We start from the raw sequence: 283016 nt of genomic DNA, 5'->3' as shown, positions 1-283016 counted from the left end.
ATGTATAAATATATGTAGATATGTAGATATGTATATCTATATATATATATATATATATATATATATATATATATATATATATATATATATATATATATATATATATATATATATATATATATATATATATATATATATATATATATATATATATATATATATATATATACATATATACATATATATACATATATATATATATATATATATATATATATATATATATATATATATATATATATATTTATATATATATATATATGTATATATATGTATATATATGTATATATGTATATATATATATATATGTATATATATGTAGATATGTATAAATATATGTAGATATGTAGATATGTATATATATATATATATATATATATATATATATATATATATATATATATATATATATATATATATATATATATATATATATATGTATATGTGTGTGTGTGTTTGTGTGTGTGTGTTTCTGTATATTTCTGTGTGCTTTAAAAGATTATCCACTACCAGTACAAGAAGATAAAACTGTGTGTCCCTGTACAATTAATTTAACTTCAGCCTATTCCTCCTTCCAGTTCGCGCTCGTATTTACGGTTCTCCCCACCTAGCGTGACACGTGACGTGTAGATTTACGCTTGAGCTGGTCACGGTGTCACGCGCCGGTCGTTGTTACCTGTCTCTGTCTCCGTGTATTAGTTCAGGTCGCCCCTGGAGGGTCAGGGGAGACACCAAGATGGCTGACTTGGTCGTTTACACGTCCTGACATAAGGTTAGAGGTTGGTGGTTAGGGGCACATAGAGATGGCCGATGTAGAGCCCAAAGATCCATCTGCTGGGTTGGGCTTGGGGGGTGGGGGGGGTGGGTGTGGGGGGTGGGGGTGGGTGTGGGGGGGTGGGTGTGGGGGGTGAGTGTGGGGGGGAGGTTGGAGACATCAAGATGGTGGACAGAGTCTACAGGTTCAACTGTAAGTTCATCAGGGGTATGTTGGAGACAAGATGGACCGACTTAGAGCCTAGAGCCCGAAAGGTCCATATGCTGGGTCGATGATGGAGTAATTGGGGGACACCAACATGGCGGACCTAGATCCCAAATATCCAAGTGCTTGGTCGGACGGACAGGGGGTTGTTGGAGAGACACTAAGATTTCGGACCTAGAGCCCAAAGTCAACTACCCCATCGGCAATGTGGGGGGGGGGATACATCAAGATGGCGGACCTATATATCCAACTGCTGGGTCGGGCATAGGGTAGTTGGGGGACACCAAGATGGCGGACTTTGAGCCTACATGTCCAGCCGTGGAATATCCATCTCTCACAATATTTCCCCCCCCCCCCCCCTTTGTATTATTTACCGCCACGGTGACATTCGTGACGCGTCGCTTTCGGTTGAGTTGTGGTTTACGGGAGCTGGTCAAGTCGGTTAGTCACCTGTCTGGCTAGGCGGGGATGTTTTATGTCAGCAGTGTCACCTGCCCGGGGAGGGAGAAAAAAAAATATCGTGAGGTGGTCTGGGTCGGGTTGTTTTTTTGTTGTTTTTTTTTTTAATTGCAAAAAGGTTAACTGTAATTGGGGTATAGCGTTATATAATGGGGTATGGTTTGTTTGTAAATAATAGGTCTAATTATACAGTATTTTCAGAAATCCTTTTTTTTAATCAGAAAAAAAAATTGGTGAGGAGGTGGAGGCTGGTTTTTTTTTCCCACGTTTTCTTTAACTTGCTTTCTCTGTGTCTTTGTTTGTTTGTTTGTCTTTCCAATCAAATCTTGCGATCGAAATTTCTGGCACTTCCCAGTTAGCTAGCGCGCTGAAATTTTCAGGGAAGCTTTCTTTTGGATGACCATTGAATATTCAATTGTTATTATTACTAAATTGATCAATGGAAACATTTTATTGAGCATTTTAGACCGCTATATAATCTATATATATAATTCTCCTCTGCTAGCCATTAGAAAAAAAACCAGCGACGCGTACCTCGCGCGCAGTGAAGCGAACGATCACATGTCGCCACAGGCTTAGGGGCAGAGAATTTAGCTTGAACCGAGTTTAAACTTACAGGAGGTAGGCCAGTTTGGGGGAGACGATATGGTCGAGTGGTTGGGCACACGATTGCTATCCCACTCGACACGGGTTCAAATCTATGTGTTCTAGTCAGTAACGTATTCAAACAACGTGTTTTTTACGAGTTGTCTTTTTACGAGTTGTCTTTTTACGAGTTGTCTTTTTACGAGTTGTCTTTTTACGAGTTGTCTTTTTACGAGTTGTCTTTTTACGAGTTGTCTTCGTTTACCCAAAAAAAGTGAAAAGATAAAATCGATAGCAAGATTTTAATGCAAACAAACAGACAAAGACTAAAAAGTAGAAAATAATAATCATTAAAAAAGTTTTAAAAAACCCACGTTTTCTGATTGAACTAAAAAGTAGAAAATAAATGCTATAGGCCCTACATCACAATAATGCAAGCGATCACTCTACTATAAGCGAGCAAAAACGTGGGGCGCCGTGATTTTCTTACAGTTTCTAATACTGTTGACTCTCTACAAGCTCCCTAATAAAAGTCAATAGTATTATCTAATCAATAGTAATATAACTTTTACTTCGGCGCCCCACGTTTTTCATCGCTTATAGTAGAGTGATCGCTTGCATTATTGTGATGTAGGGCCTATAGCATTTATTTTCTACTTTTTAGTTCAATCAGAAAACGTGGGTTTTTTAAAACTTTTTTAATGATTATTATTTTAAATTGTAAAAACGGTAACTGCAATTGGGGAATAGCGTTATATAATACGAACTAAGCTCAAACCAGGGCGTATGGTTTATTTTATAAATTATCGGTCTAGTAGAAGTTATATTTTTTTAAATACGATTTTAAATATTTTAAGTATATAACAAGTATACAAATATATAACATTTCTAATATTGTATACTTGTATTCAATATAATACTTTATTTAATTGAAGAACTTGAAATAGATATTTTATTGTCAGCTGACTTTGCAAAAGCGCACAAATTTACGCATAAATAAATAGTTGAAGTAAGGTACGAATACATCGATGCAATTTGAGAAACAACTAGACGTATAAATAATAATCATTAAAAAAGTTTTAAAAAACCCACGTTTTCTGATTGAACTAAAAAGTAGAAAATAAATGCTATAGGCCCTACATCACAATAATGCAAGCGATCACTCTACTATAAGCGATGAAAAACGTGGGGCGCCGAAGTAAAAGTTATATTACTATTGATTAGATAATACTATTGACTTTTATTAGGGAGCTTGTAGAGAGTCAACAGTATTAGAAACTGTAAGAAAATCACGGCGCCCCACGTTTTTGCTCGCTTATAGTAGAGTGATCGCTTGCATTATTGTGATGTAGGGCCTATAGCATTTATTTTCTACTTTTTAGTTCAATCAGAAAACGTGGGTTTTTTAAAACTTTTTTAATGATTATTATTTTCTACTTTTTAGTCTTTGTCTGTTTGTTTGCATTAAAATCTTGCTATCGATTTTATCTTTTCACTTTTTTTGGGTAAACGAAGACAACTCGTAAAAAGACAACTCGTAAAAAGACAACTCGTAAAAAGACAACTCGTAAAAAACACGTTGTTTGAATAGAACACATAGATTTGAACCCGTGTCGAGTGGGATAGCAATCGTGTGCCCAACCACTCGACCATATCGTCTCCCCCAAACTGGCCTACCTCCTGTAAGTTTAAACTCGGTTCAAGCTAAATTCTCTGCCCCTAAGCCTGTGGCGACATGTGATCGTTCGCTTCACTGCGCGCGAGGTACGCGTCGCTGGTTTTTTTTCTAATGGCTAGCAGAGGAGAATTATATATATAGATTATATAGCGGTCTAAAATGCTCAATAAAATGTTTCCATTGATCAATTTAGTAATAATAACAATTGAATATTCAATGGTCATCCAAAAGAAAGCTTCCCTGAAAATTTCAGCGCGCTAGCTAACTGGGAAGTGCCAGAAATTTCGATCGCAAGATTTGATTGGAAAGACAAACAAATAAATAAACACACAGAGAAAGCAAGTTAAAGAAAACGTGGGAAAAATGCGTTTAACCAAGACAAATTCAACAGACACTAATATTAAATGGGGGTTAGGATAGGGGGTGGGGTGTTGAGCTTCGAATGACTCGGACTACGAACAAGTTCCCAGGACGGATGAACTATCGTGGCCTCGGCTACCAGACAGGTGGACAAAACTTGTCCCTGGAACTGCTCAGCTTTTGTCAAGTTTTCAAGCAAATTTATGCACATTTTCAAGGCATTGTGGGGTGGATGGAATCATGTTACCTCACGCCTTCCTGTTCACGGTACACACATACACACAGACACACAGACACATAGGCCGGGCATTGTCTTTCACGTGTCCTTGAGATTCAAGTCTCCCAGGTGACAGGCAGTGGAATTTAGTTCGTTTTTTTAAAGAGAACACGGGGATGGGTGGGTGTGGATCGTGATGTATAGGGGAAGTGGTGGTGTATGAGGGGAGGGGATGATTTTTTTTTGGCTGAGAGTGTAGGGTGGGGCTGGAGGTGGTTGAGTGTATGACTGGGGCTGAGGGTGGGGTGGTTGAGTGAATGGGTGGGGCTGGGGGTTGCGGATGGTTGAGTGTACGGATGGGGCGGGGGGTGGTTGAAAATAAAATGCATGTGTGAGCGGAGTGACGTTTGTTTGTCTATGTTTCTGTGTATGTGTGTGTGTGTTTGTATGTGTATGTGTGTTTGTGTGTGTATATGTGTGTTTGTGTATGTGTGTGTTTGTGTGTATATGTGTGTATTTGTGTATGTGTGTACATGTGTATGTTTTTGTATGTGTGTGTGTATGTGGATGTGTGTGTTTGTGTATGTGTGTGTATGAGTTGGTGTGTAATGATATAGCCATTGGCAACTATGGTACACAATGAAAACACGATGGTGTGGTTGTCGGGGTGTGGAGGTGGGAATGAAGAGGAGGAGGGAAGAGGACTGGAATCAAAGGTTTCAGAGGGTCGTAAACTCGACGACCTGAGGTTTTGGGTGAGGTAATTTTAAACCCTAGTAGTTGGGGGGGGGGGGGGGGGGAAACAATCCAGTAGTGATGAGGGTGGGTGTATATGTTTAGTAGTGTGTTTTAAATATACACAACTATTTCTATAATGTATACTGCGAGTTAGCTGTTGTCTATTAAATCATGGCTCTACAAACAACTAGATAAACTTACTACCACTAAAATAATTCATTGTAGACACATTAACAATGCACCACCATCAACACGCCTTTTCACCCATATACCACAACCACAACTTGCAAACACCTTATACACAACTTTACACTACCAACTTCATACCTTGTCCTCACATATACACCACCCCCATCACACCTTGTCCACACATACACACCACCACCAACATACCCTTTAGACATACACCACTACCATCACACCTTGTAAACACCTAAACACCACCACCATCACACCTTGTCCCCCACACATACACCACATTCCCCCCCCCCCCCCCTCCCCCCGCTAAGTCAACCTGTCCACGACACAACACATTCGTCAATGTCCAAGAACTCTAGAGCACATCCCAACAAAACCACACACCCCCCACCCCCTAACTCACCCCCACCCTCACCCCATCCATTGTTCTAAAACCTACACTCCCCCCCCCCCCCCCCCCCAGGAAACATGAACCTATTATTGTGAAACCCGAAACAGGAGCCGGTTAACCTGGAATGGGAACCGCTGTCGCATTTTATAGTCGGATTGATCAAGCTAGTGAATGGTTGTCTTCCCTCCCCCTAGTGCCCCGCCCCCTCGATTACCGCCCCTGTCGAACATAAATCCTGCACAAGACACGTGAAATCAGTATCTGTTGCAGTGTTCCCAAGGCCGGGCTCTTGGGGGTGGGGGCGCAGGTGGTGGGGTGAAATTGTGTCATTACCCAGGAAGTGACTCGGGTTTTGGGTTAATTGAATGGTGTTTGTTTACATTCTAGGGACTCGAACATTCACAGTCACATAGGCTATTCGAGTGTATAAAGGACAAATGCAGTATGTCAAAAAAAATATCTCGAGAAAAATGAGTTTATAAATCTCATTCCAATATTAAAAGAGTGCAAAATATTATGTTTCAAACATTTATAAAATATTTGCATTCTACTTATCTGACTTTATACTTGAGTGTTCTTGTAGCTTGTATTATTGACCATAATAGTAGAAATGTACACCGATTTCACAAAAAAAGTGGACATCATGCATTTGTCCTCTTCACTCAACATATATATATATATATATATATATATATATATATATATATATATATATATATATATATATATATATATATATATATATATATATATATATATATATATATATATATAATGTATGTATGTGTGTGTAGGGAGAGATAGAGAGGATTGTTTGAGAGTTAGCTCCCTTTTAAACTTAAAATTGCACACGCTTCTTTTATCTTAGGTACAATCCATCCTCCCTCCCTCCCTCCCCCACCCCTAACCATCCTCCTCCATACTCCCACCAGGGGGGCTCCGTGAGCACCGACACCCATCCATCTTTACAAATTATGACGCCAAAACTTTGCCCGACGGTGAGCCCTATCCCCCCACCCCGTACACACACAGACACACACACTCACACCCACAAACACACCTCCACACCCCCTCTTTTGCCCATCGACCCCCCCCCCCCACTCGCGTCACTCCCACCCTAGTACGGATGGCATGTGTCATGAGTTTCCTCCCTTATCGCCCCCACATCCAACTCGCAAGGATAACATTTGAGAAATGAGTCCGTTTTGCTTTGATATTAACCCCTTATCCATACCCCACCCCCCTCTCCATAACCCCCCCCCCCCCCCCCAAACCCCTCCCTGTTTAACTCCCGAGACCTTTTAAAATTTTGCACCAAGTATAAAATATTATAAAGAACTGCACAAGCAGATTATCGGTGTAAACATTATTTTCCCCTTGACAACCAGTGTTTTTCTGCTGAAGATTATCGTGTTTGTACAAAGCATTAGTTCATGGGTTAAAAGTTATCTCAGGGGAAACTACTCTTAAGTCGCGTGCACTGATAACCTGTGAAACATAGGGGAAGACTTTTCGTGATAAATTAAACATACATACAACGAATTATTTTTAAAATTCTATTTTTTTTAAATTAATGGCTTAATATATTTAGTGTTTGAAAATTTAACAGTGTGTATATTGTTCTTGATATATATTATTATTCTAATTGTTCTTTATAAAAACGAATCATGATTTTTTTGTAAAATCAAATAAACAATACAATTTTTTGTGGCAAATAAACATTTTAGAATAAATTCATTTTAAGACACACCAAATTTTTGTTTACAAACCAACACAATTTATAAAGAGAACATGTATCATTTATGTTTAGCAATACCTATTGAGAAACACATTTCGCTAAAATTTGTAACATAGCTAAACATGAAAGAAAAAAAAATGTAAAACTTGGCAAATAATTTTAAAATCTGAACTTTGAAAAAATGAACAGAATCTCTATATAGCTGGCGAAAGCGGAAGTTAAATTCCGATTAAGCTATAAATTTATGTACTATATGTTTACTACTACATTTTTTATTACATTGCTATTTTTTGTAACGGCCAATGTGAAAAAAAAAAGGCCTCCGTGCCTACTGTTGTTACCGTTATTGATTACATTTAGAAAAAAAAGGACAGTGGAAACATGGGCTTAATGCACACTTTCATCAGGACATCAGAAGATCGGGACGGTTGACGATTAGCCAACACATTTAGTTATTCAATCAAATTAGTAGTTGTGTGTATTCAACCCAGTTCCTACATGTTGTCGGTCCAATGAACTATTACATCATATTTTCAATTTGTTTTTTTTTTAATGAATCAGTTAATCAATTTCAATGTTAATATTATTTACTACCATCTTTACTAAGATACTTCTATCTAGATTACACCACATCCCCCCCCCCCCCCCACACACTTTTTTCTGGAGAAATGAGCTGCATGCGTCATATTATTTTTCTCTTTCGAAAAATGAATTGCATCTCCACGTATATAATAAAGATCTTTTGTCTGGACGTTAAGCTTCACGGATGTCTTCTATCAGACATTCCATAAAGTCTGCTATTTTGACCCGCACGGATGTCTTGTATCAGACATTCCATAAAGTCTGCTATTTTGACCCGCACGGATGTCTTGTATCAGACATTCCATAAAGTCTGCTATTTTGACCCGCCCCGACGATAATGTACAGGTAGGAACGGTTATGTAGATAAGCCTTTGGGAAAGATGAAAATGTTTAAAATGGACGATCACTGAAAACATGGGAAGAGGGGGGGGGGGGGGGGGGTAATTTTTAACAGGCTGGTTGGGTTTGTAAGGGGGGGGGGGGTTATGACCAGATTCTGCCTCAATCAAGTTAAAACAATTTATGAGACGAGTTGAAGTTGTAAGGACCTTAAAGTAGTTTTTTTTAGCGAAGGTGTGTGTGTGTGGGGGAGGGGGGGGGGGGGGAGAAGGGGGTTGAGACAAGATTCTGCCTCAATCAAGTTAAGACAGTTTATGAGACCGGGGGGTAGTAGCACGGATCTTATGGAAGTTGGTGTAAGGGGGAGTGGAGTGGGGTGTGATAACTCCTGACACTCTTCAAGATAAACCCCACTTCAAACTTCTGCCGTTGAATGTTGTACTCTATGACTAAATCATCCTTACTCCCGCCCTCCTCTTCTTCATTAAACTAACACCAACACACACACACACGCACATACACACACATACACACACACATACACATACATACACACACACACATATATATTGTACGAACAACGACCGTCCATCCGCCGTTAAAAAATCTGATGCTATCAGTATAAATATAAAGAACACTTGTGTTTTGTAAAGTCATAATTATCTCCCTTTATCATGCGTTATGTCCCCTTTTATCTGTGAAATGTATTATTTTCATCGTAAACAACTGGACTTCACTGTGTTAATACAATCCCCTATTCAGTAGTCTTTTGTTGAAAAATTACAACCAATACTATATTTAATAAAAACATAATTTGAATTGTTATTTTTTTAATTGTCTGATTTATTTTTGTTAAGCAATTAGGGATTGTGTTTTGTTTTGAACATGTAAAATGTAGTTTAAAATATTTTCCACATAAACTTTATTTTAAATTTAGAGAGCATATAAAAGGGGACTCCCAAACTTAACTATCTTGTCTTTAGACGGCTCAGATACCTAAGTTTAGCTTTTGGACGGCCAGATACCTGTTTAGCCTTTAGACGGCAATTTCACAATTGGATATATATATATATATATATATATATATATATATATATATATATATATATATATATATATATATATATATATATATATATATACTAGTCGTCCCGGCCAGGCCCTGCTCTGGCTTCTGTGAAAAACCTTTCTGTTAAAGACCATTACCTGTGTGTTTAGTAATCATCATAAACCCGGCATTGCCCACCCAATCCACAACCAACCAAAACCAAAACAACAAAACGCAAAACATAACGCTAACACAATTACAAATACAAACGAAAACAAAAACCTAACAACAAACCCAACCGCAACCACAAACACCAATACCAACACAAAAAAACAACGAAAAAGCAAACGAAAACAAACCAAATCCAAACGCAAAACCAACCAAAAAAACAAATACAAACCCAAAGGGAAACCAACCAAAAAAACAAATACAAACCCAAAGGGAAGTAAGTGCTATAGGACTAAATAAAGACATAATTAGAATTTTCGTAAAAGATGATATTTTTTTTAAAAATTGTGTTTAATGAACATGCCGACAATTATTACTATCAGTTTGAAAAATGAAAATTATTTCCCAACACTTTCAATAGTAATTTTTTAACTCATAAATTTAGACAAATGCGCACGATAATAGTCTAACACTTTAATCCATTGAAGTATGTCAACGACAAACATATGTATTTTTACATACAGAATTGAGCTTTATATATTAGACTAGCCGTCCCGGCCAGGCCCTGCTCTGGCTTCCGTGAAAAACCTTTCTGTTAAAGACCATTACCTGTGTGTTTAGTAATCATCATAAACCCGGCATTGCCCACCCAAACCACAACCAACCAAAACAACAAAACGCAAACATAACGCTAACACAATTACAAATACAAACGAAAACAAAAACCTAACAACAAACCCAACCACAACCACAAACACCAATACAAACACAAAGAAAAAACAAACAAAAAAGCAAACGAAAACAAAAACCTAACAACAAACCCAACCACAAACACCAATACCAACAAAAAAAACAACAACGAAAAAGCAAACGAAAACAAACCAAATCCAAACGCAAAACCAACCAAAAACAAATACAAACCCAAACAAAAAAACACAAACAAAAACGAAAAAAGAAAGAACAAAAACGAACCAAATCAAAACGCAACCACTGACGCAAACCCACCTAAACACAAAGAAAACACTAACGCGAACATAAACGCCCGGGGCGGAATCACCTGTTTTAGCTTAATGAACGACTATAGTACCCCAACTTATTCATAGTCTTTTGCACTCACTTAAACGAACGCGCCTGTTTCAATTTGATGAACAATTATAATACTCCAAGCTTATCCGTAAAATACCTACAACATTTGCACTTGATCAATCCCCGCTAATTATGTAATTATTATTTTTTTCCCAACACCAAAACAAAGTAATTAAAAAGTAAATTCTTTTCCACAAAATGCAATGGTTTTATAAAGGGAAGTAATTGTGTTTTCCTAATTTATCAAAGGGAAGTAAGTGCTATAGGACTAAATAAAGACATAATTAGAATTTTTGTAAAAGATGATATTTTTTTAAAACTTGTGTTTAATGAACATGCCGACAATTATTACTATAATTTGAAAAATGAAAATTATTTCCCAACACTTTCAATAGTAATTTTTTAACTCATAAATTTAGACATATGCGCACGATGATTGTCTAACACTTAAATCCACCCAAGACCAACCACAAACATATGCGTTACATACAGAACTGAGCTTTATATATTATATATATATATATATATATATATATATATATATATATATATATATATATAAAAGATCATACTTCAGAATTAAAACAATAGACGGCACAACTACACATTCAAGAGTATTAACAGTTACTTGCATAGTTGTTTCGAACGTTAAAGATATTAGCACTAGAATATATATTTTTAGCATCCAAAGCACTTCAACTGGCTTTTTCTATCAGCTAATATTGCTACGACTGTTACAGCACATTTGTATTGACAAGGGGTTTGGCTAAGGATCGCTTTAAGCTGATTTTCTCAACATAACTGCCTTTAGGTAGTATAGAATACTATAAAACAGTATTTTTATGTTTTTATTTTGTTCCCTACATTTTAGTATTGAATCGATCCGTTTTTGTTCAGGATTTAAAACTACAAGTGTTTGAACGTATAAAAACAGTTTTTTTTTTAATTATACGCTTTGAACTGTAGATTGTGTGGAATAAATCAATGCTCAATTTTCTTCACGTTTTTTGGTTCAATGCTTGATGCTGTAGAACTGAGGTGACATTTTTTTTAAAATTGTGGACACACACACATGTACACAGTCGTACATACACGTACACGTACATACACGCACACACACACACACCGACTCACATACGCGTACATACACGCATAGTGCATACACATACACTTTCTCACATTCAAACACACAAATACAGACTCACGTGTACCTGCATAAAAAACCTCGCACATACACACACGAGCATACACACATGCATACAGATACACACTCTCACATTCAAACACATAAAGACACACACGCACGCGCATCAACACATACACACGCACATACACACAAACATGCTAAACACCTTCTTGTTTCAAAGGTCGATGAAAATTGTTTCGTTGTTTAACCCACAAATAGAGGATCGGGTGTGGGGGGGAGGGGGGGGGGGTGTTATTCTTTTGTTTACATCCATGATGTTTGAGGTGAGTGATGTGCACTAATATTCAACGCATAAGCATAACAACATGACACGTAATACTTAATTATGTTGGAGGAAATCCCTTACAACATTTCGATTTAAGAATGAAGAAGAAGATTTTGTTTAAATCAAAGACCCAAAAAACCCATACCTTTGTTGTGCAAGCCCATTAGTAGGCCACTACCCTCACCCCCACCACATACACACCCCTCACCCCCACCCACGGGCCCATCTTAAAAATGGGCAATCTCCCTCGTTATCTTGACATCTGTGGTCTCCAATACCCCGGCCATAACCCGCTCCTCAGGAGATACGGCCGTCGTTTTACTGCTAGAGCGGGCTGCTTGCATCTTTTAAAAAGTCCTCATTCAAGGGACTGCACTCCCGTGCTTGCGTTTAGTGTCGTTCAAAATATCTGCGACCATTAACTATTTTCATGCAGACTGACAGACTGATATTTTTTTTTTTACTACGCTGAAACAGGGGAGAGAAAAAAGATGGAAGGAAATATATTTTAAATAATTACATAACTGGGCATTTAGATTTATGGTAAGTTGTGGCTATTTATTCAAGGATTAAATATAATCGCTACCAAATTATAACTTTTTCACCTACAGCCATCGTTAGATTGTACATAAAAAAAAATATTTTCTTTGGGTTTTGTATTCAAATTTATTCTAAAAATATGACGTTTTAGGTTTGACCTCGAGTTATCGTAAGTTTGTACACAAACAAAGGGGAAAAAAAAGAAGAAAAAAACAGTAGATACTTCTTTTGGGTTTTGCACCCAAACTTATTTCAATCTGTACGCTATGATATCCAAACTATTCCTGGTTTACTTGAACAAAATTAGGACTGGCATTTTATGCAGTAGGAAGATCTTTAAAAATATATGAGCAGTTTAACAAAATACGATTAACAACTAAAGGTCTATCAATGAAGTATATAGACGTCTGTCTTAAAGACGGCTTATAACGACTAATGCGTTGTGCAGAAGTTAACCGTCGCACAACCGTCGGTCACGTGGTGCTGTGTCATGTCACCGTCAAACTAAATGAACACATGGCGTTAAACTAGTTCAGTGTTCAAACTAGACCAGCCTGTGAGACGTCACAGCTATAACGTTCAACCTAAATTAGCTGTACTGTTTGAATGGCAAGATTACACACTACCTGATGTTATATATATGCATATATTATGTATATGTATATATCTTCAGATTCAGCTATGACTTCTTCAAATCCTTCAAATGTGATCACCCTTACGTTAACATTCTTCCACCCCCCTCCACCCTCCACCATATTCCCATCAAGACGTCTGCCATGCCCCTGAATCTCCTCCTCTGGACGGATGTCCCGAAGAGCGCATGCGCAATCTTGACAGCCCTGAGAGCCGCGATAATCGAGCCATGAAAAAAGGGGGACGTTTATGACAAACGTTGGGAACGTTTAAAGCATAGTACGTCCACCCTCACCCCCAGTCCACCCTCCCCCCCCCCCCTCCCGACCCCCTCTTGGGCTTCAGTACCCTAGTTATCATGGCTGGTAGCAGGCGATAAAACCGCTTCCAGAGAGGCCATGAAAACGGCACAAACATCTTGAGGCTTTAAGTTTTATTTCCTTGAGCCCGCAATTTGCAATACATTAGGTTGACTTTTAAAGTAAGCTTAAAATATAAACAATTTGCAATACATTAGGTTGACTTTTAAAGTAAGCTTAAAATATAAACAATCTGAAATACATTTCGCTGACTTTTAAAATAAGCTTAAAATATAAACAATTTGCAATACATTAGCTTGACTTTTAAAGTAAGCTTAAAATATAAACAATTTGCAATACATTAGGCTGACTTTAAAAATAAGCTTAAAATATAAACAATTTGCAATACATTAGCTTGACTTTTAAAGTAAGCTTAAAATACAATTAATTTGCAAAAGATTTGTCTGACTTTTAAAGTAAGCTTAAAATATAAACAATTTGCGATAAACTGGAAGACTTCTAAAATAGGGTATATACACTCATATATAAATACATAAATAATTATATATATATATATATATATATATATATATATATATATATATATATATATATATATATATATATATATATATATATATATAATTAAAAAGAGAGTACGTTAATGAAAGGTCTTGCTTTTTAGCTGAGAAGATGGTTGGTCTACTAATGGTTTTACAGTAAAATTGTAAGTGCGACTTTAAATAGCACAAGAGGCAGGACATAAAGTAGGACATTATATAAGCATTCGACGTAGGACTTTATAGCAGGGCATGAAACAGGACATTCACGCATGGCATTAAACCAGGAGTTATCTCCACTTTGAAGTATAGACCCAGATTAAGTTACAACATCTTTAAAATCAGGTCCAATGTTTCCTTTAAGCTGCGCTTTTTTTACGCGGCCGCGCAGTCATTTTTTAATTTATATATATATATATATATATATATATATATATATATATATATATATATATATATATATATATATATATATATATATATATATATATATATATATATATATATATATATATATATCCTTCTATAAGACTTAAAGAACACTGCGCACCATAAATACACTATTTCACCTTAGATGGAACGTTGATCAGGTCAATATCGAACACTTCGCACCCTAGTCCTAGCCGCACCAGTCAAAAATGCACCTATTACTTTAATGTATTGACTCTCTGACAACCCTTCCTCAGTATTTTTGCTAATTACTCTTCTTCTGACAGACACTAGCGACGCCTATATCACCTAACATTAAAAAGGCATGTTCGCACTGTGTACTAATAATCATGGTATAAAAATATATTGACGCGAAAATGTCAATATTTTTTTTTTAAGTCAACGTTTACGAAAAAAAAAAAGAAAAAAAAATCGGTTCGTTTTAAAGCGGGGTAACTCTAGTTACCAGTGCTACGCGAGGTCAAACATGGGAAATAACTCAGTACTCATCACTTTCATCGAAACTAATTCAGCGTGGAGTTTGTGTCTTCCTTACGTCAGTGTGTGTCATAACTCGCATTCCCCGCCCCTCAGGCTTTACGTGCCTGAATCCCCACCCCTCACCTACCCTCCTGCACCGGCATTCCATCTCCAGAAAATCATTTTTAAGAAGTGGATTTTTTTTTTCTTGGAAAACTAGCTTCATAATTAGGTCTAGATCTTCATAAATTAAAGCATGTTTTCGCGAAATATTTTTTAACATCGGTACTTAAGCTGGCGTGGGATAATTTTTATTTTAAAAAATATATTTAGATGCATTTCCTTTTTTTTTTTTAATTGATGGATCATAGAGTTTGACGTGAGCTTTCGTGAAGGTATGGGAAGGGGGAAAGGGGGTGGGGATTAGATACGTGTACGTCGACACGACGGTGTCGGGAGCTCGTCGGGTGTGATGCACTTGTTTGTGTACACGAGTGTCATATTCCTGCCGTCGCGGACATGATCTGATTCCGAGCCCCACGGAAGTTTTTTTTTTTCGTTTTTTTCCCCTCTCTGAAATATTTCGTACAGATCCCTCAAATCGTTTCATCTGTTATGTAATCTAATGTAATCTTCGGCCTGTAATCCCCCCCCCCTTCCTCCTTTCCTCCTCTCACTGCCTTCGTGTAATGAAAGCATATGCAGACCTGCGCTTCGAGATTTTCGGGGTGCGATAATTTGCTGGGGGTGAACTTTGAACCCGCCGGATGCAGTTCATGAAGTCCTTTACATTTTCTTGGCATGGGGCTTAAGTTGAGAGTACAAGACTTCCATTTTTTTTAGACACAGTGACTAGTGTGACGGTACATGCATGCCAGGGTGGTTTTAGTACGCCACTACCCAGATTCCTTTCAGATTTGCCTGGCATGTAATGATAAGTGGCTGGTCAGGTACATCTTTGGATCGGCTCGACCTAGCACTAGACGTGTGCCTGGTCAGTCGGTATCGCTGTTGAACTCGGATCTGATAAGTATAGGTTTGAAACACTTTTTTGTTTTAAATCTGTTTGGCTAGCGCATCGGAGATACAAATTTGGGGTCGAACGCTACTGAAAATATATTGTCTTTTAAGAATTCGATACTACGTGTCTAATGGATTGGTTGTTAAATGCCATTAAAAAATAGAATTATATTTGAAAAAAAAAGTTCTTTTTTTTTTTAAATTCAATTTTCATTCTTTGATTCGTCATCGTTTTTCTCTTCTAATTTCCACAGCCTTTCTCTTACATACCTTATGCATCACTTAAACATTTCTATCATTTACCCTGCTACCTGACTCCCTCCTCACCCCTCTCCCCATATCATTCTTCCTGCACGTCGTGTCCCTGTGACTCTATCAAGACCCCGGGCATGTTCCATGCTGTGCGGCTCTAATGGAGTCATCAGTCGTAGTCTGGCAGGCAGAGGTTCAAGACGAACACCCGCATCATGCTGTATGTTAGGATGTGCATGGAACTCTCTCGTACACACAGACAACCAAACTCACTGTTATTTAAGGGAACACCCGCGTTATGAGCGTCAAGATCTGCACGGAATTCTCTCGTACACACAGACAAACTGACTGTAATTCACGGGAACACCGGCATCATGCTGTATGTTAGGATGTGCATGGAACTCGCTCGTACACACAGACAAAATGACTGTAATTTAAGGGAACACCCGCTTCATGCTGTATGTCAAGATGTGCATGGAACTCTCTCGTACACACAGACAAACTGACTGTAATTCACGGGAACACCCGTATCATGCTGTATGTCAAGATGTGCATGGAACTCTCACAACCAAACTCAGGTATTCACGGGAACACCCATATGCTGTATGTCAAGATGTGCAAAGAACTCGCTCGTACTGACATAAACTCACTGTAATTTACGGGAACACCCATATATTGTATTGTCAAGATGTACATGGAACTATATCGTACAGATAGACAACCAAACTCACTGTAATTCACGGGAACACCCATATGCTGTATGTGAATATGTACATAGACAACTAAGCTCACTCTGATAGACGCATGAAGTCATACATTAATGCTCACACTTGTACGTGTAGACTTCTTCTGAAGCACCTGTACACTAATGAAGTAATATTGCTTAAATCAGAGCACATTCCAAATCGCAACATTTCACGAAAATACTTTGCGACTTCGAATATTTCATGTGCTCATTGTGCGTATTTCTATGAGCTCATAATAAGATCACTTTGGTATATGTGACATATAATCTCATATTTAATTAGCGCAGTTGTGCGAATTTTAAGAAAACTTAAACACATTTCAAAAGCAATCCCTATCGCTTAAAACAAATACCTTTTTTAAAAAAAAAAAAAAAATGTCATAATCATTTATTATATCATCATCCAAAACTAACATTCAGAGATTTTTTTAAGGTATAATCTAGTCATACATTTATCGCACACAATTTAAATATTTTTTTTTTTACATATCGAGTTTCTCATAATTTAATTCCAACATTATTCAATTTTATCAAAACTTATATAAAAAAAAAAGAATTAACCCAAAAAAAATTACAACACGTATATTTACATCATTATAATCGCCGAATAAGTTATGCGTTTGTCCGTTCACCTAATTCTTTACCCCATAAAAATGTTGCTAGTACTTATCTATAGATGTGCCTCGACTTATCTCCTTTGATTACATTTCCTAGACTGAAGGTAGTCTCCCCTTACTTTTTGCATACTGCTTGTCTCCCCCAAAACCATCGTTTTGTTGCTCGGAGCAATGGATTCTGTCCCTTGGGTTATCTTGTAGAGGGGCTGTACAATTTAACGATTGACTTTTAAGAATGTAAACAGCGTTTTTTTTTCCCCTTCGTCTTAACTTTTAAATATATGCGTTGCAGACTTAAAACTACCTTTTTTTGTTTTGTGTAATTTTGCAAACATACATACTTTTTGATTTAACCAACAAAATAGTTGAATGATGTTAAAATGCCTATTTGTTTCGATCAGTGTAAATATTAGTGCTCCGAAAAGCAGACTAAGTTGCCCCTTTTTTGTGAATTTATATATATATATATATATATATATATATATATATATATATATATATATATATATATATATATATATATATATATATATATATATATATATATATATAACTACCCCTCGTTAAAAAAGTAAAAAAAAATGCTAACACAAATATAAGTTTAAAATAGGCCTACATTCATTACTTAATCAAACGTGCCACTTTTCATGCCCCTTTAAAACGCAATCACCCCGCTCTCTTTCGGGCAGGGAATCCACTCTTTTCACATCACAGTTCCATTCCAGCCAGTGAAATTCTTCCTCGATTGTCGCTTCCACTAAACTTCTGGCTGCTCTGAGCTCTGTCTAAAACTCTACGGGAAGTTGTTTCCTTTCTGCAGGAGAGAAGTTGATTCGATTGTTGAGGTAATTGACGTCGCCAGCAGTAAAAGACGCCGTTTTGTTGTGTGAAAGGTTGGAATCCTGGTCGCCAAGTTGGAAGTCTGATCTTAGTAAAAAGGAAGGTACCTTTTTGAACCTGATGGTCCTTGCGGCTAGTGAACTAGGGTTCACTTCTTTCTTTGACCTCGGCATATAAAAGGATAGTGTGGTCAGCACTATGCCCAGCCGCCTTTACTTTTCCAGACGTGAGTTAGGTACCCATCAGAGCTGGGTGGACTCTATACACTTTCTATACACTTTAACCCGGATTCAAACTCGATTCTTTCGCATTAACAGTCATATGCTTTTCTTTGTACGGGTCAAACTGGTACTTCCATTATGTCTTTGAGATTGTTTGTTCCTTTTTTCTAAATTGTTATATCAATTAATTATAATCGAATACATTTTCAACCAAATTTTAGAACACCAGGGCTGGTGACAACATACGATCATCGCATACAATCTAAAACTTGTCCTCTTTAATATTTCTATAGCAACTAGAACATCTGATCTAGGGCGTAAAAAAATATTCGTTATTTCAAGCAAAGTTCTTGTAGTGACAAAATTTGTGTCCAAAAATGTGAATATTATAATGCTTTTCAAACCAGTGATGCAGCTTTCATGTGTTTTTAATTATTTCTTTTTTTTTAAATTGAACGTCAAAGTAAAGATTGCGCTCAAAAGAATTAGTTTAACCAATCAATATTTTTATAAAATTGAGATATCAATACTGTTTTGTTGCCTTGATTTGAGACAATACCATCTTATAGTCTGATTTTTTAAACGTTCATTTCTACAATTTTTAATGATAGTTTTAAACCATAATATTAAGTCCATTCTATTTACAAACTTACAATTCAACCCTAACATTTATATTCTGCAAAATAAAATGTTGAGCTATAGTCCATCTCTTTAAATGACCTTCAAGGCTGATATAAAACGATACCATAACAAAGTATTCACGAACTATAAAATATCGATTCTATTCTCTACTCCTACGATTCTTTACTACGGCGTGTTGGCTTTAGCGTAACAATCCTAATCCGATTTCCCAGCATTCCAGTTTGACAAGTCCAACAATCGATTACCGGAAGTGCTTTCACAACCAAGTGTCAACATTCTTAGACAGTGTCTTAGACAGCATACACCGCAGACATACAACTAAACATATGGCCGCGTTAGAACCGCCATGCGCAATGCACCATGGGGGAATACTCCCATAATTCAACGGCGTATTGATCACCGGTCACAATCATAATCTGGGCGGGGTTTTATTCGCTGCAATTTTCGTTCCGTCTAGCTCTCGCGGTTAATGCAGCCGCCGACCGTAGTGTTTTAGTTTTCCATAAATTTTATCCACACAAAAAAATAATCTTAGAACTGGATACTTTAAATGTTGTGTCATGGATGCCGAAGGTCAAAGTTCACGCTCGTGATGCGCGCGCTGATGTCGGAGAAAAACAAACTCGACGAGCAATAAATATTGGTTAAGACGTGACGTAATCGGTGCGGCCGCCCCCCCCCCTACCCCATCATACCCCACACCCCTTGCTGTTAAGAACCTTGCCAGATATATTTATTGAGGGTACGTCTGTGAAGTTACAGGCCTGAATATTGGCTAAGACTTTTGTGTCTGTTTCAATAACATTTTCTGCGTGTATGTCTGGGTTTTTTTTTTTTAGTTTCTTTTCTCTATTAACTTGAACAACGGAATCCTAAGGATAAAGAAATGCCAAAGTTTCAACCCAAATTTGCACATTTTTCCTGCGTCGATGCATATTTACAATATTAGAAATGGTCATACAAATTTGATATTTCCGCGACTGTTTGTCATATCAGTTAAGCTAAATAATTAAGTAACAACAATAGTTTTAAAAAAAACCCGGTTCCTGTATTTTTTTTATTTTTTTTTTGCATAAATTCGAGCCTAGGGATTTCGTTTTCTCAATTTGATTCCCTGTTTTTAAACATCCCAGCTGCATTGTGGGATGGTTAATTCGACACTTTAGACAAGTTGTGGCGTATCGCCGAAGACCCTAATGATGGCTTTATCTTGGATGAATATGGATTCCCCCGCATCTGTCTCGGGTCTGGAACTACGGCACACCAGTTACAGACGATTAAATCCCGCCATTAAGATCGTCTGTTCCCGTCTTATCGAGAGTTAGCTCCCCCAAATGTACGATTGTCTTCATATATTAACAGTTACTTCTTGTATTTATAATTCAACTTTAAAAAAAAAAAAGTTACTTCTTCGCTAGTTATTTCCCCTTGTTTTAGTCGGACCAAGTTTCGTCCCTTTATGACCTCGGTAATAAAATTCCCCCCCATAATTCTTGACATTTATAATGCTGATTTTTATACGTGGTATCTATAAATACTCCACCACCCCCGCACTCCACTTCATCTCCCGTTCTTACCATCAACTCAAAGTTCTCCTAGAAATCCAGATCTACATTTGTATTCAACAACGCTTTTATTCTTGTCTTTAGAAGAATACTAAAACATAATGATCGATAATATTAACTGGACCATAAAAGACAAAAAAAAAAAACAACCAACATAGCCCAAACAAAAGTATAGATCTACCGAGAATACCAACTAGTATGGTAATATATGTTACAAATAGGCATCGACGCGTTTATTAGAAAACTTATGATTATTATCCTTAAATTATCTTTTAGATGTTGATTAACAAATTAGGTGTAAAAACATAATTATATATGGGAGGGGGATGTTTAACTCGAAAGTAAATATGTGTTTAAAATGGGTTCTTAATCTTCTTGGAAGTAACCTAACAACACCAGTTTTATATGCGCATTCATGCAAAGCCTACCTAATAGTTCTATCATGAGCACTGACAACATCCGATCATAAATCATTTAAGTCGGGTGTATGTCTCGGCCTCCGCCGAACCACTAAGACTAAATCACCGAACCCCTGGGGTTCGATTGAACCCAGGTTAATAACCACTTATATGTAGTATATATCTAAGAGACATACACATACACACATACACAAACACACACACACATATATATATATAATATATATATATATTATATATATATATATATATATATATATATATATATATATATAACGATCGTGCAAAGGAGAAAGGAATGTGCAGAACCTGCTGTTAATTGTTGCCAGTTTAGCACAGCCATGCTGGCCAAATTCTTGTGCCAGGCGAATGACAGTGTGGCTAACGCGATGTAACAATGAGAAATGTCTGTGTGTTCGCTGGCCAACTCCCTCATACAGGTGCACCTACATACAGCAGGTAGACAGATTTACATACGTCATACTTTAGTGTGTGTGTTTATATATATATATATATATAAATATATATATATATATTTATATATATATATATATATATATATATATATATATATATATATATATATATATATATATATATATATAGTTATGTATTATCTTTGGTCTGTTTGATAACGCGTCTCATACAAATAGATGTAAGTTTAGTCATATGGATTAGAAATCACGAACAACATTGTTCATACAATGGCAACAAATTGTTTACATTGAACGTCACTGTCCTGGTCATAACGTGATCCTAACCTTGTCGTGATCCTCACCCTGACGTGATACTAACCCTGACGTGATCCTAACCCTGACGCGATCCTAATCCTGATGTGATCTTAACCCTGACGTGATCCTAATCCCGACGTGATCCTGACGCTGACGTGATCCTAACCCTGTATTTTGTACCTACCGTTAACAATGGTCAAGGGGTTGTTCCTATGAACCATCGATTCCATTGCCGGTGAACCCTATTTTAGTCACGTTGTCACAAGCCCTTGTCGTGACATCAAGCGGTCTGGTCACGTCGTCACGTGGTGCCACCTAGCGCTGGACGCCGAGTCTAACGGTTAGTGACGTCAACTGCGGAATGGTTTACAGCTAATTTGCTGACAGCTATGCTCATGGCACGGGGTGGGGCATGGTTGTAAGTGGGGGGTGGGGGGGAGGACGCTCGGAACAATTATATGACTGGTCCTGTAGCTAATGGTACAATCATACTAAAGCCTACCATAAAATGAAGAGCCTAATCCTATTAAACGAAATGAAAGCTGAAGCTTTGTTCATGTTAAATTCAATTGCTTTTTTTATCTTACTGATTCATTTTATGATAGTCTAATTGTTGCAAAATGGGACAGCGTGGCCTAGCGGTAGAGCGCTAGACTGTAACCAGAGTTCGAAATAGGTTGCAAGTCAGTAGAACATCCCTGAGTCTTTACTTTTTACTTTTTTTTGTAACTTCTTGCAAGCCTATGCGTGGCAGAATGGAAAGGTAAATTACTAATTGTTTATTTCGTAGGTACAGGTCATGCGAATATGTTTTGTTGATCCTGGAAGTAACACTCTGATTACGGTTTGTTGAGTCGGTATATAGGATCGAAACCAGAGACATATATCTACAGACCTACGCTTGATACATTAGAACAATTGACATCCACTCATATGCTTACCTTCTCAATATGCATACAAACCCATATTAGCGTAAATAAGCATATCCTACATATATATGTACTTGCATATCATCGAACCCATGTAGTAAATGTTACCGCGGACAAGGTTTCTAGATCCACCCCAGGATAACTCTAAGCTGCTGTAAAATTGAAAAATCGTGTACATCCTGACGTGATATGACACTGTCATTGTAAAATCGATAATTTTTTTTTTTTAATAGATGTGTTTAGAAAAAATGAAACTTATTTTAAAATGGTCGAAGACATAGCTCTTTTTATTTTTTTAATTTTTTTTAACTTTTATTTTTTTGTTTTGAATTTTTGATGTAGAATGACTAACAAATTATTTTGTTACAAATAGTGTGAACTTTGTATCACTATTTTGTTCCATTACTACGATGTGCTGTTTTCAGAGTTTCTTTCAGACATCTCTTCGAAGCACGTCCACCGCCCTCCCCACCCCCACCCTCGGAAATCTAATTCCGAAAGGTTGAATCCCCCCTCCCCCCCTCTCCCAAGAAAAATGTTTAAAGAAAAAAAGACAATGGGTTGTCTTATATTGAAGTAACGTCCCTTGACCTATTACTAAAGTACTCTTTCATCTTGCATACCATGTACAGTTCTTTTTATAAAAAAAAAAAACACGTTATGTCTATAAGAGGAATGAAGCTCTTACTCAGTTCAATACCTACATATTGTTAGTTTTAGATTACCGATATTACTTAGCTTTTGGGTGTAGCTTTTGTTGTCATTAACAAACCCACGTCACTTGTTGGACTGTTACTTCCGGTTACGTCAGTTGCAAGTTTAAGTCACATGTAATGTCATAAAATAGGCTACTACCAAAAACAAAATCGGGTTTCTAAGAAAAAAAAAAAATTTAATAAATCTCTGTATTACTACCGCGTGTTTCCTAAATGGATTATTAATGGAAAAATAGACGAGGGAGGGGAATGGTTTTACTAATCTTACTAGAATAACAAAACGGTTGATTTATATATTTGTAAAAAAAAATATATCAAGGCTATTCCTTATTAATTGGTTCTTATGACATAGAGGATTGTAAACATGAGTCATTGAGATTTTAGCATCAGCAAAGATTCTGTAACTAAGTCGTGATTAGCATTAGAGTCACCTCCCTTGCCAAAAAAAAAAAAATAACACGCATACAAATTCCTGCAGTCGACTTTGTAGGGTGGGTTTGAGAGTATTTGATCTTCTGCATTACATCATAAATATTACTCTCTACCCTATGCTATTTTTATTTATTTTTTTGCTGTGTATAAAATCCTTTTGTCGATTTATTCTCCTATAATTTACATTTATATTGCCTTGTTAATATTTCGATTCAAATGTATTCACATTTTTTTTCTACGAATAGCAGGGGGTGCGTCTTATTTTGGCTCGCCCCCTTTAGTCATTTTGGTTATCTTCTTGCGGTGAGGGCAGGGGAAAGATTAATAGTTTTCTATCTAGTCAGTCGGGTTGTGTATAACAGGTTGTCGAAAGAATCTGAGTAAGAAATAAAAAATGGGAATGTTTTAGATATATATTTTTTTTTTTTGCAATGCATCATTGTATGACCTTACTGTCTTCTATTTTTTTTTCTTCTTACCTCTCTGGTTTATGTAATGGTATGTATAATCGTATAATCGGCCCACCCCTTTACTTTTGCCGTCCCCTTCAGTACCCCCCCGCCCCCCCCCCCCCCATCATATGACCCACACAAACTCAACCACACCCCGTGCCTATGTTTTTTTTCCTCAACACCTTTAACACAAACTTACCTACCCCCCTTATTGCTCTTTGTCACACCCTAACCCCTTACACCCCCTACCCCACTACGCACCCTCCAGCGTTTCCCCCACCCTCCTCTCCTACCTCACAAACGAGTACAAATTTTAAAATACTCCCTTAAAATAAAATCACTCACGCAGGCTACTCCATCGCATTATTTTTTCCCTCTCTCTCTCTCCCTCCCTCCCTTTCTACTAACTTTAGCCTTATGTGAACGTTTATTTTGTGATTCCACTTGGTTTGTCTAACCCCGGGCGGACCCCTGCAGCTGCTTGATTAGTCTGTGGGGGTTTCCTCGTGTCCCCACCCCCAGAACTCTTCAACCAGGCCAGGGCGCAACTTTGTATCTTTTCTGTTCCCTACACCTCCATCACTTTAAAATTTTAAAATACCTATACATATATATATATATATATATATGTATATATATATATATATATATATATATATATATATATATATATATATATATATATATATATATATATATGTGACCTAGGCTACTCGCAGCGCCAAATGTGACCCTGCTCGCAGCGCCAATTGTGACGAGCGAACATTTATCCTGCCGACAACGCCAATTGTAACGAGCCAACAGTTACCATGCTCGCAACGCCACATGTAATGAGACCTAATTGCCTGTAGTGCCACGTGTTAACGAGTTTAACCACTCATTCTAGACAACATTGACCACAGTATAGATACTCAAGATGCAGGTTCGCTATTGATCCTTTATTACATGAATCAAGAAATGCTTCATAATAACACAATAAATCAACAGGAATGCTTCTCAATAATAGTCTGAATCAACTGACCCCTAACAGTCCTCACTAGGCTTCATATAACTGAATCCACATGTCCATCCTTCCTATCCTCACATAACACACACGTCTACCCCGTTCCACAGCCAACTCGATACTCTCCGCTCTACAGTTCACCGTCTCATTATATCTCACGTACATGTAATAGTTTCCATTAGTTGCATCAGCCTGTCAACTGCGCCGCGGCTTTGCGTTCGTTATCAGTCTACCATCTGCACTATGACGTCAGACTGTAACACGTTATGTCTCTTGGTAACTTCCCCTAGTTACATCCACCCCTGCTTTTTTTTTGTGTGTTTTCAACCACAAACAACGCCTGGCAGGTGCACTCCTCCAAAGTCAATCGCACAGTCGTAAAAAAAATTTATTGTTCCACTCACTGTCCACGACGTTCCATTCGTATACAATTGACAGTTATACCTATTTCACATATTAACTGTGTCTACATCATCTTCCTGAGACACAAAACAGTTCTAGAATTCACATCCACCTTTTTTCGTTTGGTGCCTTCACCAGTTCACTTTTATGACTTTTTGAACAGTCTGTTTTCATACCAGCGCGACCATGAAAGAATTGATGGTTGCTGACAAAAAATTTCGTATTCCTTCTGTTCCTTAAACTTCTCCGCGGACCACTTATCTGATGGTCTACTGTCTCTCTGCTTCTGGAGGGACCGGGATCCTCATTGTTGCCGGTATCCTCCCCTTGCGTATCGCGGTTGTTCTGTTGATGGTGATATGGTTCCGGAATGGGTATGTGAATTTCCGTTATAACTTCCGGTTCCCTAATTGTCTTGGGTTTCTCTGTGTGTAACTGCTCTTCTTGCCTATTCCAATATTTCTTTAATTGAGCAATATTCGCCCACCGATCCGGTTTGGCGTGATCGATGGGTCTTATCTTAAAGGGGCCACCTGCTACTTTAGGCATCTCCACGACTTGCCATATCTCCTGTCCCCAGAGATCGTGGATTTTGTTTCTGCCTAACGGGTGGCTACGCAGTAATACCCTGTCATTCAGTTTGAGTGGCGGGTCCTTCGTCTGTATCGGCGGTTCCCTTCGCCGAGATTCATGTTCTAGTCTTTCCTGTACTACCCTGTACATTTCTCTAATTCTTCGCATATGTTCATTCACATATTCCAGTGCGGTGTATGAGCCAGTCATACTCTCCCTTTTTCCTAGGAACAAATCAAGAGGGAGTCGAGCCTCTCGTCCGAACAGCAACATGTATGGCGAAAAGCCGGTTGTGGCATGTGGTGTGCAGTTGTATAGATATACCAACTCTGGGAGAAAATCAGGCCCACGTTTTTTCTGTTCAGGTTCTAGCGTACGCAGCAAATCATGCATGCTGCGGTTGAACCGTTCACACTGTCCGTTTCCTTTCGGATTAAATGTGGTTGTTCTAGATTTGTTGATCCCGTAGTGGCTGCACAGTTGGTTAATTACTTCTGACTCAAAGGCCCTTCCTTGGTCAGAGTGTAATTGTCTTGGTATGCCATATTTGATGAACCAATGTTCTAATAAGACCTTTGCCACTGTTTTGGCAGTCTGATCTCGTGTGGGCACCGCCACAGTCCATTTGGTGAATACATCAGTCATTACCAACACATGTTCCGTCCCATCCGATGATTGCTCCAACGACGTAAAGTCCATAGCCACAATCTCTAGTGGTTTTGTCGCCAGTAGGTGTCCTGATGGCTGTCTCATTTTGACAACTGGCATTTTCGCATGCTGACACCTCACACAAGCCTCACCATGGCGTTTGACCTCCATTTCCATATTGGGCCAGTAACACCTCCGTCGTAATATTTTGTGGGTTCTGTCCTGACCCTGGTGTCCTGCCCTGTCATGTGCCAACCTTAGCACTTCTTCTCGTAATTGTCCCGGCACCACCACCTGGTGTATTGTGCCATCAATTTGGTCATGAATTCTCCGCATGAGAACACCATCCTTTATACTGAGACGGTTCCACTGACTCAGTATTTTCTTTGTTTCTCGACCAAATTGTTCTCTTTCCCTCCTTCCTGGGAATTTTTGTTCCTGGACGTGTTTCAATAGCGGTTGTAAGCCACTATCCGTTCTCTGGGCATCTCTTATCTTTTGGTGATTAAGGCAATTAAAATCACTACTGTCCATATGTTCGGGTTCCGTGGATATGTGCTCCACCCCGGTCTGCCCGTTCTGCATCACTTGTACCCCATGAGGGATATCTGTTGACGCTCTGACCTCACATATTCCTGTCAGCGTTTCTTCCTCATCACCCGGTTTCTCGTAAGGATTCCTTGATAAGGCGTCCGCATTGCCATTGGACCGCCCCGGGCGATACTTTATCTCTAGGTCAAAGAGTGCCAATTCTGCTGCCCATCGCTGTTCGATGGATCCCAACTTTGCTGTCTTTAGGTGACTCAAGGGGTTATTGTCAGTGCATACCACACATTTAGCACCTAATAGATAGTCCCTGAATTTCTCAGTCACAGCCCATTTTAATGTCAAAAGTTCTAGTTTCATGGCGCTGTAATTTGTCATGTTTCTCTCTGATCCCTTCAGAGCTCGACTGGCATACGCAATAACCCTGAAACCTTGCTTTTGTTGTTGTGATAGCACAGCTCCCAGACCTTTAGAGCTGGCGTCGATTTCTAACCGAAATGGTTTGTCAAAGTCCGCGTATCCCAATATCGGTGCCTCTGTCAAAGCCTTTTTCAAGAGCTTAAACGAGTTCAGGCATTCATCAGTCCATAATTCACCTATCAGTTGTGTTTTACCTTTCTTTTTCTCCTTACTGTGTTTCTTTGTCATTTTGTTTACCAAGTCATGCAATGGTGCGGCAATTTTTGCAAAACCCGGCACAAATTTTCTATAATAGGAAGCAAAGCCCAAGAATGACCTGACCTCTACCGTAGTTGTTGGTTGTTTCCATTCTTTAACAGCTGCAATTTTATCTGGGTCAGTGGCGATGCCATCCGACGAAATCACGTAACCCAAAAAATGTACCGATTTCAAACCAAAGCAGCATTTGTCTGGGTTCAGCTTTACTCCTATCTCCCTAAGACGGAGAAACACTTGTTCTAATCTTTTTAGATGGTCCTCCCAAGTTTTTGAGTAAACTAGAATATCATCCAAATACACCAACATTATTTGAAATAGAAAGTCACTCATAGCACTCTGCATTACTCGCTGGAATGTAGCAGGTGCATTAGTTAGACCAAACGGCATACGGGTCCACTCGTACAGTCCCAGTGGAGAAATAAATGCAGTTTTATGTTGATCGTTGGGGTGCATGGCCACTTGGTGGTAGCCACTGGCCAAATCCAAGGTAGAAAAAAATCTTGCTCCCCCCAACGCATCAAGACATTCATCAATACGAGGCAAGGGGAATGCATCCCTTCTTGTGATATTGTTCAATTTCCGGTAATCACAACACAGTCTTATCTCCCCTGACTTCTTTTTTACCACTACAATCGGTGCCGCATACGGGCTTGTACTAGTTGTAATAATTCCCTTTTCTAGTAGATCATTCAGGTGTGCCTTCACCGCCGAGTAGTGACTCGGTGGTAATCTTCGATAAGGTTGCGCCACCGGCTTGTCTTGTAGTAAGGGTATCTGGTGTTTGATTACTTCCGTGTACCCCAAATCACCCTCATACGAGGCAAATACATCCCTGTATTTATTCAGTAATTCATTTAATTTTGGGTCTTCAGTTTCCGGGAATATATATGATCGGCCATCCTTTTTCTTCACCTCGGCCGTCACATTGACCGACCTAATTGTTACTTCATTACTGCTGGTATTGATCAGTTCGATGCACTGTGCCGACCTTTGTACCTCGACGTTCTGTGGTACTCCTACCAGAGTATTAGGCGGTATAAAAATTTCTTCATCCAAAACATTTGCTACCAACCCTTGAACTAGTCCGTTTTCCGCTGATGTGTATGTCCGTAGTAACACGACGCCTGCCCTCAGTGCGGCGCCACACGGTTCTATCATCACATCACCATTCACACTTCTATCACCAATTTTTAATGTGATTGCCTTGACCGTGTTTGCCGGGACTGCTGTCCTTCCTCTGGTCTTGGCAAACCTGGCCAACTTGGATCCCCGACCTGGTGTGGTCGATCCGACAATATTTGTAGGAAATTCTGGCAACTGACCAAGAATATTCATGCCCAATAGGCAAGGTATGTTTGACACATTTGTCTCTAGGTTGTGTTTCGTAACGAACACCCCAACCTGCTTCAACTTATGTCCCGCCACCACGACATCCGTCAGAAAATAACCGCAGTATGGAATGGTAAGTCCATTAGCTGCCGTTAGGCGCATGCCTGTGTCAGACCTCAACCTATGGTCTTTTCCTTTCATCCATTTGGTGTAAAAATTTTCCGTGATTGTCGTCACCTGGGAGCCTGTATCCACAATTGCCTTCACCGCGATGTCCCCAATCGTAATCACCATTTCGGGACAGACTCCCATCATTTTGCTTCTTGGGCCATAACCTCGCCCCTCTGTAGCTTGGCCCTGCCTTACAGAGGACGACCGTTTCCCTGGCAGTACCGTGCCATATGTCCGGGTTGTGAACAAGACAAACAAATTGGTCGACCGTCTGCCGTCCATTGGAGTGATGGCTTGGCAGGACGCGGCCGTCCAACCCGTCCCTGTTTTGTACCGTTCTTTTCCTGATTCTCAGCTGTTGACCTGCTTTCCAACCACTTCAAGCGTTGGTCAACCTTCTCTAGGTGGGCCAACAGTTGAGCCATCATGGTCTCCATCGTGTCGGCCCCTGTGGGTGGGGATTGTCTCTGTTCAGGCACAGAGACTTTGTCCACCGAACAGTTCGATTGGTCCTCGTCCTCGGACCTGCGGATCGCTGAGTTCCTGACCTGAAGGAAGGTCAACTGCTGGTCTCTGTGGACCTCCTCTTTCAACTCTCTCCTTAAGATCGGGGTTGCTAGCCCCTCGATGAAATGGTCCCTCAGTAGGCGTACATCAATGTCCGGTGATTTGCCCTTTACCAAATCAAAGGCCCTGTTCATCCTGTGTGAGTACTCCATCACACTCTCCGCCATTCTCTGCTTTAAGCCCACGAATCCCGATAGCAGTTGCACTCCCGACCGTCTCTCCCCAAAGGTCTCCATAATCAGATCCAGCACCTTATCTGGATCTGATTGGACGGTCCTATCGTGGCACTTAACCTCTGCCCTAACCGTTTCACCTATACTGCCCATCAGCAGTCTTAATCTTTCCTCTGGTGACATATGTCTCGAGGCCCAGGCCGCTTTGACCTCTTCACTGAACCTGTTGGTTAAAGTTGGGTCTCCGTCCCCGTAAAATTTGTTAATATGGGACTCTCTGGGTAGGACCACTATATGGGTCTGCTTCTCGTCCAGAGTAGACATTTTCTTCCTTAAGTACTAAAAAAAAAAGAGTTCTTTCTTACCGTGTGTGTATGAAAAATTTTTCCTCGTTCCTCAATTTTCACAGTTCCTGAATGTCCGAATTCACACACACACTAAACACAGTTATGCACAAGGTTGACTATAGGTGCCTTAAACGGCAAGTCTAGTTGAATTCATCCTGTCCGACGACGCCAAATGTGACCTAGGCTACTCGCAGCGCCAAATGTGACCCTGCTCGCAGCGCCAATTGTGACGAGCGAACATTTATCCTGCCGACAACGCCAATTGTAACGAGCCAACAGTTACCATGCTCGCAACGCCACATGTAATGAGACCTAATTGCCTGTAGTGCCACGTGTTAACGAGTTTAACCACTCATTCTAGACAACATTGACCACAGTATAGATACTCAAGATGCAGGTTCGCTATTGATCCTTTATTACATGAATCAAGAAATGCTTCATAATAACACAATAAATCAACAGGAATGCTTCTCAATAATAGTCTGAATCAACTGACCCCTAACAGTCCTCACTAGGCTTCATATAACTGAATCCACATGTCCATCCTTCCTATCCTCACATAACACACACGTCTACCCCGTTCCACAGCCAACTCGATACTCTCCGCTCTACAGTTCACCGTCTCATTATATCTCACGTACATGTAATAGTTTCCATTAGTTGCATCAGCCTGTCAACTGCGCCGCGGCTTTGCGTTCGTTATCAGTCTACCATCTGCACTATGACGTCAGACTGTAACACGTTATGTCTCTTGGTAACTTCCCCTAGTTACATATATATATATATATATATATATATATATATATATATATATATATATATATATATATATATATATATATACAAAGAGAGAGAGTCAGCTAGAGTCATTTTAAGTATCATCTGTTCCAACTCTTTCTCATTAAAATCTTGGATTAAAATTCTGATTATTAAAATGTATCAATTATAAGTAATAATACTATGTTGTATGTGTAATTATCATTAGCTAACAATCTTAGTCACAGCCTCTAAAATTCACCATCCTACTAATGGCACGGTGACTATTTCACATGCGAAATAGTTTCTTGCGATACTTATTTCGATTTCGTCTCAGGGACTATTTCGATACCAATAATGTCAGGTTGAGTTAGCAGACAATACAGTCACTTTTGGGTTAGCAAGTACGCCACTTTTTTAAAGGCAGGATTGATACCGCAAGTACGATACCGTCACAATATGGTTGAGGTATCGACGATGCCACTATCATAAAGTTAATACAACACCTCTTCATTTTGGTGATATGTACGATCCGCCATTTTCAAGTTATATGAAGGATATCGTCACTTTTATATGACAATATCGATACCGTTAAATTTTGATCTTCGCGTATCCGTCTCTGTCCATTCAGAACAGAGTTCACTCCCTTAATATGTTCATAGTTTGTGCTTTGCATTGTGATGAAAGGTACATATGACTTATGATATAGCGATCGATTGGGGAGATGAGTAGAGTTCAAATGTTTCTTGAACTCGGCATGTGAAGGGATTGTATGGTCAGCTCTATGTCCAGCCGCCTGTACTTTCCCAAAACTCAGTTTTCCATCAGAGCTGCTAGACACACAGGGATGTCCTATAGTCTAAATTCCGAAACCGAGATTCGAACTCCAAACCTTAGGGCTTTCAGCAAAACGCTCTAGCATTCGACCACGCCGTCATTTAGATTGGGAATTTTTATAATTAGATTGTAAAAAGATCGGTATGTGAAAACATACACACACACACACACACACACACACATATATATATATATATATATATATATATATATATATATATATATATATATATATATATATATATATATATATATATATATATATAAACGTACGCATATGTCGCGACTGGAGAATTTTGCGCTTGACTTCCCTCCCTCTGACATATATCAGAAAACTCAGGGCTTAACATCGCGGGTTAATCAAAGCTGCAAGTATTTACGGAAATGAACGATCTGCGCATGTCAGCACTCAATGTGTCAATACCCAGATTGAAGGGTGGGGGGTGGTATGATTCCTATTCGAAAGAGTGCTCACACGATCCTGCCATTCTGGAAGTCCAAAGACGCTCACGTTACGTCATGCGCGCGTGCTCTAATCAGCGCGCGCGTTTCACGTGCTTGACGGGGAAATGGTGCTAATTTCCACAAATATGGTGTGAGGGGGGGGGGGGGGGGGGGGGGGGGGAGTTGGTAAGGAAGCTCCGAAAAGCTTGGGTAAACTTTTTCTTCCCCCTACCTAACGATAGGCTTCAAAAAAACAACATATCGCTTCGGGTTTGGCACTTGCATCTTACCATGCCTATAATTTATATTTTAAACATGGTTTTTTTATCAACCCGCTTCCACCTTTTTACCGAGGGCACTGGTCCTATTTCTTTCTTTTTTTTTTTTTTACTCACATAGGAAACTAAAATATGTATGCACTATCTTTACCTTCAACGAACATGATTCGAAATTTTGACGTCGATTCCGGATACTTGATACCTATATCTCTCTAAAAATCCATATGTATATCCATATATATATATATATATATAAATAAAAATAAATAAATAAATATATATATATATATATATATATATATATATATATATATATATATATATATATATATATATATATATTCAGGGAATGGTTAATAGTTAATCCGCCCCAGTACACACTACCGTTATGTCAGCTTAGATAAGCTTAAATATGCGGATAAGTCATTGTTCTACGATTCCGTTTAATCTAGAGCTCTTGTAGCAGTCATGACAATCTCGGCATCGCTATTCCACTTGGACCCTCCTTAAAGCATGTTTATGTAGTCGGAGTCGGGCTCTTGAATTCGACACACATGATGCAAACGGTACTCCGTAGAAAAAGAAAAGAAAAAAGTACGGTGCGCCGTGCGGGTGTGTTGTTGATCTTGTCGTTTGATCTCAAGTGCTTCGCGGAGTGTACAATGAGCTGAGCTGTCAGTCACCACAAGAGCTTCTCCGTTATACCGTACCGGCCGGCCATGAGTTTTGGCATCTCCATTAACGCTACAATGTAGTTTTGTTTTAATCCCTATTCTAATCCTAACTCTTACCTAAGTATGGGTTATAAAGACAAAACCATGATTTTAAAATATGTCATCAGGAAGTAAAGACGCCTGGACATAGTTTTATTTTAACCCCTGTTCTAATACTAACTCTTACCCAGAATAGGTAATAAAGACATAGTGATGACCACACTATCCCTTTATATGCCGATGTCTCAGAAACAGTTGAACTCTACTTCACTTACCCCATGGACCGTCAGGTTCCAAAGGGAATTTTACTTTTTCAAGACAATTTGTTTTCGATCCCATCTTGAAGGTCATTCCCATTGCAGTTTAGAACTCGACCATTTCATTGCATCTTTACTAAGACCTATATGCGCATCCCCAGAGTTACTTCCAGGCATCTCATGGGGGTGGGGGCACCGTGGGGGGGTGATACCGCCCCCTAACCCTAACCCTAACCCCCTCCCCCCAACCCCCCCCCCCCCTCCTCACGAAATGGAATTTATATAGAAAACATACTTTTACCAGTGTCCGCACCCTCGGAAAATGTTGTTGTCCCCCCCCCCCCCCCCCCCCCCCCTCCTGGAGAAAGAAAGTTTTGAAGAAATACTGCACATCCGTTTCATCACTTTAGCCTCAAAATCATTATATAAGTCTATCTTTTACGTCAATGTGCTCAAAATATGCGAGAAGACCAACACTTTCTGTTTTATTATTTCGTGCATCACTACACTGCATTAGCAGTGGCCTATGACTAAACGTCATAAACTTTAAACAAGTAAACTGCATGTATGCTAGAAAACGAAACTAGATTCTATATCCGTTTTGTGTATCTAAAAACGAAAATAGGCAGACGCAAATCGTTTAAAAAACTTCACTTAAAAAGAAAAGTTCTTAAAGAAAATCAGGTTCTCTAGTAAATTAGCCTTACCCATGCCCAAACGTTCCTAAAACTGGTACTATCATTAACGTCACAATGGATAATCCTCACTCTAAATCTAACCCTAACCCGTTTCAGTATCGTTTTTAGGCATTTCAGCTATAAATAGCCGTTGAGGAATTTAACGCGTTAACTAAGCGTGATAAATTCTGATATTTTATTCTCAACTTCTCACTTTAAAGTCCACACGCATTCGGCGGCTATTTGTATCCCATCCGCCCCCCTTTTCGTCCCGACTAAAACCTTTTACTCGAACTTAGAAGAAATCGGGACCCCGAGTGTTCATCAGCGCTGAGCGAGTAGCGCGGCTAGCGGGCTGTCGAGGCGACGACGATCCACGCCGCTAGACTAGTTTGTGTGGGGGGCGAGCCGCATTGGAAACGATGGGTTAGAGAGTAAGAAGTGCGGGGGTAAAAGAAAAAAAAAAACCTGTACGCCACAGCCAACCACGAGGGTCGGACTGCGCTCGGCTATCATACCTGTAACCCCCCCTATCAGGAAACGAGGAAGGGGAGAGAACGATTCAAGCGCATGATCACTAGTGGATTATTTGCCCTTGGAATAATAGAAATATTATCACATTACGCACAAACCTCAGCTGGCTTGGCCACTATGAGTTGGCGTGGGAGAAAATGTTCCACACAATCGGATTGGCTAGTTGAGTCGACTTCGAAATTGGTGATTAGGGATGCGGTATATAAGTATTAACGAATCCTAAGGAGATGTTGTGGAATTCATTGGTCTCGGAGACTTTACTTTTTCATTGAGTGTTCCGGGGGATCGTATTTCAACTATTCGGAAATCGGAGTGGAACAATATTTCATTTTAATCTTTAGGTGCCGTGTTGATTGTGAAATGTGTTATGTTCTGGATTTTTAGAGCAGTAATTCGGACTTTGAAATATAATCGTCTGATTTTCTTTTATTAAAAAAAAAAAAAAATCAATGTAAAAATAGCAACTCTTTTATAATATTTTTGAGGGATATTAATTTAATTATGTAAGTTTAATTAATTAATGCAATTACTAATTTCGTAAATGATTTGTATAAATATTATTCTAAGAGACTAGACATATAGGCCGTTACATAATAATTTCAGAAATAATATTTAAGTTGTACCACTAAATCCTATAATAAGTGCAATCGTAGTATTTATCGATTGCTCTTCCCGATAGATACATCATCAATACAACACCTCTCTGCTGTTATGTGATGTAGTTTTTTTTAACACAGACTGTTTATTTAAGGATAGATCTAACCCCAATTTTCGACAACAAAATGATTGTGTCAGTTTGATAATCCTTTACTTTGGTTAAAATAGATTAAACTATTCTCTACTAAAAAAAAATTTAAGAAATCATTAATTTTTCAAAGAGACTAAATATTTTATAATAAAAGTTAATATTCCAAATAAGTTTAATAAGGCTATAGATCCTCTCCAAAAAGAATGTGTTTTATTTGTAAATTGTGTTCTTTATTATATTTATAAAATTAACCAGTACTTGTTTTCTTTTCTTAAATAAATATTGAAATTCTTTGTTAGTTACGAATATAAAAGTGTTACTTTAAAGGTTCCTAAAAAGTAAATATGTTTCATTATATATTTTTGTTAGGACTTCTGTTAATGTTCATCCAAACAGCTGTTAGCAAAAGGCTATTTAATTTTATTCAGTTCACAGTAGTAGTTATCTCCCCGTATGACCCTTGTCGTTATTACGGTTTTCATACATTTTATTACACTTTAAACCAGACACATTTTTTGGCGCTCTTCACACGCTAAAGCGTGTTTCTAATTATTGTCATTCTAAAAATAGCCGTCCAGTTGTCGTCGCGTAAGTTGTAAGACTGAACCCGTGAACCCGTCATTGTGAACCCTAGCCGAAGGAGAGTTCATGAGCCTTCGAGAATATAGTTTCAAATGGATTAGAACTCAGGCAACACGACATTTGCGGTTTTAGTTTGGTACTTTCTTGATTTACGTTATATTGTGATGTTTTTATTTCTCCTAGGGGTGGGGTAGGAGGGAGGGGGGTGACTGTACTGTTGGGGGTTGATGCACTGCTACACAGTGTTTCTTTCAGACTTTTTTTCTCAGGGGGCACTAAAAAATGTCCGGGGGAGGGGAGGGGGTGGACACTGTTAAAAGTATATATTTTCTATATAATATAAATTCCATTTCGATGCGGGTGGGGGGGGGGGGGGTGACGTGTTTCCCTTTTTATTTTCAAAACATAACTAAGATACAGTATAAAAATATATCCCACGACGCTTACAACACCACATTCAATATCACCAGCGACGGAGGGAACATAATATTTAACACACAACTAGTGTGCATTAGCTCAACTGTGTGTAGGGCTACTATAAATCTTTAACACCCCCTTCTGTGTGTGTTTTTTTTTCTTTCTTTCTCCCTGTAGAAAAGTTGGATTTTTTAAAATTTTATTTTTAAAGCGAAAAACGAACAATAGGGATACAATAAAAATAAAACCCCAATTCTTATCTTCAACTTTTGGTGGTAAAACTTATTATTGACATTATACATTCTCGAGGGCGATAAACGCATTGTCAAGTTCCATAACTCCGCAACGTGGTTATTGCCCCTTTTTTGTCTTTTTTTTTTTTAATAAAAAAATAAAAATAAAATTTTCGGAGTAATATAGCATGCGTACTATAAATAGACAATCGGTTTTTCCCGAAGCAGTACCTAACTTATCACTAGCCCAGTGGAAATGGTTTCCATTTCTTAGACGTCTGAGCAAGCTGATGCCGGTTGAAATATCTGAAAGGTTACGTTTAGATACTGACAGAGCTGGCATGCTTAGGGTCTAATGGGAATGGGTACCGGTTGCTGGGACATCTGTTTTTGTAGAGGGTCTCGCCACTGTCAGGAGTTGCATCGGTGTCGTTGGTCCGTGTTTGGGAATCACTGGGCTGTATCTACATGGTACTTTTGGCTTATTCGTTATATTACAATTTCGTTTCGATCGGTATCTTTATAAGAAGCAATTATAACCCTTACTCAAACATGCGTTTAGGTTCAAACCCTACCTTTAATTAAACATTAGCCGTATCTTAAATCTCGCCCTAATCCAAATTTTAACCTTACATAAAGCATTACTCTAACGTTAGACCAGAGTTTGACAAAAACCGTGTCCATAATTCAAACCCAAACCCTAACAATTTTCTTAAACCATAGTTTTTTGGTTGTTTTTTTTCTAACTAATAAATCTGACTCAAATACGAATAATACACATCATACCCCAGCCCTTACCCTACCTTTAATTCTAGTCATAACCCTAACCCAACACCCAACCCTAAAATTACCTCCATCCGATTGCAGCGATAAACAAACCAACTGCACCATCACCAGATGCTATTTCAAACACCTGCAACTTGCCTAAACAAACAAAAGCAAATAAACATACCAACAAAGACACTTGATATTTTATATCTCCCCCCCCCCCCCCGCCCCCGCACACCTTGATATCAAGATTTCTCTCATTGTTTAACTCCTTCCACATCAAACCAATTACCTACAACCCACACACCAATTCTTAATTAACCTTCAGACGTATTAAAAAAAAAAACTCATTAGGTTTAGATAACCCGAGTTGTTATTTTAATGTTTTAAACTTGAAACTTCCGCTCTTATTTTTATTGTGTTTTCTGTCGTGTCTTAATATTATATCTCCTATACTTGTTGAATACAACGACTCGATAGGGTAAAAAAAAAAGAAAAGAAAAACGGCATTATTTTGTAATTAAATACTAGCTCTAAAGTTTTAATTTAATTATCAGCTTAACTCTAAAAGTATAGTATTTTCAAAACTATCTTCTGTTAACCATATTCCATCGAATCCAAATCGGGTTCATTTTAATTAGTTAACTTCGATTAACTTGATATGTTTATCACAGCATTAATTACGATTGTGTTATTTTCGAAAAAGTAAATTTAAAAAAACAAAAAAAAAACGAGAAACATTATGAAATAGCTTCCAATTTGAAAATTAAATAACTGTTTCTAGTATAGATGAGCTTTTGGCTGGTTTAATATATTCTTTGTTTTTATAAATGTGTGTTTAATAGAAAAAGATTTCATCAACAATATTTCTACACAAGGGAGGATCATGGTCTTAATAGAGAGAGAAAGATAATTCATAAATCTATCGGACTTATTTAGGCACGTGATAACTAAGTTACCAGTGAAACCGTTTTTTTTTAACCAAGCTAAAATATCACGTGACCGGGTACACTCCCCTGATTCGTGGCTTCTTACGTCACAAGCGACCAGACGTTGAAAGAGTGTGACAAAAATAATCGGAGTGGTCGTCTGCTTTGAGTTTGCAGAGATAGATCTACGGCACTCTGGAATAGTAATTGGTTCAACTATTTAATTTTTTTATCAAACACAGAAAAAAAAATTGTTTATTTTTAATGAAATCGTCGTTTCGAGATTCGGTTGGATTTTAAAAATTTTCAAATTCCGGAAAAACTGATCCGTGACGTCAGGGTCCACAACCCTGGATCAGAACAGCAGACACACTGGCGCACACAACACCCAACCGAGCGTCCTTGTTGCCATGGTTGCAGCTCCTATGGATTATACTTCTCACCTCAGACATCACCACTGGAGATGACTATACCTTCGAGAGGAAAGATTGGTAAGCCTTGTTTTTAAAAAGTGTTTCGGAGTTCGAACTTAGTAGATGAATACGTTTTAGTCTTGTTTTGAGTTTTATTAAACTGATAAGTCAAACGAAGATGATTCATGCGTATTTTAAGTTACTCGAAGTTCGACCTTTTAGGGTTAAAAATTTGGAATGTTGAAGTTGTTCCTCCCCCCCCCCCTAAAAAATAAAAAAAAAATGCTTAAAATTTCATTTAAAGTTTCTTTATTTGATTAGAACCAGACTTAAAGACACATTTTGGCTTCGTTTTCAATTCATCATCTACAGTCTACGTCTTTTATCTTTATAAATTATACACTCTGCAATTCCTGACCCACCCATGACCCACACAGCGGTTACTGATTCCCTAACCCACCTCATGACCCACCCTTCACATACTACTAAACTCACCTCATGACCCACCCCTGACACCACGTTATGTCCCACCTCATGACCCACCCCTGACCCACCTCATGACCCACCCTTCACATACCCCTAAACTCAAGTCATAACCCACCCCTGGCGACTACGTTATGACCCACCCTTGACCCACCTCATGACCCACCTCATGACCCACCTTATGACCCACCTCATGACCTACCTTATGACCCACCCCTGACCCACCTCATGACCTACCTTATGACCCACCCCTGACCCACCTCATGACCTACCTTATGACCCACCCCTGACCCACCTCATGACCCACCTTAGGACCCACCCCTGACCCACCTCATGACCTACTTTATGACCCACCCCTGACCCACCTCATGACCCACCTTAGGACCCACCCCTGACCCACCTCATGACCTACCTTATGACCCACCCCTGACCCACCTCATGACCTACCTTATGACCCACCCCTGACCCACCTCATGACCCACCTTAGGACCCACCTTAGGACCCACCCCTGACCCACCTCATGACCCACTCCTGACCCACCTCATAACCCACCCTTCACATACCCATAAACTCACCTCATGACCCACCCCTGACACCACATTATGACCACCCCTGACCCACCCCTGACCCACCTCATGACCCACCCCTGACCCACCTCATGACCCACCCCTGACCCACCTCATGACCCACCCCTGACCCACCTCGTGACCCACCCCTAATGCTAATGTTACCCGTGTAGCTCGAACTACCAACAGGAGCCAGGCTACCCAAACAAGCTCTAAATATTTGAATATTATTTACAAAATCTGGCGTCTCCAACTTCACCCCCCCCACCCAACTCCTAAATTTTCATCATATTCCTTATCTTCTCCACCTTATCTAGAAGCTAATCCAGAAACTCAACATAAAAAAAAATAAATACCAGATAGTAACTATTACTTGAACGGTGTACCTGTACTACTAAAAGGTTTTATTGTCTCAAGCAGCGAAAATCTCGTTTATTTGTCTCAGCTCTTTATAGTACCTTCCTAGCCCACCATGCTACTAGCATTTGAGGTTACCTGTAGACACACAGAAATGGGGCTAACGGGATTAAACATAGGTCTTCAAGGATTGCGAATTAAATATATATATATATATATATATATATATATATATATATATATATATATATATATATATATATATATATATATATATATATATATATATATATATATATATATATATATATATATATATATATATATAATTTATATACACGCCTTAACAAACAACACACACGCACTCAAACAAAACGCATATGTAACAAATATAAAAATATTCCATCAAATTTGGCTTACATCTGAATAACAAGATAGTGATGTGTTTGCCCGGTAGTCACAGTGGTAGAAGAAGCAACCATCTGCAGACTGAGAACACTGTCTCGCTCAAGTACCATAAGCGGGACTTTGTATCTGTTCTGTTTGATGCACACAAAAAATATTTTTTTTAATACCATTTAATTTCAACTCATATCCAAAATCTAAGGAAAAGAAAAGTTATTTGTTTGAAATTTGTTCTTTTCTTATATCCTTGAGATTTCTAAATTTTCTTGAAATAACAAGGTGATAGTCTTAGTTTTAATACTGTATACAGAAAAAGACACACTTCACTATAGCAAATACAATTTTCAGATTACATATGTTTCTATATAACATACTGTGCGAAAGGGGTATGTAGAGTGGGAGGGGGCAGGGGGACACCAGCCACTAAGCTACAAGGCCCATAAGCTTTATTTATAACACTAAGACAACCTGTCTTAAAAAGCTGACTACTTCCCTCCCTTTTGTTTGTCTGGAGTTGCTAAAAATTATAGCCGCTAGCCCAACGTGTTAAAAAAAAAAAAACTACAGCAAAGAAAGCCTTAGTTTTCTTTTCTCGCTGTTCGGCATGAATTGTTTAAATATAGTGTTAGGGGGACAAAAAAAGGGAACGAACTGTTGATAGACAATTTTCGAATTGTAAACAAAGTGTTCAAATACGAGGGGCGTAGTGTTTAAGCGTTGGGGGAGGTGTGAAAAGACTTGTTACACGTACATTTTAGATTTGGCGACTGTGTAGTTTTAGGTTGGCGAGTGTGTAGTTTTAGGTTTGTGTAGTTTTAGGTTTGTGTAGTTTTAGGTTGGCGACTTTTTAGTTTTAGGTTGGCGACTGTGTAGTTTTAGGTTGGCGACTGTGTAGTTTTAGGTTGGCGAGTGTGTAGTTTTAGGTTTGTGTAGTTTTAGGTTTGTGTAGTTTTAGGTTGGCGACTTTTTAGTTTTAGGTTGGCGACCGTATATTTTTAGGTTGGCGACTGTGTAATCTTAGGTTGGCGACTGTGTCGTAAATGACCTTGAACACGAAGACCTGCCACCCCGTGTTAGCGTGTATCACCTTATGTCACCATATGTCACCATATGTCACCATATCTCAAGACAGACGTGAAATCCAGTGCATAGGCACCAGTATCATGGGAAGAAGAATTTACTCAACATAAAAATTCTTCAGATATATATCAGTGTATGTATGTAGTATACACACACACACACACTAATATATATATATATATATATATATATATATATATATATATATATATATATATATATATATATATATATATATACATATATATATATATGTTTGAACCTAGCTTGTACTAGGAATCTACAATATTTTGCACTATTTGTTTCGCTTTTTTAACCTAAGTTTTAAAATTTAAGAAAAAAAGCTTTAAATTGTATCACTGCGAATATTTTTATTTTGAAAAAAAAATAAAGAGATAAACCGATACCATTTTATGCATGTTATTTAAAACGTTAAAAAAAGTTATTATTAGTTAAACGCGTTATAAAATCCATTGCGCGGCCATTTTGTTTCCCTATTCCCCTCCCTATCTCTATCACCCCCTTCAGTAATCGGTAACACAAGAGGGTTAAAGGGTTTCACCCAAGTTTGGGTTAAGTGCTCTCCGTGTTGGAGCACTCAACGGGTGCTCGTTGATTGCTCGCCCCTCCACGACACCAAAACCTAGTTGCGTCCCTTGTTGCTTTCAGTACGCCGAGTAGCTGCCCTTGTTTCGTTTAGTGCAAGGTAAATATATTTTTCCAGGATTTTTTTTTTAAATTTTTTTTTTTAGTTCAAATGAAAGATGTACATCTGGCTAATACGTTGATGTATTTGTTGCGAGTTAATGCAAGTAAAATAGATCGTGACGATGCAGCAATGATATAGAAACATATACTTTAATGCTTCGTGCTTTATTTACACGTTGATAACGAGATCGTATTCATGTACATAAATATACGTCAATGTATAAAGTCATAAAATGAACGTTAGCTTCATAGAATCAACGATACTTGAATGTATAAAGTTATATATTAAACATAAGCTACGTAAAATTAACGATACTTGAATGTATAAAGTTATATATTAAACTTAAACATAAGCTGCATAAAATTAAAGACGTGAATGTATAAAGTTTTATATAAAAATATATAAACTTATATATGTATAAAGTTATATATTAAACATAAGCTACGTAAAATTAACGATACATACGATCACCAACACGACGTCTTAAAATACATTAGTGTTGCTGCTGATGCTACTCTACTGCTAACACTGGCTCTACATCCTTATCCCTAGCAACTGTAACCTTTACCCTATCCTTAACCATGATCATCTCTCTAGTAATAAACATTATCCATTGTAATTACCATGACATAATAACTCCGGTAAAAGAAACAACGATACTGACTTCGGTTTTTTTTATTACTGTGCTGGGATGCATAGAACAAAATTAACATAATAAATGTCTTGGAGTAATTTACCATCATAGCTTGCGTATTAATATGCTACGTGTAATTCTTTTATAGAAAATGTGCTTTATTTTTCTGTGCATCTGAACTACCTCTATAAAAGTCGTATAATTGTCGTTACTTATACTCGACCATTAGAAAATATGTTTCCTGGTCGTTTTTCGGTAATGTTGGATCATAACACAACAGTCAGGAGTTTTCTCGAGGGCGACCTACTTCGTTTTTATAGCTTGTTATGATGGTAGAAGTGGGTTATTTACTGGGTACATCTTTATTTATGAAGCTGTAGAGGCTGATCTTATTTAATGCTGTATTCATTTTACTATTGATGCTGAGTGTTTCTAACATTTGAAACTTTATCTAAATGCTTAGAAATAAACAGAGACCACCGACGTTTAATAATGGAACCTCATAAAATAATTATAATTAAAGAAAATGTATATAAGTACATTAATATATATATATATATATATATATATATATATATATACCCCTCGATCCTGAAACATACCGTAATGATGGCTGATTACTAGTAACACTGTCCAATACAGTTACTAACGTGACTTCAATATTTCATTTTTCATGTGTTTAGTTTTTTCTTCAAAAAATTCTAAATTATTACGTATTTTCTACCTGCTTCACGTATTAACACATACTCGAAGTACTTTACAACAGACTTTACCAGCTTATATGACGGCTTAATGCCTTCATACTTTACAACATTTTAAAAATACAAACGGTTGTTGTTTTTTTTTTCAAATTTTGCTCCACCTGAGAACTACCACCCGGCCATATCGCAGCTAAAAAAAAGATTCCTCTCTTCATCCTCGTCTATGTCCAGGTCACAGAAACAAGTGAACTCTACTTCACTTGCCCCATTGACCGACAGGTTTGAAAGGGAAACTTTACTTTACATCCTCGTCTAGAGTCTAGTCTAACCTTCGTGTGTTGAGACATCTTACTTTAACTTCCTTAGTAAATCTTCTAGAGTACAATCCCTCCCCCACTCTACACCCCCCCACCCTCCATATATATTTTACCTACGTAACCACAAGCTGTGTCCATCTTGTAATATTAAAATGTGCAAATGAAAAAAAAAAGGAGAGAGTCACCCCCTCCCTTCCCCGCCTCACTCTTTAGGAATGCCCGCCTCACTTGCTCCTTTTAATTAACCTGTAATTAAACAACAATAAAACCGTATATTCTGTCACGTGTTTTAATTACACAGATAATTAACCCGTGTCCTGGAGCCCCTCCCCCACGTCGAAAAATTTGCATACAGATATCCTAGTACCTGGTCGTTTTTTTTTTTACATACCTTGTGTAGCTTTCATTAAAATGTCATGTCTGTTGAATAATCCCCTGCCCATAGTCTTAGCCCCTCCCCCCCTACCCCCTCGCCTTTCTAACCCCCACCCGCTACCTGTTTTAATTATCCAGCTTTTAACTACACACTATGTTAAAGGTATATTCAGCCTCGTTCCTCACTTCTTTTTTTAAAACATCCAGCTGAAATCCCATGACGGTTGGGAAAAAAAAGAGGGGGGAATAAGGTTACAGGGGGGTGACAGTGTATAATTACACATGTGTAGTTTCTCAGAAACCTGATTACACAGCACCGTGAATGTCAGGTAATTAAAAGCATGTATCCTACCTGTCCCGCAGGTTTTAATATCTGATGTGGACAGCCCCCCCCCCCCTCCTTGCACGAGATATCATCCGCAAGACACGAAGGCTAATTACTGTAGTTATAAGCGAGGGCTAATTATGCGTGACCTTGAACTATTCGGCGAGAACAACTTCCGTGTGTGTTTTTGGAGTTTTCGAGCTGTTAAAAAAATATACTCATAGGAACTAAACGCTGGCATTGTGGGTTAATCCTAAACCTCTTTCTTTATAAATCTGTTTCTTTATAACAACACCCATTTCTTAATATATATATATATATATATATATATATATATATATATATATATATATATATATATACTGTAACGATTTGTATAGTGTATACATTTATATAGATCTACGTGTAGATGTAGATGTAGATGTAGATGTAGATGTAGATGTAGATGTAGATGTAGATGTAGATGTAGATGTAGATGTAGATGTAGATGTAGATGTAGATGTAGACGTAGATGTAGACGTAGACGTAGACGTAGACGTAGACGTAGACGTAGACGTAGACGTAGATGTAGATGTAGATGTAGATGTAGAGGTAGAGGTAGATGTAGATCATATAATCCCATTCATTGCTGATGACAGCCACTTCAACTCATTACGAGAATCACCATACGAATCCCAATGCCTACTTCAGCACTGCTTCTACTTTCCCACTGTCTAACTCCCGAGTTTTCTTTAGCCTCGGTCGTGCCTTTTCCCTTCTCCCGAGTGAGATCCTGCGTTTGCTGGCTAATTTTCCCCGGGAAAAAAAAGTTAGTTTTTCGATGTTGAAGATGATCGGATGTTAGGCTCCGTTGGACGAGGGGTTAGAAAAATATTCTCGGTATCAGCCGTTTGAGGTTTCATAAGCATGTGCTCCGTGGAAAGATTGTAGTAGTTGTAGCCCTTAATTTAAACATAAAAAAAGGTTCTCTAGCGCATAGTTTAACGAGAGCCAGGTGAAGAGACAGAGTAAGATTTTTTTATTAGCTGAACTGTAAGCAGGATTCAATCCATGATTGTTTAGCCGGTATCGTCATACAAAAAAATCTAATCCTAGACCTAGCTTTAGTCTTGATTCTAATTCGAAACTTAAAAATTATCTGATTTGATCCGTAACACAACTCTAATCATACTAAAATAGATACCAATACTAGTAACGTTCTTTTTTCGGTCTAATGACCCGTTGGGAAGATGAAGCAGTGTTCATGTTTCGTGACTTCAGCTGATGAAGTGTGTTCAACTTCAGTCAGGTACCCTCCAGAGTGGATGTCCTACATCATTCACAAGTCCGAACTGAGATCCAAACTCCAGAACCCTCGACTTCGTTGCCAAACGCTCTATCAATCGACCACCCCCCCCCCCCCGATACCAAATTCAAACAACGAATTACTGTATTAATTATATGTGTAAAGGAGAGTGGTACCGAAAGGCGATCTTATTCACTCATCCGTGCACCTTCGTTGTGACAAAGGGTTCTAATAGACCTGGGCAAAACATCCCAACATGCTTACTTAAAGAATCAACAATAGAGTACCAGCCAACGTATGGTTCAACGTTCGTCTTAAATCTGTAATTTGAGTTAGATTTTAAGTCTAGTTTTTAGTACAGCATCATCATCTTCAATACAAGCTAGGCGAATACAGAGGTTGGGTAAGCCATCCAATGCACTCGAACTTTTAAAGCGAACTTTATTCCCGATTTAAAAAAAACCTACAGACAAGTAGTGCACCTTGATAAAGAAATAAATGTCAAGGAAAATAGAACCGGTTCTCTTTATTGTTCTCGGAGAGTCGTGGGGCGTATTTAAAGTTCTGGCATCGGATGTTAATGGCCCCAGACGTACGGGGGAGGTTGGTAGGGTAGTTGTATGTACGTATGTTGCTGAGCAGGGGGTGTAACGGGTGCATACCATAGCAGGACATGCACGATGTAAATGTGTATGTCAATAGAGTGACCTTGACACAGAGGTCAATCAGGGAGTCGTTGACTTCTCAAGACGATAATCTTGACCTACAAACTAGAAGGTGGATTTAGCTTACTCGCGGCATATGGGAGAAAATTATCAAGCATTGAGGATCAAGGGGGGGGGGGGGTAATAGTAAGACTTAAAAAAAAACAATATTTTGTTGTTTTAAGAAGAGTTTTAAGTCTCCAAAAATTTGGGAGCCCCTGTCTGCAGTAAGGGTAAGGTGCCTCTTCCCTCCCTTTACTGATCAACTACTGCAAATGGGAGACTACTCTGTCTTTATTTCAAGAGATTTGCCTCAAGAACGACGGTGAGAGAATTAGAGAGAGAGAGAATGAGGTAGAAAGTTCAAGAGAAAAAATCTTAACCCACAAAGTATTCATTGACCTCTTAAGCACGAAAAGGTATGTCCAGTCTATAACCTAGACATACATATCAAGGTAAGCTTTAAAAAAAAACCCAACCTACCAGACCACCACCCCAGTTACATCCAATCCTTGATGCCACTTCAAGACGGAACCCAAACGCTGAAGTAAATCTGAAATAAATGAACAATAATTGCCGGATGTACACAAATGTAGCGGAATACTTTTTTTTATGTTTCGTATGAGATTTTTATGGGTTTTTATGGCCGGAGGTAATAAACGTTACAGCACTTCCGTTATCTGGATCTGTAATGGCAGTAACCTCTCTACATACTGCAAATATTTCTAGTAATAAAAATAAAATATGTTTTAATGTATTAAGCACGTAAATAGTTAATCTTTTTGAAAATCGTATTATGCTTTACACACACATTTCGTTTTGTTAATTAAGTAATTGATAGCCTTTATATAAAAAAACAATTTTTTTAATGTTTTTTTTTTTTTTTAACTTAAGCAATTTCATTGGTTAATTTTTAATTTAGATATTAAACTCTTGAAAGAAAAAAAAAAGATTAGTTTTTTGTTATAGAATTGTATATTTGCAGTGCGGTTGTTATTTTTAACTTTCGTCCTACTGGTAAATAAAATTGCGAAAAATATAATCCCTCGGGGTGAATGACCCCCGCGTAAGATCACGAAACTTTCGTGAACCCCCCCCCCCCCCCCTCCCCCCCCCCCCCCATAACCATCTCACCCAAGCTAAGTATGACGACCACTGCATACTGGGCTGTTTAAAGCCCTTCACATACTTCGGTTTGTACGAAATCTCTGTAACATATACCCCCCCCCCCTGTGGTAATGAAACTCCGTTGCAAGTATGACCAGCTTTAGGAAAATACATCCGCTCCCACGAGTAGACCTGTAAATTTACAATCAAATCTATGTTATGATACTTCTGGTCTGCAATAATCTCAACTCCTAATGAGGTCCATCAGTTAACCACAGGTTGACTTAACCAGTAGCCTAACCAGGTTATTTTAATACATCACGTGACTTACGGTTTCAAGATAAATATGTAATAGTTATTTGATTAGTTGACCTTCGGCTAAACTTCCCCCCACCCCCACCCCCCACCCTCGCATGTGATAAATACCTCGGGACAAACACTGAATCCCTCGGAGGCTTTTGTTTCGCAACTTTGTCTTTCTCTGTAACTGTCATTAATCTTCGTTAGCGTGACCTCGTTTAACTATTCATTACATTATAGAGGTGGATCAGACGAGTCATCCCTACCCCGTCTAACACCCCCCCCCCCACCCGTCCACGCTATCCGTCCCCCGTCCCCACGTCTACGCCAGACATACCCCCCTCGTCATTAGCCTGCAGGTTTTTATTTCGATTCAACCATGTTGTGAAGATAGCATAGGGGAGCGACACCAATTGAGCATTTGCCCTTATGTTGGCATTTTTTTAAAAATTGAGTATCAGCAGCAACACGTATCAATAAATTACGATTTCTTATTTTTTTTAAGTAGGCCTACATATTTTTATAAAAACACTAATTACTGTTTAAGATTGGAAAGCACGTTTTGGGTTAATATTACAAAGTAATAATGTTTACAATGGTTAGGGTTAGAGCAGTGGTTCTTAACCTGGGTTAGATAAGTCAGTCCTATGGGTTTGGCGTTAGTCAAGACACACACCCGACTAATATGATTCACGATCGGATTTTTGTCAGTGTGGACGATAGAACTATTAAAAAGAGGTTCGGTGGATACTGATATAAAACGAGTTGGGTTCGGTACCACCAAATTGATTTAGAACGACTGAGTAATAGTATTTTAGAAAATATGTTGTAAGACCAACATGCAGCTATAAAAGCCTGATACTATATACCGGGATGCTGTTCAAAGGTAAAAAAATGTATACAAAACCTAACCACAGAAATTAGATTCCCCCACCCACCTACCCCTACTTATCTCTCCCACAACCTTTGCCACGATTCATCCAGCAAAAAACAAAGGGAGAAAATCCCGTGGTGAAATCTTAGTCCCGTAACTTAATTAGTCGATGCGCGGGGTATTGTTTGCTTGTTTTTTACTTACTTCCCCTGTTTCAAGTGCCCTTGCTCAGCGAGTAGACGCGAATCTTCAGTACGTTTCAATTATTTCTGTGTTCGAAAATATACACCAGTCTTTTTGGTTGCGTGTTTTTGCGAGATGTATTTTTTAGTTCTTTTATTGGTTTTTTTTCTATTGCAACACATTCGAGTTTTAAACCGTAATTGTTCGGTTGGGGAGGAGTGATGTAATATTTGGGGTTGGGGGTGATGTGGGGGGATTGAGAGGAAAAAAAGCTGTTAAAGATAATTTAACACGTGATGGAGTAATTAGCACAAGGATGTTTAATGTTTAACTGACCTAGGGTCACACACTGGTTGTGTAGTTTTCTCTGTTCGATTATTTAGTTACAAGTGAATTTATGGATGCTGGTAACACAACACAGAGACAAACAAACACACTCATACAATAAAACGTTTGTTGTACCATTAATACAAATCATGATCTTTTCCTGTTCGTGCCTAAGTCATGGGGCAGGTAAAGTAGAGCTCATCTGTTTCAATGACCACGGCATACAAGATGATAATGTGGTCGGTAAAGTGGGCAGCCGTCTTTGTTTTCCCTAACGTGAGTCAGGTACCCATCAGAGCTGGGTGGACTCAGGGACGTCATATAGTCTCCAAACTCGAGACTTTCAGGTTAGCAGCCAAGTGCTCTACCGCTAGGCCACGCCGTCCCATTTACACACAAACACAAACCAATATAGTTCACCTTCAAACTCATACCATCCAGTGTTTCTTCTAGACTTTTTTCTTCGGGGGGAGGGGGGGGGGGGGGAGGGAGGCACTTCAATTTTTTTTAAAGAGATGCCTGGAAGAAACTCTGATGCCATCTTACACAACCACCAAAAACCACTATCACCCATAAAGCCACCTTTTATCCTAACCCCAGGGTTTCGAAAAAAGATGCCTGGAAGAAACTCTGATGTCATCTTACACAACCACCAAAAACCACCAAAAACAACTATCACACATAAAGCCACCTTTTATCCTAACCCCAGGGTTTCGAAAGAGATGCCTGGAAGAAATTCTGATGCCATCTTACACAACCACCAAAAACCACCATCACCCATAAAAACCACCTTTTATCCTAACCCCATTCTTTACCCACAAAAACACACCATGCCCTCATCACTCATACCCACCCACTTCCAGCTATAAAAAAAACCCACTAGTCTGTACCTGATGATCACAGTCCGGCCCCCTCCCCTTCTCAACAACCGGAATATTCCGGCAAACAGAGACACTACCGCTCGACTCAATACAAGAAAGATGAAAGCCAAGCCATTATAATGTCTAGATGATGAACTCCCCCCTCCCCCCTCCCTCTCTCTCTCTCTCATTCACCCAGCACTGCGTGAGTAATAACAATAAAACAAAAACAAAAAAAATAAAATAACGAGAACTGTCGAAATGGAAAAACAATATTAAAGCTGCTCGCAGACTAAATGAATGGCGTCGACTGCTTTTAATTATCGGTCTCGCGTGGTACCACGAGAATACAACCGCCAGCACGGAGTCTAATCTTGGTATCTGCGAGCAGAGAGTCTCGTTATGGTATCTGCGAGCACATAGTCTAGTCTTGGTATCTGCGAGCTTAGAGTTTATTCTTGGTATCTGACCATCTTTAATAAGTAGCAGGAACGTGTGTTACGGAGAATTTTCATTTTTTTTTACGGAAAGGGATGGAATGGAGGGGAGGAGGGGGGTACATCAGTGTCTGGTATCTGATGTCACCTTGACCTTGCTATTTGTTCATTTAGACCGGCGTAAAGACACAGCAAGACCATTGCCACCCCCTTGCTTCGATACCAATGTTTTTGTTCATCTGAGATTAGTATCCATGTCCCAAGTCATTTACACAGAGATGGTTTTCGATGGATAAGAGGCAAGGGGAATATAACATTGACTAGAGTGCTCCATTTCAATCACATTGCTGTATATATATATATATATATATATATATATATATATATATATATATATATATATAAGCCCTTAATTTATACTTATGATAGTGTTTGTTGTCAGCATATGTTTGCTAATATCACCATCGTTCCCGCTATTCTCTTCCCCCCTCCACCCCGTAAAACGCTGTCCTCAGCACATTGTGACGTCACGTCCTATGCCGAAGTGACCTAATAAACTCATGCGCTTAATTCGCAGACGACAGTATTTAACTAATCGATACATGCCGACACGCATTCCCCTTCCCTCCCCTTCCCGCCCCCACCACCTATTCCCAATGCGAGACTGCTGCGTCATTTCCGCCTGTTGAAACGTCATCACAACAATGGCTGTCAGCTCGTTAAAGATGGAATAGAAGCCCTAAGGGGGGCTTTACGAACTTAGAATATTTAGATCTAGACGGACTCAATTCATATTTTTTTAGAAGGCTTCAAATGATTAGGGGTTATTATTATGCAATGCTACTATTCGCTGTTTGTTTTCTTTTAAAATGTTACAATGGTTTAAAGTTTAATAGTATTTCAAAACGTTTATTTTAGGAGAATGCTTATATCGATATGCACATATCCATATAGGTATTATAGACCGAAAGGGTGAACTGTGGTGGGGGTGGGTGGGGTACACGCCAAGTAGTGCCAGGGAATTATATGGGACCCAAATTATATAGCTATAATGAGAAATAAACTATTCTTATGCTGATGGACAAATGGGACCCCGAGTAAGTATCAGCAAGGGACCCGCTTAATTTTAGTCCCTATATATGCATACTCTACTCCTAAGATATACATATATACATTGTAATTCAATTTATATACTAATGTTGAGGTTATTAATCAGTGTTGATTCTTCAATACAAAAATATTTGTAAGGAAGTTGTTAACAAACGTTTATAAACATAATAAAATTAGCTCAAGTAATATTTACATCCTGTTGAGTTGAAATACTTGTTTATTATTTTTATTATTGTTTTTTAATTCAACTATTTTTATTTTCAGTTTTAAAACAAATTCCCAATGTACTATGATTTCCGCTTGTGTTTCCTATTCAAATAAAAGCAACATCTATTAAAAATTGGAAAACCTATTAAGACATAGGATAACGTCTTTTAATTCCGTCAACTCCTCATATCCACTCTACAACGCGAGTTTAAGATTTTAATCAACACGGATTTGCTGTGTCTAGATTAGGATTCTATTATTTCTGGATCAAAATTTGAAAAAAATAATGTCAAAATAAGTTTGATGAAAGTATTAAGGTTTTAAGAGATTTTTTTTTTGTTTTTAAATTTGAAGAGTTATTCAAAATTTCAGCATTGCTAGACATTTTTAAGCTGAATTTATTTATTTTTTTTATTAAAAAGGAAATATTTTAAAATTGAAAGAGATGGAAAGTTTCTAATTACGGAACTTCACATGAAAACTAGATTTTATTTTTAATTAACGAGAGGGAAAAAAAGTATCTAAATAAATTAAAATGCGAGTTTTTAATTATCCTAAAAAAATTATAATGCGAGTGTTAAAAATGACAAGGGTGGGTATGACGCAATTCCGGTTGGTGAGCTTTGTTTACTTCAGACCTACGTTTACATCGGCCGGATGCGGCCCGCGAAGTCCCCTCATCCGGCCCGCGGAGATCTTTTTTTCCAAGAAAAAATCGTGTGTCAGTGATTGCTGAGGAACTTGTCCCAGAAAAATCAAAGACATGCCTGCAAAAAACTGGCCCCCAAACTGAAATTTCATAGTTAATGCGGCCCTCGGACTGAAAAGTTTGGAGACCCCTGGGCTAAGTGGTTGTAGTGTGTATGTATTATGTTGTTTATGCCTGCTATACCACGAGATATGTATAGCAAGTGAATGTTCTTTTAGCATGTTTTCCACATATAAACCGTAGTGATATAAATATATACCCATAGACATACATATGCATACTCCATTATATAGCGATAAGCTATGCATATTGACCTAACACTCCCGAATAAGGTTTATTTCAGATATCTCACCCCTGCGTTTCCGGATGAAATTAAATAAAAAAATTAATGTATATAGAAAATATATACTATAATTAGTGTTACACTCCTCCCGGAAATTTTATGTGCCCCCCCCCTCCCCCAGAATTTTAAGTCCTCATTCCCTCACCATCTCTTTCTATACGAAATAGAATTCGTTTTAAAAAGTATATAGTAAATATATTCTTTGATTAGTGTCGACCCCCTTCGGAAATTTCAATGCGCACCACCGGAATTTTCAAGTGCCCCCCCCCCCCCCCCCCCCTCCGAGACAAATATCTCAAAGAAACCCTTCCCTAGTATATAGAGATGTACATAGTAGATTTGACTAGGCTCTTCTCTGATAAGGGTGGTTTTAACGTCTAATATCCTAAAGCCAAACCTTACCAAACAAACGATGTCGTCGCTTATTATTAAAAAAAAAAACTGACACATTGCAAACTCTGCTTCCGCACTCGCTCCGCGGCGTCGATCCTACATCCATTGGGAAACATTTTTTTACCCTGATCGTCGATGAATGAAGGGTTAGGTTCAGCTTGAAATAATGACATATTTGGGCCCTTCTGCAAGTCTTATTAGGTGTAGTCTTGTTTCATACATCTTGTGAAATTAAGCATGAAACGAATTAGTCGACTTTTTTTTTTAGCTTAAATAATTTCAAACAACTTTTCGTTTGAGAAAAAATGTTTTGTTCTGAATACATTTGAATTCAAGTTTGACATTTTAAAAATCTTTCATCACTCATCGTTGATCTTTTTAATTATCTGATTGTGTTTTTTTTATATTGAATTCTATACGGCTACGCCATATGCAACACACAAAAAAAATATGACATGCACTTTTCCCTGTTAATTTGTACAATATCTGTTTTCTTAAGCCTGGCTTCTTCAATATTACGACAACCTTTACTTGATTAGAACATATATATTTTAAAAAATCTCTAAAATAAAATGAACGACTAAAAAGAATTTGTTTGGAAACAGTGAATGAATCTACGGTGAATACATTCGGCCGGGAGTTTGTTTAAAAGGCGAAAAAAACACAAAATCTGACATCTAAATACACGAGAATAATGAACCCGGCTAGGGCAAGCGCATCTACTAGACCATGTCCTACTCAAGGAGACCGTTCCCCGCGTCTTGCTAGGGCTCAATGGGTTAGTTAATAAATCCCGTACACATTTTCTTCAGAAACGCAAGCATTTTCAGCATAATGGTGCTTTGATTTGTTGAATGAAGAGGCTCAAAAGCTCTTCTTAATCCGTATAATAGTCGCCCCCACGCACCCACCTCTCGCTTCAATATTTCATTCAAGACACTGTTGAATCAACGTAAAACGATTAGCACATATGGGAAATAACTTTTTTTCTCAATAGGGGAAATAACCATCTTGCAACTAATAAAAAACATTTTTTTTTGGGTTTAAGTTCTATTAAAATGTTGACGTAATTCGTTAAAAAATGAATTTTGAATTATACCACATTAATTCAATACGATATTTATTTTATTTAAAAAAAAAATAACATATGTTAGCCATCTTTAAATAAAATGGTTTGGCTAAATTCAACCCATATGATGTATTTAATTTTTAACAGTAAATGCTTTTTGTATGAAACAGTCATAGCTATCTATACTTTACTAAATATTATCAAAATATGATTTTACTGACAGATATCAAAATATATGTAAGTAAAATCATATTTTACATTATTTAACATACAATTACCAACGATTTGTTTGTAAATAGAAAGCTTTACCCATATTTAATTGAAAAAAAAACGTCAACAATTTGTATGTAAATATTTAACTCTTGGTGGCCATGTTTTATGATGTTACGATGCCATTTATGTACACATATTTATATTTACATATATACACACCATGTGATCCAAGCCTGGAACATGCGCAATGCACATGTTCACTCACGCCATTTTATTTTGTTAACAGTTTTTCCACCACTTCCATGCATTTATTTTTAAAACATTTTTTTTTTTAAATTTTACGTTATCAGCGGTTTTATTTTTATATAAAACATAAACAACAATGCAATTAATTAAGCAACCGCTGTCTAGACCTAATCAAACCAGCATGCGAAATTAACCTCAGCCTTCCCACAATTCACCAACCCAACCCGGAAACGTTTTCCTCGATTACTTTCTCCCGCATAACGACTCACAAATGTGCTTGTTACGAGCCTGCCAAGCAGATTGGAAGAGGGGGGGGGGATTGTTGTATGTGTTAATGTGTACATCTACTGGTCATAGTACATCATGATGTTCGTATGGGATGTTGGTGGCACACGTTGGATGTTGGATACGTCGTTATGAGATGTTATAGTTGTTTTAAATTGATGGAACAATATGTTTAGGGTTTGGGTTTAGGTTTGGAGAGGATTACAAGGTGCGTTTTGTGTTTAGTTTTTAGGTGAGTGGGAAACGTGTGTGAAGGATGGTTTATTAGAGATGGATACCGATTGGTGTTGAGTGAGGTTGTAATTTCTAGGTTCTGTTTTTTTTGTGATGACGAAATGTGCAACTACTAATTTCTGATGGCGAGATGTCCCATTTAACATTCCCTCTAAGGGGAAAAGGTACAAGGTGTATTTTATATGAGACGTGTTCTAAAAATCTAATATCTGGATGTATGTATTTTTACAAAATGACTGTGCGGCACGTTCAAAATTAATGCGCGGCCGCGCAGCCGCGCAACTTAGAGGAAACATTAGTCCTATTACAGTTTTTTTTTAAAGCGAGATGATCAGCTACTATTGAATATTGATACCTCAGTCGAATACTATCAAGAGAACGTATGTTGTGGTACTTTAACAAGAGCTAGAGTGCTAGCTGTTATAAAGGAATCTCCCAAAAAAACAGGTTGCGTGCAGAGGATAGTGTAAGCTCAAATATTTATACGGTAATCAAAATTACTGCTGTAATTTAAATAATTTAAAGGAACTAAAATGTGGATGCTTGCTGTGATTCGGGGGGGGGGGGGGGGTTGCGAAGGGGGGAGTTGGGAGGTAGATTTCTTTATGTTAAATCAACATCGGATAAAAATAATTAAATCCACAGGAACGGCCAGATTTTGTTGAATTTTCATGCCAATTTTTGACACATGCATTCCAGACCAATTTGTTTTGGCTTTTTTTTTTAACGAATATTTTCTTTTCTCAACGCTACGAAAAGAACTTTAAATTCTGCTCAAGGTTTGTTTTTTATTTTATTTTATTGCCAGCAGGCAATTGTTTTTAAAAAGTTCGAATTATAAACACAATATTATTTTAATCATCCCAATTAACCTACTGGCTTTAATTGCCAGATCAATTATTTTGTGGTTTGACTTGGGCAGCGTTGCCACATGGACATACACTCTTTTGCATTAACAAGCGGTAAACTGTTTTAATAACAAAAAATTTCTTCCTGCAGGCGATGTTTCCCAGAAAACTAGCACCCCTTTTCCACTTTCCTTCCCCCCTCTCTCTCTCCTAACACTGGACAGGTGGTATCAATTATCTCTGGAGCTGTTGGCTTCCGAAATGATTAGTTACCACCAATTTGCACAGGGGAAGTGAATCCAGAAACCTTAACAGGGGCGATCACCCCTTCTCCAGTTGTTGTTTTTTTTTTCATTTTTTTTTCATTTTTGTTGCCGAGATTCAAAATAGTGTTATATTTGAGATCCAACTAAAATATAATATTTTATGTTAAAGGAGTTTTCCTAATGCAAAGCACTAAATGTACTAGAAATGCAAGTGGAACGGTAGGGTGAATGGTAAATAATATAGAAATTTAAATACCAAAGTGCGTTTAGGTGGGAGGGGGTGGGGGTGACTTGTGTTCGTTTGTTATGTCACTCCCCCCTCCTTATTCACCACCACTAAGAACCCCACCTCAATGAACATAAACCAGAACGCATTGTTTTGTACCAACAAAATTTAATGGTGAGTAGACTTCATATGTTATAGACTGGTACATTTAAAAAATTGAGTGGTTTTAGTTCAAGACACCTCCGTAAACTCATATCATTGATACCTTGTATCGTAAACTTTGGATACTCCAACATTACCTTAGGCTTAATCTCATCAACTATTCTACCAGCCCCAATAGGGTACGGCTAACCAAAGAGAGTCTTCACTTCACCTCACACACACTCTTCGTGTACAAGACATCACGATCGTAATAACAACAGCACATTTATCTCCCTCTAACCCTGCTTACTGTTCAAACTTTCATTACTGTGCTTCGATTGGACAGATAAATCGAAAGGGTGAGATTAATTGACCAATAGAATCTTAATATACACAGACTGTACTGAACAGGCGATATTCCGTGAATTTTTTTTTTAAAAAAGACACTTTTGCTGGGAATCTTTCAACAATTTCTGAACCGACACCTCCTCCAATCTTTAGGCTTTAGTTTCGTTTCAAATACATAATACGATAGTATTTATGTGGGCATTTAAAAAACAACATGAACATAATTTATGTGTTATATGTATCGATTTAAAACAGGATGGTTCATTACAGAGGCGTAGCGACCCTTCCCGGCGAACGGGGAGAAATTTTCGATTTGCACCCCCCCCCTCTTGAACTTTCGATTTGCACCCCCCCCTCGAACTTTCGATTTGTTTTTCAAACCCATTTTGGCACCCCTAAGGTCGGCGCCCGGGGACATATGTACCCCCCCTCGCTACGCCTCTGGTTCATTATGAAACTAACCACATACGTAGTCTTATACTAAAGCAACATAATGTGGATCCCCATAACTCGAACAATTACAACGATTCAAACCCTAAAGATTAAGCTATATACGTGTGATCCCCTTAACTCAAACCGTTACACTTAATTACACTAATCCAAGTTTTAACGATTAAACTATACACGTGTGATCGCATTTACTTAAACCTCTCATCCAAAATTTTAGTTCGAACCATCGGGCAGATGAGGCTCGTTAGCTGGGGACAGTCGTTCTTTTAGGAGAGACAACTCCAAAATCAAACAACTGCTGCCTTGTAGTTTGTTCTTGGTTGGACAAATACTATGGAAGCAAATCCAAAAAGAAAAGCAGGCTGAAATCGGAGTCAATGGCCTCAATGGCGCATAACCAGTTGACCCGTATACTTAATTGTGTTGGAGGGGGATACCTTCCAACACTAAAATTAAGAACGAAGAAGAAGAAAAGATCCAAAATTTTAACGATTAAACAATATATGTGTCATCCCCATAACTCTAACTATTACAATAATTCAGATGTCAACGATTAAACTACACTTACAAATACAGACCGAAGTAAAAACCAGTTGAGGCCGGTGCATGCTCCTTGCGTACGCGTGGAAGGCTAATTAAGTCGTGGTTTGAATAAGTTAACTTTTGTATACGCCTCTACCTCGACAAATGCCTAATTGGCCAGAAATTAAAAAGAAAAATAATAAAATAATATTCCAGTCTTAGGCTTTATCTCTCATAACTAATTAACGAATTTTATTTTAAACACCGCCTACTACGGGGTTGGAGTCTAGTTTAATTAAACTAATTTAATTAATACGTGGCATTCATTAAACTAACGTGATTACTTATTTATCAAAAGGTATCCCATTTCCGTTGTTATTCGGGAATGAAAACAAACCCTAAAATAAACAAGGAAATTCTAGATAAAATTATGTAATAGGACGTACAAAACACGTGCAGTGTAATTATAAACAAATTAGACAAACAAATTTGATACACCGGATAAGTGTTCCGGTAGCATCATGCTACTGGTAGCATAAATGGATCCTTACTTATGGTGTAAGTAGCAGGCACAAAACGCGATGAATAATTCATCGTGTCTACATTACCATTATGGTCCCATTAGCAATGGAAATGTATGGCAGAGTATATAGTAACTATCGCTTTATTTGTTCTAGACAATGTACATATTGCATTCATATATATATATATATATATATATATATATATATATATATATATATATATATATATATATATATATATGTATATATGTATATATGTATATATGTATATATGTATATATGTATATATGTATATATATATATATATATATATATATATATATACATACACACACAATATATAGCCTTCACCTGTCTATAAATGATATCGTTGCCTAGTAAGGAACCTAACCCAAAGCTGTAAAGTGCGATCTATTCCTATCGCAAATAGCTCATTAATTATGTTAAAGTGTGCCCTTTGCCAGTTATGCAGTGCCAACATGTAAATTAATTATTCAATCAACCTGGAGATAATTAGGAAATTAACGTTAAGTCCAGGTCATAGATGACACGCCCCCCACGCACATACATACACATAAACACACACACAATTATTTTTCAAGAGCATGCACATTTTCCCACATAAAGTATCTTAAAAGACATTTGACTTTAATGAAAATACACTGTATGTATTCATATAGCAACCTTTTTTTTTTCCTCTTTTTCACAAAAACCTCAAACTTGTTCGTGTGGCTAGAATTTGTTTTTACATTTTTATTCTGCCCAGGGCTAAGTAAAACTGTACAATCCTATTTTCTATTTCTATGGAAACAAACTCATAATGCGGCACACGGGGGAAGGGAGAGGGGGGAGGGGGGAGTGGTTCCACTAAAAAACACAAGGAATAGCTCGCTTGCTTTTGTTAAAGACTATATTAGATCAGTACGCGTTTGGCATTCCCCAGTTTTTATTTTTTTTAGAGCTGCCACCTTTAATTATCGGTGAGTTAATATCATAAGGTTTCTTGTTTATAAGAAGGCGGGATAAGAGAAGGAAAAACACAAAACAAAGTTTGCTCAGAGAGTATAAAACAAGTTGGCTACACAGAGATATGCTAGATGTGTATAGTAAACTGATGTGTTTTTTATTTTTATTCTACTCAGAGTGCGTATATCTTAGCTACACGGAGGCCATATATATTATCTACATAGAGTATTCAATGTTATTTAAATTGGGAACATATGATACAGATATAGAGAGTAAAAAAGTACCTAATATACGGTGTACTAATGAGCTAATGAGATATAGTACAAGCTGCTCAGACTTTAATAAGCTAGATACACAGAGTGCATATATACTAGCTATTCAGAGTACGAATTCAGTGGCTAAAGAGACGCTAGAACCGCACAGCACAAAATAACATAAATTTTAAGTTTTCAAAGCTAAAACTACTTTTGTTTTAGTCTTATCCGTTTATTTTTACATAAACATATCCACACACATTTAAGCTCCCCTACGTATCTACCTTTTTAGCCCAACAATATTTCAACCTCTCTTTATCGTATTCCCCTTTCCTCCTTTAACACATTCTCCTACTACTAAACATACTCACCTCTATATCATTATCCTTTATCTACTGCATTTACTTTTTGAATTATTTCTAACGTTATTCCTCTTCACTTTTCAATCTTACTTCCCAATTCCTATTTCCTTATAAATACTTATTTGTTTTATATTGTATATATATATATATATATATATATATATATATATATATATATATATATAATATCAACCTACACTTTTCATCCTTACTTTACACTATCATTTTTCATACATCCCACTATAGATGTACTACTACATCTCCCCCACTCCTCCCCCACATAAACCCTCACACAAAAAACCCACCACTATATTCGGTAAATCTTATTTTACACTGAAACCTACCCGGAGAAAGTGTTAATAAAATCTCGACCAAAGGACCACCACTACAGCTAATATCCAGCTCCAGCGACTTCCGGTCAGCTGATGGGATTCTGGTTAAAAGGATTCCAGAAATGTGACCTAATTTCTTGATAGCGTTAATTCGGAGTTCTCTCCCTGAAACTCAGTTTCTTGTCACTAGTTGAAGCAGATGGACCTAAGCTCTTTTACGTCGGGCTGTCTTAGTGTGTATGTGTGTATGTTTGTACGAGTGTGTGTGTGTGTGTTTCTTTTAGAAATTTGAACTAAAAATAGTGCTTCCTCGTCAATTACGTAATCTATTCCTGAAGAAGTTTCGACAACTCTAAACTAGAATGTAACTAGAAGTTGGCTTACAGTAGGTGCGAGTGTAAATAAACTCTACTTTATCTGCACAATAGACAGTCAGTTTTAAAACTGGGTAAACTTTATCAGTATAAACGTTAGCCGGCATAAATTACAACTATATGGTTTTGTGTTTTAACTACTTCCCCCTTATCGTCTAAATTCGGGAGACAAAGAGTTAGGTAACGTCCCCTTTGTTTATCGTTTTTTATTCTCCAGTTGAACATTATTTCATTTTCACAGACTTACCTGCTACATGATTTATATTATCCGTTTAAGACTGTTAATTGCGTTGCTGTGGCAACCAGTTTACGTAATAATAACCGTATAATTTGTGAATTTGTTTCAAGTTTATTTTTTTTACATCAAATTTTAACACCTTCAAATAGCGCTGGTTGTGAGTGTGTATCTGTGTGCGAGAGAGGCGGGGGGGGGGGGGGGTGTGTGTTTTTTTTCCCCTCTCTGCCGTTCTGTTGGAAGAAAATGGCCGTGGTGAAAAAGTACCCTGTGACCCTGCTCTTGTGAGCCTAACAGCTGCTTAATGCACAATGAAAGCGATGGGAGTTACTCCTCTTGATGCTTCTTCATTCCCCCCCCCCTCCCTTGTACTTGTTCGTGAAAACCTTTTGGATTTTATCCGTGTTTTTTGTTGTTCTTTTTTTTTCAAAGCTCTCTATAAATTTAGTCCGAAGCATTTAATTATTTATATTTTTGCCAAGAAATTTTTTTTTTAAATAAAATTTCAAAAAAAAAAAAAAACTAATTTAAATATTTTTTTGTTCTAAGATTTTCGAAACTGACATTAAGAAGCGTCCGGTGCAAAATATTGATTGTTTTCAAGTAAAATAAAAAAAATATTTTTAATGAACAGCATTGGGATCTAAGACTGCTTTGATTTAAAAGAGTCAGGATACTTATTAAATTTACAGCTCAAGGCTATCAAATATTAAGCCTGGGGAATTTAAGGAAGTGGAATTGGCTGTTGAAAGCATTGATTTTTTTTCTGGGTAAAAAAATCTGACTAGTTATTGATGAAAATGTGTTGTGTTAAAAAGTATACACCGACTATTGTATCACCTTGTGGGTGTCACCAGTTGTGTACAAGCGTATGCGTATCACCTTTTATTTTTTGAGTGTCACCAGTTGTGTAAAACCGTATGCGTATCACCTTTTATTATTTGGGTGTCACCAGTTGTGTAAAACCGTATGGGTATCACCTTTTATTATTTGGGTGTCACCAGCTGTGTAAAATTGTATGCGTATCACCTTTTTTTGGGTGTCACCAGTTGTGTAAAACCGTATGCGTATCACCTTTTATTTACTACATTTCATCCACTGTTTACCTCAAATTGTGTACTTGTGTGTATAAATTGTTCACTATGCATCACCTTTTATGTATAAACTGTGTATCACCTTCAACGTATCACCGTGTGTCACCAGTTGTGTTTCTTCACATGGGGATCAACTACAATATATCACTAAACACCTACAATACGTCACCAATCATCTACAATATATCACTAACTATCCACAATGTATCAGTAATCAGTTACCATGTATCACTAATTAGCTACAGTGTATAACTAATCAGCTTCAATATATCACTAATAAGTTACAATATATCACTAATCAGCTACAATATATCACTAATTAGCTACAATATATCACTAATAAGCTACAATACATCACTAATCATTTACAATCTATCTCCAATCGGCTACAATGTATCACATTCCATGTAATAGCTATTGTATATAACCATCAAGTATATTAGATACGAACAACACGAATCAGCTATGTACCCAACACCGTTTATCAGACATTCGTATTTCACTTTAAGATAAGAGACACATACTTACACGACTACAACTGGAAAATCTATTAAAATATTTTGTCCATTTATCAATGTCTCTAATATGCTTCAGCGCTGTTTCTTAATCAGCTAATTACCAGAACATTATTTTTTTTTGCTTTAAATACAGTGAACTGCAATTTTTTTTTTAAATAAGTAAAAAACATCGTGTATTTTTTATAAAAAATTTTTTAAAAAAATGCCCTTTAAATATTTTACGCTTCATATATTTAAAATTTTTATTCCTTATGTATCTGCTTCTTTGACTCGATAGTTATCTTCTTTTTATTTTTCGCATTTTACATATCACTTTACATTTTGCATCTAAAACACGTCAGTTTCAAAAAAAATAAAAATTTAACTTAAAGTTATCAGCTGAGTTAGCTCCCCAACACGCAGTTAAATTAAAAAAACCCATGAAATCATAAGTCATGGCGAACTTGATGGATGACTTGAGGCGGGCCCCTCTACCGGGGAAGACAATGTAAACTTCTTAACTCACGCGCTCTGCGTCACGCGGCGCGCCGAACCGCTCACTCAGAACGCGTATCGCGGGCGCGCGTGCTCAATGGAGCGTGAAAACCAGGTTGTAGAGCACGTGCTGATGTTTTCATCATGAGGGTTCTCACACTGGTCACGTGGGGTGGGGGAGGGTCATCATGAGGGTTCTCACAGAGGGGGAGGGGGTGCATGTTTTCATCATGAGGGTTCTCACACTGAGGGGGTACATGTTTTCATCACGAGGGTTCTCACACTGGTCAAGTGGGGAGGGTTCATCATGAGGGTTCTCACACTGATCACCTGGGGAGGGGGTGCATGTTTTCATCATGAGGGTTCTCACACTGGTCGCGTGGGGAGGGGGTGCATGCTTTTGAGTTGAAACTTACATTTGAGGTATGACAAATCCGCTTAATTGGGACACATCCGGATTAAAGCACTTAACATTAATTAAACGACTGGCCTGCATTTGCGAAATATATTTAAAAAAAACAGTTAGAATTTGCCTTTACATTTCGACCTTATAGACGGCTGCACTAATATACGGGTGCCTATATTAAATGGGTTGGACTGTACATGATCATCGTTTCATAGCGCAGCGTATTTGGCGTACATTTTTTTCCCCGTTTTAATTTAAAAGAATTGGGGGTACATTTGACCCCGTTTGAGATTTGAAAAATGTATTGTATATTTTTCCTTTTGAGATATGACAACATTTAGGTTATTTTTTCATCGCTGGAGCTTTGACAGAGTTTGTAATGCAAATCATTCTTGGAAAATCGCGTCAGACCAAGTTTGAGATTGCCCACAATGTCGGCTGTATAACTTTCTTTTAAAACTACACTAATTGGTGAACATTTTTACTCTTTTTGAGATTTTGACAGTGAATGCAGTGTAAGACCACCGATTGAAATTACAGTATTTTCATCGTTTGAGTTGGCATTACATATGGGATATATGTCTATTGTTTTGAGATTACAGCACCATTGGGGGGTAACTTCCCGTAGTTTGAGATTACTGCACATATGGGGTAGACTCCCCACAGTTTGAGATTACTGCATGTGTGGGGTAGCCTCCCCACTATTTGAGATTACTGTATGTGTGGGGTAGCCTCCCACAGTTTGAGATTACTGCATGTGTGGGGTAGCCTCCCCACAGTTTGAGATGACTGCAAGTGCATGCTCTCGTAAGAAAGTACCAAAACATTGGACTGTTCCATCTGTTATTGTAACGAGTAATCCGTTTGTCTACATGCGCACTCAAGCGTGGCCGTGGAAATCTGTGCGATCGTTCCGCCGTCACGCACCGTTGACGCTGCCTGATTTTTGTCTACACCTGCGCCATTGTGGGGGTGGGGTGTGGGGGTGTATTGTGTAAGAGAACATGGAAATATCCTGGTTTGGAAGGAAACTACATCAGGTGATGGGGTTGGAAACACCCTGGAATATTAAAATATGTTCGGCTAATAATATATAAACAATCTACTTATATTTTAATCTACCCAGCGCTGATTAAGTCAAATTGTTCTTACGTCAAGCTTGTTAACATTATATTTGGTTTTTCGTAGTTCAGTTACACGATAGATTTTGTTAAGCTTATTCAATATACAGCGGTTTTCATGCCTACGTCCAATAATAACGCCTCGATCACCTAGAGACAATGCCTACGTCCAATAACAAAATTTCCACCAAGTACATACTATACTATACCTACGACCAATAGCGTCTCTCTACGATCAGTGAAATGGTACATCTACAACCACCCAAGCCCCTCACATCTACAACCACCCAAGCCCCTCACATCTACAACCACCCAAGCCCCTCACATCTACAACCACCCAAGCCCCTCACATCTACAACCACCCAAGCCCCTCACATCTACAACCAACCAAGCCCCTCACATCCACAACCACCCAAGCCCCTCACATCTACAACCACCCAAGCCCCTCAAATCTACAACCACCCAAGCCCCTCACATCTACAACCACCCAAGCCCCTCACATCTACAACCACCCAAGCCCCTCACATCTACAACCACCCAAGCCCCTCAAATCTACAACCACCCAAGCCCCTCACATCTACAACCACCCAAGCCCCTCACATCTACAACCACCCAAGCCCCTCACATCTACAACCACCCAAGCCCCTCACATCTACAACCAACCAAGCCCCTCACATCTACAACCACCCAAGCCCCTCACATCTACAACCACCCAAGCCCCTCACATCTACAACCACCCAAGCCCCTCACATCTACAACCAACCAAGCCCCTCACATCTACAACCACCCAAGCCCCTCACATCTACAACCACCCAAGCCCCTCACATCTACAACCAACCAAGCCCCTCACATCTACAACCACACAAGCCCCTCACATCTACAACCAACCAAGCCCCTCACATCTACAACCACCCAAGCCCCTCACATCTACAACCAACCAAGCCCCTCAGATCTACAACCACCCAAGCCCCTCAAATCTAATTCCACCCAAGCCCCTCACATCTACAACCACCCAAGCCCCTCAAATCTACAACCAACCACGCCCATCTCATCTACAACCATCCAAGCACATCCCACCCGGATATACACCATACACAAAGCCAACTATGTCTCTCTCAATATGCCATGTTCTACTCCCTGCTGAGATCTCGCATACTCTCGCGGTCTCACGTTTCCATTCGACCCTTGCCCTCGTGATATTACCATAATTACACGTCTCACCTTCCTAGTCCTCAGATGGTGACACACTCAGTCTAGTGGTGACACACTCAGTCCAGTGGTGACCCACTCAGTCATGTGGTGACACACTCGGTCCAGTGGCGACTCAGTCCAGTGGTGACACTCTCAGTCCAGTGGTGACACACACTCAGTCCAGTGGTGATACACACAGTCCAGTGGTGACCCACTTAGTCATGTGGTGACACACTCGGTCCAGTGGCGACTCAGTCCAGTGGTGACTCAGTCCAGTGGTGAGACACTCAGTCCAGTGGTGACTCAGTCCAGTGGTGAGACACTCAGTCCAGTGGTGACTCAGTCCAGTGGTGACTCAGTCCAGTGGTGAGACACTCAGTCCAGTGGTGACTCAGTCCAGAGGTGACTCAGTCCAGTGGTGACTTAGTCCAGTGGTGACTCAGTCCAGTTTGAGACACTCAGTCCAGTGGTGAGACACTCAGTCCAGTGGTGACCCACACAATCCAGTGGTGACACTCAGTCATGTGGGGAGACATAGTGGTGACATAAGCTATGATTTCATCCGACTAATTGCCGCACACCGCGGGAGATGCTAAATGCACGACCAACTCATGGTCTAACTTTAACAAAGTCGTGTATATGTTCAGGTTTACTGGCTACGACGTTTGAATTAGGAATTCGTTCTTGTTTGTAATCATATAAAGGTTAAAGTTGTGGTTAGGGTTGTAATGTTGTTGTCCCGATGTGGAGAATATACGTGAATAAATGGTAGTGCCTTTTTTTTGTCTTAGCCGCTATACTCTCATCTTTGTTTAACTCACGTACAACTTGTATTGGTCAATGCGAACGGCTGTGATCTCTTCAAAGCCAGTTAGACTGACAATACCATTGCTTCGACCTGCAAGGCTAATGTGTGTTTGCGGGGGGAGGGGGGGGGTCGAACCTGTCTCCAAACCCGAAGAAGTCCAAATTAATCATGTTCGATTTACGGTTTATTTTGCATATTGTTGTAAGTGGAAGATAAGCTGTACGACAAGCATTTGAAATCCGAGCAAACAAGCGTCGGCTAACGTACATCAAGAACCTTCCAGAATTATCACGCGTATTGATTAACTGTTAACCCTTCTCAGTTTAGAACCAAAAAAAAAAAAAAAAAAAAAAAAAAAAAAAAAAAAAAAAAAACACGAACTCACGTTAACTGCGCTAACATTTTGCTATGTCACACTTACAGACCAACACAAAACTGAAAAAAAAAATCTTTTGTCTAAAGCAGCTTTGTTAAAATCATATCCCGAAATGCCACGCGCAGGATCACGTTACGCGTGGTATTTGCTTCCGCCAGCCGACATTATGCCAGTCGCCGTCCGCACCGGAAATTCTGACACAATTTCTGGCGGGCTCAGCTCTCGCGGAATCTCGTCGTCTCGTTTGTACACACGTCTCGAAAAACACGAGCTTTGTATCGGGTTCTGTAAATGTTGGGTGTGAATCTGGCACAGGAATTGATCGGTCGATTCGACGTTTTGCTTTCTGACTTGTGGAGGATTCTTCGGTTCAAAATGTCTTTAGATTTATTTTGTTCTGCTTACGTGTGGGGTTCGAGCCCACCCAGCTCTGATGAGTACCTGACTAATGCTAGAAAATGTAAAGGTTGCTGGGAATAGTGATGACACTATCCCTTCGTATGCCAAGGCCACAGAAATAGATGAACTGTACTTCCCTTGCCCCATGGACCGTTAGTTTCGAAAAGGGAACTTAGCGTTAAAAACGTGTGGGATTGGTCGCATTTAAAAAAAGAAAGAAGTTAATGTGCTTTATTATCTTCGTACATTGCTTTTTTTTTAATAAAATAAAACATCCATTATAAATTTAGAAACAATTTATCAATATTCGTTTAGTGTAATTTATCAAGATGCAAATACAGTTATATTTTTTTTCTGTCTTTCTTTATGGACATCACTGGCTCAGGAGGTGTCTCCCATTAGCCAGGCAGGTCTCAACACGGTAAACTCCGACTAACTGGCTTGAATATCGGTTTGATTACCGTGTATCAGTCTCTTCTGTCCTTTGATTCTCACTAGTTTTATCTTCCACCCCTCTAAACGCAGGGTAAACTCGTACCCCACCGTCCAGTACCCGGCGCCACCGTAGGAGTAACAAATACTTCTGTAACAATTCACCCAAAATTCCGTCAACCCTTTAAAATAAAACATGAATAAACATTATACAGAAGTGAAACAACTTTCCAAGTTCCGTAACTCCAGAGCTTTGAGGCTCTTGTGATAGCAGCACTTGAATCTCTCAAACGTTGGACAGGTCTTCTGCTAGAGTGTACAATGCTGTGTTTTGTTTAGCAGACCTGGTGGGTGGGTGTAGGAGGGGGAGGGGGGATGTCTTCAAACACCTTGGGAGATGTTTTGATGTCTCCAAGAGCCGTGAAAGATGTTTTGATGTTCCGGACAGGCATGAAGGTTCTAGTTCCGCTGTCTGGCGACTTCATCAAAGACGGCGAGGGGGTGGGAAGGGGGTGGGGTGGCTGTGGGGGGCATCGCCCTGGAGGCGACTCGACGCGTGGGTGTGGATGGTGGAGGGGGGGGGGTAAGATGGGAGACTGCCAGATAATTATCTAGAGCTCATTAAAAAATCTGTGTTGTGTTATAAAGTGACACGTAAAAAGAGGAATACGTTAATGTATTATACGTGTACTTAATCTAGGTTGGATCCGATTCTCATTTCCGGCAATGCGGAAATTTTATAAAAGAAACTATTACGGTCACCGTTCTTTAATTGCTTCATTAGATTTAATTACTTCGTTTAATTAAAAATGCGCACGGCACGGAAAACTAATTATCTAAACAGTCTTCATTTTTAATTAGTTTTAGTAAACCACAAAAATATTCCACTTCAAGGTAATAGTAAATATATTTTAGCATTAATTAATTAATATGGCTCGGTAAGCGTTTTGTCATGTTTTTATAATTAATGATATAGGTTATGAATAACTTAATTTATCCAAACCAGGTTATGTGTAGTGTCGAAACGTGTCTAAATACTATCAGTCTAGCGCCCTATCAAAGAACGCTTCTCACAAGAAGTTACGTTTCTCGGCCGGATTCCGCGCGGAAAAAGCGCACGAGTCTAGTCTAGTCATGCCCGGTCCACTTACATCAAAGGGCAGGGCGAATCCAATGAAATAAAAACACATCTTTTTTACATGTATTCGGTTCATCTTTATCTTCTCTCTACAGCTATTTGTAATGGTGTAGTTCGTTTCGTTGGGTATTTGAATAAAGTAGTTAGCCAAGGTGCCTTTCCTTTACATTAGTATTGCGAACAAATAAGGATATAACAATATATATATATATATATATATATATATATATATATATATATATATATATATATATATATATATATATATATATATATATATATACATTTTAGTTTAGTAACGTTTAGGATAGTATCGATAAACTAGAGCCACCGTCTTATTCTTTTTTCTATCACAGCAAATAGTCATACACTGAAGGTTAAAATCAGGGATTCAATTTTGGGTATGCAGTCGTTTGGTTTCATATCGATTTTGGGTTCAGATTCTAAGTTATTACACGTTTTTACGCGTAATATTTCCGTTTGAGAAAGATTATTTAATAAGTACTCATTTTTATTATGGGTTTATATGAAAATAGTTGTTTTTTTACCGCATTGGAATTCATGTATATTTTCTACCTTTGTCATTGTGTTTTTTGCCGTAGTTATACGTAAAAATATGGATATCAGTTAGTGTTCCTTGTTAATTGACTCCCCTTTCAAGTACGTCAACACCCCTGCTCCAAAATGGGAGACAAAAAAGATGACAATGACCTTTTAGAGAGTATAACGACATTTATTTGGACGCAAGCTTTGTTTTATTCACAAGCAATTCGACACCTCAAGGGGACGAGAGTATGAATTGCTTTGCAGTGTGTTTGCAAGATCGATTTTGACTAAAGATGTGATTTGGATTAAAAATAGTTGGGTGTGACCCCATAGCCATTCATATTTTTTTTTTGGGTAGCCTGTCAGTTACATCGTCGTTAAATATACTACAACTACTAGAACCAGTATATTTATGAATGTTTATTAAAATACTTTAATATTAATAATACAAAAGAATATGCAGTTTGAAAAACAAGCACGCGAAAAAAAAAGTGTTTATCTATGTTGTTATGAGGCCTTTAAAGAAATCGTAAAATAAATTCAATTTATTTTGTTTTTAATCTCGCTTCTCTAACGAAGGCCTTTTGCCTAAGTCTTTTAATATAGTTTTCTTGCGATTGAATTTCTACCTCCTATTGTGTGTTTCAGGTATTTAAGAGTTGTTTTTTTTACTACTCCAAAATAATAGAGATTTGTTTACATTTTCTAATCCTAACCTTAGTTTTAAATAAACGATAACATTACTTGCGAGATCTTATGAAAATCAGATGTAATACCATAGGTATATCACATGCTACTAATTAGATCTGAGTTGACTTAGAGATCTTATGAAAATCAGATGTAATACCATAGGTATATCACATGCTACTAATTAGATCTGAGTTGACTTAGAGATCTTATGAAAATCAGATGTAATACCATAGGTATATCACATGCTACTAATTAGATCTGAGTTGACTTAGAGATCTTATGAAAATCAGATGTGGTAACATAGGTATATCACATGCTACTAATTAGATCTGAGTTGACTTAGAGATCTTATGAAAATCAGATGTGGTAACATAGGTATATCACATGCTACTAATTAGATCTGAGTTGACTTAGAGATCTTATGAAAATCAGATGTAATACCATAGGTATATCACATGCTACTAATTAGATCTGAGTTGACTTAGAGATCTTATGAAAATCAGATGTGGTAACATAGGTATATCACATGCTACTAATTAGATCTGAGTTGACTTAGAGATCTTATGAAAATCAGATGTGGTAACATAGGTATATCACATGCTACTAATTAGATCTGAGTGGACTCAGAGACATTCTACGAATCAAACTGGAAACTTGCGTGGATCGTGTTTGTAGACAGAGGAAGGCCATTGTAACGGCAGCAGAGGTCAGCCTCTCATGTTTGAGGAAATGGTATAGGTCACATTTTAGACAACGTTGGTCAAAGTGTAGATAACCTCGGTCAAACTTAGGTCAACATTGGTCAAATTTAGGTCAACATTGGTCAAATTTAAGTCAACATTGGTCAAACTTAGGTCAACATTGGTCAAATTTAAGTCAAAATTGGTCAAACAAAATGTAGACAACTTTGGTCAAACATAACTCTAGTTAACGTTGGTTAAAATGTAGTTAACTTTGGTCTAACAAACTGTAGACAGCAATGACCCGAATGTTGGTCAAACTGTAGACAGAATGACCCGAATGTTGGTCAAACTGTAGACAGTATGACCCGCATGTTGGTCAAACTGTAGACAGAATGACCCGAATGTTGGTCAAACTGTAGACACCATTGGTCAAACTGTAGACAGAATGACCCGAATGTTGTTCAAACTGTAGACACCTTTGGTCAAACTGCAGACAGAATGACCCGAATGTTGGTTAAATTGTAGACACCATTAGCCAAACTGTAGACAGCAATGACCCGAATGTTGGTCAAACTGTAGACAGAATGACCCGAATGTTGGTCAATCTGCTATCGGCATTGCTTACCCCGTAGACATAAACCGGCCATTACCGGAGACAGCGTGGGTCAACGACTCAGGTTCAATGTCCAGCTAGACATGTAAACATATGGAATCCATCAAGCCCCACCCCCACCCCCCGTCGCCCTCACACCCCCTCCCCCTCCCACCCGCGCATGTCAGATCTCCTACACATCCGGTCAAGCTGATAAGCACCGCGGGTCACTCCAAGACAGGCGCCATGTTTTTTGTTTCCCTCTCTCATCGCCTGGCTCTACACTCCCCCGGCGCTAAAGACCCCCGCGCTTTTTATTTCCCTCGTCTGCTCCGACCAGCGCCTTCTGCTGAAATATTGTTTACAATAGCCTCACTCTCATCTTTATTTAAGGAAGGGTGGAGGGTGGGGGGAGGGGACGTAGTTATAAATAGCAACAACAGTACTTTTAAAACTTACTCATTCTGCTATTAAAATAACTACCCCGTGTGTTTACTTTTTAAAAAAATGTAATGTTTTCACATGAAAAGATGTGTTGAGTACCGTGTTGAAAAAACACGTGATACGGATGGAGAAAAAAAAACAACACGGTTGATTCTTGTTGGTATCTTCTCTCTAGCCCTGTTGATAGCTGAGTTCATTTGCTGTCTTGTTTTTTAAAAGTTGTCTCGGTAGTAGATTACCGACATTTCAACACTGATGAAAAATATTGACTTACTAGCTTGTTTATATGCTCTGGGAATTGAAAAACTCGCTAAGATTTAAATTTATTTATACCTACGACATGAGGGGGTCATCCTTAAATGACGTCACGCTTTTTTGACGATTTTTCCATCCCCCTCCCCTCCGTCACTCGTCGTCACAAAAAGCCAGCCCCCCCCTCACTAAAATGACACCTCAGCCTACAACCCCACTCAAAATTGCTATTGAATTTTTCTTATAACATCGATATTCTTCCAAACTCTTGTCAGAACTCTGTCAACATTAGAGTATTTTGATCAATTCCTATCACAATTTATTAAAACATTTTCTAAAACGCGAAATAACTAGTTTTCTAACATTGCTTTTTTAGAATTCAAAAAAGTGACGTCACACCATCTGAACACCCCCCCCCCCCTTTCCCCCTTATCACACACCGTCACAAAATTACGGACCCCCCCCCCCCCCCCACCACTACGAGTGTGACGTCATTTATGGACGACCCCTGATGCAAATATAATAGGTAGGAATCACTGACAATACGACGTAACGATCTGTGTTTATTGATTAGAGTTCTGTGAGTTTTTGAAGTTCAGATAATTATTTTGTTTTCTTGATAGTTTAATTTTTGATTAAATTTAATTTTTATCAATACATAGAATTTTATCACTTTTAGCGTTTCTGATTAAGTATAAAAACGATGTTCCACTTCGCCTTAATTATTTAAAAAAAAAAATCCCTGACTTCTACCCCAGAGCGAATGTCACTATCCGTACCCGATGTCTACATTGATCTGGTGCCGAGGACGTCCCAATTAACCGTTAATTAGGCCACGTTCGCGCCCCCGTCTCGCCATATTGATTATGTCTTTGAGAGATTTTTCAAACAGACGAGAAGATGGGTGAAAGTGGTGGGGGGGGGGGGGGTCTACCTATAGATAGTATTCTAAAAAAAAATTTTGCTTGATCTCATTTGTTGTTTTATTATTATTTTTAAAATTCCGTTAAATGAAATAAATTTCTAGAAAAACAAATAATCTTAGAGTAAAAAAAAATATTTGATGGTTATACATGTCAGGTCTTCCTGGTCACATTATTCACATTTGAATTAAGTCCCCTTGTGTCGCATCATTACGTGGATACTTAACGTTTTACATGGAGACAGTTCCGTCGATTGGAATACTTCACGGAATAGTTCTACCTACATGTTGGGATTACTCAAGAATCAGTTAGTTTCACACAAAAAATGAAAGAGTTATTGAAATATAACTACATTCTTTCAGCTTTAGATAACGGAAGGGATGAAGGAAAGAAGGACTGACACACTACCTAGCGGCTTATAGCATAGATAGCTCCACAACGCGGGATATTATTTGGGGTGGTTCCACAATTTAGTTTTAGTTGTATATCGTTGAACAAACACAAACCGTGTAGGGAAACATCCGGGTAATTTTATCTGGCACACTTACGGCGTCAAAACTATGAAACAGCAGATGTAAGCATCGGTGACCGTCTGTAAGCATACACTTACACGGTAATGAACTGTGGCTAATCTGGGCGAAATTGGCGTTAACTAGGCTATAAAAGTTAGGAGGAGGGGGGTGGGGGTAGCGAGTATCTTCTTTAACAAGCTGTGAACGTCTCCCCCCCCCCCCCCCACACACACACCAGAATCTTTATAGCGTCGTTTGAAAACCCGAGCCCAATTTGGATCTCTGGAGCGTGTTATCTTATCGGGGTATCTGATCCTGGCCCTTTTTGTATGTTACACGGCTCCGGAGCCACGAGCCATGGAGCCGTGACTCCACGGCGAACGGCTCATAAAAAGTCTTTTTACCTTTTTAGTTGTTTTTATTTACACCCTCCCCGTCCCCGCCCCATCACCCGACCCCCGGCCTCGCCCAATCATCCCCCCACCCTCCAACTGAAGGATTGGATGCTACTGTTTATGTTATTGTCTGCCAGCGAACTGACCCACAAGATTTCGTTGAGACAGCGCTGCTGTGGTCACCCCATGTGGTCGGGTCTGGTGGACCTAATAGGCCAGATCTTTGACCGGGAGGTTCCCCGTGATATCTTGTTTAATCTTTAAACAGCATGCGAACGACCTAGAAGTTAGATGCGGCTTGGTCAGGGGAGTGATTTTTTCTTTCTTTTTTTTTTCTTATAAGTTAACGAGCTGACTCGCGACGTAGCATACGCCGCTATTTAGTTTAATTCCGATTTTTCAGTAATTCATAATTTGTGAATTGGACACTACCAACTGAAAATATTTTGCTTTAAAACACTATCAGTAGCTCATGAAGGACGATTATCCTCACCCTCACTTTCCACTCCTCTAGAGAATTATAAATTTATATCGAAGATATTAACGGAAGGACAAGCAGTAGTTCAGAAGGTGAAATATTAGACGAGATTTTATTGTGTTGGCTACAATATTGTAAATTCGCATATTTCAAAAGCTACAGTCAACTAGAGAACATATTTGTTATCTTGTAATGACACAAGCTCGAAATATGGAAAAAAATTAAATGTTTTCTATTTTCCCGTAGTTTTCTTTTTCTTCTTCGTTCTTAACTGTAATGTTTGAATGGATTTCCCCCAACACATGTATGTATTGCGTGCCAACTTTTCTGCGTTTGTTTTTGGATTTGCTTCTATATCCTTAGTCCAACCCGGAACTAACAACAAAGCAGCAGTTGTTTAGTTTTGGAATTTCCTTTTTTTTTTTAAATCTAACTCCTTACTGAAGATATTAATTTGGATTCATTTACGACTTAGTAGTGGTGTGAATTAAGAGTTATTGTTCTTTATTGTTGTTTTTTAAATGTATCTTTATGATGGAGATAACGAGTCGACTCCATGTTGTGGGCTAAAAGAATACGTCTGTGATTGGTTGATAATGGAGGAGGGATAAAGGGGAGTAGAGGTGGAGGGGGAGGAGGGATAATGATGGGGAGGGTGCGATGGTAGGCGAGGGGTCAAAGGGATCGGGATAGGGATCAAGGGTGAGAGGGATAAAGTACTGGGGATAATAATGAACGGGGGTGGAGTTAAAAGGATGTGAAGGGAAGAAAGGGAAGGGGAAATTAACGAAGGGAAAGGGATCGGGGGAAAAAGGCGGAAAGGGTTAATATTGGAAAGGAAAGAAAATAAAAAGGGGGAGGCATGAAGAGAGGATAAGTAGGAAAGGATGAAAACGAAACACAGATCTTAAATTATTTTATAGACCACCCTTAACCACAACGAGGATACAAGTTTAAAAAAAAACAACAACAAACAGGCCGAGAGTTTTGTAAACCGACAGGTCTCTCCATCAGCCCAACAATTTGCATACCAACAACAATGACATTAATTGCTCGCGTTGTTAGCGCATAATTAACCAGCGCCAACCAGCCAATGGGATTCGATCAACCTCACATTGGTTAATTAATCCTTACAAATACTAACGGTCTAAATTTCAGTACGGGGGCTCGCCTATCTGTGGTTCGCATTTTTTTCGGTGCGTAATGGGACTTCAAGTTGAAGACACTTGAGTTGTAAGGAGGTCATTAAATCTAAGGGGCGAGCACTCCGTACAGGTAGATTCTGACGGTAGATGGCCCTGTCTTGTTAGAGAGTTGTGACGTACTGGATGGAGCTCTTCATCACGGGGAAACAAGAGTTGAGAAGAACTGACGTCGTTTAGTATCATAATGGTATTTGTTTTTTTGGCTGCGGGTGTATTGCTATCATCGTGGGTGATATTATTTATAAGGAGAATATGAGAGATGGAATGATTGTTGGTTATCAGTACTAGATCTGTTCAGTGTTTTGTTTGCTATGCCCGTTTGGGTTTCAAATCTTACTGTACTTAACCCACCCTAAAGCAATGAATCGTGTACGATCGCGACGCATACAAACCCGTGGGGCAAGTGAAGTAGAGTTCACCTGTTTCTTTGATATCGGCATATGGAGGGATAGTGTGGACTGCACTATGCCCAGCCGCCTTTATTTTAACGTAAGTTAGGTACCCAGCAGAGTTTGGTGGACTCAGAGACGTTTACTGGCATGAACCCGGATTCGAACCCCAAACTTTCGGTTCGGGTCTAGAGCACTACCGCTACGCCACGTCTATATATATATATATATATATATATATATATATATATATATATATATATATATATATATATATCGAGGAGATTAAGTAGTTAAAGTCACTTGCCAGTGATTAGCGCCCTCCAAATCTCCCGCGGACAGCCTAGCTGCAAATAGAAAATTAATGCCCCTGTTTTAAACCACACAATCGATGGTTATCGCACGCTCACTCGGCAACTGTATCTGCCATGGATAGGAACAATCAAGGCCGATAACTCTGTCCTATCTGTGTGAGGGGGGGGGGGTGATTTCAACTTGAGGGTGGTGATAGAGTGGAGTGAGATATGTAAGAAGTGTGAAGAGTTTATCTAAACTGTGATAACCTAATGAATCTGACGGTTTTTATTTTATTTTTTTACTCTGTTTTCTATTGTAAATCGTAATCTGGTTATATTAATTCAATAACTAAAAGTAATAAATAGCATCGGACGTGTTTTGTTTTTGTTAATTGTTTTTTTTTTTACTTTTTTTTAATTGTAAATTTAATCAGGAAATAGTAATATTTGTTTAGTGAAACTAATCAATATGAAGTATTTCTGTTGTTTTATTTTACTTTTCTTTTTTATTGTAACTGTTAATCAGGGTATAGTCACTAAGTAAGTGAATTAAAAAACCTTTTCAGTGTGTATGATAACCTAATCAATCGGATGTGTGTTTGTTTTTTTCTAAATTAAAAAAAAAGGTTCATCGTAAATAATTTTCGAAATAATGTAATTAAATAAATTGAATTATAACACGTTTGCATTGAGTATCAAACCAAAACAATCTTGCGTGTATTAAAAAAAATTTTTTTTTTATTTTAAATTTTAATCAGGGCATTGCGACAAATTATAGAATATTATAAAACGTTCACAATTTGTCAATTGTGTCTTAAAGTTCCGGCTGGTGAAGACCTATATAGAATTCGCAAACACGTGAACCGAAATCATCAGCAAAAACATGGGTTATGGGAAAATTTTTGCGAAAATAAATTATAACCGTGAATAGGATTCTATTTTCCTTATGCTTGGGATGATTTATTATGCGAAAATTGCTTTTCAATTTAAATGTTTAGCTTTTTCTTTTTGTTTGCTAACCACCTGTGTATAACACCGCATTAAAAAATCGTTTATTTTTTTATTCTAAAAAGTGAGGCGACTTAAAAAAAATATGTCTACCGGTTAAACGAAACAATACAATAGGAAACAAAGGTTGTTTTTTTTATGTGTAACGCTGGGATCAGAATCTATTTTCTCACACATTGTGACTTGTAACTGAACAAAAAAAAATGTATAAGATGGTGGAAGATGTATGCGACAGGTTGGAGAACTCCTCGCCTCCTGTATTGTCCTGTCGGCTGTTTTATCCTGTCGGCTGTTTTGTCTGTCGGCTGTTTTGTCTGTTTTGTGCTTGTCTGCTCTTGTGCCGTGTACGGGGGGGGGGGGTGTATTGTTCAAAACCTGAAACTGAGATGAGAGTCGGTGTTAATGCACGGCGTGAATTAACGATACATCCTCTGGGCCATTTTGGTAGAGCCTGGTTTTAATAGTTTGGGAGTGAGGTGTGGGACTGGGGTGGGTGGAGGGTGTAGGAAAAAAGGCCGACACCCTAAAGGCCGACAGTTGTACTTTAAATTCATCATTATGTAACTTGTTTTTAATATATACTGCATATTTATTTTATTGGAGTTTGTTCTTTTATAAAATGTGTCGGCCATATGTCCAGTCGGCCATTTTATGTCGGCCGTATAGATGTCGGCCTTATTTTCTGTCGATCTTTAATCAATGTCGGTTTTTTCTCCATGTCGGCTTTTTCTCCATGTCGGCTTTTTCTCCATGTCGGCCTTTTGCCCATGTCGGCCTTCTGTCCATGTCGGCCTTTCGTCCGATCCCTGTATGTTGACGTGGGTAGGAGAGATGGTCGACCATGAGCTGGGTGTGGAGAATATGGTTCATACATGCCGTGGTTGAAATGAATATATTTGGCAATCTTCTTCTGTCTTTACATTAAGTTTTAACCCCCCCCCCCTCCCCCTCCCCCCTCTCTCCTTGTGATGTTGAAATAACAATGCATGTCCTATATTGATAACTGAATGTCTCACACTTAAAAAATAAATAATTGTAACCGATCTTTGTCTTTAGTTACTGCTCATTACTTCGGTTCCAATCATTGGTCGCTAATTGCAAAGAAAATGCGATTTTGAAAAAGAAAATTATCGAATTAGCCAAACACAACACCAACATCAAATCCACGAAAAGGAAAAGCTCTTTACTTCATTTCTATCAGTACCACTCTATAGTTTCTTTACTGGACTATAAAAATATGGCAAAAGTTTAAATTTCTTTCCTTTTTTTTTTCTTTCCAGGAAGGATAACGATGACAAGCTTGTTACCGGTAAGTTTTTTTTTATCATCTTGTAATCAAATCATAACATCGATCCTTACCGTGGGACGGTATGGTCGAGTGGTAGAGCATACCACTTCTAACTTAAAAGTCTCAAGTTCGGATCCCAGTCTTGAGTCCACCCAACTCTGATGGGTACATGACTCACTTTATGAAAAGTATAATCATACAACCCACCTACTAAACCAACCAGACCCCGTAGTCTCCTTATTGAGAACCCCGAACTTTAATATCTCACTTTACGAAACTGTATCCTTCAGTCTCACCCTCACCCTATCTCCCCCACCCCCACCTACCGCACGGAGATGAAGCCTCTCTGGCCGGGCAGGATACAGGCCGCAAGTGAAGTATTTTCTTCTCCAGGCTGGCAACATCAAAAGTCAAAGCACCTCGGCACACCGTGTCTCCATGCGGCTGTGTTTATTTGTGTTTGTATCACGTCTTTTCCGAGTCCAAACACAGGGGGGGGGGGGGGAGACGTAACGTGTTAGCATATGAGGGTTGGGGGACCTAGCACATTGAGCTAACTTAACACACTGGTGTGGGGATATAGCACATTGTGCTAACTTCACACTATGTATTGGAGACTGCACTTTTTGCTGTTGATGTAGCACAATGAGCTAACTTAACAAACTTTGCTGTGGGGATGTAGCACAATGAGCTAACGTAACAGACTTTGCTGTGGGGATTGAGCGCATTGTGCTAACTTAACGTATCAAAGACTGCGATTCGTGCAGAGGTTAGAGCACTTTGTGCTGGAGACTTGACAAAATGTGACGAAGTTGTAGCATACGGTAGTGGGAATGTAGCACACAGCACTGTAAATTTAACCCAGTTTGAGAGGGACATTAACTGACACACTGTGTTGGAGATTTTGACGAAAAATTAGAACATGCTGCTAGGAATGTAGCACATAACACTGTTGATTCAGCATGGTTTGATACACTGTACTGGATATTTAGCATACACATTGTGCTGGCGATTGCACTTGGTGAACGGTATACAGCATTTTGTGATGGTAACCAACACTATCCCCTCTAAGGGGGAAAGCCTAATGTGCAAAATGCATTTTCTGTCCGCGCTGTTCTCAAAGTCTTATACAAGGATATATTTATTTTACGAAATCACTGCGCGGCAGCTTAAAACAACTGCGCGGCCGCGCAACCGCGCAGTTTAGAAGGAGCATTGGTAACCAACCACACTGAGCTGGAAACGTGGCACATTGTATCACAGACTTAGCACACGTTGCTGGGAACTTAGCACACTGTACAGTTTATTTAGCACATTTTGCTTGGAACTCATCACCTCCTGATTATAGATCGTGCACACTAAAGAGACCCCAAGACCTATCACATTTTAGTATGCCACATACACTCTGAACTAAAGTGACTTCTAGAGACTTAGCACATAAGTGCTTTAGCACCACAGTTCAGATATTCAGACATTCTGTACTATGTGTGTCTTTTGAGTTGAAACCGCTAATATATTACGGCTGGCTTACATTTTGTATTTCCGTTTGTTTGTTAGTTTGAAATACTCAACACGTAGTTTGTTTTTTTAAACGAATGTTTCTATTCACTTCGCACCCGGATTGATCTATCGTTAACAAAATGTGAAAGAATTTTTTTTTTTTAATTCTAAGTAAACGTAAATATTTGTATTTAAAAACTTTCAAGCTCAATGTCATTTCTTCAACCAACGTAAATGTTCTTATTTACAAACCTCAACGATGGAAGAATTTTCCTTTGAAATATTGTTCAGGTGTAGATGTACGCTATGGTGTACGATTTAAATGAACAGATGAATTAACCCTCCCCCCCCCCCACCCTCTACTACTCCGACGTGTACAATTCTCAGCGTCCGCGGAATCTTTTGATGAGCCGGCCTTCGCCAAGTGTTGATTCTGCTCCGGTTTGTATTCACTCCCGTGGGCTCCACACCTTCATACGAAACGACCTTGCCCTTGTCCGCCCGCCCCGCGCGCTAGTCCGGCTTCCGTTTTTGCCGGGTCCGGGGCATCGCCCCCCCCCCCCCCACCCCACCCATTTAATTGGACCGATCCTGATATTTTCTTACTTTACAAATATTTGCCCGGCCGCTTTGAAAATTGGGAGCAACTGAAATTATTCACCGTGGAAGTCTGAAACTTTTCGTCAGAGTACAACTTTTGCAAGTTTTTAAATTGGTTTATTACATATGGTATATTTGATACAATCTTTTATTAAAGCTTATGCTTATATAGTTAAAATTCATTAATTTTTTTTTCTTTAAATTTTTAATACATCCTAAAGCAAAGTAGTTTATTTTATTTTGTAGCGTAAGATTACCATGAGTATTATTTTCTAAAATACAAACTCAAAATTGTTTTTTTTACAAAAAAAAAAAAAGCCTTAGAATAGCATACAGTTGGTTCTATTGCAATCTTCAATTGTATGTATCTTTATTATGTTAAGTTTCTCTTATATTCTGCTGTAGGATAATGTTTTGAGCAAGATTCTGCTGTAGGTTGGGATGTATGTTTAGCACTTTGGACTCTATGATCTTGCTTTAGGTTTTAGTATAGGTTAATTAATCACTATATTATGCCCTAGGTTTAGTGTAGATTTAGCTCTATATTCTGCTGTAGGTTTTAGAGTAGGTTTAGCTTATACTTCTGCTGTAGGTTTAGCTTATACTTCTGCTGTAGGTTTTAGAGCTGGTTTAGCTTATACTTCTACCGTAGGTTTTATAGTAGGTTTAGCTTATACTTCTGCTGTAGGTATGACCTCTTGTTGACCCTAGTCACACACTCCAGTCTGAATAAAATTGTGGAAGAAGATTCATTGACTTGGCTGGGTGGCGTGGGATTAAAATTCTGGTTTATTAGCTCGAACTTGTCTCGGCAAATATTCAATTAGCTCCTCGTATGTGCTTGCCACATTATTTTTTTTTATAAACTTCATCGCCTTTTAAAACATTTTTTAACATTTTTTTTGTGTTAAACTTTTGTGTTCTTGTGTGATCATGTTTCAGTCCTCACTGTTGGCTTTTGTTTATGAGTACGGGTAAGATTAGGATTAGCTCTAACTCAATAATGTGAAATTACATAATTAGTGATGTGATGGCTCTAACTTTCATTGTAGAATTGTTGTGGATGTGTTTAAAGCTATTAATGATGCCTGATGTTTAGGTTAACTTTTTAGATAAGGTTTTGTTTTTATACTGATGTCGATCCTTACTATGCTGATGTGGTACTTATAAACCTATGCTAACCTTAAGCACGGAGTTTAGTTACAAGATGTTGCCCTTTTTTAATTATTTTTTTTGCATTATAAAGGGTTGGTGTTTAGGTTAGTAGCTAAACGATCACTTGATGAAACTTTACAGAAAATGCAGCTTCAGTTTAGAAACCTACAGTGACTTCATTTTTGTGCGTGTTAGGATTAAGATTAGGATTAGTCATAAATAGAAACTCGGTAGAATTATCGAGTTAGGGTTAGCATTTGACTTGTCACTACACAGACATTTATTATTATTTTAGAGTTAAGATTACGATTTGACTTTGTCGTTACAAAGTCGTATTATAGATTACGATTTGGCGTAATCGCTACACAAACTTCATTACTATTATAGTGCTAAGAGAAGCAACTGGTTGCTACTTCGACGCACAGTGGTATTGTTAATGTAGCTACACATGAATCACGTCTATGCTCCTTCCAGCTACACCTCTGCTTCTTTGAGCTGAAACTATTTCTATGGTCGTGCAACATTACTACACAAAGATTGATATTTCTAGGGTCTTGTAACATTACTACACGGAGATTGATATTTCGGGGATCTTGTACATGCACTACACGGAGACTGGGATACTGTCGTAGGATACCAACAAACAACCCAAACTTATGTGGCTAACGTCTCACGTTAAGGTTAGGGCTTTAATCCGCCCTCAACCTCCACCCCTACCCCCCACCCTTTGGTAAACATTACGATTCTTTCCCCTTGTTTGTAGAGCTCTCCACACGTGTGTGTTCTCGCGGTGTCTCGTTCACGTTAACCTCGGACGAGATCTCAGCGGTGCAGCGATTGAACGCATTTTTTCGGAGGTGTTTTTTTTTTTAAAAAAAGGTGTTTCAAAAGGTGTTACAAAGAGATAGTGTTATGCGCAGGGAAGGTCACCCCTAAGAGAGGCGTGGTGGTGGGGTGTGGGGGGGGGGGGGGTATATTTACACCTATTTATTTGATTGAAGCGAGATGCTTGTTGGGACTTTAAGTACGCGCCGTTCAGAAGTTTTGCAACACGTTAAGAGAAATGTAGCTTTCATGTACTGTTGTATTCGTCGTTTTTGTTGTTTGCTGTTTTTTTTTTTTTTGCTAGGTACTGTCAATAAATCTTGTTCTACGTTTGAGACAAGCTTCCCTATTCAACTTAAGATCCATGTATCACGTAATTATGGCGTGACCTCTAAAATATTTCCATGACCTACCCATCATTCAATTTAATTATCACTACAATTATTTATCTAAGCATCTGTTAAAAATCCGTAACCTATTCAACATTTTTACTTTTTTTCCATATATTCATACAACTATCCACAGTCCAACAACCTATCCACCAGTCTATCCATACACGCTTGAAAATACCAACCCATCCTTCAATCCATTAATTCGGAATCAACACTTAAATTCAATAATCCGATCCTCTCTTATTGAAACAGTCGTCTATCCATCACCCAACCCATATTTCCATCCTTGAAAAAATTCCTTCAGTCTATCTACCATACAATTCATCCATCTGTTTAACAATCCATCCATCCATTAATCCATCAATACATCCATTAAACAATCCATTGTCCATTCATCAAACAACTCAATAGTTAAATCACCAATCCTCTAAAAATCCATACTCCATTTAAAATCCATTCCTTCATAAATCCACCTGTCCATAAATTCAACCATCATATAGTACCCAATCACCAGGACTTTCAACTTCATTACTACTCAACTTGAAATTTATAACTCAAGAAAATAAAACAACAACGAAAATTTAATTGAAAAAATTAATTAATTAACTTAATTTTTCACCTCACCCCACTTCACCCCACCTACCTTTTACTAACCCCACCCCACCCACCCACCTACTCACCCCCACCCCACCCACCTACCTACTCACCCCCACCCCACCCACCTACCTACCCACCCCCACCCCACCCACCTACCTACTCACCTAGACCCAATTTCCCGTCATCCTTTCTCCTTACGCCTCACGTCACCCAAGTCCCACAACCCAATTCTTTAACCATTCAAGTGGTTGTCTCCCCCCATCACCCTCCCGCAACCAAGGGGAATAATTCTTTAAAGGACGAAACTACCAAAACGGAGCAAAAAAAAAATAAAAAAATCCGGGTGTAAAAAAAAAAAAAAAAAACCGGCAGGACCGGCATTTGTCTCGCTCCGTACGGAAATAAATAATCATGTATTCACGGACGCGATATCCACTTTTCCCCCTCCCCCTCTTACTTCCTCTAATGTCAACAAAAGCCGGTGAAAAGGTTTTGGGGGCCGCAGGAATGAATCGCATTAGACCCGCGGACCGGATTTAAATCAATCAAACAGATTACACGACGAGTGCCGATTTGTCAAACACCCTCGTCTTCAAGATGGTCACCGTCATTCAAAAAAACACCCCTAAGACCTCGGGGTCCCAAAAATTTCGGGGGTCCCATTTTTTTTAAAACAAAATTTAAGCTGAAGACGACGTAGGAGTTGGGTGAGGAAGGTGAACTTTGACCTCAGTTAAATCACCGTCGATGGTTTCGCACTGCGAAGACCTTAACTTGAGTGCCCCCTGGAGAATGGTAATTAGTAATTATGAACGTTGTTGCTTAATTTCATCAGCTGTTATCACTGGGTAAGCATGTTAGCCCAGAGGCGCGGGTTATTTAACTAGATGTTATAAATATTTAAAAACAAAAAGTTAAGTTCATTTTAAACCTGACAGTCTATTGGGGAAGTGGCGTAGAGTTCACTCGTTTCTGTGACCTCGGCATATGAATGGATAGTGTGGTCAGTACTGTGTCTAGCCGCCTTTATTTTCCCTATTTGAGTTAGGTACCCATCAGAGCTGGATGGACTGATAGACATTCTACTGACTTGAACTCGTATTCGAACTTGGTTTTCGGGTAAGCAGTCTATCGCTCTACTGCTAGGCCACGCCATCCCATATAAATAAATTATAAACAGTTTTTAAAGTTGTAACTGGAGTACTTCTAAGACAAAGGGTGCTCCAAGATTTTAAAATTACAACTACTACAACAATAGGTCCCATTTAGGGCCTACGTACGACTTCTTTTACGCCTCACGATTAAGAAATTTCGATTGACGAAATGACTTTAAAAAATAATATAAAAGTTAAAATTGAAACTAAAAGTGGATGATTTGTAATCGGCTAACAAAACCCCCCAGAGACTAACGAGTCCCAGATTATGACTGAGCTGAAATAAAGACAACACATTTCAGCAGCTGACAAAATTTAAGCCCACGCCACCGCGCGCAGTCGTCTTATTTATTCTCACGTCCAAATCTCGTAGCGAGAAAAAACAGATGATACAAAATGGCCGACGTGATCAAAGATTGGAGGAAATCTATTAACCCTAAAGTAGCCGGGTTTATTTTACTGTTTACCCGAACCTTGGCTTAACCTTAAACTTATCCGCCTGATTAAAAGAATTCTTGTGATGGATATCCGTAGATCTTGAAGACATTGAGGTTGCGGTTCCCCGTGGGGGGGCCGGGTCGAGGGGGGGGGGGATAAAGGACCGGGATGGGCGGTTGTAGATGAGTTAGGAACAGCTTCTAGCACGTGAGGCTGCTCACCCCTTGGTGTTTGGACCTTGATGTAGTGCACGTGAGTCTGAGGTTGTCTGGTCATTCTAGTTCCAGAGAAAGTACCTGGGTACCATTGGTATCAGCTGGGTTTAATTAACGTACCTAAAGTCCAGAGGTCATTTAACATTTTCTAGCCCTGGTCATCATACTTCAACGTGTTTATTAGCACTGGGTTTGATTAGTTAAGTGGGTGTATAAGTAAGTCAAAAATGTTCCCTTTTCGAAACTGACGGTCAATGTGGGCAAGTAAAGTAGAGTTCGCCTGTTTCTCTGACCTCGGAATTGATAGTGTGGTCAGCACTATGCCCAATCGCTTTTAATTCCCCCTAACGTGAGTAAGGTACCCATCAGAGCTGGGTGGACTCGGGGACGTTCTACTGACTTTCGGGTTAGCTTTCTAGTGCTCTACTACTAGGCCACGCCGTTCCACAAGTGTGTATTTGGAATTCTAACTAATCTGATTGGACATAAGCGTAAAATATAACTAAAACGGACAGATTGGTGTTGTATGGGGAAAGCTGGTATAGAAGCTTCAAGCTTAGCAAGTTGTTTGTTCATCACCCGCTTGTGCCGCTGTTGTGGTTGTGCTTTGGGTTTGGCGTTTGGGTAAGAGATAGAATCAGTGGTCATGGTTAAGGTTTGGGTTTTGGACGTGGTTAGAGTATCGATAATAGAGAATTAAATACATTCTAAACATGATTCCGGTTAGTTGACAAATACTAGAATTGGGTTACTAAATTCAGATTTCAAGTAAAATTTAAAACCTATGACATTTGAATAAGGAAATTGAGGATGTTGTTTCGTAAATTAAAAAAAAAAACAACAACAGATTAAGCTTAATCCGGGTTAACATTTAGCTGTCGGTTTAAGAAAGCCTAGAAGGGAATTAATAAAACAATGACTCCTCGATTCTATGACATTCTGACACTCTGACTCCCTGACATTATGGCGGCCCGACGCAATGACGCCCCCACGGCATGCACCGACGCTCAACAGCGGGGTATTCGGAAACCGCTCTAATTCTCATGACTTTTAAAACCGGTGTCCGGTTTCGCGGCGACGCTCTCGTCCGGCCGCGAGGACGAGCGTGAACCGGCGAGGCTCACGCGCCACGGTCACGTGACGTTGGACAGAATTCCCTGGCAACAGGCGATGGACGGGGGGAGGGGGGAGGAGGGAAGGGCGTGGCTGGAGGCGCCGGTTAGAGGTCAGTCTGGTCTAATTGCTCCCATCTGAAATGCCAAAGCTTAAACATCTGCACGTAACATAGACCCCCCCACACACACACACCTTCCCCCCACACCTCCCCCACCCCTAACAAAAAATGCATTACTCACTTTTCACATTGTAATGTTTACAATCTCGCGGCTTTGACACTCGCAGTCACTCCCACCTCCCCCCCCCACCTCCTCCCACACACAATTCAATTGATCTTATCGTTTCCTCCCATTTAACTGAAATCTACTTTATATTTAAAAACCTTCATCCTTTGCTTTATGGCTTAATTCATGTGACTATTGCTACCAGTTTCCAATAATGGACTCTTACAAAATATAAAGTTACAGGACTACAAAATCTTGTATGAATGCAGTTTTCCGAATTCAAGGTCGATTATGTTTTGGTGTAAATACACAGATATGCATTTAACAAACACATGTATTCTTTAACTCACCCGGACAAACGAAAACGAACACGCATAATGCATACACATTCTTAAATTCACACACGCGAGCGCAAATATGCACATACGCAAACAACCATTGACATACACGCTCATGTGTACACGCAAACAAAGAGTTACACACTTATAGAACACACACATACACCGTCACACACATACATGCACACACCTAAGCACACACAAACCAATTCAAACTCAAATAGCACATACGTATGCACACATACACTATAAAAAATGCACACACTAATACACACAAACATGCACACGCACACATTCGCACATGCAAACTTACATACACTAATACACAGTGTCACACCAATATGAAAATCGACGTCCTTCACGCTTTGCTCAAGTCTCCCATCTACTCTGTTGTTCAATGATAGAGATCTCGCGTCATGCTTGATTAAACACACTGTGAATACAAGACCTATATACCTTTATACCTAATGTGAACACAATACCTATATACCGTTATACCTAATGCGAATACATTATCAACCATTTCAGTCACGAATTAGAACTTTCTAAATTACTTTTATTCATGTATAGTATAACTAATGTCCAAAAAGTCTCGTTCTTAGAAATAGAATTACTTTAAAAGCAACACACAAAACCACACACACATATACTCACACACACAAACCCACACATTCACATACACATACAGATCGTGTGTTATAGGATAGTTGTGACTGTAGTTGTCGGCTCCCATGGACGGTTGATGTTATGACCTGTCAAACAGTGTTTTAAGAAAAAAAACCCGGGGGGGGGGGGGGTGATGATGATCCTAATCTCCCGCGGGTAACGTCTGCGAACTTGTCTGCTGCACGTTGGTGCCCCCCCCCCCCCTTTTTGCTTTCTCTCGCACAGCATTATCCCCCATGTGATGTTACGTAATGAAGATTTATTCCAGTTTTTTTGGTCTCTCATCTGTGTCTTTGAAAGCATGCCACAAGTATATCATTGCATCAACATCATACGAAAGCAAAGACGGTCAAGATTTGAAAGAATGCAAACATGTTATTCAAAGACGAAGAGATTTTATGTGTGTCCTTAATCGACCTTGGGAAGTTTCTAACGAAGACGTTATGTCGAAACACATACACATTTAGTATAATTATAACACTTTTAAAAATAAATGATTTTTTAATATACTTTGCTATTCCTAAAGAATGTGAGTGGCTTCATCGTAATAATTGATGCTCTCGAGTAAAAGAACTACTAAAAAAAAAAATTTAAAAAATTCCTGCATAGAAACAATATTATGCTACTATAAAATACAGCTATTTGTCAAGCAATTTGAAAATAGTTATTTACTCATAATGGATCGACGTGGTCGAGTGGTAGAGCAAACGACTGCTAACACGAAAGTTTCGAGTTCGAATCCAGGTTCAAGTATGTAAAACGTCCTTGAGTACCCGCCTCACGTTACGGAAAGTAAAGGCGGCTGGGCATACTGTCCATTCATAAGCCGAGGTTCAGTGAAAAAGGTGAACTCTACTTCACTTACCCCATGGACTATCATGTGCGAAATGGAACTTAACTTAATTTTACTTTACTTAATTTATTTTTATTTTAGAATTTCTGGTATTCAACACTCTTGTTTAAGTTAATCCGTTGTTGCTTTTTTATGTTTTTTTACTTCAAGCCCCACCAGAAAAAGGCTCTGCTAATGCATGCTGACACTATTCTGAGATACGCGTCGTTTGCCATAAATATTTAACTCAACCTTCACCGTGGGAAGTGAGCCTCGATCTCGCATCAACCGGATCCAGTTGGTGACCTGCGCACCAGCGGCCCCGCGCACCATGACGTCTGCAAATTGCATGTCGGTCATGGCTGGCGTTTTGTTTAATTGTGTCGGGATCGCGGTTTAATTGCGTGTTAATCAGATGTCAGTACCCGCGTGAGTGTAATTGACGGAAGAGCTGTGGAAAAAAGCAATTAGTTTAATGAATAGAAGAGCCGTGCTAAAACAGTGTAGAGGGGGGAGTTAGGAACAGCTAACTAAAGTTAGCTTGATAAACGATTGGCTTATGAAGAAAGTCATATTAAAACAATTTGACTTAAGGAAGAGACATACAATAGACGTTTTTATACGATTAGCTTATGAATAAAGTCATTTTTAAAACAATTTGACTTATGGAAGAGACATAAAATGGACGTTTGGAAGAGTCATGTGAATAAAAAGTTAAGCGTATAAAGAGTCATATTAAAAACAGAGATTTATGGTAGAGTCATATAAAATGTCTCGCTATAGTCAGAGTCATAAAAACAGACTTTAATGAATTCTAGAGCAGGTAACTGTTCGTAAAAAAACAATGTTGATGTTTTTACTAGACAGTAATTAATTAACTACGGTCTTGTAAAATGTTGTATTTAATAATTTATAATAACAGAAACATCCATTTTTAGTTTCGGACACAATACAAATTTTTTTTTCGCTGATAAAAGTTTTAAAGCAAAAGTATTGCACTAATTTATATGCCAGATTTTTCAACGTTTATTACTATTGCCGAATGCTGAATGTGCCGGAATGTAAGTTTAACACAAATTCTAAGCATTTTTGGTTGCCAATCGCTGCGAATTCCTGGAAGGAGTGACAGTGTGAGTTGAAAAGTATGTGATTCTTTACGTGATATTTGATAGTTTGTGAACACGCTGATATTTGCGTGATAATGACTTCAATATATTTTTGTTAAGATCCTAACTTACATAAATTATATGTTGGTATTAAAATTCAGCTAGAGAGAAAAGAAAAAAAAAATTATGGGTTTCTATTTATGGGTTGCGTCCCTTTTCTAAATGTTTCTTCCCCTCCCCTTCCACCCCCCCCCCCTCCTCAATTCATTTTATTTTTTACCTAAATAAAAATAAATGATTTTAAAAAAAATGTCATTGTGACTGAAACAACGAGTTTCGCGTAGGCTGACAGACAGACAGACAGACAGACAGATCACATGGGATGTCAGGAAACTGAATGGGAAATTTTTTTTTTTTTATTATTTGCTTTGAATTGTTTATTTTCTAAATGAGAAACTCCCTCAGAGGTATTGTGAAACGATTCATGCGGTGAAATCTTTGCACGTCTCGTGATGTAAAGACCTAGTTGAATACTGTTATTGTGTCTACTGTGATCTAGCTTGCCTTGGTATTTTAAGGCGAAGTTAAGGACTGAACTCACAGAGACGTATACTACAATAGGGCCTTAGAGGGGATAGAAAAAGTTTGATTTTTCGATACATAAGAGGATTTTTCAATGTTATTTTTTGGGCTACAAGGGAGGGGGTTTATGGGCATAAAGGAAGGTGAGTCCCCTATCTAATCGAGTAAAAGGTGAGGGTTAAAAGCTAAAAATAGGATTAGTTTTATACTGAGAGCCATAAAAGTGAAATAGAATTCATGCATTTAAATCCTATAGACTTACACAGCTTTCATATATATATATATATATATATATATATATATATATATATATATATATATATATATATGGGACTGCATAGCATAGAGGTAGAACGCGCTAGACTGCTAACCCGAAAATCTCGAGTTTGAATCCGCGTTTAAGTACATTCATCTCTCTCTCTCTCTCTCTCTCTCTCTCTCTCTGTATATATATATATATATATATATATGTATATATATATGTATATATATATATATATATATATATATATATATATATATATATATATATATATATATATATATATATATATATATATATATATATATATATATATATATATATATATATATATATATATATGCTGATTTTTAGTTCAACCCTGAATGAAAGCAGCTATGCCTAATGAAAGTGAAAAGGCTGAAATCAAATGCTACAGATGACATTCTTCAGTCTATCCGCGCGCGGCGAGGGAGCCATTGCCTGAGCCGCCATCACATGTGAACCATTAGCCCTATCGTGGCTCACACCCTCAAAGGTCATCTAACACCTTGTAAGTCTTCAGATTGAAAGACAAACAGCGAGAAACAACAGCGCCACCCGATAATAAGGCCAAGAGGGTGGATCGTGGTGGGATGGTGAACAGAACGGAGGGGCGGCGTGAGGTGGGGTGGCAGGGGGGCGTCCAGATAAAAAATAAAGGGGCGGGTAAAGAGTTGGGAGTGGGGGGGGGGGTAGGGTTAAAGAAAAACAAAACATCATAAACACACAGGTGAGTTGGTGATTGGCAGATGCGGAGGTTACATATCTGAAACAGACCTGAGAAATGGAGATTGGTGGAGGTGAGTGGGGGGGGGGGGGGTGACAGTAACTCATTCTTTTGTGTCTTGAAGTCACGCGCGAGAAACAAGAACTCAAATTTTAAGTGATGGTCACGATCTTAGGAATGTCAGGAATCGTGACAGCGAGAGTGGCACTCGGAGAGTGACTGGAGCAAAAACAATGCATCGTTTGTTTCCTATTTATATACAGACACAGAGATACACAAAGACACGCACACACACACACACACACACACACACACACACACACACACATATATATATATATATATATATATATATATATATATATATATATATAATGTATGTATGTATACACATATGGATACAGATATATTTTAATATATATACATATATATTTAAATTTTATTTATACCTAAATCTATATACACACACACACACACACACACACACACATATATATATATATATATATATATATATATATATATATATATATATATATATATATATATATATATATATATATATATATATATATATATATATATATATATATATATATATATATATATATATATATATATATATATATATATATATATATATATATATAATTCTATAGTTTGTGACTCTGAAGTCATTCGACTCATGACTCCCAGCCTTGAAACTTTATTGTCTCGTAAAGCGAGAACAGACGATCATAAAAACGATACCCTCCCCCAACCCTCGCCCTGATCTCCCGTTCATCTTGACGTCAATGTTTTTCCCCCCTCGGTATCGCCGAGGCAGGTGATTGTTTTGTTGCCCATTGATCAAAGACAACAATAACATCATTGTTGCCGCTTTTTTATCTGTCTGTGGTTCTATGAGGCTTTGGACGTGTGTACGTACATTTATTGTGACATGAGTTGTTGTTCTTGGTCGTGAATTGGAAGGAGATCAGAAAAATATTTTTTTTAATTTATATTTTTTTGCAAATAGTAAATAAAATATTTTTTGTTATTCTCCCCTGAATCAGCTATTTATTGTGATTTTTAAAAGCTGCAAAGTTTATAAGAAAACGTTATTGTGTTTAGATATTTCTCTTAATACTACTAAGCCACTTGAAATTTTTTCTGTAACACGAGTTGGGTTTGATACTTTCAAATCAGCAATGACGGTTTTTTTTTTCATTGCTTTAGGTCGTAGATAAAACACACCAAAAACCATTCTATGGAACCTTGTTGCATGGCAAAAAAAAATCGCATAATTCAGTCCACTCAATACGGACAAAAATCATCTTTGAGAATTCCGTATATTTAATATGGCTTATGTCATTTAACAGAAATCTGTCTTTGTAAGATGGCCAAAACTAATTTCACAGAAATCTGTCTTTGTAAGACGGCCAAAACTAATTTCACAGAAATCTGTCTTTGTAAGACGGCCAAAACTCATTTCACAGAAATCTGTCTTTGTAAGATGGCCAAAAGCCATTTCACAGAAATCTGTCTTTGTAAGATGGCCAAAAGCCATTTCACAGTATTCCATCTATTTAAGATGGCAGGCGTTCATTTCCTAGAATGCAATAGACTCAATATGGCCACAATACGAACCAAAGATTAAACTTAACACTAAAATAACATTCGCTCACATCTGTTTCATGTTTCCTTTACATTCCTTATCAATGGATGATCATTAACACGCGTTGAAGATTTATTTATCTAAATTGTCTACATTAACTCATTCCTTGGCATCATTCAATCATCAGATCCTCAAATTCAAACTATAATTTTCCTTACAATAAACTAATTATCAATCAAATAAACAAGAAAACCCAATACGAAAAATAAATCTGGCTAATATTACAATAGCACGTATCTATCTCCACTATCGTCATCTCTGCGCATGCGCCTACATAAAGCAAAGATGACGCGGTGTTTACATCACGTGACGATGGATATATTTACCCGAAAATCAAAAAACGAGGCTTGTAATAACGGCGTGGCTGACAACGAGGTGAAGACAGAATGGTGATGTTAAAAAATGTGGAATGTATCCTTAGCGGAAGAATCCTCCTCCGCCTCTTAGTTTTAGGTGATTTATTGGCATTTTGTCCGGAAATTTTACATTCCAGTTTTTTTGTTTTGTTTACATATTTATACGCGTGGATCAAAGTCTATTAGGCTTCGTTTAAAAATGTGACGTCATAATTAAACTTTAAAAAAAAAGTTTACATCTGAGGTATTTTGGACGGTTTCGGTAAATTTAAATTGTCTACTGTATATTGTGTGCTAGGCTGCTAACCCGAAAGTATCGAGTTCGAATCCGGGTTCAAGCCAGTAAAACGTCCCTGAGGACTCGGCTCTGATGAGTACCTAACTCACGTCAGGGAAAAATAAAGACAACTGGGCATGTTGCTGACCACACTATCCCTTAATACGCCGAGGTCACAGAAACAGATGAACTCTACTGCATCTGCCCCATGTGTTTTTGGGCATTAAAAGATAATGATGAATGTTACGGTAATTTAAATTGTCTCTTGTATTTTGTTTTACGTCATTTAATCATGTTCATGCCATAGCCGTTTTCTTTTTTTTGCTAATCTGATTGTGTCCTAACACTACCATGAAGACTTGACGCGTAACCCTCAATTACCCCTCCCCCCACCCCCTCTATATATTCAGTCATGTGATCACCCCCCCACCCCCACCACATCCAAGCCGTTCAGGTGCTGCTACCCCGCACCTAATTGTCTCCGCCGGAAGTGAATAATTTGTTTCTAAACTCCCAGAATGCCGGGCCCGAGAAGTAGGTCAGAGATGAGACATTGATAGAACGGGAAGCGAAATGCCAGCCCAGCACACACCTGACACACCTGTCATGTACCTGTGTACACGTGTAGGCGACCCTACACACCTGGGTGTGTGTATGAAACGTGCTCACATGCCCAGCACACACTTGACACACCTGAGGTGTACATGTGAACACGTGTAGGCGACCCTACACACCTGGGTGTGTGTGTACAACGTGCTCACACGCCCAGCACACCTGACACACCTGTTGTGTACCTGTGTACACGTGTAGGCGACCCTACACACCTGGGTGTGTGTGTACATCGTGCTCACACGCCCAGCACACACCTGACACACCTATCGTGTACCTGTGTACACGTGTAGGCGACCCTACACACCTGGGTGTGTGTATATAGTGTTCACACGCCCAGCACAGCGTGTAGACACCTGTAGGGGTGGGGTAGGGGTGGGGGTGAGTAGAACTTAGATGTATTTTGTGACCCGGTCTTTGAAATGATTAATTAATTAAGTAATTAGTGTAATTGGACGGCCATGTGAGAGGGTTAGACGTCTAGGTATTGCTTCCAGATCTATCGCCTGTGACATTTACTGTGTTTAGAAATAGAAACTGCTGGGGTCAGTTAAATGGGTCGATCTGAAATGTAGGGGGGGGGGGGGGGCGTAGGGTAACTGTGAAGAGTAGGGGGAGGGTCTGAGATGAATGATTGTATTAATTAGGGGGTGGGGGCGTCATAGGGATCTTGATGAAACTAAGTAATAGTTGATTAAACCGTCGGTCTTCAGTAAGGGTCTGGGGGGGGGGGGGTCTTAGGTTACTTGTAAAGGTGGTCAACCGCAACAAGGCATCAAATTTCGGGCGTCGGAGACGAGTTGTTTTTAAGAGTCGATGTGTTGTGTCCATTCAGCCGTATCCTAACCTGACCCAACAAATGACAAGACAAACGGTCATAGATTTTACCTTCGCTCTGAATAATCTCGACCACATCTATGTATTTGAAGACATTTTATTTTGCGTGGTCAAAACTAATCTTCAGATTCGAAAATAATCTAATTACATCTCTTCATTTAAAGCAGAAAAAATATAAACATTAACCATAATAATTTTTTTTTTAAATATTTTAATTATTGCATTCTATAAAAAACGATATAAAAGTTTAAAGTTTTTTAGTTATTTAATCTCAGCCAGCGTACACTTCAAGCGTGGTTTTATCTTTGTTTTGATGTTTGATTACAGTTCACCTATCTGCTTGTGTCACCTTCGTTTCGCTTATCAATATCAACACGCGCGCATGCGCGTTTTGCAACCCTTTATCTGAAAGAAAAATCAATTTACACATGTCATTTTTTGGTCTCTGTTTTTAAAAGTTTCGGATTTAAATTAAAAGATATGTCGTAATAAGCGATTACACGAAGACACGAAGGATTAGGGAGGAAGGTAAATTTTAAATTTAAAACAGTTCAAAAACGATTAAAGTCGATATGGTAAAAATAAGTATAAAGCTCCTTTTCAAAAGGTTATCTAAAAATGCATGTTTTCCTAAGGGAATGATTTAATAATTTAACTGGTTATGTGTTTTTGAAATGCAATGTGTTATAGGATGATCGAGAATAATTTGTAAGTAATCCTTGTTTTTAATTTCTTAAAAGTTACGAAATAATGTTGTAGGCTCTAACAAAATGACATGTTTTGGTCAATTCCTTTCATAATGATCTCATGTTATCTGTAGTGTATAGTATTTTTTTTTACATTATTTAATACATGTCATGTTGTGTTTTGAAGGTTTGTGTTATTGGCGGATTGGGATAGTGTAAAATTTATAAGTATTAGCCGTGGTAATTTCTTTAAAAGTTACAAATTAGTGTAGAGAGCTCTGCAAAAGGACCACATGTTTTAGTCAATTTCTTTTCATAATTAACTCATGTATTGGCCAACTCCATACAAAATGACCAAATGTTTTGGTCAACTCCTTTCATAATGAACTCATGTTGTGGCCAACTCCCTACAAAATGACCAAATGTTTTGGTCAACTCCTTTCATAATTAACTCATGTATTGGCCAACTCCATACAAAATGGCCACATCTGTTGGTCACCTCCCTACATAATGACCTCATCCTGTGGTCAAAAAGACCAAGCCCCATATGCTGAAGTTTCAAATCCCCCAATCCTCTGCCCCCAAGCATTAATTGGGGGCTCTGGGTCCACGAAATCGTCGCCCGTGTTTAGATAGCGGCTTAAGGCTGGGGATGCACCTCTTTGACTGAGGTGAGGTACCTCGGTGCTTGTATCTCATCACCCCTGAAGGGGTTCACCTGTAACTGGCGCTTGGGGGGGGGGGTGGGGGGGTAAGTGGAAATTGCTTTTAGTCGATTGAAGAAATGTTGAATGATTCGCCGTTTAAATAACCCGCTAACGTATTCTACCGTTCGAAACTTTTTTTGAAAAGATGGAAATAAGGTTAATTATTTTTATGAATCTGTATGTTTATTTTTGTTTACATCAAGAATAATAAATAACAACCTACTTCAGCCGTAATTTTCCCGCAAAATAAAATCAACTAGTACTTTTATTTTTGTTAAACAGCTTTCCCCTTTGAAGTATTTTAATATATTTTTTTTTAAAGTTAACATGAAAATGGCTGGACCTGAGGGCTTAGGTTTATAATATGAAATGTAAAAAAGGATTAACTTATGTAAGGAAAATTAATCTCACGTGTTTTGCTATGATCACAATATGCAAGACTGCTTGCTACTGGTCAGGAAGTAGGTGAAGTCCAGAACTATGGCTGTTGCGAAGAATTCTTAAATGGATGCCGCGGGGTTAACTATGGATTTAATAACTTACTTACAACCTGTTATCTCACTGGGGTATGGATCGCTTTTCAACCCGCAACCCCACTATGAGTCTGGGTTGGCATACAACCCGTCCCCTCACAAGGGGTATGGGTCGCGCAAACACTAATCCCTATAATCCTATGTCTAGTCCATAACTCCCATTTTCAGCAGTAACGCAAAACTATTGGTTTTTACTGAATCGCATAAATACATACATTTTTTTCTGAATTTTCAAGGCTGCAGATGGTTATAATATATTCCTTTTAACGTCGCCAATAGTTCCTTTTAAATACCTAATACATGAACCTACTCCATGTACTTAATTAAACCCAAGTTGACTACAAATCTTAGAAATTTTTGGCTGTACTTCATGCCATACAAAAACCTATCTAGTTCTAACCATACTACCAGTACTCTACACACACGTATAAAATCTACCATTAAAAGTTTTACGTGGCGTTGAAGATGTAGACGGTTCCGATTATTTATCTTTAATTTCCGCTAGTTTCCAATTCCATATGAGTTTATTTAGCACGGTCACTGAAAATGGAAGTCGCTTTTTAAAAAAAAAAAAAGATTGAAATGCATTCCTAAACTTATTAAAATTGATAATTTCTAAAAATAGAGACTGAATTCGGGGTTTATGTAGTATTTTCAAATGTGTAGTTGAAGTTAAATTTCGTTTGAAGCATTTACAAGAAAAGGGAGAGAATCTGTTTGCTTGAGTTATTGGACTTAGTAGGCCTATTTGATCAAACTAGTAATAGAAGTTTGATTGATTTTAAAAAATATATTACTCGGTTTAGTACATTTTACTTTTGTAGTACTAGTCGTCATTATTTTTAGCATTTTTTTAAATTTAGCTAATTGCTTGTGTCGTTGAGTATTAGGATTGAGGTTAGAGTTTTAGGTTAGCGTAATATGGTTAAAGCTAGAACTATGTTTATTAAGGAATATAATTAAGTAGTGCCAAACTTGTACTAAAGTTTAAACCTTACATTTTATACACCCATTAATTAGGCCTATCAGTTTTTATACATAATAAACTATATACAATCTATCCACAAATACATTAACATTCAACTCTAAAAAAGAAAATTTAAAATGGGGGAAAAAATGAGAACCATCATTCTTATCTAAATCCGTTCTTGTAGAAAATTTAATCGGTCTAGAACATCCAGACCACGTCGTCCTCATCCCATTAAGGATTAATAATAGGTCCTAGGGGCTAACGAGGAGTTACTTCCCTGCTTTGAAGTCGGTAATTCCCCTCATTACCAACCCACACCTCGTAACATCGCCCGCTACTTATCGAGGCCAGGTTCGACTTATGAGAAAGATAAATATTTTCTGAGTGCTTTTAAAAGTCTTCTGGGATTTTTGCTTTTCCTTTCCCGCCATTTCTTTCAATTATCATTAAATGTCACATGAGGTTTCAAGGAAGTAGTTTTCAGTCGCATATACATATTCATCCCATATACACATATATATACATTATATATATATATATATATATATATATATATATATATATATATATATATATATATATATATATATATATATATATATATGCATACTTACATAGATATATATAAAGTCCTCCCAGTTCTGATGGGTACCTAACGTACGCTACTGACCACCCTATCCTTTGATGTGTTCTCTGAAGCAGTGTACTCTACTTCATCTGCCCCGTGTACCTTGAGCACGGATGATATATATATATATATATATATATATATATATATATATATATATATATATATATATATGTATATATATATATATATATGTATGTGTTAAAGTGTATTTGAAGAGACGTTCGCTTATGTGTTGTGTGAGTGCTTGCGTGTGAGCGTGGATGGGTGCACGTGCATTTATTCTGTATATGTGTTGGTACGGGTATGAGTGTGACAGCTGCCGCCTTGAAATAAACAAAACGTAACGCCCATGACAAAACTATTACCCCCAACTACTGATGTCATGATGGTGTATTCGCCTTACCGCGTTCCCAAATGCATTATTTTTTTTTTGCCCGTGTGTCCTTTTAGATTAACCTAGAACAAACCGCCAGGATCAAAACCTCATGTGCTCATCTATTAATGGCTCCTTAGATTCCATTAGCTCACGTAATGGGAAACGCCCCCCTCCCCTCTCTCTTTTCTTAAATCCTAACCCAAACTGTCTTCACCTGCACATACCAAGGTAACCTGTTTTAGAGACGCCATTTTTCATGTTAGGTTTATTAGTTTGTTTTTGTTGTTGTCGTTGTTTTTAATGCAGTATAGTTGATAGGAAGGTGTGAAGGTGCGCACATAAATACCTGCAGGCTTTCTCTTATATTACTTTCACAATTGCAATTTTTTTTTATATTCTTATATCGGAATTTTTAAAGAACTTTTTTTTCTCTTGTAAGCAGTTTTCGCCTAAATGTAACATACTATATCATCTCCCCCAAAACACGTTTCGTTTGAAGTCTCTTTATAATTTCCAATACAGCTTTGTTACATTTTGTAAAGTTCATGTCTTGATCGGCCTACACGCACCAGTATTTCGGTATGTGAATTCTAGAACTAATTCAATGAACAAAGGCTTATACATAAATATTAGATCTAGTACATAGATTAATTCTTGTGAAAACCTTCCCGGTTATAACGTACCATCATCGAGTCAGGAAACTCTTAGAAAGACGGACTTTTGCTTTTTGTTCGTTTGCCACCCCCACCCCCCCCCTCCTTTCCCCCTCCCCCAAGACATGAGGCAAGCGTTGGTGCCTCAATTATTCCACGGGTGTCCAGCATCACCCTGGACAAATCATCCTCTCACGGTGACCACGAGCGGTCATCTATCTCGTTAGGGTCAGCGTGTATGCAAATAAGACGACCCACTCGCCCGATAAAAAAAATATATAACTGAGGGGGAGGGGGAGGTGTCCATTAAGTCGTCTGCACGAACCGAGTGATCAGGACGCATGCAAACACTGGAGTTATCTCCCTGTCTGTGTAGATGCTTAGGTTTTTTTTTTTTTTTTTTTGGTGGGTGAGGTTTAATTAAGGGTCGTAACCTCCTTTTTGCGAGGTGGGAAAGCTGGACGACAATGAGAAACACGATCAGGCATCGGTCCTCAGACATGACCAGGCTGCTTTCGCTTGTATTAAGACAAGCTGGGGACGCGCGTATATCATGGATAATATAGAAGGCGTATCGCACGCACATACGACATGGTAAATTTAGAAGCCATGAAATATCATTTCATTAAAACACTTAACACAAACTATTCTCATCAAGTCTGGACAGGAACCCACAAATCAATACACAAACAGCAGTGTTTCTAATTTATATAGATTTAGTCCGCCCCCCCCCCCCCCCCGGAAAATTTAGTCCGCCCCCGGAAATATCAAGTGTCCCTCCTCCGGGATAAATAAGTCTGAAAGAAACAACCACCACCCCGCTTCCCCCGATCGAAATGGAATTTATATAGATTTAATCCACACCCCCCCCCCGGAAAATTTAGTCCGCCCCCGGAAATATCAAGTGCCCCCCCCCCCCCTCCGGAGAAATAAGTCTGAAAGAAACACTGAGCAACAATCAACATCTTTAGTTACGCAGATTTTTACTAAGCTTTGTGGATATGTAGGCCTATACAACTACACAAAAGTAAATATATTATATAGGCCTATAAAATCCATTTTATATGTGATTTTAAAGCCTCAAAAAAAAAAAAAAATAAGAGGGAGGAAGATGAAGTTGTGTACCACAAAAGCAACTAGTTTTATGTATTTAAAAAAAAACATTCTTTTAGAACAGTGGTTCTTAACCTTTTTGGATGTACGGACCCCCAGCAGTTTCATATGCGCAATTCACCGAACCCTTCATATAGTTCTATCGTCCGCACTGACAAAATCACATCGTGAATCAAAGAATCAGGTGTGTGTCTTGATCTCCACGGAACCCCTGAGACTGACTCCCCGAATCCCTAGGGTTCTATCGAACCCAGGTTTAGAACCACTGGAATGATACGAGTTTGAACCTAAGTCTCCTCATTGTTTCGGTAGCGTTAATTTGATATGTGAAGGTGGGGGAGGTGAAGGGGGAGGTTAGTTGATGTGTGACGTAACATTTTTCAACCAGGGGCCGTAATTCTAGGAGGTCTGGAACCAGCTAACAAACCGTCGGTCACGAACCACGTCTTCGATTTCCAATAATCAATCACAAAACATCAACGCTGACCATCTGTTCCACCCCCCCCCCCCCCAATTCTCTCTAGTTAAATGATCTTAAGCCTTGGAGTGCTTGTGACGTGTTGAAGCTGCTGTAACACGCGGATCTACAAAGTAGCATGACGTATTACATTACTACTGGTATTGTCTCTTCAACCACTTCTACGTTCGTTTTTTTTCTTATTACAAGCTACATAACGTCACATCTTAAGTGTCGTGTTTGGTTGTTTTATATCCGAAATATACACCCCACATCGAAGTTGTTTTATAGCATTTGATTTTATACCCACTGAGTCTATATACAGCCGTCTAGTCTACACCCGACTTGGGGCACTATTTTGACAATATTTGACCGTCCAATGTATATCCGTATGTTCAAAAATATTTACATATTCAGCCTGTTTGGCCGTCTAAGCATATATTAAAATCCAGTCCTTGCACGTCCGACCTGTTCTCAGCTGGCCGTCTAGTCTACACCTGACCGTCCAGTCCCTGTTCTAATGCCCGGCCCAGTACTCAACTGTCAGTGGACATCTGACCGTCCAGTGCCTGTCCGAATACAAGGTGCTCAGCTAACCAGTCAACTGACCGTCCAGTCCCTGCCAAACGCACTGTGCTCAGCCGTCTAATCTAAATCTGACCGTCCAGTACCTGTCCAAATACAAGGTGCTCAGCTAACGAGTCGATATCTGACCGTCCAGTGCATGTCCGAATGCAAGTGCTCAGCTATTTACCAATCTTTTTCTGACCGTCCAGTCCGTGTTCGAATGACCAGTGCACCAGCCGTCCAGTCTACATCTGACCGTCCAACCCCTATCCGACCCTCCCCCCTACCCCCACACCAATCTCTAGTACTGACGTGCTTTACATCAACTAGCCCATGCTAATTTACAACCTTTCTCCTCTCATTTCCCCAAAAGCTATTTGGTCACTCCTGGTTGACCATATGCAGCACCACAACCACTCCCACCCCGCCCATTCGACCCGTCATCCGATATCTCAAAAGGGAGATAACCCATTTAGATTTCGTCCTTTGTTTTCTCCCCTTATTTTTAAACCAAAAAAAATCTTCCTTTAACTGGATTCCAAACAGGGTATCAGTTCTAATTGTCAGGAACAGTGCATGGAATAAAACATGATCTTAACAGCATCTAAACGACTCCCTTTGGTCTAATATCGTAGGACCTCGTTATCTTTTTAACCCAAGTCGCTGGTACATCCTAAACAAAAAAAAAGTTTTGTTTTGTTAAAATACTCTCCCCCTTATTGTTTTTGTACACGGATGAATCATGGGAAAATGAAGAAAAATTGCTTTTCACACTTCGTGAATTGTTCCGTTATTTCCACTTTAAAAAAAAACCAGAAGTTACGAAAATTGGGTTCGAAAAGCCGAATAAATAACGGTCCCTAATCACGTGATGCAGATAATTGTGCGAAGACTTCGGGGACACATGCCTCTACTCAACAGGATTTTGTTTGAGGAAATAAAATGTTGAGACAAAGAGGGGGAGGGGTGGTAATTTTTTAAAAAGCAAATAGAATATTTCTTTATTTTGATTTTTTTAAAAAAATTAAAGTAGATTTCTACATCTATTTTTCTATACAAAGGACCTCAAAAATGCATACACATAGACCTTTGAAATCGTTTCTTCAATTTAAAAAATTTAGTAATTTAAAACCTTTTGTTATCAAGAAAATGTTGCGCGTAGTGCCGTTCAAAAATTCAAAATATAAAGTATGTTTTTTACATGTTCTCTCTTTATTTTAATAACTGTAATGTTTAGCCCACTTATTATGTTTGTTGTAATAGTTCTTTTATTAAAATTGGTAGAAGTCCCAGAACATTACATCAAATATTATTTTTATTGACATATAGTCGCTTAATATACGAAATATATATGAACTATTTATAATGTAGTATCTACTATTACTATTTTTACCACACTCACGGAAAATACACACATACACACATGATCTTCTAGGGTTATAATTCAAACGATGCCCTAATTTCTTTTCTCCGTATACCAGTTGTTTTATTAAAATTCGGTTAAAGTCTCAGAACATTACGACAAATATATATTTTTTTATTGACATGTAGTCAAATATAAATGTATGAGAACTACCAATAAAGTAGTATCTACTACAACTACTGTTACTACACTCACTGAAAATACACACACATACACACATGACCTTGTAAGGTTATCATTCAAACGATGTCCTAATTTCTTTTCTCCGTCTGCGGTGGGTCTCGTCGACAAAGTTGTCGGTACATTTATCTGTTAGCTACCCTTGATTGAATTATCGAGTGAATAATGATCAGCTATCCGTCCGTCTCGGTGGCGCTCAAGTGATCCAACTCGGACGTTATATACCGTGGCTTTAACCCGGTGTGACATCCGCAGTATATCTAGTTTGTCGAGGAAAAGAGAGCTAAGTATATAAATATTCAGTAGATACTTGGACTAGTTTGATCATTGTGGTGACAGCGCGCTGACGCGTTGTTCTATGGAGCGATAGTGTACTAATATTGTTACGCTGGATAGAACACTTAAATCACTTTGTCTTCATACACGGGCCATTCGGTCTAATCTAATACACAGCGCCATAGTGACTCACGTAGGAATGATTGTATTGAGTACTTGAACCCCTTTAGCCCTTCGGTTGTTTGCGAGCCTGTGGTTGATCAGCCAAAATGAATAGTGACAAAAAAAAAGTGTAAGGGGAAATAATTTGTTTTGTCTCCCTCTGTGAATCGTTGATATACCGCTATCAGTGATTTCCCTTTTTTGAGCTTTGATCAATTGTAATAAATATGTGTATGAATATTAGTATCAATGGTTTTAAATAAATATACATCACGATTCGTATTTATTTTAATTATATATATTTAGTTTAACTGTTAAAAATCCAATGTGATTTTCCTTCATTTTTGTTAGTGTTGGCTTATAAATATATTTTGATTAATTGTCATAACTTTAAAAAAAAAGGATTCCTCTTTAGACCCTGCGATCCATTGTGCAGATAAACATGTTTCGTGACCTCGGCATGTGAAGGGATAGTGTGGTCAGCACTAATACCCAGCCGCTTTTACTTTCCCTAATCTGAGTTACGTAACAATCAGAGTTCGGTGGACTAAGTGACGTACTATTGATTTCAATCCGGATTCGAGCTCGAGACGTTTGCGTTAGAAAGCTAGCGCTCTACCGCTAGGCCAATCCGCCCCTTACCTGTTATAAAAAAAAGTCTTACAAATGTGTTGCTAGAAACTTGTCTCTTGGATATGGAAGGCAAGACCGCGTTTTTTTTTTCTTTCTTCTTTGTTATCAGCTTACCCAAATTCCAACCTCTCTAAGGTTTAGCGAAGCTTATGTGGCACAGTCGATAGCGCCTTATCTGTTAACACCCTTTGGCTAGGACTCAAATCCTAATGTAACTACAAATCTATACCAAACAACATATTAATTCTGCAGATTACAAGGTATTTTTGTTTGTTTATGACTATAAGACACTACTTTACACCTTTCTGAAAATCCCTTATCGGGTATTGAAAACCGACGCCAACTCAAAATTTTACTAGTCTTAGTTATGAAAATAGTATGTTGTTTTTTTTTTTTTTTTGTCTGTTTAGGTTTCGGTAAAATTTCAGAAAAAAACAACAAAAAAGTAAATAAAAAATTAATATTTTTTTTTAAAGTAATCGAACATATGTATTGATTTGATAAGGACATAGATCTACAACGAACGACTCACTAAATGCTACACACTTGAGATCTCAGTAAAAAGTTGAAGTAAATAACGTATGTTCCCAAACACTAACACACATCTTATCCAATAATTTCCTTTTTGACGTTCAAGAATATTTACGTTAAAGCTACATATAGTTTTTTTTTGTTTTAATAAATTAGTATAAAAAATATAAAAAAAAGGATTTTCATGATGGCAAATATGTTTTAATTTTGCGTATATTTCTATTTATAACATGGACTCGATCGCCGGGCCCCAGCATGCGGTGAAGTTAAATATCATTAACTACCACAACAGCATATAGTACAATGTGATTGCATAACACAACTTAATCTTCAAATTTGTTTCTTCAGCCTTCTCGCAATGCGAATGCTTGGTTTTTTTTTCTGTCTGTCTCGGCTTCAAGTATCAATTTCCTGTTGGAGCTTTAGGAATGTAACCCAGTGGATAGAAACCGTCACAATTTTATAATGTTAATCAATCGATTTGTCATCAATCACGTTTATCTTTTGTCACGCAATGACGACTTCAAGTACGCTTTAGTCATCACAAACTGTCACATTTTGTGACACTGATGTCACAATTTGTAAAGAATCGACTTCATCAAAAATAATTACATCTGTAGTAAAGTATCGACGTAATCGTAAACAATTACATCTGTAAGTATTTATAAATGGTGGAAACATTTTAACGACTTACATTATTTTGGTATATTGGTTGGTTCTTCATTAGCCTATTAATTTACCTGGAAAATTATGTGACTGCCCTGGGGTCGGACACCCCCCCCCTCTCGCACTACCCTAGTGACGCCAACGACCTTAACGCGCTGCTCAGCCCAACCCTTGTAAGATTTAATTCCAGCAGCTTTTGTTTCAAGTACATTTTGTTGATTATCTCCCCTCGCCACTGGTTACTTGGCAACCGTGCAAACAAATGGGTTTTTTTTTTACACCCCAATCTGGAGCGCCGTCTTAAGCGTGACCAGCGTAGCATAAACCCTCCCCCCCCCCCCCCCACACACTTCCACTACCCCCCACACACACTTGATGACAGAGTGTAATGGCGTTGAGATAAGTTTGTTGGATGTTGCAGATGTGCGACCAAGACCTCACAATGGTGCGCGACCTGACAAGTTAAGCCTGCTAGAAAAGTCTCGGCATGGACTTTGTAATCCGCCCACTAAACCTATGCACTTGTGTGTGGGTGTGGGGTGTGTGTGTGGGGGGGGGGGTTACAATGGAGGTGGGCGTGCTGTTGAATTATCAGTGATTAAACAATATCTTGTTGGCACAGTTGAGGCGATTGAAAAGTATAGAAGTTAAATAAATAAAAAAAATATGTCTGAAGTGTTTTGATAAAATTTTAAACAAAGGGGCCCATGCAGCCCTTGAGATAAGTACCTAATAAATTATGCTAATCTACTCCGACACCTACATCGCTAAAGCGTCTACACTTAAGACAGCACCACCTGCCGTTCTGAACGTTTCGAAGTTTGATTGTGAATGCTTTGTTTAAAAATATAAATAACTCAATTGTTGTTAGCTCGATTGAAAAAAAATGGCGTATAGTTGTTGTGATTCAACACTTGAGTCTATGAGATTTTAATGTGAACAGCCCAGTAGATTACCACCACCCCATCTACCCTTACACCCTTACACCCGCCCCCCCCCCCCCCCCCCCTCCGTCCGCACACAACGCGCAATTATAGAAATTCGATTTTGGATACAATTGCTATTTTGAATATTTTAATGGCTTAATTTATATTTTATTATAAAAAACGGATTTAATATTGTGATTTGTAACGAAAATGTATGTTTATAATGAGTATACTGAGACAAATTTGCGTTACATTCTTAGTGAAGGTTTATATATAGATCCAGTAGATTTTAAAAACAAAATCTGCATGACAAGGGGGCTATTATTTTTTTAATGAAGAAAAATTGATTGACGATTTCTATACATGTTTTATTAGGGAAATTCGGCAGTGGCGTCGATAGGGTTTCTGTCGAGCGGTATTACATCAGAATGACTTAAAAAGCGAAAAAAAAATTAATTCAGCTTAACTAACACAGGAAGTAAAATATCCTACTGAATTTAGTTTTAATCTAAGAGGTTAGAACTCTAATTCAGGAATGTTCGGAGGTAGGGTTGAAAATCAGAAGGGGAATTCCGAATTTCAGAGGCCGGAGTTCTGGCCCTTTTGGTGTTATTAAGTTTCATTATCGTCAAGAAAAATACAAACTATCAACAAAAAACAATAGGGTTGCGGTTTTTGATAAATGTTTTTAGCGCAATTTCCGTACTGGACAATTGCGATTATTAACTCGTTATTTCTGGATGGATAGATGGATGGATGTGCGCAGCTTTAAGTCGTATCTCCTCCTCAACGAAGCAATATCGAGGACTAGTTCCAAAATCAAATATGTTAAGCAAGTTCCGAAGATGATTGTGGGCCAAAAAAATTCTCGGAATTCCTTCCTGGATTTCCCGGAAAAGCCAAAAAACCTCGAAAAAATGCAGTTTTTGGCCAATTTCTCGGCAACCAGACCACTTAGCGACTTGAAACATTTACCAATCGATTCCTGCCATAATTTAGAACAATATTGCTGAAGAAAGTTTTCAAAACTATTCTTTCGTTCGGTCACAAAAAATTAATTAAGGAAATTGCGCTTAAATTGTCACTAGACTTTTTATTAACTTGTTTTTTCTAGCATCCGAATAAGTTAGTTAAACAAGAATATAACTATTTACACGTGTTTAACTTTGACGCTAAAGCTCATAATTTCCTTGATACAAGATCTTAATTCTCTGTTTCTACCGTAGCCTTGTGTTGTTTCTTTGATTCAACTTTGCTATATCTTTGTTTACTGTGGCTTTCGTTGTTAACCTTGTCGTGTTTTTGTTACCTATTTCTCAACGAAAGGAAATAATAATTTTGGAACTAAAACTTGAATTATTTTCAATAAAATCTTATATGTGCTATAGTATGTAAGGCATGAATATAAAAACTTCGAAAATATTATTGGTTTATCCAATTTTTTTTTTGTCAGATTTTTTTATTTTGCTATGGTTTATTTTTTTTTATTTTTGCTACCACGTGTATGTTATAGAATTCCGGTTTTTTTTTTTTTTGTTTAATTTTTTAAAAATGTTTTTTCAGTATATATTTCATTAAAATTATAATTAAAATGACATCTTAACATAGACATTGTCCAATCAGATAACTACAACCGAATGTCACATGACCAATCGTCTATTCCCCCCCCCCCCCACCCCCACTTCCCATACTGTTTTTCAGCCGACGCCTGAGATCGAACAGCGCTCTCTCTTGCTTATCTTATCGTTAGCCATCATACTGCCGTTCGTGACTGGACCAGGTCTCATGGCCGACGTCACGATATTTTCATATCCCCAGATTTTTTATTTTTGCCTTTACCTTTTTTAGCCATCCTCGACTGGAGAAGATGCTAAATCTGACCATCTTTGAGCCGCGCGCCGTCCATGAAGAATAAACACACACTGTTTTCAATGCCGCTAAAAACAAAATGTCTGAAAGCAGGAGAAAACTCACGTATCCCATGATGCTACGAAAACATGGCCGCGAGGGAGAAAAAAAACACGGAGTTCTCTTAGAGTAATTATCTCAATCTAGTTGCTTTATTTCCTCGTGTCTTATAATAAACCGAATTACACATACACTTGAAGGCGTAGCCACTCCTTCGTACGAGCAGAGAGCCCTTACATTCGGCACACCTATATGCTTGCATTTATATTGAGGACTTCGATTTTACTCCCCATATATATATATATATATATATATATATATATATATATATATATATATATATATATATATATATATATATATATATATATATATCCGTACCTATCATAAAACGCTAGCTGCACTAGTATCCAGATTTCTATTTTGAAACAAGTTCGCTCAAATTCTACCTATATGTCAAGTTATTAATACACGGTATAATTTTGAAGCAATTTTCTACAAAAACGTGTTGTTTTTTCAAGATAAATGCGTATGAACTTTAAAACCTGTCAGTTTCGTTATGACTGATAGAGTTGGCTATCATCTTTGGATGAAGTTGTTTATTTAGAACTGCTGTTTTTTTTAACTGTGCGTCGTGATAAGAAACCAATGAATCGACATGCATGAAAATGATTCACTGTGGCAGGTTCCGTATTTGCAGATTCCTACGGTGTAATCTGATTTATTTTTTGTGGGATATTTTTTATTTTTATTTATGTCCAATTATAGATTTTGCGATTAATGTTAATTGTTACAAGTATAATCATTTTTTTAATTGAAATTCTTTATAAATAAATATCAGATAAATTAACATGATTTTTATACATTAAGTTTCATTGCACTTATAATTAGGTTATTTGTTTGGTACTTTGTACTTTCAACTCCCTCTGTACATGAAAGTTGATGGTGAAAACCTAAATAAAAAATCAGAGACTTAGCAAATGCACTGAAAAATATTCCAATTTCTACTTTTTTTTCCACGCGCAAATCATAACATGTTTACTACTTTCACATAGTTTTTAACATATATTTCGAATTACTTTCATATCGTAAATGCCCATGCGTCAAAAAATAGATAAGCCGTCTGATTGGTTGAACCGGTACACGTGATAAAAACCGCCGGCTGTAATTGGCCAAAAGGGATGATCTCCCCGCATGCAAGTCATGCATGTCCTTGTTAAATACCGTGACGGTAGATAGATTCTCGAGAGTTTAAAAAAAATTAGTAAATCTGGCATGGTTAATTATGCGAGATTTAATGAAGATGGGGGTTGTGTTTAGTTAGCCTTGTTGTGTAGAATCAATTAGGTGACGACTTTCCCTGGCACTCCACGATATGTACCTGGTTTTTTCCAAACTCCCCCCCCTACCCTTTTAACAGCGTGTCTGTTCGTCTGATTCGCAGACGGACTCTAATGATAATGTAGAGGGTGCAAATCGCAACTGACCTTAATTGACATGTTGTAATTAACACTGAGATGAACCTGGGATGCCAGATACTTTTTTTTTTTAAATAATTAACCCCGGGTCTGAAAGTGAACTGTTGATATCAACGTGTCGGGATGCCTAGCCGGCAATCCGGCACGTCTAGCCGGTGATCCGGTTCTAGGTGTTTGTTGACAGGGCTCATCTGAAGAGTTAGTGGTTGGGGTGTAGCCGTCTTCATAGCGACAACACTATCCTTTCATATGCCAAAGTCAAATTAAAATATCAAGTCTACTTCATCTGCACAATATATATATATATATATATATATATATATATATATATATATATATATATATATATATATATATATATATATATATATATATATATATATATATATATATATATATATATATATATATATATATATATATATATATATATATATATATATATATATATATATATATATATATATATATATATATATATATATATATATATATATATATATATATATATATATATATATATATATATATATATATATATATATATATATATATATATATACATATATATATATATATATATATAATGTGTTATTGTTTTTCGAAAAGAAGTCTAGGTTTTAATCATAATGAAATTCAATGTGTCATCTGTGTATGATGGTGTGGGGTTTTGTGGGGTATTTTTGGTTTGTGGGACAGACTTGTGTGTAGATAGTGTAGGCAGGTATGGTATGTGTGTGTAGAGATTTGTGGGAAGTAGTGTGGAGAGGTGTGTGCGGGTAGTTACAGAAGGTGTGGTTCTAACTAATTCGTCTCCACCCCCTTGCCCCCCAAAAACCAGTGCCCAAATTGCGGGGAACTTTGCATAATTAATCATCTAATTTACACCAGCGCCTTTGTCTCCCCTCTCCCAGACTGCCAGGCAATGCCCCGTCCCGGGGGTTGCGTGGCAGGCATGAAAAATGCGCAGCCGTTGATGCGCCGTTTGCCAGACCCCCCCCCCACCCCCACCCCCGACCCTCTTGCCACTTCCGCTGTCCAACCTGACATGTGACGCCCGTGTTTCACACCATTCCCTATCAAGCTGTTTCACACGTGTCAGCACACGCGCATTGAACAATCCCCCGTTTCCTTATCTAAATTAAAGATAACTAATACGAATCCATTTTTTTTAAAAGCCGACCGTGTCCATAATCAAGAGGGAGTAACTCTCTCGCTTAACCCATTAGCCAACGCCTTCTGGTTTAACTCTGTTAAACTCCAGACAAGTTCAACCTATCGGTGTTATCTCTTTGCAAACAAGCGGGGTTTTCCCCTCTAATTGATTACCAGAACCGCTTCGGCTTGAAGACTAAGGTTGATTAATCTCTTCCTTTTTTAAGGGGTGTTGAAATAGTCTAACATTGCCGTTGTAGGGAGGTGTTTTTTTTAATTATTTATTTTTCTGCTTTAAGTGTTTCTGATCACACGTTTAAATTTGTTGAATCAGAATAACTAGGGTGGAAAAAATACGTATCGGAAATTGAATTAAAGCTGCAATACGGATAGATTTATAATATTTTTTTGTTCCTTTTTCGCTAAAGGGTACCAGAATTGATGACTCCATGTGGAGGTTTACAAACTCAATGTTTGCCAGATTTTTAAAAAAAAAGGTTTATCGTTTATGTTAATCTAGCGTTTGACACATAGCATAATGTCAACTCGTATTATATTATACAGAAATATCGAGATACACCATGAGATACTTTTCTTCATCATTTTTCTGAGTACATCTGATTCAATGAACTGGGTCTACAAGAGCATAAAAGTGTGGTTGGCACTATGCCCTGGCATGAGTTAGATGTCCATCAGTGCTGTAAAGTCCTACACTCTCGGACCAAGGATCCGAACTCGCGACTTTCGGGTTAGCACTCGTAAGCTCTACCATCCGACCACGTCGTTCCGAATGACAATTTTACTTGCCAACTTGATCCAGTATGTAAGTGCTACAACAATGAGCCTCAGATTTTAAGGGGTTATCAAGTACAGCGAAATGTTCGGTTTGAGTTACTGTTAAGGTTAATTATTGTGTATATATATATATATATATATATATATATATATATATATATATATATATATATATATATATATATATATATATATATATATATATATATATATATATATATATATATATATATATATATATATATATATATATATATATATATATATATATATATCTGCATAATGCTTTCACGCAGTTATTGTATCCAACTGTATGGAGAAATTTAGAACGTGCTTTTGTTTAAGTTATTGAAAGGTGAAACCGATATAATTAGAATCACCTGCCCGGTGTTATTGTTTGTGAACGCCCATCTTTGAAACCCCTCGCCATTTTCACGGTTGCCTGGCAACCATCAAAGGGAAGTCAATCTAAAAGAACCGCACGTTGTCACTCGGTTCTTGACATATGCCAAGGGGAAACAACCAGGGTACCAATATCCTCAAGGTGGGGGGATGGCTAATGTGTACATGTGATAGGGAGAAGGGGGATGAGGTTGGTATTTCCTTACTCTACAAAAGGTTTCGTTAAATGAACGCGCGGGTTGCAACTATCTCCCGACATCCCCCCCCCCCTCCTCTCTCTTGGACCAATTACGCTAAATGATATCCAAATGCGGCCTTTCAACATGAGGACACCGCTTTGTTTTGTCTTCTAAATATTTAGATACTTTCTCTAGCTCTTCTTCAATGTGTAAGCTGAGCTTCAGAATAAATAAAGCTATTAAATGTGGCTGTGATACACGTTTAGATTCTGCACTTAATGCGATTCTGTGATAATTGATTCCAGAGTTCACGATGTTCACTAATGATTTCAGTCTTCGTGTCGTGGGTCGTAAAGATTAAGTTGTTCAATAAATTTCTGATTGAATTTGAAACGCGACGCATGTGTATTATTAATATTTGTTAAAACTAATTATATTATGTTTATTGCTTATCTTCTGTCATCATTGATATTAGTATCGTTTTATTTGTTGTTGATAATAATGCATTAACTATAAATCCTTAATGAAGGTTAAGTGGGAAAAATTGATGCGTTTAATTTTAGGCCATTGCTTAATCCTAACCCTTAAAAATAATTAATCTCAGATGCAGATTTGATCATAGCTTATACTGAATCGTGTTGAATGGAGTAATTTAATGAATTAACTGGCTCTATTTTAAAATATAAACTGACTATAATATTATTTTGTTCATGATAATGAAATATTTTAAAAGTACAAACAACAAATTTTAAAAGTATTTTTTATCAGAAATGTTGACCAATCTATAATTTCAATGTGTTTTCCAATCTTTGAACTCAGTATTTATTTCATTTCCCCCTCAGGTGAAGCCAAACTCAAGGTCGATTTCCCGATGAAAAATCTGACCAAGTATCGAACCCAAACCGTCAGGCTACGATGCGAAATCACCGGCAACCCTTTCCCCAGCTACGCCTGGTTTAAGAACAACATCACCATCAGCGACAGCGACAAGAAGGACAACTCTAGGGTCAACGCAAGAACGACAATTTGGGGATCAAGGTAAGTTACGGTTCTTTGTTAGAATGTAACCGAGCAACCAAAGCAATAGCTTACAAGAGATTTTGTATTTTTTAGACTTATAATAATTAAGTAAATTAATTAAGTAAATTAAGTAAATTAACCGAAGATTGACCTACCAAGTCTTACAAACAGACTCAGATCAAAGACACACTCCTCAAAATTGCGATTTTAAATATTTTTTTTTTGAAACATCGATTTCTTTCTGAATTTTTAATGCTGTTAGGTCTAGATCAGATATATACTGGTACATTTGTATTACAATATATATGGCCCAAATATTTTATTCAAAGAGATTTGATTGTTGACTTAAAATTTCGAATCTTTTTTTTTTTTTTGGATTCTTTGAAACCGATTATAAATAATTTTATTTCATACAAAATCTGAGGGTAGTTTTTCAAATGAAGTCCCAAGTAATGTATCTAATTAGTTATCTTAAAATAGATTAATTTGTTGGTGTTTGAGGAGGGGGGGGGGAGGAAGCTGAATGGTAGCCCAATGGTAGCACAACTCACTTAACGCAAGAAATAATTTCAGGTCAACTCTCCCCCCCCCTCCCTCCCCCCTAATTCTTATCACCATCTGGAACAGCCAACACTCATACACCATCACGCATGCGCAGCAGAAACAAACGACCAATCACATGACACGGGCACAACGTTTACGCAAGAAGTAGCGACCCAGACCCGGGCTTATCTTTCCCACCCTCACCCCACCTCCACCCCCCCCCCCTCCACTCCACCCCCTCCACTCCCCATCTCGACATTCATTTAACAAACATATCGACGCCAGGATCGAAAACCATCGTGGCAGATTTGTTTACGCCGGCCGCGAAAGACAGGGGTAGGAAAAAATGGCGTCCAATGGCATCGTTATGGTGAGAAATGGTACGTGGCATCCGGGCGCTGGTTCCCCTTATTTACAATTAGGCCGCGGTGTCTTGTGGGTAGTTTATAGCTTGTCATTGACACCAGCCGACGCCCTAGACCACGTTACTAACCGCCATTCAAAGACCACCATTTCTTTTATTAACCGCCATTTTAGACCATCATATAATGGTACTAACCCTTTTTCTAGACCACCATTTCTTGTTACTAATCTCATTACTAGACCACCATTTCTTGTTATTAATCCCATTCCTAGACCACCATTTCTTGTTATTAATCCCATTCCTAGACCACCATTTCTTGTTATTAATCCCATTCCTAGACCACCATTTCTTGTTACTAATCACATTACTAGACCACCATTTCTTGTTATTAATCCCATTCCTAGACCACCATTTCTTGTTACTAACCGCCATTTTAGACCACCATTTCTTGTTACTAATCACATTATTACACCACCATTTGTTGTTACTAACCGCCATTTTCGACGACCATTTCTTGTTATTAATCCCATTCAAAGACCACCATTGCTTCTTTCTAACTACATTCCTAGACCACCATTTCTTGTTACTCCCTCCCTAATACGGAAACGGCTCAGGAGTTGGACTCCCATTAGCCAGACAGGCCTCAGTATAGCAAATCCCGACCACGAGAGTTACTAACTGCCGATTACAGATCCCCATTCTCATAGACTAGTTGCAATCCTACACCCCTATTTCATGGTACCTACTGTAATTTTACACCCGCTATAATGGCACCAATCGCATTCTTAGGCCAACATTGCCGGTTGCAAACCACTATCAAATATCCCATTCCCCTGCACCTACCACTAATTTAGACCACACTTCTCCTGCAGAAATCGTCATGTTAGACCACCATCTTTGATCCCCATCTTCAACCCCTTTTTTCATTAACCAGCATCTTAGACCCCCATTCTTTGTCACTCACCACCATCTGACCCCCTCCAGGCACTACTCACCAATTTAGACCCCGTCTTAGACCCCCCCCCTTCCCTAATTCTCTGTCACTAATCACCATCTAAAAAAAAAAAAAAACCTCCAATATGTCACTAACTGCTATTCTTACCCCCCAACCTTTATTCTTAAAATTATTTTATTATAGAGGGGGAGGAGGGGAGCTGTGGGTTAGGGCCCAATTATCGCCGACACTTTTATTGTATTTACCAAAGTACTTGTACCGGAAGTGGTGGCGAGGCTGGTAATCAATCGCACGTGCCACGCAGTGACCTTTGTTTACACACGTGACAGGTAGTGCCAATACCAGAGGAAAGACTTTACACTGCTCGGTGTAGTATTTCAACCTGGGCAACTTTAAAACTTTGACTGGAATAAAATTGTGTTTCCGTATTTCAAATGCATATATTTATTATGTTTGTACATTGGGTATTTAGTCTAATAACGACAGCGTAAAGACCCCCTTCCGAACCTTACGGTCTATGAGGCTAGTCACCTTTACTTTCCATAACGTGAGTTAGGTACCCATTAGAGCTGGGTGGACTCATGGACGGTCTACTAACTCGTACTAGGATTCGATCTCGAGACTTAAGGGTGGCTGTGGACAGCAACTCATTTAGGCGACAAACTACAAAATCAAATAACTGCTGCCTTGTAGTTTGTTCTTGGATAGGCAAAGTTAAGCAGACTGAAGTAAGATTAAATCGGCCGTATAGCGCATAACCAGTTGTCACGTTATACCTAATGGTGTCGAATGAAATCATTAATTAAGAACGAAGAAGAAGAAAAGACATGTCATTTGATGTCATTTCGTGTTCCTGTCATTTTGATCTACCCCGGCGAGCTAAAATATTTTTCTTGCCATTGTGTTTTTAGTTGGTTTTCTGTGTCAGTTGTCTATCTGCACATCAAGCTAAGACAACTTGTCATTTTGTAAGCATTACAGCGAGCTTTGAAACCGTTCTTGTCAGTAGTTTTTTTTGGTTGTTTTTTTTTTGTCAATTTTCTATCTTCATATCAAGCTAACACAACTTGTCATTTTTAGTTCCTTGTCATTTTAACACCCCAGCGAACTAAGACAAACGATCGTGTCATTTTGTGTTTCTTGTCATTTTTGTTAACATCCCGGGGTGCTGGGAGTTTTAACGGGCCGTTGCTCAACCCTCGCCTCGAGAAGTTTACACGAGACGACTCACCCACCCACCCCCACAACACGGGGCTAAACCTGTCTCCCTCCCTGACATGAGCCTGCACGTGAATTTGTTATGACGAATGATAAACTACATCGAATGATAATTTTTTTCTTATTTGTCAGTGTGTGTGAGTGCGTGTGTGTGAGTGCGTGTGTGTGAGTGCGTGTGTGTGAGTGCGTGTGTGTGAGTGCGTGTGTGTGAGTGCGTGTGTGTGAGTGCGTGTGTGTGAGTGCGTGTGTGTGAGTGCGTGTGTGTGAGTGCGTGTGTGTGAGTGCGTGTGTGTGAGTGCGTGTGTGTGAGTGCGTGTGTGTGAGTGCGTGTGTGTGAGTGCGTGTGTGCGAGTGCGTGTGTGTGAGTGCGTGTGTGCGAGTGCGTGTGTGTTTGTGTTGAGGGTAAGAGTGCGTGTCTGTGTGTGTGCATGCGTATGTGAGTGTGTGCGTGTGTGCGTGTATGTACGATTTTGACAGGGATGATGTCGGGAAGGTCATGTGACTTTAAGGTAGCCTATAGGAGAGGGTACACTGTTTGGGAGGCGGTGGAGGTAGCACGATGCGGAGATCATGTGACTTTTAATGAACCAATCGGATCAATCACTAAGGTCTCTAGAGGATGGCAGTGCTATATGATCATATAGTTCAGGCGACTTTTAAAACAGTTAATTAATCAGAAAATAAACTTTGTGTATGTATGCATGTATGTATGTAAGTGTGTGTGTATGCGAGTATCTCTATATGTATGTATGTAAGTGTGCAGTGGCGTAGCCAGGATCGTCTCAAGGGGGGGGGGGGGTTCCAATTTTTACCCGGGGACAAACTTTCGATTTGCATCCCCCCCTCAAACTTTCGATTTGCACCCCCCCTCAAACTTTCGATTTGCACCCCCCTCAAACTTTCGATTTGCACCCCCCCCCCTCATACTTTTTCTATATACCGAGGGGTCTATGGGGGGGGGGGGGTTATGAGTGTGTGTAAGCGTATGAGAGAAAAATATAATCGAGAGGCATTGCGACTTCCATGTTACCTACATCCCTGATCACCTAAACGTTTAGATCTACGATAAGATTATCCCCGCAAGCTACCTATAATCAAAGTGAGAAATCACCGAGATGACTCAGGAACGAATGGATTTAAAAAAAAAAAAAACAACACAGGACTTAATTAGACTGGGTTTCTAGCTGTAGGCAAGCTGAGAAGATATCGAGACTCTGCGGTTCCTTCCGTTGTGCCAGGCTACGAGACCGGTGCCGAGGGGCGAAAATACCGGGCAAGTGCCAGACTCCACGGCTGTGTTTCTCTGACGTGCAGGTCGAGATCTGTAGATACTTGATCAGGCGGTGCTAAAGCGGCGTTTGTTGATGACGGAGAGGGGGGCGTGTTGTCGGGGCCGTGTGTGCAAGAATATGCTGGCGTCGGGTCATGTATTCAAGCCAGTATTAAAAAGTTTGAGGAATGTGAATAGTTTATCAGCAATATACAATAAAAGTCGGTGTTGTGATGGTATGATAACAAAAAGAAAAAATATTAAAATTTTTATTTTTAATGTAGGAAATCTATTTTTTTTCCTAAATTCGCATGTAACAAAAACGAAAATCAATGTTTTAAAATCAGTTTATTTTCCTACATTATACCTATGTTTCTTTTTGATTATTCAAATATTTTTTTCTTTAATGTAGAGTTCTGTCCCTTACGCTTCAAAACAAATATTTTTTTCTTTAATGTAGAGTTCTGTCCCTTACGCTTCAAAATTATTACCTCACCCGAAAACTATGAACAGTGTGAATTTATCGCTTGGAATTATTATTTGTATCTCTTTCAAGTCAAAGCATTATTCAATGATGTCCTCGCGCAAGAACTCAACAATAAAACCTAATCCAACATTCAGTGAAGAATTATTCCTCAGACCCCGCACTTAGAAAGGCGAACATCCATTTTTTAAGTTTTCTGGCGCCTGTCAACGCATGGCTGAGCGCTTGTTGATTCGAGGACCCGGGCGTGGCGTTGCCAGGGTTCAAGTCGGATTAGTCAATCGCAGCCGTTTTCACGTTTGTCTAACTGCGATAAATCCGCCATGATCCCCCCAGCAAATGCGATCTACTTTGTTCTCGGTAATAAACCCTTTATCTGGCCAAGTCTATTTTTAAGCGTCTGGCATTGGAGATAAAGCCGTTTTGTTTCTCTGGCAGCGGGCAGGGGCGATGTTCAAATTGGATGTGTGGGGTGCCACGCCGAGAGGCGTTTAAACTTTAGGGGAGGATTTGTGTGCAAAAATGTAATTGTTTAGTTTCTTTTTCACTGTTTTGTGTTGGATGGAAGACTGAGGGGGGTGCAAGAGTCTAGTCTAGAGAAGGGAAAGGTTGACTTGACCCGGAGGGACAGATGGTGGAGTTGTTAGCGTATGAGGGGGTGGTGGTGGTGTCACGAATATTGAATCGTGTGGCATAGAATACTCCTTTCTGGGTGGTTATGTTTTCAGCTGGGAGACGTGTTGATCTAACCTAGACCTAGACCTAGACCTAGACCTAGACAGACTTAGACTTAGACCTAGACTTAGACTTAGACCTAGACCTAGACCTAGACCTAGACCTAGACCTAGACCTAGACCCAGACCTAACCTAGACCTAGACCTAGACCCAGACCTAGACCTAGAAATATACCTAGACCTCACCTAACCTAGACCTAGACCTAGACCTAGACCTAACCTAACCTAACCTAACCTAACCTAACCTAACCTAACCTAACCTAACCTAACCTAACCTAACCTAGACCTCACCTAACCTAACCTAGACACCACTTAACCTAACCTAACATCTTCATTTAGACCACCTCCCAGGCCATAAACCAAAGCTAAATTCTCCCAAAGCAAAAAAAAAACCCAACCCAACCTGGATTTGACCTGTCTCCTTTCAAACTTACTGACTTAACTCATTGTTTGAGTGGGGAACTATTTTATTATCGCGGAAGGATACGTCCGAGTCCCCCCCCCACCCCACCCCCCACCTCTTCAGACCCAGTTGCTCAAGCGTTTCTCCCACTTGGGGGTGTCTTGACGAATTAAAGGGCAGCTCACTCGCATTTTCGTCTAGATGCATATGTTAATGAGTCCATGTTTTTATATCTTTCTTAATTAGTCTGTCAGCTTCGTTTCGTCCGACAGAAAAACGCCAGACAAGATGTGGCTGTTGTCATTTTTGTATTAGTTACTTAAATGTGTGTGTGTGGGTGGGGGTTGGGGGGTGGGTTCTGAGCAAAAACCTACTTATCATTTTCGCTGATTATTAAACTTTAACAGTTTCTTTTATGCATCTCTTCATTTCTTCCCCTCTCCCCAATCGAAATAACAATTTATATTTAAAATATTTTAACCAGTGACTGCCCCCTCACCCCCACTCCCGCAAAATTTAGTCCGACCCTATCCCCCCTCCCCCCCCCCCCCCGAAACTCAAATCCAGCCCCCACCCCCCCCCCCCCCCCCCCACCCCCCACGACCTGAAAAAAAAACGTCTGAAAGGAACACTACCACCAATGATTGCTATTTTCTAAAAAAATTCATTGCCTTAGACATAGCTATAATCCTTTCCAAAATCAATAATAACATGAGGCCCAAAAAATTACTTCCCCAACGTGCGCCAGGTACCCATCACAACTGGGTGGACTCAGAGACGCCCTTCTGATATCCTAATCCAGATTTCGCCAATCAGAAATCTGCTCGTTAATTAACACCCTCAACTCAATTTCTTAATATGTATCAATATCTCAAACTGCAGCAGTTGTGTTTGTTGTATTAATGAGAAAGAACATTTTCCATTCTAACAGGAGGGGGGGGGGACAGAGATCTGAGGATTTTTTTTTTCCAATTCCACTTATACAGTACAGCATCGTTGTAATTTAAAAAAATAAATAACTCTAGACCTTTTCCAAGCGCTTGTAGCTTCTAACCAAGCTCTATAAAATATGACCTTGGTTGTTAACCTCCCCCCCCCCTTAGTTTAACCCTCTGCCTTTACATCTAGACTAGTTAAATATCGAGAAGAAAAAGATGGCTGGAAAATGAAACTGAAAATTTGTTTTTGATTTATATATACGATTTTTTTTTTTTTGCCTTTCCCGTCAACTCCACCCTCATATACATGTACGACCCCCCCCCCCTCCTTTTTTTCTCCTTCATCCCTACAACCTGGTACCATAAAACAGCTTTCTAGAAGGTTCCAAATATAAACATACCACAAGACGACGACACCGTTGGCAGCGGCGTCCTGCCCGCATGAAGATAACCCCAGCAGGGGACGCGACTCTCGAGTCCAAGAGATGAGCTATTAACTCCCCTTGACTCCTGGCGTTGAGGGTCTCCGTGACAAGCCGGCCCTCTCTTTCTCCGTGTTTCTCTTTCTTTCTCTTTCGCAACCACGCCCATATGAAAAATTAATCAAACAAAATAATCTGTATATTTCGTTTTAAAAATTTGATAAAAATCTCATTAAATAATATATAACTTGCGTAAAACAAAATTGATGAAAACTCTAACTTAAACAAGATTACAATCGTTTGCCTAAATCCTCAACCACGATTTTTACCTATTGATTCGGTATGATGGCTTTCATAATCGGCGACAACCCAAATATACCTGTTTGTTTTCTTTAACCGAACCCTAGCTCCAAAATGCTAGTCCTTTAACTCAACCTTAGCCACAATATGCCGGCTCTTTAACTAAACCTTAGCCTCAATATGCCGGCTCTTTAACTAAACCCTAGCCTCAATATGCCGGTTCTATAACTAAACCGTACCCTTACTATGCCGGCTCTTTAACTAAACCCTAGCCCCAATATGCCGGCTCTTTAACTAAACCGTAGCCTTACTATGCCGGCTCTTTAAATCAACGCTAGCATCAATATGCCGGCTCTTTAACTCAACCTTAGCCTCAATATGCCTGCTCTAACCAAACCGTTACCTCTAGATCTATATGCCGACTATTTATCTAATCCCTACCCCACTATTCCTGCTCCCAACCAAATATACCTACCCACAACCACCCTACCCCTATCGTATCCTAAGCCACGACCCCCATACCCCCATGTTCCAGAAATGGCAGATTGAATTAAAAATTTGAAAAGAAAACAAACACTTCCCGAAGGCGCGCGGTCATGTGTTTGTTTTCTAAATATTTACGTCTGATTACACTTAATGAGCGGCCCGTCAGTTATGAGCACTATAAATAAACAGTTGGGACTTCCGGTTGAGCAATGATTCGCTAGTCGATCCGACACACCTTGAGATAAACTGGTGAGGTCGAGGATTTTGGGAAGAACTGGTTTGCTAGTTCAGAATGTCGCTTATGATCTGAAACTGTGCTTCATATATTCCGAAACTGTGCTTCTCATATCATACGAACATATCCCGAATTCCGAAACGGTTTCTCTTATATGCCGTAAATTACGCTTCTTTTTGTGTGGACGTATTCCGTAACAGCAGCACATTCTAAGATTGTCTTTTTAAACTTCCAAAAAAGTCCAGTGGCAATTTTTTTTAACTAGCAGGTTCGAGTCTATTTATAGGATCATAATTATAGTCTATGGTGGAGCGGTTTAATTAACACAAAATCTATCCCATTCCAGGTTTCTCAAAAATGCAGTAGCCTACATTACATACAAACTCCGTCTTTTATCTTCTATCTAACTGGAACACAAAACAAAATACCCAATAATGACTCGTTTAAAACTCAACGCATGTCCCTTCTTTAGAAGTCTATCCAATATTTATAATTTATTTCATAATGCAAAGGCGTCTAGGCATAGTGCTGACCACACCATCCCATCATATGCAGAGGGGTCTCAGAAACATTAACTCTACTTCATACGCCCCCAATCTGTCTTGGGTACAAACGGGAAAAGATAATGAAGGTACCAGTGGGTATTTAATTCCGACATGCGCAATGCGCAAGTTTCCGTCTCCCTTGTCGTTCAGAGTGATTCGCCCTTGAGCTGGGAGCCGTTGTCGTCTGGTGGCGCTGTGTGCCGACTTCCGCTGTCAGGTTTGATAAGTCAGGCAGACGATGCACCCTTGAGTTCTGCCATTTCCCGTCCTCGGTTCATCGTTTAGGGCTTTAATGCGAGAGTGGAAAAGTAGCTTATAAAGACTGGCATGTACAATGATCAGAAACTCAAACACGTATTAATGCTACTGTCGACAGGACGTGCTCAAAGTTCATGGTTTAGCAGAATCCTCTAACCAACTTTTTGTAGTAATCTTGATCCCAACTTGCTAATTGTAGTCATAGTCTTAACTCTGACCTACAACAGTGGTTTTTAACATGGGTTTAATATAACCCCAGGGGTTTGGTGAGGTAGTCTCATGGGTTCGGCTGAGATCAAGACACACACAAGACTCAAAAGATTTACGATCGAAATTTTTTTAAAGCAGACAATAGAACTTTTAAGAAGGGTTCAGTGAATGCACATATGAAACTGGTGGTATTCGATACCCCCAAAAAGGTTAAGAACCACTGCTCTAATAGCAATTACCGGCGATGTACGGTCGGCTTAGTTAAAATTCTAAATGTGTAGGCTTTCACTTGTTATAAATACATTTTAATTAATATTAGTGGTCAGATGTCTTAATTTTAAGATTTTAAGTCTTTACCCCAACCCTAATAGCTATATCAGCGATGTACTGTCGGCTTTATTAAAATGTCTAAAAATATGTAGGTTTCATAGGTAATAAAAAAACTTAGATTAATGTTAGTGATCAAGAATGTCTTAATTTTAAGATTGTAATTGTAAGTCTTAACTCCGACTCTAATAGCTATACCAGCGATGTACAGTCGGCTTTATTAAAATGTCTCAATATGTAGGTTCCACATGCAATAAATACACTTTAATTAATTCTAGGAATCAAGTGTGTCTTGGCTTTTAGATTTTAAATTTTGAAATATATTTCTTGCAGGTTAAAAATATCCAACGCCGTGCCCTCAGACAGCGCCACCTACACGTGCAAGGCGACCAATGCCAAGGGCGAAGAGAGCACGAGCGGGATTTTAATTGTCCGAAATGGTGAGTACACACGCCAGACAATCTTCTCTTTACTTCTGTGTCCGACTGTACCAACTTCAATTGGCCGTATCAGCAGATTGCGGTGTCGGCAAAGTGAGAAATGCATGCATTCTATACATTTATTTTGTAATTTTGCGAATCTATATGTCATTCTTTGTACGTTGTATGGGACCGCGTGGCCTAAGCGGTAGAGCGCTAAGCTGCTTACTTGCTAACCCGAAAGTCTCGAGTTCGAATACGGGTCCAAATTAGTAGGACGTCCTGAGTCTCTGACGGGTACCTAACTTTACTCATGTTAGGGAAAGTAAAGGCGGCTGGGCAAAGTGCTGACAACACCTTCCCTTCATATGCAAGAAACTCAAGAAACATATGAACTCTACTCCTACTGCCCAATGGATCGCTAAGTCTAAAGAGGGTTCTTTACTTTACTTTGGACGTTGTGCAGATCTATTTCAGTCACCCTCTACGCACTTACAGGTGAACTCTACTTCACTTGTCCCATTGGACCTTCAGCTTCGATCAGACAACTGTACTTTTACTTTACGCCCTGTACATGTTTGACACTACTTCCTTCCACAGAGGACCCACCCCCTTCTGAGGCGAAAGACGGCAACACGGATTACGATTATAAAGAAACGGACACCCCCATTGATAGAGATGGAGAGTAAGTATTAGCGTCTCACACAAACTACATTCTACATCAGTATAGGTATTACATAGATCTAGAACTATATTAAATTCCCCAATCGGTAGAAGTATTACATAGGTCTATATTACATTCCTCATCAGTAAAAGTATCACATAGATCTATATTAGATTTCACATCAGTAGAAGTATCACATAGATCTATATTAGATTTCACATCAGTAGAAGTATCACATAGATCTATATTAGATTTCACATCAGTAGAAGTATCACATAGATCTATATCATATATAATACATGTTACATAAAACCAGTACCACACTAAAACTACCAGTCCTTTAGCTAAAACGTGAGGTGTGTTTTCTAATCGATATCTAGTCAAACGGGTATTAATTATCTATGAAAAAACAAGAACATTTTCAATTTTAAAAAAACGCAAGTAATTTTTTTTTCAATCTGAAAATCTACTTGTATTGATATTTAAAAAGTGAAAGTTGAAATATATTTTATATATTGGTAGGTACAGAAGAGTGCACGGATATCATTTGAGAGGAGTTTACCACGAACAATAACATATAATCAAACTGATACGTAAATAACTGATAATTTAAAATACCGCATTATAAAAAGATTACCAAGTAAAACGGATGAACGATAACAATTTTTTTTTTACGAATCTTGACAGCGACCACGCTACTTACAAAGAGACATACCCACAAATAAATAGGGGGGTGTATTTACTTTAGCGGGATAATGTCCGCGGAAGAATGAGCTCTTAATAGCGTAAATACCGAGTTATCTGCCCGGAGCTGCATACGGATGACACATCTAGGGCCCGCAATCTCCGACCCCCATCTCGCTCGTGTCATACCGAGACATGACGGAAACCAACGAGTTTTTGTGAGGGTTGTTTTTTTTTTAGAGAGAAAATTTGGTTTACGGTTATACTGGGTAGAGATGCCTAAGGGGTTGCAAATTTGGGGTGGGGGGGGGGGGGTTGGGGTTGGGGTGGATGGGAGATTGTGGTTTATGATTTAGTCACAAGAGCAGGAAGCAGATATGTAGGATAGGGCATCTATCTGGCCGTATGATGAATGTCGGATAGCGAGGTCATGTGACAGGCGTTATCGATGACGTCATTTACATAGGTTCATAGCGCAATGGGCTTTGGTTTGATGGCTAAATGGGCTTCGTGTTCATGGCACAATGGGCTTCGACTTTATATTGAAATGGACTCCATGACGAAATGGGCTTCGGGTTTATAGCGAAATGGGCTCTGGCTTTATTGTGAAATGGGCTTCGACTTTATAGTGCAATGATTTTCGGTTTATAGTAATATAGGTTTTTGCTACATATTACAATGGACTTTGGCTTTATAGCATAATTGATTTCGGCTTTTGAGTGCAATTGTCTTCGGTCTTTTAGTGCAATGGGCTTCGGTTTTATAGCGGAATGGGTTTCGCTTGCACTTTTTAAATAAAGACTTCACTGCTGACGAGTGAAAATGCAACACGTGTAACACGAATTTTAGTTTTTTCTTAGAAACAGTGGGTTACAGATACTAATGTCTTAGTATTATAGCTTGCGGTACAGCTTCAGAATAGGACTGTTCATTCGAATAGAAGCTATATGCTTCTCAATCCTACGCCCAATTTAAAAAAAAATAACAGCGTGCTTTTTTTATACTAAGTTTATACAAACACTCATTATTTTTGGGTCCTAATAAAAATTATTATTTGAACAAGATGCGTCTTTCAAAAATAATTTTAAAAAATAAAAATAAAAACGACTGTACAAAGCAGACTGATGCCACAATTCATCCCCACCCTACTCACCCATTTCCCCTCCCCCCGGGGACTCTAAACTTAAAAAAGAACACGCCTAACCGTGTCATTGTGTAGCCCAGGGCGAGTAAGATTCCTGTCCAGCTCGGGCAAGATTTGTAAACCATGTCGGTAAATAAATGCTGAATCTTGACTGGCGGGATTTAGACGAGCGCGGTGGACGACTTCGCATGCGCGTTTTGTGTATAGTTTACTTAAATAACGGTAATGGGTGTTTACGTGAATCCCGTACTGTAAAACGTACACGTCTTTTAAATCACTAAAATGGGATATTTTTTTTTTGGTCATCTGTGACGCCAAATTGGTCATTTACTGTATTGTAAACACTACCTAAACCTAGTGTAATTAAACCGAAATTGAGTAGTTCCTTCTAAGTACGATTGAATAAATATAGTAGTTTAAACTATAACATACACTAGTCGTTTAGACTTAGAAACGTTGGTGTTCAGTTCCATCCGGAGCAAAAATATCTCATTGTCCAATCGATTATTGTGAACCAGTGTACGTTTATGAAAGTATTTGGGCCCACGTCTATTTAAGAGACATAAAGCTATTTTTTTAGCAGAACACAATTGACATACAAAAAGGTGGGGGGGGGGTCTTTACTACCCATTTGTAATAGGGGGGAGTGATTTTGTTTCTTTGATATATTGCTACAACGATTTCACATTGCACCGTGGTTTGCATTAAAGCAAAGACCCCCCCCCCCCCCCACTTTCCACCCTTGCACCAATTGATTTACTCAAGTCTATTTACTTTTAGGGTTTAAATTTCCCAATGGATTTCGTTCCGGTACCCATCACGTGACCAGAAATGTTTCCCCTCTAAAACTCTCCAAATTCTGGTTCATATTTTTGCCCATACATTCCTCGAAATGGTCTTGAAATTTTCATCACATGTCCGTTTACGAAACCGTTTCTGAATAGATGAAAAAAAATTTCTAATTAAATTCTTAACCATGCCATGTTGTCTATCTACCAGTAATGCCGTGTTAATTGAGTTAAAACATTTTTTAAAAAAAAATACTTTTTGAACCAAAATTTACCTTAACATATCCTATATAATGAAAAAAATATTTTTTTGAAAGAATGTTAACGGTTTATGCTAAATTTAAACAACTCTCCATGTCTGTGCATACATCTTTTATCTTTATCTAACCTGTCAGAAGTTTTAATAGCGCTGTGTGCGGGTCGAGTCCCACACAATCCCACACCAGCCCACACAATCTAACGATTTCACTTTTTCCCTTCTTCAAATTGGAGATGACGTCTTGATAAGTTTTGAAGTCAGACGTCACTCCTGGTAAACAGCTCACCCCCACCCCCACACTGCACCCCCCAATCCCTCTTAATTCTCACCGCTCTACCACGACGCCACCCACTAGTTCAAGGTCACAAGCGATTACCTTTAAAGCAGTCAAGTTAAAATGGGTTCCCGTAAATTTTGTTGTTTTGTAAATTTAAATTTAAAAAACAATAAAAACAAAATCTAGACGTTTCCTAAAATTTAAGGAGAGTTACATCAATATAGGGCAGTCAATGCCAACATAGATATGTCACACCATCATAAGAAAGTAACATAACTATTTTTTTAAATGCATAGTACCAAAAAGTAGAAAATAAATTATTTTCTTAAATTATATAAAAATACACTACTACTTAAATACCTATTAACAAAAGCGCGGGTCACTATATTATCTATTATATACATTTACTAGTATTTAGGGGGAGAACAAAGCCTAGACAGTAACCAAATTATATTTTGGACCCTGGTAAATTTAAAAGAGGCAGATAAAGTAGAGTTCACCTGTGATAGAGAAGCCATATTGTTTGGTCAAAACCAGGCTCTCAAGTAGCTTTTTGGTACCCAAATTAATCCTATAGAGGGAGGCATGGTCGGATGGTAGAGCATACGACTGCTAACCAGAAAGTCTCGAGTTCGGATCCCGGGCTGGAGTCTGCTGTGATGTCTTTGAGTCCACCCTGCTCTGACCCAGATTCGGAAAACAAAGGCAGCTGAGCAAAAAGCTCACCACACTATAATCCCCTTATGCTAAGGTCATTGAAACAGATGAACTCTACTTCATCTGCCCTCTATGTCTTATGCACGAACGGGAAATTATGATAACGTATTGTCAGTAATGAGGTCTACTTTTCTTTATTTAAAATAGAATTTTCAGTATCTCTCTTTTGCCAACATACACAAAAGTCAGGGGAAAAAAACGTGTCTATGTATTATTTGTCTGATTGTTAACCCTAACAGCTATCGTAAATAAATAACAAAATAAATAAAACAATAAAAATAAAATGGGGTAAAACATTTTGGCCAACACTAAATCACAACACCATCTCGGTATCTACAAACGTCAAGAAACAATGGATGGAACTGTACAGGCTTAAAATAGATGGAACTGTATAGAATCCAATCCACCTTTTTAATCTCGCGTGGTACGTTGCTTTTATTGGATGTCACGTGATTTATCGAGGCATCAGATGAGAGTGAGAGATAAATATTGGGAGTATTGGAGACACCTCCTCTTCTCCTCCCCCTCCACAATATGTTGGTCGTGACGTCACCTGGACACCAGGAGGTGACTTTGTTGTATTACTTCTGACTTTAAAACATGGTGTTGCGTCTAGTTAACTTTAAAAATTTCGGCTAGATATTCCAAACACTTACATCGATTTTTACAAAAAAATATCTTCCACTGGTTATGATAGCAACATAAAAATAGAAACCTACATAATAGCAATATGTAAACCTATATAATGGAAATAAAAATATATATAAGTAGTATACACATTTTAGCCAACATAATATCAATATAAAAATGTAAACTTATATAATGGCCATAGAAATATGTAAGTAGTATAAAAGTTTAGCCTAGATAATATCAATATAAAAATATAAGCCTACATAATTTATAATAGCAACAAAAAAAGTAAAAATGTAAGCCTATTTAAAAGCACAAAAAAAATATGTACACCAATATAATAGCAATATAAAAATGTAAGCCTATATAATAGCAACAAAAAATGTAAAAATGTAATCCTTGATAATTGCAATTGTAGAAATAAAACATTTCAATCTGATAAACGAACATTTTTTTTTAAATTTAGACTTTTAAATTGTCCATATAACTACTCCGTTAAGCCCTCGTTAGCCCTTAATCAAAGCTATAACACCCCCCCCCCCCCTTTAGAACGGACAATGCAAAGTCCCCGATTTAACTGTCGACAAAAGCTCTAAATAGCTACCAAAAACTGCCCTTGAGCTCAAGCCATTATACCCCCTCTTTCCCTACACCAAGCCTATGTCAATGCTAATGGCGAGCCTTCATAATTAACCCTTACAACTATCGATGTTACAAATCCCTGTGTTAATACCATATAAAAAATATAATAAATATCTTCGTGATGACAACGTATGACAGTTTTAAACCCTTTATTTTTAACGATCGTGACCGCATTTGTGAAAGCTATGTAAAAAACAAAGATTTATATAGAGCCCACACAACGACCCCCCTCCTCCTTCTCCCACAGTAATATCACGACCCCCCCCCCCTGTATTCCGACCCCTATGATTTATGTAATGCTCTAATCTCCCTGTGTCTTGTACTTTTATATGTAAGACATCTGTTACGTCACAGACAGCCCTTTCAAGCAAAGTCCGACAACCCCACGCAGCCTATGTGATAAGTAGCATATCGTATTAACCCTCCACAGGCTGATTTCGTACAGGCTAATGTTGCATTACAAAATGATAAACAACATATCAAGTTAACCCTTCACTCTCCATGGCCAGACGTATAAAATTTTCTTTAATCAATTTCACAGTAGTGTTGTGTTTTTAGTTTAACGCGAATATGTGTTAATAGAATGGGGTGGGGGGGGGGGGGGGGTGACGTACTTTAGGGCTTTTGGCTTATGGATTAATAGTATGCTCTTTAAAAAAAATAAGCTGAAAATGGTACTGGCATCAATACATCATAATGCATCATAATACATCAAACAAATCAACATTGAAACTAAAATCTACAGAAAAAAATGTTATAAGTATTTGTACATAGATCTATGTATATATAAAAATAAATGTACATGTATATATATATATATATATATATATATATATATATATATATATATATATATATATATATATATATATATATATATATATATATATATATATACATATATATATATATATATATATATACATATATATATATATATATATATATATATATATATATATATATATATATATATATATATATACATATATATATATATATACATATATATATATACATACATATATATATATACATATATATATATACATATATATATATATATACATATATATATATATATACATATATATATATATATACATATATATATATATATACATATATATATATATATACATATATATATATATATACATATATATATATATATACATATATATATATATATACATATATATATATATATACATATATATATATATATACATATATATATATATATATATATACATATATACATCATATATATAAATATAAATATATATATATATATATATGCTTTGTTACGTTAGTAAGTTTCAAACCCTTTCAAAATGTGAATGCCGTTGAACATTCTCCGAAACGAAATTGCTTTAAACATTTCCTGTATAAATGTTTACTGCCTGGGGTGGGGGGAGGGGGGGCATCTGGTGAGTCGCCCAGGTTATTTCCTCCTCTGGCTCTAGGAAAAACTCTGCGATTGTGGTCGCCTGTGTTAGTCGGGTCTGCTGAAAACCTTATGACACTTGTAAACACGCGCGCTAATAGGTTCCTACGGCAGTTGTCTGGTGGGGTTCCTGGGGGGGGGGGTGGGTTCCTGGGGGTGGGAGGGTGGGGTTCCTGGGGGTGGGAGGGTGGGGTTCCTGGGGGTGGGAGGGTGGGGTTCCTGGGGGTGGGAGGGTGGGGTTTCTGGGGGTGGGAGGGTGGGGTTTCTGGGGGTGGGAGGGTGGGGTTTCTGGGGGTGGGAGGGTGGGGTTTCTGGGGGTGGGAGGGTGGGGTTCCTGGGGGTGGGGGTGGGAGGGTGGGGTGGTTGTGTAATGGTGGTGTTGGTTGAGAAGGTGGTGGTGTAGTATGGTGTGGTGGATTAAGTGAGGGGTGGGGTATTTAACAAGGTGTGTCTGATGAGGTTCCTGGGGTGGGGATAGGAGGGTGGGGTGGTTGTGTAACGGTGGTGTAGGTTGAGGTGGTGGTGGTGTAGGCTGAGAAGGAGGTGGTGTTGGTTGAGGTTGTGGTGTTGCTTGAGAAGGTGATGGTGTAGTATGGACTGGTGGATTAAGTGAGGGGTGGTGTATTTATCAAGGTGTGTCTGATGAGGTTCCTGGGGTGGGGATAGGAGGGTGGGGTGGTTGTGTAACGGTGGTGTTGGTTGGGGTGGTGTAGGTTGAGGTGGTGGTGGTGTAAGTTGAGAAGGTGGTGGTGTTGGTTGAGGTGGTGGTGGTGTAGTATGGAGTGGTGAATATATGAGGGATGGTGTATTTATCAAGGCGTGGTGAGGTTTTGGGGGTGGGGCTAGAAGGGTGGGGTGGTTGTGTAATGATGGAGTTGGTTGAGAAGGTGGTGTAGTATGTAGTGGTGGATTAAGTGAGGGGTGGTGTATTTATCAAGGTGGGTCTGGTGAGGTTCCTGGGGGGGGGGGGGATAGGAGGGTGGGGTGGTTGTGTAACGGTGGTGTAGTTTGAGAAGGTGGTGGTGTAGTATGGAGTGGTGGATTGGGGAGTGGTGTATTTATCAAGGTGTCTGGTGAGGTGTCTGGGGGTGGGGTGGTTGTGTAATGGTGGTGTTGAGTGAGGTGGTGGTGGTGTAGTATGGAGTGGTGGATTAAGTGAGGGGTGGTGTATTTATTAAGGTGTGTCTGGTGATGTTCCTGGGGTGAGGATAGAAGGGTGGGGTGGTTGCGTAACGGTGGTGTAGGTTGACAAGGTGGTGGTGTAGTATTGAGTGGTGGTTTGGGGAGTGGTGTATTTATCAAGGTGTGATGTAGTATCAAATGTTGGTGTGTGGCCTAAAGTGGTAGTTTAAAGTATTGTGTATCATTAAATTACGGCATATCATCAAATGGTGACAAATTGTATAATGATGTTCAATTATAAAATGATTTTAATTTATCAGATTGTGGTTAGGAATATAATGGTGGTAAATTATCTAATGATGTTAAATTATGAAATTGTGTAAAATTATCAAGTGGTGGAAAAGTATCAAATTATGGCTAGGAATAAAAGGGTGGTAAATTAAGAAATGGCGGTCAATTATCAAATAGTGGTAAGGAATGAAATTCCCCCTTCTGTAAAACTTGCGATTGTCGCCGAGCGAAATCCTCTTAACTCACTTAAACTTAAGAAATAAAGTAAAAACCACGATTTTCCATATTAGTATAAAGTTTAACTTTCATTAGCTATGTATTAAGTGGATGAAATAAAGAAATCATTTTTGTTTTTATTTAACATTATGTCAAACTGCACAATTAATATTATAACAGGAAATATAAAACATTAATCCAAACATCATATTCTATTTTCTTCTTCCACTAGTTTCAACGGCAGCTACGACAAAAGGACATGGGTATCTACCAATGAGAATACACCAAAAGAAGAAAAGTAAGTGTTTTTTTTCTAATAGTGGTTCTTAACCTGGGTGAGTCAGTCTCAGGGTTTCGGCGAAGATCTAGATATACACCCAACTCACGATCGGATTTTATCAATGCAGATGATTTAACTGTAAGAAATGTTCGGTGAATGCACATATGAAAGCGTTGGGGTTCGGTATCTCCAAAAAAAAACTTAAGAACCACTGGCTTAGAGAGTATACTAGACTATCAGCCTTTTTATACCCAGCAGTGTTAAGTAATGGTTTTCGTAGAAATTGCTTACTGATAGTGTCTTTCTAACTGACACGATGGTCCTTTCTGTGACTGATATGATGGCTCCCTCTGTGAAGCACATTGTGACCCTCCCTCTAATTTTGTGGCCCTCACTCTAATTTTGTGGCCCTCCTTCTAATACTGTGGCCCTCCCTCTAATTTTGTGGCCCTCTCTCTAATACTGTGGCCCTCCCTCTAATACTGTGACCCTCCCTCTAATACTGTGGCCCTCCTTCTAATACTGTGGCCCTCACTCTAATTTTGTGGCCCTCCTTCTAATACTGTGGCCCTCCCTCTAATTTTGTGGCCCTCTCTCTAATACTGTGACCCTCCCTCTAATACTGTGGCCCTCCCTCTAATACTGTGGCCCTCCCTCTAATACTGTGGCCCTCCCTCTAATACTGTGGCCCTCCTTCTAATACTGTGGCCCTCCCTCTAATACTGTGGCCCTCACTCTAATTTTGTGGCCCTCCATCTAATTGTGTGGCCCTCCCTCTAATACTGTGGCCCTCCCTCTAATACTGTGGCCCTCCCTCTAATACTGTGGCCCTCCTTCTAATACTGTGGCCCTCCCTCTAATTTTGTGGCCCTCTCTCTAATACTGTGACCCTCCCTCTAATACTGTGGCCCTCCTTCTAATACTGTGGCCCTCCCTCTAATTTTGTGACCCTCCCTCTGATACTGTGGCCCTCCCTCTAATACTGTGGCCCTCCCTCTAATACTGTGGCCCTCTCTCTAATACTGTGGCCCTCCTTCTAATACTGTGGCCCTCCCTCTAATTTTGTGGCCCTCTCTAATACTGTGACCCTCCCTCTAATACTGTGGCCCTCCTTCTAATACTGTGGCCCTCCCTCTAATTTTGTGGCCCTCTCTCTAATACTGTGGCCCTCCCTCTAATACTGTGGCCCTCCCTCTAATACTGTGGCCCTCCGTCTAATTGTGTGGCCCTCCCTCTAATTTTGTGGCCCTCCCTCTAATACTGTGGCCCTCCCTCTAATACTGTGGCCCTCCCTCTAATACTGTGGCCCTCCCTCTAATTTTGTGACCCTCCCTCTAATACTGTGGCCCTCCCTCTAATACTGTGGCCCTCCCTCTAATTTTGTGGCCCTCCCTCTAATACTGTGGCCCTCCCTCTAATTTTGTGACCCTCCCTCTAATACTGTGGCCCTCTCTCTAATTTTGTGGCCCTCCCTCTAATACTGTGGCCCTCCCTCTAATTTTGTGGCCCTCCCTCTAATACTGTGGCCCTCCCTCTAATTTTGTGACCCTCCCTCTAATACTGTGGCCCTCCCTCTAATACTGTGGCCCTCCCTCTAATACTGTGGCCCTCCCTCTAATTTTGTGACCCTCCCTCTAATACTGTGGCCCTCCCTCTAATACTGTGGCCCTCCCTCTAATACTGTGGCCCTCCCTCTAATTTTGTGGCCCTCCCTCTAATACTGTGGCCCTCCCTCTAATACTGTGGCCCTCCCTCTAATACTGTGGCCCTCCCTTTAATACTGTGGCCCTCCCTCTAATACTGTGGCCCTCCCTCTAATACTGTGGCCCTCCCTCTAATACTGTGGCCCTCCCTCTAATTTTGTGACCCTCCCTTTAATACTGTGGCCCTCCCTCTAATACTGTGGCCCTCCCTCTAATTTTGTGGCCCTCCCTCTAATACTGTGGCCCTCCCTCTAATACTGTGGCCCTCCCTCTAATTTTGTGGCCCTCCCTCTAATACTGTGGCCCTCCCTCTAATACTGTGGCCCTCCCTCTAATACTGTGGCCCTCCCTCTAATACTGTGGCCCTCCCTCTAATTTTGTGGCCCTCCCTCTAATACTGTGGCCCTCCCTCTAATTTTGTGGCCCTCCCTCTAATACTGTGGCCCTCCCTCTAATACTGTGGCCCTCCCTCTAATACTGTGGCCCTCCCTCTAATACTGTGGCCCTCCCTCTAATACTGTGGCCCTCCCTCTAATAATGTGTCCCTCTCTCTAATACTGTGGCCCTCCCTCTAATTGTGTGGCCCTCCCTCTAATTGTGTGGCCCTCCCTCTAATTTTGTGGCCCTCCCTCTAATACTGTGGCCCTCCCTCTAATACTGTGGCCCTCCCTCTAATACTGTGGCCCTCCCTCTAATACTGTGGCCCTCCCTCTAATACTGTGGCCCTCCCTCTAATTTTGTGACACCCCCTCTAATACTGTGGCCCTCCCTCTAATACTGTGGCCCTCCCTCTAATACTGTGGCCCTCCATCTAATTGTGTGGCCCTCCCTCTAATACTGTGACCCTCTCTCTAATACTGTGGCCCTCCCTCTAATACTGTGGCCCTGCCTCTAATACTGTGGCCCTCCCTCTAATACTGTGACCCTCCCTCTAATACTGTGGCCCTCCCTCTAATACTGTGGCCCTCCCTCTAATACTGTGGCCCTCCCTCTAATTTTGTGACACTCCCTCTAATACTGTGGCCCTCACTCTAATACTGTGGCCCTCTCTCACCAGGCCCCCTCGTGTGAACCCGGATAAAGAAAAAGACCGAGAGAAGGACGGGTTCTGCCAGGTCTACAAGGGCTCCACCTGCTCCTTGTACATGGGCAACAGCAGTGTCTTCGTCAGGTCCAAGAAAACTCTCGCGGAGAGGGAGGAGAAATTTATTGGTAGGTACCGGGAATGTGTGGGTGGGGAGGGTCCTTCCTGGCTGAGGTCGGTGTTCATGAGAGTGTGGGGTTGGGTTCGAATTTAGGGTTAGAGAAGCTAACAAGAGTGTTGGGTTGGGTTCGTGATTATGCATAATTAAAGGTTGGGGTTTGGTTTACAGTTATTTAGATTTAGATACGTATGGGGGTTGGGTTAATGGCTGCGTGAGGTAGGCACCCAGGAGTGTAAGGGTTGGGCTCACGGTCTAGCTGAGGAAGGTACTGATAATGTGGGGTTGGGTTTATGGTAGGCTGAGGTAGGTATCCAGGAGCGTAATACTGGATTTGGTTTCATAGTTAACCCAAGGTACATTCCAGAGATAGTAGAGTTAGGCTTTCTGTTAACTTTTGTTGTTTTTTTTAAATCTATATTTTGCCATATCTACAGTGATACAAAAAGTGATACCGCTTAGCATTTTTTTATGCTTAGAAATAACACAACATCGTGTTCACGTAGAAAAAAAATTAGTTTCCAGAAATAGCTTTAACATTTTCATATAGCAGAATACGGTGATATATTTTTTGTGTGATTGACTCGTAGAAAACACCTTAATAGATACCTTCGGTGCCGTCAATACTTTTCTGGAATCCCTGAACTCACATAGCACCCCCTTACGGCGCCAGTCTAGCGCTGGCTGTCTCCCATCTCCCATCAACCGGCGGGGCGAATCCCTCAGTGACAGATGACCTTTGTCACAGCGACAAAAAAACCTCCGCCGGCGAAGACAATTTGTCCATACGCCGGCTTCGTCGCGCCGCACCCGGCTGTTGTTTTTCCGCTGTTCCGGTTAATCCCAGACGGCCAATTGTCGTGCGTCTTGCAGGTCGGATTGATCTTTAACTACACGGGCCTCGGTGTTTTTTGTCTTTATGATTCCCGTCGTCTCGGGGATTAGGGGTTCCAGAACGGAGCTAGAGGCGCGTTGATTAAGCCAAGTCTAAAAAAAAAATAAAGCGGAAATTTGTCGTTATGATCTGCCTCTTGTGGATTTCTGGGTCCTTGTACGATCCAAAACACGTGTCACGTGTTACTATTTATAACTTTATTCGTATTTTTTTTTTTTTTACAGTTGTGTTTTATGTGAATTACCTTACCGTTGTGTTTTATGTGATTTACCTTACAGTTGTGTTTTATGTGAATTACTTTACAGTTGTGTTATATGAGATTTACCTTACCGTTGGTTTTATGTGATTTACTTTACAGTTGTGTTTTATATGATTTACTTTACAGTTGTGTTTTATGTGGTTTACATTACTGTTGTTTTATGTTATGTGATTTACTTTACAATTGTGTTTTATGTGATTTACTTTACAGTTGTGTTTTATGTGATTTACTTTACAGTTGTGTTTTATGTGATTTACTTTACAGTTGTGTTTTATGTGATTTACATTACTGTTGTGTTTTATGTCATGTGATTTACTTTACAGTTGTGTTTTATGTCATGTGATTTACTTTACAGTTGTGTTTTATTTGATTTACCTTACAGTTGTATTTTATGTGATTTACCTTACAGTTGTGTTTTATTTGATTTACCTTACAGTTGTATTTTATGTGATTAACCTTACATTTGTGTTTTATGTGATTTACTTTACAGTCGTGTTTTATGTGATTTACTTTACAGTTGTGTCTTATGTGATTTACCTTACAGTCGTGTTTTATGTGATTAACCTTACAGTCGTGTTTTATGTGATTAACCTTACAGTCGTGTTTTATGTGATTAACCTTACAGTTATGTTTTATGTGATTTACTTTACAGTTGTGTTTTATATCCCCACAGCTGCCTTTGCCGTGATCGGCGCTACACCCAAGCTGTCCGATGCGTGCCAGAAATACGGGATCGAATCCCTGTGTTACCACGCCTTCCCGCCCTGCGACGAGACGTCGTCCAAACCCAAACCTCGTCAGATCTGCAAGGACGAGTGTGAGAGGTTGGAGTCTGATATCTGCAAGGCTGAGTATCTGCTGGCCAAACGACACGATCTGATAGGTGAGGCTTTTGATTGGGTAAAGGTTAATGGTATAATTGTTGCAGTCTGAGGATTGTGGATGGTTAAAGGTTGACGCAATAATTTATGTAGTTTGTCGTATTTGATTGGGGTAAAGGTTAATGGTATAATTTGTGCAGTCTGAGGATTTTGGGTGGTTAAAGGTTGACGCAATAATTTCTGTAGTTTGGGGATTTCGATTGGGCAAGGGTTAAGGGTATAATTTTTGCAGTTTGAGACTTTGGGTTGAGCAAGGGTTAACGATATAATTTTTGCAGCTCTTGTTTAGACAATACACATATTTCTTCAATAAAAAAAAAACAACTTAACCATGTTTATTAAACTGTGTTGGTAAAAAACTTGTGATTTGAATAATGACACTTCTGATTTCGTCTCCCCCCCCCCCCCTTCCCTCAGGAGAAACTTTGCTTCCAAAATGTCACGAGCTGAAAGGCCCGGGGACGGAGGAGTACCAGAACTGCAAAAGACTGGGCATCCCCCCGGGGGTTTATCCCCAGGGTAGGGGAGAGAAGAAACCCTACGAGCGGCCGAATGACGAACCAGGTACTGTTTTTCTATCTACTTGACTCTGTTGTTGCTATGTTGAAAGGTACTGTCACTTAGGGACACTTCCCTATTAGCAGCGCTTATGTTTTTAGGTTTAACCTTAAACCTCATGTAACGCAATGGTTTAACTTGATATGACGGAGTTAAATGGGTTAGTAGGCTTATATTTTCTAGCTATCTGCACTGCATGGGTCGCATGCTTTATACCCATTTATACACGTCTATGTCAATGAAATAGTATAAATATTATTGCAAAAAGACACAATTCGTAAACAATAAACTGGTTTGTGTACTAGAAAGTAACATAACTAGAATACAACTGTAAATACAGCTCAATAAATGTATCATAAATTGGCTAGTAATAGTTATACAAATTCAGGCTAGGTTGTATACAAATATGTATCTGCTCCTCTAGATGTGAATTGCTACACTATATTTCTGATTTTAAACTTAGAGGCAATGTATCATGTATTTAAATATTAACCGTCAAGTATTTATCTGCCCCTCCCTAGATGTGACCTGCTACACTAAATTTCTGATTTTAAACTTAGAGGCAATGTATCATGTATTTAAATATTAACCGTCATGTATTTATCTGCCCCTCCCTAGATGTGACCTGCTACACTATATTTCTGATTTTAAACTTAGAGGCAATGTATCATGTATTTAAATCTTAAACATCATGTATTTATCTGCCCCCCCCCCCCCTAGATGTGACCTGCTACATGGGTACCGGTACCAAATACGAAGGTAAAGTCAGCTTCACCAGAAGCGGTCACACTTGCAGGAGATGGAAGGATATTCCAGAATTCTGTGAGTAGCAACCCTTTTAAAACATTGTTTTCAAAACTGTATCTAGATCCATTAAGTCAATTATACATTAGTATACATTGAAACGAGTATGCTGGTATACAAATTAGTTTGACTCTAGACTGATGGGCAAACTGTCCAGTTCTACTTTTTCAAGTTGAGACTTAACCAATTTTAATTATGATTTTTTCGGATTTTCTCACTCCTATTTCCATTCAGACTTGTCATATTCCACCTAGTCTTTAACCTCCCCCCCACACACACATACACATCCACTCCCCATCACCCACCCTGATAAAACCACTTTAAACCCCCCCCCTTCTCTCCGGCCGTCACACACATACACACACACTGATAAACACCCCCACACCCCCTGTAACACACACCCTTATAAAACCTCATTCCCCCACAAACACCCAGATAAAACCTCATTACCTCTCCACCCACCTCCACACACCCTGATAAACCCCACCCCGTCACACCCCCCTGATAAAACCTCACCCCCCCCGTCACACACATACACATACACCCTGATAAAACTTCCCCCCCCCCCCGTCACACCCCCCCCCCCCTGATAAAACCTCCCCCCCCCCCCCCCGTCACACACATGCACACACCCCCTGATAAAACATCCCCTTCCCCCCCACCCACCCCCTGATAAAACCTCCGTCAAGTTTCTACCCGGGCAACAAACATTATCGGCCGTCACCTCATTAATTGTGTATCAAGTACTCACGCCCGCGCGCACCATCGACCCGCGCACTCAACCGCCAACAGTTTTATTAGCGCCATTTCTCATACGCTCTGCTTATCTTCGGATCTCATTAATCAAAAGTTATCTGACCGAATCTCAACAGTTATCCCCCAACCCCCCTCCGCCTCACCCCCCACCCCCCACACCAGATATCACTCATTATTCACGAGTATATTTAGTTATCTCCATCCAAGTTTCACTATTTATCCCCCCTCAACCCGATAAATGTCACCAGTTATCTGCCCGACTATAACAAGTTACCTCCTACCTCTTCCAGGATTATCACCTGTTATTGCCCCTTATCACCAATTATCCCCAGTTGTCACCCCAATATCACCAGTAATATACAATTATCATCAGTTATTATCCCCACTATCACCAGTTATCTACCCCACTATCACCAGTTATCTACCCCACTATCACCAGTTATCTACCCCATTATCACCAGTTATCTACCATTATCACCAGTTATCTACCATTACCACCAGTTATCTACCATTACCACCAGTTATCTACCATTATCACCAGTTATCTACCATTATCACCAGTTATCTACCCCATTATCACCAGTTATCTACCCCAGTATCACCAGTTATCTACCCCAGTATCACCAGTTATCTACCATTATCACCAGTTATCTACCATTATCACCAGTTATCTACCCCAGTATCACCAGTTATCTACCCCAGTATCACCAGTTATCTACCCCACTATCACCAGTTATCTACCCCACTATCACCAGGTATCTACCCCCCCCCTCATTATCACCAAGTATCTACCACACTATCACCAGTTATCTGCCAGTATCATCAATTATCTACTCTACTATCACCATTCACCCACCCTACTATAATCATTCATCTGTCCCAGTATCACCAGTTATCTACCCCTACTATCACCTGTCATCTGTTCTACTATCACCCGTTATCTACCTAGTATCACCAGTTATCTAACATTATCACCACTTATCTCCCCCACTATGACCAATGATCCCACCACCAAATCCCTCTATAAACCTACGTTTGCTCCCCTCTCCCCCAGCTGCTGTTGGTGATCACAACTACTGTCGTAACCCCAGCAAGACTGAGGACAGTCCTTGGTGTTTTAAAGATACCCGAGGGAAGGAACGAGAACTCTGCGAGATACCAAAGTGTAGCGAGAACAGTAAGTAGACTTTCACCCCTCACACACACACATATATATCACACACACACACACGTACCACACACACACATACCACATGCACACGCGTGCCACAAACACACATATGATATACACATGCACACACACACATACAGACATACACACACACACACGTACCACACACACACACATACCACACACACACTTACCACAAACACACATACGATACACACACGCACACACACTTACAAACATACACATATACGCACACACGTACACACATACATACACGTACCAAACACACACCCATGATATACACATGCACACACACATACACAAACATACATACACACATACACACATATACATTCACATATATACACATATACCTTCTTTGTAAACTGAGTGTTACATTATAGCTTCAATTTTGCTTATCATTTCTATATTAAACATTTGCTGAAATATAATCGCTGTGTGATATTGCCACCATTTTTTTCTCCATAATGTATTGGTAGATTTAGAAACAAAATAAGTTTTGTTAGTTCTGATGTGTATTTTTATCTTTCTGTAAGAATTCTAATTAAAGAATAAAAATTATTTTAAACGTGTCAACTGTTAAGTGTTTAAGCGGAAATTAAACACAATTGTGCGGTGTATAAATAATACATTAGTTTACACTTTACACCGATGCTCTTTATTTTCACCTATCAATTTTTAGGCGCCTTCTTATTCTGATTATCTGTCCCTGTTGTCTCCCTTGCTGTTTATCACCGCCTTAACAAATGTAATGAAGAGCTCTACGCAGGGGACGCTACTCTAACAATTTAAAATTATCAATTTATTTTTTAACGTTTTAAATGTCAGATTTTTTAAAAATGGTTAAATCATGATTGTATTAGTTGACATTCGAAAAAAAGATAAATTAATAGCTCTTTAGATTTTAAAGTTTTGCAAACACTTCTAATTTTTATTTAATCAAGATTAAGGGATAAAGGATCATCCATAATCAACGTCACACTTGTAAAGAGGAAGGAATGTACGAAATAATGTGACGAGGTGTAGGAGTATAGGTTTATAAAGAGTTAGGAAACACTTTAGCATTATAAAAACAAATATCAAAAGCCGTTTCTTATGTTTTAAAAAAGACTTGTTATGATTGAAATTGATCAATATACTTCATATTTTGCAGAAAATCTGTAAATATTTTCATTAAATAAATCGTTATTTTAAAACAAATTTGCAAAATGTTTAGAGGTATGATAGGCAGAGTTGTAACTTCATGTTGGTGGGAGGGGGGGGGGGGGGTGTCTGGCTTTTTGTGACGATAGGGAGAAGGGGTGGACAGAAATGAATGGTGTTTATTTTTGTCGTTTTATAATTTGTGTATGCATAGTTAAAAAAATAATGATTGAACGTAGCATAATTCATAGAGTATTTTCTTTTGATTAAACCAGGGGGCACAAATCCCCATCCGCACCACCCTAGCTCCGCCACTGAATCCGCTTGTCAACCTTTACATACCCCCCCCCCCCCCCCCGATACACAATACGTTTTGATACGAAACTAACCGGGGTCTTGATCCAAATAAATGGCAAGCTCAGTCACTTCCTGCCCTCACCTGCGCCCCATCCCTCACCCGCTATCTGCACACGTTCGGCTGAGTACTCAATTGGCGGGGACGGAGATGCTAGATCCGCCTGGGTTAACCGGGCACTTGCCGGCTATCGAGTACGGCCATTGGTGATTTTAATTGGAGCCGACGAGAAAGGGAGAGCACTACAAAATATGAAGTAGATGGGTTAAACGCCCCTGTTAAATATAATGAGTAAATCATTAAAAGAGTGTGGATATTTTTTTTAATTACCTTCTTGACGCTCCTGTTAAATATAATGAGTAAATTATAAAGAGTATGGATATATATTTTTTTTTTCATTATCTTCTTTAAAAATGTATATTTCAATTTTTTATTCAAGTCATAAAACCAATAAACCAAGGCGAAGATGGAAGGTTTTACAGTAAACTCGATCGTAAATAACACGTTATTGATATACAGAAAAAAACAGGTCACACTTCTTCACATTTATCGCCGATTTATTATGATTTACGTTTTTGTAGTGCTGACTAGAACTCGTATTTTTCGGTACTTGGTATCACCGCGGCGCGCAAGGATCTCGATTTACCGCCGAGTAAAGTAGTTCCGCCTATCCGCACGTGACGCCATATTTAAAACGTAATGGACTGGAAACGATTAGGTTGATGCCCCCCTGTCAATCTACTTTATGTTTTAATTTTCATAATTTATGAGAACTAAATGTTTTTTATTTAGGTTTTAGATAACCATGCGATAAATCAATATTAAAAACAATTAATTCGCACACGAAACTCTTTTAATTAAAAAAAAAAACATCAAATTCCATTCCAATTTTCTAAATCTTTAATCCTAAGAACCGTTTGTTGTGAAGCCAACTACAAGGATTTACTAATATGAGCAACAGAAAAAAACCTGATTTTTTTTTTCAATATTGAGGAAACTACACCATTTTAGATAGTTACCCCATATTAGTAGCTGTAACGTTAGAAAAAAAATTAGAATAGACGATTAGAATTAGAATGGACGATTTTACACAATAAACAAATAAATAAGACAAATAGCAAAGATTTTGTTATATTACTCTTTTATCTACTATTCCTTACCCCCCCCCCCCCCCCAAAAAAATGAATTTTTAAAAATCATCACATACTAATAAAATAAACCACTCCATTACCGCTTAGTGTGATATAATATTTGCATGGCCCAAACCCGTATTAATGTATTGAATGACCGCGCAACAACTACGATGCTAACCTAAAAAAATACCTTACTCTAACCGTGTAGCAAATTAGGTCGACTTCTGACCTAACAAACCTTTACTTTTTCTAACGGTAAACCAATCTAGACCCCCCGTTATCTCCAAACACGAAAACCCAATCAGATTTTCCCATTAAATGGCTTGGCCTAATCAAATTACCCCGTGGCCAGTTATCAGCTTAGGCAATGTGAAAACAACCTTCTCCAATCATTGTTTCCAATCATTGTTTCCACCTTTAGTTTTTACACATTTTTTTCGCACTTGATTTAGGCTGCTTCTGTTAGAAATGTCTCGTTTATATTCAACAATCAAGTTAAGAAGGGAAAAATTGTTTAAAGGCAATCTTTGCTGAAATAATTTTTAATTATCTAAAGTCAAACTGCTAAAATAACTAAATTTTTTAAGTCAAACTTTGCTGAAATCATTGTTACATTTTAAAGTCAAACTCTACTAAAACAATTGAATTTGAATATTAAAATTGAAAGTTAATCTTCGCTTAAATAAATATAACCTTTATACCAGCTGAAGTAATTTACTAAGCGAGTAAGCATTTCTTTGATCTTTACAAAAAAAAACCCAAGTTACCATGGGTACAGTTTCCATCATAGTCCTACATCACATATTTTCAACATACATTCTACCACCATCTTTGACTGTAACATTACATCGCTTCCGTATCAAAATACTACATTAACAATATCTATTTTACTTGATGCTGAGGTTGTGTTTTTATTTTACAAAAAAAAAGTGATAGTAAAACGAATTACAATATGAAAATAAAGAAAGGAATTTATGATTATTTTCTTTTCAAAAACAAACCACCATATGTCCACCCCCCAATTCCCTTCCTCTCCATGAAAAATGTGAAATCCATACATATTTTAATCCCCTATAAAATGACTAAATGGGAATTTCTGGGCGCGCTAACAGGCAAAGGGCGGACAGGTTGGTTGTGCGCGCGCTATCAATTCAGCTCACCTGAGCCCACTGGGAGGACGCATGCGCGAAACTTAAGTGTATTAATTAAGGATTTATCGCACCCCGGCAACCCCGTGCTCCGATAACGGACCTTGATTGCGTCAAACAAGTGCAATTCTCGCGAAATTTAGGGCCAGTCTCGTTGTTAGGTTATCGAACTATTCTTTTTTTTTTCGATTTAAAAATAAATTATACTGTGATTTATACTATTTGCGATGAATTAATACCGTGTTAACACGCCCAGTTTTAGTTAGGCACACCCGCATGCAGGGGCAATTCACATGTTCGATACATGCCGGAGTTATCGTTCGTTCAATACGCCATGCTGGAGTTATCGTTCTGGATACCAAAAAAAAGTTTTGGCCCCTTGATTGATTTAGTTTTACATTTATCGGAAGTTTGATATCTATTAATAGAACGCATGTTTGTCATCGCTGAGATGTCGAGTAAGGGGGAGGTAAAGGTTAGATAAGGTGTGTGGTTGGGGGGGGGATTTGAGGATGGGAGGTGACAGCCTCACCCTGCGCTCTGCTGCCTCTTGAAACGTGTGAAACGTTTAGGTTTTAGCAGCGGCCTGGCTCAGCTGGTGCCCTGTTTAAATGTACCGGAATTAACCTTTATAAGATCGTGGGTCTGTGGGGGCTGGTTTCGTCCCTGTAGTTTTTTAAGTGTGAATGGTAAGTCATATATATATATATATATATATATATATATATATATATATATATATATATATATATATATATATATATATATATATATATACTGGTAGGCCATACCATACTTCCATCCGTGTATAAGGATAGTTAGGCGACCCAACCACCCCTGTAAGTGGATAATTGTGCAATCCCACCTCCCCTTTAAAGGATAGGCCATCTTTCCACCCCTGTATAATGGAATGGGTACATTCCACCACCCCTGTAAGGTTAGTTAACCCATATCACCACCCTATACTGGTTAATATATCTATCCCACAACCTCTGTATAAAGGGAGTGGGGCCATCTCACTGTCCCTGTATAAGGGAAGTGGATCTATTCCATTATCCCTGTTTAAGGGAAGTGGATATATTCCACGATCCAAGTATAAGAGAAGTGGATCTATTCCACGATCCAAGTATAAGAGAAGTGGATCTATTCCACGATCCAAGTATAAGAGAAGTGGATCTATCCCACGATCCAAGTATAAGGGAAGTGGATCTATCCCACTATTCCTGTTTAAAGGAAGTGGATCTATCCGACTATCCTTGTATAAAAAATGTGTATCTATCCCACAATCCCTGTATAAAGGGAGTGGGGGCCATCTCACTGTCCCTGTATAAGGGAAGTGGATCTATTCCATTATCCCTGTTTAAGGGAAGTGGATCTATTCCACGATCCAAGTATAAGAGAAGTGGATCTATTCCACGATCCAAGTATAAGAGAAGTGGATCTATTCCACGATCCAAGTATAAGAGAAGTGGATCTATTCCACGATCCAAGTATAAGAGAAGTGGATCTATCCCACGATCCAAGTATAAGGGAAGTGGATCTATCCCACTATTCCTGTTTAAAGGAAGTGGATCTATCCGACTATCCTTGTATAAAAAATGTGTATCTATCCCACAATCCCTGTATAAAGGGAGTGGGGGCCATCCCACCACCTAGCTCTAAGGTAGGTACATACAGAGAGGGGCGGGCCATGGCAATTAGACTCGTCTGTTATGCTTAGTTTGATCTGGCCAGTCCAAGCCAATTTGTAGGCGGTAAATAGAACCAATTTAATTTATTCCTACGGTGTTCTGGTTTGGGCAGATGGTAAAACTTTGGGGCCGGTAACTCGCATTTTTTGTCCTTGTGTCTCAGCTTTAGAAAAGGAAGAAAAAAAATATGGTCTAGTTTTTTACCTCCCTTTTTAGATATTTATCGTTCTTGGCTTAAGGCTCCAGATCTGCCTTGATTCTTATCTTTTTGGGGATTTTTCCCCTTATGAGATGTTGTTTACACTTTCACGTTTCGTTTTAATTAAAGTTTTTTTTTTTGTTTTTTTTTTTAAATACTTACCATCCAGTTATATCTTGATTTAGCATTTCAGGGACACAACGTTAATAAAGATGGGAGGGTCGGATCAAGAACGTTTTTGGCGCTTATTGTTCAATAGTAAAAATATGTAAAAGAAAAATAATTGTAATAATGTGATGCTGTTTAAATGCGTGGTATTTGGTGTGTTATGAGAGCTTTTGTAATATCTACGTTCATCTCTAAAAAAAATGTATTATTTTTATATAATTCGTGAAGAATTAACGTTTTAACTGGCTTCTTAATATATCAAAAATTTCATGTCGGCATTGTTTTTATACAAATAAGTTACAGGCTGTGGTGCTTATGGGGCGTAAATTATACGGAACTACAACTCTTTTTTAAAAAAGAAGAAATGTTTCTATATCACTGATATCGTCGATTATTATAAATGCAATAAATTGTTTTTTTTCCTAACAAATATCACTCAGTTCGTGGTACGTGTACGTCATGTGTCGATTTTAATGCTAAGGGTGGAAACAAACTGAGATGAAAACTGTTATTGTATAAACACCTCAACGAGTACCTCCTGCGTTTAAACACAACACTGGTGGGATATATAGAATCTTGGCAGAGATAGATAAGGATGAGTAGACGACTCACAGCGAATTCTGTTTGTATTGACTACAAAGCCGGTTCGTTTCTTGATTTCCTTCGATCATTGATATAAAAAAAAAGTATTTGTTTTACCAGCATGAGAGTTTGAAGCAACCTTTAAGATAGAAGGTAACACTACTGGAGTGGTACCAAACCGTCTGGGTCGTTTGCTACTGCAGACACCGCATGCTGAATGGATCAAAGCGCGGCAGGGGCGACACCCAGCGGTGACCTCGTTTCAATCACTTCCCTCGCCCCATCGCCACTGGCGATACCTCGGCGTCCTTACCTTTTTGAGCGGAGCCCTGAAGCCGGAGTATTCCTTATAATTACATACATACGCCTGCGAGCTTTTTTTTTAATAAAAAAATTATTTGATTTATGAAAAAAATATGTTTTACTGTTTAGAAGTTTAAAAACTATTTTCGAGGTTGAACATTTTATTATTCATAGTTATTTCCCTTGGGTCTTATTGCTACGCAGTTATGCTTTTCGTTTGCCAGATAAAAATTTGAATAATTCCATCACTTGTATTGTTTTAATAGTTCATCTTGTAACCAAACCACATCCCGACGAACACCGCATACAGCCTCTGCTTGAATATCTACAGCGTGTTTAGACTTTCTTAATCGGGCGTGAAACACAAACTTGGTACGCCGTAACACCACGGACGTCATGTTGTCAAGGAGCCAGATAAATTTCGCAGATTTTCTCTCGCTCAGTGCATTCGCGTTTTTCTTTGTTCTTTCGGGGGGAAATCGTTAATAGATAGTGGGGCGGGGTTAGGGTTTGTTTGGGGAGGAGGTGATGAGTACAGGGGCACGTGCAAGTGGTTGTCATTTTGATGGAGGGGCGTGTGCTAGTGCAGGAATGCAACTTTTGGTGTGTAGGTGTTTAGCGTTGGGGAGTAGATGTTTTGCATTGGGGAGTGGATGTTTAGTATTATGGGGTGGATGTTTTGTGGAGTAGATGTTTAGTAATGTGGGGTGGATGTTTAATGGAGTGGATGTTTTGTGGAGTGGATGTTTAGTGTTATTGGTGGATGTTTAGTGTTGTGGAGTAGGTGTTTAGCGTTGTGGAGTAGATGTTTAGTATTGTGGGGTGGATGTTTTATGGAGTGGATGTTTTGTGGAGTGGATGTTTAGTGTTATTGGTGGATGTTTAGTGTTGTGGAGTAGGTGTTTAGCGTTGTGGAGTAGATGTTTAGTATTGTGGGGTGGAATTTTATGGAGTGGATGTTTTGTGGAGTGGATGTTTAGTGTTATTGGTGGATGTTTAGTGTTGTGGAGTAGGTGTTTAGCGTTGGGTAGTAGATGTTTAGCGTTGTGGAGTAGATGTTTAGCGTTGTGGAGTAGATGTTTAGCGTTGGGGAGTAGGTGTTTAGCGTTGGGGAGTAGATGTTTTGTGGAGTAGATATTTAGCGTTGGGGAGTAGATGTTTAGCGTTGGGGAGTAGATGTTTAGCGTTATGGAGTAGATGTTTATCGTTGTGGAGTAGGTGAAGTAGATGTTTAGCGGTGTGGAGTAGATGTTAAGTATTGTGGAGTAGTTTAGTTTTGTGGAGTGGATGTTTTGTGGAGTAAATGTTTAGCGTTATGGAATATTGTGGGGTGGATGTTTTATGGAGTGGATGTTTTGTGGGGTGGATGTTTAGTATTGTGGGGTGGATGTTTAGTGTTTGGGATGGCAATTCGGATTGGATGTTTGGTGGTTGGGAATCGATGGTTAGTGTTTGGATTCGAAGTTTAGATTGGAGTTTTAGTATTTGGGATGGGATGTTAAAAGTAAGGCTTGGAATTTTGAATGGATGTTCATTGTTCGGGGTGGAAAAGTTTTTTTTATCAGATATGTAATTGTGTTGCCAGTAAGTGGCAACTGTTTTTTCTTTTTTTTTTTTAGAGGGGAAATCTGGAGCTAAGTATGGTGTTTATGGTTACTTTTCTAGTTGACTGGATTTTTTGTTAATTGACCTAGATGTTATTTACGTTCTATTATGCATATTAACAATGAACGTATATTAACATTAAGTGTACAACACCTGAATATACACACTAATAAAGACCTGATTTCCAGACATCTCTGAATTGCCTTGTAATTAACTGTTGATGTTTTCTACCCCCACAGACCACGGAGACTCCAACAAGCTCATGTACATCCTGATCCCGTCCCTCACGGTGCCGCTCACCCTGGGGATCCTACTAGCACTCGTCTGCTTCTGTCAAAAGTCGCGTATTTCAAGGTCAGTGTAAAAAATGGTTCCTCTTTTGGTCATTTCCGGTTGGAGGACATGCCATAATCGATGTTTCTTTCAGACATTTTTCTTCGTGGTTGAAGTATGTAAACTACGATCCTGGTACATCCCCCCATCCCCTGAAAAGATGCCTGGAACAAAACTGTTTATAATTGCATAGGCATTCATTATTTAAGTGCTTAACATATGTAGGCTTAATTAATATTATAGATGTATGAATACTCCGGTTAGATGGTAGGGACTACTTCTAAGCGAAAGTAAACAATTAAATATATGAACATTAAATAACAGCTTTAGTGAGAAGAATATGATGAAATTGAATCTCACGTCATATAATTTAAATTATAATAATTAAATTAACTTGCGTATTGGTTCAGAAATGTAATTTTTATTGTGCCATGCTAAACTAATCCATTAACCTTTGACCTTTTCAGGGTAGCCCGACCCAACGGCAAGCAAAGTCAACCGGTGGAGATGAGCCCCCTGAACCCTAAAACTGCCAGCAGGGCACGGGAGTTCCCCATGCACAACATCCGGTTTCTGCAGGAACTCGGCGAGGGAGCCTTTGGGAAAGTCTACAAAGGGGAGCTCATCGGAATGTTCAGCGAGAGTTCCGTCACCAAGGTAGCCATCAAGACACTCAAAGAGAACGCTCAACCAAAAGTACAAAATGATTTTCGCAGAGAGGTAGGGTTCTCTTCCCCTTTGTTTAATGCATTTTCCTCTTTAGGAGCCTATGCGGAATTCTCTGAATAATTTATTACTTGTATTTGAATATAGATCTAGATGTACTAACGACAAAATATCTCAAAACATGTTTGGAAATTTGGATTATGTAAGGGACATAACTTTGGAAAAGTATTTCAAAAATAGTAATTTTTAGTGTTACCTCCCTTGATTTGAATACCCTGAAAAACCACTAGATTATAATACAGTACAGCACGCGGAATATCCAATAATTGTCTATAACACTTAATTTTTAATAATAAATTAAATATATACAATTTTAGTGTTGTATACTAGATGGTAGACTGCATTATTAAATACTTAAATTCACTTTAGAAAGGCCACGCCTATAACATCAAGTATAGCATTCTATATCTGTAACATTTAATAAATATTTCCGTGGAGATACTAGTTTATCAAATATTTCACTATGTTTTAGAAAGGCCACGCCTGTAACATCAAGTATAGCATTCTATATCTGTAACATCAAATACAATACTTTCATGGAGATACATGTTTTAACGAAACCACTAAATTTATTTCTCCCATAGGTGGATCTAATGACAGAAATGCGGCACCCAAACATCGTCGGCCTTCTTGGCGTCTGCATGAAGAAGGAGCCGATGTGCATGCTGTTTGAGTACATGGCCCAGGGCGACCTCCATGAGTACCTGCTCTCCCACTCGCCACACTCTGACGTCACTTCCGGGGAGGACGACAGCGGCACCGGAGCTGGGCATATCCTGGAGTACAATGAAATGCTTCACATTTCAACACAGATTGCAGCAGGCATGGAGTATCTGGCCAGTCACCATTTTGTACACAGAGATCTGGCTGCTAGAAATATTCTAGTGGCTGAAGGCCTTACGGTTAAAATTTCAGATTTTGGTCTATCGCGTGATGTGTATTCATCAGATTATTACCGGGTACAGAGTAAGTCTTTACTTCCTGTAAGATGGATGCCACCGGAAGCAATTCTTTACGGGAAATTCACAACAGACAGTGATGTTTGGGCTTTTGGTGTTGTCCTTTGGGAAATCTTCAGTTACGGCTTGCAGCCGTACTACGGGTTTTCTAATCAAGAAGTTATTGAAATGATTCGCTCCAGACAAATTCTGGCATGTCCTGAAGAATGCCCTGCCAGAATTTATGGCTTGATGGTGGAGTGTTGGCACGAAATGCCAGCCAGGCGTCCGGCGTTTAGGGAGATTCATACAAGGCTGCGCACCTGGAGAGCTGAGGTCACCCCCAACGCTCCGTGGGCTCTGTCCCAGAGCCAGTCTGGCCACTCCAGCTCCACCCACCAAAGCACCCAGTCGCAGCCGTCCCACCACAGCAGCACCGGACCAAGCAACACCACGGCTGTCACTGGGTTGACAGGGAGCAGCAACACTTCTGAGCCCAGCCCGGGGCAGCCCATGTACCCGCCTCCGTACACGCCTTACAATCATGGAGGGTCGTTGTCCCCCACCCCGTTTGGTGGCGGTGTGCCGCAGCAGCAGCAGCAACACCAACAGCAGATGTATCCTGGGAACGCAATGAACAGCATGCAAATGCATCCGCAGCAATACAAGGCAAATCCTTACAACGGCCAAAATCAGTATGTTCAGTATCCCGGAGGCCAACCGGCTGTATTAAATCTCCAAAGTGGCCAAATTCAGATGCCAAGAAACATGCCCCAAAACGTAACCCAAAACTTTGCAAATGGCGTGGGAGCCAGCACTAACGGCCCCAGTAAAGTCTCCCCGGCAGGCTCTGTTGCCAGCTCCAAGTCCTCTAACAGCGCCTCATCAACCAATAACTTAGGTGTCACCGGGGGCACCGCCCCTAGACCAGGCATGGCAGGACAAACCACCAACAGCCACACCAACCAATCCGCGAGTGCCAGCCAAAAACAACACCCACAAATGTACATTGGGGGTGGAGCTTCAAGTGTTCCCACCCCGCCCCCTGTCAATATCCCAGAGTGCAATGGTTTTAACAATTTCTCTCATTCTGGATTCTCAGATCAGCAGAGAACGTCAAACATATAGACAATTGCAAGAACTTTGCTACTAGAACTCTTCTGCCTTTAAAAGAATGTAATTGATTATTTATTTTTTAACACGTAGGATGTATTCAACTGTATGGAAACACTTCTGTCATGAAGCTGTGATGCCTAACTTTAGTGTACATTCAACCCATTTTAAAACAATGTTTTAACTATCCAAAAGCTTTTTAAAAAAATAATGTAATTTTTATAAACATAAAAATTATAGTTTTATTAAAATGTCCATGAAACATCTTCAGTACCAAATAACAGCATTTTCTCATTGTATGTATAAAAAAAAAACATACCTTTGAATATCTGAAACAAAAACTAAATAATAAAATAAAAAATGCAACCAATTAACACAACAAAAAGTAAATATTTGGACGTAATAATATAAACGCATTAATAATTTTAGTTTCTGCTGGTTTACGGCAAACAAAATGTTTTTTTTTTTTAGAAATATAGGATTTATAAATATGAATTTTATCTGTTTTTGTTCAAACATTTTCATTACTCCTGTTGAGAAATGTCACAGCCAGTCACTGTATTACAATTAAATATGACTCAAATTATGAAAACTAGTCACATCAGTGGGCTATGTAACATATCACTGGGGGAAAAATAATATTCATTCAGCATTTAATAATGTTTTCCATTTCAGTGTAAAAAGTTTAATGTGGTGAACATCTGTCAAATGTATCACACGTAATTTGTCGCATATAATCTGTAAATATGTTTTCTAATATTGAGACTTAAATGTTTATTTTTTCTCATCTTCGAAAACAATATTTAATGTCAATAGGAGTATTTTGTATGCTACTAAAGCTAAAATGAATTGGATGAACATATTTTAGAAATTTGTTTATATTCATACATTAAACTATGTTCGGCATTAATTATTTGGCAAGTAACAAATATATTTCTGTTATACAGAGAATAATAATAGTTTTATTTTCTTCACATTGCCTTGAGGTAAAATGAAATGATAAAAATAGATTTTTTTTGTTGACGGTATCTGTGACATTTTAGGCTAATTGTGCCAAAATGATTAATTCTTAATATGCTGCTGAACTGTAAAAGACAGCAATAAGTATATATATATATATATATATATATATATATATATATATATATATATATATATATATATATATATATATATATATTAGAAGAAGTAGATTTTACTGTATGTTATATGACTGTCTATAAAAACTTACTACAAACCCATCTTTTCTTACGCTATGTATTTTTACCCTATGGTTATCAACAGTATTGAATTACTTCTAATACACTTTGTTTATTTGTTTGTTTTTTTAAAAAAAGAGAAACAGCATAATGAAATCATAAGATTTCCAAAATACAGTTAATTATAATGGTGCTACTCAAATCCACATTATTTTCCATACTCATTAATTCATATCATCAGGTTCTTACACTTTTTTTTTTAAAATTGCATGTTCACAAATCAAAGCTAAGATTTTCTAGATCCCTCAATAGAATAATAAAAATATAAACATGCTTTTAATTCATTACCATTGCTTAAAAAAACTAATTATTACATTAAGAAAAAACAGTATTAAGACATAAACTAGGACCATATAATAATAGTATCATCGAGCTGCAATGCTTTGAAAATATTTTTGCTAAATCTGTTCAACCATTATTTGTATATTATTTCCTTAATTTTTAACAAAATAAGTCAAAGTCAGATGACATCAGATGCTATAACCAAGAACTATTTATTATTGTATTGATTTAAAGCCATGATCCATCAGGAATTCTAAACAAAGAACGCATATTTATAATTTTAAAATATTGCTTTTGAAAATTACAAAATAACTAAATTTGCATTCATTACTCATACAGAACATTCCTTTTCTTTTCAATTCTTACTTTAGAAAGTTCAAGTTCTTGTGCTTTGAATTTTAAAAAATTTCATGTTTAGGCTATAAGGCTTAAAAACACATTTCTTGCAAACGAATAACCAGCTTAAGTGCAATGCCCATGAAATTCAAAATTAGAACCTACAATTTTTGTACATTTTTATATAATGGAGAGTCTGTATACAAATGGTGGATTAGCCTTTATTTTTATATCAAAAGAAAATCTCAATATTCATCTCATTCAAAGTTCAAAACTAGATCTATTTACCAAGGATATATGAAACAAAATTTCCCTTCATTTATTTCAATTACTTATTGAAGCATAATATATAGCAGACATGCAATAACATATAAAGAGTAAATGTTGTTTTAGTTAAAATCTTTGTTTTTTTATGCCAATTTGTTTTTTTAATACAATATTTATAAATTATTGATGAGAAGTATTTATCAAGATTTACCTGTGTTTTTTTGTTCCCATTATGATAGCTTTGTACATAAAATAGTCTTGTAAAGAAGAATGCTTTCACAGCAAGGTGTAATATTGTTTATTGCTTTGTACATATACACCAGTCATATACCCAGCACTAGTGTTGATGCTTCAGCCATTTGTGTTACTAAGTTTATGTAGAACTTGTTCGATATAAAGATTTTGTTTACTGGTTTAAATGAGGTTGCTAGAAGAAAGGAAAAAATGTATGACAATCATTTATAACAAAATGTCTGTACTTATTTGAATGCATTTTTTGAATGTTTATAACTTAATCATGTGATTATATGTCATTGTTTTGTTTTCAACAATTTCTTGTCTGTAGTTGAACTAAGAAAGGTCCCATTGTATTGTTAAAATAAGACTTAATTAGTTTTATTATTTTTCATAAATTTTAAACTTACAACTCATGCGCGTGCTTCATAATAATATTACCATTTCAATTTTTGTTCAAAGACAATCAATGCTGAAGTCAATTGAAAATATACATAGCGACCAAGCTGTTTGCTAAGTCATTTCATAGCTAAGTTGACTTGATGTGTTTATCGACTAAAATATTAAAATTTCAAGTCCATCTGTTACAAGTTTTTTTTACGTTGTAACTTTAATTCAATGCATTATGATTGTATTCCACTCAGATGCAGGTTTTTTTTAATTAAATCAGCCAAGTTATCAGGTAACTGCAGCACTTTTAACTTAAGCATTGTATGTATTGATTTTTTTATTAAAAACCTAAAGACTATTAGATCTAGCTGTTTAATTATTAAATGACCATCTGTTCTTCACATCTTTTACATGTTTGAAGACACTGTATTGAACGCAATACAGTTGAGGTTGCACTTTTAAAGATGTACCCAAACAATTTTATATTTTAGAGGTTTTTCTCAATTTAAATCAAATTGTGTTTTGGGGGAAAAGTGTACTATTTTTTTTTTCGCATTTTTAAAATACAGTATACATTCAGTATATTTTAAATTAGCTATGCATATTTTCTGTGATTTATTTTGATGTGAGTGTTGGTCAATTTATTGAGCATAGATTATTTCAGTGATTATTGTTAAATATGTATGCTTTGCCTATAATTTTTATTTTATTTTAGTGATAACCAAATGCCATTTAAGGTAAGTTACTCACTATAATTATTACTTTGCCTTAAACAGAAAGTATTTGTAAGTGAGGTTGTTTGTGGTAAATCTGGTTCGAAAATTTGATAAGTGTTTCTAGTGGTAATTAAACAACTTTAATTAATTGGTTATTTTATTGTACATTGTTTATTTAAAAATTAATATTATCTAGGAATAAGCAGTCAGTATGATACTGAGGTTTTTCTGTTCTTCTGCTGTAGCATAATCCTCTATCTTCAACATTATATTTTGTTTACTAGGAATGAGTGTCACTTTTTAGAAATGTTGCTTTTTTTTCTGTACAGAATATTCTGTGATTCATGGTAACATATTTGTTTCTTGCAACAGCAACAACTCACTAAAATGAATAATTAAAATTCACTTTCGTAGATTTTTTAAAATTACCATACAAAAATGGATTTGACCAGTAGTTTTGTCTTGAATGGCCCCCGTCCAAACAAACGGGGCATTTCAAAACTGTTATTGCATGTCCTTGTAAGCTCTTTATGGTTGTTACCAATGTATTACAAAAAAATAAAATATGGACATTGTCATTAATAAAATACTTCGGCTTCTTTTTTAAATGCAGTTATGTTGTCTTCTTCCTCTTCGTTCTTTATTGTAAAGTTGGATGTGCTTTCCTGTGACACAAGTATAATGTGTCATTAGAACACCCCTATGTCTTAATTTCCTGACGTCACAGTAACATGGACCATCAGTTCTGAAAAGGGTTCTTTACTAAATAAAAAATTTTCAGCATAATGAAGATGAAATAAAATCTATTCCCCACTTTTCATACAATTTTTGCTGTAGGGACGTTCTAAAATCAAGCCCAAAAATTCCCACTAATTATATTGTTTTCTTAACTAGCCAAAACGCGACAGGAAAAAATATAAAATAAACGCAAAAATATGAAATAAAATATAAAGAGTTTTAAAATAATCACACCTTTATTACACATTTTCTTGAAAATGACCAGGTGTACTAAAAAAATACAACTAGAAATATTCATCTACCTGATGTGCTCAAAGTTAAAACAATGTTAATTTTTTACTTATGCAACTTCAATCCACTCTACCATTAAAACAAAACCCTAAATTAAATGTTTTTAATTAAAAAAAAAAAAAATCACAAAAGCCCTTTTCTATGACTTAAGTAGCTGAGCAGGACAGAATGAGCTAATATGTGGGAGTTTCTAAATACCACCGGTGTAACTAAATAAGTACTAAAAGAATCCAGCATGAAAACAAATATGAACATTGAGGTTTCAAAGAAGTATTTCACATACTCAATGTACTAAAACATTGCACAGTAATAAAAACATTCACTTGAAGAAGCTTCACAAGAGTATAAAAATATTAATTTTAACAATCTTCAACAAATTAAAAAACTCAAAATCTGTATGAACCTGTACTTGTGAACACAAATACCTGTAACAATCAGCATGCCCTTATTCAAACTTTAATAAATCAACCATGGACTTAAGTTTATAAATGCTAAGTTTATTCCTATAAAGAAGGTTTAAAATAAGTTAATTATGCACTTGAAAAACATTGGTTCATTTCTGAGCCAGGTTTCCTTAATTTCTGAACATACCAAACCAAAACCAGCTATTAAAATTATGTTTTGTAACTAACATGTTTCAATAGAATGATTTGTTTCAACTATCCAGGAAATATCAAATTGAAATGTGTATAATATCAAACCTATTATGAAAAGTAACCAAATGTGCAAAATGTATTTTTAAACTGCACCATACTGCCTGTTTAAAAAAAGTAATATTTTCTTTTAACACCTTCAAGCAAAAAATGGAATTTACTAAAAGTACTCTAAATATATATATATATATTTTTAAACAGGTGCTTCTGTATACAAAAACACACTAGCCACTTTTAAGCCAAAATAAAACTTTCACTAAAACTCATTCTGACTAACCTTTTAAAAACAAATCCCTGGTTTTAACAAATAAAACTTTCAGCACTTCATATAATGATGACTCTCAGACAAGAAATCAATTCATCATTCGCACTATCAACAAAAATCAACTAAAACATGTTGGGAGCAATATAAATAAAGTGGGGGAAAACCTTTTAAATAACACTAAGTATATAAATATTTATGTGCCCGTAAGACTGTATAAATTTCTAAAATACTGTATGGCAGATGACTATGAATGAAAGATTAAAAAGGTGGGAGTCTTAAAAAGACATACCTTTAATGCATCTTTTATTTTCTGAAACTACCAACTGTACTAAAGATTTTTCATTACGATCTTGGCAACACCTCAATCAAAATGTACAGGTTAAATGATTATATCCATATTTCTTGTGACCTAGAAACACTGTTTGTGCACCAAAATTAACCATTACCAGTTTCATAAAAAAAAAATTCTTTTAAAAATGCAATATATGAAATGTTCTATTTAAAAAAAAAGTGTTCTAGTTCCACTTAAAAGATGCTCTGACCTTTAACATTTGTTAACAAAAGTTACAAATATAATAAATGGTGTCATAATCAAGATTAACTTATAAAATAAAATCCAGATAATAATCTCAGTACAGATGAATTGTGTATTTTCTAGATATAAATGGTTTTGATTGCAGTTGGTTAAAAACTAAAAAAAAAAATCAAACTACATCTAGGATGTAAAGAGCAACTCCTAAAAGTTACTGTACAGAAAGTTTAAAATATTGCCTGAAGACCAATTTTTAACAAAAGTATTAAAAAAATTTTTTGGCTAAGAAAATGGATTAAGACGAAAATGTCTTATATAATCAGATATTTAAAAAAAAAACAACCCAATAGCAAGCATTTACTAAAAAGTTATTAGAATCCTTATAAATTAAATAGATAAGTCAACACTAGCCTGCATAAATGATAATGTCTAAAGAGGGGACAAACATTCGATATAATTCTTGTGTGTATTCATATTATTTACACAATGTTGCCAGAATGAAATTGAAAAAACATAAAATGAATAATTTAGCATCCTCTACCCCCCCCAAAAAAAAATCCCCAACAATGAGCAAAATATTTTTTATAGATTACTTTGACTATATTGATACTTATCCAAACAATTTATATCAATTCTCTACGCTTATTATAATAGATGGTTATTTACTACACATTTTGAAGTTGTTCTCAATACAACGGATTTGAATTTGCTTTAAATTTTGACTGTCTTTTTTTCAACACAATAGTTCCTCCTCCCAAGACGATATCAGTCAAGCAGGTGCTTTTTTAAACTGTTTAAATTTTTTATTCTACTTTGGCACGTGGACCATGTCCATTAGTTTCTACTTCCCCATTTGACTGCTGCAGTTTCTTCGCATTGAAGGCACTGACACTCTCTTCAGTGGCTGAGGGTGAGATTGTATTTTCCTTGCTGCCTCGCCTGATGTAAGCTTGCATGTAAAAGTTACCAAAGAGGATGAGCATGGCTACCATATACCCAGCTAGAAGGTTCTGACCCCAACGTGGGAAATCACAACCCACACGGATGGAATTTACAGTATGAGTAAAGGTGATGCAAAACTGGAGCTGAAAAATAAAATGAAAATGTTTTACAATTATAAAACAATTTAGAATGAAATGATATTAAAAAGCTGTAAGTTAAATATCAACTACTTATTACACTAGAAATTAAGTCTTACTCACCAACTGAAAACGAGTGATGTATCGCTTCCACCATAATTTTTTTCTGAGTGATGGAATGGCAGAGAGACCATAATATAAGTACATTACTACGTGGACGAGACAGTTCATGCAGCTACCAAACCAAGCTGAAATTATAAGCAGTGAAAAATTTAATGTTACATAATATAAAATTAAAAAAGAAGCAAATCCTTAAAGCTAAGAAAACAAGTTAAGTTAAAAAAACAAAAAATGTACAGTTTCAAATTGTTAGGTTTTGGTTACGTAAGTTTAACCACGGAAGAGAGAGAGCAATCCTATAAAAAGTAATCGCAGGGCTAAAATATTTTCCCATAATGATGACATACTCCAAGTTATTGAAAAATATGGCCTTCAATTTAGAGACTACAACAATTAGATTTTGTAAAACATACTAATATTCAAATACATGGTAACTGATCAGTTTTTGGGAAACAAAAAAAAGAAAATTATGCCCATATCTGGTAGCCAAAAATTGCAAGAAAGTAATTACATCATCCAAAATGCTTATGCCTTGTACTTTTGTTTAAGTATAGAAGAAACACAATTATTTGTCAAATTATTTGTATTTATTGCAATAGAAGGACACACATGGCATTAATTATTGTGTGACTATAAACCTTGGCCTCAATCCCAACCAATCCTTTCATTATTGACCAGGAAGGATATTTATTTAGGAATATCAACATAAAAAAACTAGAGCTATTTCTGCATTTCTAAAACAGCACCTAAAATTAACTCAGGTTTAATATATAAAAAATTCCTTTTTCATTGAAAAATTGCCTGAAAATGTAAACAAAAAATGAGGATCAAACCATTTACTTACACATTCCCCCTGGTATAAACATCATCGTCCACCACCAGATGTTAAGCATACTAGCATGATGAAACCAATGTAAAAATGTAACTTGCTCAAACTTTTTGCGTGCAATCATGCACACAGTGTCCAAGAGCTCAATAGCTTTAGAGAAGAAGTACCACCAGAGCACTTTGGCTACCTAGATGAAAAAAAAAAGAAGGGCTATAAAAAAAGATGATTCCTACCAAACTTCGATACAAACATTCTGCCCTGCTTTGCGCTAAACAAATGTGATTGAAAAATCTCATTAGCTGTTCATATTTGGTCAAAAAGATCTCATTTTGTAGCAAAGATTTCAGCAGATCAGCATGCATCTTTTACACAACTGACTAGACTAACATGCAAAAAAAAAAATTAAAAAAAAAAAAAATTGCCTACCCTCAGTTCCTTTGGGTTAGTGATGGAATCCTTATTGTAACTGGCACACACCATGTCATATCCGGCATCCCATACACTGAGAAGGATCTGATGGAGAGGGAGAACAAGATATGAAGTTTAACAACAAACAATCATGAGTGAACTGATGGATACAAACTACTTTCTAACAACAAAGTAAATATAATATAATACTTAATACAAGAATTCATTTTTAACACTGTGCATAACAAGGTTTTGTCCTACTAGTCTGACCATTAAAGAACAAGTGTATCTTTAAACTACACAAGGGCTGTACATTGCAAGTGCACTACCACATTCTATAACCTCTTTATATAAAATGTATTATGCAACTTTTTTTTGAATTTGTACATGATAGTAATTAGGTATGTAGGAAAACATAATTTCAGCTTTAAACTCTATAAATTTGGAATTGTATTTGGAACTACATTCAACTTGGATATGCTTTTCAATGTTTACATTGTATTTTTGTTGAAACACTGGTGACAAAAATGTAAAATGTCATTTCAAAGAAAAATTGTCATGTAAGGAGCCCCACAACACAAATTTGATGTACAAATTACCTCTGCAAACATGTATATGGACAGGCCGACGAGACCCAGGTTATAAATAACCATAAACCACTGCAGAGACAATGGCTTGCGGTCACGCATAAGACGAGGGCCTAGAGCCACCATGGCCAAGTACAGGAATGTTAGAATCCATACAGGATATGGGCAGTCTGACACCAAAAACCAGTTCCTTGTCCGAGGGTCTGAAAGATACAATTAAGATACATGAACAATTGGCAAACATGTCCACAAATACTCAATTTTTAAAAAAAACAACCAAAGACAGATATTGACATAATATAACAAGTCTTAATATATGTTGAGGGTATAGAAGACAAACACATGTCCGAAAAATATGAAATAGGAGAAAACTGAATTTCAATGTTCTAGACCGTCTGTAAAATAGTGCACATTATTATGTGAACACGATTAATATTAACTGAGAATTTTACAGAAGGGCAGTATATCTGAGGATGACCAGCGTGTGGTGTCACTTATACAGCTTGCAGATCAAAAGTAACAGCAATGTAAGATTTGTCATCGCAAGCACGTTGCTTTTCAATAACCTTTTCCTAAAATGATTCCTTTTCACTTAGTTTAAGTTGATCCCATGATGGTAATAAGTCCCAAAACAGAACATTGATCTTTTTTTGGTTTAAAACATCTCAGATTGAACTCATGGGTAAAGACGTGTCTATATTTGTGCTCTTTTACTGGTTGAAGGTTCAGACATGTGCAGTAGTCGTTTCAGTAGAGTCTGTATATTTGCCATGTGTTCAGGTCTGGTGACAAGTACTATATTTTAAATTTTTTATACAGTAATGTGGCAGAACTTTTGGAAAACTGTTAATATGATTACGGATGTGTTGCGCAATATATTCCAATAGTTGATTTGGTGCTGGTCGTCCTTTTCTTTTATCAGCTCCTACGAAGGCTCCAAAACCCTGTTTTCCTGCCAATGCTGAGTAAACACTCCTTAAAGAAAATGAAATCGTTTTGCAGACTAGCTCTTGTGTTTGTATTACCATTCGAGTTTAATAAATATGCACGACTTTTCTGTTTCTTTTTCTTTCAATCTGGACTTGGGTCGCTGCTTTTTGGTAGGTTTTCTAGAACAAGGTTGCACACAAATACAACTTGGAAGAATATAATATACTTTGCAGATCTTATGCCGATCATTGTCAGATAGAGTTGCAATTGAATCTACACATTTTCTGCAATCGATTGTTTTAGGATATTTAGCAGGAACCGTCTTGCAATTTCTGGTAATGTACAACACACCATCATTGCGTGTCTTTTGTCTGATTTACCGTTTCCATTTTCAGATTCCCCTTTGCTTTTTCTCCTAATTTTTTCGTTGTTGGTATCTGCAACATTTCCATGCTCATCGCGCAGGTTCGACTGATTGAGGCTAGCAGCTGTTTCAATCTGCTTAATTGTATTTGTGGTTATTGGGTCCAGTTGGTTAATCAAATTTGGATCAAAGCTTAAAGCATCTACAACATTTGAGCCTGCTGTTAATTCATGTGTGATTGCTGAATCACTAGATTTACACGAATTCATCATTTCAAAGTACACATGGACGATCTGATTAGAGCAAGCTGTTTCAGTAGAGCCAGTTGTTAATTCATTAGCGATAGCTGAATGAACTAATTGATATGAATTAGTATTTTCAAAGTACAGTTGGACCAACTGATGAGACCCAGCTATTCCGTGTTGATCAAGGCCAACTGTTTCATTGTGTTGATCAAGGCCAACTGTTTCAATGTGTTGATCAGGGCCAACTGTTTCAGTGAGTTGATCAGGGCCAACTGTTTCAATGTGTTGATCAGGGCCAACTGTTTCAATGTGTTGATCAGGGCCAACTGTTTCAGTGAGTTGATCAGGGCCAACTGTTTCAGTGAGTTGATCAGGGCCAACTGTTTCAGTGAGTTGATCAGGGCCAACTGTTTCAATGTGTTGATCAGGGCCAACTGTTTCAGTGAGTTGATCAAGGCCAACTGTTTCAATGTGTTGATCAGGGCCAACTGTTTCAATGTGTTGATCAGGGCCAACTGTTTCAGTGAGTTGATCATTATGAAACCGTTTGGTGGCGTGGTTTGGTGGCCATCTTATTTTTGCAGTATGTCCAGTTGACGAAATAAATCACAAACATTTCTAATGCACAGATGTTATTTGTCCAATACTACATATGTGCTCTGTTGAAGTTCCTAAAAGAAAGGTACTATAATCGTGTTTTGTGTTTTATGCAATGATTGGTATCGATTTTGGACATTTTACCACTGTGCTCTAGAAGCTCATGTTCATGACTATACGAATATACACTATCATCAACTTTGAAAAAAAGTGGACATACTGTGTTTGTCTTCTATACCCTCGACATATATAATTAATGGCTATGTAAACTTCAGCACAACTGCCATATATGAACCTAATAATGCCACCCTGGAATGAGAAATTAAAAAATCAGCCAATTTGGAATATGCCAACATTACAATTTAATCTAATTTATATGCACCTAAATACAACAAGAAAAGGATTGGTTTAAAAAATTTTCTTCACTTCAGCAATTTTTGGCAATTGGAGACTTTATAAAATCCTGATACATACAGATAAAATTGATTGATAATCTCAAAATTTACAAATCAATTATTCACAGCAAAACTTTTTTATCATAGACATAAGACAACATTTTGAACTCAACCATATCAGCACTAATGCTAAGAACTAAAGAACTTAAACTATGTCAAAATACCAGATTAAAATAGGGCAAGAAACTGAATGTAGGTCGACAAAACAGCTGAGAAATATATAGCACATCATAAATGCCAAATGCTCCACAAGAAGAGCTTAAAAGGTGATAGCTTATCAAAAGTTATCAAACCTATTTTCGGACAATGTCTCAAACAAATAAGCCTACTTACAATCAAGGTAAAAAAAAAACTATGTCAGGTCAAAGTCCACTTAGTGATAAATACATGTAGCACTCACTTCAGCATGTACTATTAATTTAAAATAGCTCCCATGAAGATAAGAACCACAGAACTAACTATTTATTATAAATCTTTACAACCTTTGCTTGACACTGGTAATGTAACTTGGCAAAATAAAACACTTAGCTTTTCAGAATAAAATTTTTAAAATTACACAAACACTAAAACAATTTTAGCAGCTAGACATAACTGTAAATAAAATAAAATGCATTTTTAACTAAGGTATTGATACTCATTAGCTCAACAAGCAATGCAACTGTCTTATTTATAATATATAATAACGAGCCGACCCGCGGCATATCATATGCCGCTATTTATTTGTTGTATTTTCTACTTTTCAGTAATTCATAATTTGTGAATTCGACAGTACCAAAGCTGACACTGAAAATATTTGCTTTAAAAAACACTATCAGTATGTCGTTAAGGACAAACCACCTCCCCGTGAAAGCAGCCTTCTTTTAGTTACCTCCCCTAAGTTTAAAATTGTTTCAAACTTAAATTATCTGCCCTTAATAGCCGTCACTACGATTGTAAACATTTTGCGTGAACCACAGCTCACCAGACCATGCGGGGGTGGTAGGGACATGCTAAGAGAGGAAGTGAGGGGGCTGCCAGGCACGCTTACAGCTTGGTGTTTTCTAGGGTATCCAAGAAGAGAATTATATATATAGATTGTTCTATCTCATTGTGTTAGTTACTCTATCCTATAAAACTCAAATAGGTAAATGCCTTAATTTTAAATATCAGGCTTTATAATTGAACTACCGCTGCAGTGGTCTCTGATAAGCTTAAACATCTGTTAATGGAATTTACACCAATATTAATTTTGTAAAAATGCTATGTGTTATATTAATACTTAAGTTATTTAGCCTTGTCTTAATAACCCTCCCCCACCAATGTTCAATTTGAGTGACAAATGATGAAAAGTATACCTGCAGTTGGATAGGCTTCATCATATTGCCTCATCAGATCTTTAACAAAACTAGCCATTCCTAGGACGTCTAGAAAACAGAAAGAAAAGAGTACAACATTAACTTTCTACTACTGCAATAAAAATAAATGATTATTACTAAAATGTTTATATTGACCATGACACTAGTTAAATAGCAAACGCAGACCTTCAAAATGAAAATACTCTATTATTGTAGCTGATAATGTTGTGAGTGGAAGAAAACAGTAACCCCAATAAACATTTATTCAATTTAGCAATAAACATTAGTGGAAAGTGAGCTCAATTTATTTTAATTTATGATCTCATAATTTAATACTAACAGTGGGTTTGTATAAATAAACATTACAAAGTAGAATTGATGTTACTATAAATACTATTGGCCAATGAAACAATGGTTAAAAATTATTATATATCAAAACCCTTTATTAAAAAAATAAACCCTAACCGAAAATATTAGATGAAAGCTTAAGTTAACCATACTTGATTAATTACTAAAATATAGGCATGAACACTCTTCATAAGATTGAGTGGTGGCAAAAAAGTGTATGTGAATGCGTAGAATCTTTGGTTACACAAAATATGAACCATCAAGAAGACAAAACTTAATTAAAGATGACATTTATGATCATATAACAATGGGTGTGGGGAAATTGCGAGACGCGAAAAGCGAAATGGCGAGGCGGGAAAATGCGAGAAGGGCGCGAAAACGGTCGGTCACGTGACTTTTTTGTCTCGCATTTTACCACAAGCCGATACTTACGCTGGGTGGTGTTGAAATGCGAAGATTTCTGCGAAAAATTTACCGCACCCGATTTTCAGTGGTATTTGGTCCAGACTTCAAAGACGTTTCGTTTACATTGTTAAAACTTCCGATTTTTCCGTCGCTAGACATACTGATGATTTGTCAACTCCCCCCATATTTTGTGTCGACTTAGAATACCACCTTGTTCGAAACTGACGGAAATACCGCCGACGATAGATCAACTTCTGTCTTTTGTGTGGAACGCCGAGGCCGCCTGATTTACCGTCTTTGAAGATCGCCGTGCCCGGATCCGCTGCCACCGCAAACATATTTTCTATTGTTGCATAGAAATTTTGTATTATAGCCGCCGCCTACGATTTTTTCCTAGCTTTTTTTACCATATAAATCTAAGCACAAGCTCTTGTATCACGGTTGTGACTTTTCCGAATTTTCCCATAAATGTTATAATATTATTTATTAATTAATTGTATATATATATATATATATATATATATATAATTTATTATTTCCATAAATAAGTCAGAAAAATAACATCAAATTAAGTATGCGATTACTGCCCTATGTGAAGGTGAGGACTAGATTAACCCTCCCTTATGTGTTGCTTATTCCTAAGCTTTTATGAACTCTCAATGCCCCCAGTTTTTTTTCTCTTACTTACTGTTTGGGGAAAAAATAAAGTGACGTCACCGATATTATCAGTTGCTCGTGCTACATCGTAAGCTATGGGCCTACTTCAAATATTTTTAAAACCAAGTTGAACTTATCTGAATTTTTTGGTTTTGGTGGTGGTGTTATTTTGGGTCTTCCATAAATGACTTTTTGCAAGTACAAAAATCCATAAATAGATGTTATAATATTATTTATTAATTAATTGTATATATATATATATATATATATATATATATATAATTTATTATTTCCATAAATAAGTTAGAAAAATAACATCAAATTAAGTATGCGATTACTGCCCTATGTGAAGGTGAGGACTAGATTAACCCTCCCTTATGTGTTGCTTATTCCTAAGCTTTTATGAACTCTCAATGCCCCCAGTTTTTTTTCTCTTACTTACTGTTTGGGGAAAAAATAAAGTGACGTCACCGATATTATCAGTTGCTCGTGCTACATCGTAAGCTATGGGCCTACTTCAAATATTTTTAAAACCAAGTTGAACTTATCTGAATTTTTTGGTTTTGGTGGTGGTGTTATTTTGGGTCTTCCATAAATGACTTTTTGCAAGTACAAAAATCCATAAATAGATGTTGCAAAATATCTCTCCTGCTGACAAGATTATACCAATTCACAATGACACACCTCACGTTTGTATAAACATGAGCGGGCTAGATTTTTAAATTAATGCCGACTGAGACGGGATTTTCCTCTCGCTAACAAGAGCGGGCGATGGCAGTAGCACAGCAACGATGTTGGGATTTTTAAATAGATAGATCTAGATATAGATATATCTATCTTCTTAGTATCTAGATAAAAAAATAACAACATACAACACTCGTGTTAAAGGGTATGGCTAAATGCTCGTTTTTTTTAAAAACAAAACAAAAAAATAATTTAAATAAATAAAGATGGAAAAAAATGAAAAAAACTTTTTTCGCAAAAAGTGTCTCGCTATTTACCCTTGATTCCGCAGGTATGTCTCGCATTACCTTCTCGCATTTTCCCGTCTCGCCATTTCGCTTTTCGCGTCTCGCAATTTCCCCACACCCTATAACAATACGATCTGCCAAATTCTTATTTTTAAAACTTAAACTACAGGCCTTAATTAGTACAGTTTTAAGTAATATTCTTTATAAATTCCATAGTGGGTGGATACCTAGATTTAGATGAAACGTGTAGGCTACCTGTTTACTTATTTAGGCCTATCTATTTTAATAAAGCTGTATTAAATTTTTAAAAATACAAATATCCTCCAGCCCATTTTGATTGGGTTGTCATATAAAAATAACATTGATAATTGTAGGCCTATTGAAATGAATTATTAAAAATAGCTTACGCAACCATTTTAGAGTAACCACAAGTGACATTTTGTAATCCTAGGAATAGAATTTAAGAGAACTAGTCTTGGGGGTGAAAAAAAATTACTTTTTAAACAAAGATTCACAAATGCTTATAACCTTGACCCTCGTGGAACAGATGGTTATGCTTGCCACTTTACCCAAACTAATTTTACCGTTTGATAAGCTGAACATAAAAAAAAAATTAAATTTTGAAAATTAAACTTTCATGTACTGAATATTTGACAATTAGTCTAGGCCTATATATTTTATTTTACATTCACTAGAAATAGCTAGTCTAATAGTTTATCTGCAGACACCTAAAGAGAACATCATTAACATATTTATGGTGAGCTTTGGATAGGCCTATATCTACTCGAGTAGAAGCTTTTTTTAATGTTAACCTTTTAGCTAACTATTGATTGGTTCAAGTTTTGCGCTTATCCAAAGCTACGTCACTTCATCATGGGGTAGTGTAAAAAGAGACAGTGAGTACCACGTAGGTTCTAAATTTAAAAAAAAAATTTCCTGAAAACAAAATCGCAGGGACACATATAAAGCTATGATATGCCAAAAAATGAAAAAAAAAATTGCACGGTTACGCGCAGTGTTATTAGATCTATGACCACACTCCTGTACTTTACATCTAGATTTCTAGCCTAGTTTTATTGTGTCTTTACCAAAAATAGGTGAGTTACGTTGTTAGTAGATCTCCAGTATTGGAATGTAATTTTGAATAATTTGCGGCTAGAAATTAGAGTGAGGCTTGTAGATCTAGAATCTAGTAGGACTGGTGTTGGTTACTACCAGTAGCCTGGGCTAACTCCCTTATTTTTAATATGATTTTTCATTTTATTACCCCCCCCCCCCTCCCCCAAACAATTCAATACTAAATTAGACAATTTTGGCTTATCTAGATCTAGATCCTTATTGAAATTTTACGATGTACACAGTATAACTAGATTTCTTCTTAGTGAGGCGGAATTTACGTACGTACCCATAACGATGGATTACTAATTTAAATTAATAATCAGCATCCACTCCAGGACCAGACGAGATGAGGCGAGCGCATGAACTGATTATTGAGTCAGAAAGGACTGAGTCGGGGAAATTATTAGAAATAGGATAATTTACAAATTTACGGTGCTCACCTAGTGTGACTGTGAAGTAATGTTTTAAAATGTACACTCGTACACAATGCTAATCACACTTGGAACTACGGCGTCCTAGCCTACCAGAAAAGAAATACTCTATCTCTGACAGGCTACTATTTACCAGAGTTTAAGGTGCCGGTGCCGGTGATATTGCCAGATTTTCAAACAAAATTAAACTTCGAACCAATTTATCTTGAACTCAAGTTTGTGAGTCGAACTAGGCATTATGATTTTCAACAAATATTGGATAAATTATTAGCGATTGTAAAATAAAATATATGGCGGTCACATATTCAGTCAATGAAAGTTTAATTTTTGAAATTAGCACATTTCATTATTAGATTTTGCAGTATTTTTGTAATGTTCAGTTTATCAAACGGAAAAATTAGCTTGGCTAACTGGCAAGCCTAACCGATCGGACCATCTGTACCACGAAGGTCAAGGTTATAAGCATTAATGAATCTTTGTTTAAAAAGTTTTTTTTCATCCCCAAGACTAGGACCGCGACCCGTATACGCTCGCATGTTAAGATTTTTTCGTTCATCACTCCCTTTTAAATATATTTTCCTGATTTTACGGCCACATATTCATTCTAGATCTAGATTCTCGTCTAGGCCCGTTGTGTTTTTTTTTTTTAATAAAATAAATAATCAAGAAAAAACGGATTTTTAACACTACAATAAATCTAAAGTATGCCTATAGATTCTTCTCATCTATAGTGTTTTTGTTTTTTGTTACAATGTGATCAATGGCTTACCTACCATGAAGCCTAACCCCGTAATGCGATATGGGTGGCGTTAAGTGTGTGTGGAGGGGGGGGGGTCTAAAAAAATCCTACCAATCTGTATATATAATGTCTGCGGATGTCTGGCTTTTTCTTTAATGGAAATTCAAATGCCTGAACGGATCGGGTTCATTTTTTTTTTTTTGGCAGACTCGTGCATTATAACACTAGGAGTGTTAGCGCCCACTTTCTGAATAAATTCAGTGAAATTTCAAATTGTTTTAAGTTGTTCAAATATTTGCATAGGCCGTATAGGCGACCTCATTTCCGCCATGATATTTTTGCGCGTTCAGCTTCGAAGCAATACAGCATCCATAGAACTTAGAACTTTCTAGATCTATAAAGAATGTTTACATTTACTATTTTATTATTTATCATTCTGAAGCAGAAATCGAGATAAAGATATTTAAAAATAAAATAATTAAAACTGTATAAGTGAAAAAAAAAGTTTATCTTAGGATATATATATATATATATATATATATATATATATATATATATATATATATATATATATATATATATATATATATATATATATATATATATATATATATATATATAAAATTCAAATGCCTACTAAAACTGCATCGTTAACGTCAGTTATTTTGCTCCATAAGGGCACAGAAGAAAAAAAATCCGCTACATGCATTATTAAAGACGATTATAATAAGCACATTCTTAGCTAAAGATATTTGCTTGAGGTGTACAGTTATGAATGGTATTAGAATATCGCAGTGGTACGAGATTACGTGTGTTGCGAAAGGATTTGCATACATAAAAGATGCTGAGTTTATGACGTGGTAAGCAAGAATGTGAAGTTTAAGTGTAGTATCGTTGTTGCCGTGGAAGGAGGTTAGAGCAGTCTCTGTCATATTAGAAATTGGGAGACGACACGGCGGGCTACCATAAATGCCATAATCGTCCACTAATATCAAATCGGGCTCGTCCTTCGGCGACTTGTGATGTGTACTTTGGCTCCGTGTTCATTTTACAACTTAACGTTTTCATTAAAGTTAAGTGCAATAAACTAAATTAGCCTACATTTATTATCCGTCACAAAAATTATTTTACCTAATAAAATGTACAAAATACTTCCCTTTGCGTGGTATTAAAAATTAAAATATCATTAGAAAACAATTTCAAATTAGTGTTTGTGTTTTTGATTGTTCGGTTTACGTTTGCGTTTATGTTTAGTTTGAGGTTGTGGTGAGGGTTAGGGTTTATGTTTGTGGTTGAGGTTGTGGTGAAAGTTAGGGTTCGTGTTTATGTTTGCGTTTATTTTTAAGGTTTTTGTGGTTGTTTTTTTTTTAGGCGCATAAGTATGGGTAGGGTAAAAAGTTTATGTTTGTGGATGTGGTGATGTTTTTGTTTATCGTTATGTTTGTGGTTGAGTTTGCAGTGAGGGTTAGGGTTAAGGTTAGGTTTTTTTTGTGTTTCTGTGGATTTTTTTAGACGTAGAAATGCAAGGAGAGGAGAGAGATTAATTTAAAATTTAATATATTCCCAAAAACCGGGCATAGACGGGTATATAATGATTAATAAATTATGGCCCTTTACAGATAGGTTTCGCACAAAAGCCAATGAGAGCCTAGAAGGCTAGTACTTAATAATTTTTAATACAATAGAATTGCATGACTAAAAACAATTGCACATTAGATGAACAAGAAAAATGTGCATATAATTGAGCGGAAAATAGTACTTTATATAGGAAACTAATTAATTCTAAAAAAAATCAATTAAGCATCCAATTGCAGATTGCATTATCATAGGGTCTTGACCCAAGTGCCAAGTTGCAGAAAAATTGGTCGGTTAGCATCGGTTATAATTTTGCTCGACAGATACATGATGAAACACGACAAAAGCATAACAGAGGAAGCAAATTAAATTTGTAAAAACGGTTTAATAATAAGCTCTAACGCAACAATGCACTAAATAAAAGGAGAAAATATTTGATTTTCTTTAAATAAAGAGTGATTAACTATTATATAAAGAATTAAAAAGAAAAGCGTGGGTTGCTATATTATGTATTGAATACCTTTACTAGAAGTTAATAAGCTACATGAAAAACTTAATAGACAAAAATAGGTGCTCGCCTATTTTTGTTGCTAAACCCGGTTTATATTATTTTATTATTTCTTTAAAGTTTCTGTAAGCTCAGCTACTTTGAATCATACACATAGTTTATTTGACATATTTTGTTTTTGTGCTGAATCTAAAATCATGCAGAGTCTTCTCGCTCTGATAGCGACCTTTATACATAATCCGATTTTACAAGCTTTTATTTAACTCACTTCCTCTGTCTATCTGTCTGTCTAGATCGAAACGCCCGTGTGAAATTGCATGGCACTTCCAACTGACAGGTACAGTTCTTAGTTGGTAAGTGGGTCAAGACATGAAGACAATGCATTGTGACATTCAATTTGACTTAATTGGTCGCCTAATTAATTTTTTATGAATTAATTAAAATTTGGACCGAATTAGTAGGCAGTTCTATCCACACACGTCATCACGGCCGTGTTGGGCGTGGAGCGAGGGGGGCTCTACGTTAAAAGCGTGTCATCACGTTCAATAGGCGGCGCGATGGTTTTTAGTCGTGTCAGCAGTCTAGTTCTTTACCACTAGACTGCGCCATCCCATAATACTTTACTGAAACTTTAGCTATAATCTTGACAATGGTTTTTAGTCATGTAACTATTGTAAATAAAACATGTAAAGTACTGAAAAAAAATTCATAAAAAAACGTTTTAATAACAAGCTTTTATGTAATAATGCACTAAAAAGTAGAAAATAAATTATACACTACTATTTAAATCAGAGGCGTAGCAACCCTTCCCGGCGCCCGGGGACAAACTTTTCGATTTGCACCCCCCCCTCAAGATTTCCATTTGCACCCACCCCCTCAAATTTCCGATTTGCACCCCCCTCAAGATTTCGATTTGCACCCTCCCCCCCCCCCCTCAAACTTTCAATTTGCACCCCCCTCAAACCTTTCAATTTATTTTTCCAACCCATTTTGGCGCCCCCTAAGGTCTCTTCTCAAATGTTAGTAAAGGTATCCAATAGGTATTTAAGTGACCCACGCTTTTCTTTAAAGCTTGTTATTGAAACGTTTTTTTACTTTCTCGTATATACGAAGTATAGAGAAAGTATTGTAATCGTGCACAAAAATCACTTGAAATTTTAACAATTTTCACCGTATTACACCTCAGTCCTTCATCACATCCGAAGTATAGAGGACTTATTTTAATCGGGCAAAAATTATCAATCCAGATTTATCAAAATTAAGAGGTTGTATGTATAATCCAGTCTGAAAAACTGGGCTTTGCAATTCTGTCCGTATGTCTGTGTGTCTGTCTGTCCGTGTGTAAACACGATAACTTGAGTACCGTTACAGCTAGGTTGATGAAATTTCATATATAAGTAATTTATCGAAATCGTAGATCCGTATTAACTTTTGAACGATTTCCGATAACCGGAATGGGTACTTTTTCTACTTTGAATTTTTCCAAAGTCTATAACTTGAGTACTATTTCAGATAGATAAATGAAATTTCACATGTAAGTAAAAGATCTAATTCTCTACCTTCTGTTAAATTTTGAGTAATTTCCATTGACCGGAAGTAGTAATTTACGCTACTTCCGATTTCTCAAAAAACTAATGTAAATTTTTAAGGTGCTAATAATTTTGCGCACTATTATGCACTTTTTTATGTGGCGTTCACTCGGTGTGCAGTACTTTTGTCTACGAGATTTTATTCTTTTTTTTTAAACTTTAAGTATTTAAAATGGATTAAAATAAACCGGGAGTGATCTCCCCTAAACTTTCTCGAATATTCTTATATAAAACAACAGGGGATGGGAACTCGGGCTATAGACATGATTTTTAATCCATTTTAAATACTTAAAGTTTTTAAAATAGAATAAAATCTCGTAGACTCGTAGACAAAAGAATTGCACACCAAGTGAACGCCAAATAAAAAAGTGCATAATGGTGCGCAATATTATTAGTACTTTAAAAAATTGCATTAGTTTTTTGAGAAATCGGAAGTAGCGTAAATTACTACTTCCGGTCAACGGAAATTACTCAAAATTTAACAGAAGGTAGAGAATTAGATCTTTTACTTACTTGTGAAATGTCATTTATCTATCTGAAATTGTACTCAAGTTATAGGCTTTCGAAAAATTCAAAGTAGAAAAAATACCACTTCCGGTAATCGGAAATCGCTCAAAAGTTGATACGGATCTACGATTTTGATAAAATACTTATATATGAAATTTCATCAACCTAGCTGTAACGGTACTCAAGTTATCGTGTTTACACACGGACAGACAGACAGACACACAGACATACGGACAGAATTGCAAAGCCCAGTTTTTCAGACTGGATTACGCATAAAACCTCTTTATTTTGATAAATCTGGATTGATAATTTTTGCCCGATTAAAATAAGTCCTTTATACTTCGGATGTGATGAAGGACTGAGGTGTAATACGGTGAAAATTGTTAAAATTTCTAGTGATTTTTGTGCACGATTACAATACTTTCTCTATACTTCGTATATACGAGAAAGTAAATCATGTCTATAGCCCGAGTTCCCATCCCCTGTTGTGTTATATAAGAATATTCGAGAAAGTTTAGGGGAGATCACTCCCGGTTTATTTATGAATATTTTTTCAATTACTACTTTAGCACTTTATTACTATGTCCTTCTGTCTCGCTGTCGTATTTCAACTGTCACTGGCCGCGGTCGCTAGTTCTCTCTGATAAAATATGAGTGCATGTCTAGACCTCCTCCGAAACCCTGACACTGGCTCACCGAACCCTTGGGGTTCGACCGAATCCATGTTAAGAACCACCGATATACGTAACCTATTTATATATAATGTTAGGCTACAAACAAATTGATGCAATACTAGAAAGCTTTTGACTTAAAATGTGCACAAAATGTATCTATTTTTACTTTCTCGTATATACGAAGTATAGAGAAAGTATTGTAATCGTGCATAAAAATCTCTTGAAATGTTAACAATTTTCACCGTATTACACCTCAGTCCTTCATCACATCCGAAGTATAAAGGACTTATTTTAATCGGGCAAAAATTATCAATCTAGATTTATCAAAATTAAGAGGTTTTATGCGTAATCCATTCTGAAAAACTGGGCTTTGCAATCTTGTCCGTATGTCTGTATGTCTGTCTGTGTGTCTGTGTGGGTGTAAACACGATAACTTGAGTACCGTTACAGCTAGGTTGATGAAATTTCATATATAAGTATTTTATCAAAATCGTAGATCCGTATCAACTTTTGAGCGATTTCCGATTACCGGAAGTGGTACTTTTTCTACTTTGAATTTTTCAAAAGCCTATAACTTGAGTACTATTTCAGATAGATAAATGTAATTTCACATGTTAGTAAAAGATCTAATTTTCTACCTTCTGTTAAATTTTGAGTAATTTCCGTTGACCACAAGTAGTAATTTACGCTACTTCAGATTTCTCAAAAAACTAATGTAAATTTTTAAAGTACTAATAATATTGCGCACTATTATGCACTTTTTTTATTTCGCGATCACTTGGTGTGCAATTCTTTTGTCTACGAGATTTTATTCTATTTTTAAAACTTTAAGTATTGAAAATGGATTCAAAATCATGTCTATGGCCCGAGTTCCCAACCCCTGTTGTTTTATATAAGAATATTTGAGGAAGTTTAGGGGAGATCACTCCCGGTTTATTTTTAGTGTACCCATGCTGCAGAATCTGGGACGGTGTTGCATAGAGCTAGAGAGCTAGACTGCTAACCCGAGAGTCTCGAGTTCGAGTCTGGGTTCAATTCAGTGGAAAGTCAAACCAGCCTTGATTGGTACCTTAATTATATAAGGTAAACAAAGGCGGTTGGCCATAGTGTTGACCACGCTATCCCTTCATTGGACGAGGTCTCTAAAGCAGACTAACTTTACGTCTTCTGCCTATGTGTCTTGGGCACGAATGGGTAATGATGATAATGATGCAGAAGCAATTTAAAAAAATCTATTTACTTTTGTCGTGTCGTCTATAAATGAAGTCACATGCCTATAGACAGGGGAGATTCAAGGGGTCGTCCATAAATGATGTCACACTCGTAGGGGGGGAGGGGGGGGGGGGGTCCGTAATTTTGTGATGGTGCATTATAAAAAAGCAATGTTAAAAAACGAGTTGTAGCCGTTATTTCGCGTTGTAGAAATCTGTTTTAATAAATTGTAATAGGAATTGATAAAAAATACTCTATAATGACAGAGTTCAGACAAGATTTTGGAAAAGTATCGATGTTTTAAGAAAAATTCAACTGCAATTTTGAGGGGGGTTGTAGGCTGAGGTGTAGTGTCACTTTAGGGGGGGGGGGGGGAGGAGGTCTGGCTTTTTGTGACGATGTGTGACGGAGAGGAGGGGGGGGGGGAATTGTCAAAAAAGTATGATTTCATTTATGGATGACCCCCTAAACTAATATTACCGTTTGTTACGCGGAAGACAGGGATCTATAGTTTCAATAAAAGTTACTTTGCTTTAGCTTCTGTTTTCTTATTGATGAAAAAAAAAACATTAAGGTTTCATAGGAAAATCGTAGTTTAAAATAAAAGTTTATGGTAAACATTCAGGTAATTTTCCAGGGGAATGTTTTCTGTCCTGCGGGCAGAGGCGTAGCGACCCTTCCCGGCGCCCGGGGACAAACTTTCGATTTGCATCCCCCCTCAAGATTTCGATTTGCACCCCCCCCCCAACCTTTCAATTTATTTTTTCCAACCCATTTTGGCGCACTCTAAGGTCGGCGCCCGAGGACATATGTCCCCCCTCGCTACGCCTCTGCCTGCGGGTGACGTTAAGGATAGGTGTCTGTGCCATGTTAACAGTAAGACATTATCGTGTGATTGATGTAAGCCGTCAACAGGTACCAGCTAATGGGAATGACATTCCTTTTCAGATAGCAGTTCGACAAAAAACTAATCTGCTTAACGAAAGCATTGCAATGACATTTTATAAATAATTAGCTTTCGTGGCGAGGTAAAAAAAATATACCATAACATTGTATGGGGTAACATATTTATGGGGCTGTTATTTAAGGGACGTTACGTTATTGGCGAAGATTCCGCCTTTCGCAAACTACATCATGCTTAAACCTTCCCTTTTCATCAAATCAAGTTGCATTGTATGCTTTAAGCTTTGACAACATTTAACACTTACTCTTTAAAATTAGGAGTAGTTAGACAGGGATATTTAGATTGCAGATTGTTTATTTTTTATTTAAATTTTATAAATAATGTCTTCTTTAAGCAAAATATATGCGAAAAATCAGTTTTTACAATCTCTGTTGAAAATTCAAGTGTGACGTAATTTAAAAAACAAAAAACTTTTCCATTTCGTCGCACATCGACACAGTCGTCCACCCGATCATCTTTTTTTTTTCTTCTACAGTAATTATAGTCTTCAGCAACTTGATAAGACAGGATGTTGTATCTTCAAGATATTTTACTCCGGGGGTTAGGGGCATTTAAACATTTAGGAGGGGGGGGGGGGAGGTCGGGCGCACTTAAAATTTTCCTGGAGGTGGATACAGGTCAAAGTATATATATATATATATATATATATATATATATATATATATATATATATATATATATATATATATATATATATATATATATATATATATATATATATATATATATAATAGAAGATATTTCAGAACAAACGTCAAAGAACAATTTCTTGATAACTGCAGGTTTTAATTATTCAACCAAAATGTGTATTGGTTCATCCATTCGAATACAAATAATTCAGTATTTAGATAATGAAAAAAATAAAATTCTAGCAATGTTTTAAGCGTTGGCGTTGGAAGTGCCCAGTAGGAAACCAGAGAAAGTGTTGATCACGTGATGCTCCTCTCCGTACAGACTACCACAGTTGGAAGCTTCAACAAAGACCTCATCACCAGCCTCCAACAGCAGCACTGCGGAGTTGGCTGATAAGAAAAAAGTTTTATGAATTCATTTTTTAGGTTCTAGATAGTTAACAATTTATGTACTTTAAAATATAAACGTATAAAAAAATGCGTTATATATTCTAGATTAAAGCCAAATTTATTGCTATATTTTTTTTTCAAATCGCGTAACTTATTGCATGGCTATTTTTAACACGCTTCACTAAATCAAGTGTAGGATCTAGGTGATGGGATTGGAAGATTCAGATTCGAATTGCAATAGCTAAACGTCGACCTACCAGCGAGGGACAACTCCTGATTTGTACTGCTGTACAGGGAGATAACTCTTGTTTTGTTTTTAACAAGAGACAGACTCAGTTCTATCCCTTCGCCAGCAGCGCCGTGAATTTGGAAGAAGTATACACCTGCCTGTATAGAAATTTTATTGTATGATATGAAGCTACGGTTGGGGATGAACGAGTCAGATTCGTACACATAAAGAAATAATAGGCTTGAAAAGTCTATGTAATCATACTAAATATTTGAAAATATCTTTTTAAAAATATGGCAAGCCATAAAATTATAGTTACATTTTAAAAATTTAAAAAAGAAGCTGTTTGGGAACCATCAATTTTCCTATTTTTGGATTTAATATAAGCCGCTGAAAACCCGTTTTGGATTAGATTTTTCAATTCAAATATTTCTAAGAACCGCTAAATTACTAATATATTATTAGTAATTTTTTGTTTGAATATTTCAAGCCTTAATAAAACCGTAAGTCATTTTGTACTTATTACACAATTGCTATAAAATATAAAATTTTAGTTGAAAAATATCATTTCTGAAAATATTTGGAACCAGCTTTTCAAGCCTATTATTGTGTAAAAAAATTGGAAGTAAACAATTGTAGTTCACTTCTACTTACGATATCAACCTCGAAATATTCTCCGTGCATTGTCACCATTTGTCACTGATTTTTTAAATAACGGAATATATCTTAGCTATCGTAAACCATTTATGTTTTATAATCAAACATACAAGTTTATCTAGGTAATTTTAAACTTGTAAGTTAAAACATCATTTAACTAAAGTTTATAGTAATTCCCCACTTACTATGTTGCATCTGAAAACACCAGTACTGTTGTTATAGTCGTCTCCAACATTAGATACAACTTTGTTATAAACAATGACATCATGCAATAGAACATCCAACTGTTTTGATAACCCGACTGTGAATGCGACCAATGCAGGTTGTATGAATTTGACATTAGATTCCCGTGTATCTAGCACGATAGGTTGTGGTGATGTCAAGTCTGCTAAGGTGAAAATAATTATGTGAAGACAAGATAGCTATAAAATAACAAACACATTAAGTTATGAAATGTTACCAAAAGATGAATTACAGTGCGCTAAAAACATTGTAATAATTTCGTAACGACACATAAATATATTAATTCATTACAATAGCTACAATAAAACAAATATCTGAGTGTCATGAATATAAATATAAAATGGTGAGTCAGATTTACCAAGTGTGTAGCTAGAAGACCTTCCAGCTTTTGGCACGTCGTCATCTATAATGACTTCAGTTGCTGATGGTGTCGATGTGGCAGTTGTTGAAGGAGTCGTTGTAATTGTTGACGGGGTCGTTTTTGTTGTTGATGGGGTCGTTTTAGTTGTTGAATTGGTCGTGTTAGTTGTTGATGGGGTCATTTTAGCTGTTGAAGACGTTTTAGTTGTTGATGGTGTTGATGTAATGGTTGATGGGGTCGTTGTAATTGTTGACGGGGTCGTTTTTGTTGTTGATGGAGTCGTTTTAGTTGTTGATGGGATCGTTTTAGATGTTAATGGGTTCGATATTAAAGTTGTTGATGGAGTCGTTGTAATAGTTGATGGGTTGTTTTTTGTTGTTGATGGAGACGTTTTAGTTATTGGTGGTGTCGTTGTAATTGTTGATGGTGTCATTTTAGTTGTTGTTGGGGTCATTTGAGTTGTTGATGGGGTCGCTTTAGTTGTTGCGGTTGTGATTTTAGTTGTTGATGATGTAATTTTAGTTGTTGATGGGGTCGTTATAGTTGTTGATGAGGTCTTTTTAGCTGTTTGAGACGTTTTAGTTGTTGATGGTGTTGATGTAATTGTTGACAGGGTCGTTGTAATTGTTGATAGGGCTGTTTTAGTTGTTGATGGGGTCGTTTTAATTGTTGATGGAGTGGTTGTAATTGTTGATGGGGTCATTTTAGTTGTTGATCGAGTCGTTTCAGGTATCTTGGTTGTTTCTGTAGAACATAAAAGTTGAACCTATGTAATAATTGGTTAAGTTAGACTGTGGGTAACAAAACAAAACAGACAAAGAAATTCAAAACACTTATTCAGTCAGGATAGTAATGGGAAAGGGATCCAATTAAAACGATTTTCCAGATTGAAACATTTGCGTGTTTCTTTCTGATTTTTTACTTGCTTGTATATGAAGTGTGGAGGAAATATTGTAATGGTGCAAAAAACTATTTTTGCTATTTTGTCTGTGTGTTTGTGTTAAATGTGCAATTTCATTTATAAATTTATTGAATCGTAATCACTGACACACAAACACACCATAACCTGTTATTGAAAATCCCGTTTAAAATTTGATAAAAAACTGCGCATACAATGTAAAACTTAAATGTTCAATTTCATTTATAAATTTATTGAATCGTAATCACTGACAGTTTTACATTGTATGCGCAGTTTTTTATCAAATTTTAAACGGGATTTTCAATAACAGGTAATGGTACGTTATCGTATTTCCTTTGAAGCACACTAACGTGAGTGCTGTTTTATTTAAGTCAACGAAATTTCATATAGATACACGATCTAATAGCCTACATGGATTGCTTTCAATTTCCGAAAGACCCTCAATATCCGGAAGTGGTTCCGTACTCTTTATCTGGTTTTTACAAAACCGATTGCAGGCAGGTGGACGACATTTTATACTAGTATAAGATCTTTTTCATTGGTTTTTGACCACCTGAAGTAGTACTTTACACTATTTCCGAATTATCAAAAACCATTAAAAAGGAATATATTTGTCTTGATTCCTCTATTTTTGAACGAAAGCTTGAGAGCAATATTTCAACCAATATATATATATATATATATATATATATATATATATATATATATATATATATATATATATATATATATATATATATATATATATATATATATATATATATATATATATATATATATATATATATATACATATATATATATATATATATATATATATATATATATATATATATATATATATATAAATTAATGAGTTATTACCATGCACTTCCATGCAAATGAAAGAGTGCTTTTCAGAACAAGGCGAATCATTTAGCTTTCCAAGACCATTCGATTCAAGGCAATGTTCATTTCCATTGAGGTTGTTGGGTTCTTTGTTGTTCCACATTGATGTTAGTTCAGCCTTTGTACCATCTGTCCACACCCAATTACCTTCTTGTAGCATGTCATTTGCTCCAAGCCACGCATCTGTGTCAAAAATCACTACATCATACACGCTGATAGATTTAAAGAGAAAGTCCGCTACTACATTTAACAACGCCATAAAAAAACTAACCTTCTACTTTCTCGTATACAGAGTACATAGGAATTATTGTAATCGGGCTGAATAATTAACATATTTTGACAGTTTTTGATGCCAAACACCTCCCCATTTTATCGTATGCTGAACATAAATGAAGTGTCATTAAAAAAAAATCGAGATATTGAACAATTTTGACGTTTTACCATTTAGAAACGGAAAAACTTAGCAATGTCCGTGTCTGTCTGCGTGTACGTGAATTCTATATAATAGTTTCGCTGTCTGTGTATCTATCTATCTATCTGTCTATGTATCTATCTGACAAGAACGCTCTAGAGAAAACACAAGCAATTTAAAAACTTCCACAGTGAAACGAAAACGAAATATGACGTCATTTAGCATATAGAGTCCTTGCAAACACGTGACCTAAATCACGTGATACCTACGCCCGCCGCCACAGTGGTGTACATCAGACGTAAACACAATCAGCTGTTCGCCAGCGCTGGACGTGTTCACCAGCGCTGGACGTGTTCACCGTATGTAAAGAATCGCGCCCGCGGAAAAGGAAAAATATGTTAAAAAACTTCAACTCTTAGGAATTGAAGATCCTTATACAGTTATTGACAGTTTCGTGGATAATATAAATATGTGGCCGAAATTTCTAAATAAAAATACTGTTAGTAATACCGTTTGCGTTTAGAGTTTAAGTAGACGAAGCTGATCAAATGCAGTAATATATTATAGGTTATCTACTGTAGCGAACGTGAGACCACTTAACTCCTACAAAACCCACACTACAACGGCTAATATAATCCATGGGTAATAACCAATCTGGGTAGCATGTTATACTATTTAAGACCCTTATAATCCAGCAGGGAAGTAATCAGACACATTAATACTGACATTCAACCCTCATGATGGCTGCCCCCACCTGTATCTAGCCCACAATAAAACCAAAGAGGAGTCTGCCCTGCCCTCCCCTGAAAATGTCTCACCTCCGTGATACCCAGCCCCACAGAGATAGTATTTCTTATATAATTTTGACCCTCAGGGCCCAGCAGGGAGAACAAAGGGGAAAGTCCCACTGCTCTCCCCTCAACACTTCTCACCTCGGTGTCATGTTATGTCATTTATAGCACACATGGCTTATCAGGGGAAAGCATTAAGGCATTAAGAATCTTAACTCTGGACAGCTACACACTAGTATACTAGCTACACACTAGGTGCCTACTGTAAACTACTAGACTGTAGGCCCTATGTAGACCTGCAATTGTATCAATTGTAGACTGGGTCCATTGTTATTATTCTAAACCATCTCACTTATAATGTTTCTAGCTTGATTTGTTTCTTTTATAAACAGTGGATTTAAAAACAAAAATTAGCCTAATCATTAACCAAATAATAATAATGTGGTTATTTGTTGTTGGCTGGTATGATCTAGATTGTACTACTAGGCTACAAAAACTTAGTAGACCAATTACTAGATATGAATTTGAATTTAATTAAACTCAGTCCAGTATCAGATACATATTGCTGTAAAAAGACAACAAAGTAGGTAGGCCTTAGTAATTTATTAAAGCCTTCTACTACAATAATATCAACTACATACTTGTATAAAGTTTTTACAATTTAATTTAAGTAGCAGATTCTAGATCTAAGTCTAGTCATACAATCTATTTCAATTTCAGAAAATTTCGTTTGCTAAAAAAATGATTAGATAATAGAGCGAGATTTTAGATCTTAGAGACAATTAAATGCTTTATTAGGCCTATTATGACTACTTTTGATTTATTATGGGTGTATTTTGAATCGAATGTAGATCTAAAGTAATTAAATTTAAGTAAAGAAGTAGATTCTAGATTCTATGTCTACCCAGCGGAGCCAGGTATTAGGCCTACTATTAGATCTTATTATTCTTATTATTACTTTTGACTTTGTCTTTTACTATTAGTATTTGTGAAGGTCGAGCATATTTGTTTTATTAATAGTTATCTTTTATAATTAAAATGAAGTTTATTATTTTACTGTCCTTACCTGAAACAAAGTATCGAGAACTGCATTTGATCAGATTCTGCTACTTTAACTCTAAACGCAAACAGTATTACTAACAGTATTTTTATTTATACGAAACTGTCAATTACAGTATAAGGATCTTCAATTCCTAAGAGTTCAAGTTTTTTAACGTATTTTTCCTTTTCCGCGGGTGCGGTTCTTTACATACAGTGAACGCGTCCAGCGCTGGTGAACACGTCCAGCGCTGGCGAACAGCTGATTGTGTTTACGTCTGGTGTACACCACTGTGGCGGCGGGCGTAGGTATCACGAACGGACGTGACGTCATATGAAAGGACTCTATAGAAGAAAATAATATCAAGCCGGAGAGTGCACACAGTAATATGACGTCATTGATTCTCGAGTAAACATTGAATTTAAAAAGGCAATTTTGTCTAATCTTAAAAGTGGTTTGCCTGAAGAGTTTCATTCATACAAATCTTCGGGTAGGGGCGAAGCCCCACCCTCGAGAATGAACGTCTAAGCCGCCCCCCCCCCCCAACTAAAAAGAAATGTCGTCATTGATACTCTATAATAAAATTACCGCCTAATTAATGTGTCTAATCTAAAAAGTGGTTTTCTTGCAATTTCTTTAATGCAATTCTTCGGGTAGTGGCTAAGCGCGACACCAGTGTTTCTTTCAGACTTTTTCCTCTCCGAAGGGGGGAATTTTTTCTAATCTAAAAAGTGTTTAGCTTGCAGTTTTTTTTCAAGCATCGCTTCCGGTAGGGGCGAAGCCCCGCCCAGATTCTTCCATCAGTTTGTATGATCTACAAATGCGACCAGTGTTTCTTTCAGGCTTTTTCCTCCACGGAGAGGGGTGGGGTTACTTGAAATTTTCGGGGGCGGGGGTAGAATTTTCTGGGAGGGGGCGGACAATGGAAAAAAAGTATATAATTATATTTCGTTGAATGGGAAGGTAGACATGTTTTGGAGTGTATGTGTGGGGGGAGGGGGGGGGGGCGAAGCCCCCTCCTCCCAAATAGAGTTGCTTGAAAGAAACTCTAAATGCGACTTTTGTCATGAATGAGATTAGGTGTATGGTTTAGGGATATGCCTATGACTATATTTTGTATAAATTAAAGTACCGAGAAAATAGACAGCACTATCAACCTAGCGCCCGTTGTATATTTCCTCAACGGGCCATTTTTCTCGTCTGTAATAATAGTTTCGCTGTCTGTGTATCTATCTATCTATGTATCTATCTGACAAGAACGCTCTAGAGAAAACACAAGCAATTTAAAAACTTTCACGGTGAAACGAAAACGAAATATGACGTCATATAGTAAAAAATAATAGCAAGCCGGAGAGTGCACACAGTAATATGACGTCATTGATTCTCGAGTAAACATTGAATAAAAAGGCAATTTTGTCTAATCTAAGTGGTTTGCGTGAAGAGTTTCTTTCATACAATTCTTCGGGTAGGGACGAAGCCCCACCCCCGCGTAAGAACGTCTGAGCCCCCCCCCCCCTTCCCCAACTCAAAAGAAATTTCTTCATCGATACTCTGTAACAGGGGTCGGCAACCTTTTGAAGCGGAAGAGCCAAAAGTTACAATTTTCAAAATTTCCCTAGTTTTAAGGAGCCACTAACATTTTTTTTTCATTTCAAATATTTTATTTTTTTATTAAGATTATTAGTATTTGTTCAAGGAGCTGGAGAGTCGCATCTTGATATCAAAAGAGCCGCATGCGGCTCGCGAGCCGCAGGTTGCCGACCCCTGCTCTATAATAAAATTACCGCCTAATTAATGTATCTAATCTAAAAAGTGTTTTTTTTTGCAATTTCTTAATGCAATTCTTCAGGTAGTGGATAAGCGCGACACCAGTGTTTCTTTCAGACTTTTTCCTCCCCGGAGGGGGGAACTTTTTCTAATCTAAAAAGTGTTTAGCGTGCAGTTTTTTTTAAGCATCTCTTCCGGTAGTTTGTATGATCTACAAATGCGACCAGTGTTTCTTTCAGTCTTTTTCCTCCCCGGAGAGGGGTGGGGGTACTTGAAATTTTCGGGGGCGGGGGTAGAATTTTCTGGGAAGGGGGAACACTGGAAAAAGTATATAATTATATTTCGTTGAATGGGACGGTAGACATGTTTTGGAGTGTGTGTGGGGGGGGGGGAGAGGGGGGAGGGGGCGAAGCCCCCTCCTCCCAAGTAGAGTTGCCTGAAAGAAACTCTAAATGCGACTTTTGTCATGAATGAGATTAGGTGCATGGTTTAGGGATATGCCTACGACTATATTTTGTATAAATTAAAGTACCGAGAAAATAGACAGCCCTATCAACCTAGCGCCCGTTGTATCTTTCCTCAACGGGCCATTTGCAAAACGTCAAATTATAAGTGTTATATCAAATTTCTATCAACATTTGATCTATTTTACAAACTTTTATTTAACTCACTGTCTCTGTCTGTCGTCAGTCGTCAGGCCGTCTAGATCAAAACGCCCGAGCCAAATTTCGGACACTTCTAACTGACAGATTTGTTTTAACGTTGACAATCGGGTCAAGACATGACGAAAATGTAACATGGCAATAAATTTGACTTAATTGGTTGCATAATTAATTTTTTATGAATTACAATGTGGACCAAAATAGTAGGCAGTCTTACCCAACTATTCCGCACTATTATACAGGTTCATTAGATGCGCAAAGGTTTTTAGTCATGCAACTCTATTGTGAATTTAAACAATTTAAAGTAGTGGAAAAAAGTTCTTTTAAGTAATAAGTCATGAAAAAAAAAGAAAATAAATGATACACTATTTAAATAACTATATAGAAAAGCACACACACACACACACACAGGCTCACACGCACACACGTACACACGCACAAAAGCACACGCGCACACGTGCACACACACACACACACATACACACACACACTCACACAAAGGCCTGTAACGCCCATCCCTCCAAAGGGTCATAATATTTTTTTAAAATTTTAATTATGGCATACCTTGAGTATTACTTGGTTTTAAAGAATTGAGAAATGACAACACTGAATGTGAACCAACTTTTGCCAGGCTCCTTTTTCCATTGAATCTCAAGCAATGTTCCTTTAGAATAAATACTTTAAATGTATTTTCTAATATTTGATACTTTTATTATTTATTTAAATACAGGTAACTGACGATAGTTGAGCTATAAAATAAGATATTTTGTAGTTATTCAAAAATGTCAAATATATTGGCTGTTGTCTTGATGCTAAATGTATCCAACTAATTTAAATCACCTGTGCTTTACTCCAAGGCAGAGGTGTTTTTATTAGCTCATAGCAGTTGTTTTCAAATTCCTTAGCTGTTTGGCTGATGCACCTACCTGGCGTTAAAGAATAAAATACTATTAAGAGATCTCAATCGTTATTTAATTGCAACATTAAAAAAAACTATGGGACGGAGTGGTCTAGCGGTAGAGAGCTGGACTGCTAACCCGTAAGTCTCGAGTTCGAATCCGGGTTCAAGTCAGTAAACCGTCCCTGAGTCCACCCAACTCTGATGGGTACCTAACTCACGTTAGGGAAAGTAAAGGCGGCTGACCATACTATCTCTTCATATACCGAGGTCAAAGAAACACTTGACTCATAGACCGTCAGGTTTGAAAGGGAAACTTTATTAACAAAAACTACATCTTTTACGGTTATAATCGTGTTTTTTTTTCCCCGGTTAATTTAACAAATTGTCTTAAGATTATAATGTACTTGATAAATGGCCATTTAAGGGAGAAAAAAATCTGAAAGAAACCCTATCTGCATGATTGAGGTTTAGCGGCCAAAAGTAGGAAACGGGTCTACATAATAGAAGTAGAGCCTCCCTAAGTGTGATGACGCAAGATTACGTCAGACATGTTTAGCAGATATAGGTTAGCAGAAACAGACTATAGGCCTAGTTGGTTGGTTAGAGAGGCCAATGGGCGCACAGGGCTGACCGGTCACGTGGGACGGTCAGCTGACCACTGAGGCGTGGGGCAGTAGAGAGACGGCCGAGAATGTAAATAGTTAGGAGATCATGATTAGCTAGCGAAGGTAGAAGGTGTTAGGTAGTGGTTGGAGACGGTTGTAATTTGCAGAGCTACGGAACAGTTGGTTAGTGTTAGGATTGGTCATGGGAGTGCGTAGTAGTAGGTAGCATGTTGTATGAACAGTCAGTAGTAGAAGTAAATAGTACAGTGTGGATCAGTTAGGTAGAAACTTGAACATATATATCATTTTAATAAAGAACAATTATAGTTGAACTTGAACTGTGTGTTGTTGGATTCATTCGTTCCGCCTTTCATAAAATCCCCACCCTCACAACTGGTGGAGCGCGGGTCGAGGACAGGAAAGAAAGTATATCAGCTACTCATGACGGAGTACATCTGGTGTACAGCTTTCTCTAACTCATCACAAAGCGGACTTCTTCAGTCGGAACGAGTTTGGAACACAAGGGAACTGTCACCATATTCACAAAGATAAGTACCTTCCAATATTTTTTTTAAACGTTTGGGTTTATACCCGTGCTGGATAGTTTGTACCAGTGGTTTTTCTGCCTTACACATTCTGTTGTTACGCTCTGTTGCCTTAGTTTTGTTTACTTTCCTCAACACACACACATACACATACACAACCATGGAGGCAGAGTTTCAATGCTATAAACAGGGCATACCATTAGACAAAACCGGAGAAGAAGTTGAAACATTTGTAGAGAATAAGTTGAAACATTTGTAGAGAATAAGTTAAGAAACAAGATAGTCAAGATAGTAAGAAATGTCAAGAACAAAAGCATAGTTAGCATTAGAATCAGTGAAACAAATAGATAACACGCAACTGCCCAAGAACATCAACCCCATGACCAGGAATTTGACCCGGACCGCCCCCACAAATGATTTTGAACAACGGACAAAAGTGAAGTCAAGTCGAGTTTTTGTGTTGATCTAAGTAGTCGAGGAAATCGACGTGAAGTCGATACAAGTTGAAGTCAGTGTAGTCAATCTGAAGTCAATAGTGTTATTGAAGTCAGTGAAGTATAAGTCAGAACTGAAGTCAAAGAGGTTATTTGAAGTCAGTCAAGTCAGTCAATAAGTTGTTGAAGTCGTAGTTGAGGTCATAGTGACGTAGTTGAAGTCATGTTGCAGTCAAAGAAAAGTCTTTGAAGTTATATTACAGTCGTTGAGGTCATAGTGAAGAAGTGAAATCGTCAAAGTTATAGTGAAGTCTTTGAAATCAAAGTGATGTCGTTGAAATCATTGAAGTCAAAGTTGAAGTCTTTGAAGTCATATTGAAGTAGTTGAAGTCAAGAAAAAGTCTTTGAAGTCAAAGTGAAGACGTTTAAGTCGTCGAAGTTTAAGTCGGTCAGTGAAGTCTTTTAAGTTGAATTGAAGTGAAGTCGTCGAGGTCAAGTTAGTCTTCAAGGTGAAATAAGTCGTCATGTGAAGTCAGTCGTCAGAGGAAATCAGTCGTTAATTTGAAGTCAGTCGAGTTACTGAAGTCAAAGTGAAATAAGTCAAGTTACTGAAATTAGTCAAGTTACTGAAGTCATAAGTGAAGTCAGTCATTAAGTCATGCCAGCCAGTTTAAGTTGTCAAAAGTCAGATAGTGAGAGCTGCTCCACTATATGATTACGCATTCAAATGTTATTTGAAACGGCACGATTATTTGTATACACTTACATGTCTATTCTTTTGTGAAGCTATTTCTAAGCTCTAGTAGTGTTTACGTCTATTGAGTTTATTAGGCTTTACAGATTGTTGTTAGATTAGAGTGTACTGATTTTTTATTTGGTTAATTTTGTAATGTTACTTTTGTATGCTGTATGTACCGCCAGACAAATGTTCAGCACGTTTAATGGGATTGAGGTTTTTTTAATGGAAGGACCTCTGTCTGAATACTTGTCTGCGCGGGCACTAAATGTTCACGTAAAGCCATTGCTCATGGTCTCGTAATACAATTTCAGACCACCAACGCTTACAGAGAATGAGACGAGATGAAGCAGACACTTCAAAGAATGCCGCCACCTGAAGCCCCTGATCACGTTGAGTTACCTGGACAGCGAACAGCCTGCTGGACGTGAATAGCCCTGGTCAAGACAGCGAACGCATCGCCACCACTTCGCCCCAGCACTGGGGTTGAATAACAGACCACCAGCTACGTACATCTACGTCGGCAGATACAAAGGGTAGAAGACCCATCGTCCAAGTTCCCAGCGTCGGAACGTTACGTCATTGTTCGCCACCGCATCAGACAGCTCCAGTTCATCGTATAACCACTCTACGTGGACATCTCAACCAGCGTTGAGTTTGTTGCGTCATCACATTGACCAACGAAAGTTACGCCTACACCCGCCTCACGGGAATTTACATCAAAACTCGCCACAAACCACCCACCACAGAGGAACGCCAGCAATTACATAACACTTACACCTACACTTACACTGCTCGCTGAGCCGTTCAACCAGTTAAACATTACCACTAAGATTGGCTCAAGGCCAGTACACGACAACCTAGCCAGAACTGAGTTTCACATGATTGAATTCACACATACCATGAAACATAGACATACATTATCAAGCAGAAAAACTCAACGTCAAGATACTTACACGAGAACTAGAACAATGACATTTTTTTTTCAGGAACACAGACACAAGATTTTATGTTTTTGTAAACTGTGCTGTCCCATTTTGTATTTGATTTACATGATTGATGTTAGGGATAGAATAGAGTAGTAAGATAGATAGTTGTTGATGTATTAGATTAGTAGTAGACGCTGAAAAATATAATTTGTCAGCTACAGAAAGGGAGGGAGATATGTGATGACGCAAGATTACGTCAGACATGTTTAGCAGATATAGGTTAGCAGAAACAGACTATAGGCCTAGTTGGTTGGTTAGAGAGGCCAATGGGCGCACAGGGCTGACCGGTCACGTGGGACGGTCAGCTGACCACTGAGGCGTGGGGCAGTAGAGAGACGGCCGAGAATGTAAATAGTTAGGAGATCATGATTAGCTAGCGAAGGTAGAAGGTGTTAGGTAGTGGTTGGAGACGGTTGTAATTTGCAGAGCTACGGAACAGTTGGTTAGTGTTAGGATTGGTCATGGGAGTGCGTAGTAGTAGGTAGCATGTGGTATGAACAGTCAGTAGTAGAAGTAAATAGTACAGTGTGGATCAGTTAGGTAGAAACTTGAACATATATATCATTTTAATAAAGAACAATTATAGTTGAACTTGAACTGTGTGTTGTTGGATTCATTCGTTCCGCCTTTCATAAAACCCCCACCCTCACACTAAGTCTGTATTATCTACAAATGCGACCAGTGTTTCTTTCAAAGCTACACGAAAAAGAATGACATAAGTTATTCTAGAGTAAATAAACCTAATGATACAAGAAATAATGACGTCATCGATGCTCGATAATAAAGACTATAAAAAACGTTTTAATAACAAGCTTTTATGTAATAATGCACTAAAAAGTAGAAAATAAATTATAGACTACTATTTAAATAACTATAAAGGGCATTTGTCGCATTCGGGCAAGTGTCCATTCGGGAAAACGACCTTCGGGCAAACGGCATTCGGGCAAGTATCTTTCGGGAAAACGTCCGGCTCCCATATATACATATATATATATATATATATATATATATATATATATATATATATATATATATATATATATATATATATATATATATATATATATATATATATATATATATATATATATATATATATATATATATATATATATATATATATATATATATATATATATATATATATATATATATATATATATATATATATATGAGTACTTACCATGAGCTTCCACGCAAATGAAAGAGCGCGATGCAGAACAAAGGAAATCATTTAGCTTTCCAAGACCATTCGATTCAAGACAGTGTTCATTTCCTTCGTGGTTGTTGGGTTCGTTATCACTCCACATTGATGTTAGATTAGCAACTGTCCCATCTGTCCACACCCATTCATCTTGTTGTAATTTATCATTCGCACCAACCCACACATCTGTAAGTCAAAAATTTATATATCATACACGTTTACAAAGAAAAAGTCCGATTCTACATTTTACTACGCCTTCAAAAGCGTATTTTGCTTACACCCATGCACGGTATAGAGGAATTATTGTAATCATGATGAACTGAATAATCAACATATATTTTTACAGTTTTCGCCGTTTGACACCTCTCCACCTTAGCGTATGCAGAATATAAAGGATTTATCGCGCAAAAAATCTATAACGAGATTTTGAAATATTTTGACGCTTTATTTCCTTCCGGAACGAAAAAACTTAGCAATGTTGTCCGTGTCTGTCTATTTGAACGTGAACACGATAACTTGAGAACCGTTTCAGTATTTTGTAAATCGTCATATATTAGTATCATATCGAATTACAGTTTACTAACATCTTTTGATTTATTTTACGGTACTTCGGTTTCTCAGAAACCAATAACTAAATTACCGTTTAAGTTAGTAGGACGAATTTTAACATAGAAGTACTTTTTCGGTAACTGAAAGAAGCGACACTTTACTACTCTTTTTCCGTGTAAATACGATAACTTGTTAGTTTGGAAGAAGAAATTGTATATATATATGATCTTATAACAGGATTACATTTAAAATTTTTGATAACCGGAATCGGTACTTGTTTTCTGGGTTGTAAAATCCCTATAGTTTGAGTACCGTTTCATTTAGGTGAACGACACAGATAATATTTTCTTGATTCTGTCCTAAAGTGAGCGATTTCGGTGACAAGAATTAGTACTTTATGCTGTTTACGATTTCACAAAAACAAAGGGATCACTTCTACAGAACAGATTTCTTTCAACTTTTCATATAGAGATTAATAATCGAAATGTCGAACAAACTTGATACAAACAGAAAATCAGACTATTTTAAAATAATTTTATCTTTCTTTGATGTTTCGAATGCGATCCCAAAACGAACCTCAGATTAATAAATATATCCAAATTGAACAAGGGGAAAATGAAATCCGTAGTTACTTTGACTGTTCAAACAATTAAGGTTTATAAAGGTTTTCGAATTGTAAACATTGTTAGCCAGTGGGTTCGTATAAAAATCATATTGAAATTTATTGGCGCTTCCAGGGAAGGGCACTAAACAAAAACAACCATCATGTTAGGTATGCGCGCTTTTTTTTTTTAAATTAAGGAGTATATTTTTTGTATATAGTACAATGGTGCACGCCTTTTGACCAACATCACCTCTCATAGACCGACTAATGATTTCGGAAATTGGCCGGCCAGACTGGCTATGGGTGACAGCACCAGCGAATTAAGTGAGGGGGGGGGGGGGGGGGGAGCTGAGGGGACTGCAGCAGGGCCCCCCGATTTTTAGGGGCTCCCTAAAAAGTTACGGCTTAATTGTTGGTTTTCACTACAAAAACAAAAGTTTTAATGTTGGAGTCACAAACTTCAGTTTTTTTTTTCAAAATGTTTGAATCACAAATTTTATTTCCTTTTTTTCAAAATATCAAGCACGTGTACACACTTAAGTACAAATACCACCTATCAGCACCTCCTATCTAGACAATGTTTATTAAAACCGACGCTCCCTATTATAACATAGTCCGGACCAGTGTCGCTTAAAAGTGACTACTCGGAAAATGATAATTCGGCAGAAAATACGAAACTCAATAGTTCTGTGTAGAGTAAAGTATAGGAAAACGGTTAGGGTTAGGGTTCTGCTGTTTGTAAATACAAGCATGCGCAGTACCATCGAAACCATCGCTAGGAATGAAGGCGGTAGTTTCTCTACAATGCGCCTTCGTATCTTTTTTCGGCTAGAACCGGCTTTTGTTTTTTCCTTTTAAATTCACAATAACGAAAGTATGAAATTGTTTTGCCACATAAAAATATACGGTGTTCCCTCAGTCTGGCGTGAACACCCAAGCTCGACCGTGCAAACTGTTTGCTAGCTGTCATCTCTTCATGTCAAATAATGTTTATTTAACGTGAGCTTTCCCTAAAATAATGAATATGTTTTTGATTGATCTTGCTTAGCCTACAAAATACAGCAAGTAATTTCATTACCTAAGACTATGGTCTAGCTTACTTTGTCAGACCAGTAAATGTATAGTGGACTGATCACAAATACTAAAATAATATAAAGTGACATATCTATTATTATAATCGTGTGCCTTCCATTGGATCCAGAAAAGCAGCATATACACACTTAGTTTGTTGGATGTAAATTTGTAACTGGATAGACTAGGCCGCAGGTCAGTGACCGTGAAGATACGACAAAGGTTATTGGTTTAGGGTAATAGCGATCTTTAATCACTCGATGAAAATTGTGAAAATGAAGCTCGTCCCGTCATACCTCATTATATTCCCATTTTATTTAAGGCTCCTCTAAGATATTAAGTTAAGCTTTTATAATAAATCAAAGAAAAATGTGTTATATCATTGAAGATAAGGTTCTTTCTATTGTTTAACCTAATGTTAACTTTATAAACTCATTTAACTCTTGTACAGTAGTATTCATTTGCCTTACAGCAAGCTCCATTTTTATAAATATTTATTAGTTACATAAAAGTTGGGGGACGCATGGTCTAAATGTAGAGAGCTAGACTGCTAACCCGTAAGTCTCGTGTTCGAATCGGGTTAAAGTCACTAGAACTTTGGGAAAACGATGGCGGCTTGGCATAGTGCTGCTCACACTATCCCTTCGTATGCCGAGCTCACTGAACTCTACTTCATCTGCCCCATGTGTCTGTGGCAGGAACGAGAATAGATGATGATATATGAGTTACATTAGTTTGAGTCATATTTTTAGGCCGAATGAATGGGATCCTAATTTTCGGTTTGTCATAACCTATTTGTCAGGATTCTGTTAGTCTTGTATTTTTCTTGCTGTGCCGTTTTGTTGAATGTGTTTGTTTAAACACAATAAAAACGGCTTAAAACTCCCCCCAAAGGAACGTAGTATTTTTAAAATTTTAGTAATGACTTACCTCGAATACCATTTGGCTTTAGAGAATGGAGAAATTCCAACACTAACTGTGAACCAACTTTAGCCAGGCTCCTTTTTCCATGGAGCCAGCAATATTCCTTCAGAATAAAAACTTCAGTTGTATTTACTAATATTTTTTTCATTAATTACTTATTTTAATACAGGTAACTGACTATAGCTTAGCTATAAAATAAGAGATGATATTATAATTAAAAAGTGTCAAATATGTTGTATACTAAATATTTATATCACCTGTGCTTCAGTCCACTTCAGTTGTGTGCTGATTAGCTCATAGCAGTTGTTTTCAAATTCCTTAGCTGTTTGGCTGTTACACTTTGCTGGCGTTTAAGAATACAATAAATTGAGAGATCTAAATTGATATGTAATTGCAACATTAACAAAAAGTACATCTTTTACGGTTAATATTGTGTTCTTTTTAACAAAATGTCTCACAATTAGAATCTATTTAATAATTTCACTATTCCGCAATTTGGCCTGTTTATCTTTCTTCCAAAAACGTTTTGTAAGCCACTTCCGAACGACACAATGAGGTAATTTTAAGCTATTAAATCTTTGGATTTTCCAGGGTTTTTTCTTTCTTTCTTTCTTACTTTTTTTTGTTAACTCATCGTGGTGTGCTGAAAATGGTATTAATTTAAGTTCAAACACTGAAACAAAGATTCACGTTCCACTTTTAAATTTCTTATCAAATAACCTATTCGGGGCAGGTTAACCCCCCCCCCCCCCCAAATACATATTTAAGTCAGAAATGTTGATTTTTAAAAATCTATTGTTTCTGAAACTACATTCAATTCTGAACATTTTTATATAACTATTTTGCCATATTACGTATGGCTATTATTTTTTTACAATTTTTTAATTAATGAGAGTAATGACCTAATTCACCAATATTAAGCAACATTTAGCAACAGAAAAATTAAAAACTAACTAAAATAGATGTTCTTATTGCTGAGTAAGAGGCTCCAGATGCAAAGTATGTAACTGGGAGGTTTTAAAAATGACTTTTTCTGGCATAGTTTTCGCTTTTTTTTCGTTTTTTTCAAATTTAGTATATTTTTCACTATTGAGCGTTTTTCTCAAAATGTTACTTTTCACCAAAATCGTACCAGTTAAATCAATATAACTCAAAAACTAATTGAGATATTTAGCTGAAATTTTGCACACATGTTTCTTAAACATTGCTTGTAGAGTTGAACTAAAAGAATGTCTATATCTTTTAAATTTTACATTTTATTTAAAAAAGCTAAGTCTACTCCCTACTTTTTTGAAATTTTTTAGGTCTCACATTTAAAAAAATTGGCTAAATTCCATTTTTTATTATTTTCTAATTGTTTTAGTTTATCTTTTTTTTTAAATTGTGTATAGTACACTATGTTGAAGATTTGTGTTATTCTAACAAACAGAAGCTGTGGTATTGTGATTTCAATGAGAGCTAATTTTGAGCTATTTTACCCTAAAAATGACACTTTTTAGAAAATATTTTCGCAAAACTATAACTTTTTAGTGATTTTTTTGCATTTTTGTCATATACTATGTTTGTTACAACTTTCTTTTCACTCAAAAAAGTCCTAACACCTAAATTTCAATTTGGGGGTTTAACCTGCCCTTCATGGAATAATGTAGGCCTATACACTTCTTTTTTACATTCTCGTATATGAAGTATAGAGAAAGTATTATATTCCGTTAAAAAAAATCGAGATTTTTGCAAATGTCGACGTTTTACACCTCCCTGAGTCGGAAAAACATAGTGTTGCAATCTTGTCCGTATGTCTTTGTGTGTCTGTAAACACGATAACTTGAGTACCGTTACAGCTAGTTTGATGAAATTTCATATATACGTGTTATATCCAATTTGTAGTTCTGTTTCAACTTTTCAGCGACTTCCGGTAACCGGAATTGGAACGTATTCTACTTTCAATTTTTTGAAAAGCCTATAACATGAGTACTGTTTTAGATAGATAAATGAAATTTCATATATAAGTTAAAAAAATCTACTTTTCTTCTTTGTGTCAAACATTGAGTAATTTCCATTTACCGGAAGTAGTAATTTACCCTATTTCCGATTAAAAAAAACGCATGTGAATTTAAAAAGTACTAATAATATTCCGCACTATTTTGCACATTTTATATGACGTTCACGTGGTGCGCAATTCTTTTTTCTACGAGATTCTATTCTATTTTAAATAGTTCAAGTAATTAAAAATGGATTAAAAATGTTGTCTCTATCCCGAGGTGCCAATCCCCGTAGTGTTGTATAAGAATATTCGAGAAAGTTTAGGGGAAATCACTCTAGGTTTATTTAAAACAAATTGTTTTATAAAAAATGAATAACATTGAACTCTTACACGAACATTTATATTGGTACTAGCCGTCCCGGCCAGGCCCTGCACTGGCCTCTGTAAAAAAACCTATCTGTAAAGGACCATGACTTGTGTGTTTAGTAATCTGCATATACCCGGCATTGCCCACCCTAACCACAACAAATCAAAACTAAAACACAAAAACCGCAAACATTGTACAAACTTAAACACAAATACAAACGCAAACGAAAACACAAACACAAACGTAAACCCAAACCCAAACAAAACACAAATGCAAACGCAAACGCAAACGAAAAATCAAATGAAAACAAACCCAAATCCAAACGCAAACCCAATGACAAAGAAAACACAAACGCAAAAATAAACGGAAAGTGCTAACAGTCAAGCCCGGTGAGGCAAATCGCCGGCTGAACTGCCTGTTTCAGCTTAGTAATCAACAAAATACACCGACTTTTTCATAGTCTTTTGCACTCACTTAAACGAACGTAGGCGCCATAGCTAACACGCGAAGGTACGTGGCGCCAAATAACACCCTGTCGAGGCAATGTCATCTGATGGAAACTTTGAAGCTATAAAACTTAGACATAGCTCTTAAAAGAAATTGTTTTTCGATCTTGCTTTTACAGTCTAAATGTACTTTTAAATCGTCTGCTTTAAAAAAAGGTACGCTCTATGATGCCGTTAAAAAAGACGACATTTATCATGTTTGGTGCGACAGACTAAAACGAATTCCCCTTCATGCGCAAAAAAAGACACAGATAACAACCTGCGGGAATTCCCGTTCCGAATAAAGATGTCTTTTTTAACGCCAACTGTCTTTGATTAAAAATAATAATTAGTAAAAAGTACATTCAGATTATAAAATAAGTTAAAGGCAGTATTCAAAATACCTACTATATTTTACTTGATCAATCAACGCTAATTATGTCATTATTTTCCCCGAACCCCAAAACAAAGTAATAAAAGTAATCCCCCCCCCCCGATGTGAGGTTTTTTAAGGGCAATAATAGTGTTTTCCTACTTTATCAAGGGACGTAATGAGTACTAAAGAATTTTTAGACACTCTCCATGCCTCGTCAGACACCTCTACCGCCCCCTTCTGCCCAGAGTTTCTTCCAGGCATCTCTTCGCCCCCCCCCCCCCCCCGATAACGTCTACCGCCCCGCGAGCGAAATGAAATTTATATAGAAAATATACTCTTTTAACAGTGTCAGCCCCTCCCACAAAGAAAGTCTACTTCCCCTCCCCCCCCCCCCGAAAATTAAATTTCAAGTGCCCCCCCCCCCTCCCCGGAGAAAAAAGTCTGCCCACATCACCCACAGATATGATAACCCCACATCCCTTTTAACTGTTCCAACGACCTCACCACCCACCAAAACATCAGTTATCAGTTTCGAATATTTATTCATTTACTTATTTATCTTTTTTGTGTAATTCACTATTGTACAAATGTAAACGAAATCTGTGTAGAACAACAAATGTGTGTGTGTGTGTGACTACTCTACTGGTTATTCATTTTTCTTTGGTATTTACTATGTGAATGGTACAGAATTGGATGAAATCGATGCAAAAGATTGTTTTCCACTATTCTTCTATACGTCATACTCTTTAACCACGTTTGTTGGCAAAAATGTTCCAAACCAGCCTCTGTCCAATTTTTTAATCAACAAGCTTTAAATTCAATGTATCTTATGCATCCATTTACTTATTTCGCTATCTATTTACTACACTCTGTACATTAATGTAACTATCATGTAAATATCCACCCAAACGGCGTGGAATGCTACTGTATTTGTTTTAAATTGGAAAATAAAAGTATTAAAAAAAAAGTAACAATAAAAAAAATTCCAAGTTTTTATTTAAAGAGCCACTAACAAAAAAAATATCTATATATTAGATAGAAATCTTACCATTGAGGAGAGGGTATTTTTCTTCGGAGTTTACCTCCGGATTTGGGGTCTTACCTTTAAAGGTGTTTTATGTTAACAAGGATGTATTGATATAAAGGGAAAAAACAGGGTCTTAGTGACAGAAGCTTATTGAAGTGGAGTAGTGGGAATGGGCGGAGGCCCTTATCTTTACATTTTTGCTGAACTAAAACAAAAACATGTTTTTGTAAAAAAAAAAAATTGTTATTTACCTTGTGTACTGATCTTTTTTATTACAAAAACCAACAAGGTACACGTGTAAATCTTCATTGGGTTAATCCAAAACATGGCTTGAATACAAATTCGTTCAACCTACTCGGGTTAATAAGGTATTGTAGTATTAAAACTTAAAATGTATTTTAAAAATAAAGATGTGTGCTGGAAAAGTATTTGTAGGCCCTACTTACATAATTTTTAATAAAAATAAAAATAACAACTAACGAGTTTTCTTTAGTCTAATAACAAAAAGAACTGTTTAGTCTGGTGTGCTTATATAATATTGATTGTCTATTTGGAAGTTATATTATCCTACTACTTCAATTTTAATTGCCTGTGGAATAATTGAATTTGATGTTTTATCCTTTTATTTTAAATATATTACTATTATGATATTACATTTAAAAGCCAAGTGAAGTTGAGAAAAGGGTTAAACGAACGCAAGAAATAAACTCAAACGTTTTATTCATAACGACATTAAACATAATATAATACGAATACAATAAGAAATGTGTTTTTCTACCTGTTTTGTGATGCGATGTTCATTATTGTATCTGTTTTGTCTGTGCCACACGATTTTGCTGTGAGTTAATTTATACTTGAGTGTCCTTGACACGATACAGGATACGACATGCACGTCAGACCAAGTGAGCTGTTTAGACGGTGTGTCAAGTACAAGGTTAACGTCGAAGTGATAGGGAAAATTTGATATGCTCGTCCGCAGATGAGTTTCTTTTATACTCTATTCGAGAAAATATCAAATTACATTTCGAGCCTTCATGTTCATGAGACACGTGAAATAGGTTAACCTTTTTCAGTTTTATTTTTTTTTTTTTACATATGAAGAGATAGCATTGTCCATTTCTATAAAAGTTTTTTTTAAACGCTGTTTTTTAAAAGTACTTTCTTGCTTACAAGATAGTTTTGGCAAAAGAAAATCTTTGTCTATAGATAGTTACCTATTCAATTGTTTGTTATCAGTCTTTGTTACACCTCTGAGTTATGAAACAGGATATGAAATATTCTTAAGTGGCAGTGAGCTGTGTAGACGGTTTGTCTGGAAAGATATAGTCAATGTTTTGCTTCTTAGAAGTTGATGAGATATGGAGATAAACTATGCACGTCAAACATAAGGTCAAGAAACAAACCAGGATGCATAGAGATGATTTGCGAAGTGATATTGCAGGCCCACGAGCCTCTTATCTAAGTAGGTTGTTTTCAGAGGCGGAACTACCGAAGGGGAAGTGGGCTGTTTAGGGGACCCAATTCCAACTAAAATAAAACCAAACAAACCAATGACATATTTTTCATAAATAATGTTTTTCGTGCAACGTGATAGTGGTTTTGAAAAAAAAACAGGTTTACTATAGCAGTAATTGTTCTACAGTAACTAACACACTGTTGCGTAGAAAAACAAGAATATTTAAGGCCCGAAATTAGTTTGGACATATTTTCGTCTGGTTTATTGTCTAAGGATGGTTTTACTTTGTAACGAAACATGTTAAATTACTAAATAAGGAAAAAGATAAATTTAAATTTTAGTAACGCATGCTACTATATATATATATATATATATATATATATATATATATATATATATATATATATATAACGTAAGGAATTTCATTGATTATTAATTAAGATAAATGACAGAAACATTCAAATTATATTATTGTACTATAGTCTTAATCAATATTATCACTTGTTACAACAAGTTGAACTTTTATGGCATTTAGAATTACATAGTAGCTTGTTATTTTTACACTTGCAACGATTTGTTGTGCACTTGGTTGTGCTATTGCAGTGAGTATACCCTTGGCCGCCGGTCAGTGAATGTGTAGATGCGATGGTTCGTAGTGATTTTTTTCTCAGTACCAACGGACGAGCATACAGTTGTTTTAGAACACCATGTTCCGTTCCTAGCTTATAGAAAGCGCCCTCGACGCTCATGACAACTGCAATGACGCTTCGGAGATCACCGCGACCTCTGTCAACATCTGGTATACGGATGCGAAAATTATCTCCCACTTCACCTTGTTTAAATTTTGTAGATGATTATGTGAGCATCTTATCACCTTGAGTTTGCAAGCTAGTAATAGCTTCTGTCCTGTTGTCCTTGGTTTTTTGTTTATTGTGACATAATCTGCAAGTAATGTTAACTCCTTACCATTCGTCTGCTGCATTGGCTATTCCGCAAATTGCATGGACATCGTTGCCACAAGATCCAAAGAATGGGCTGCATTACAACATTTTTCACAAACTGCATATAATCTATTGGCCATATTATTGTCACGCAACTGGTCTGTTTCGCTACGGCAGCAGACGTTCTAGTTCAGGGGTCTCCAAACTTTTCAGTCCGAGGGCCGCATTAACTATAAAATTTCAGTTCGGGGCCAGGTTCTTTCAGGCATGTGTTTGATTTTTCTGGGGAAAGTTCCTCAGCCATCACCAAAAAAAAGTTTTTCTCTGTGGACAAAAATATCTCCGCGGGCCGGATGAGAGGACATCGCGGGCCGCATCCGGCCCGCGGGCCGTAGTTTGGAGACCCCTGTTCTAGTTGTTATTTCAAACTAAATCTAATAGTGAACATCGAACATATTTGGTAATTAGGTATACTTGGAAGTTCATTTGTTTCACACAGTAAATTTCAGAGATGTAAATTCAGATCTAGTTTTATAACAGATCCTTGTCATAGATTCTTTACCTAACTGAAAAGTTTGAAGCAAATCTGTCCAGTTGAAGAAATATTTTTTTGACCAAACAGAAATACCGTAAAGTACTACTTCCATTCACAGGAAATAAAAAGTTGAAATAATTCAAAATAAGATTATATATTATGTTCGAAATGAAACGGTACTTATGTTATCGGTATTTTAGAAACCGGAACTAGAATAAAATACCACTTGGGTTAAAAGAGATCACCGAAAAATAAAAGTATCCAAGTATAAGATCCTATAATTATATATGACATTACATCTATATAACCTCAACTATTCTGGTTTTACCCGCTTTTTTTAAATCTGATGTCTATGTTTATCGAAAAAAAGCGGGTTGATTTTCGTACATTACTCCTTGACTTTAGATATGTTTTTACAAGATTTTACTTAGTTACAAAATAATCATAGAGAAAATTATCGAAGAAGTTTGAACGAAATCGCCGCATTAGAAATGGGTCACAAATTCACAAACATACAATTTGAACTAAGTAAAAGTTTTTAAAAATATATTATGTATGTAGAAAATCATTAAGTGTTCGCCTTTCTAAAAAAATTTAGAGAAGTGCGTCCTCTGAACTCAAAACTTTTACCGCTTCCTCCCATTCCCTATAGAAAAGTTTTTGAAAGAAATCATGGATGAAACATGCTGCACTTTTTCTTTTTTTAAATTGTTCATACAACTTCTATGAAAAAGAAAGTATTGAATTGCTATTGAAAGTGCAAGAGCAAGGATAAGGGTAAGGGTAAGGGTAAGGGTAAGGGTAAGGGTAAGGGTAAGGGTAAGGGTAAGGGTAAGGGTAAGGGTAAGGGTAAGGGTAAGGGTAAGGGTAAGGGTAAGGGTAAGGGTAAGGGTAAGGGTAAGGGTAAGGGAAAGGGTAAGGGTAAGGGTAAGGGTAAGGGTAAGGGTAAGGGTAAGGGTAAGGGTAAGGGTAAGGGTAAGGGTAAGGGTAAGGGTAAGGGTAAGGGTAAAGGTAAGGGTAAGGGTAAGGGTAAGGGTAAGGGTAAAGGTAAGGGTAAGGGTGAGGGTGAGGGTGAGGGTGAGGGTGAGGGTGAGGGTGAGGGTGAGGGTGAGGGTGAGGGTGAGGGTAAGGGTAAGGGTAAGGGTAAGGGTAAGGGTAAGGGTAAGGGTAAAGGTAAAGGTAATGTTTGGGGACATGTAAATTAAAACAATGACCTAAAATGTGCGCGTTGCAGTGCTCTTTAAATATCCCCATAAATCACTTTGTAAATTAAGAAACATATCCACCTTCACATTTAAATTTAGACAGGGCTATAAATGGCTGGAGCAAAGCCTAGCCGATAACGTCTAGTTTAATATAAATATAAATAATAAACACACATAACAATATATATATATATATATATCTATATATATCTATATATATATATATATATATATATATATATATATATATATATATATATGTATATATATATATATATCTATATATATATATATATGTATATATATATATATATATATATATATCTATATATATATATATATATATATATATATATATATATATATATGTATATATATATATATATATATATATATATATATATATATATATATATATATATATATATATATATATATATATATATATATATATATATATATATATATTTGTGTTTCCGTTTGTGTTAAGTTTGCGGTTTTTTGTGTTTTGGTTTTCGCTTTGGTTGATTGTGGTTAGGGTTAATTCGAAAAGAAATATATTTTTTAAACCCGGGAACGCGGGTATATGCTGATTACTAAATACACATGTCATGGTCCTATCCAGATAGGTTTTTCACAGAGGCCAGTGTAGGGCCTGGCCAGGACGGCTAGTAGATAATATAGTGACCCACGCTTTTATTTATAGTTGTTAAACTACTATTGATTTTCTTTAAATAAAGATAATAAAGATAAAAAACAACAATTTGATTATTATATATTTAAAGAAAATCCTTTTTTTATCCTTTTATTTATTTTATCCACTCTGATCACATAACGTTTTAGAAGATCTCTTTTATTTAGATAACTCGATATTTTCATATCGCTTTGTCCAGCAGGAAGCCAGAGAAAGTGTTGATCACGTGATGCTCCTCTCCGTACAGAATACCACAGTTGGAAGCTTCAACAAAGACCTCATCACCAGACTCCAAAAGCAACACTGCGGAGTTGGCTGATAAGAAAACCGTTTTATGAAATTATTTTTTGCATTCTAGATATTTACAAATGATGTACTTTAAAATATAAAATTATAAAAAACAAATTTCGTTATATATTCTAGATTAAAGCCAAATTTACTGCTATTTTTTTTCAAATCGCGTAACGTATTGCATGGCTATTGTTAACACGCTTCACTAAATCAAGGGTAGGATCTAGGTGATGGGGTTGGAGGATTCAGATTCGATTTACAATAAATAAACGTCGACCTACCAGCGAGGGACAACTCTTGATTTGTACTGCTGTACAGCGAGATAACTCTTGTTTTGTTTTTAACAAGAGACAGACTCAGGTCTTTCCCTTCGCCAGCAGCGCCGTGAATTTGGAAGAAGTATAACCCTGCCTGTAAAGAAATTTTATTGTATGATATGAAGCTACGGTTGGGGATGAACGTGCTAGATTCATACAAATTAAAACCACAACAGTTGTTTAAAAAATAGAGGTATTTAATTGTATTTCTTCCACTTACGATATCAACCTCGGAATATTTACGACCTTCTTCTTGCATCGTCAGCATTTGACACTGATTTTTTGTATTAAAAGTATACTATTTCCTTGCTATTGCAAACCAGCTGATGTTTTATAATCTAATCTACGAGTTTATCTAAGTAATTTTAAATTTGTCAGTTAAAATATCATTGAAATAAAGTTCATATTAATTCCCCACTTACAATGTTGCATCTGAAAACACCAGTACTGTTTTCATAGTCGTCTCCAATATTAGATACAACTTTGTTATAGACAATGACATCATGCAGCAGAACATCAAGCGGGTTTGATAACCCGACTGTGAATGCGACCAATGTAGGTTGTATGAATTTGACATTAGATTCCCGTGCGTCTAGCACGATAGGTTGTGGTGATGTCGAGTCTGCGAACGTGAAAATAATTCAATGAAGACATGATAGCTAATAACAAACTTGTTAAGTAATGAAATGTAATCTTAAGATAAATATTACAAACAGCTAAAAACATTTAATGATGGCGTAGCGACACATTAATATATTATTTCATTTTAATAGTTACAACAAAACAAAGCTGTGATTTTCATGTATATCAAATACTGAGTCAGATTTACCCAGTATGTAGTTAGAAGACGTTTCAGCTTTTGTTACGTTGTCTTCTATAATGACTTCAGTTCCTGATGCCGATGGTGTCGATGTGGCAGTTGTTGATGGAGTCGTTTTAGTTGTTGATTGGGTCGTTTTAATTGTTGATGGGATCATTTTAGTAGTTGATGGGTTCATTTCAAGTATCTCTGTTGTATCTGTAAAAGAGAAATTCAACCTGTATAATTACTGGTTAAATTTGACTGTCCGTAGCAAAAAGAAACAAAGAAATATGAAACACTTAATAAGTCAGGAGAGTTATGGGAAATGGACACAAATAAAACGATTTTCCAGATTGAAACATTTGGTGTTTTTCCTTTTTTTTTACTTTCTCGTATATACATTTTAATAACATAATAACAGTAGGGTAGAAAAATCAAATTAATTTAATTTTTTTTTCTTCTAATTTTGACAAGGGAGGTAATTTAAAAAATAAATTAAACTCACGCTAATAAATAAACCGGGAGTGATCTCCCCTAAACTTTCTCGAATATTCTTATATAAAACAACAGGGGATGGGAACTCGGGCTATAGACATGATTTTTAATCCATTTTAAATACTTAAAGTTTTAAAAATAGAAATCTTGTAGACAAAAGAATTGCACACCAAGTGAACGTCAAATAAAAAAGTGCATAATAGTGCGCAATACTATTAGTACTTAAAAAATTTACATTCGTTTTTTGAGAAATCGGAAGTAGCGTAAATTAGTACTTCCGGTCAATGGAAATTACTCAAAATTTAATAGAAGGTAGAGAATTAGATCTTTTACTTACATTTGAAATTTCGTTTATCTATCTGTAACAGTACTCAAGTTATAGGCTTTTGAAAAATTCAAAGTAGAAAAAGTACCACTTCCGGTTATCGGAAATTGCTCAAAAGTTGATACGGTTCTACGATTTTAATAAAATACTTATATATGAAATTTCATCAACCTAGCTGTAACGGTACTCAAGTTATCGTGTTTACACACGGACAGACAGACAGACAGACAGACAGACAGACAGACAGACACACAGACATACGGACGGAATTGCAAAGCCCAGTTTTTTAGACTGGATTACGTATAAAACCTCTTAATTTTGATACATCTGGATTGATAATTTTTGCCCGATTAAAATAAGTCCTCTATACTTCGGATGTGATGAAGGACTGAGGTGTAATACGGTGAAAATTGTTACAATTTCAAGTGATTTTTGTGCACGATTACAATACTTTCTCTATACTTCGTATATACGAGAAAGTAAAAAAATGTGAATGCAAATCTACGGGCGTCCTAGAAGGAATCAGTGTTGCAATAATATAATTAGCAAAATGTGAATGCAAATTGTGCGGATGTGGAAGAGGAAATTATTGTTAGAAAATTATAATTAGCATGGATTGATAAAAGGCAATCTTTTATTTATTTTATTCACTGAATGTACTGTTTACTACTTCTAATTTTTAATCAACATTTCCTCACTATTATAGACGCGTCATCACGTTCATTGGGTGTGCAAAGGTTTTAGTTATGAAACCTTATTGTAAATTTTTAAAATTTAAAGTACTGGAAAAAATAAATAAATGCGTGAATTGATAAAGTGATATACGGTAGGTAAAACACGGATATTTTAAATATTGCCTATTATTTATTGTATATTATTTATCTTTCGGTTTGCGGACAAGCTGGGTGATTTATAGGAGAGGCGTAGCGAGGGGGTGGGGGTGGGGCATATGTCCTCGGGTGCCGACCTTAGGGGGCGTCAAAGTGGGTTGGAGAAAATTTGCGAGGGGGGGGGGGGTGTAAATCAAAAGTTTTAGTGCGGGGGAGGGGGGTGTGCAAATCGAAAGTTTGAGGGGGGTGCAAATCAAAAGTTTGAGCGGGGGGGGGGGAGGAAGAAATTTCAAATCAAAAGTGGTGCAAATCGAAAGTCTGAGGTGGGTGCAAATCGAAAGTTTAAGGGGGTGGGGTGGAAATTGAAATTTTGATGGGACGGGGTGCAAATCGTAAGTTTGAGGGGGGTCAAATCGAAAGTTTGTCCCCGGGCGCCGGAAAGGGTCGCTACGCCTCTGTTTTATTGTGATTCACTGTGTCAGACGCGTCCGCTAGCGCTCGGAAATGGCGAGATTTGGCGCTACAGGCTAGACTGTGAGCAATATGCCTTTATGATTGCATATAAGATGTGTTTTGTTATGAGTGTTGTGTTAGTTTTTTCGTTTGTGTGTTTTTTTGCGTTCGTTTGTGTTGTGTTTAGTTTTGTTCTGTTCCCAGGTTGGTACATTTAAAAAAGATTTACCGTGGCGGTGCACGGGATGCAGCTAGTCTATTATGGCAGGATAGCGCAGAGAGTTGGTGTGACCACATCAATGTTTTTTTTAAATTTAAGCTAAATATTCTTCATCATTAAAAATACCTACTATTATCATGGGCAGTATATTAGGAGTTCACTAAAAATTTGCAACCAGCAGCTCGACTAATTATTAATCTGCCAATGTAAGGACAACGCCATAATCTAAATTAAACTAATCTTGATACTGTATAATGAAGAACATAGTATTTTTTATGGAGAAAGCTAGTAAAACATTTTTTTTCAAACTTACCACAATTTAACTCATCTGATCCATCTTCACAATCTGGGTATGAATCACAGAGGGAACCGTTGACCACACAGGCACCATTCTGACATTTAAACTCCCCAGGTTTGCAAGCTGTAAAAAAATTATATTAAATGTAAAAAAAACTAGTATATGTATAATTGTGTAAATAAATTAAGAATAGTCATCTAAAAACTGACGCTATGTTCACTCTGAGTCCCCCCCCCCCCCCCCACCTCACCACCTATAATGGGACAGGCCTTAATTGTGTAGAGTGACATTGATGTCACACCTAGGTATACGCTGAGTAGGATAATTGACCTAAAGTGGCTGGGCAGTGGTGAATGAAGTTTATGTAAATGTATATACGCCACTGACACAGACACACCAATATCCAGACAAAATTTGAAAGCCAAATTTTCCCGACTCATGGGGGTGTTAAAGTTTGAGATTTGACAAAATTTCTATTTCGATTATTTGCACTATTACAACGCGTTCTCTATGCTTTGTATACAAGGAAGTAAAAACTTTTAAAAAAGCGTGGGTCAATAATTAAAATTAGTATTTTAGTATAGTTATTCAATACTTAATATAATGACCCACGCTTTTCCATTTAGTTATTTTAAATAATTGCCCATTGTTATATATTTAAAGAAAATGTTTTCTCCCTTTTAGGTCATAATTAATAATTACATTAAAATGTGTTATTAAAATGTTTTTTCTTATATGGAAACCGTTGCTTGCTGGAAAAAGGTAAATACGCTGTTTTGAAAGGTCTTATTTTTTATGTCACTAGATTCATATTGTTTTTTTTTTTTAAATTAATTACTGAAAAACCTGCCAACATTATATTTGATTAATATACAATTCTTTATATACAAAATGTGAAAACCAAAATGTAACTGGCCAATAAACGAAGCAGGCATTACAGTAATTTAAAAAATAATGCATAATTAGTTATTGTAATTAATGTTTTAGATCGCCCTTGCATGAGGTGATAAGCAGATTAGAAAAACTCTAAATATGATTTAAAAGATGGAAATAGTTTTAAAATTGCTTTTTATAAACAGTACAGTTGTTATCCTTTCTTACCACTGAGACATGGCTGGTAACAAAAGCATCTGTCACAACACATTTGTTGAATATAAACAGAATATAAACAGAAAGTAGCGAGATGTCAAAGAAATTAAATCGTCAGAAATACATTTGATAGATTATTTCACAACTGCAATGATGAATTATATAGAGATTATCGATCTACATCTAATATTTAGTCCATTTGATTAGAAAATATGGCTTAATTAGTTATCAAACTTCATAACAGGTTTTATATGAGTTGAAAAAAACAACAACTAACCAGTTAGTTCGCAACCGAGTTCATCACTTCCATCAACACAGTCCTCACGGCCATCACAGACAGAAATCATACTGATACAGTTCGGCCCGAATGAAGCTGGTGAACAGTTAAACTCATACAGATCACATCTTTTATAGCCGCAAAAGATCTCATCCGAACCATCAGTACAGTCGTTGGTTCCATCACAAATGAACATCCTGCTAATGCATTCTTTATTCTTGCACATAAATCTACCCTCGAGACACGATTCAATATCTAAAAGAGAAGGACAAATAATTATACCGATCTCACAAAGTAGTGAATTTTTTTTCTGGTTCCATGACAAATGAACTCAGGACAAATAATTATACCGATCTCACAAAGTAGTGAATTTTCTTACCATCTCTTTTGTTATCATACACATCAAGTGACATGCTAATGTCAAATCATGAATATTTGTTCACGTAACTAATTAGAAATTATTAGCAGACTTTTAATTTGCAAATAAGAAAAATAATCATGGCGGGCTTGTCCGCACTACAAGGGCCTATGGGCTACATTTTATAAGAAAATATAACATCCTTTTTTGTACTAGAAAAAAAGTCATTAAACGTTTTAGTAACAAGCTTGTATATAGCCTACATATGAACTAAAATGAAGAAAATAAATGAGTTTCTTTACGTACGTAATAACCAACCACCTTTTAAATGAAAAGCGTGTGTCGTTAATTAAATTTTAGCATTTCAGTTAAGGTATTAAAACATAATTTAGCGAACTACCCATTTCATATTAGTAATTTAAACATTGTTTCCTTATTATATCTTTGACTACATTTTGCACGCTATAGTAATAAAGAACTCGAAACTCTCAAATACACTAATCGTGATACTATAATAATTAAAATAGGCTAAAATGTAAACAAAAAATTGGCTCAGTGGGTAACCTAATTAATTATAAAGCATAACAGGAAGTAAAATAGGAGAGGAACATAATAAAATATAATAAAATGATAAAAACACTTTTTATTAGAATTGTGAACAATAAGGCTACATTGGAAAATATTTTACAAACACACACTTTAATAGGACTTCCCATAAACCGGTCTTGGTAAGGCATAATTTAATTTAGTGTGCAAGCATAATCAGATTACTAACAAATGCAATCTCAGTCGATCGGCATATATCAAATAATCAAAACCAACAAGATACAACATGGCAAGTATGCTGAGTTAAATAAACAATTGTAACTTATAAAATTTATACCCTTTCGCTCAAATTGCCATAACAAACATACGCGTGACCTTACAGTACAAAACTTTAGTGACCAGGAAATTCAACTCAATAAAACTCTTGTTACTGAAAATCTCGACCAGGTTTACTTTCCAACAACAACAAATGGACAACATAGAGCAGTTTTATGCAGTAAACAGAATTAATATTTTCAGGGTAATGACTAAAATATTCGCAATGACTCTAAATATACACAACTTTAATACTACACCCAAACAAAGTAGCCCTTAACAGATGAAAACGCCAAATAAAAAACAAAACAAGACTTAGAGCATCGCAAAACAAAATAAATATAAACGTTCATAAATCATGAAATGATAAAATTAAAAGTAATAAAGTAGTTTGTCTCATAATACTATGCACTATTTCTTGCACAAAAAAAAACAAACTTTAATTGTATATTGAAGCTACATTTCAAATAACCGCAAAACAGAAATAAAACAAATAAAGCATCGACTAACATACTTCTGGGGGTAGTCTATGAAGGGTATGAGTATGGGTGATGAGCAGAAGCTAATTTTGGATGTACGTCTTTGCTAAATTAATCGAGCTTTTTATTGTTGGAAAAAAATACTGGTCTATGAGATACTTACCGCGTGAAAAGACAACTTGTGCGACAGAAATGAACAAGATATATGTAAACATCTTCATTTGGTCGATGCACAGCATTATGGCTTGAATAAAATCTTTGAAAAAAAACGGTGAGGTTTAAGTAGATCTTTTGAAAACAATAATTTGAAACTCATAAAGCTCGTGAATTTATACTTAAGTGTCCAGCTGACAATACAGGATACAACTCGCTCGTGAGATAAAGCTTGCCATTTAGATCGTTTTGTCGAACAGGATAAGATCTACACCTTGTTTCCTAGAAGTCAATGTGATTATAACAAAAATGCACATCCGCTTAGACTACTTAGAGACGCGCAACGCTCACACCCAGACCCTTATCAAGCGGATTCAGTGTCGAATATCATTTTTCTCGTACACAATCCGCTTATCTGACTTGTGAGTTTTCACTTTTCTAAAACGGCTGATTAAGATCTCCTCTAATCTTTCTCGTATAATACATTTTTAGTTTCCCGTAAACAGAGTACAGAAGATGTATTGTAATCGTGCAAATAATCGAAATTGGAATTTTCACAAATCTTGACGCTTTACATCACCACGAGACGTAAAAAAATAGTTTTGCAAATATTGTCGGTATAAGTGTGTATGTGTGTGTGTCTGTATGTGTATTATGAATAAGATAACTTGAGTACTGTTTAGGTTATGTTTACAAAATTTCATACATAAGTATTAAATTGAATTATACGTTTAATTTTTTACAACGTATTCACAAGTTCCTAACGACGTTTAAGCGATTATTAGTTAACGGAAGTACTGTTTCAGTTAGATACAAAATTTCATATATTAATTTAAGATCTTTTACTTAGAATATTTTAATTTTTTATTTAATTTCGAAAACAGGAAGTGGTACTTTATTAGGTTCTGTTTTCTAAAACACCTATAATTTGTGTAACATTACGGTCTTGCGGTTGTAAAGTTGAGAACATTTTTATTAAGGTAAAATATATAATAGTTATGGGATCTTATTCTTTTGATACTGTAAAATTTGGAGTGATATTTCGGTGATTTTTAGGTAGTTATTTACGCTATTTCTGACCGATTCAAAAAAGGAAATCTCTTTTACGGTACCGATGTCTTGGTATGGTGAAAATTGTTTAAAATCAATGCTAAATTTAACAGTACTTCACCATAAAAAAAACTTTCAAAATTTGAAAATAAATATTTCTAGATGTTTTTCTGTTATAAACGCTAGAGAGCTGACTCTATTGGTGTTAGTAAAAGATGGATCAATGATTATATGACCGATATATCTTAGATTATGAAATTTTAGAAGTCAAAAAAGTTTTTTTTCTTCTTCAAGATAGCCGCCGTTGCCATGACAACCATAATTTTAGAAGATTCTCTGATACATGCAAACATTTTCACTAAAGTATCTTAACTTTTACACACACAAATAAATAAAAAAGGATTATTATTTAAGATTTTTTTTCTCCACGTTTTAAACGGAGCGTACCTCCTTCAAATGTTTCAGGCGAATAGAGAATCGAATATAATTCTCTGTGTCATAAAATGTGACTTGATTAGATGTTTAATTGACTTTTTAATAAATTAATGAAATGTTTCCTTTATAAAGTTTTATTTTTTCGCGTCATTATTAATATGCGCTCATTTGGTGTGCACTTAATATCAAAAAATTAAAATTATTTCTATATCCCAATTCTACTGGAAATTGCTATATTAAAATGTTTCAGGCGAATGCAGAATTGATTACTATGCACTGTGACATAAAATTCGTCTTGATTATATGTTTAATTGACTTTTTGAAAAATGAATCAAATGTTTTCTTTATAAAGTTCTAACTTTTAGTGCTATTTTATGCGCTCATTTGGTGCTTACTTTTTATACATCAAAAAATAAAAATCATTTGTACGTCCCAATTCTACTGGAAAGCTATGTAAGAATATACGAAAAAATGTAAAGGAGATCACGTCTTCTTTATTACAAGCTTTTATTTAACTCACTTCCTCGTCAGTCGTCAGTCTAGACGGAAACGCAGGAGTGAAAATTCGGACAGTTCTACTTGACCGATACGATTCACAGTTGGCACGTGGGTCAAGACATGAAGACAATGCAATCTGAATCTAAATTTGACTTAATTGGATGCCTAATTAATTTTTTATGAATTAATTAAAATTTGGACCGAATTAGTAGGCATGTTTAGCCAACCACACCACACGCGTCATCACCTTCAATAGCTGCGCCATCACGTAATGGCTACGTTCAAAAACAATTGCGCGCCTACTGAACGTGATGTTCAGTAGGCGCGCAATGGTGTTTAGTCATGTAACTCTATTGTAAATAAAACATGTAAAGTACTGAAAAAAAATTCATAAAAAACGTTTTAATAACAAGCTTTTATGTAATGATGCACTAAAAAGTAGAAAATAAATTATAGACTACTATTTAAATAACTATAAAGAAAAGCGTGGGTGTCTTCCTTAACATTAGTAAAGGTATCCAATAGATACTAAAGTGACCCACGCTTTTCTTTATAGTTATTTAAATACTTGTCTATAATTTATTTTCTACTTTTTAGTGCATCATTACATAAAAGCTTGTTATTAAAACGTTTTTTATGAATTTTTTTTTAAATAACTAATCGCATAGAAAAATGAGTTGCACACCAAATGAACGCGAACAATGTGTGTATAATGGAATGGAAATTGAGTTCTTTATAAAGGAAACAATCATTGATTTTAAAACGTTTATTGAAAATCTAAGTCAGACACATTTATGTTACGGTGCATTGTCATTGAGCCTAGGCCTACATGAAGAGTGTTGAAAAAAATCCTTGCGATATTGTTTTTTTCTTCAGAAATATTTGAGTTCACAGGAAATCACTCAAAAATTTAAATTATCATGAAAATTAGGTCTTCTGTCTCTTCATACAATTTCGTCTACCTAATTGAATTTTTTTTTCAAAAACTAGAAATATAGTTAAGTAGCCTACCATTTCCGTTTACCTGAAAGCGTTCAGAATTTAATTTCATCAAACTGAAACTGTAATCAAGTTATTAGTTTTTTTTAAAACCAGAAGTAGAATAAGTATAACTTTCGGTTACCGGAAATCGCTTAAAGTTGATACAGAACTACAAAGTTAATATGAGACTTCGTCAACAATACGAAAAAGATACTCAAATGGTGGTGTTCACAGACAAACATTCGTCGTACATACAAAATTGAAAAAGTAAGTATTTCTTCTCAGGGTGGTGTAAAATGTAGAAATGTGTCATTTTTTTAATGATTACAATATTTCCACTTTATTTCGAATACGAAAAAGTAATAAACCGGGAGTGATCTCCCCTAAACTTTCTCGAATATTCTTATATAACACTACAGGGGATGGCAACTCGGGATATAGACAATATTTTAAACCATTTTTAATTACTTAAACTTTTTAAAATAGAACAGAATCTCGTAGAAAAAAGAATAGCACACCAAGTAAACGCCAAATAAAATGTGCATAATAGTGCGGAATATTATTAGTACTTTATAAATTCACATGCGTTTTTGATAAATCGGAAAAAGCGAAAATTACTACTTCCGATCAATAGAAATTACTCAAAATTTGACAGATGGCAGAAAATTAGATTTTTTACTTACATGTTTAAATACATTTATCTATCTAAAATAGTGCCCAAGTTATGGGCTTTTAAAAAATCAAAGTAGAAAAAGTTCCACTTTCGGTCATCGGAAATCGCTGAAAAGTTTGTTATGGATCTATGATTTTGATATATTATTTATATATGAAATGTCATCAACCTAGCAATAACGGTACTCACGTTATCGTGTTTACAAACACACACACATCTACACACATACATACACACACAGACGTACGGACAAGATTGCAAAATTATGTTTTTCCGACTCAGGGAGCCATAAAACGTCGAGATTTGCAAAAAATCTCGATTTTTTTGCACGATTAGAAGACTTTCTCTATACTTCGTATATACGAGAAAGTAAAAATGAAATGGTCGCGCCTTCCATTGTTTAACAATTAGATGCGATGGCTTTATGTTGCGTTTAAGTGGCGCAACTTGACTTGACACTATCTAGCCAAAGGTCAATAGAGTTGTGCGCATTGTATTGCGTCCTTTGACTGAAGTGTCTCACAATGCCCAGCTCTTACTAGATTCTAGAAATTGTGAAGAGGTAGGAAGTAAATTCTGGGTCGGATACAGCAATGGTAATTAAAAATATAGTATTTTACTATACCATTTTACAACTAAGTTACAAAACATTAGCTCGTAAGTAGACAGGCATATTACCGAACAAAACCACACTTCGGCACCTAGTTGCTGTTAAAAATGATGAATGGATTTTACGAAATACTATTTTAGAACAAGGCTGATTCTAGTGTTTATTACATTTGTAAATAAAGTAACGCTTACTTAAAATATATAAAAATGCAATAATCTCGTTAAAAAATATCTGGCAAGAGAGCACATTAAATGAACCGGGAGTGATCTCCCCTAAACTTTCTCGAATATTCTAATATAACACTATTTGGGATGGCAACTCGTGATATAGACAATATTTTTAATCCATTTTTAATTACTTTAACTTTTTATAATAGAATAGAATCTCGTAGAAAAAGAATTACACACCAAGTGAACGCCAAACAAAATGTGCATAATAGTGCGGGATATTATTAGTACTTTATAAATACACATGCGTTTTTTGAGAAATCGGAAATAGCGTAAATTACTACTTCCGGTCAACAGAAATTACTCAAAATTTGATGGAAAGCAGAAAAATCTATCTTTTACTTAGATGTGAAATTTCATTGATGTATCTGAAATAGTACACAAGCTATAGACTTTTGAATAATTGAGAGTAGAAAAAGTTCCACTTTCGGTTATCGGAAATCGCTCAAAAGCTGACACTGATCTACGATCTAGCTATAACGGTACTCAAGTTATTTTGTTTACAGTCACACACACATACACACACATACACACACACAGACAGAGCCGGCGTTAGGGGTACGCGGGGCCTATGGCCAACCATCCGAGCGGGGCCTTATATTTTCCCATTGGTGTTTAAAACATGTACAGTGTAGCGTTTTTTCTTCTTCACAACGCGAATTAATATTTATAACGATATATATGGTATTTTTAAGCTGCTTATCATTGTCGTATTAACATAAAGACACAGATTAACAAATAATGTTTTTACTTCGAAGTGCTTTTGAAACGTCGCTTGTTTCTGTTAAGGTTTTCTGTTTGAAAAGTAAAAAATAAAACAAATATAAGTTTGAGACACGCATTAAAGAGACGATGAACGTCAGCTTCAAACCTTATTTTTAACATTAATGTTTATTTGTGAAAATCTTACCAGTACGTTCACAAACGAAGATTTACTTTTCTTGCCTTACGTGAGGAAAATGCAATGATTATATCATCATGATTATATCGATATTTTCTCAATTTATCGAGTGTTAACAGTGGTGTGCACTAGTGTGCAGAGTATGTGGATGCCGAGGAAAATAGAAAAGCATTGATAGATTTCGGAATAAGCTCGAATCGTGAAAAACACTGTTTACGGCTATAGATATCCAAATAAAATGACTCTCAAATGTAATCGCGGACGCTCAGTAGGGTGGAACACTAGGGTGCGTGACAGTTGGTGGGGTGAGGTAAAGGATAACTGTACATTTAAATCTATGGGATGCCAAACCCTAAAAAAAATTCGGTTCGGGTACTACGTTACTGGATCTCTGACCGCAGCCATTCAAGAGAAGGTGCGTGTTTATAGAGCGTCCACGTATTACATTACAGGTTAAGACCGCGTTCTCACAAGAGAAGGTTCGTGCCTATTATTAGAAAGTTAACCATTTGACAGCCAGCTTCACCTTATTTATGAGTTTCGCGACGGCATGCTCGGACTGCCGGTAATTTAGACGTTTGAGAAATCAGGAGAACTTTATTATAAAACAGTCTCGGCTCGATGCATCAAACAGTATAGACTTTATAATTTGTTTAGTATGCCTACACTATTTTAAAACAAGAATCACTAAGGCCTTAACTATTATACTGAATATCCCTACAATTAATTAAAATAAACATGTACTTAATCACTTTACGAATACCGTTAAAGTTTACCAAAATGAAAATGGACATAATTACTGTATACATTCCCTTCAAAAATATAAAAATAAATACAAGTATTACTGAAGTATAATGTATTTAAAGCTGACCTGACAATGAAAAAAAAGAATATGAACATAATTACTGTATGGATGCCTATCAAACGTGTCGTGGCGAATAAGCATAATTACACACAAGATGCCCATACAGTGTATAAATTATGATTTTAGGGATAAATACTTTGGATACCCCATCCCCTCTCCCCCTCCCCCCTCCTCTGCAAGCCATCATCAGGTCACTGACTGTTTACTACAGGCACCCCGCCTGCTCACTAAAACAAAAACGTCTTCAACGGTGTTTTCCCGATTTTACCTCTCATGACAGGTCGGGGCTAATTCGCGACCGCCATCTCCAGTCACCTCAGGACAATTGCGAGTCGACCGTGCCAGCAATGTGTGACACTAATGTCTTTCTTTAGAATAACGATCTGTCCCAGTCCATGTAGAGGATAACTCACTAACATCAGCCTTTGCCTCAGTTTTAACATCCAACAATTTCGGCCATTTAGTTTTTTTTTTTTAATTTAATTCAGCAAAGATTATTTAAGTTTACAAACTAATTCAGACAACAATGGCGGTGCTGAAGCGCGGGGCTCTTCAAGCGTGGGGACTGGGGCGACTGCCCCGTTTGCCAACCCCCTAACGCCGGCTCTGCCTGCTTTTTTCCATTATATATATAATATATATATATATATATATATATATATATATATATATATATATATATATATATATATATATATATATATATATATATACATTATACATGCACACATAATAACAGCTAAATATTTTGGAGTCTATAAGCTAATGCTAAACTTCTCACTTTAATAACGGATGTTTACCTTTCCCAAGTTTTACCAAATGTTCTTAGTTTGTTTGGTTTTTTTGCTAAGATATTAAATCACTTTTGACAGCTATGAAATCCATACCAAACACTCAAGGAAACTCAATGACATGCCAAAAAAATTAGGACAAAGTTGTTTAAAATGTTTGTTAATGACCAATATTTAATATAAAAGTCAAGCGTTTTAGGTGTATTTAAAGAAGAGACTGTAAGCGCATAATTTTAGACAAATTATAATAATAACAAAACAAGAGTAATTAAAGTTAAAACAAATAGAAAAAAACGATAGGTTTTGGACTTAGCTCGAATCATGAATTAACACTGGTTACGAATCGTGAAAACCTACTCTATGTTTATGGATATCCAAAAGAAAGGATTCTCAAAAATAGGGTGGAGCTTTGGGGTGGGTGGCAGTTAAATCTATGCCTTGGGTTGCCAAACCCTAAAAAAAATCTCCAAATTCGAGTACTACGTTACTGGATCTCTGACCGGAGAAGGTTTATGTTTATAGAGCGCCCAGGTATTACATCACAGGCCATGATCGCGGTCTCACAAGGGATGGTTCGTGACTACAATTAGGGAGAAAACGACGTGACATCCAGCTACACCTTATTTATGAGTTTCCCGACGGCTTGTTCGGGCTGCCGTGAATGCCGGTACTTTAGACGTGTGAGAAATCAGGACAACTTTACAATAAAGTGAACTCGGCCCAAGGTATCAAAACAGTATAGTTTTCAAAATTTGTTTGGAATCCATACAATACTTTAAAACCAAAATCATTATTGACTTAACTATTGTAAAGGATATCCTGCAGTTTAAACAATGTGCGTTTATTAATGACTACCATATTACAGCCCTTCAACGATGCCCATTCCTCGAAAAACGTTGTGCGACGCGGACAATTCGATGACTATATTATGTCAGCACCATTGGAAACGATTGTATATAACAATTTGAATGAATTCGGTAAATTAATAATTCACTTTGGGAACGGATGAATCTTTAAGATGACACAACATAACAATTTTACTTCCTTCCAAAAAAAAAATCACTCTGTTGGATGTCCCCCTCCCCTGATGTGGATCCCCCACCCCATCCCTATGCCCTCCTCCCACCCCCTATGCCAGCCACTGACTGTTAATTTTGTTATACCAAGACAAGTAGGCCTACATATATGGCAACTACAACAAGAAAGTCAGGACTAGCGTTCACTAACTGTCTACTACAAGCATCCCGTCTGTTTACTACAAAACGTCTTCATCGGGCCGCATACAATAGGGTATCCGATTACGTGTTTTCCAAATGTTCCTCCCTGCTCTGGTCGGGCGCTAATTCGAGTCCTTCCAACTCCAGTCACCTCAGGTCAAATGCAAGGCGACTGTACCCTTCACACAGGGAGGTGTGTGACACTATAATTTACGGTCTGTCCCAGTTTAGGTGGGTGATAACTCACTAGCATCAACCGGGGCCTCAGTTATAACAATCAACAACGTCGGCATTCGCCCATTTCGTTTTTCCCAAGTGAATTCAGCAAAAATTGTATCAGTTTACAAACCAATTCAGATAACAATAACAGTGCTGAAGCGCGGGGCCCCTTCAGGCACGTAGCCTGGGGCGTCCGCCCCGTTCGCCACCCCCAAACGCCGGCTCTGCACACAGACATACGGCTAAGATTGCAAAATCGTGTTTTTCTGACACAGGGAGGTGTAAAACGTCGAGATTTGTAAATATTTCGATTTTTTTTTTGCACGATTACAATACTTTCTCTATACTCTGTATATACGAGAAAGTAAAAGTAGTTAAAACATCCACCATTTATTCAACAAATTACATAGCCATGATAAATTTTAAGGATTACTGTAATGCTCTTAAAAATCCAGATGCCTGGAAAACTCTAGTAACATGGAGAAAAACTATGCACGCCAATCGCACGGTCGAGCAACAAACCAGAATGCGTGAACAGGATTTGCAACTTCATATTGCAGGCACACACGCCTCGTATCTAATGAGGTTTTCACGTTCGTCAGAAGGTTGTCTTATTTTAAGTTCAGCATACTTTCTGATATTAGGTCAAACCAATTATTTTCATTATTTAAAACAGTTGAGATTGTAGAAATCTTAAAGAAAAGATAAAATAACATAAAACGCGTTTAGCCAAATAAAAAAAAAAGGAGCATACCTTCATTTTTTTCCCTTGCCAACTTAGGTTTCTTAGGGAAAGGGTAATGGTAAGGGTAAGGGGGGGGTGATAAGGTGTGTAATGGTAAGGGTAAAGATAAGGGTAAGTGTAAGGGTAAGGCTAAAGGTAAGGGGGATAAGGGTGTGAGGCTGTAACTGGAAAGGGAGAAAGTGGGTAAGGATAAAGTAAGGATGCGTAAGTTAATAATTAGAATGACCAAAGATGTGCGCATTGCAGTGCTCTTTATATTTTCTCAAAAATCATTCTGTAAACCAAGAAACACATTTGCGTTTACATTTAAACGTAGCATTGCTATAAATGGCTGGAGCCAAGCCTAGCCATTAAAGTCTAGTAGAATATAAATATGCATAATGTACACACACAACGGTATATATATATATATATATATATATATATATATATATATATATATATATATATATATATATATATATATAAAATATATATATATATATATATATATATATATATAGTCTAAAGTACACTAAAACTAAAACTCACACTTTACCAGTCTCTTTGCCCCACTTGACGTGGGGCTAACATGATAAAATCGCAAAACGGTTCTTCATAAAAACAATTAACTACCTACGTCCTGCTTCTCTAAATTTCTCCTCCGCCCTCTGCATATTGTTTAAAGTGGGTTATTAACATCCTTTTTCATTCTCATGCCACTTGTGTACCGACTTACTCACAACAACCTTATGTAGTTCATGGTGACAGAAGATAAGAATTCTACACAACATCATCAAACAGGTAAAAAATACATATTACAAATACGTGCCAAACGTCAGACTTCTGTCTTATTATTTTAAAAAGTTTCACGGCTTTTAATATTTAACGGCATAAAACTTAAGTGCAGTGTCGGAACTACCAAGCAATGTTGGGCTGTTCGCAATAAAGTAACTATGAAATTATTTAAAGATGAAATTTATTTGCATAATTTGAAATTACATAAATTGTTTTAAAATGTTTACAAGCTTTTCTTTAACTTGCTTCATTGTCTTGTCGTCATGAAACAAAACGTTTTAATTACAAGCGTGTATGTTTGTATGTAATAATGCTCTGTAAAGAATAAAATAATTGATTTTCTTTAAATATATAATTATAGACTACTATTTAAATAAATATAAAAAAGCGTGGGTCTCTTCCTTAATATTATTCCATAGATAATACCCACGCTTTTTGCATTTAAAAAAAAATATAATATACAACATTTAAAAGAGAACACAATATCATTAGTGTATTTAAAGTAAGACCATATCTATAATTTCTATCAGTTCATTAGCTTTAAGCCCCTTAGAGTATGCCCAATCCATTCAATTTTGCGCGTTTTTTTAAACCCTGTCTATTGGTTTTTGTTTGTGAACGACTGTAACATGACTGTATTTGCCTTTGTAACACTCCATCCATACTGCATTACAATTTGTGTTGAAGATTCCAATCGGATGTAGTGAGTTATAGGCAGATATTGCCTACGATTTTTTATGTCCTCGTACGCCCCCCCCCCCCCCTTTATCATTGTTGATTAAGCTTCCCAGATACGTTAATTTGCTTCTTTTTTGTATCTCCCCCATTTAGCTGTATTGTTAAGTCCATGTTGTTTTGTATTTTTATTATCCTTTACTTCTATTGATTTTCAGTCGTACTTTACTTTGATGATTCATTTGGTTGGGCCATGTTTTTGCTTGAGATTGTAGGTAGGGTGACAATATCAAAACATATATCACTTGTTTACTTTGTCGTTGTTTGTAGTCTTCTGAAGAAAAAGAAGAGCTCGAATGATTCTTGACCTCGGATAGGATCATGTGGTCAGCATTATGCCCAACTGCCCTTACTTTCACATTTTTTATAACACGTATTATTATTTTCGAATTTATTATTTTCGAAATGTTATTATTTATTTCTGTTAAAAATCCTAATGTAATAATAACACTGGTTTATATTTATCAAATATTACAAAGTTTAAATGATCAACACAATGAAGCTGAGTGCTGTTTGTTTACTGCTATATATCACACAAGTTGACTTTTCACAAGGTAAATATCTTTTGAAAAATTGACTACGTTCTTCCACATTAGTCTACCTTAATTTATATTTAGCCTAGATTGTTAAACGCGTAATATTGCGGAGGGTCTGGATTTAAGATTAATATTACCCATTGTGAAATCTAAACGTCTAGAAGGACAAGATTTCTTTCATAACAGTGTGAAGAAATTAGATTATGATTGGGTGTCACCTAAGGTTTTAAACTTCATTATTGTTCAAGATGCCTAAAACAATTAAAAACAACATTTATTTACCTTTAATTTGATACCAATTTAGTTTATTTTATTTATTAGATTTAATCGGCAGCCTAGAAAATGATTTGTGAAAAAAAATGCGTTTTTTTAGATGTCTACGATGATATGACTGATTTTCAGGGATACTGTGGGTTAGTTTTTTAAGGAGTGTTGTTGTGACTCGATTGACCGTTCAATGCAGTTCAGCAGAAATGAGTCTGCTAGATTTCTCCCCATTCAAATACACACCAGGCAAATAAGGCGGGCTAAATTAGCTGTTGTCTCGATCAAGTTATTTATAAAAAGTTTTGTTTTTACCCAGCATGATTTTAAAACATTAATGGCACTAGTTTAGTAAAAAGCAAGTTATAATTTTCTATAGTTAAGAATATATTTTAAAATGCTTAGAACAATATTAATTATTAAATAAAGGAATTCACATTTTGCTTACTTTTATTATGTTCTGCTCGATATTCTCAGCGATTAGACCAAACAAATGTACAAATGGCAAATTTGCATAAAACACTAATCGTCCATTGTTAAAACTAGACCGGTATTGTTGTATAATACGCAAAAAATAACGATTTTATGTATATATTTCTGAAATGACAATGAAATATTCGTTTTCGGCAGCCATCATTACCATGACGACAGTAAAAAAAAGTAGGTCATGTGACAGGCTAGCTTGTGTCTCTATAAGACAATGCGAAATAGTCTTTATGTAAAGACTGTATTTTATATTTTAGTATTAAACCTTATTAAATAAAACGGGTGTAAAGTTATTTTAAAATTATATGTTTCTAATGTAAAAGGTTTTTCAACTTAAAATTAGGGTATCACCCTTTTAAAATGTAATTTACTTATCTGTGTGGTGCTAGTTAACTAATTGCAGGTAAATATCATTTTAAAATAGCGATTATATTATCTCAAATTAGTCTAATTTGATTATTAGCCTAATTATGTTTTACTTTGACTTTTTGATACGTATTAGCTTTTTAGCGCAATTTCCATACTGGTAAATTGCGTTTAATAATGCGTCATTTCTGGATGGATGGATGGATGGATGTATGGATGTATGGATGTGTGGATGTGTGGATGTGTCCGCAGCCTTTAAGTCGTATCTCCTCCTCAACGAAGCAATATTGAGGACTAGTTCCAAAGCAAATATGTTAAGCAAGTTCCAAGGATGATTGTGGGCCAAAACAATTCCCGGAACTCCTTCCTGGATTTACCGGAAAAGCCAAAAGATCTCAAACAAATACAGTTTTTGCTCCATATCTCGGCAACCAGACCACTTAGCGACTTGAAACATTTACCAATCGATTCCTGCCATAATTTAGAACAATATTGCCGAAGAAAGTTTTCAAAAATATCCTTTCGTTTGGTCACAAAAAATTAATTAAGAACATTTAAACTGAGCATCGTGTAGGTTTTTAGCGCAAACGCTGAGGTTCGAAAGGATTTTACCATAGCGAATGAGCGGAGGTTCGAAAGGAATTTTTTTTTCGACTGATACGGGAGGCTAGCCTGTCGCGACGTGTGATCGTTCGCGTCACTGCGCGCGGCAAGAGAGAGAGAGAGAGAGAGGCGAGCTACGCGTCGCTCGTTTTTTACCACGTGCTAATGTTTACAAACAAGAGGGCGGGTTTTAATTATAGTCAAACAAGCCGATCGTCATGCAAATCAAGCGTCGTGGAGGATAAATAAGGAAATTGCGCTTTAATTGTCGCTAGACTATTTATTAACTTGTTTTAGCCTGTCAGCTGATGTATTTAACATGCTAGAAAATAGTCAATGGAAGTGTGATCATTAACGTTGTTGTCAGTTGTAAAAATAAAACAGAAAATGCAGATTGGATTGAGGAGTAGAGTACTAGGCTGGTATATCACGTCGATGTAGGAGGTGTAAATGTTCTTCTACTTTATCTATAATATAACGCTGCTAGTAGTATGTCAGTAATTCCGTCAATCCGTCATCGCTATAGATTTTGGAACCATAAAAGCAAACGCATCACGTGTCGTGCTTTTTACTTGCATCGCAATGTCTTATTATACGTAGTAGAGTAGGGTCTGTTTATATAACGACTTAAATTTATTTTATAGTTGCCACTGTTTTTACTCTTCCGCATAACATAAAGAAAATATTAAATACACGCACATTACTAAAACATATTAAACGGATCAATGTCAAATATCATTTTTGTTTCGATTACTAGAAAAAGTGGATACATTTTAATAATAATAGGGTCTAAAAAACTAAAAATTAATTAAGCTGTTTTGTAATTTCACAAAGGGAGGTAATTAAAAAAAAAACAACTCATGCTAATTAAAAAAAAAGAGCCGACCCGCGGCGTATCATACGCCGCTATTTAGTTGTTTTATTTTCTACTTTTCAGTAATTCATAGTTTGTGAATTCGACAGTATCAATGCTGCCACTTAAAATATTTGCTTTAAAACACTATCAGATGGTCGTTAAGGACGATATCCCCCTCCTTTCCACCAACCCCTACCATACTTCCACCCACCCCCCTCCTTGAAAGCAAACTTTTCTTAGTTACCACTCCTAAGTTTAAAATCGTTTCAAACTACATTATCTGCCCCTCTACGATTGTAAACATTTAGCGTGAACCACAGTTCACCAGACCATGTAGGGGTGGTGATGATAGGGAGCGCGCTTACAGCTTGTTTTCTATCGTCTCCAAGAAGAGAATCATATATATAGATGTAAATGCGAAATCTCCAAGAGGAAATTATTGTTGGAATAATATAATTAGCAAAATGTGAATGCAAATTCTGTAGACGTGAAGACGACATCATTTATGGAATATTATAATTAGCATGGATTGATAAAAGGCTATCTTTTCTTTATTTTATTCACGGAACAAACTGTTTACTAATTATAATTTTTAATTAACTATTCCGCAACATTATACACGTGACATCACGTTCATTAGTGCGCAATGGTTTAAGTTATGAAACTCTAGGCCTATTGTGATTTTTTAAAATTTAATGAACAGAAAAAAAACATGAATTGATAAAGTATGTTAAGTAAAACACGGATATGTTGAATACTGAATTTTATATATTTTATACACTGAACGTACTGTTAATTAATTATTATTCTATCTTTCGGTTTGAGGACAAGCTGGTTTTTTTATGGTCATTCACTGAATCAGGCGCGTCTGCCGGCAATGTGTTTCCTTTTGTGTTTGTGTTGTGTTTTCTTTTGAGTTTGTGTTGTATTTGTGTTGTATTTGTGTTGTGTTTGTGTTGTGTTTGTGTTGTGTTTGTTTTGTGTTTGTGTTGTGTTTGTGTTGTGTTTCTGTTGTGTTTGCGCTGTGTTTGTGTTGTGTTTGTGATGTGTTTGTATTGTGTTTGTGTTGTGTTTGTGTTGTGCTGTGTTTGTGTTGTGTTTGTGTTGTGTTTGTGTTGTGTTTGTGTTGTGTTTGTGTTGTGTTTGTGTTGTGTTTGTGTTGTGTTTGTGTTGTGTTTGTGTTGTGTTTGTGTTTGTGTTTGTATTGTGTTTGTGTTGTGTTTGTGTTGTGTTTGTGTTGTGTTTGTGTTGTGTTTGTGTTGTGTTTGTGTTGTGTTTGTGTTTGTGTTTGTGTTGTGTTTGCGTTGTGTTTGCGTTGTGTTTGCGTTGTGTTTGCTTTGTGTTTGCGTTGTGTTTGTGTTGTGTTTGTGTTGTGTTTGTGTTGTGTTTGTGTTGTGTTGTGTTTGGGTTGTGTTTGTGTTGTGTTTGTGTTGTGTTTGTGTTGTGTTTGTGTTGTGTTTGTGTTGTGTTTGTGTTGTGTTTTGGTTGTGTTTGGGTTGTGTTTGTGTTGTGTTTGTGTTGTGTTGTGTTTGTGTTGTGTTTGTGTTGTGTTTGTGTTGTGTTTGGGTTGTGTTTGGGTTTTGTTTGGGTTGTATTTTTGTTGTGTTTGTGTTGTGTTTGTGTTGTGTTTGTGTTGTGTTCGTGTTGTGTTTGTGTTTGTGTTGTGTTTGTGTTGTGTTTGTGTTGTGTTTGTGTTGTGTTTGTGTTGTGTTTGTGTTGTGTTTGTGTTGTGTTTGTGTTGTGTTTGTGTTGTGTTTGTGTTTGTGTTTGTATTGTGTTTGTGTTGTGTTTGTGTTGTGTTTGTGTTGTGTTTGTGTTGTGTTTGTGTTGTGTTTGTGTTGTGTTTGTGTTTGTGTTTGTGTTGTGTTTGCGTTGTGTTTGCGTTGTGTTTGCGTTGTGTTTGCTTTGTGTTTGCGTTGTGTTTGTGTTGTGTTTGTGTTGTGTTTGTGTTGTGTTTGTGTTGTGTTGTGTTTGGGTTGTGTTTGTGTTGTGTTTGTGTTGTGTTTGTGTTGTGTTTGTGTTGTGTTTGTGTTGTGTTTGTGTTGTGTTTGTGTTGTGTTTTGGTTGTGTTTGGGTTGTGTTTGTGTTGTGTTTGTGTTGTGTTGTGTTTGTGTTGTGTTTGTGTTGTGTTTGTGTTGTGTTTGGGTTGTGTTTGGGTTTTGTTTGGGTTGTATTTTTGTTGTGTTTGTGTTGTGTTTGTGTTGTGTTTGTGTTGTGTTCGTGTTGTGTTTGTGTTTGTGTTGTGTTTGTGTTGTGTTTGTGTTGTGTTTGTGTTGTGTTTGTGTTGTGTTTGTGTTGTGTTTGTGTTGTGTTTGTGTTGTGTTTGTGTTGTGTTTGTGTTGTGTTTGTGTTGTGTTTGTGTTGTGTTTGTGTTGTGTTTGTGTTGTGTTTGTGTTGTGTTTGTGTTGTGTTTGTGTTGTGTTTGTGTTGTGTTTGTGTTGTGTTTGTGTTGTGTTTGTGTTGTGTTTGTGTTGTGTTTGTGTTGTGTTTGTGTTGTGTTTGTGTTGTGTTTGTGTTGTGTTTGTGTTGTGTTTGTGTTGTGTTTGTGTTGTGTTTGTGTTGTGTTTGTGTTGTGTTTGTGTTGTGTTTGTGTTGTGTTTGTGTTGTGTTTGTGTTGTGTTTAGTTCTGTTCTGTTCTGTTCTGTTCCCATATTGGTACATTTAAAAAAGATTTACCGTGGCTAGTGTATTATAAGACGTAGCTGCTGTGTGTATTGAAAAAAACAGTTTATAAAGCGTAAAATTATATCCGAGTATTGCTAACTTATTATTTTGATCTAATTAAAAGTTTCAGCTACGTGTATCAGCCCAACAGCCGTTAAGTTTGGAAACAGATGCTTTCAGGTGTTCGATACTCCGCTATCCTGGGACAAAGCCGATGTAAGTATTTCGATAGAATGCACTGCTGTCAATAGGTAGGTGTGGTAAGTGAGTGTGTCACCCTACCCGCGTCATACAATTTAGCATGTTCGATATGGTGTCGTACTTAATCCCCTATTTTGAATGAGTTAGGTGAACAAAACATTGTTTTGACAGTACATTTTTAAAAATATTATAATTTGGTGTCACCCTCTGAATGGTGTCACACAGTGCATTCTAACACTTCCACACGTTTTGACTCTAATTGTTTTCTTTCTTTAGATGTGGTTTACGTCCAAGTAAAAAGTTATTACAAATAATATGCAGTGCTATTTATATGTGAACAAACTAAAGTAAATCGAAATATAGGATTAAATATAAACGACGAAACGAACAGAATGTTTGGTTGTTTTCTTTAGGAGACCTGCTCAGCATTTACGAAAAGACGTGAACTGGCCAAATTTTCGACATGGGACGAATTATATTTTTTAAACATTCTACAGCGGTTACACGGTTATAAAGAAAGTAAGTCGGTTTTTTACTTTCTCAATTATACGAAGTATAGAGAAAGTCTTGTAATCGTGCAAAAAAAATAAATCGAGATTTTTACAAATGTCGACGTTTTACACCTCATTGTTACGGAAAAACATAATTTTGCAATCTTGTCCGTATATCTGTGTGTCTGTGTGTGTGTGTGTGTGTGTCTGTCTGTCTGTGTGTAAACACGATTACTTGAGTACCGTTATAGCTAGGTTGATGAAATTTCATATATAAGTATTATATCAAAATCGTAGATCCGTATCAACTTTTGAGCGTTTTCTGATAACCGGAAGTGGTACTTTTTCTACTTTGAATTTTTCAACAGCCTATAACTTGAGTACTAATACAGATAAATAAATGACATTTCACATGTAAGTAAAAAATCTAATTTTCTACCTTCTCTTAAATTTTGAGTAGTTTCCGTTGACCGGAAGTACTAATTTACGCTATTTCCGATTTCTCAAAAAACGCATGTAAATTTATAAAGTACTAATAATATTGCGCACTATTACGCACATTTGGTTTTGGTGCTCGCTTGGTGCGCAATTTTTTTTTCTACTAGATTTTATTCTATTTTTAAAAGTTTAAGTAAACAAAAATCATGTCTATATTCCGAGTTGACATCCCACGTAGTGTTATATTAGAATATTCGAGAAAGTTTAGGGGAGATCACTCCCGGTTTATTTTTTAACTTTCTCTTATACAGAGTTTAGCCCAAGTACTGTAATCGTGATTTAAAATCACATACAAATTTGACAGTTTTCACCGTTTTACACCTCACTATTTCATTATTTACGGAGTATAGTAGACTTTTTAAAAAATCGGGTATTAATTCTTAATCAAGATTTATAGAAATTTCGGTGTTTTACGCTGGATCAAATCGAAAAAAAGCGGGCTTTGCAATTCTGTCTTTGTCTGTGTATGTGTCTGTAAACAGGTTAATTTGAGTGGCGTTACAGCTACATTGATGAATTTTCATATTTAAGTATCACATCAATTTTGTCGTTATGCATCAACTTTACAACCGAAAATGAAATTTAATCTGCTTTCGGGTTTTCAGAAGCCTATAATTTAAATACTGTTTCTGATAGAAAAATGTAATTTTACAAATACGTAAAATATATAATTCTCTGTCTTCAGGTAATCGGAAGTAGTACTTTACGCATTATCAGATTCTTAAAAAAACGCAAACGAATTTATAAAGTACTTTTGTTATACACAATTTTTTTTTCTGTTCACTTGGTGAGCAAGTGTTTTTTTTTCTGCGAGATTCTATTCTATTTAAAAAGTTTATGTAATTAAAAATGGATTAAAAAGCATGTCTATATCGCGACTTGCCATCCCCGTAGTGTTATATAAGAAGATTCGAGAATGTTTAGGGGAGATCACTCTTTTTTTAGCGCAATTTCCATTCTGGAGAATTGCGATTATTAACTCGTCATTTCTGGGAATGGATGGATGGATGGATGTCCGCAGCTTTAAGTCGTATCTCCTCCTCAACGAAGCAATATCGAGGACTAGTTCCAAAGCAAATATATTAAGCAAGTTCCGAGGATGATTGTGGGCCAAAAAAATTCCCGGAATTCCTTCCTGGATTTCCCGGAAAAGCCGAAAAACCTCAAAAAAAAGCAGTTTTTAGCCCATATCTCGGTAACCATACCATTTAGCGACTTGAACCATTTACCAATCGATTCGTGCCATAATTTAGACCAATATTGCCGAAGAAAGTTTTCAAAAATATCCTTTCGTTTGGTCACAAAAAATTAATTACTACTTTTTTAAACTGAGCATCGTGTAGGCTTTTTTTCCCCTTTTTTTTTTCGACTGATACGGGAGGCTAGCCTGTCGCGACGTGGGATCGTTCGCGTCACTGCGCGCGGCAAGAGAGAGAGAGAGAGAGAGAGAGAGAGAGAGAGGGGCGAGCTACGCGTCGCTCGATTTTTTTCCCACGTGCTAATGTTTACAAACAAGAGGGCGGGTTTTAATCATAGTCAAATACTGATATAAACGTTTAAATATTTGGGCACCGTTGCTGAATATATGATTTATCTCGATTTAAAATTGTTATGGATAACATAAGGACATAGCGCTCAAATTGTCACTAGACTTTTTATTAACTTGTTTTAATTAGAAAATGTATTTACCTTCCAAAGCAAAGTTCTGTTCTTGGTCATATTAAGTATACTAAACTACTAATGTGGTATGTTCTGAAGCTTTATAAAGAAAGTGATCTACATTTTAAAATAATTGTTATGTATTTTTTAAAACTTTAAATGTGTGTCATTATTTGGATTTCAAACATGCACACATTTAGTAAAAAATATTCCCACTTTCGCTCATGTTTACATTTAAAATATACAATTAGAGATTATTAAATAGTGTTCGACATGTTTTGATTTGTGATAGTAAGCCTATTTTTTTAGCTTAAAATAATTGATACATTTTAAAATGTAATTTGTAATTATTTTCTTTTCAAAGTGTGGCTTGGAGCTAATGACCCTACACATGATGGTAAATGGGTGTGGCAAGATGGAACTATTGCCAACTTAAGCTCGTTATGGAGCCCTAACGAACCTAATAACGCAGACGGAGATGAATATTGTCTTGAGATATTTTCAGATGGAAAGTTAAACGATGAGTCTTGTAATAGATTGCGTCCATTTGTTTGCATGGAACTGACTGGTTAGTAATTTATTTCCTTATTTCTTTAGAAATAAGCTATTCTTGTGACATGGTTTAATATAATCAAACCTGCTTAGTTATTTATCATTCTTTAAAATCACAATGTAAATTTTATATGACTCATCTGGGATGTTTAAGAAACACGCAATACACTGCTCAAACAAAATCTATTGTAGCTTTTTTAAAAAAAAAAAAAAACAGGCTCTGTAATTTTACAAAATGTTCCACTCTTACTAGTTGCAAAGAAATCGTTGGATTCAACGAGTATTGTTAATGTCTGACCAATCAAATTTTAGAGCAATGTCCCCGTATATGAAACAAATATCTCATAAAAATGTACTCACAATCTAATAGGCAAGTAATGAAATTTGGTTTAAATATATTTTAAATGAGATATTTAAATAATTTATAAGGCTTTGAGCCAATTTGAAGATCTCCATAATCAGATTTGCAAAGGACTTTCGTGTTCATTCTGGTTTAAATATCATCAAATCTTATAGAATTATTATTTCTGTCAAGTTTTAACATTTTGGATGTTATAAATTTTCGATTAGTTAGGAACCAGATCTTTTGTTAACTTTAAATTGCATATCATATTTAAAAAAAAATACATTTTGACTACGATACATTAGTTAACATATCGAAAATGCAGTAAATGTATTAAAATATGTTTATCTCTAAATAATTAAGTTACAAAATTGTTAATACTATTGTAGTCCTTGATATTTATTCTGTATATTATACAATTGTAGGTGTACGTACTTGTAGTATCTTTGCTGCTTATTTACTCTGTTTATTAAAAAAAGGGAGAGGAAATTATTTGAAGTAAAGTTTTTAAAAATTAAAAATATCTAAACATTAAACCTAAATTAAATCACAATCTAACTCTAATATAACTCAACACTAGGATTAAAACCAAAGGTTATAATTACAGCATTTTCCAAATTAAGATGCTATATAAGCATATTATATGCAAAAACAGTCAAAGTTTGGGTTGTATTAAAGAGTTTATTAGTAAGTCCCGATTGCGAACCCATCTAGGTGAGAAAACTCCGAAATCAAACAGAAGACCCTTAGGCGTTAGAATTACAAACTCTGGTTTCCTTTCGGCACTGCTTAACCCAAGCTGTACGGGTAACGTCCTGCCTCTTGAGTCCTTCAGCTGTGTGTGTGAGTGGGGGGGGGGGGGGGGGGGGGGCTTCCCGCATGGGCAACTTCTGGATCTACTCACGTTAAGCTCTGTGCTTAGATTTCCGATGCGCAATCATCCAGACTATGGGGCGATATTATTATAACATTATTATTAAAGTTGAACATACAAAACTAGAAATCAAAATCTAAAACTTGACAGACAGGTCTACTCAATACAATACATAACCTAGCAATATTACTAAATTAATCTTCTCCTTTTCACTGAATAACTAGAATTAAAACTAATAAATGATGTTATTTTTCCGGAATTTTGCGCATTTCCGAATGAGTTCAATGGAATTTTAGCAGATTAAATCGTCGCGACTTAATTATGAACTTTCAGTACGCAGGTCGCAATATTTTTACCGACCTGAGTTAATCAAAAATTACTGCCGACACGCTATTATTTTACTACGTCACAGCACCATCAACGCTTGGGGTGTTTTTTGTATTTTTTGTATCTGATGATGAAAAACTAAACTACAAATATTATCAAGACCAGTTTACAGTATAACTGTAAGTATTGATTAAAAAATATATTTATCTATATCGAATACATGTCGATATTTCAATTAATAAACAACATGCTGAAAAATAAGATATTTAATTATGACAAACGATTATGTTAAAATAGAGTTATCGCTATAGCATTGGTATGACTCAAACATTTTCCAATAAAAATAACGCTAATTATATCTAATATATAAAGTTCAATTCTGTATGTATATTTGTAAAATGTTTGTCGTGGATTTCAAAGGAATATAAGAATATTTATCCTGGCTAAAGAATCTTCGCCTTCGGTTTTTCGTTTCTCATCAAGTATTACACGAGGTACGTACTAATTAAAATAAAGGCGGTACGATCCGTTTGGAGGTTCTTGTGGGTGTCTGCGCCCATTTTAAAGTTAAAAAGTATAAATTACTTAATCAGAAAATTGGTTTTAAAAATAAACTTGGGTTACAGATTTGTTTGGCTTGGTGCGATTGATGAAAATTAAAAGAAGGTGAATGGGTGTTGCCATATGGTACAAAGGCTGATCTAACATCAATGTGGCATGAAAACGAACCTAAAAACTTCGGCTGAACACTGCCTTGAAAGTGTAACGATGCGCATTGTACTGAATCGCACTCTTTTATTTGTAAGGAAGTTCATGGTAATCATTCATTTATTTACAACATGTTGTTTTTTTGCATTCGTTTTTCTTTGACCATCGTCATTTTCAGGGTAGCGTAATATTGTTTGTTTATGCAAAAATTACATTCAAAATTACACACAGTACGTATATCCATGGCGAATGTATACCCATTCATTCATGATTTCTTTTCCTATGATAAGCTGGTTTCAAAATCAATTAACTTTAAGTTCCCACATAGCACTATCCTCATCTTTAATTGCTTCCTCATGTTATGGCATAGTAATTTTAAGCAAATAATACTAAAGATGATATCGTTGTGTCTTCATGTTGTTATTTACTGTGATAGTAGTTGCATTTTTAAAGATTTAAAGCACAGCTTTTCGTTCGACATCTAAAAGAAATGAAATAAAAATGTTAATCAGGGGAGTCCATTTATTTGCTTCTCTTTTCCATAACTTTTTTTCTCTGTTCAGTGGTCCCTATTTCTTTAGTAGCTCCCCTTTGCTGTTTTGAACAGTCTAACTTAGCCAATCTTCATATAGGTCTAGGATCTTCTTCTTCGTTCTTACTTTTAATGTTGAAAGAGATTCCCTGCAACATAGTAAAGTATACGTGTCAACTCCGATTTCAGCCTGCTTTTCTTTTTAGATTAGCTTCTATAGCCTTTGTCAAACCAAGAACAGAATACAAGGCAGCAGTTGTTGATTTTGGAGTTGTCTGCCCCGTGGTTGAACCATGTGCTTAACCAACACAACCACGCCGACCTCCTTCATTCAGGAAAACCTTTTCTGTTCTGCAGAAAAAAAACACGGAATCCTGAAAAGAGCCAATCAACAACTAAACCGTTCCCATTAACAATTAACACGACCTTTTTAACCAACACAACCACCACTTTAACAAACTGAAACTACCCCATCAACAACAACGACAGCAGCCATTGAAGTCAATAATAATAACAACGTGTCAAATACTGAAACGGTTTCAAACAACACACAGGGTAAATTTTATTTAATGTCTGAAGGTGTTGCATTTATTATCACTACTGTAATAAATAAATTTATCTACGTGTCATTACGAAATTTCCTGCTATTCCTGTACTGCGGCTTTTGACAATATTTCATTACTTTACGTGTTGGTAATTCAAAGTCATCATGCCTTCATAGAATTAATTTTCATGTTAGCAGACTTGAACTCACCACGACGTACTGTGATTTATGCCGAGAAAGCTAATGACAAAGTCGAACAACCAGAAAAGGTCGCGTTTACAGTCGGGTTATCAAAACAGTTGGATGTTCTGTTGCAAGATGTCGTTGTTTATAACAAAGTTGTATCTAATGTTGGAGACGACTAAAACAACAGTACTGGTGTTTTCAGATGCAAAATAGTAAGTGATGATGAAATATGAATTTTAACAAAACGACGTTATAACTGATTTAGATACACTCATTATCATCTTTTCCCGTTTTTGCCCAAGACACACGGGGAAGATAAAGTATATCTGTTTTAGGGACTTCGGCATTTGAAGGGATAGTGTAGTCAGCACTATGCCCAGCCGCCTTTGCTTTCCCTGACGTTAGTTAGGTACCCATCATAACTGGGTGGACTCAGGGACGGTCTACTAACTTGAACCCGGATTCTAACTCGAGATTTTCAGGTCAAGTTCATTACCGTTAGGCCATGCTGTCCCTCATAATAGACACAAGTCACCATAATTAACTCGCACGTTGCATTTTGAAACTTGGGGTAGTTTCTGATTATCAGGACATTAAAATATTTTTTAAAAAATCAGCAACTAATGCAGACCGTAGGAATCGCATTTCTATTCATTTGAAAAAGAGAAATATAAAGAAACTCTTATTTTTTAACACAATACATTGTTTTTTAATTTGCATTCATGCTTTTATTGGTTTTTTAAACACAGCAGAATATAAATAAAGAAAGAAACCTAGATTGGTATAAAAAAGCAAACGGATTCTCACACAATACAGAAAAAACGCACCAATATAGGGCCTACATAAATATAACAAAACAAAAGATACCAAAATCCGCATTGCATAGTCAACAATGACGTTGTTTTTTTAGCAAATCAGTTTTTGGTATGCTCGTATTTTTTTTGCAATTTTAGCACAATTATCATTTGTCTTGTTTATTATGCTAGGTTTAGATATGCACCTCACAAGAAAAATTATCTGCAATTATTTCATACAGGCTGGGTTGTATTTCTTCCAAATCTACGGCGCTGCCAATAAAGGGAAAGAGCTGAGTTTGTCTCTTGTTAAAAACAAAACGAAAGTTTTGTCACAAACCAAGAGTTGTCTCTCGCTGGTGTGTAGACTTCAGTTAAAAAAATTCTAAAACGAATCCTTCACATTATATTCGGCTCTGGATTGAGTAACGTGTATTTAATAATAGCATGATAATAAGCTACACAATTTGATAGGTTTTTTGAAAACATATTTGAAAGTGTCTCTTGGTAATCTCTAGACTGTAAAGAATGTTTTCATAAAACTGTTTTCTTATCAGCCAACTCCGCAGTGTTGCTTTTGGAGGCTGGTGATGAGTCTTTGTTGAAGCTTCCAACTGTGGCAGTCTGTATGGAGAGGAGCATCACGTGATCAACACTTTCTCTGGTTTCCTGCTGGACAAAGCTATTTGACAATATCGTATCATCTAAATAAAAGATCTTCTAAAACGTTATGTAACAAGACTTTCTAATGAATTTAAATTTTATTGAACAGGCTAATTAGTATAGCTGTAATCTGGACTGAGCACATGTTGCTTTTTAATTAAATAATTATTTTAAAAATTTCAAAATGAAAATTAAGCTTAGTTTTATGTTAATGACATTTATAATAAAGTATATTGAAAACTTATTTTTGTTGAGTCAGCGGCTTTGGTATGAATGGGTTACGTGTTATTTTCAGCGTGGATGGTAATTGCAATGTTATTTTGCTTGTGAAACATATAATAGAGCATTGGCAGCGTGCTCATGAGTCGTTGTGTGAGGAAGCGTTGAGGAGGTAAGGAAGGCAACGTTGGCAGTGTTTCTTCCAGGGGGGGGGCAGACTCTCTTCGGGGAGGGGGAAGGCATGCCTGGAAGAAACACTTAGCATTGGATAGGAGTGGTTGAGAGGCTGGTTTTTGTTTAGTGTGGCAAAGGATGAGCTAAGGGGGTGGGGGTGTGGAGTTCAGATATTGATATTAAGTTTGATTGAGTTTAGAGTTGGAATGAATGAAAGAGGGTTCTACTTTACCGTGCTGCGATTGTTTTGTAAACTACCAGCTGAAAGTGAAGAGATGTACCTTAGAAGAGAGAAGGAAATACACCGGTAAGTAACCTAATGTCTAGTAATAATATGAACTCGAGGCTGACGAAGTTTACTTTTGTAAGGGGCTTTAGGAAGGGTATCGGGAATTCGGGGATCAAAGTTTTGCTGCCAGAATAATTTAACTGGAAAGAAAAAACATATTTTTTTCTTCGAATCGAAATTTTAAATTGAAATACAAGTACTGGATCGCAGTTAGGATTATATTCTATAGTTAGGTTGGCAAATAAAACCGCCAACAGCTTTAAATGTCAATCATTTTTTTCTTTAATTGCAATTAGATATTATGGTTTCTATTTAATGCAGGACGTCCCTTTAAGGTCGATTACCTACCTGTAATCTTTCTAAAAATACCTTCCAGTCGAAAAAAACTAAATTTTGGGGAATATTTGGCCATTAAAACAGGTGTATTTAACGGACCAAAATGTTGAAAATTTATAATAAACTAGCGTTCCCACATTGCCGCTGGGATAGAAGAAAGTCTGTAGAAATATAAAAGAAGGGTTTCATCAATGCGTTCTGTATTCTGAGATGCGTGACCTTATTTTCTAAAACTGAGTTTTTAAATGTAAACAATGCCTGTGTTTGTATCATAAATATTGGGATACGGGTTTACCTACACTGCCGCATGAAAACCTTAAGTGTACGTTAATCAGTCACCGAAATAATGAGGTAGAACACACTTTGGTGACCGCCCCTCGATTACACTACCGCTGAGGCGCCGCGTATGGCCCCTGGCTCCTTAAAATAACATAGGCGCCATAGTGTTCACAGTACAACCCAGAGCGTCAGATAGTATCTTAAAACAATGATGCAGATTGCGGCATTCGATAATGTTACAAAAATCAGCAGGGTTTATATTCAAAACGTACACCAAAAAATAGACTTGTTATAAACGTCAATGTTAAAGATGCAATTTGTTAGCGTTAATAATGATGTATTATTAGAAGCTTGATCTCAATTTCTGATTGGATCTCAAAATGGCGAAACTGCATTTTTACTTTCTCGTATATACGAAGTATAGAGAAAGTATTGTAATCGTGCAAAAAAAATCTCTTGAAATTTTAACAATTTTCACCGTATTACACCTCAGTCCTTCATCACATCCGAAGTATAGAGGACTTATTTTAATCGGGAAAAAATTATCAATCCAGATTTATCAAAATTAAGAGGTTTTATGCGTAATCCATTCTGAAAAACTGGGCTTTGCAATCCTGTCCGTATGTCTGTGTGTCTGTCTGTCTGTGTGTCTGTGTGTGTGTAAACACGATTACTTGAGTACCGTTACAGCTAGGTTGATGAAATTTCATATATAAGTATTTTATCAAAATCGTAGATCCGTGTCAACTTTTGAGCGTTTTCCGATAACTGGAAGTGGCACTTTTTCTACTTTGAATCTTTCAAAAGCCTATAACTTGAGTACTATTTCAGATAGATAAATGAAATTTCACATGTGAGTAAAAGATCTAATTTTCTACCTTCTGTTAAATTTTGAGTAATTTTCGTTGAGCGAAAGTAGTAATTTACGCTACTTCCGATTTCTCAAAAAACGAATGTAAATTTTTAAAGTACTAATAATATTGCGCACTATTATGCACTTTTTTATTTGGCGTTCACTTGGTGTGCAATTCTTTTGTCTACGAGATTTTATTCTATTTTTAAAACTTTAAGCATTTAAAATGGATTAACAATCATGTCTATAGCCCGAGTTCCCATCCCCTGTTGTTTTATATAAGAATATTCGAGAAAGTTTAGGGGAGATCACTCCCGGTTTATTTTAAGAAAAAAAACGAAACTCAGTTAATAATCTAACCTTGTTGATTTTTCTGATTATAAATCATATGCATTACAGAGCCCTCAGCGGTCCCCTCTTTGTGGACCGACGTCAGTCTAAAAGGAAAGCACAGGGTGCAACGATCTGTGTGTATATGTGTGTGCGCGCGTGTGCGTTTGCGTGTATTTGTATGTGTGCGCGCGTGTGTGTTTGTATTCAGAAATTTCAGAAAATTCAATAGTGGTTATTTGGCTCTGGCAGGAGTTTGCATTTGCTGCAAACTTCAGCAGTTTCAAGTTATTGCCTTAGACAGATGAATCTCGATAATTGGAGACACATGGGGCAGATGAAGTAGAGTTCATTTGTTTCAATAACCTAGACTTGTAATGGGATAATGTGGGCAGCACTCTGCCCAGAGTACCCATCATAGCTGGTTGAACTCAGGAACGTTATATTGATTTGGACGCGGATTCGAACTCGAGGCTTTTTTGTTTAGCGGTCTAGCGCCGTCCCTACATCTTTATTCATAAGAATTTTTATTCTAAAGAATTAAAATCGCCCACTTTACCAACTGCCAACTATATCGATTTATATTTCCGACCATTTATTGGTTACTTTGTAGTCAAGATGTTGTTTCAATAAGATCATTAAAAGTTTCCAACCAATGTTCGTTTTCGTTATATTTGTGTTATATTTTTCAATGCTGGAAATATTGTCTAGCTTGTTGTAAATAATTATGCTCTAGATCTGATCAATACATATAAAACAATCATCGCACATATATGACAGTTGCCTAGCAAAATATCTTTTATGTTATGCTGTGAGTAGTTAATTTCAATAATAATGACGTCATCGATACTTGATAACAAAGACGCTACCACCTAATTTATTTCTCTAATCTTAAAAGGGGTCTGCTCTCAGAGTTTCTTTCAAGCATCTCTGTGGGTTGGGGGGCAGGAACACCCCCTCCCCAGTCCGCCATCACCCCCCCCCCCCCCCGAAAGAAATACAATTTATGTAGAAAAAAATATATTTACCAGTGCCAGCCCCACCCCCCGTTTCCGCAGAATTTAATCCGCACCCCCCCCCCAAATGTAAAGTGCTTGTCCCCCCCCCCCCCCGAAAACAAAACTCAGGAACGCTATATTGATTAGGACGCGGATTCAAACTCGAGGCTTTTTGGGTTAGCGGTCTAACGCAGCCCCTACATCTTTATTCATAAGATTTTTTATTCTAAATAATCAAAATCAGATATAAAATTAAAAGACTGTATCGCCCACTTTACCAACTGCCAACGATATCGATTTATATTTCCGACCATTTATTGGTTTCCTTTGTAGACAAGATGTTGTTTCCTTAAGATAATTAAACAGATTCCAATCAATCTCTGAAATTATTACGTCTCATGTTCGTTTGCGTTATATTTGTGTTATATTTTTCAATGCTGGAAATATTGTCTAGCTTGTTGTAAATAATTATGCTCTAGATCTGATCAATACATATAAAACAATCATTGCACATATATGACAGTTGCCTAGCAAAATATCTTTTATGTTATGCTGTAAGTAGTTCATTTCAATAATAATGACGTCATCGATACTTGATAATAAAGACGCTACCACCTAATTTATTTCTCTAATCTTAAAAGGGGTCTGCTCTCAGAGTTTCTTTCAAGCATCTCTGTGGGTAGGGGGGCAGGATCCCCCCTCTCCCCAGTCCGCCCTCACCCCCCCCCCCCCTCGAAAGAATTACAATTTATGTAGAAAAGATATATTTACCAGTGCGTGCCCTCCCCCCCCCCCCCCTTTTCCGGAGAATTTAATCCGCACCCCCCATATATATATATATATATATATATATATATATATATATATATATATATATATATATATTATAGAAGAATACGTTTTAGCATAACTACAAGATATTTCAGAACAAATGCCAAAGAACAACTTCTTGATAACTGCAGGTTTTAATTATTTAACCAACATGAGTATTGATTTATCCATTTTAATAAAAACAAATAAGCATTTAGATAATTTAAAAAAAAATATAATTATAGTAATGTTTTAAGCGTTGGCGATGGAGGTGCCTAGCAGGAAACCAGAGAAAGTGTTGATCACGTGATGCTCCTCTCCGTACAGACTACCACAGTTGGAAGCTTCAACAAAGACCTCATCACCAGCCTCCAACAGCAACACTGCGGAGTTGGCTGATAAGAAAACAGTTTTAGTGAATCATTCTTTACGTTCTAGATAGTTAACAAATGATGTACAAATATAAATTTATGAAAACAAATTTCGTTATATATTCTAGATTAACGCCAAATTTACTGCTTTTTTTTCAAATCGCGTAACTTATTGCATGGCTATTGTTAACACGCTTCACTAAATCAAGGGTAGAATCTAGGTGATGGGGTTGGAGGATTCAGATTCGATTTACAATAACTAAAAGTCAGCCTACCAGCGAGGGACAACTCCTGATTTGTACTGCTGTACAGCGAGATAACTCTTGTTTTGTTTTTAACAAGAGACAGACTCAGTTCTTTCCCTTCGCCAGCAGCACCGTGAATTTGGAAGTAGTATATACCTGCCTGTATAAAAATTTAATTGTATGATATGAAGCTACGGTTGGGGATAAACAATACTTGTTTAAAAAATGGAAGTATTCAATTGTAGTTCTCTTCTACTTACGATATTTAAAAGCTTCCCCTTTCATCGTCAACATTTGTCAATGATTTTTTAAATAAACGTGTATTTCCTAGCTATTGTAAACTATCTAATGTTCTTTTAAATAACCAATTAGTTTATCTAAGTAATTTTAAATTTGTCAGTTAAAATATCATTTAAATAAAGTTCATATTGATTCCCCACTTACTATGTTGCATCTGAAAACACCAGTACTGTTGTTATAGTCGTCTCCAACATTAGATACAACTTTGTTATAAACAATGACATCTTTCAATAGAACATCCAACGGTTTTGATAACCCGACTGTGAATGTGACCAATGTAGGTTGTATGAATTTGACATTAGATTCCCGTGTATCTAGCACGATAGGTTGTGGCGATGTCGAGTCTGCGAACGTGAAAATAATTCAATGAAGACATGATAGTTAATAACAAACTTGTTAAGTAATGAAATGTAATCTTAAGATAAATATTACAAACAGCTAAAAACATTTAATGATGGCGTAGCGACACATAAATATATTATTTCATTTTAATAGTTACAACAAAACAAAGCTGTGATTTTCATGTATATCAAATACTGAGTCAGATTTACCCAGTATGTAGTTAGAAGACGTTTCAGCTTTTGTTACGTTGTCATCTATGATGACTTTAGTTGCTGATGCCGATGGTGTCAATGTGGCAGTTGTTGATGGAGTCCTTGTAATTGTTGATGGTGTCATTTTAGTTGTTGATGGAGTCGTTTTAATTGTTGATGGTGTCATTTTAGTTGTTGATGGAGTCGTTTTAATTGTTGATGGAGTCGTTTTAATTGTTGATGGTGTCATTTTAGTTGTTGATGGAGTCGTTTTAATTGTTGATGGTGTCATTTTAGTTGTTGATGGAGTCGTTTTAATTGTTGATGGAGTCGTTTTAATTGTTGATGGTGTCATTTTAGTTGTTGATGGAGTCGTTTTAATTGTTGATGGAGTCGTTTTAATTGTTGATGGGATCATTTTAGTTGTTGATGGGTTAATTTCAAGTATCTCTGTTGTATCTGTAAAAGAGAAATTCAACCTGTATAATTACTGCTTAAATTTGACTGTCCGTGGCAAAAAGAAACAGACAAAGAAATAAGAAACACTTAATAAGTCAGGAGAGTTATGGGAAATGGACACAAAACGTTTTTCGCATAACGTCAAGAAAATATTAAATACACACACTGCTAAAACATCTTGAAAAGATTAATGTCAAATATCATTTTCGTTTAGATTCCTTGAAAAAGTGGATACATTTTAATAACATAACAACAGTAGGGTAGAAAAATCAAATTAATTTAAAACTTTTATTCTAATTTTGACAAGGGAGGTAATTTAAAAATAAATTAAACTCACGCTAATTAAAAAAAAATGTGAATGCAAATCTACGGGCGTCCCAGAAGGAATTAGTGTTGCAATAATATAATTAGCAAAATGTGAATGCAAATTGTGCGGATGTGGAAGAGGAAATTATTGTTAAAAAATTATAATTAGCATGGATTGATAAAAGGCAATCTTTTATTTATTTTATTCACTGAATGTACTGTTTACTACTTCTCATTTTTAATCAACTATTCCGCACTATTATAGACGTGTCATCACGTTCATTGGGTGCGTAATGGTTTTAGTTATGAAACTTTATTGTCAATTTTTAAAATTTAAAGTACTGGAAAAAATAAATAAATGCGTGAATTGATGAAGTGATATATGGTAGGTAAAACACAGATATTTTAAATATTGCCTATTATTTATTGTATAATATTTATCTTTCGGTTTGCGGACAAGCTGGGGGTTTTATAGGAGAGGCGTAGCGAAGGGGGGGGGGATCATATGTCCCCGGGTGCCGACACTAGGGGGGGGGGTGGAAATCAAAAGTATTAGTGCGGAGGGGGGTGCAGATCGAAAGTTTGAGGGGGATGCAAATCAAAAATCTAAATTAAACTAATCTTGATACTATATAATGAAGAACATAGTATTTTTTTGTGGAGAAAGCTAATAAAATTTTTTTCTTTCAAACTTACCACAATCAAACTCATCTGATCCATCTTCACAATCTGGGTAATAATCACAGACGTAACCGTTGTCCACACAGACACCATCTTTACATTTAAACTGCCCAGGTTTACAAGCTGTAAAATAATTATGTTAACAGTCAAAAAACTAGTCATGAACATTGTAGAGTGGAAAAAGTAGGACCATTTAAAAAAATGACAACAGCTGAAATACATTACTACGCAAGAAAAAACTTTTCATCTTTATTATTAGTCTTACTTTGTAACTATTCATGACCTTTCACTGATTATATTTTCATATTGTAACAAAATTAATACATAAATTAATAAACAATTATCAATGTTACACTAATTTTTACATCCCAATTTTTAAATGGAAAAAAAAGAAATGAAACAAAAAGCATGAGAATAGTACCTCAACAGTAGAAACAGACTTCTAGGACTATACAAGTTTAAACAGAGCCACACTTAAATGGTGTGATACTTTTCTTAAATAAAATAGCATGCAGAAGAAGAAAGGAAACACAAGTAGAGGAAGAAATAAGTATGGAAAACCTCAGAGTATGTTTGTTAACTTGATCTCACACTACTATAGTTCTCATTGTCCTGCCATTGCCACATGATTATTTTAAGCCAGTATTTTGTCTAAAAAACCTATCATGATGGGTCAACCAATCCCCCCCCCACCCCCCAAAAAAAGAATGTGTTATCCCCAGATTAATTATTCCCCCCATTGCCAAAATACTGCAGTAGGAAATTTTTCATTCCCATTACCAGTGGATTACTAATCAAGACTATATGTAATAGTTAGGAATAGTTATAGGGTTAGGGGTAGTGATAAGGAGCTGAATAAGAAGATGGGTAGGGCTAGGTATAATACATATTCTCAAGAGGAAGCGGTAATTACTGAGAGGGTAGTTGATTTGTAAGGGTAATGCTAGGTGATCATTGCCTGGGGGTAACTGACAAGGGCATGATGTCATAAATCTGAACTGTTATTAGAGTTCATTACTGGATGTCTAAGAAATTTGCTACTATGTAGAAACTGCATATAACCAGCAGGTAGAGCCCTTATTAAAAAAAAAAATCTGACGTTCTTTTATTTTTCTAAAAAATTGTCATAAGGACTAGAATTTTGTCAACAATATCTTATTAGGTTTTCCAAACTGTTTCAGAAGAAACTGTACATCAAATACACAATTTCACCAAACACTGAGAAAAGTGAACATTAAAAAGGAGAAAAAAAGAAAAAGTACAAAGAAAAAATATATCAAGATTTCCATAATTCTGGTGTACATCCATAATGGATAAAGTTGACAGAACTACAATGTAGTGTAATCATTTTTAAGTAAATATAAACTTATACTTAAAGCATTTATTTTATATTATTATTTTATTTACAGTTTGCATTTTGAATATTACATTTTACCATATGCTCAATTTAAAATGTAAACATTTTTTTTTTAAGAAAGCAGAAAAATAGATATAAAGAGTTAAGTAGAAATTTAAAAAGCAATATAACAGTCCAGTACTCAACAGTTAAACCAATCTTAAAAAATACAACATGGTAGTTTTACCTGAAGTAAACAAGAACAAGAGAATTTAATTTCTATGAAAATTACAGACTTTACTCATTGAAAAAAATAATAATTTTGAACCATTTTTTTTTACTAAGATGGTATGGACATCAATCAGCCTGTCAAAAACAATCATGCAGGGCATGGTGATATGAAGGAGAAGATGAACAAAGCTAAGACATAATTGGATGGAGGACATAATTGATGAACTGGACTGTCTGTAGCAGAATTACTTAAAACAGCAGAAGACAAAGAAAGATGACAAAATATTATTTTTTTTAAAAAGGGATACCTCATTGACACCCCCCCCCCCCTCCCAGTTTTGTGGCGATTGATTATTTTTTAATTTATAAAACTTTAAAATAAAATAAAAAATGGGTAGATGTTTTTAACAAAACTAATTATGATAATTACCATTATACCCTAAATGAGCTCAACAATAATTATTATGAAATGTCTGTATGTAAACATCATTTTCATAAAAAATAAATACTATAGCACATGCTGATGCAGTAAACAGAGGACCAACAGGCCAAAAGCAGAGCACCATCAAATGCCAGCAAACAAACTTGTCTTCAAAGTTCAAACTTACGACAGTCTAATTCATCAGTCCCATCACTACAATGTCTTTTTTTGTCACAGCGCCGTGCTAAAGGAATGCATTTCCCGTGTTCACAGCGAATCGACAAGGTACCGAAGCTTTGTGCAACAAAGTAAGTAATGCATGCTGTATTATATACTTTAAAATCAACTTTCCATTTATACTCATCCTATAGCAGTTATTTAAGGTAGGTAATTTAAAGAAACGTCATACTTAATTTCATGATAATGATTACCAAAGTCATACACTTAATAAGGTTCATAATCACCAATTTTTTATTTTTGTAAATAGACTTTAAATGTTTTGCCTCTTTAAATAATATTTTTCACTTACTACCACTCAATAATAATGGGATTTATTAAAAAAAAAGTAAAAATACCTCCGAATGTACAGGTTAAGCTTTAGAATGAGCATAAATCTAGTATGTTAAAACGTTTTAGCTTAAAAAAATTATACTATCAAATAATCTTTTAATATTTGTTGTGTATTGAAACTAACATGTTTTTGCTAAACACCATGATACTGAACAAGACTTAGGAACAATGAAGGTACTTCATTTTTCATAGTAAATTTTCTCCAAAATTTTTTTTGGAGGAAAATATATTATAAAATAGTTCTGAATTAATTTAAAACATTAACTTTACATATAGGCAATATAATAATCTTATGCTCAGATGTGATTACCCAATGATTTTGAGGTAACTAATTATTTATAATTTACGAGCCGACCCGCTGCGTATCATACGCCGCTATTTAGTTGTTTTTTTTCTACTTTTCAATAATTTATAATTTGTGAATTCGACAGTACCAATGCTGCCATTGAAAATATTTGCTTAAAAACACTAACCCCCCCCCCCCCCCCCCCCCCCCCGTGAAAGCAGCCTCCTTAGTTACCTCCTCTAAGTTTAAAATCGTTTCAAACTAAATTATCTGCCCCTAATAGCCATCACCAAACCCGTCTCTATGATTGTAAAATGTAAACAGAGTGAACACCGCTCACCAGATCATGTGGGGGTGGGGTGGGGGTGGTAGTGATAGTGATAGAGAGGAAGAGAGGGGACTGCAAAGGCGCGCTTGCAGCTTGTTTTCTAACTGATCCCAGAAGAGAATTATATATATAGATAAATCTAACATTATATTTGATCAAAAACACAAATTTAAAAGGTTATTGTACATAATTCCGTAATGAATTAAGTTATATAATTTCAATTATGAAATTATTAATGTTAACATTTTTAGTAGAGTTGCCCTATTAAAAAAAAGTTTAAGTAATTTGTGTTGGACAAAAATGGTGGACTTACAGATTGGACTAGTGTTAGCTATGGTAAGCTATGGTAACATGTCTCAAAGCTTAACTAGTTGTGAGTGAACTGTATATTAAAATTATAAAATATAAAATGTGCACTGGCTAGTATGATTTAACAGGGTTGTCTTGGGAGACTGCAAAATTAATACCTGGGGATCGGACGAAATGGAAGGAAATGGTAGGGGCCCTATGTTCCATAAGGAGTAAAGAGGACTAAGTCAAGTCAAAGCTAGTATGATTTATAACCGTACAACATTACTGCATCGAGAAAGTGGCTTATAGCTAATTATAGTTTATTAAGTGACCTAGGTATAGTGCCATTCAGTTCTATAAAAATAATAATAAAGTAGCAACATACAAGGACAGTTATATTCATCTTCTCCCCTTGAACAGTCAGCTTTGCTGTCACAGCGCAGAGAGTTACTGATGCACTTGCCGTCATAGCATAGGTATCCCAAGCAAGCTTCAAGGGTTAAATGACAAGTTATTAGCCTCCATCATACAATGTGGGTGGAATCCACCCATTTTGTATTTCAAATTTCTGCCATTGGCATACTATTTGGTAAGGTCTATCACGTTTTAATTTATGTCTTATATACACAGCAGACTGGACTAATTCAAAAATGGATTTCCATTAGAACTGAAAAATAGCCATCAGTACAGCTTGAAAGAACTGTATAATGGATAGCACTCAATAGAAATGAAGAAAGTATATAACTTAAAAAATCTACATGAACATTTTAACATTCAGCATGTTATGATTAAAATAACAAATTTCTTTGGCCTCTTACAAGAGTAACTGTTCTAGAACTTCAGAAATTTGGGCTAAAATATAATGTCACTTCTTCAGCTTGCTGTACAATGAAAAGATTTGTCTTGTACCACTCGTGATATGATGACAAGGAAAAAGGGCATGGAGAAAGGCCTGGGTTGAATTAGTAGTGATCTTCTTCTTCTTTGTCCTTATTCTAGTGGTGGAAGGGATTCCCTCCAACACAATTAAGTATTACGTTTCAACTGGTTATGTGCCATGTAGGCCATTGAATCCGATATCAGTCTGCTTTTCTTCTTGGATTTGCTTCCATAGCCTTTGTCCTAACAAGAACAAACTACAAAGCAGTAGTTGTTATATTTTGGAGATGTCTCTCCTAGAAGAGTTGCTGTCCCCAGCTATCAAGACTCATCTGCCAGAGAGTTTGAAGTCGAGACCTTTCAGTTTAGCAACCATGAGCTTCACTGTCTTGACCATGGTGACCCACACACATTGTTATAAGTAAGCACACTTTTTAAAGTGATTCTCCATCAGCTTCTAAAAAAGTAAATCTTGCATAAATTTCACAGAGAGTGAATCCCCACCAATGTAGCCATCAATGTAGTAGTTTCCAACAAATCTCAGCTCAAACTTTGATCCCAGTACTAGTATTGCCATTCACCAGCATTGTTTTGAAAAAGGTACTCTTTCACACAACAGCTACCCAGCAGAAAGAGTTAGCTTCACAAATTTGTGTCCATTTACCCTGTTGTCACAAAAAAACCTTACTCTCCAAGCTTAAAGTAATGTCAAAATTTCAAATGCCAATCCCCCATTTACATCTATGCAGAACTAATAATCAAGGCGATGTTAATTAAATAATTTATAGTGTTGTCCATAAATGAGGTATTGCTATTTTATACTCTACTAGCAAGGTGTTATGGCCGGACCATACCCCTAAAACAATATAATAAAGTTCCAATTCCAACTGTCCCCCTTAGTTAATTATGATTATTTTTAAGAAATACAAAAAATACTTGCACATTTCTTAAGCTTCTCCAGCCCCTTCTAGTTTGCTCATTGTCACAAAAACCACAAACCTCCCTTCTGTATGTGACATCATTAATGGACAACTGTTATGCATGCCAGTATGATGCATGTATAGGTATATTTAAATTATCCCATAAGAAACTAAATCAGATACTATTTGTATGGAATGAATTTTGTTTTTAAAATGTAAACCACCAACCACTACAGTATTTAAGATAGAAAAAGAGGTAAAAAGCATAGTGTTTATTTATACCGCTACATAATGCCATGCTCATTTTAAAATCAAGGTATTGTAACAAATAGACAGCTGAAGCTAGTTAAAACCAGGTGCTGTTAAAATAAAATATCTGCCCACCAGTGTCTGGTAAGATGTGCAAAGGAATACTGCGCAAAAGGAAACTTAGCACAAAAAAGTGCGCATAGGTCTTTTTGTTTTCTTAAATCGGGGACTTATAGACAATACCAAAGAGTAACTTGTACATTTTAGCATAATAAAACATATTTCCATGAAATATGACAAAATTAGAGTGTATTAGTATCACTAGTTTGTGATTGCATATTTTTCTGTTAGCTCAGTTTTCGATTGCGAAGTTTTCCAATTTTTCTGAGAACCCTGCCCACCATATCTGTTAGCAAGCTGCACCTCTAAAGCGGGATTTAAAAAAAAAGTATAAGTTGCCCTTTCAGATCAGAGGATCAAGTAGGGCACGGGAAGTCAACTTCATTGGTTTCTGTGACCTCGACATTTGAAGGGATAGAGCGCTCAATTCAAAGCCTAGCTGCTGTTACTTTTCCTGAGTTAATATGGCTACATCACCAATTTGAGATAGGTGGACTCAGGGATGATCAACACATTTAAGTCCAATAACCCAGCTTAAGACTTCCAGGGTTGTAATTTAATTACCTACGGCAGTTTGGGGATCTATAGGCCTACATGTATAAATGATGCTCTTTTCATTTTAAAACATTAAATTTTACTCATTAATTAAGTATTGTAACAGTTGATAATGTTCATTATAAACGTGTTGTATATGTATGTGATGTTTCTGCTCATGTGATTAGAAAAAGTTCAGCAAACGAGCATACTTAAAAATAGATTAAAAAAAAAATCATTACAAGGAATAAAACTGCTTTTAAATCTGGAAATGTTAAATATACCACACCAAAAAACTGCAAACATTTTAGACAGAAAGAATTTCTTAAAAATTAACTTAAATTACCTGGGATACAATCGATCTCATCACTGCCATCAGCACAGTCAATTTCTTGATTACATTTGTATTGTAGTGGTATACACCTGGTCTCTCCTGATGAACACTGAAACTGATCCTCCGAACAATCTTCTGGAAAAGCACAAAAAAAAAGTATATAATAATTAAGGTCTGAATTTTTTAATCTTCCCAAAATATCTTTTTGTTGGAATAAGCCTATTTAAAAACAAGAAAAAGAAGATTTTGTTTTATATATAAAAAGGAAATAGCTAAAATAATATACTCATACTAGAATAAAAAGCTTTTTAAGGATTGAGAATACAGGTTATGATTTATGGGATGGTGTATGCAGATTTACTGAACTTATTTATGAATTATTTTACTTTCAGTCAGTATTTTAAAAAATAAAGTCTATTAGTAAAGAAAAATATGAATGTCTACACCAACACATAGCCGTTTCCAAATAGAAACATCGAAACAAACATAATTCAACAGAGACTATACATAAATGTGCAAAGAAAAAATACAAATGCTTATAGAACAGGTAAATTAAAAAAATGAAAAGAAACATGCATGTATCTCAAAATATGATCTGGAACTGTTAAATACTACATGAACTGTATACATTTAAAATATAAAAACTTCTCATAAGGAAACTATAAATACCTAAAACACAATCCATTTCATCACTGCCATCAGCACAGTCATTTCGTCCATTGCATTTGTCTCTTAATGGTACACACTCGAACCCTTTTGATAAACACTGAAACTCAAAATCTCTGCATATTTCTGGAAAAAAAAATAAACAGTTAAGGCCTGAAATATTAATTTTTTAAATAGTCTTTGTGTTGAAATCATTTGATACAAGGAAAATATTGCTTTATTTTAAACAAAATGAAGACAGATTCTTAATGTATCAAAAAGTTAAATAAACTTCAGGTCTATAATAGTTCAACTGTAAAATGTGCTACCTATACAAAAAAAAATTTGGAAGGTTTAACACTTTAAAAGAGAGCATTTAATGAAGCAATGTTGGAGTTCATACCTAAGGAAGTAATCTTGGAATTTAACAATAAAGGAAGTAAACTTAGATTTATTTTTACAACCTCTACATGAATGGGATGATATCCTTAAGAGTTTTGCTAAGTAGCCATTTTGTACCAACAAAGTGATGAGTTTTGAATTTCAAAATTCAAGAAAGAATTTAATGAAACAAAGCTATTTAAGTAAGCCTATTGTTGCCAAATTTTTATTTGAAACTGAATATTTGTGCTTTGTTTGAATAAATTCCAATGAACCAGGCAGCTTACTGGTTGGAAGCACACAACTGTTAACTTGAAAGTCTCAAGTTTGAATCCCGAACTTGAGACCATAGAAAATCTTTGAATCCACCCAATTCTGATAGGTAACTGACTCAGGTAAAGAAAGCTGAAAGTGGAACTGCTCACACTATTTCTTTTTATTCAGAGGTCACATGATGAGATGAACTCTACTTTGTCTGCTTTATCAATACAATGAAATCTATAGAAAACTCATTTCTGCTGTTAATGCTGTTAACTTACTACATCCATAAGCTTCATTCAATCCATCTGGACAATGGGGGGTTCCATCACAAATTAAAGTACGACGAATGCAGCTCCCATCAGTACACCGGAACCTTCCTTCAAGGCAAGTGTCAGTTGGGGTTGTAGTTCTGGGTGCAGGTCTTGTTGTATGTCTGGTAGTTGCACCAACAGTAACAGCAGAGACAGACACTTCTTCAAAAATATTAAGCAAATACGAAAGATAATTGTTTCATACTTGATTAGTAGTTCTCAAAGTGATTTACCAGTGTTTCTTTCAGACATCTATTTTACAATTAAGTTATATTTTTATATTAAAACATGTCTAACAATATTTATGTCACCAGAATTACACAAGCGGATCAGTACAAAGACCGAATAATTTACATTAATTATTTTAACAACCCAAATGAAGATAGGTTCAGTGGTTTTAATTAATTTAAACACAACAGAAAAACATACCACAGCCCTGTTCATCTATGCCATTGTCGCAATCTTCTTGTTTGTCACACTTGTAAGCAGCTTCAATGCAAAAGCCATTTCCACAGTCAAATTCATTCTGCTCGCATGAATAGGCTAATGAATCTAAAATTCCACAAAAATAATAATTTTGAAACATCATAAAGTAAAAAAAAAACATCAGAGCTGTTACCATTTTTTTGCAAACAGTTAACAATTTTTAAACTTCACATGAATCAATGGGTCCAAAAGATGACTGTGATATGCATGCAACAGTATTGAATAAAAAATTATACAAGCAAATTGTATAGATTCATTTGGGAATGTCTGCAGATACAGTGGTTCAGGTTATATTTGTTTAGAATTCTACATTAATTGATTCTTAAGAGGCAAAAGAAATTAAAATTAATATGTAGTATTATTTTAATTAAATAATTGCTGTAAAAAGAATTCAAAAGTTGGTAAAACTACTCACCGTCATAGTCCATGATTGCTCTAATGGAGAATGTTGCATTGGTGGACTGTACGTCGTAATTGTTGAGGTTGATTTTTTCCCCTGTCCAATGTTTTCGTTATAAAGCTGCAGGAGAAGGTGGCAGTTATTTCATTGAAAAATCAAGTTTCATACAGGAGAAAAGAAAAGTAAGCCTGCCTGAACAATCCTGGAGAAGGACTGTGAAGGGAGAAGCAAGGGCTGTAGGGCTTCCTTGGGCTCAATTTAAAAGAGCTGCCCAAAGCAGAGTCCAGGGGAGAGATGCAGCCATTTGCTCATTAGGGACCTCAAAGGATTAAGTCAATACTAGCTTTATAAAATGACATTTTTTTTTTGGTAAGTTGTAGATAGGCATATGGTTAACCTGTATGCCTAATGTTTTCATTAGTAGCATATCATTGATATGCATTATGTTAATACATATCACTGTTTGAAAAGGTTAAGAAAAAAAATGGCTTAGGTGACAAAATACAGCTCTTTTTCTGAAATATTACAAATTTTACTAAGAGAAATATACATGATACATTTGTTTTAAAGTAGTATAAGAAATACAAATAAACATACAACTTTTTTAAACTATTAAGAAAAAAATGCAAAGTAGCTCTTCACAAAAAAACTATTGCTGGCTCCTGAACTAGTAGAATAACAGTCAGAGGTCAGGTCATTACCTTAATTACAAAAGATAAAAACAAAAATACTTAACAAACTCACATGTCATTAACTTAATTACAAAAGATAAAAACAAAAAACTTAACAAACTCACATTAGCATAATATGTCTGATAGAGTTCCTTTGATAAGACAGCATCATCCTCAACCCTAGCCTGAGCAATAACATTTTGAGGTGTACTCTCAGGATAGAAGATCCCAATGAAGTCACCACGCTTAACCTGGATTGGCTCACTGTCGTCCACTTGATTTTGACCCTGCTGACCTGACGGCAGCGCAGTTCTTTTTACCAGGAGAAACTCATCGTTCACCTGTCTCCAGACTCCAACATAAGCAGTGCCTAAGTATAGAGGAAGCTCGAAATTACCTTATGTAGATCAAAGTAGACAACTACATAATAATTTATCAAACAATCACAATTTTGCTAAATACAGGTATAAAATAGTTATAAAATTTAAAGATTTGTTTTAGAATTATTTTTTATTGAATCTAAAAAAAATATTTAAAAAACGAGAATTAAATTAAGAAAAATTTTGAAAAACTAAAATAAATATTGTTCACTAGATCTACATGCATTAAATAAATTTTCACTAATAGTAAAATTAGATTTGAATAATCAATAGAAAAGGTAAATGAAATCCATTTTTTTATTTCAACAAATCATGTAGTAAAATGAGCAATAAGTAAAAGTAAAGCATTAATTAGATTTTACAAGTTTACCTTGTGGAATTAATCTATAGTACTCCCAACTTATAACTTTGCCATCACACGGGAAGGCATTATTGATGAGAAAATGTGCACCACTGTCATCAGTTCGAGGCAACCTATCAGGTAGGCGACCAACATGATTTGGACAGCTGACAGCTAAAATAATCAGTAAACATACAGACTTACATTTCTCATATTTAAAAAAATACAACTAATAATCAATAAGAAAACACTCTAGGACTTAGTAAAATATTTTTAATTTGCTTATTCTCAATAGCCATAACTTCTTTGAAAATTTTTATGAGACATAACATCCTCTTAATCATTTAAAGATACATTGCTAGAATTCTTATTAAAGTTAAACAATCGGAATTCATTTTTGTAAATATTATCAAAAGTAAAAGAAACCATAATAATAGCTGTAAATGCAAACCAAAATAAAAACCATCACCAAAATAATAAATGAAATATACATACTAAGGAATAAATAGTTTTTGAACCTAGCTATTGCTGTGCGCCAAGAATATAGTGGCACAAGAATTGTAACAACCACTACCATTCTTACCTTCATCCCTTCTTGGTGCAAAAGGGAAAAAATGGAAAAATAACTAAATTTATTTTTCTGTGTAAATTTCTGTGTTGATTTCTTTGAAAAATAACCTCCTATAACAGAAGGAAGCTAATCCTAGTCTAACCTTTATAATACAAACTTGCAGTTGTCATTATCAACTTGCTACATTTATTTTCAATTATATTCATAATCACCTTAAAATCTTATTAGAAATGTTTGATTTATTTTTAATGTTTTAATTCTTAATTTTTTAAAAATCACAGTGACATCTTTTGAAAATCAGAACTGCATGAAAATTGAAACAGTTGTCTTATGCATTTTATGAAAGCAAAGTAAGATACTACAATCTATGTTTAGCCTTTTCTTATTTGTTAGCGAAATATAAATAAATGCTTGTGATACACATTTTTACACAGTGTGAAAGTAACTAAATACAAGTTGCACACTAGCATAAACATACCTACTTTGGTACAAAACTATAATTTTTTAGCTATTATTAGTTTGATCATAAATATTTGTACTGAACATCAACTATGATCAGCTAATAAAAATACATGTGTGGCATTTTTTAAACAAGAAAAAGTAAGTGAGAGGTTGATAGAGAAATCACACAATTTACATATCTTGTGGTAAGAGTAAGGATTCTCCCCACAAACACTACAATACAAGATAATAAGAAAAACTAAAAAGATATGCATACTACTCAAAGCAGTCTAAAAAGCAAACTATATTTAAAAAAAAAAACAGCAAAGTTAAAATTGCCAAGCTTTTAAACTTGCTCCTTCATAATGTGCAGAAATTTCTAACAATCAAATAACTTTTTGAGTTCTAAACTCACGGCACAATTTTTTATCTCCATCTGGACAGTCCTTATGTCCATCACACGCCCGCACACGGTCAATGCAATGTTTGTTTGCAGCGCAAAAAAAATTGCCCTGTGTTGCAGGTATGTGAAATGCTAGCTTTGTTAGGGGAAATTAGTATTTTACAGGTTAAGCAGGTGTTACTGTGATGCAAATATTAAACAATCAATCAAAACCCTAGTTGCACTTTCATTCTACATTTTCAGCAATTTGTTGAAATCTCTTTTAATGATGAAATTCTTTTTGTATGTAATGAAAGATTAACTAAATCTAGCATGCAAATTGGATAATTTTTTTAAAATAAATTAAAATGAATAAAGCGTAAATTAATAAATTTCTAACATAATATAAAGTGTTTATAGGACATCTTAAACTTATAAACATATAAATATTAACTTTTAAATTGTAATTGGCATGAATTATGTAGTAAAGGTAACCAGATAAGATACAATAAAGTAACCAAACAGCTTAACAAATCTTGAAACTTGATTTTTTTTAAGCCCACACAAATAAAAACAATAGCAGATGAGAAACAAAAAATGTTAGGCATTAAAACACAAGTCAATCTTTCATCATCTCACCATGCTCAAGCAGTAAATCAAATCAGCACCAGCAAAATAAGGAGCTTAACATGAAGACAGAAGAAGAAATAAAAGAAAACACGACATTCATTCACAACATTTAAGCCTGTCTATTTTTCTATTTGATAGTACATAAATACAACACAACATTCACAACTCTTAAAACAAGATTAATATATTTTTTCTAAGAACGACTGATGGATTATTTTCAAGTAGCAAAGTCACAACACTGTATTTTTGTACATAAACTTCAATATAAGTATAAACTTTCTGTATTTTTGTTTGTTGAAGACTGAGACATTATACTTCAGAACAAAGAATAAGACCTTAGTTCCATGGTCTGCAGTTTACACATCTCCAAAAATATTATTTTGTAATTGCCTCAGAGAAAAAAATTTGAAAAGTCTAATCATCCCTAATTTTACACCAGAAATATTTTTAAAAAGGTAAGCTATAGTTTTTTTACACCTCATAATAAAACTATAACATAAATAAAACTTACAGGGAAGAGCTTCAAAAGAAAAACCTCCCTCTGTAACAGTGTTGGAACCAATTCTTCCTGACCGTAAAGCTTCTTCTAAGATTTGTCTAATCTCAGCTTCATCAACATCTCCTAGAGAACCCAAATCAAAAGTTACTTCCAGTGATCCTTTACTGAAAGCAACAAAAAAAGTTAAAGTATTAAAATTAAGATAAATTGCATTTGGATATTTTTTTTTATATTAGCTTTATATACATAGGCCTATAATTACACATTAATGACTAAAAGTGAATGTTTTTGTTTTGTTGTCAATTCAGCATCATCATCTTTCCCCGTATGAGCCCATGACACATTGGGTAGATAAAGTAGAGTTCATCTGTTTTAGTAACTTCAGAATACAAAGGGATAGTGTGGTCAGCACTATGCCCAGCCATCTTAATTTTCCCTAATGAGAGTTAGGTACCAATCAGAGCTGGGCGGACTCAGGGATTTTCTAGTGACTTGAACCCGGATTTGAACTCATGATGTTAAGGTGTGCAGTCTAGCAATTTCACATTGTCTTTTTAAATCATGTTTTCTGAATAGAATAGTTAAATTTAAGTTAAACTTTTTGCTATTCAAGATAAAAAAATCTCATCTAGGCAAACAAAAATATCTTTATCATTTTAATTTAAATAAAGTCTGGAGACAAAATATTGCAATTATGACATCAAAATTTATTTTTATCTATATTTTAGTATTGTTAAAGGTTTAATACCTCTGGGTTAGAGCTGGATTTTAAATTATAGATTTAAATAAGTTAAGTTAAACTTAAGTAGTAGGGCATACACAATGTCAATACTATGAATTTTGTCCAAGTCAAAATCTGAAAATTAATTTTGTTACCTAGATCTACAAGCTACATCATATAAATCTGCTCATGATTACAGAGAATTTGTATAGATCTAGAAATATATGTAGACCAACACAACATCAGCCTAAAACAAAAAAGTTTTTTTTTGGACTCACCCAAACTGCAGCACAGTCGCAGAAAGACCTCCAACTATATTCCTAAACAAATATTCTATGTCAGATTCAATACTTTTAGATCTCTGTTGGAATAATCTATTATTTCTGTTCTGCAGTTCCGGAGTGAATTCCAGATTTGTAAATCTTATAGTAACTCTAAAGTAACCTGCAAAAATCACAAAAATAATTGGCTTTTACAAAATGGCAAAATAAAATTATAATATAATGAAACTAAGATAGTAGGTAGATCTAGATTTATTTTGTGGAGGGATGGTAGTGGGGGGATGAAAATATTTGGAGACAATGATCTAGATAATATCCTCATCTGTACTTTCCTGTTAGGCAAGGGAACATAAACAAAACATTATTATTAACAGTAGATGGCCTAGTGCTATAGGGCTGGTAAGTAGGTCACCAACCAGTTCTATGGCTCTTGCAGGTTTTAGAACTGGTTGGTGACCTACTTACCAGCCCCATTGCTAAATTATAAATAAGCCTAGATCTAGATCAGTGATTCTTAACCTGTGTTCGATCGAACCCTAGGGGTTCGGTGAGTCAGTCTCATTATGACAAACATTCTTTTTATTTCTAGATCTAGATCTAGATCTGTTTCAGTAACTTCAGCATACAAAGGGATAGTGTGGTCGGATACTACAGAATTTATGTTTAGCCTTTTCTTATTAGTTAGCGAAATATATCTATAAATGCTTGTGATACACATTTTTACACAGTGTGAGAATAATTAAATACAAGTTGCATACTAGCATAAACTTAGCATACTTTGGTACAGAACTATAATTTTTCAGCTATTAGTTTGATCATAAATATTTGTACTGAACATCAACTATAATTAACTAATAAAAATACATGTGTGACATTTTTTAACAAGACAAAGTAAGTGAGAGGTTGATAGAGAAATCCACAATTTACATAACTTGTGGTAAGAGTAAGAACTCTCCCCACAACAAACACTACAATACAAGATAATTATACCATTCTCACAAAGTAGTGAATTTTCTGGTTCCATGACAAATGATCTCAGGACAAATAATTATACCATTCTCACAAAGTAGTGAATTTTCTGGTTCCATGACAAATGATCTCAGCACAAATAACTATACCATTCTCACAAAGTAGTGAATTTTCTGGTTCCATGACAAATGATCTCAGGACAAATAATTATACCATTCTCACAAAGTAGTGAATTTTCTGGTTCCATGACAAATGATCTCAGGACAAATAATTATACCGATCTCACAAAGTAGTGAATTTTCTGGTTCCATGACAAATGATCTCAGGACAAATAATTATACCGATCTCACAAAGTAGTGAATTTTCTGGTTCCATGACAAATGATCTCAGGACAAATAATTATAAAGATATCACAAAGTAGTGAATTTTCTGGTTCTATGACAAATGATCTCAGGACAAATAATTATACCGATCTCACAAAGTAGTGAATTTTCTTACCATCTAATTCATTATCATAAACATCAACTGTCATGCTAATGTAAAATCATGATTGTTAACGTAACTAATTAGAAATTATTAGCAGACTTTTAAATTTGCAAATAAGAAAAATAATCAAGGCGTGCTTGTCCGCACTACATGAGTCTATGGGCCTACACTATATAAGAAAATCTAACATCCTTTTTTGTACTAGAAAAAAGTCATACAACGTTTTAATAACAAGCTTGTATATATCATACATATGAACTAAAATGAAGAATATAAATGAGTATCTTTACGTACGTAATTACCAACCACCTTTTAAATGAAAAGCGTGTGTCGTTAATTAAATTTTAGCATTTCAGTAAAGGTATTAAAACATAATATAGCGAACCACCCATTTCTTATTAGTAATTTAAACATTGTTTCCTTATTATATCTTTGACTACATTTAGTACGCTATAGTAATAAACAACTCGAAACTCTCAAATACACTAATCGTGATACTATAATAATTAAAAGGGGCTAAAATGTAAACAAAAAATTGGCTCAGTGGGTAACCTAATCTATATATATAATTCTCTTCTTGGAGACGTTAGAAAACAAGCTGTAAGCGCGCCTTGCAGTCCCCTCTCTTCCTCTCTAGGAAGTCTGGTGAGCTATGGTTCACGCTAAATGTTTACAATCGTAGAGCCGGGTATATTGACGGCTATTAGGGGCAGATAATTTAGTTTAAAACGATTTTAAAAGGGGAGGTAGCTAAGAGGAGGCTGCTTTCACGGGGGAGGGGGTTGGGGTTGGGGGAAAGGAGGCTGGGGGGGGGGGGGGGGTATCGTCCTTAACGACTTACTGATAGTGTTTTAAAACAAATATTTTCAGTGACAGCAGTGGTACTGTCGAATTCCTAAATTATGAATTACTGAAAAGTAGAAAAATAAAACAACTTAATAGCTGCGTATGATACGACGTGGGTCGGCTCGTTAATTATAAAGCATAACAGGAAGTAAAATAGGAGAGGAACATAATAAAATATAATAAAATGATAAAACCACTTTTTATTAGAATTGTGAACAATAAGGCTACACTGGAAAATATTTTACATACACAGACTTTAATAGGACTTCCCATAAACCAGTTTTGGTAAGGTATAATTTAATTTAGTGTGTAAGCATAATCAGATTACTAACAAATGCAATCTCAGTCGATCGGCATATATCAAATAATCAAAATCAACAAGATACAACATTGCAAGTATGCTGAGTTAAATCAACAATTGTAACTTATAAAATTTATACCCTTTCGCTCAAATTGCCATAACAAACATACGCGTGACCTTACAGTACGAAACTTTAGTGACCAGGAAATTCAACTCAATAACAAACACTTGTTACTGAAAATCTCGACCAGGTTCACTTTCCAACAACAACAAATGGACAACACAGAGCAGTTTTATGTAGTAAACAGAAATAATTTTCGCAGGGTAATGAATAAATATTCGCAATGACTCTAAATATACACAAGTTTAATACTACACCCAAACAAAGTAGCCCTTAACAGATGAAAACGCCAAATAAAAAACAAAACAAGACTAAGAGCATTGCATAACAAAACAAATATAAACGTTCATAAATCATGATATGATAAAATTAAAAGTAATAAAATAGTTTGCCTCATAATACTGTGTACTATTTCTTGCACAATTTTTTTTTTAAATTGTATATTGAAGTTAAATTTCAAATAACCGCAAAAAAAAGAAATAAAACAAATAAAACAGCGACTCACATACATCTGGGGGTAGCGTAGGAAGAGTATGAGTATGGTTGATGAGCAGAGGCTAATTTTTTTGTGCACGTTTTGCTGAATTAATCGAGCTACATATTGTTAGAAAAAAAACGGTCTATTAGATAATTACCCGATGAAAAGACATCTTGTGCGACACACATTAACAAGATATATGTAAACATCTTCATTTGGTTGATCCACCACATTCTGGCTTGAATAAAACCTGAAAAAAACGGTGGGGGGGGGGGGGGGGTAAGTAGACCTTTTGAAAACAACATTTTTAAAACTCATAAAGTAGATTTATATAGATAAAACATGTATGTCGAAATAAAAATATCGAAGGGCGTAAAGATAGAAAAATATTTCAAGTAACGCTAGAAATCGAAACAATACAATGAATTAATTAATTAATGAGCAAGAGACTCGATAAGACATTAGTTATAATTAGAGGGTTATAAAAATGTGTTTTTTACCTTTTCTTTTTGGTGATGCAGTGTGATTATAACAAAAATGCATTTCCACTTAGACTACTTAGAGACGTGCAACGCACACACCCAGACCCTCATCAAGCGGATTCAGTGTCGAATATTATTTTTCTCGTGCACAACCCGCTTATCTGACTAGGGCGTTTTCACTTTTCTGAAACGGCTGTTTATGATCTTCGCTAATCTTTCTCGTATAATACATTTTTACTTTCCCGTATACGGAGTACAGAAGATAAATTGTAATCGTGCAAATAATCATATAATAATAATATTTTCACAAATCTTGACGCTTTACATCACCACGAGACGTTATCGTGTTTACAAACACACACACACACATCTACACACATACATACACACACAGACATGCGGACAAGATTGCAAAATTATGTTTTTCCAACCCAGGGAGCCATAAAACGTCGAGATTGGCAAAAAATCTCGATTTTTTTTGCACGATTACAAGACTTTCTCTATACTTCGTATATACGAGAAAGTAAAAAGGAAGTGATCGCGCCTTCCATTGTTTAGCAATTAGATGCGATGGCTTTATCTTGCGTTTAAGTGGCGCATCTTGACTTGACACTAGCTAGCCCAAGGTCAATATAGTTGTGCGCATTGTATGGCTTCCTTTGACTTATGTGTCTCACAACGCCCAGCTCTTACTAGAAGTAGTGAAGAGGTAGGAAGTAAAATCTGGGTCGGATACGGCAATATTAATTAAAAATATAGTATTTTACAATACCATCTTATAACTAAGTTACAAAACATTAGCTCGAAAGTAGACAGGCATATTACAGAACAAAACCACACTTCGGCACCTAGTTGCTGTTAACAATGATGAATGGATTTTACGAAATACTATTTTAGAACAAGGCTGAGTCTAGTGTTTTATTACCTTTATAAATAAAGTAACAATTACTTAAAATATATAAAAATGCAATAATCTTTTTAAAAAATATCTGGCAAGAGAGCACATTAAATGAACCGGAAGTGATCTCCCCTAAACTTTCTCTAATATTCTTATATAACACTACGAGGGATGGCAACTCGGGATATTGACAATAATTTAAATCCATTTTTTATTTATTAATTAATTTTTTAAATACAATAGAATCTCGTAGAAAAAAGAATTGCACACCAAGTGAACGCCAAACAAAATATGCATAATAGTGCGGGATATTATTAGTACTTTTTAAATTCATATGCGTTTTTTGAGTAATCGGAACTAGCGTAAATTACTACTTCTGGTCAACGGAAATTACTCAAAATTTGACAGAAGGCAGAGAAATATATCTTTTACTTATATTTGAAATTTCATTTATCTATTTGAAAGTAGAAAAAGTTCCATTTCCAGTTATCGGAAATCGCTCAAAAGTTGATACGGATCTACAATTTTGATACAATACTTATATATGACATTTCATCAACCTAGCTATAACGGTACTCAAGTTATTGTGTTTAAAGATACGCATACATACACACACATACACACACATACACACACAGACATACGGACAAAATTGCAAAATTATGTTTTTCGGACTCGATTTTTCTTTTCGCACGATTACAATACTTTCTCTATAAACTGCATATACGAGAAAGTAAAAAGTAGTTAAAACATTCACCATTTATTCAATATAATACATAGCCATGATACATTTTAAGGATTACTGTAAAGCTCTTAAAATTCAAGATGTCTGGAAGAAACTCTGGTAACACGGAGAAAAACTATGCGCGTCAATCGTACGGTCGAGCAACAAACCAGGATGCATGAACAGGATTTGCAACTTCATATTGCAGGCACACAAGCCTCTTATCTTATGAGGTTGTTTTCACGTTCGCCAGACGGCTGTCTTATTTTAAGTTCAGCATACTTTCTGATAATAGGTCAAACAAATTATTTTCATTATTTAAAACAGTTGAGATTGTAGAAAGCTTAAAGAAAAGATAAAATAACATGTTAAAAAAATGAGGAGCATACATTTTTACCCCTGCCAACTTAGGTTTCTTAGGGTAAGGGTAAGGGTGAGGGGGGGGGGTAAGATGTGTAAGGGTAAGGTTAAAGATAAGGGTAAGTGTAAGGGTGAGGCTAAGGGTAAAGAAGGGTAAGGGGGTAAGGTTGTAAGGGGAAAGGGAGAAAGTAGGTAAAGATGAAGTTCGGTGATTCGTAAGTTAATAATGACCAAATATGTGCACGTTGCAGTGCTCTTTATATTTTCTCCAAAATCATTATGTAAATCAAGAAACGTATCTGCGTTTACATTTAAACTTAGGATCGCTATAAATGGCTGGAGCCAAGCCTAGCCGTTAACGTCTAGTATAATATAAATATGCATAATGTACACACTCAACTATATATATATATATATATATATATATATATATATATATATATATATATATATATATATATATATATATATATATATATATGCATATATATATATATATATTACATATATATATATATATATATATATATACATATATACATATACATATATATATATATATACATATATATATATATATATTATATATATATATATATATATATATATATATATATATATATATATATATATATATATATATATATAGTCTAAAGTACACTGAAACTCAACCGTTACCAGTGTCTTTACCCTACATGTCTCGGTGCCAACATGATAAAATCACAAAACGGATCTTCATAGAAACACTTGACTATCTACGTCCTGCTTCTCTACATTTCTCACCCGCCCTCCGCATATTATTCAAAGAGGGTGATTGACATCCTGATTCATTCTCTTGCCACTTGTGTAAAAACTTACTCACAACAAGCTTATGTAGTTCATGGTGACAGAAGATAAGAATTCTAAACAACATCATCAAACAGGTAAGAAAAACATATTTCTAATACGTGTCAAACGTCAGACTTCTGCCTTATAATTTTAAAAAGTTTAATGAGGTCTCGGCCTTTAATATTTAACGGCATAAAACTTTAGTGCAGGGGCGGAACTACCTAGCATTGTTCGGCTGTTTATAATAAAGTTACTATGAAGTTATTTAAAGATGAAATTTATTTGCATAATTTGAAATTACATAATTTGTTTTAATTTTTTACAAGCTTTTATTTAACTTGCTTTATCGTTTTGTCGTCATATAACGAAACGTTTTAATTACAAGCGTGTATGTTTGTATGTAATAATGCACTGAAAAGAATCAAATAATTGATTTTCTTTAAATATGTAATAATATACTACTATTTAAATAACTATGAAAAAGACAAAAGGTACCCAATAGATAATACCCACGCTTTTTGCATTTTTAAAAATTATAATAAACAACATTAAAAAGAGAACACAATTTTATTAGTGCATTTAAAGTAAGACCATATTTATAATTTCTATACATCTATAAACTCTCAGACCCTCAGGGTATGCCCAATCCATCCAATTTAGCGGGCTTTTTTTTTACCCTGTCTATTGGTTTTTGTTTGTGAACGACTTTATTTGCCTTTGTAACACTCCATCCATAGAGTAATACTGCATAACAATTTGTGTTAAATATTCTAATCGGATGTAGTGAGTTGAAGGCAGATATTGCCTTGCTGATACGACTTTTTATGTCCTCAAATGCCCCCTCCCCCAATCATTGTAGATTTCGCTTCCCTGGTATGCTAATTTGCTTCTTTTTCGTCTCCCCCATTTAGCTGCATTGGCAATTGATTTTTATTACTCTTTACTTATTGATTTTTAGTATTACTTTGATGATTCAGTTTGGTTTGGCCATGCTTTTGTTTGTGCGATAGTAGATAGGTTGACAATAGCAAAATGTATATCCTCCAGCCTATTTTGGAAATACCACTTGATTACTTCGTCGTCGTTTGTAGTCTTCTGCTGCAAAAGAAGAGCTCTAATAACCTCGGCAAATGATAGGATCATGTGGTCAGCACTATGCCCAACCGTCTTTACTTTTTACCAATTTTCGTAGTACATATAATTATTTTTGAAATTATTATTTTCGAAAAGTTATTATTTATTTCTGTTAAAAATCCAAATGTAATAATAAAACTGCTTTATATTCATCAAATTTTTCGAAGTTTAAATCATCAACACAATGAAGCTGAGTGCTGTTTGTTTACTGCTTTGTATCACACAAGTTGCCTTTTCTCAAGGTAAATATCTTTTGAAAGATTGACTACATTCTTACACATAAGCATTTTTTAAAACAACCTCTCTTATTTTATGTAAGCCCTGCTAGGGGGGGGGGGGGTCACTAAAATCTACCCTTCTAGGCTTAACTAACTACTGTCCTGTCAGTGCAAGTCCGGCTAAACCCAGACTGGTTAATAACCTTAACCTTAGTCAAAATAAAAAAATAAAAAAAGCTTTAACAATTTAGTAAATTTATTAACTGGAACCAATCCAAAAAAAGAATAAATAAATAACTACAGACACTGAACAAAACAGACTTTAACGTGACAAAACAATGTACACAAAATTCGACTAAACAAAACACCCAGCCAAGTTGCACAAGCAACCTCACTGGAAAGGGGGGGGGGGAGAGAAAAGAATAAAGAAAACATAAATAAAATGCATGGCAGTGGCAGATATATACATAAATATATACACATGTTCAAAATACTACCTACTACTACTATCTAGCTAACGCCTAGAGTAAAATACTAATTCCTACTACTACAATTCTAAAAGCAATTCTCAAAAACAAAACTAACCACTGTCTAACCAAGAACTAGCAACTTAAAAATAACGTGTAAAACAAATTCATTGTAGAACCAATCTTTCCTACACAAGGAGCAGCCCGAGCCATCGGTCTACCTATACAACATCCATATTGATAACATTGAAGTTAACACACTCCACTAGGGCTCCAAAAAAGGCAGACACCAAGCAAGTGACTCAACAAGACATTGCACGAAACAGCACACACATTAATTTTAAACAACCTAAAACTCGAGGCAACTAAAATATACTCATTACTGTCTAAAACAACCGACTATTGACTAAGCCAATCCTAGTCATCGTGTGGAACCCTCAATAACACATAATAAAGTAAAACAATCAAGTATATGCACACATCATTCGCACCATTCAAAAAGAACACACCACATGTATACCAGACATGTCGATGCTCAATATCTCGGTTTAGACGAATATGAAAGAAAACGAGAAACATCGGCAGTTGCTTTCATACAAACCAAACATATAAAAGTAAAATAAAAACAAATACCTTCACGCATGAGGTGCGCCACTCGCCCACACAGAAACCGACCCGATCTACATTTCGCCTCGGGTCAAAAGAAAGAAATTATCCGAGCGGCCAGTTTTTATACTGACTGCTTTGGGCGGAAGGAGAAACCCCGTAGCCGCTGTCCAGTGGACCATTCACGCACAGATTCGCACACAATAAAATAATACAAAATATATAATCCATTCACCCGCTCACATTTACAAAGTGTTTCACCATTACTAGTTATAGAAAAAAAAAACATTTGGCTTTGTATTTTACCGTTCATCAATGGCTGAATTCCGTCAGATTGTTTTAATTTTTTTTTAAATATATGTTTAGGCAGTTTTAGGAACCCCGATTTCCGCTTATTTATTTTATTCATGTGAACTAATCTTTATGTGAAGACGTCATTCAACATTTTATTATTAAAATTTTTGAAATGAAAATTGAATTAAATATATTTCACAATTTGGTATTTGAATAATTTATAAGGTTTTGAGTCTATTTGAAGATGTTCTTATCCTATTCGGAAAGTTCTTTTGTGTTCATTCTAATTTGATAATCATCAGATATTATACAATTAATCTTTTTGTCATGTTTTATCATTCGGGATGTTATAACTTTTCGATTAGTAAGTAATTAGATATTTTGGTAACTTCAAAATACAGATCATATTTGGAAAGCATACATTTATAGTACGGATATATCAATTAATATATCGCATGTAGTACTAGTAGGCCTAAATGAAAAAAAAATTATTTCTAAGTAATTTAGTTTAAAAAGTGTTAATACCATTGTATGCTTACGTAATTGTATTATCTTTGATGTTTATTCACTCTGTATATTCAAAATTAAAAAGGGAGTGAATCATTTAAGATTTTTAAAATAAAAAAAAATTCTAGACATTAAATCTAAATTAAAACACAATCTAACTCCAATATAACTCAACTGTATCAGTAAATCCAAAAGCTACAATTTCAGTATTTTCCAAATGAGGATGCTAAACTAGCATATTTTATGCAAAAGAAATATATTTTGGGTTGTATTAAAGAATTTATTAGTTATTCACGAGCTCGAACTTATCTAGGTTAGAAAACTCCTCAATCAGACAGGAGTGGAGACCTCAGGCGAAAAGATTACAAACTCGGGTTTCCTTTCGACACAGCTGAACCCAAGCTATACGGGTAACATTCCGTCTTTTGGGTCCATTAGCTGTGTGGAGAAAGGGAGCCTGATACATGGGCAACTTCTTGACCCAACAAAGTTAGCCATAGATGTGTGCCTTGATTTCCCTAACGCAATTATCCAGACAATGGAGCGATATTATTATTATTGTGGTAGTATTTAAATAAATTAATCATCAAAGAACTAGACATCTAAATCTAATTATTGTCAGAAACTAAATATAATGCTAAATCTAGCAATATAAAATTAATCTTCTTCTCAGCGTATTTCACTAAATATTTGAGAAGAAGTAATTTAAAAAAAACCCATCAAATTACTGTTTTTGATAATGTAAAAGCAGCAATTTCTTTTTTTTGTATTCTAAAGCTCCAGCAACGTGTATCAGCAAAACTGCCGTAGAGTTTGACAACAACTGCTATGAGCTTTTCACAACAAATAAGTCTTGGCATGAAGCAAAGGTAATTTAAATATTTAGAATAATTATGTAGCTAACATTAGGATGGAACTACAATACAGCCAGAGGCGTCGCGAGGCGGTGGCGGGGGGTGCTGACCGCACCGGGTGACACCATTTAGGGGATGACACCATAGCGGAAATTTGCAAAATATGTGGATAAGAAATGCTTTTTGCCAGTTCAATTAATGATTAATAAGAGTTAATCTACCTGTTTTAATAACTGACTAAAGATAACCATCTTTACTATTAACTGTACACACTTTAATACAATCACCAAAGGGGGTGACACCTACTGCATAATTTAGAGAGAAATAAAGGCTTGTTGAGCATTTTGAATTACAAATAAGTCAATAAGCGACAAGAGGATGGGTGACACCAAAAGTCTATTTACTTACAATGGAAAGGATGCTTTTTTTCCACAGGAATTAATACATTGACTGTGCAAGTAAAAACGTCTTTATGCAAATAGGGAAGGGGATGTCAACAATTGCAACCATATATATATGCATATCCTAATATATAAAAGCCCATCTTACCTCTATCTATCTATCTGTCCGCAAAATATTTTCACAGGGTATCGCATCAGTACCTTCAGCGATATATGGAGAACTTGATAAGGACTTTTGTTGAAAATAATATGTTGGATGTTGTTAATGTATAAACACAAATTTATTTAAAGAAGAAAAAAATAAATAAAGGCATATTCGAATGTAGAAAAACAATTTTAATTATGCAACCCGAAAAGTGTTTATAGTTGTGAAAAGAAAGCATGAAACAATGACGTCACTAATGTTTACACTAAGGAAAGAGCACAAAACTAATGACGTCATCTTCCGTTTAGAATATAAAGAAAGGAACTATTTCATTCAACTTTGATTTAGATCTACGTACGCTATGAAATGTATACAATACCGATTTCTCGGCCTAAGCTTAAAAAATATACTTTATCTATTAGGGTTCTAGATCTAGATATTTCAAATATTCTAGATCTAGAGTTTCTAGATCTAGATCTGAGATCTAGATCTACAGAAAAACTATACTTAGACAGATGTAGATCTAGACCCTACCTAGCAATGTATTGATTTCTTTCCTGTGGTGAGTTGACTCCCAAAACATAAGGTCTTATTTTCTTGACTCCCTCTAGATCTAGACCCTACCTATATCTAGAATCTATTCCAATAATATATTTCTGTACTAAACTATTGTAATTGATTCCATGTTTAAATAATATATTTCTATACCAAGCTATTGAAATCTTTGTTTGTTTAGCTATGGAATTTGCTAATTTGTGATAAAATTAAAATGTTATTTGAAAGAATATGGCTTATTCGCGTAAGTTAAGTTTCTTAAGTAACTCTTTTATTCTCCGAAAATCTATAATTTCTTAATAGCTGAGATGATAGTGTAATTGATTCCATGTGGGTGGTATGGGTTCGAGACACACAAAGTCAATTTTAAATACATTTTTATTCAATTTGTTATTTAATATGTAAATGATAAAGTTGCGTATCGGGAATTATCGGGACACGGGGCGGGTGAAGTAGAGCTCACCTGTTTTTGAAGGGATATTGTGGTAAGACCCATTCTGTGCTGAAATAGGTGTTTTTAAAAGACAAAAACAACATAACTACCATTAAACAGCCGGGTTTTTATCGAAATCTTCTAAGTCTCTTAACTTTAAGTCTCTTAATAAGCGAATGCATTAAATATGGTATTGTGTTGACTAATACTGTATATAATTTGGTTTTGATTTTTCTAATAGTTATTGGTAGTCTATGTTATTTTAAACAAGTATAAACATAGACAGTACATAAAACAAAACCCCCTTTTTTCATTCTCTTAAAAATGTTTTATTCCAACGCTCTTGATCAATAAAATGTTTCTTTTCCAAAGTTTTCTATAAAGAATTTTTAAAAAGCTGAATAACAATTCATTTCATTACTCACTTTCCATATGTATATACATTTTCTTCAGGCATGTCTACCGTTTCTTCCCCTTTCACCTCCGAACGAAATTTTAAAAAGTAATTCATACAAAATATATAAAAAACAGTATCCGCACCCCCCCCCCCGCACACGCACACACAACCCACACACCCTCCTCCGGACAGTTTTAAACGCCGCTACCCGGTTTATATATATATATATATATATATATATATATATATATATATATATATATATATATATATATATATATATATGTGTGTGTGTGTGTGTGTGTTTATTTATTTGTTTGTCTGTCCTTTTGTCCGATTGCCATTAAACTTTTGGAAGTTGTTGAGAATACTCCTGGGGAGGTATCTGCGAATATTTCCTCAATATACGGTATATAAAAATAAAAGTCGATTGCGGTTTGACACCGTTCATCCGATCGGCGTTAAACTTTGAGGAGTTAATTTGAACACTACAGCGTAGGTTTTTGTGAAATTTCTTAAGGGCAGCGCAGTATATAAGAAATAAAAGTCGGATGCTGTTCGACACCGTTTATCCGGTGGCCATGAAATTTTGTGGAGTTGATTAAAACACTCCAGGATGGTGTGGGAGCTTTATTTCTTGTTCCGACACTGTCTACAGTTGAACAGATTTTATTTTATTTTTTATATACCAAGTAATATTTTCCACAAACAAATAAATTTTTAAACTAGATTAATTTGTTAGAAAATATATTTGAAATTTAATTTGATACAGGAATACTGTTCGAATTTCCGTGCAAAAAGGATTCTGGCTAAAGTATCTTCACCTTCCGTGTTGTGGTTTCTCAACATGTTAAGATCAAGTAAAACACAAGGTACGTACTAATTAAAATAAAAGCAGTAAGATCCGTTGGGAGAAGTTTGGGGTTATTGTGCCCAATTTATAGTAAAAAGTATTGAGGACTTAATTGTTTTTAAAATTATTATCAACTTGCGTAACAGAATTTGTTTGGCTTGGTGCTAATGATGAATTACAAGAAGGTGAATGGCTGTGGACAGATGGTACAAAGGCTAATCTAACATCGATGTGGTTTGAAAACGAACCCAACAACTTCGGCGGAAACGAAAACTGCCTTGAAATGATTAGTAACAGAAAGATGAACGACGCCAATTGTTTTGAATCGCACTTTTTTATTTGTATGGAAGTTCATGGTAATTATTCATTAATTTATATATTGTTTTTTGTTTTGCATTTCTTTTTCTTTGAACATCGCTATTTTCAATGTAGCATAATATTGTTTCTTTTTGCAAAAAAATACATACTTAATTATACACAAAACGTATCTTGAGAACGTATATCTATGGCAAATTAATGTATTGATTTTTTTTCTGTGATGAGATGGTTCCAAAACAAAAGGTCTTATTTTCTTGACTCCCTTAAGTTTTAAGTAACTTCCAGTGACTGAAAATACTATTTTATATATTTGTAATTTCTCATAAATTGATACTTTCAACCGGACCCATTTTGTTTAAGCCAGGGGTCGGCAACCTGCGGCTCGCGAGCCGCATGCGGCTCTTTTGATGTCAAGATGTGGCTCTTCGGCTCCATGCTCAAATATTAATCATTATTTTATTTTATTTTCAAAACTCATAAAAATATTGTTCTGCAACACTCGGTAATAAATTATATAATCATAAACATTAAACATTTGCTATTCTATTAGAATATTTAGGTGCGCCCTATTTTCAATGTACTTCCTATTAAACTTTTCATCACGAATTGAAACATTCAATTCCATGGTGGATATCACAAAGAAAATAATCGAGCTAAATGTAAAACTGCAAGGGAAGGAAAACTCAACCTATGACTTGCTTGAGAAGTGGATGTTTAAAAAAAATTCTTTTTTTTTGTTGAAGACACGGAGAGCGGTAAATTACTTGATTTCGAAAAGTCCAAAAGAAAATATCTAGAAACCAATGCAACTATTAGCATGAATTGCTTCAGCATTACAACAAACAAAACGAAGGATGGATCCACTGAGAGATTTAAGAAATTCAAAACAAATGCAAGTACTCTGACGTTCATAGTAGATTCTCTCAACACAAAAACAAATGAGATTAACTTTGAGCTATTTTGGAATTGCTGCTGGTTCACTTCAAATGCAATTGCCCCATTTTAAATGACTCATTTGTGGAGCGGAAAATTCACAGAACTCAAGAGCAAGTAAAAATGGAGGTCTAGTAAAACATGCGCGTTACTCTGCACAACTGGACAGCTGAAAGAAATATCGCGAGCTGAGGCACTCATATGTGACGCATGGAATAGATTTGCAGGATGGTACAGTAACGTGAAGAAGTTGGCTTCTGGAGTGCTGACGATCTTTAGGTCAACATATTCTTGCTAACAAGAGTTCTCTTACATGAATATAATAAAAAGTTAAGTAAGAAGCCAACTAACAACTAAAACTCTAGAGGCATGCTTGAAGAAACCTCCTAAAACAAGAAGTTATGAGCCACATTTAAACAAACTTTCAAACAGCATGCAAGGTCAATGCTCCCATTGATGTAACTAATGTAAATATTCAATGATTATAGTTATATTATATGATTGCTAATTTTATGATTCAAGCAGAGCAAGCTAAAATACTATATATGTTTTGTGCGAAACGTGTATTTTTAAAAAAAATATGAATAAATATTATTTCATATTTAAAGGTATTTATTTAAATTATATATATATATATATATATATATATATATATATATATATATATATATATATATATATAATTATTTATTTATTCATACCTAATCCTCAATATTGAAAAAAGAATATTAGTAGCTCTTTAAAAACTGGTAAGTTTTGTAAATTGCATCTTTTGGCTCTTCCGTCTCAAAAGGTTGCCGATCCCTGTTTCAAGCTCTTCACGGAGGCCAAGACTCAATGACAATGCACTGTGAAATAAAATATATCAGTGTTTTTTTATAAATTGATAATTCAACGCTCTATTTTACATACATTGCGCAATTATTTTTTTCTACGCGATTTTCTTCCACTTAATAATATAAAGTATTCACAAAGCGGGAGTTATCTCCCCTAAACTTTCTCGTGTATTCTTATATAACAGAAAGGTTAATGACACCGCCATGCAGTCCGGATATAGAATTGTTTTTTAATCATTTTTACTTTCTCGTATAAAAGAAGTATAGAGAAAGTATTGTAATCGTGCAAAAAAAAATCGAAATTTTTGCAAATCTTGACGTTTTAGAGCTTCCTGAGTTGGAAAAACATACTTTTGCAATCTCTTCCATTTGTCTGTGTGTGTATGTGTGCGTGGATGTGTGTCTGTGTGTGTGCGTGTGAGTCTGTAAACACGATAATTTAAGTACCGTTACAGCTGGGTTGATGAAATTTTATATATAAGTATTATATCAAAATCGTAGATCCTTATCAGCCTTTGAGCGATTTCCGATAACCGGAAGTGGAACGTTTTCTACTTTGAATTTTACAAAAGCCTATAAATTATATTTCAGCTAAATAAATGAAATTTCACTTGTAAGTAAAAGATATTATTCTCAGCCTTCTATCAAATTTTTAGTAATTTCTGTTGATTGGAAGTAGAAATTTTCGTTGTTTCCGATTTCTCAAAAAATGCATGTGAATTTATGAAGTAATAATAATATTCCGCACTATTATACACAATTTATTTGGCGTTCACTTGGTGTGCAATTTTTATTTCTACGAGATTTTATTCTATTTAAAAAAGTGTAAGTATTTAAAATGGATTAAAAATCATGTCTATATCCCGAGTTGCCATCCCATGTTGTTTCATATAAGAATATTATATTCGAGAAGAAAATTTTTTCTTAAATTAAATCGGGCAAAAAATAGATCTGAACAGTCTTTTTATTTTATCCGTTTCCTTCAATTCTTCTTGTCTTCTTTACTGTTCCTTGCTTCTCCGGTTTATCTTCTTTGCACATACTTTCTTAGCACAACTCAATATCAGATAGCCCTTTCTGTTCAACAGAGACAGCCAAAACAACTGAAAACAACTCATCGCAAAACGAAACGAACCAATCAACAAATGACTCTACCCCATTAACATCTGTAGCGTCAGCACCAACGACAACAACAGTTAATGTTAATATTGACAACAACGGGTCAAACACTGAAACGTTTTCCAACAACACTTTGGGTAATACGGATTATATGTATATATATATATATATATATATATATATATATATATATATATATATATATATATATATATATATATATATATATATATGTATATGAGTTTAACAAAGTAGCTTTGTTGTTATTTTGTAATGAATATATGTGTGTCTTTACACTATCATTACCATACTTTCAACTAGTATTGTAATTCGGCTTTTTATAACTTTTCATCATTTAACGTGTATGGTAATTCACAATATCAATGTCGTGCCTTCAAAGAATTAGTTTTTATGTTACCAGACTCGAATTCACCTCGACCGACTGTGGTTAATGCAGAGAAAGCAAATGACAAATTCGAACAATCAGAAAAGGTCGCGTTTACAGTCGGGTTATCAAAGCCGTTGGATGTTCTGTTGAAAGATGTCGTTGTCTATAACAAAGTTGTATCTAATGTTAGAGACGACTATAACAACATTACTGGTGTTTTTAGATGCAACATTGTAAGTGATGATTATGAATTTTAACAAAACTAATTTACCTGATTATGATACACTCATCATTCTCTTTTCTTAAGACACACGGGTCAGATGAAGTAGAGTACACCTGTTTCAGTGACTGGAGCATTTGAAGGGATAGTGTTGTCAGCACTATGCCCAGCCGCCTTTGCTTTTCCTAACGTTACTTAGGTACCCATCGTAGCTGGGTGGACTTAGGAACGGTCTACTGACTTATACCCGGATTCTAACACGAGACTTTTAAGTCTTGCTCTCTACCACTAGGCCATGTTGTCCCTCATAATAGACACAAGTTACCATAATTAATTCGCATATTGCGTTTTGAAACTTGAAGTCAATTTTGATTTCTAGGACATAAAAATTAATTTTAAAATCAGCCACTAATGCAGACCATGCTATGGGAATCGCATTTGTATTCACGAGAAGTAGAGAAATACAACCAATCACACAAACTTTAAACATAATAAATTTGTATTTATTTTTTATTATTTTTTTAAACACAGCAGAATATAAATAAAGAAAAAAACTAGATTCGTAAAAAATTCTTATTGTTTCCCACACACTTACACAAAAACGCACAAATATATTATAAATATAACAACACATAACATACCAAAATCCGCATTGCATAGTAATTTTTTTAGTAAATCAATTTTTGGTATGCTCGTAATTTTTCTGCAATTCTAGAACGTTCATCATTTTTATTCTTCGTTATGCTTGTTTCAGTTATTCAGCTCACAAAAATTATCTTCAATTATTTCATACAGGCTGGGTTATATTTCTTCCAAATCTACGGCGCTGCTAATAAAGGAAAAGAACTGAGTTTGTCTTTTGTTAAAAACAAAACGAAAGTTGTGTCCCTGTACAGCAACACAAACCAAGAGTTGTCTCTCGCTGGTAAGTAGACATCAGTTTTTTTTTCAAAGGGTTCGTCGATAAATGACGTCACACTAGAAGGGGGGGGGAGGTTCAGATCTGTAATTACTATCCGTAATTTTGTAACGGTGTGATGAGGGTGAGGGGGGAGGTTCAGATGGTGTGTCGTCACACTTTTGTATTAACGAATTTTAACCGTTATTTGGCGTATTAGAAAACTGTTTTTATTAAATTGAAATAGGAATTGATTAAAATACTCTATTTTGACAGAGTTCAGACAAGATAAAAAAAAAAATAGCGATGTTTAAAAAAAAAAATGCAAATGTGATTTTAAGGGGGGGGGGGTGTGGTGGTTGTAGGCTGAGGTGTGACGTCTTTTTAGGGGGGGGGGGTCAGGCTTTTGTGACGATGTGCGATGGAGGGGAGGGGGGGGGGTGAAAATCGTAAAAAATGCGTGGCGTCATTTATGGATGAACCCAAATCGAAAATGAATCCTCCACATTATATTCGGCCCTGGATTGAGTAAGGTGTATTTAACAATAGCAAGGTAATAAACTTCAACATTTGATAGGAAAATTGGTTTTTGAAATCAAATTTGAAATTGTGTCTCTTGTTAATATCTAGAAAGTAAATAATTATTTCATAAAACTGTTTTCTTATCAGCCAACTCCGCAGTGTTGCTGTTGGAGTCTGGTGATCGAGGGGCGGTCACCAAAGTTTGTTCTACCTCATTATTTCGTTGACTGATTAACGTACACTCAAGGTTTTCAAGCGGTAGTGTAAGTAAGCAGCACAAATCAAGAGTTGTCCCTCGCTGGTAGGTCGACGTTTAGTTATTGCAAATCGAATCTGTATCTTCCAATCCCATCACCTAGATCCGACCCTTGAGTTAGTGAATTGTGTTAAGAATAGCTAGGCAACTTGTTAACAATAGCCGTGCAATAAGTTACGCGATTTGAAAAAAAAATAGTAATACGTTTGGAGTTAATACAGAATTTATAACGAAATTTGTTTTCATAAATTTATATTTGTACATCATTTGTTAACTATCTAGACTGTAAAGATAGATTTCATAAAATTGTTTTCTTATCAGCCAACTCCGCAGTGTTGCTGTTGGAGGTTGGTCATGAGGTCTTTGTTGAAGCTTCCAACTGTGGTAGTCTGTACGGAGAGGAGCATCACGTGATCAACACTTTCTCTGGTTTCCTGCTGAAGAAAGCGATAAAACATTTCGTGTCATCTAAATAAAGAGATTTTCTAAAACGTTATGTGACCGGAATGACTAATTAATTAAAATTTTATTGACCAGTCTAATTAGTGTAGACGTAATCTGAACTGTGCATGTGTTGCTTTTTAATTAATTCCTTTTTTTTTTTTAAATTTCAAAATGAAAATTAAGCTTAGTATTATGCTAATTACATTAATAATAAAGTATTGCAAACATATTTTTGTTGAGTCAGAGGCTTTGGTATGAAAAGTTTATGTGTTATTTTCAACATGGGTGGTATTCTCATTGTTATTTTGATAATATATTTTCAGCGCGCTCGTGGGTCGTCGTGTGTGAAAGAGTTGGAAAGAATTGAGTAGGTATAGAAGGGAACGTTGTATAGGATGGTTGAGAGGCTGGTTTTTGCTTAGTGTGGCAATCGATGAGGATGTGAGGGGTGGATTTCGGATATTGTAATTAAGTTTGATTGGGATTTGAGTTGGAATAAATGAAAAGTGTTCTAATTTACCGTGCGGCGACTGTTTTGTAAACTACCTGCCGAAAGTGAGCGTAAATTGAAGAGCCGAACCTGAGATGATAGAAGGAAATACACCGGTAAGTAACCTAATGTCTAGTAGTAATGTAATATGAACTCAAGGCTGACGAAGTCTACTTTTGTAATAGGCTTTAGAGAGAGTATCGGGAATTCGGGGATCGAAGTTTTGCTGCCGGAATAATTTAACACATGTTTTCTTCAAATCGAAACTTGAAATTGAAATACAAGTACTGGAACGCAGTTAGGATTATATTCTATAGTTAGGTTGGCAAAACAAAGCCGTTAACAGCTTAAAGTTCACTATTTTTAAATGTCAATCACTTTTTTCTTTAACTGCAGTTAGATATTATGGTTTCTATTTTATAGAAGGACTGCCCTTCCCTGACTATCAGGTCGATTACCTTCCTGTCATCTTCCAGCAAAAAAAACCCCTGAATTTTGGGGAATTTCGAGGCATTAAAAAAGATGTTTTTAACGGATCCAAATTTTGAAAATTTATAATAAATTTGTTTAAAGATATGCACTTAACATTTTTAGCTGATTACTCCAAAATATGATAGAAGATTATGAATTCATTGTTCATTGGACTTAGAATATAATATTTTATGAAGAAAAGAAAATACAAACGTAAACAAAACACAAATACAGATACCAACGCAAATACAAACGCATGTCTCAACAGTCATTTGCAAACTGTTATAAAATGTTGATTCTGTATGTCTCAACCAAGAATATATCTCAAGTCCAGCGAGAAATCACACAATGCATGATCGCTTACTATTGGAAAGGTGTGGTCATAACGATTTACCTGCCAGCAAAGAAACGTAAACTTTATTTTGTTTTGATGATGCACTAAAAACAATAGTTTTACTTAATGAACCTAAAGACCAATTTGCATTTGTTTGTTAAGTTTAACAAATTCATTCTATTCACAATTATGATGCGTAAAAAATGTAAACAAAAACATATGAGTGTCAATATAAAAAATGTTCAGATCAACTAAAATCATCCAACCAACTATTAAAATTTTGCTGTGAGATATTTTGTCTGAGATATTTTGTCTTAGTTCATTTGTCCATGATATCTTTTGTCCTGATATATTTTGTCCTGGTATCTTTTATCCGTGAGATCATTTGTCCTTGAAATCATTTGTCCTGAGATTATTTGTCCAGAGATCATTTGTGCGTGATATATTTTGTCTGAGATATTTTGTCCGGGATATATATATATATATATATATATATATATATATATATATATATATATATATATATATATATTGTAGTTTTTAATATTTTAAATTTTTTTTGGCAATTTTTTAAAGAAAAATATTATCTTTGTACAAAAATGCTGGACATATCATATCCATGGTCAACAAAAAATAATTGACAAATATAAAAAAAACCCCGTTCCTACGTTGTGTGTGTGCCGATTTAGTAGTATGATGGGTCTAGGATAATTTTGATCTTCAAAATCGCTGGCATTGTGCCAGCAAAAGCATGCTGAAAAGATAAAAACGCAAGGCATGAAGTTGGGGTGGTTTTGACTTTTCTGGTACAAAACTAATCAGTACCAATTCATTAAAATCCACCCACCCAGAGAACTTAAGCCGCCACTCAACTCACAAAATCACACAAAGTTACAGAAAAACATCATAGCCTATTAAAATAACATTAAAGTCATCCACCAAAGAAATCAGGATGTTCTATTAAAAAGTTTCTGTATAACTGTGATATAAAAACGGTATTACTGGAATATGTGGACTTTGTAACTGGGAGATGGGGACTGTATATATCGGACTATAGCTGAGAGGAGACTATAGCTGGGAGATTGAGACTGTATTGCTAGGTGATGGACAGTGTAGCTGGAGATGGAGACTGCATAGCTGGGAGGTAATGTCATTTGATGACATTAGATGTAATGTCATTTGATGACATTAGATGACAACTATATACCTGGCGACCTTATGAACTTTTGCACCCTGTTGACGTGTAGGTTAAATTCAAAAGGTCAAACGGCTTTTACTTCCAGATCAGACACTTTTCATTATAGCTAAGGATGCATGCAGCCAGATACTGTCTAGGTATCTAACAGGAAACTTAACCTTAACTGATCACCAAACATTAATCTTTACCTTAACCTCAACTCTTAAACTTAACCCAAAACTGAACCGGAACATGAACTCTAGTCAACTTAAACCTTTACTTAAACTTAAACCTAAACCTAACCCTATACCTATAAATGAACCTTAATGTGAACCTTAACATTAACGTGAAACCCTACCCCATACCTAACCCAAGTTTAACCCTAACCCTAAGACCAAACCAATACCAACTGTACCAAGATGAGATTAGATCAATAAAAAAATTGTCCGTTATGTCAAACATCGGATTAGCCGTAGCCAGTTCTTGCTGCAATAATTACAGGATTAGCCGTAGCCAGTATTAGCTATATCGAAGATGCGGTAAGAAAAGCCAATCTTAGCTGAACCAAAGGTGTGATAGATTAAAACATCTGCATCTAGGACAGAGTTCAACAGAGTTTGATTTGCTATTAGACAAGTGAACTTTATTGATCTTCATCTATGTGTTTGCTAATGTAATCCTACAACACTAAATAAGATCTTAAATTGGAGGTATTAGAAAAGTGGGCATGAAAACACATTATGCCTGTGCAATAAGTTAGGATTAGATAAGTGAATATATGGATTGGGGCTAATAAGTAGGCTTACAGATGAAGGTTGTTAGAGCTAGTGATGAGGTAAAAGAATCAACTTGTAGAAAAATAAAGTAAACGTGGTTGCATTGTATAGGTTGTAATTTTAAGAATCTATTGCAGTGGTTCTTAACCCTTCCGAATGAACCGAAATCCATCCCTTCCATATGCTATTTCATTCAACTCAATTAATAGTTGTATCGTTTGCACTGACGAAATCTGAATATGAATCATAGGAGTCGGGTGTGTGTTTTACTTCTGTCGAAAACCTGAAATTATTTCACCGAACCCCTGGGGTTCGATCGAGCCCAGGTTGAGAAACACTGATCTAGCTTTAATGATTTGGATATCTGAAAACCTTTTTCAGCTATAGCTGGCGGTAAGGGATTACTGATCAGAATTCATAACCCAGTTCCTAATTGTCAGGGGTTCCTAAGTTTATAACGAATACCTCTATCCATTTATTTTCCAAACAGCTACTTTGTTTTCATTGTCTGGATGTTTTAAACGGAAAGCTGAAGGTTTTTTTTTTTACCAATAATTAAATACGCTAGCCCTATATTTATCAACACATGTTTCTCAACTTCACTGTAAAATTAAATGTTTATTTCCGGTTAAACTGTTTGAGAATCACTAACACCACATGGAATCACGTGATGTCTCAATTAGTTTGAAAACACAAAAGCCACATTTGGAGGTCAGTTTGCTATATTGGGTTTGCTGCTCCTCATTTGAAGGTATGTCGCTTTAACTTTCATTGTTTACACCGGTTTTCTTGTACGTTGGGTGAATTCACGTAGATTTAAATGGGGTTTTGTTGAAGTTACTTGCTCCAATGGTTTTCCAGTATGATTTGTGTTACATTTCCCAATCTGTGTCTCTTTATCTCTATCTCTCTCTTTCTCTCTCACACGCTGTCTCGATATCTCTCTCTCTCTCTCTTTCTCTCTCTCTCTCAAACACACAGACATGCACGCACACATATTCACACTCATTTACAAACGAAAAAAAATATCCCAATGCAGAAGATGTCATCATCTCTTTGACAAATCAACTCAAACAAAATATCTCAGACAAAATATCTCAGACAATACGTCCTTTACCATGAACCATGACAAAATCAATATATGCCTATATCAAGCATAACGGCAGAAATTATCACGGTAATTTCTGTAGAGACTGTTATTGTTTTAACATGTTTTTGTCTGTTAATTCGAATTATTTTATAGTTGACGTTTTAAATGAATTGCTATTAAAATATAATTTTAGTCGGGACTTGTTGCTGAAAGAAATAATATAAATTTTTATGCTAAATTTTAAAAATATTTTCTAATAGCAAATCAAGATCTGTTGGATACTGTTAAACTTCTCTAAAATGAAAACTGCTGGCATTTACCTAGCTATTGTAGGTAAGTTAAAAGAAAATGAGCTGCATAATACTAAGCATAATTTTACTCTCAAGTGGAAACTATGCCATTAAAGTTAAATATCAACAAGGCAGCTTGTTTATAGGTTACAAGTGTAAAATACACAACGATTTAGAATTAAATGTACAGCAGGTAGATTCTTAAATGTGAAGTACAGGTGTCATTCTCATGCCAGACGAACGGAGGTGATGTAGAGTTTATTCTCTAATCTCACCTGGGGTATATTACATAAGGAGCGTGGTCACCGATATGCCAAGCAGTTTTTACTATTCGCTAATGTTAGTTAACTACATTCGATGGTTTAGGTGCACTCTATCGCGGCTTTGTTTAACTTTTGATATTTCTCTTCTCGTTTCTAGACTATATATATATATATATATATATATATATATATATATATATATATATATAATATGGATTCACCTCTAGTATTTGTAGCTCTGACAACCTGGTCGCAAGCTAATAATGGTAATTGAATAATTAAAGTCAACTACTTAAATATATTAAATCATTAAATAAATTTTCTTTACGTTGATGTTGTTCATCATCAGTCAATAGTTTAAAACTATACACCATTCTAAATGCAAAATATAAATAGTTGTTATATATATATATATATATATATATATATATATATATATATATATATATATATATATATAACTATTACACACTAGCTGAGTGCAAGATTGGTGCTTGTCATAGTCCTTCTAAAACTGGAATGGTTTCCGAATCAAATTTCTGCAGGTGTGTACATTTTTAATAAAATACTTAAAAAAAACTTTTTAAAAAACCACGTTTTTC

At 36.4% G+C, this 283016-nt stretch overlaps 9 protein-coding genes and 1 long non-coding RNA gene across 14 annotated transcripts in view; 5 read left to right on the top strand and 5 right to left on the bottom strand.

The window, feature by feature from the left end:
- Positions 1-39503: 39503 nt before the first annotated feature.
- LOC131949945 (inactive tyrosine-protein kinase transmembrane receptor ROR1) lies at positions 39504-154981 on the top strand (the record flags this gene model as incomplete). Its single annotated transcript, XM_059311907.1, has 14 exons — positions 39504-39661; positions 79920-79948; positions 114663-114858; positions 124866-124972; positions 125552-125636; positions 134068-134133; positions 136876-137030; positions 138848-139057; positions 139473-139619; positions 140334-140435; positions 142228-142350; positions 150932-151046; positions 151493-151745; positions 152336-154981. Coding segments are annotated over 14 exons (3228 nt in total), but the record flags the coding sequence as incomplete, so codon positions are not given.
- Positions 154982-158247: 3266 nt separating this feature from the next.
- Positions 158248-170813, bottom strand: LOC131949946 (elongation of very long chain fatty acids protein 2). 3 transcript variants are annotated; one of them, XM_059311910.1, is made up of 7 exons: positions 170778-170813; positions 166714-166782; positions 162801-162991; positions 162220-162306; positions 161809-161980; positions 160968-161092; positions 158248-160850 (listed from the first exon to the last, which is right to left on the bottom strand). In XM_059311910.1, exons 2-7 carry the CDS (start codon positions 166769-166771, stop codon positions 160569-160571), a joined length of 915 nt encoding a protein of 304 aa, XP_059167893.1. In that variant the 5' UTR covers positions 166772-166782; positions 170778-170813; the 3' UTR covers positions 158248-160568. The 3 variants fall into 3 exon arrangements, with proteins under 3 accessions (XP_059167893.1, XP_059167892.1, XP_059167891.1); XM_059311909.1 differs by having other exon boundaries at positions 170654-170799; XM_059311908.1 differs by lacking the exon at positions 170778-170813 and adding an exon at positions 170500-170612.
- Positions 170814-179189: 8376 nt separating this feature from the next.
- LOC131949928 (uncharacterized) lies at positions 179190-201034 on the bottom strand. The gene is made up of 12 exons (XM_059311889.1): positions 200979-201034; positions 200452-200551; positions 196222-196307; positions 195971-196067; positions 192796-193002; positions 188243-188328; positions 187967-188066; positions 182708-182914; positions 180922-181668; positions 180506-180708; positions 179692-179821; positions 179190-179434 (listed from the first exon to the last, which is right to left on the bottom strand). The coding sequence occupies exons 2-12, from the start codon at positions 200525-200527 to the stop codon at positions 179292-179294; spliced, it is 2082 nt and encodes a 693-aa protein (XP_059167872.1). The 5' UTR covers positions 200528-200551; positions 200979-201034; the 3' UTR covers positions 179190-179291.
- A 4104-nt stretch (positions 201035-205138) lies between these two features.
- LOC131949944 (low-density lipoprotein receptor-related protein 1-like) lies at positions 205139-252955 on the bottom strand. Its single transcript, XM_059311906.1, has 9 exons — positions 252910-252955; positions 252398-252592; positions 251502-251624; positions 250845-250967; positions 209078-209185; positions 206469-206657; positions 206062-206261; positions 205604-205733; positions 205139-205346 (listed from the first exon to the last, which is right to left on the bottom strand). Exons 1-9 carry the CDS (start codon positions 252953-252955, stop codon positions 205213-205215), a joined length of 1248 nt encoding a protein of 415 aa, XP_059167889.1. The 3' UTR covers positions 205139-205212.
- LOC131949921 (C-type lectin BfL-2) lies at positions 209746-233378 on the top strand. 3 transcript variants are annotated; one of them, XM_059311886.1, is made up of 6 exons: positions 209786-209824; positions 222229-222274; positions 223483-223557; positions 228903-228994; positions 229393-229498; positions 231992-233378. In XM_059311886.1, the coding sequence occupies exons 3-6, from the start codon at positions 223488-223490 to the stop codon at positions 232198-232200; spliced, it is 477 nt and encodes a 158-aa protein (XP_059167869.1). In that variant the 5' UTR covers positions 209786-209824; positions 222229-222274; positions 223483-223487; the 3' UTR covers positions 232201-233378. The 3 variants fall into 3 exon arrangements, with proteins under 3 accessions (XP_059167867.1, XP_059167869.1, XP_059167870.1); XM_059311887.1 differs by lacking the exon at positions 209786-209824 and adding an exon at positions 223162-223218 and having other exon boundaries at positions 222202-222274; XM_059311884.1 differs by lacking the exon at positions 223483-223557 and having other exon boundaries at positions 209746-209824.
- On the top strand, positions 235678-237326 carry LOC131949926 (uncharacterized). The gene is made up of 3 exons (XR_009388260.1): positions 235678-235905; positions 236730-236846; positions 237045-237326. It is a non-coding gene; the product is annotated as an uncharacterized LOC131949926 (long non-coding RNA).
- LOC131949916 (complement C1q-like protein 2) lies at positions 241687-243083 on the bottom strand. The gene is made up of 4 exons (XM_059311881.1): positions 242906-243083; positions 242499-242698; positions 242085-242214; positions 241687-241833 (listed from the first exon to the last, which is right to left on the bottom strand). Exons 1-4 carry the CDS (start codon positions 243072-243074, stop codon positions 241691-241693), a joined length of 642 nt encoding a protein of 213 aa, XP_059167864.1. The 5' UTR covers positions 243075-243083; the 3' UTR covers positions 241687-241690.
- On the bottom strand, positions 252493-261679 carry LOC131949943 (uncharacterized). The gene is made up of 8 exons (XM_059311905.1): positions 261591-261679; positions 258230-258395; positions 257243-257394; positions 254738-254881; positions 254113-254357; positions 253332-253436; positions 252860-252982; positions 252493-252592 (listed from the first exon to the last, which is right to left on the bottom strand). The coding sequence occupies exons 1-7, from the start codon at positions 261664-261666 to the stop codon at positions 252974-252976; spliced, it is 897 nt and encodes a 298-aa protein (XP_059167888.1). The 5' UTR covers positions 261667-261679; the 3' UTR covers positions 252493-252592; positions 252860-252973.
- A 3071-nt stretch (positions 261680-264750) lies between these two features.
- LOC131949942 (uncharacterized) lies at positions 264751-277555 on the top strand. Its single transcript, XM_059311904.1, has 8 exons — positions 264751-264820; positions 266027-266101; positions 268729-268820; positions 271509-271608; positions 271736-271945; positions 275217-275416; positions 276199-276328; positions 277362-277555. Exons 2-8 carry the CDS (start codon positions 266044-266046, stop codon positions 277553-277555), a joined length of 984 nt encoding a protein of 327 aa, XP_059167887.1. The 5' UTR covers positions 264751-264820; positions 266027-266043.
- A 3979-nt stretch (positions 277556-281534) lies between these two features.
- Positions 281535-283016, top strand: part of LOC131949919 (uncharacterized) — a 4749-nt gene continuing 3267 nt past the window's right edge. The window contains exons 1-4 of the mRNA XM_059311882.1: positions 281535-281631; positions 282122-282194; positions 282642-282680; positions 282890-282959. Coding sequence (XP_059167865.1) covers positions 282161-282194; positions 282642-282680; positions 282890-282959 — 143 coding nt within the window. The 5' untranslated portion in view covers positions 281535-281631; positions 282122-282160. The remainder of the gene's footprint in view (positions 281632-282121; positions 282195-282641; positions 282681-282889; positions 282960-283016) is intronic.

The sequence above is a fragment of the Physella acuta genome, unplaced genomic scaffold, assembly GCF_028476545.2.
Source record: "Physella acuta isolate Inbredline_101_S28 unplaced genomic scaffold, ASM2847654v3 ptg000720l, whole genome shotgun sequence".
Lineage (NCBI taxonomy): Eukaryota > Metazoa > Mollusca > Gastropoda > Physidae > Physella > Physella acuta.
This window is presented reverse-complemented; position numbering and strand designations above follow the sequence as displayed.

What these genes read in the sequence shown, in the direction of transcription:
- LOC131949944 (XM_059311906.1), bottom strand. Translation starts at nt 252,955, where the DNA reads ATGAATTTGACTGTGGAAATGGCTTTTGCATTGAAGCTGCTTACAA. An exon ending in GAATGAAGCTTATGGATGTA is followed by an intron (nt 251,625 to 252,397) that starts GTAAGTTAACAG and finishes TTTTTTTTCCAG; the next exon opens with AAATATGCAGAGATTTTGAG. An exon ending in GTCTTCTAACTACATACTGG is followed by an intron (nt 206,262 to 206,468) that starts GTAAATCTGACT and finishes TCACGTTCGCAG; the next exon opens with ACTCGACATCACCACAACCT.
- LOC131949942 (XM_059311904.1), top strand. Translation starts at nt 266,044, where the DNA reads ATGAAGCTGAGTGCTGTTTGTTTACTGCTTTGTATCACACAAGTTGCC. An exon ending in GTGTTTTTAGATGCAACATT is followed by an intron (nt 275,417 to 276,198) that starts GTAAGTGATGAT and finishes TATTTCATACAG; the next exon opens with GCTGGGTTATATTTCTTCCA. An exon ending in CCAAGAGTTGTCTCTCGCTG is followed by an intron (nt 276,329 to 277,361) that starts GTAAGTAGACAT and finishes TTAACTATCTAG; the next exon opens with ACTGTAAAGATAGATTTCAT.
- LOC131949928 (XM_059311889.1), bottom strand. Translation starts at nt 200,527, where the DNA reads ATGTTTTGGATTAACCCAATGAAGATTTACACGTGTACCTTGTTGGTT. An exon ending in AAAAAAGATCAGTACACAAG is followed by an intron (nt 196,308 to 200,451) that starts GTAAATAACAAT and finishes CTTAAACGCCAG; the next exon opens with CAAAGTGTAACAGCCAAACA. An exon ending in CATTTGCATGGAAGTGCATG is followed by an intron (nt 181,669 to 182,707) that starts GTAATAACTCAT and finishes TATGTTCTACAG; the next exon opens with AAACAACCAAGATACCTGAA.
- LOC131949943 (XM_059311905.1), bottom strand. Translation starts at nt 261,666, where the DNA reads ATGTGGTGGATCAACCAAATGAAGATGTTTACATATATCTTGTTAATG. An exon ending in GCGACTGTGCTGCAGTTTGG is followed by an intron (nt 257,395 to 258,229) that starts GTGAGTCCAAAA and finishes TGTTGCTTTCAG; the next exon opens with TAAAGGATCACTGGAAGTAA. An exon ending in ATCAGACATATTATGCTAAT is followed by an intron (nt 253,437 to 254,112) that starts GTGAGTTTGTTA and finishes CTTCTCCTGCAG; the next exon opens with CTTTATAACGAAAACATTGG.
- LOC131949921 (XM_059311884.1), top strand. Translation starts at nt 209,798, where the DNA reads ATGGAAACCGTTGCTTGCTGGAAAAAG. An exon ending in TATCCTGGGACAAAGCCGAT is followed by an intron (nt 228,995 to 229,392) that starts GTAAGTATTTCG and finishes TGTTTTCTTTAG; the next exon opens with GAGACCTGCTCAGCATTTAC. An exon ending in GTTACACGGTTATAAAGAAA is followed by an intron (nt 229,499 to 231,991) that starts GTAAGTCGGTTT and finishes TTCTTTTCAAAG; the next exon opens with TGTGGCTTGGAGCTAATGAC.
- LOC131949916 (XM_059311881.1), bottom strand. Translation starts at nt 243,074, where the DNA reads ATGACACCATCAACAATTAAAACGACTCCATCAACAACTAAAATGACA. An exon ending in GTGTTTTCAGATGCAACATA is followed by an intron (nt 242,215 to 242,498) that starts GTAAGTGGGGAA and finishes ATTTTTATACAG; the next exon opens with GCAGGTATATACTACTTCCA. An exon ending in TCAGGAGTTGTCCCTCGCTG is followed by an intron (nt 241,834 to 242,084) that starts GTAGGCTGACTT and finishes TTTTCTTATCAG; the next exon opens with CCAACTCCGCAGTGTTGCTG.
- LOC131949946 (XM_059311908.1), bottom strand. An exon ending in TGAAGCCTATCCAACTGCAG is followed by an intron (nt 162,992 to 166,713) that starts GTATACTTTTCA and finishes TGTATCTTTCAG; the next exon opens with ACCCTCGGACAAGGAACTGG. An exon ending in CCATATACATGTTTGCAGAG is followed by an intron (nt 162,307 to 162,800) that starts GTAATTTGTACA and finishes CCTCTCCATCAG; the next exon opens with ATCCTTCTCAGTGTATGGGA.